This window comes from Stegostoma tigrinum, chromosome 17 (assembly GCF_030684315.1).
Source record: "Stegostoma tigrinum isolate sSteTig4 chromosome 17, sSteTig4.hap1, whole genome shotgun sequence".
NCBI classification, from domain to species: domain Eukaryota; kingdom Metazoa; phylum Chordata; class Chondrichthyes; order Orectolobiformes; family Stegostomatidae; genus Stegostoma; species Stegostoma tigrinum.
In genome coordinates, this window is record NC_081370.1 from 34,733,564 (window position 1) to 34,943,508 (window position 209,945).

Here is a 209,945-nt window from a genome sequence, read left to right on the forward strand (position 1 = left end):
GGTACAGTTACAACAGTTAAAAGGTATTCGATAAGTTTATGAAAGGTTTGGAGGGATATGGGACAAGCACAGGTGGGTTTGGGAACACGGTCGGCGTGGGCTGGTTGGACTGTTGGGTCTGTTTCTGTTTTAGCTGACTCTATAACTTACATTTGGTCTGTGCCAAAAGGCTGAGAAGCGATCAGTTTTATGAGCTGCGAAAGATCTTGACATTCTAGAGGAAAAGTATATAATGGCCAGAAGACTGCTACTTTTTCAAGATGATGTCCCTTTTCAGGATGATGTGACTAGTTTTTATGGATACCTGAGGCTTTACATGGACATCTCCCTGCATTAACCAGCAGTACCTCCTGAGGAGTTTGTAGGTGGCTGTGTGAAATCTAGATTTCAGACAGATGTTATGTTGCATATTTTGCCAATTGTATCATCTTCAACCAGTAGCTTGTATTATCCTGCGGTTGGTTAGGAGTTTGCAATGCAAGCTAATCCTATCATTAACTCTTCCACTGCAGTTGAGTCATTACATTTCACTTCTGTTGCACTATCAATAACGCTCAGTTGGAACGTTTTGCAGTCGTATTGTGCATATGGAACATACATTGTAACTGCTATGAGTTGGACTGTCAATTTCAGACACCTAAGAGTGTCTGAACATGAGCATGCTCTTTGCACTGTCTGCAAGTTCAAGATAAAAAAAATTTCAGTAATATATAACTTTCCAAACTTCAAATAGGAAGATGTATTTTTAAAGAAATAAACCTGTTCTCCACTTAATCGCCACTTTGTGTCTGTGTGATGTTATCATGACATAGCAAGTAAAATAAGTAAGACAATAAATACATATGCACCAGGCACACCCAGGTCAGTCTGTAAGCAAGATAATAAAATGTGAGGCTGGATGAACACAGCAGGCCAAGCAGCATCTCAGGAGCACAAAAGCTGACGTTTCGGGCCTAGACCCTTCATCAGAGAGGGGGATGGGGGGAGGGAACTGGAATAAATAGGGAGAGAGGGGGAGGCGGACCGAAGATGGAGAGTAAAGAAGATAGGTGGAGAGGGTGTAGGTGGGGAGGTAGGGAGGGGATAGGTCAGTCCAGGGAAGACGGACAGGTCAAGGAGGTGGGATGAGGTTAGTAGGTAGCTGGGGGTGCGGCTTGGGGTGGGAGGAAGGGATGGGTGAGAGGAAGAACCGGTTAGGGAGGCAGAGACAGGTTACACCCTGTCTCTGCCTCCCTAACCGGTTCTTCCTCTCACCCATCCCTTCCTCCCACCCCAAGCCGCACCCCCAGCTACCTACTAACCTCATCCCACCTCCTTGACCTGTCCGTCTTCCCTGGACTGACCTATCCCCTCCCTACCTCCCCACCTACACCCTCTCCACCTATCTTCTTTACTCTCCATCTTCGGTCCGCCTCCCCCTCTCTCCCTATTTATTCCAGTTCCCTCCCCCCATCCCCCTCTCTGATGAAGGGTCTAGGCCCGAAACGTCAGCTTTTGTGCTCCTGAGATGCTGCTTGGCCTGCTGTGTTCATCCAGCCTCACATTTTATTATCTTGGAATCTCCAGCATCTGCAGTTCCCATTACCCCAGTCTGTAAGCAGACAGGTCTTTGTCCCGTAAACTTGAATAGGTTTGGGAGAAGTTGGATTTGGTGATCACCCTGTAAACGCCTGCCACTCTGGGTTGCTGAGCAACACGTTCCTCATCTGTGCTCTTCATCACTGCTTGCAGCCTGCCTCAGCTCCCATTGTCAAGCCACTTGCTAAACCACATTGGGCACATGGTAACACACTTCTTCAAGCAGAGATACCTCCTGAATAGCAGAGCAGGTTTTAGGGCCCACTACTGCTCCTTGTTCATAGGTTCATCTGTAAAGTTGAATGTACTCACAAAATGACAAAATCAGATAAGCAACACATGTGCAAACACAGTCCAGTATGAAACAGCCTGAAAGAACTGGCTAGTCAAAGTAAGTCTGCCACTGTCAGGCAATATGCAGTAATGGGGAAAACAGTGACATGGTTTTATTTTCATTTCACATTTGCACTGAGACAATAGTGAAGCATGGTGAAGATTAGGTGTTGAAGTACACGATAAGGTTGAAATCAGGCACTGATTTCTTTCATTTGTTTTGTTACGGACACATTTGCAATAAGATAATAAACGGAAGCACAATGATTCAGAGGATGGATAGTAGAACCCCAGAAATTCAAATAATCTACTAAATTACCACGCACCAGTAAATTGCAAATGATGGCACGCAGTTTATTTGCTCAATACTTCTGCCCCAAGTTAGGTCTGGCATGAAGTACTGCTTTTCTAGTAGCTGCCAGTAAGGACTGATTAAAGACTGGTAAATGTCAGTAGACACTGTTACTGGTGCCAAATCATTTTCTTTACTGGGCCCAGGTTTCCATTGTTTTGTTTTACAATCTTATCACTACGATGCACTGTCTTTCATTTCTTGTGAACCCAAAGCCAAAAATTCAAATCCATTCAGTTGTCCACATCCTCCACCCCTCTCCCTTGGAATGGTTCCAATAATCCTGATTGTTGTCCTGTAACTTCTGCTGTAGAGTGCATGAAAGGAAATTGGGGGCCAGACAGAGCTGGAATGGACTGTCAGGTCACACAAGACTCTGCCAGTCTGCTTGGGTGAGGTGGGTGGAGGAGGGATGATGATGTTTATCTGTTTCCAAGGCAATCTAAATCTCTATAAAAGGAGATTAGAAAGCTCCAAGGGACCAAAACATAATGCTTCGAACAAATGGCCAGTATTTTGCACAAGTTTCAACTTGGAGGAGATCCAGAAGAGTCAGCTGGTTTCACTCGAGCTCAGTCAAAGTTTTCAACTGCACTCATTTCTGCTTTTTACTGTTGTGCTGAAACTTGCTATTGACTCCTAGTTTACAATAAACACATTGTTCACAGGCTTAGGTCACAGCTGTGGTAAGTTAATTAAGAGCTCCTTCCAGTTAGCAGTTGTTTAGCTTTGCTGCACAAAATCAGGAACAAAATAAGATTGCAGTTTAATAAGTAGAGCTTATGTCACTGAATTAAAAACCCAGAGAACACGAGTTAATATTTAAAGCAGGTCAGTTACAGGATTCAGTTTCTGAATTCAGTTTCTAAAAGAAAATCCTGTATGCCTAGCCATGAAGATGTTGGATTGTGATGAAAACCCACAGGGTTCACTTATGACCTCTGGGAGGGAAATCTGCCATTCTTACTGGACTGGCCTACATTTGATTCCAGCCCATAGCAATGTAGTTGAATCTCAAATGCCACTTAAATAGTCAAGTAGATGTTCAATTATATTCCAGAAGGCAGCTCTCTGCTGTCTTCTTGAGAGAAATTAGGAAGGACAATAAATGTGCCAATAATGCCACATTCCGAACAGTTTATTTTCAAAAATAGGGTGTGTGTTTCCAATAAGATTTGATTTGCATCACGATTAATAAATGTTAACAATTTTCAGTAAGTATAAAAGCAGAGTACTACAGAAACATGAAATCTGAAACAAAAGCAGAGAATGCAGGAGAAATTCGGCAGGTCTGGCGGCATCTGTGGAAAGAGAAACCGAGTTAATGTTTTGAGTCTGATGTGGCCCTTCTTCATAATGTAAGTATAAATTAAATGTAACACCTTTTTACAACACAGGGTAAGAGCAGATACCGTTGAGAAGCCTCCACACTCAGATCCCATTTTCATATGTTCTGATATCACTGATGACACTGACTAATTACTAGAGTATGCTGTTATTCCATCATGCCATAAACATAGGACATAAACATATAACACTAGAGCAGTGAATGGGTCCTTTGGCCAATGATGTTATGCCAAATTAAACTAATCCCTTCTGCCTGCCTATGGTCCATATCCCTCCACTCCTTGCTTATTCATGTGCTTATCTAAAAGCCCCTTAAACGTCCCTTTGTATCTGTCTCCATCATGATCCTGACAGTGCGTTTCAAATACTCACACTATCTGTGACAAACTTGCCCCGCACATCTCCTTTGAACTTTTCCTTTCTTACCTTAAATGCATGCCCGCTAGTATTAGACATTTCAACTCTGGGAAAAAGATTTTGACCATCAACCCTAACTATGCCTCTCATCATTTTATAAACTTCTATCAGATCTCTCCTCAGTCTCCACCAATCCAGAGAAAACAACACAAGTTTTTCTAGCCTCTCATTATAGTTCATACCCTCTAATCCAGGCAACATCCTGGTAAATCTCTACTGCACCCTTTCCAAAGTCTCCACATCCTTCCTATAATTGCTGATCTAATTGTTGTTAGGCAAGTCCACATTTGACACGTGGGAGTTGGTTAAAGACCTACTGATCAGACATGTGCTAGTAAGGAGAAAGGACAAGGATAGCAAGGTATGGGACCTTTGGATGATGAAGGAGGTTGTAAATTTAGGCAAAAAGCGAAAGGAAACATATGTAAGGTTTAGGAAGCTAAAATTGTTCAGGCTCATGAAGAATATAAAGGAAGTAGGAAAGAACTCAAACAGGAATTAGGAGAGTGCAGTGGGGCCGTGAAATGATGTTAGCAAGTAAGGTTAAAGAGAATCCCAAGGCATTTTGTATATATATTAAAAGCAAGAGGATAACTAGGGAGAGGATCAGACCATTCAAGGACAAAGGAGGGAACTTGTGCTTGAAGGCAAAGGACATGAGTGAGATCCTAAGTGAGTACTTTGCATTGGTATTCATCAAGGAGAATGACACAGAGGATAGTGAGATTAGTGTGGGCATAATATGCTAGAACAGTTTGAGGACAAGAAAGTGGTGATGTTGGGTCTGTTGAAGAGCATTGAGGTAGTTAAGTCCCCAGGACCCAATGGGATCTACCCCCGGTTATTGAAAGAGGCAAGAGAAGAGACTGCTGGGGACTTGACCAAGATCTTTATATCTTCTGTGGCCACTGGAGAGGTTCCTGACAATTGGTGACTAGCTAATGTTGCTCCTCCGTTCAAGAAATCAATTAAGGATAACCAGGAGCTTAGAAACTGATGAGTCTCACAATGGTACTTGGGAAGCTATCAGAGAGGATTCTTAGGGATACGATTTATATGCATTTGGAAAACCATGATCTAATTAGGGCAAATCAGTGTGGCTTTGTGCGCAGCAGGTCATGTCTTACTAACTTGATTGAATTTTTTGAAAAGGCGATGAAGGTGATGGATCAGGGTAGAGCAGTGGATGTTGTTTATAAGGATTTTGGTAAGGTCCCTCATAGAATGTTAGAGTCATTGAGTCGTACAGCATAGACACAGCCCCTTTGGTACAACTAGCTTATGCCGAACATAATTCCAAACTAAACTACTCCCACCTGCCTGCTCCTGGCCCAAATCCTTCCAAACCTTTCTTATTCATGTACTTATCCAAATATCTTTTAGAAGTTGTAACTGTACCCACATCCACCACTTAGAAAGTTTATTCCACACGCAAAATATCATCTGTGTAAAAAAACTACCCTCTTATGTCTTTTTAAAATCTCTCTCTTCTCACCTTAAAAATGTGTCCCCTAGTATTAAAATCCTAGGGCAAAGACAACTACCATTAACTCTATCTATATTTCTCATTATTTTATAAACTTATAAATATCTTTTAACCTCCCATTCCTCTCTCAATCAGGTCTCTGTAATGGCCACAACATCATAGTCCCAAATAACTGATCCATACTCTAAACTCATCTGCCCTACCCGCAACACTCTTTACATTGAAGTAAACATATTTTGGCCCATCAGCTCCATCGTGTTCACTAACTTGTAATTACTGGTTCTAACATCTACCTTTCCCTCAATCCCTCAACTTGCCTACCTGTTGCTCTGGTTCCCAGCCCCCTACTACTCGAGTTAAAACCATCCTGAGAAGCACTAGCAAATCTCCCTATGAGGATATCGGTTCCCCTCCAGTTTAGATGCAACCCAACCCTCCTGTGTTGGTCAGCCCTGTCCCAGAAGAGGTCCCAAAGATCCAAAAACCTGAAACTGTGGCCCTTGCACCGGCCATGCACTCAGCTATCTTATTTTCCAATTTCTATACTCGCTTGCACTTCACTCGGAATAATCCAGAGATTACAATGTTTGAGGTTTTGCTCTTTAATCTACTGCCTAGTTCCCTGAATTCTTGGTGCAAGACTTCATTCCTCACTTTACCTGCATCATTGGTACCAATGTGTACCCTGACTTTGAACTCATCACCCTCCCTTTTCAAGATGTCCTGTTACAAAGTTACAAGGGCTCTTGTGCAGAGGTCAGGTCCCTACCTCTAGGCCAGGGAGTCCAGGTTCAAATCACACCCGCCCCAGAATTACATCATAAAATGCCTGAACAAAATATCTCGTTTAAAATATCTCGTGTGACAGTCCAGAGACAGTGGAAGAAAACTTGAAGGACTAAAGTAATGAATGCACGTTCAATTGAGACTTTCAAGAAGATGATTATTTGGATAAAAATAATGTGCAGGTGTATGGGGGGACAGCAGGAGATTGGCACCTGGTAATAATGCTCATTTAACTAGCCATTTACAAGCACGACAAGCTTCTACGAATTCTGTGAAAATTCAATGCTAATGCTACCTCCTTTCTGATTGGTCTCTCACACACTGATGCATGGGATAAGTTATAAAATTAAAGCAATAGAAAGGGCCAACAGTATCATGGAGTGATCCAATCTCAGAGTTACATAAAGATAACTCCAATTTTCAGAACAAAGGAGACAGAAAATAGCACAGGGACTGAGCAAAACATTTCCCCCTTTGAAACCATTGTGAAGCTTTTCCAGCTTAACTTCCCCTTGCATGCAACTTCATGAATATGGTGCTGGCATCTCTCCTCCTGTTCAGCACACAGAAGCACTCCCAATCTCCGCCATCAATATTTGTAGTGACCATTCAATTAATAAAAGAAAATGCTGAAAACATTAGAAATCTAAAGTAAAAACAAGAAGTCCTGAAAATACTGCAGGGAAGGCAGCTGCATTGAGGAGTCAAGGGCAGCTGGATGTGCTGTGCTGTTACAACAAACTCAGGGAGAAGTTCTATGAATCAGCGGGCAGCTAGCAGCTGGGGTTAGGGCTCAAAATAAGTCCAAGGAGCTGAAAAGGTAAGCAGGTAACTGGCTGTATGTTGCGGGGGTTGGGCGGGGGGGTTACTCTCTGGGGCTCCAAAGGACCTAAAATCATTAATACTTCAGTGCAGATGTGAGAGTGCCACAAACAATCTTTACTTGATGTAACTGAGCAGAGTTGGAGCTCAGGCAAACCTAGGAATGAATCTACCTTAGTGAAGCTGGCTGTTGATGGAAAACTGGAGTTGTGCTGCTGAATAATTTCTGGCGTGCAGTTTTCAGAGACCTAAGGTGCACGAGTTCAGGAAAGGAAGGTGATCGAGAGGAACAGGATCAGTTGTTGAGGGGGCTGACGGAGGAGCAACTCTTGAGTGGAGACTTGCTCTTTATCAGCAAAGTGAAAAGAACTGTAATCCATTCTGAAGTTTAATGTGATTGATAATTACCCATCATATCATTACTGTCTTAGAGGAGTTACTGAGGAATTTAGGAGATCTGTCTCTATTTCTGACATGGTGTGGGAGGCAAGGTGTTCAATCACAGTTTACCATTTGTTAATTTTGGGTGTTAAAAATAAATTGTACTGTAAATTTTCACTTATACAGTACCGTTTGTTCCAAACTGGAATCTTGTGGCTTTATCCTGTTAGTAAGTGTCTTGGATCTCACCTCTTGTCTGTTTTCTGAAAAGATTATTGGTCCCTAGCCAGATCATAACAAAGTTGGCAGTCTGGTCTCAGGTTGTAATAGTGTACATGCACATCCTCTCAAGATTCTGTCGCCCGTCACATACTTTTCATCCAATATGAAAGTTCAACTTTCGCCTTTTGAGACCGTAACCTATGTGCTACTCTTCATATTTGCCTAATTGCGGGGAGGTGATGGCCTGTGGTATTATCAGTGGATTGTTAAATCAGAGACCCAGCTAACATTCTGGGGACCCAGGTTTGAATCTCATTACAGCAGATGCAGATTTTGAATTCAATAGAAATATGGAATTAAGAGTCTAATGATGGCCATGAGTCCATGGTTGACTCTCCTTACCTGGTCTGGCCTACATGTGACTCCAGACCCACAGCAATGTGGTTAACTCTTAACTGCCCTCAGGGATGGACGATAAATGCTGCCTTAGCCAGCAACGCCATCATCCTGTGAATGAAAAAAATGTTTTAAAAATTGTAATGTCAATTTCTGTCAGCCATTAACAAGTTCCTAAAAGAGCTTAATGAGCCATTGACTGGAGACAACTGAGTTTGTCACTTCCCTTGCAACACCCTCCATTCTGGTCATGTTTGAAAATTGTAGACTGTCCAAGAGGTATTGAGATCCAGCGACAACCTCTGAGACAGCAATTTTTAAATCATGTCAACATCTTGCCCCATTCCAGTGAGTGAGTAAAAATCCTATCTCCAAATTCTGCCCGGTGATAGTCAAGATCATTCCAGTGAGTGAGTAAAAATCCTATCTCCAAATTCTGCCCGGTGATAGTCAAGATAATAAATGTACCCTATCATTAGAGTTTTTGATGTTCAATGGAACTGGTCACTCTATTCAAGATGGAAGCCATCTTCACAATGTCCTACATCAGTCCACCTAGGTTTTCATTGGATTCCTCATGGTCAATCTGTGTGTGAAAGGCTGTACAACATCCTCTCCTGCTACTCATTGAAAAGGAAAAAAATCAATCATCGATGGCTATGTGCCCATGTCCACTGCACTCTCTGTTCCGCTTTCCAAATCCCCAAAGTTCAGGCCTGTGTTTAACTGATAGAATTTGGAGAAGGCTGTGCCATCTAATATGAACTTGCCACTGCAGTGCTAGTTTCCACTGACTTCTCTTGCTCACTGGTAACACATCAGTCACCAGGTAAAACTTCAACATGTTTCCTCACAGGTGCCACCATTGTGTAAACATTGGAATGAATCTTGTGATAGTACAACCTTAGGCAGGATCATCTCACCTGAGGAACTGCTATCAGTGATTTTCATTGATTGCTGCTGTACTTTAAAGAGAATGGGAGTAATACAAAACAGGCTAAGAATGTTGCATTTTGCTATAAAGATCATACCTGACTTTCAGTGTGACTCAGTACAGTATGCGATATGGTTTCAGCAGGTAGCTGCAAGCCCCTGTTTCCTAAACTGTGATGCTGAAACTTCGTCTAAATTAGTAACTCCTCCTCTGTTCATTGTGAAATATCTGGACAGCCTCCATTCCTCACCCTCTCTCTGACATTATGTTCTTTTTCTCCCACAGTGATTAGAAAAAGCAATCTAGGAGTGGGTCATAGAATCATTGGCTCATACAGATATACAGCACAGAAACAGACCCTTCAGTCCAGCCTGTCCATGCTGACCAGATATCCTAAATTAATCTAATCCCATTTGCCAGAATTTGGCCTGTATCCCTCTAAATCATTTATATTCATGTATCCATCCAGATGCCTCTTAAATGTTGTACTTCTACCAGCCTCCACCACTTCTTTCAGCAGCTCATTCCATGCATGCATTGCCCTCTGTATGAAAAAGTTGCCCCTTAGGTCCCTTTTGAAATCTTTTCCCCCTTTATCTTGAATGTTTGCCCTCTAGTTTTGGACTGCCTGACCCTGGGAAAAAGACCTTGGCTATTCACCCTATGTACGCCCCTCATGATTCCATAAACCTCTATAAGGTCACCCATCAGCCTCCGATGCTCCAGGGAAAATAGCCCCTCTCCCTATTGCTGAAACTCTCCATCCCTGGCAACATCCTTGTAAACCTTTTCTGAACCCTCTCAAATTTCATCCTTCCTAAAGCAGGGAGACCAGAATTGCATGCAGTATTCCAAAAGCAGCCTAACCAATGTCCTGTACAGCCACAACGTGTCCTCCAAACCCCTACACTTAATGTACTGACCAATAAAGTCAAGCATATCAAATGCCTTCTTCACAATCCTGTCTACCTGCGACTCCTGCCTTTCCAAATTGCAGCACCTCACGTTTATCTAAATTAACTCCATCTGCCAAACCTCGGCCCATTGGCCCATCTGTTCAAGATCCTGTTGTATTCCGAGGTAACCTTCTTCGCTGTCCACTACACCAACAATTTTGATGTCATTTGCAAACTTAATAACCATACCTTCGGTGTTCACATCCAAATCATTTCTATAAATTACAAAAAGCAGTGGACCAGCACCAATCCTTGTGGCACAACACTGGCTGCAGGCCTCCAGACCAAAAAGCAACATCGACCACCACCCTCTGTGTCCAATGTAAAGGGTTTTCTTCAGGTGAGTACATTTGAGGGAACAGGAACGGAACTTCATACGGCCAAGGGCGAGTCTGACTGATGGCTTAACAGATGAAGATGTGAGGAAGTCCGTATAAGAAAGGATGGGTGCATTTGCACATATAGTAGGAGTTGTTGTGGTGTAAGATAAACTAGGTAGAGTATAGACTTGGGATAATGATGGTGCACATATGACTGTATTCATCTTGCTTGATCTAGTTAGATTATTAAATCGTTTCCCGTGCAGAATCAAGCAGCATGGTAAAATAACCCTCCCACTGGCCTCCTAGGCACCTCTACTCTCATTCTCTTTGGTTCACTAGAGATAGTTCCCTCCCAGTACTGGGACAGAAGATCTGCCTCCAACTACCCACCAGCAGCACAACTAGGAAATCATCTGTGAAAAGGGCTAAGCCTAGGCCTCTCTCAAATCCATTCTTGAACCTTCTCTTCTTCTGTCACTAACACGAATTCCACCAATTCTTTGTTTTGTTCCTTTAGTACTGTGGTTCCGATCCAATCGTGCAGATTTTATACACATCTGTTGCAATGCAATCCAAGTCAAATCTAGAAATAATATTTCATTGAGCTGAATAACACTGGGTGAGCTGAACCCATCTTGTGTTTCTTAGATGATGAATAAGAGACTGAGTGTGAGTGCAACTGAGCCAAGGAGAATATGTGCAAGGGAATGTTGGGGAGAGGGTCTGAGTAAGTGAGTGAGAGGGAGAAGGTATAAGGGAGTGAGGGTAAGCTAATGAGTGAGAGTATGCAAATGCAAGCCATGCAAAGAGATTAGACTGACTGTGAGAATTAGAAAGTGAGCATGAAAATGATGAGATTTGACTGTGAAGGTATGAGTGTGAGCATGTGGCTAAAAGAAGGAGTGTGGTTGCAAGCATTAAAGTTCAATAAGACTGTGAGAGTGAGAACTTGAGAGTGTGAGGCCAAGTGTGGGGTGAGTGTGATTAAGAGTGTGTAAGGGTGCAAATGTGAATATGTAGGCCTTTAATAGTGTGACAGTGATTGATGGAGACCAAGTCAGGATGTAGGTAAGAGTGAGAGAGAGTGTGAGCAACACAGACTGAGTGGATCATGGAGTGAGTGTGATAATGAATGAGAGACTGAGAGAGAAATAGAGATCGAGTGTTAGAGTGTGAGTATTAGAATGAGTGTGATGTACAGCTTTGAAAAAGTCAGAATGAATGAATGAGCAAGATGAGAAAGTGAGTGAATGTAAAAGTGAGTGTAAGTATGAGAGATGGAATGTAAGTTGACCATGAGAGATGAAGGTGAGAAAAAGAGTGGGTCTGTAAGAAAGTATGAGTAAATGAGTTACAAAGTGTGAGTGTGATTATGAATGTGAGGATATGAGTCTGTGCAAGTGAGAGTTGAAGAGTGAGTGTGTATGAGATTGTGAGACACTGTGTCAGAGTGAGACTGATAGAGAGTGAGTGTGTGACACGGCAGCATGGTGGCTCAGTGGTTAGCACTGCCACTTCACAGCACCATGGACCCAGGTTTGATTCCAGCCTTATGTGACCGTGTGGAGTTTGCACATTCTTGTGACGTCTGCACGGGGTTCCTCCAGGTGCTCTGGTTCCCTCCCATGGTTCAAAGATATGCTGTTTAGGTGGATTAACTATGCTAAATTTCCCACAATGTTCAGGGATGTGTAGGTTAGGCAGATTAGCCATGGGAAATGCAGGGTTACAGAGAGAGGGTAGGATATGACGCTCCTTGCAGGGTCAATGTAAACTTGTTGGGCTGAATGGTCTGTTTCCACACTGTAGGAATTCTATGATATATGTGAGTGTGGTGTGTGTCTGAGGGATAGTGTTTGTATATGTGCGCATGGGAAGTGAGTGGGTGCGAGTAGATTTGACGGTGTGACTGCTGAGTGAATATAAGCAGAAGGAATTACTTTGTAAAGAAATGTAACAGACAGATGAGAGCAGATGTCCAGATAGCACATTAATGAACAACCTCACTCCATTGGGATCCATCACTAGGTGTGTCTCCCTGCCTCCTCTCCCTTCTCCTTTTCTGCTCCCATGGAAACTTCTGTGTCAGAGCTGATGTACCCTGAAGAGTGAAATTCGGGGCTGTAATACCTGTAAGCGCCAGTGTATGTTTAAACAGAGAAGTTAACTAGTTTCAACGTCCTTTTATGATGCAGTGGTAGTGTTCCTACCCCTAGACCAGGAGGCCCACGTTTAAGTCCCACCCGCTCCAGAGGTGTGTAATAATATCTCTGAACAGGTTGTTTAGAAAAATAGGTCAAATAAAAAACAAGTTTCAACGCTAACTTTTCATCAGAACTCCTTTAATGCTGTAATATTAAATTTCTGGTCCCCTTAAAGATGCTGTTGGACCTCTAACCTTTTGTTTTCTGTGTTATTACAAAAGCAGCTCTTGTGCAACAGTACACCAAAGTTTTCCCAGTATTTCCTGAGGTTAACTGGCCCAACATGACATCATTTCTTTGAGCAAATATTGGAATCTACATGACAAAGTTTTACAACAAGGCTTTTTGTTCATTCTTTGAGGGGATGTGGGCATCACTGAAAACACCTAATTGCCCTTTAATGGAATGGCTTGCTGAGCTATTTAACAGTCATTCACATTATTGGCTTCTGTAACGCTTTTCTGTATTATGTTAGTTTCCCTAACATGAACACTGAGGCAGACTTCTTACTGAAAACAAATACTGGAAGATTTGTTTACTAAATATTCCACTTCTTACTAAAGCAACTGACTACATTACAATTTTCATGCAGACACCTGTAGAACTTGGGCTGTATTGTTTAACAGAGTGGTAGACTGATTTTATTAATCCATTCCAAAGTAATCCATTCCAAAGGTGGCATGGTGGCTCAGTGGTTAGCAATGCTGCCTCACAACACCAGGGACCTGCATTTGATTCCGCTCTCAGGCGACTGTGTGTGGAGTTTGCACATTCTCCCTGTGTCTGTGTGGGTTAATAAAATGTGAGGCTGGATGAACACAGCAGGCCAAGCAGCATCTCAGGAGCACAAAAGCTGACGTTTCGGGCCTAGACCCTTCATCAGAGAGGGGGATGGGGTGAGGGTTCTGGAATAAATAGGGAGAGAGGGGGAGGCGGACCAAAGATGGAGAGAAAAGAAGATAGGTGGAGAGAGTGTAGGTGGGGAGGTAGGGAGGGGATAGGTCAGTCCAGGGAAGACGGTCAGGTCAAGGAGGTGGGATGAGGTTAGTAGGTAGATGGGGGTGCGGCTTGGGGTGGGAGGAAGGGATGGGTGAGAGGAAGAACAGGTTAGGGAGGCAGAGACAGGTTGGACTGGTTTTGGGATGCAGTGGGTGGAGGGGAAGAGCTGGGCTGGTTGTGTGGTGCTGTGGGGGGAGGGGAATGAACTGGGCTGGTTTAGGGATGCGGTGGGGGCAGTCCAACCTGTCTCTGCCTCCCTAACCTGTTCTTCCTCTCACCCATCCCTTCCTCCCACCCCAAGCCGCACCCCCATCTACCTACTAACCTCATCCCGCCTCCTTGACCTGTCCGTCTTCCCTGGACTGACCTATCCCCTCCCTACCTCCCCACCTATACTCTCTCCACCTATCTTCTTTTCTCTCCATCTTCGGTCCGCCTCCCCCTCTCTCCCTATTTATTCCAGAACCCTCACCCCAACACCCTCTCTGATGAAGGGTCTAGGCCCGAAACGTCAGCTTTTGTGCTCCTGAGATGCTGCTTGGCCTGCTGTGTTCATCCAGCCTCACATTTTATTATCTTGGATTCTCCAGCATCTGCAGTTCCCATTATCCCTGTGTGGGTTTGTGCTGGATTCCTCCCACAGTCCAAAGATGTGCAGGCTAAGTGAATTGGCTGTGCTAAATTGCCTGTAGTGTTCAGGAATGTGTAGATTGGGGGATGGGTCTGGGTGGGATGCTCTGAGTGTCAGTGTAGACTTGTTGGGCCGAAGACCTGTTTCCACACTGTACTGATTCTATTTGAGTTATTCAAGGTAAGGCTTTACTTTTTATCCAAAAATATCACATGGTGTGATATCACATGGATGCCGTCATTGAAAGGTACATGCTTGCCTGATCATTCATACAACAGTTAGGACTCACAAGCAGAATGTATAAAATAAAACACGAATGTATCTTTATAAGATTCAGATTGTTCTGAAGGTATTAATGTTCATGTTGCATTTTTAAAAGTTCTTTCATGGTATGTGGACAATGCTGTCGGGGCTAGCATTTTTTACCCATCCCTAACTGCCTTTGAACTGAGAAACTCACTTGGCCATTCCAGAGGGCAGTTAAGAATCAACCATTTTGCTATAGAACATAGAACATTACAGCACAGTACAGGCCCTTCGGCCCTGGATGTTGTGCCGACCTGTCATACCGATCTCAAGCCCATCTAACCTACACTATTCCATGTACGTCCATACGCTTATCCAATGGCGACTTAAATGTACCTAAAGTTGGCGAATCTACTACCGTTGCAGGCAAAGCGTTCCATTCCCTTACTACTCTGAGTAAAGAAACTACCTCTGACATCTGCTCTATATCTTTCACCCCTCAATTTAAAGCTATGCCCCCTCGTGCTTGCCGTCACCATCCTAGGAAAAAGGCTCTCCCTATCCACCCTATCTAACCCTCTGATTATTTTATATGTTTCAATTAAGTCACCTCTCAAACTTCTTCTCTCAGCTCTGGAGTCACATTTCGGCCAGACCAGATAAGATTTCCTTCCCTAAAGGACATTGGTGGCATCTGATGGATTTTTACAACAATCAACAGCGGTCACCATTAGGCTAGTCTTTAATCCCAAATTTTAATTGAATTCAAATGACACCACCAGCCATGGTGCGATTCAAACACAAGTTCCAAGAACATTAGTCTGGGATTCTGGAATACCAATCCAATACCACTAGGCTATGATCTCTCCCCACCCCAACCCCCAATTTGAAAGGAGTGTATCCTCTGTCATTGATCACTAGATAGGTCCAAGCCAAAAAACAAAATCAACAATTTAAATTACCTCAAACAAACCTTTGCCAGTACCACAACATTGCAGAGATGACACATACCACAAGGTACCAAGAGTGGTCATATAGAATAGGATCATACACGTCAGACCAGATAACAATGGCAGATATGTTCTTACTATAACCAGTGATCATTTCATTGCCACTCTTACCGAGACTGGGTTTCAATTCCAGATTAATTAACTGAATTTTAATTCTACTAGCTTTTACAGTGGGATGTGAACACATTCCCAAGGCTCGAGCTCAGGCCTCTGACTTACATATCCGGTGATATTCCCACAACATTACCAATGGCCTTTCAGCAGCATAATGCATTCAAAGATACATCACAGGAGAGTTATCAAAAAAGAATTGGGCACTAAGCCAAATTCGGAGCTATTTGCTTAAATAAAACTAAACTACTGTGAATGCTGGAAATCTGAAACACAGGCAATGGTAATATGTTTGGCCAGTATCCCATTCAATGCCATAAAATCACCAACTGAACGGCAGCATTGGGTGCAGTGTACAAGACACACTGCAACAACTCAAGGTACTTGTGATAGCATTTTCCAGTCACGTGACCCCTACCAACAAGTGGAATAAGGAAGGCAGGTACATCGGAACACCAGCAATTGCAAGTTCTCATCAAAGACACAACCCTTTCTGACTTGGAAGTATATCACCATTCCTTCACTGCTGCTACATTATGATCCTGGAACTCCCTCCCTAACAGCTGTGTAATTGTGCCTACACTCCAAAAATATTGCAAAAAGGCAACTCATCAACACCTTCTCAAGGACAATTTGGGATTGGCAATAAGTGCTGGCTTTGCTAATGATGCCCATCTCCAGTGATATAATAACTTCAACGCTGTACACCTTTAACACATAAATTGCAACAGCCCACTCAGTCCCTTAAGTCGATTAAACATTCAGTCCTTCTAAACTTCGCTAGGTTTCAAGTAGATCATGGCAGCACGGTGGCTCAGTGGTTAACACTGCAGCCTCACAGCGGCAGGAACCCAGGTTTGATTCTACCCTCAGGTAGATTCTCCCTGTGTTTGCATGGGTTACCTCTGGGTGCTCCAGTTTCCTCCCACAGTCCAAAGACGTGCAGTCTAGGTGGATTAGCCATGCTAAATTGCCTATAGTGATCAGGGATGTGTGGGTTTGGTGGGTTATAGGAGGATGGGTCTGGTTGGGATGCTCTGAGTGTCACTGTGGTCTTGTTAGGCTGAAAGGCCTGATTCCACACTGTAGGGATTCTATCATTTATTGGTCGCTGTGATGACACCAGATTTTTGAGGGTGGAAATTGTAAGCAATTATGATTTTTAAAAAACTCAATGGCATTTATGGCAGTTACAATAATGAAAAGATGTTCCAGATAACTCACATAAAAAGGGTTAGGGTTAGGGTTAGGGTTACATAATTCCATAAAAAAGTAAATAAAAATTAGGTGAAAGTACCACCGTGACCTACTAACGTATTTCAATACAAGTTAGTTTCATATTCCACATCTGTCCTCTTAACAATTTCTATTTCCTGAAATTCCAGGCCCAGCTAGTTTCTTGGAAATCACATGATCTGGCAAATCTACAAAGGCTATAACATCATTCTCAGCAATCTCATTTCTGGCAAATTTCCTGGAACACTTCCAAGCAGGGAGAAATGCTACAAAAAAAAACATACTATCCTGTTGGATGATGACAGTTAAGATAAGTGCAAGGCTTTATAAATTGAAAGATGCTACAGGGCTGTGATCAGAGCACAAAACATCAACATTTAAAATGGTCTTTGTGCTAGAACAGCGAGTCATGCTGGATCAATCTGCACAGACACAGTGAAACTGAATCGGTTAAGATAGGGAGGCACTCTGGGAGAGTTTGATTCAGTTACATTGGGACAATGAGGTTCATTCAGACTGGAACAAAGCGCTTCAGAAACATTGTTACTTACCCCAGAAGCGGGGGTGGGGGGGTGTCAATGTGCAGACTCACTCCTACTGGCATACTGAGGCACACATAGGGCTGAATGTTTTCCTGCTCCCAGGTGTGGGAAGCCCAGTGGAAAGGGCAGCTCAATAAAGTGGCAATTCTTGTGGAATGCCAGCCAGACAAATTCACTTTGACTTAATGGAAATTAGTGTTTGTCTGAATGCCTTTTAAATATGACATTCCGATTTCCAACCTTTTGAGGGAGTAACAGCAGGGTCATTGACTTTGTAAGATTCACCTTTTGTAAGATTCACTGTGCTCCTCACGCAAGCATTTGGTGGTCAGCTAATTAGATATGTAAGAAAAGCCATCCTGCTCATAAGCAAAAGTGACACTCACTTCTGGTCCCAGGTGTATTGATTGGAAACACAGGAACAGAGAGGACAGGAGCAGAAGAAGGCCATTCAGCCCTTCGAGCCTGCTCCACCATTCATCACGAATATGGCTAAGCGTCCAACTCAATAGCCCGATCCTTCTTTCTCCCCAAAACTTTTGATCCCATTTGCCCCAAGTGCTACGTCTAGCCACCTCTTGAGTACACTCAATGTTTTGGCATCAACAACTTCCTGTGGTAATGAATTCCACAGGCTCACCACCTTTAGGTGAAGAAATGCCTCCTCACCTCCATCCTAATGATGTCAGCCAGGTGGATCTCTTTGAAAACAAATTCGCTGATGGGGGCTGTTAACCTGGTCCAAAGAGGGAGTCCTTGCTGACAGATATAAACAGGAGAATTAGGAATCCTGGTCACTCTCGGAGCCAGAGATAGTAAGAGCTGCTGATGCTGGACTCTGAGATAGCACAGTGGAACTGGGTGAACACAGCAGGCCTGGCAGCATCAGAAGAGCAGGAAAGCTGACATTTCAGGTCGAGACCCTTCTTCAGAAATAGGGGAGGGGAAGGGGGCTCTGAAATAAATAGAGAGGAAAGGGTGCGGCTGGGGAAGGTAGGTGGGATGGTGATAGCAGGTAGGTAGTGGCAGGGATTGGTCAGTGAGGTGGGAGGAGTGGAGAGGTGGGAGAGAAGATGGACAGGTCAAGGAGGTGGGGATGAGAGGGAGAGTTGGTCTTGGGATGAGGTCGGGGGGGCGGGGAGATTTTGAAGCTAGTAAAGTCCACATTGAGACCATTGGGTTGTAGGCTTCCAAGGTGGAATTTGAGGTGTTGTTCCTCCATTTCCTAATGGTGTCATTGTGACACTGCTTCTTCTCATCTGCAGCCTCATGCAAAGACCAACCCACCCTCTTAACCCTGCCTCCTTAACCTGTCTTCCCTCCCAGCTATTCGTTCCTCCCACCTCACTGACCAATCCCCACCACTAACTACCTGCACTCACCTATTGCCATTCCACCTTTACTAGCTTCAAAATCTCCCCACCACCTTCCCGGCCTCATCCCAAGACCAGCCCTCCCTCTCATCCCCGTCTTCTTGACCTGCCCATCTTCTCTCCCACCTATCCGCTCCTCCCACCTCACTGACTAATCCCCACCACTACCTACCTGCTATCGCCATCCCACCTACCTTCCCCAGCCCAAGCCTCCCCGCCTCTATTTATTTCAGAGCCCCCTTCCCCTCCTCCATTTCTGAAGAAGGGTCCCATCCCAAAACATCAGCTTTCCTGCTCCTCTGATGCTGCCTGTCCTGCTCCACTCTAGGAGCCGGCTGTGCTCTAGCTGGGTTGTACTATGCACAGTCCAAGGTCCAGGACTACATGATGATGGAAGCACTAAAGCTTGGGGCACCTGCTGCCTAGGCACAGCGTGGAAAGCCCACTGTCTGAGGTCTTTCTGCTGAAGTTAAAAGAGGGTTTGCTCAGCTATTGGACCCTCCTTGTGACTCAAATATCTGTAAATGTAGTCGTGAATGTGTAAAAGAGGTCTTTGGTTTGTTTAGGTAGAGTCAAAATCCAATGTTTGCTTGTTTCCATGAAATGCTACTGTATAGAACCTGAACTGCATTTATGACTAGGTATACATACAAAAGATATTTTTCATGAATAAGATATATCTTTGAAATGTAAATAAAATGTACTATGCACATGTAAATAAAGAGTGACTTGGTGAAGGGATACTGGCGTTCATGGAGTTATTTCATCATGGATGAACTTCCATCCAGCATGTAAGATTTTGCCAGGTGTTTGCGGGTTACTCAACGTGGGATACTGAGACTCAAAAGGGGACACAGCTTCATATTGAGACAGTGTGAGCTGCTTTTTCTCGCTTGAGATTCAATTTTCTTAATGGGCAATTGATTTTAATTTTGATTTTATTGTCACTTGTATTTTACAGCGAGAACAAAATACAATGAAAAGCTTCTACTTTTCGCGATGAAATGGCGCATTTTGAATAATTTAAGAATAAGGAAAATAAGATATAGATGAAGAGTCACCTGCCACCTTATCACTGTCAGGGTATTAAATCGTATAAAATCAATAATAGTAATAATAAAATGTGACTCCCTGAAATATGAAATAAAACTAAGTAAAAGCTGAGCCGAAGAAACAGGAAATAACTGAATGTGAAGGACATACGTGTTAATCCTATTTACAGTGAGATGCCTATTTAGGTTGGTTCATGAGAGAAAACTGCCATCTGCTGGTAACTAGAAGTACTGCACATCTATCCGGCAGAAAATGTCAGATCAGTGGTTTGAAATTTTCCCTACCTCCAAAAGGTAGGTTTTGGTCACCCATCCCTTCCTCCCACCCCAAGCCGCACCCCCATCTACCTACTAACCTCATCCCACCTCCTTGACCTGTCCGTCTTCCCTGGACTGACCTATCCCCTCCCTACCTCCCCACCTATACTCTCTCCGCCTATCTTCTTTACTCTCCATCTTCGGTCCGCCTCCCCCTCTCTCCCTATTTATTCCAGAACCCTCACCCCATCCCCCTCTCTGATGAAGGGTCTAGGCCCGAAACGTCAGCTTTTGTGCTCCTGAGATGCTGCTTGGCCTGCTGTGTTCATCCAGCCTCACATTTTATTATTTTGGCCAGCTGGCAGGTTTAGAAAGATAACTTCTTTGACCCCAGAATTTCCATTACTCAGCCTTCATTCTGCTGAATGATGCTGAATGCAAGATGAAGACAGCATTCACTACCATTCAGGGATAGAGATGAGGAACGCATCTGTCTCCACATCAAGGTGATGGACTAGACAACTAGAGTCCATTAGTCATGACAAAGTCCTCCCTCTTCCCAGGACCACCCACTGAGTTACTCTCAAAATCTTTACAAGTGGCTACACCTATATCTTTCTGAACACCAGGCCGTGTGGCTGTCAATGGGTAGCTCAGTCTGTCACTGACCTTGCCCATTAAGCTGACGACAGATTTTCCGCATGGGGTTTCTCATGTTACAGCGGGATTCATTCATGCTGCCACAAATAAGGTGCATTGACTTCCTTCTTCTGCTCTAATGAAAAACCTTGGTGTAATAACAGGCCACCAGCCCTACACTGACCCTCCAAGACAGTGCTCATGGCACATGGAACTTACTTTGCCCGTAAGCAAGCCTGGGTTTTAGCCATTTAATTAGATAAGTTAACCATTTTTACAAACACACATATACTGTACTGGGCTACCCATAAAGCAAAGAAACCATCTTGCTCTGGATATCTTTTATTCAAACTGTTCAGCGACGTTATTGCTCACCTCTGGAGCAGGTAGTAATTTGACCTGGGACTGCTGAGGGACATAATTGCTGTGTCACAGGAGCCTGCCTTTGTGTTCTATCATGTTATAGTACGTTGGTTCAACTACATAACACAGACTACAGATATTATTAGCAGCAACCAGCCAGCAATAAATGATTGATTAGAAGAAGTCCCTCAATTATGATGTGAATGAAGAATCATCTATTAATAATCAGTAGTTAATAAGAGCTTTCCTTGTGAATTTCGATTAATCACATTTACTGTCTATGTTTTTAAAAGTGCTGTTAGAATAGTCTGTGGGAACGGAACAAGCAAGATAAGGTTTTTATCAGTAACACTGCCCTTAAATCTTGAACCGGATGCACATTGATGAATAAAAGCTTGTTTATTTTAAAAAGGCAAATATTCAACAACACTTCATTGTCTTTATGTTTAAGGCAGTCTGTGCATGTGGACAAATCCAAGCAAATTGAATATGAACACATTATCAACAATTTACTTTTCCACAAGAACTTTTAACTAGGTTGGGAAAGGGGTGATGTTGATAACAAACTGGCTATAAAAAGAAAGTTTCTATAAACTATTATAAACTATTATTAAATATCCTGCAGGCAGTCAACATATACTCCTTCCTCAGCCACGGATTTTGATTAATCTCAGTGAACCAGTTTTCAGGGAGCATCAACTCCTTGCTTGCTGTGAGTCAAATACATGTCAGTGCAAATTCTGGTGGTGTTTTATCTCAGGGAAGGAAATGGTTTCCACTTTGTGAGTTGAATTCTGGATTGGCCACCCAGTTTAAAGTCTGCCTACGTGACTGGTGAGTTTAATCTTCTTATATCTTTTGTTCATTGATTAAATAGTCCTTAGTTATGAAGGTATGTCATTTTATTGTTCCATTTGATTATACTTGAGAGGATTTGATTATATTTATTTACTGTGTCTAAGTCTTGCTTGATGGAAATATCTCTGCGAAATAGAAACTGTCCAAAAGGATTTGAAGGCTTAGGTGAGCTTAGCCAGCCTTACATTTGCCCAAAGGTAAAATGGACTCTGGAGAAAATGACTGCTAATGCACAGGCCTGCAGAAAAGACAGCAACAGCAACAAGCACCTTGAAAAAAAAAGCACTATTCTGCCAATAGTGTTTGAAAATCATGGATGGCATGCTACAAACGTAGTCTTCAGATAGGTCCATGGCAACACCACAGTCAGCACAGGTAACTCCAGTGGAACCATAAGAGCTAGAGGCTTCCCATGTATTGCTGGATTCTTCAAAGGGCAAGGGCTCATTGATTACCACATGGGTGCAAACTGATCACCATCAGCGCAGCCAAGGAGCATTATCAACATAAAGTCACAGAGAGGTACAGCACAAAAATAGACCCTTCGGTTCAAATCAGGCATGCTGACTAGATATCTTAAATTAATCTAGTCCCATTTGCCAGCATTTGTCCATTTAATCAATGTCCAGCTAAGTTTGTAACTTGAGGCAGAAGATTATGCAGATGTGTGTATGCCACCGTGGGATCGGTCTTAACTCCTACATACTTCGGCTCTGCCAGGTACTGGAGATGTTCTGCCCAATAATGGATTGCTGAGTTTCAGGAGATGAGAGATTCCTACTCAACAAATGGCTCATGACCCCACTCAGACATCTGAATACAAAGGCTGAGATGTCCAGGGTTTGAGTAAAGATTTGTAGCTCGGATGATGGTTGTAGATGTTGGTGTATTCGTCGAGCTGGGAGGTTTGATAGCAGACATTTTGGCCCCTTAATAGGTGACGTCCTCAGTGCTGTGGAGGGGCTGAAACATCTGCTATCAAACCTCCCAGATCGGTGAACACATCAACATCTACAGGCTGAGATGTTGCACGTGAGCTAAGCATTCATCAGGGCCCTGGGCCTCTGGTGGAGTGGTGGTAGCGTCCCTATCCCTGATCCAGGAGGTCCAGAACAAGTGAGCAGCCAGTGGAATGTATCTTCAACTTTACAGCAAGTAGTTGATTAATTGGCTGTCAATGGAGTTGCTGTGGCTCTTCAAGGTTTCAGTTCAGCCCAAGACTCGATAACTAAAGAAGGTGGATTCATTGTGCAGTAAAACAGATTGTGTGCATGTTCCCATAGCAACTTATACACCTTGGATGAACTGGAGCATACCACCACTACAATATATTAATAGAGAAATGGAAGGAGTTGGATTGAGTATAGAGTACCTAAGCTGGAGCCCCCAGATGACTAATGAGATGGAGAAATGAAATAGGATAAGCAGTTTTATGATAATACAAAAATTTAAATTGCTGGGAAAACTCAGCAGATGTGGCAGCATCTGTGGGGAGAAAACCAGTGCTGAGGTAGGGTCACTGAATTCAAAACGTTAACTCTGCTTTTTCTCAACTGATGCCTCAAGACTACTGAGTTTCCTCAGCAATTTCTGCTTTTGTTTCTGATTTCCAGTATCTGTAGTTCTTTAGTTTATTTTTGTTTAATAATGAATGTTACATATAATGTAGTGGAACAGCTGTTCTCAAACTTTTGCTTCTAAGGGCCCCTTCTGCATTATAAAAATTTCTCAGAACCCTGTAATGCAACAAGTGTTATTATTCTACATAAAAAATATACAATATATTCATTATTATTTGGTTTAGTTATTCCAGGGAAACATAGACATTAGGAGCAGCAGTAGGCCATTCAGCCCTTTGACACTGCTCCACCCTTCAATATGATCATAGCTGATCAGCCAACGGAGTACTCGTTTTCCATTTAATCCCTATACCCCTCATCCCCTTAGCCCTAAGAACTACATCCAACACCTTCTTGAAAACATTCAATATTTTGGCCTCAACTAATTTTTGTGGCAGGGAATTCTGCAGGGTCACCGTTTTCTGGGTGAAGAAATTTCTCCTCATCTCAGTTCTAAATAGCCTAACTTGCATTTAACCTGTTTATTCCTGTTAGAATTTTATAGGTTTCAATGAGATCCAGCCTCATTCTTCTAGAGCCCAGTGAGTATAGTCCAAAACTTTTTTTAGATACGACAACAATTCTGTTAAGCAAGGGGCCTATCTTTGACAGGTATACATGTGTATCATGGTCAACATCGTTCAGCTTCATATCAGCCAGGTGCAGTAGCTATGAGCAACTCTTAACAAAGCAACAGAAGGTAATGCTGTATTCCACGATAGTCGACTATCTTGGCTCTGATGAAAGGCCATCTATCTGAAACATTAATTCTCTTTCTCTCCTTAGACGTTGTCTGATCTACTGACTATTTGCATCATCTTTTACTTTCATTTCAGATTTCCAGCATTTGCAGTATTTTGCTATTGTTTGATTCTGAGTGATCTGTCTGATGTAAGGTCAATGAGCTCTCGCAGTAGCTTTGAAGGAGCAGACTTGAGACAGTGGAAGTTTAGCTTCAATAGGTTTATTGATGAGATTTGGAGTTCACAGATACATAGCAGATTCTTCATTTATGATTTCTGAAAAATACTAAATGTATTGTCTAGGCCAGAGGCATGTTACCAGCTGTGGTTTCACTACATCAAAGTCAATGTCTTTTTTTGAATGAAGAAACGTGAGTTCACACGTATCTGTAGTTGACAGAGGAGCTTTTAGGTTTGTTGTTTCCTTTGAAAGCATCAATTCTGTACAGTGAATAAAGTTCTTCCACCTTACATTGTTTGCTTCACCTTCCTAATTTCATTGAGTTTGTGAAGTTATCCAGCATCATCAGCCACATACAGGCTGTTCCACTATAACACGTATTCATTAATGCAAATTGGCTGTAACGCAATTGACGTATAGTGGACGCTGTTTGAATAATGTGAACTTTCTGCTGTACAAGTATAGCAATTACCCTATAACACAACCTTCTATGGTGATTTTCTATAGTGTGACATCACACAAGAAGACAACTATCGTGTTATAGGGAAATACCTGTAATGTCAATCAGCATCTCAGCACTTCAGATTCCTGATCAACTGAGAAAGTGTGTACCTCTTCACTGAGCTGATACAGATAGGTAAGCAATTTGACCTTAGACAGACTTCAGACTAGTGCATGTATGAACGTAGAATTATGCATGCTCTTCTTCACAAAGTGCAGCAAACACCTGGAGTGAAAAATACATTTGTGGAGCTCCACTTCTATTGACATTCCAAACATTTCCATGACCTTCTGAGTGAAGTTTACATTGCCACCCACAACCTGTATGGCTTGCACATTATCCTCCAGGCTTGGTTAGCCTACTTGGCTGAACAGCTAATTTGTGAATCCAACAGTGTAGCTTCAATTCCCATACTATCATCCCAAGAAGGCCCTGCGTTCTCAACCTTGACCTTACCTGAGGCATGATGTCCTTTAAGCCATTCCTTCTCAATCAGGGACCAGTCTACGGTGACTTTCATTTCGCTTTCCATGCTCCAAGGACAATGGGCACATGTAGCTGTGTTCCCTGTACGCATTGTTAAACAGTAACTTAGCACTATGCTGACATCACAAGTCCAACCAGCTGAATTGATGCCAGCCTGTCCACTCCTGAAGAAAAGCTATGCAGCAGCAAGATGGGTCCTGCAGAGATGTCATTTCAAGGGGAAGCAGCTGAATGTACACAGGTTAAATTTTTGAAACCTTTTCTTTTGCAGTCTCTGGTGTGTATTAGAAGTTATTTTAATGGATTTCCTGTGACATCCAGGGAATGATGCTACGTCTTTGCAGCGATCTCAGAAGACTAAGTGACTTGACGCACAAAGGCTGCAACAGGTTTGGGACAGTAATGTCAATACCTGAGGATGGCAGTGTAGCATGGAAATGGAACAGAGGCACTGCATAATTCTGTCCACCAACTGGGTTCCAATCATGCCATTGCTGGAGGAAGTCTAGGAGATCAACCAAGCAAGAGTCCATGGTCATACAATCTAGATATACAGAGCACAATTTCAAATTTGCACAAGGCACAACACTTGGAAAAATGGGACTCCAACCAAGTGGGCAGCTTTGTCCTGGATGGTGTGAAGTTTCTTGAATATTATTGGAGCTCTACACATCCTAGCAAATTGAGAAAATTCCACATTACTGACTTTCATTTTGTAGATGGTGGACAGATTTTGGAGTGTCAGGAGGTGAGTTAAACATCAAGAAACTCCAGTATCTCCGACCTGCTTTTATAGTCATAGTCATATATGTGTGGCTGGTCCAATTAGGTGTCTGGTCAATGATATTCTCCAGAATGCTAATGGTGGGCCAATTCCGTGATGGTAATGCCATTGAATATCAAGGAAAGATGATTAACTTCTCTTTAATTGCAAATTATCATTTGTGGTATCTTTATGGCATCAATGTTCCTTGCCATTAACCAGCCTAAGCTTGTGCATTGCCCAGATCTTGCTGCATATGGAAATGGATGCTTCAGTACTTGAGGAGTGGTGAATCTTGTTAAACCTTGTGCAATTGTCAGTGAACATCAACAACTCTATAACCTCTTAACGGAGAGAAGGCTATTGCAAGAACAGCTGAGAATGGATAGGCCTAGAACAATCATTATCCTGAAAAAAAACTCATTTAGTGATTTTTTTTTCCTTTATTCATTCACGGGATGAGGATGTTGCTGGCTAGGCAGCATTTATTGCCCATCCCTAATTGCCTAGAGGGTAGTTTAGAGTCAACCACATTGCTGAGTCACATGTAGGCCAGACCAGGTGAGGATGGCAGTTTCCTTCCCTAAAGGACAGTAGTGATCCAAATGGGTTTTTCCCCAACAGTTGACAATGGATTCATAGTCGTCATTAGATCCTCAATTCAAGATATTTTATTGAATTCAAATCATCTGCTGTGGCAGGATTTGAACCTGGGTCCCCAGAATGCTGTCTGGGTGTCTGGATTAACAGTCCAGACATATTACCATTAGATTATTGCCTCCCCCATGGTCTCCAATACCACATCTATCTGCCTTTGTGCCACGTATGATTGCAATTATTGGAGAGGTTTCCCCCATTTCCCATTGGTTCTGCTTGGCTAGGACTCCTCCTAATGCCACACTCGGTCAAACACTGCTTCAATGTGAAGACAGCCACTCTCAAATTCAACTCTTCTAATCTTGTATGAATTAAGGCTGGATTGAGGCTAGGAGCACGGTGGTCTTGGTAGAACCCAAACTGAACATGAGTGAGAAAGTAATGCTGTAAAAGTGTGAAAGTGACAGTCTTGCGGTAATATCCAGGTTAATGATGTAGGCTGCATCGATTGAAATCCCACCATAGCAGGTGGTGAAACTTAAATTTGATAAAAAGTTTGGAATTGAAAGCTAGCCTAATAGTGACCTAGTAACCACTGCCAACTGTAAAAACCCATTTGGTTCACTAATGTTCTTTGGGTAAGGAAATCCGTCAACCTGACCTGTCAGGCCTACAGGTGATTCCAAACCCACAGCAATATGGCTGACTGTCAATTGCTCTCTGAGATAGCTTAAAGAGGCAAACATCGCATAACACAAATCATTCTTAAAAAGTGCTGTTTGATAGTACAGTTAATGACACATTCTATCATTTTGTTAATTGAGAGTAGACAGGCATGCAAAAGACTATGGACAGGGTGAGATGTCATTTCTGGTGCCTAGGTTGATACTGGGATCTGTATTTGGTTATAACAAAGTGTGAAGCTGGATGAACACAGCAGGCCAAGCAGCTTCTTAGGGGCACAAAAGCTGACATTTCGGACCTAGACCCTTCCCTGAAACATCAACTTTTGTGGTCCTAAGATGCTGCTTGGCCTGATGTGTTCATCCAGCTCCACACTTTGTTATCTCGGATTCTCCAGCATCTGCAGTTCCCATTATCTCTGCATTTGGTTATGTTATTTTTCAAATTTTCTGTTCAGTTCGGTGTAACTGAGGGTCCCGTGGACATTGGTAATAACACTAACACAACTGGACCTTGAGTTTACAACTTTATTTAACACTTCCCAAATCTGCTCATATGTTACATACAAATGTACCACCTGTTACCATGGAGGCACAGCACTGGCCAGCCACTATCTGATCCGTTCTGCCCAGTTCCTTCATTTCGTGTAGTTCAAAGGGCAGACCTCTTGACATGTATTTGGTCTCCAGAGTTTACCCTGCCAAAGTTCTGAACTTCGCTGATATTTGTATGATCTTTAGCATGGCTGACCTTATGTGTCTGTTCATAATTGGCTGGTTTTTGCCACAGCAACCTGGCATTAACCCTCTGGGCTGACTTCCATTGTTATTGATTTTTACTTTGGATGTAGGAGTCAAGGCCAGCTGAACCCTCCTTTGTTTCCCTTATGTTTCAGTCCTTGTGGTCAATTATGTCAGCAGTTTTTGGGTGTCCTTCTTCCCCACTCTTGTTGACCCGTTGCTAGATCAAGTGACTAATCCAATGCAATAGATTTGGAGTCACATCTAGGCCACATCAAAAAAAGACAGCAGAATTGGACATAAGTGAACAAGATTGATTTTTGTGACAGTCCGTGAGTTTTGTAGTCACCATTGCGAAACATTGCTTTCAATTCCAGATTTATTAACTTTAATTCCACCAGTTGCCATAACAGGATTTTAACTTGTCCCTGAAGCAGTATGATTTGCCCAGCAATATTACCACTCAGCCTCCCTAAAGTCTTTACTGTACAGAAGATTTGGTCCATTGAGAATATATTGGTTCTCCCTAGAGCAAAGCACTCAGTCCCATTTTCCCTTTTAGCCAATCTTTTGAAGCTGCTTCTTTTAGCCAAAGCTACAAAAGGATGTGGGGCAATGGCAAGCTTATGGAGTTAGGTCACAGTATGGCAGAGCAGGCTGAAGGTGCTGTTTGTATATGGGATGAGTTGCGGCCTCTGTTCACAGGAAAGTAAATTAAGTTCCTGAGTAGCTGGATCCACGTTAGTGCAGGAGATTTCCGGCAGGGCATGAGCTTGTGTCACTAAACTGGGAACTGAAAGATTCACCCTGAAGATAGAAATTGCGTTTGGTGGGCACAAGCATATGAGATCAATTTAACCTGGGGAATACCACAGTTCAGGTAAGGGAACAGGTTGAGAAGCTGAACTCAGACAGGAATTGAATTCATGCTGTGGGCATCATCCTGCACTGCAAACCAGCCGTCCAGCCAACTGAGCCTGGAAATCTCAGACTTGGTCGTAATAGTTGCGATATATCAAGTCAGGGTTTAATATAGACAATTAATTCTAAGCCATTCCCATCAGACCGAAGAGATCTCGTTAAATGCGCTAGCTCAATCTTGTTTTAGTCCGCTAACTGGACTGCTTCCGCCCGCAAGTCTCGGGAATCAGTTCGCAGACATAAGGGCGGCATTTTGTGCAGTTAACGACCTTATCTGGAGACGCACCCTATTGGATCAATTATAGTTTATAACACCCAGCTGCAGGTTAGGGATAATAGACGAGTGCTTAGTCTATTGCTGTGCAATCAACAGAAGGGAGTAGTGTTTGGTGTTCTTCGTTTGGCCTTAATCACTCGGTTGTAATTCGCTATGGAAGGTAGAGTGAACCAACCCATCGTAGACCGAGAGCTTGACTCCTTCCGTGGGCCATTGACCACTGATGACGTACCATCGACCGTGCTAACTATTGGAACCGGTAGGCTACCGGTCAGCGACCACGTCCTCTGGTCTCTTTTCAACTTTCTTCACTGTAACTTCTGTTGCCTTGGGTTCCTGGCTTTAGTCTTTTCCGTTAAGGTGAGTTTGACTTTCTTTTTGTTAACATGATTCATTTGATAGAATCCTCCAGACCCCCTCTATCGCTGCCTGAGTGTAATATTTCGTCTGGTTTTCAACGAATTGTAGTTTAGGGAGTGGGAGTAGGAAACGAAACTTTGGCCCAGACCCAGTCTTCCATGCCCTCTCGCTTCAGGTTGGGTAACCTGAGCCTGGAAGGGAAACTGAGTTTGGGGTTTTGGTGTAGATGTTTGACAACTGATTTAATCCCTATCTACATGGTTCCCCCCCCCCCCCCCCCCCCCACGAACTCAAATTTAAAGTCATGTCTCAAGTGACAAAACAGCTTATTACCCTCTTCTTTCTGATATGTATTCTAGCTTGTAACTCTTCTGGAGTTTGTCAGACTTGTATTGGCTCTTGGTAACTTGCTCCAAGCCACCTCTCTCTTGAGTCAATATATCTCACTTTTTTGGTGCCTGGAATTGGAAGAGCCTAGGACCTAACAATTTAGGAACAAACCTATTCTAATAGGGAAATTGTGGTGCCACCTGAAGGTTGCAGGAACAGCAACTCACATTCCACCTGGGAACCCTGCAGCCATATGGTACCAATGTGGACTTCACCAGTTTCAAAATCTCCCCTTCCCCCTACTGCATCCCTAAACCTGCCCAGTTTGTCCCCTCTTCCCCCCCCCCCCCCACTGCAGCACACAACCAGCCCAGCTCTCCTCCCCACCCCCCACTGCATCCCAAAACCAGTCCAACCTGTCTCTGCCTCCCTAACCGGTTCTTCCTCTCACCCATCCCTTCCTCCCACCCCAAGCTGCACCCCCAGCTACCTACTAACCTCATCCCACCTCCTCGACCTGTCAGTCTTCCCTAGACTGACCTATCTTCTTTACACTCCATCTTTGGTCTGCCTCCCCCTCTCTCTCTCCTATTTATTCCAGTTCCCTCTCCCCATCTCCCTCTCTGAAGGGTCTAGGCCTGAAACGTCAGCTTTTGTGGTCCTGAGATGCTGCTTGGCCTGCTGTGTTCATCCAGCCTCACATTTTATTATCTTGGAATTCTCCAGCATCTGCAGTTCCCATTATCCCTAATGGGAAATGGCTTTTTTAATCCATTGTGAACTAAATGATGCCATCCCTGTACTCTAGGCTTAAAACATCTGAATTTGCCCTGGTCTGGATAAAGGTTCAGCTGAGATACTGCTGTTTAGCTCTTCCCCCCCCCCCCCCCCCCAAGTCACTTCAGATAATGTCTTGTAGACATTGTGTAGAGCAGCAAATTCCTGGATCAGAAGGACTGTAACTTGTACAGAAAATCAATTTTTAAGAGTACTTGATTACCTCACCTCCAGGTAGGGGTCTTATTGTCATCCTTCAGGGGCATGATGACTCAATAGCTGGCACTGATGCTTCACAGCAACCAGGATCTGAATTTGATTCTAGCTCATGGTGTCTTCAGTTAATACTTGGATTTCACTTCTCCCCCCCCCCCCCCTCAAGGTTAGGATGATGCCAGTTTGGTGGATTAGCAATTTGGTAAAATTGAGTAGCGGCTCTAGATGGGATGATCTTTTCAAAGCTTGGTGTGATTTGGGCTGAATGGCCTATTTCTGCACTAAAGGATTCTGATTCCATTTAAATTGTAAATAGTGCTTGTTCCCAGGTGTGGTCTGTTCATCCACCAGGTGGTCAGAGTTCTTGTTGAACTAATACAATACCTAGCTTTAAGGATTGGCATTTGGAATTGATGTGAATGAGTTCTCCAATCCCAAAAGGCAGTGGAGGCTAACCTTAAAATGTACTAAAGGCTGAAATCGGACTTTTGTTTTGAATTGGGAGGAAGGAAACCAGTATATCAGCCTTTGAAAGCTTTGCATGCATGTTATTTTTAATTACTATTAAGAAAATGGATACTCATAAGTGAGATAGCAGGTATGGTTCTCTAGTCTGCTCCAGCATAGATGTAAAGTGACCAACCCTACACTAGTTACGTGTCTGCTCTCCTTGTATTTGACACTTCCACCCTCAGACTGCAGTTTGAGGAAAAACTTCATCAAATAAATTGAAGCATGAGATTGCAGAATTGAGGTGTTGTGGATTGTGCTGTTCCCACTTCCTCCACTTGTCACTTAGATTTAGCCACTTCAGAATGCCTGTAGCCTCATCACCACCCTACAGCACACCATTAGAATGGTCAATAGTTAGTCATTGATGTTCCTGTAAACTGGCATAGGCCATTCAGTCCCTGGAGCCTGTTCTGTCAAGCAATAAAACATGGCCAATCTGTGCCTAACTCTACATGCTTGCCCATAAGTCTTGGTTTATATCATCCCAGAGTTAAAACTAACAGCTAACCTAGCATCTAACTCTTTGTACAAGAGTTACAAATATCTAGCACTGTGCACAAGTGCATCTAAATGGTCTGGCCCTGATTGGCTTGTACCCCCTTGTTCTGGAATCTCAAACCAATGGAAGTCTTTCTATCTGCCTTTTCCTGTTTAAACTTGGACCTTGGTGAATCCATACAGTGCCAAAAGATGCCTTTCAACCCACTTGAGTTTGCACAGACCTCTAGCATCTTATCCAAACCCTAGCCCATAATCCCATGGCTAACCTACCTAGGCTGCACATCTTTGGAGAAGGGAGGAAATTGGACCACCTGGCAGAAGCCCATGCAGATGTAGGGAGGAGGGCAAACTCCAGTCACCCAAGGCTGAAATTGAACCCAGGACACTGGCACTGAGGCAGCAATGCTAACTGGAGCCACTATGCCACTTGCCCCCTTAATCTAAATTAGAGAAATCAGATTATACAAATCAGCCTTGAATTGCATATCCCTCTGCACTTTTCATCCCCCTCATCAGTGATAGAGATACTGACCCGTTAAGGAACCAAGTTGTGCATACACACTGGTGGTTTTTTGGTATACATGAGGGTGATTAGATTTCCCAAGGAATCTAGCTGAAATTTGTAACGTTACAACTTTTTTCTCTCTTAGTCTAGAGACTGTAAAGCTGTGGGAAATGTGCATGGAGCTGAACACTACAGCTTGACATCCAGAAACCTGAACATAGTTGCAACATCTCTGTCCATCCTTACTTTTGTGGTTTTGTTTGGACTGTTAGTTGCTGGTGTGATCCAACTTCCCCATCACAGAGGATGAAACTCTAATCCAGGATGAACATTATAGATCAACTGATGGCTACCAATCGATCACCACTGACTCTGTCACTGAAATACTTCAAACACCACATACTTCTAAATTTGCTTATTCTGATGAATAAATGATTGATTTGCATAATATTTCAATAAACTGCAATGTTTTGGTGTGGCAAGCTAATCTTTGCTTTTTTTGAACTATTACTGAAACTGCCTGAACAGGCTGTCATTCAGCCCTTTGTCTGCTGTTAGTGGGTAAATACATGATGATCTTGCCCTTAGACTGGTCTAGCAGGGACTAATCTTGCTTTCAACTTGCCTTCTTTCCAGAAAAAGTTCATAATTCCCAGTACCCTTCATACAGTGTATAGTATCTACTAATATCACCACCTGGGCTAGACTAACCTTTAAGGCTGTGCCCCTGAACTTGCTGAACCAGGGAATGTACTTTTTAAGACTTTGATCTTCAAGAACTCTAATGCTGTCTGACAGAAAACACTTACAATGAGGAAATTTTGTGATAGTTGCCTTGTCTAGAAGGTCCAGGCTAGATGTGTGGGGGTCCCCAACTTGACTTTCTCCTTACTCTTGTCTACATTCCAGGTCATGTGCTTACTGGAGTCTTGTGGCTCTAACTGTGTAACTCCAGTTGCTGAAGAACAGGGATTAGGTCCTCCATTTGCTCAGCACCCAATAGGAGTCAAGGGAGGATTCAGTAGCTGTGGCTTATCTATAGGAGTTTCAGCCTGTAGTACAGGCTGGTATAGCCAATGCTTGCTAGACCAGTTGAGGGCAATGAGCTCAAGCATATTGCTATGGGTCTGGAGTCACATGAGATAGACAGACCAGATAAAGGTGGCAGATTACAGTCTCTTAAAGACAGTAAACCAGGGTTGTTTAATATAAAGTACCTATAGTAGCTGCTAACAGCATAGAGTAGAACTTCTTCTCAGTATGAAGAGCTAGGCCTTGGAGGCAGTCCAGAGAAGTCACTAGGTTGACACCAGGTATGAAGTGCTCATTGAATGAGATTTAAGTAGGTTGGTCGTACTTCATTCTAAGTTTTAGAATGGGAACTGACTCTTTTTGAAACACTTTCTTGCAAGGATAAATCTAGACAGATTGTTTGCATCACCTTTTTTGAGATGCTAGGACCTGAGGACCTTTAATCTCCAGTTTAATGGGTCACACTTAACACGTGCAGTTCCCTGCAAGGTAGCGAATTTATTAAAGGCTGATTTTTAAAACCACTTTTAATTAAGAGCATCAATTCTTGTGGGGGGGGAAGATAGGAAAGTAGAATTGAAAGTACAGTAATAATCAATGAGGATAAAATGCTAAAATTCTAGCTCTTGTCATGAACTTTACATCCTGGATTATATTTACAAAGGTCTCTACTCACTTGGCTGCTATTGCAATACTGTCTATCTTCTGCTTGGTCATGTCCTATTGTAGAATCTGTTTTCTCCTTGGGGCCAGATTTATTATACAGGCAAGGCCAAGTCTTTTTGAACTATATGCCTTGTGTAGATTTTGAAATCTAAGTCAACTTCAAAGTTGGTGAAAGGATCTGCTGTTGCTGCACAGCTTGCCTTTGGGGTCTTGTCTTTGGGATCTAAAATGTTGATAAGCCACAGCTGGAGTATTGTGTGCAATTCTGGAAACCATGTAGGAGGGATGTGATAACACTGGAGAGGGTGTAGAGGACATTTAACAGAATGTTGCCTGGACCGAAGAGTTTCTGTTATGAAGACAGATTGGACAGACTGGGTTTGTTTTCCTTATGTTACAATGGAAAGAAATTGGGTTGAACTTTGCTCTGCTAAAGTCACAGTATTAATTTGTTCAATTAAACTTGCTATCTGTTCAAAGTCTGGTTGGAAACAATGGGCAATTTTAAGGGTCAGTCATTCAAGCATACACAAGGAGAACCAGTCTTCAACAGGCTAATTCAGTGCTCTGGAAAGCAACAAGCATTCACTCATAAAAATTTTAGTCACATCCATACCATCACTCAATTCTGCAACTTAAAATCACACGCTAAATAGATGACCCGACTTCGGTTCCTTTTCCTGGATTAAATGTATCAGCCATTGTTCAAAGCACATCCCTTATCTCCTGACAGTGCAATCTAGACTGCATCCTGGTATGTATTGTCCACTTCCTTGCCTGGCCCTTTTCGACAGTCTTCCTTGCTCTTTGTTTCTGTCTAAAATAGAAAATAGGAGTAGGGGTTTGTCACTTGGCCCTTGAACCTGGAACCTGCTTTGTCCTGCAATATGATCACAATTAATCACCCTGTTCCTGCTTTCTACCCATCCCCTCTGATTCCATTACCACTAAGAATTACATCTAACTATTTCTTGACTATTTCTTGCAAACGTTCAATATTTTGATCATTTTGATCTCAACCACTTCTGTGGCAGAGAATTCCACAGGCTTGTCAGCTCTCTGAAGAAATTTCTCTTTACCTCTGATCTGAACAGCCTACCCCATATTCTTTGGTTGTGACTCCTGGTTTTGGGACTGGCCAGTAATTGGCATTTACCCTGCAATTTTAGAATTTTAGATCCCCTCTCATTCTTCTAAACTCTAGTGAATACAGTCCAATACAGTCCCCAACTGATCCAGCCTCTCTTCATATGTTAGTCTTCATATGTTAGGTTAGTCTTCATATGTTAGTCCTGCCATCCCAAAAATCAGTCTGATAAACCTTTGTTACATTCCTTCCACAGCCAGAATGTCCCTCCTCAGATCAGGAGCCTAAAACTGCTCATATTAGACTACATAAAGTCTCACCAAAGTCCTATACAGTTGCAGCAAGATGTCCCTTCTCCTGTACTCAGTTGCTTGCAGTATGAAGGCCATTATGCTATTTACCTTCTTCACAGTCAGCTGCACCTGCACACTTACTTTCACGAGTGATATCCAAGAGCACCCAAGTCTGATTGCACCACCTCCTTTCCAAATCAGACAATAATCCATCTAATCCATCCTATCTTCCCTTTCTGCTACTAAAGTGGATAACCCTGTATTTATCCACATTTACTTCACTTGACATGTATCTGCCCATTCGCTCAACTTGTCCAAATCACATGCAGCATCTCTGTATCCTTCTTACAACTTACCCTCCCATTCAGCTGTGTGTCATCTGCAAACTTGGAGATATCAAACCTAGTTCTCTCATTCAACTCACCAATATGTACGTTGTGAATAGCTGGGATCCACTCACTGATCTCTGCACTACCCCACTTGTCACTGCCTGCCTTTTTGGAAAAAGACCCAAATATTCTTACTCTTTGGTTCCTGATTACCAAAGAATACAATAACCACATCAGTATGCTACCCCACTACCAGGAGCTCTGACTTAACTGCTAATCTCTGACATGGGTCCCTATCAAAAGCTTTCTGGAAGTCTAATTAAACCACATCCACTGTTTTCCCCCTATCCCCCCTATCAACTCTAATAGTTACATTCTGAATATCCAGTATTTTATCAAAACATGATTGGACTTTCCCAGAATACACCTACTATTCTTATTTTCTTTCTACTTACATCTACATTTCTCTTACTCCCTTCCTCTTGAATGGCTCCCTGTACCATAGTGCTAAGATAACAAAATGAGAGGCTGGATGAACACAGCAGGCCAAGCAGCATCTCAGGAGCACAAAAGCTGACGTTTCGGGCCTAGACCCTTCATCGGAGAGGGAACTGGAATAAATAGGGAGAGAGGGGGAGGCGGATCGAAGATGGAGAGTAGATTCCCTGAGGTTGGTCCGGAGGGAGGAGGGTAACTTCTTCAGGTTAGGCATCCCTGGAAGAGGCTTCGCAGTGAGGTTAAAATAGTATCAGAGATAATGGGAACTGCAGATGCTGGAGAATTCCAAGATAACAAAATGTGAGGCTGGATGAACACAGCAGGCCAAGCAGCATCTCAGGAGCACAAATGCTGACGTTTCGGGCCTAGACCCTTCATCAGAGAGGGGCATGGGGAGAGGGAACTGGACCAACCTCAGGGAATCTACTCTCCATCTTCGGTCCGCCTCCCCCTCTCTCCCTATTTATTCCAGTTCCCTCTCCCCATCCCCCTCTCTGATGAAGGGTCTAGGCCCGAAACGTCAGCTTTTGTGGTCCTGAGATGCTGCTTGGCCTGCTGTGTTCATCCAGCCTCACATTTTGTTATCTTGGAATTCTCCAGCAATCTGCAGTTCCCATTATCTCTGATACTATTTTAACCTCACTGCGAAGCCTCTTCCAGGGATGCCTAACCTGAAGAAGTTACCCTCCTCCCTCCGGACCAACCTCAGGGAATCTACTCTCCATCTTCGGTCCGCCCCCCCCTCTCTCCCTATTTATTCCAGTTCCCTCTCCCCATCCCCCTCTCTGATGAAGGGTCTAGGCCCGAAACGTCAGCTTTTGTGCTCCTGAGATGCTGCTTGGCCTGCTGTGTTCATCCAGCCTCACATTTTGTTATCTTGGAATTCTCCAGCATCTGCAGTTCCCATTATCTCTGATACCATAGTGCTAAGGTCAGTTTGCTCATCCTCCATACAATGCCCACTCTCATCCATGCAGGAAGCAAGAATCTCAAACCTGTTAGACAAGCTCAAGAACTGAGATTCCTTCAGCACTACCTCCTGGATTCCTGGTCATCTAGTTTTGTTTTTAAATTCAGATTTTTTTATTCATTTAATTTAAACTCCTCATACAAACTGCCTTGGTGGTTTGTGGTAACTTGTGATGATCAATCACTGGAGTCTGAGTATGTTTACAATTGTTTATTTAAGCAAATATGGGGGAACACTATTCTAGTTAGAATCATTGCTAAGGAATGCAGAAAAATTCTTTAAAGGAGAGATGTTTTAAGTGCAAGCTAGGAACAGTCCAACAAGGTGAAAGACAAGGGAACCAGAGCCAGAGTTACTTGGATGAGGACAGAGGTAAAGAACATGATAACACACAAAAAAAGAGCTTTATGACAGATGTGAACTGTTCAAGTGAAAACAAAGAAAATAAATTAATTGAGAAGTGATGTGAAAAGGTAAATAAGACTGGCAAAAAGAATTTGAGTGGAATAAGATTTAGCATAAAATGTAATCAAAAAGCATCTCTAGTATGGAAACATGAATCTGCTGACTAGAAAGTGGAGTCCTATTTAGGCAAAAGAAGATGACAAATTAATCTGGATGGCTTCCATCTAGATTACTAAGAGAAATGAGAGTGGATATAACAAAGAAGACTTCCAAAAATCCTCTCTACCCAGTGGAAATGTTAGAGGACTCAAGCATATCACATACTCTTACTGAAGAAATGGCCGGTTTAACATTAATGGTAGGCAATATACAGTATTAGAAACTCAAGAAAAAAATTAACAGGGACTTAGACAATTAAGCAGGGAGTGCTAGCACAAATGTGACCATGCTTGAATAAACCAATAAAATGCTTTGATGAAGCAGCAAAGAAGATTGATGAAGGGAATGCATTGTATGTTATCTATTTGTTTCCTAAGAGAGAATTTAATGAAATATTACAGGGAAGCCATGTGAACAGAAACACGGCACACGGACTATGAGTGTCTGTGCAGTTACAACTTTTTAAATGACATTAGGATGTAAAAGAATGCATCACGATAAATGGTGATCTTTCTGACTGGAGGATGGTAAAATGGTCAATTTCTTTTTGACACACAGATATAAGCATCTTGGATATTGGTGTACAGCATAAAATTTCAACATTTGACAATTATACTAAACTTGCAGGAACGGTAAACAGTGAAGATGATACCAATTGACTCCAATGGGAACTGACAGGTTAGCAGAAAGGGCAGAAGGTGACAGAAGGACATTAAAACAGGAAATGTGAGGTAATGTAGGGATGAGAGAGGCAATGCAAACTTGATTACTCTGTTCCATAGCATGTTATCTCACCTCCCCCTGGAATGCAGCTCTTTTGTTCGTGTTTGGACCAAGGCTGTAATGAGGCCAGGTGCTGAGAAACCTTGGAAAAGCCCATGCTGAGCTTCTGTACGTAGGTTAAAGTCGAGCAAGTCCAACTGATGGCATTGTTAACTATGCCATTTGTCACCTTGACGATATCAAGAATAAACTGACAGGGCAGTAACTGGCCAGATTAGATTTGTCCTCCTTTAGGTGAACAGTACATACCTCAGCAATTTTCCACATTGGGATCCCTGTGTGGTAGCTGTACTGGAACAGCTTGGCTAGAGGCACACCTAATTCTGTAGCCTATGTCTTGAGTACTATTATCATGATTCATAGCCTTTGCAGTGTCCAATGCCTTTAACCATTTCTTGAAATAATATGGAATGTCTGAAGTCTGTCATCTGTGATGCCGGGGGCCCTCAGGCCAAAGCTGAGATGGATAATGCACCGTGCAAACCTGATGGTTACAAATACTTCCGTTTGTCTTTTGGCACTGATGTGCTGGACTTCCCTATCATTGAGAAAGGTGATGTTTGTGGAATCTCCTTTAGGACTTTTCATTGTTCACTAGTCACTTTCAAAACTTTCTTTTATCTAAGGAGATAACATAAATAATTCATGAGCTGAGTCTCACTTTTCGTGTGAGTTGCACTGAGATTTTTTGCAGGGTTTTTCACCGCAAGGCCGAATCAGTTTTCTTACTGTATCTTGCTAAACTCGCCTCATTAACTACCTGCACCATCGCTTTGGCATTCCTCTCATCCGATTCTAGTCCCATCTTGCCGCACACTGTTCCCAGAATAACTTGCCACTGCTAGATATCCTGGAATTAACTAGCATCTCTGGCACCAGTGTCATTTTTAAATGGCTCCTGTGCACCCGGACTAGCGTGTTCAATTCAGAGCTGCCCTGCACAGTGCCTGAATTTTCCCTAGATAAGGCAGGAAAGGAACATGTGTCACCTCATCTTGCAGGCAAGACCGAGAAAGCCTATTCCAGGTGGTTGATGTACAGTCTTCTTCCCTCAGAACCAGCCCAGGAGGCCCCAACACAAGACCATGCCAGCTTGATCTGAGGTTGCCACCTAGGTCGGTGCAGTCCCAGCCATCTGGAGGAATGTACAGCAATATAGGAAAAAGGTCAGTGTATTTCTCCATCCATCAGCGTTAAGTGCCACCACATTCTGTCCAATACCTGACCAATTCCAAAACCAGTTCTATCCAATCCTATCCGACATCTGAATCTTTTGTTTCTGTGGTAATGTTCTTTCTCCTGCAATGAGACAGTGTGTTATAACATCTCTGAACAGGTTGATGAGGAAACTAGGTAAAATTTAAAAGGTAGGGCTCCTTTATCGCTTCCATTTTGGGCAGCATGCTGGCACAGTTCTTAGAACTGCTGCCTCACAGCACCATGGATCCAGGTTCAATTCTGGCTTTGGTTAACTGTGTGGATTTTTACCAGGTGGCCCAGTTTCTTCCCACAGTTCAGAGATGTACAGGTTAGGTAGATTAGCCATAGTTCATGTGGCATTACAGGGATATGGTGGGATGCTGTCTGAAGGGTTGGTGGGGACTGTGGTCATGACTGTCTGTGCAGAGTTTGCACATTCCCCTGCGTCTGTGTGGATTTCTGCTGGGTGATCCAGTTTCTTTCTACAGTCTAAAGGTTAGGTGGATTGCCCATGTTTAATGTGGGATCACAGGGACGGCTGTGTCTGGTCTGCTCTTTGGAGGGTTGGTGCAGACCGATGAGCCAAATAGCCTCTATCTGAACTGTCAAGTTTCTATGATTCAACTGAGTTTAGGTTGGCACAGTGGTTAGCAGTGCTGCCTCACTGTGTCATTGACATGGGTTCAATTCCAGCCACGGGTGACTGTCTGTGTGGAGTTTGCACATGCTCCCCATGTCTGTGTGGGTAATCTTTGAGTGCTTTGGTTTCCCCCCATAGTCCAAAGATGTGCAGGTTAGGTGGATTGGCCATGGGAAATGCACAATTACAGGGATAGGGTGGGTCTGGTTGGGATGGTCTTTGGAGGGTTGGTGTAGACTTCATGGACTGAATGGTCTGCTTCCACACTGCAGGAATTTGATGATTTATGACTCATGTGATTCTCTGCTAATGTACCCACCATCCATCAGGCTTCATGCTCTACACTCTCACTATTGCCTGTAACATCTTCCCTCTTGCCGTCATTCAGCCCAACCACTAACTCTGCAAGCCCTCTGCGCTCCCTATTCACTCACTGTGGACACTTCCCCACCTGCACCAAAAGTAACAGCTCTGCCTCCCTTTTTCATCTCTCTAATATCTGCCTCGTGGTCTCATTTCAGGAGGAAAATGGCCCACAATCAGGCACAAAGACTCAAGGTGGGTGATGGGCTGCCTGACATTTGGCTTCTCAAACCTTAAGTGGAGAACATCCTGACTGATTGCTCATAGTAACTGACTGACTGACCGACTGACCATGTCCAAGCCCCTGGACTGGTGTCAGGGACTGCCTTTAACTACCATGCTGCTCCCTCCCATGCCCCCCATCCCCACAATCCCCCTTCCCCCCACCCCTACTGAAGGCTATCTCCCTTGATTTGGCTGAAGTCTGCTGACAACCATGATATGCTTCCTGGCTTTGTGTCTACCTAAACAGCCACACAGCAGGACAGTGAGCTTGGTTTCTGTGGCTGAGGGGGCAAAGTACAAAAAGGCAAGGCAAAGCAGGGTTGATATTTAGTGTGTACAGTGCATTTGGTAAGATGGGAAGTGAATATTAATAAGATTCGTTGCAGTGTTGATATGGTGTTTAATAAGCTATAATCCCATTTAATCAGCAACTTGCTACTGCCTAGCAAGAAATTCACATTGGCATTTGGCAAATGCATATAATATGGCAGGGGCAGGTCTAGTTTAGTTTGGGTTAGTTCAATTGGCTGGATGACTGGTTCGTGAAGCAGTGCAATGCCAACAGCATGTGTTCATTCCCATCACTGGCTGAGGTTAACTTGAAGAATTTTCTTTCACAACCTCTCTCCTTGCCTCAGGTGGGTGGCTTTCAGGTTAAATCACCACTAGTCATCTCATTCAAACAGATCATGTGTGAACTACCCCAGGCCTCTTCTCCTCTTTAATGGGCAGCATGGTAGCACCGTGGTCAGCACTGCAGCCTCACAGCACCAGGGACCTAGGTTCAATTCCACCCTCAGGCAACCGTCTGTGTGGAGTCTGCACATTCTTCCCACGTCTGTGTGGGTTTCCTCCGGGTGCTCCAGTTAGATGAATGGGCCATGCTAAATTGAGTAAAGTGTCCAGGAATGTGCATACTATGTGAGTTAGCCATGAGAAACACAGGATTATCGAGATAGCGTAGGGCATGAGTCAAGGTGGGATGCTCTGCAGACTTGATGGGCTGAAATGGCCTGCTTTCCACACTGTAGGGATTCTATGCAGTGGGTTGCCCTCAACAGCATGACAGACCTTGTCACACATCTAGTCTGTTTCTGACACACATCTTGCCATAGCCCACATTGTTCAGGTCTCTAAAAGATTCCACCCTATTTCTCTAATGGGGTCAACTGTAATCTTATTAAATTTGCTGGTTCAATTCCTAACCTATGAGAGGACCCCATGTTGTTTATTGCTCCATACATTTAACTCTTACACCTTTAGGCATCTAGGCTCTCCATCTTTTGAATGGTAATTACCTTGAGGATGCTTTCTCAAACCCACTTATCATTCTTTTAAAAATTCAATTCCCAAGGCAAATGAATCGTGAAACATTTTTACAATGCAAAGTACGTAGGCACTTGGATTCATGAATTAAGGTAGTGAGTAAAAACAGGGAGTGCATTTTAAATCTACACAAAGCCCTGGTTAGGTTTCAGCTACAGTACTGTGTCCATTTTTGGATTACCATAATTTAGGAGGGATGTAAGTGCCTTTAAGAAGAATGAGAGGTGATCAAATGATCCCAAGGAAGCAGAATTATCAGGTTAGTTTGGAGAACCTGGCACTGTTTCACTTGCAACAAAAGAATCATAGAATCCCTACAGTGTAGATACAGGCCATTTGCTCCATGGGGTCGCACTGACGCTCCAAAAAGCATCCAACAAGGACACCCACCCTATTTCACATAACCCTGAACTTCCCATGGTTAATCTACCTGGCCTGCACATCCCTGGACACTGCAGGGAAATTTACCATGACCAAACTATTGAACCTGCACATCTTTGGACTGAGGGAGGAAACCAGATCATCTAGTGGAAACCCACATAGACATGGGATGAACATGCAAACTCCACACAGACATTCACCGATGGCTGGAATCGAACCCAGGTCCCTGGCACTTTGAGGCAGCTAACTAACCACTGCAAAAAGCTTGAGTTTAAATTTCTGACAGGTTTAGGTAAAGTAGACAAAATAAAAGTCAGTTAGGAGTGGTTGTCAGTACAAGAATTAGGGGACATACATTGAAGGTTTTGGGAATAAATATTGGAAACTGGGAGGAAGAAAAGTTTTATACAATGAGTTGTAATGATCTGCAATTTTGTTTCATCAAGGATGGTGGAAGTGGAGACGTGAATGATTTCAGAAGGAAATTAGTCAGGCACTTGGGGGAGATAAACCTGCAGGGCAATTGGGAAAATGTGGAGGTATGAGATTGACTGGATTGGTCTATAGAAAGCCAGGTGAACTTGATGGACCAAATAGCCATCTTCTATACCATAATCATTCCATCTCTGTATCAGAGCACAGAATTTATTTCCAGAATCACAGCCAATATGTATCCCTCAATCAACGTTTTAGATAACAGATTATCAGTCATTATCCCATTGCAATTGTGGGATCTTGTTATTTACAAACTGAATGATTACTTAGTTCTCTATTGCTTTATGTAAATGATGATGGGATACAGTGAAATCATGATGGGTCAAAACCTGAAACTTTGATTTATTATCAGTAGTTACACTGCAGAATCTGAAATTCAACAAAAAACAGCCCATGATAAGCCAAAGGTCCAGACTGGTAACTAAAGATAACTAAACTCATGCAAGGTTGTCTCACGGCTGCACCAAACAATCACAGCAGGGTAGGGAAAGCTGCAGTGTAAAATCATAGTCAAACCATCATTCAACAACAAGAATTCAATGAAATGCCGCAAAGACAGCTAAACCTGTGAGAAAGTAAGAAGTGCTGTCGATTAGATACAAAGTGAAGTTGATACAGCAAATGAAAAAATGTGGTGCAAAGCAAAAGGCAAATATTGCTAAGGAAATTCCTTAGCAATAGACTTTGCAAACCATTCCGAAGCACAAGGCAAAATTTTTTGAACATTTTGACAAGTAGATGTACTCTCCATCATGGAAGAGAAGGAGAACAACTACCCCTCCTGATGTTGAAGAAACCCTGCTAGACAGCTCAGGTAGACAATATCCTCATCTCTGGCATAATCCTGCCAGATAGTGGACTTATCCTGGCAAAATGACTGGGTCACAAAGGGTTCATCCATTGGATGGACCCATTCAAGATAAGTCTATATGATAAGGAGCCGCAGCAACTGGGCACCTACCTGATCAGGTCTGAAATTCCAAAGCATGTTCTATACACAAAAAGCAGAACAAATCCAACCAGGCCAATTACCACCCTTTTACTCAAATGTCAGTAGAACATTGTGAAAGGTGTCATCAACAGTCAAGCAATAAACTACTCACTTATGGTCATTTTGAGTTCCACATAACTCCTGACCACATTTCAGCCTTAATTCAAACATGGATAAACAGCACAATTCCAGAGATGAGAGTGACAGCCTTTGACTTCAAGGCTGCATTTGCCTGAGTTTGGCATCAAAGTGCCATCGCGAAACTGGAGCCAATAGGAATCTGGGGGGTGGAGACTGCGGTGTAACATCTTCACTTGTTGGAGTCATACCTGGCACTAAGGAAGACCTTGTGGTTATTGGACAGCTCTGTAGGATTTCTTAAGGATAATGTCCTCGGCCCAACCATCTTCAGCCTCTTAATGACTGGCCTTCCCTCTATCATAAGGTCAAAAGAAGGAATGTTTGCCAATAACTCCATAATATGAGGCACCATTTGTGATTCCCCAGATACTGAAACAATCCATGTCAGCACATGGAGAATATGTCAGTTTGAGCTGACAAGTGATAAGTGGCATTCATGGCACAGAGGTTCCAAGCAATGACCATCTCCATTAAGAGAATTTAAGATCACCCTTTGATATTCAATGTTATTACCAGGACTGAATCCCCCAGTCACAACACCCTGGCCATTCCCATTAACCCAAAGCTGAATTGGAAAAATCAAGTAAATACTATGGCTACAAGAGCTGATCTGAAGCTCAGTATCCTGCAGCAAGAAGGAACGTTGGAACATAAGAAAACAGGAACAGTAGCGATCCTTTTATCCCTTCGTGTCAGCCCTGCCATTCAATATAATCATGGTTGATCAAATGCTTCAATACACATTTTATCAAGACCATGCCAATAACGCTGTATGCCATTGGTGATCAGAAATCTATCGATCTCAGTCTTAAACAAATTCAAACACTGAGCTTCCACAGCTCTCTGTGATGGATAATTCTAAAGGTGTACAACCTTCTGAGTAAAAAGAATTCACCTCATCTCATAATTAAGTAGCTTCCCTCTCATTTTTAAACTGTGTCCAACCAGGGGAAACATCTTGTTTGCAGTTACCCACAGTAACTCTCCAATTCATTCCCAAAGCCTGTCCACTAGCTACAAAGCACATGTTAGGAGTGTGATGGAATACAATCCTTGCTGGGGGTGGCACAGTGGCTCAGTGGTTAGTGCTGCTGCCTCACAGTGCCAGGGGCCTGGGTTTGATTCTAACTTTGGGTGACTGTGTGGAGTTTGCACATTCTCCTCTGTATGTGTTTCCTCCCACAGTCCAAAGATGTGCAGGTTAGCTGGATTGGTCATGGAAAATGAAGGGTTACGGTGTTAGGGTAGGGAGGCAGGTTTAGGTGGGATGCTTTTCAGAGGGTCAGTGTAGACTTGATGGGCTGAATGGCTTGCATCCATATTGTAGAGATTCTATCCCTGAATGAGTGTAGCTCCAACAACACTCAAGAAGCTTGATAGCATCTGGAACAAAGCAGCCCACCTGATTAGTACCATATACATAAACAATCATTTCCTCCACCATTAAGTCTCACTAGCAGCAATATTATCAGTTACAAGATGCACTGCAGAAATTTATCACAGCTCCTTAGCAACCAGGTTCCAAAGCAACAACCACTATCCTCTAGGAGACAAAAGCAACTGATACACGGGAACACCACCACCGCTTACAAGTTCCCCTCCATGCCACTCACTATCCTGACTTGGAAGTTTATCACAGTTCCTTCAGTGTCATTGAGTCAAAATTCTGCAATTCCTTTCCTAACAGCATTGTGGGTCTACCTATAGCAAATGAACTAAGGTATTTCAAGTAGACAGCTCACGACCACCTTCACGAGGGCACCTAGGGATGGGCGAGAAATGCTGGTCAGCCAGTGACATCCATGAATGAATGAAAAAAATGACAGCAGCAATGACAGGCGATTGGCTGCAAAATGGTTTCTGCTCAGATTCTGAAGAAGAAAGCACTTAGGAACATTTTAAAGTGATTATACCAGACTGTCTCTCAACTTTTTAGAAACATAGAGACAAAGAATTAAGGAGCAGGAATAGGCCATCTGGCCATTTGCTTTTGCACCACCATTCAGTATGATCATGAGGCTCAGAAAATCTCATGGATGTCTTCCAGCATTTCTCAAGATCGGGAAGTGGACAATTTGTGTCAATGGAAGAAGAGGAAGATTATTGACATTACGGAGGACGGCCTTATGTACCTTGACGTCGCTGGTCTCAATAGCATCAAGTTCTTGCTTCCCAACACCAAGGTAAAGCCTCAGCCACTGGATTAGGGAAGATTAGAGACCTAACAACCAACTACCCAATGTGTTGATATTACATGCTAGAGCAGAGCGCATTCAGCAAAGTCTTTAGCAGTTAAGTGCCCTCCACTGCTTAGAGAATGAAACAGCATAACAGAAATGGGATCAGATGGGGATAGAGCAACGACATGGAAATGAATGTAACAATAAATATCTTGTAATCAGTTTTGTTTCTCCTCACACTTGTGCATGCGTGTGTTAGTTTATTAGAAGAGTAGATATTTTTATATATTTGAACAGTCCAACGATTTATCATTAATCGTTGAGTAAACTTACTTCTGGCATTAAATCAACTATGTGTGGTTGGTTAAATAACCTGAGTTAGTCTTAATATTTAGAATCTGTTACAGTCTAAGATTTATAGACATTTTTAATCAACCTATTTAGATATGCTATGATACACCTTTGAAACAGGTGGAACTTGAAGCCAGATTTGCACAGTGGCACAGTCCTTAGCACTGCTGCCTCACAGCACCAGAGTTCAATTCCAGACTTCAGCAACTGTCTGTGTGGAGTTTGCATGTTCTCCCCACGTCTGTGTTGGTCCCCTCTTACACTCTAGTTTTCCTCCCACAGTCCTAAGATGTGCAGGTTAGGTGGATTGGCAATGCCATTAAATAAAAAAGAAATTGCCCCATACTATCCAGAGATGTGTAGGTTAAATGGCTAAAAACTCAATGGTTGGTTGGGGGTAGGGTGTAGTCTGATGGGATGCTCTTTGGATGGAGGGTGAAGATTTGATGAGCCAAATGGTCTCTTTATTCTCTGTGGGGATTCTATGATTCACAGATAAATATGCTATGACTTGACCACAAGAACCCTCAAAATATTTCTAATCAACCTGCCTATACATTTTATTACAAACATCCAAGGCAGGTAGGGCACTGCCATTAAGCTGTGCTGTTGGTCATGTACCTGCTTCTGTGTATTCTGGGCTCAGAGAGAAGTGGCATGTAACTAATAATTTAGCGTAACAGACAACAGGGCCTTAAAGCCTACGGACAGGATTTGCCTGGTGTAGCTAACTGAGTTCAGAGCGCAGGACACAAAAAAACCCCAAGTGCAGTACCAGCTTGGTGAAGCTAACTTTCTGAGAAGTGAAGCTGAGCCTGTGAGTAACTGCTGGTGTTCAATTGCCTGAATCCAGAAATCAGGGGAAGTTAGGTCTAGGAAAGGAACATGAGCAATCATTGTGGTTGTCCATGATAGAGTGACTTTTGAAGTAGTTTTAATGCCAGATCTACAAACATGAAGAATTGGAACTCTTTGTAAAAGTTTAGTTAAATTTGATAACTTGTTGTGTGATTAACATCGAAGGGGAAAGTGATAAATTCAATGAATTGTCTTGACTGGACTTGCTCATTAATGTGCCCTTTGGGGTGCTCAACCATAGTTATGCTCTACTTCTCATATTTACCTCTGTTTAATTTTGGCTTCGTTTCCTGTATACTGATAGTACATTCTCAGTCATATATATGAGCAGATGACTAGAATCACCTCAGGGCATGATCCATGGCCACCAGCTGCGTGCATCCTCATTTACAGACAGTGGCATCTGACATTTGCTAGCCCCTCATAATCTTTGTGGTACCTCTCCTATCCAGTTGCAGGCCACTTAGAAATACACACACATGCATTGCAGGGCACAGCTACAAGTACTGCTACAAGAATACATAGCATGAAGGAACACGTACCCAGTTTACAGAGTGGACTGACCTGTTCATCAACTTGCTGCCAAGTTATCTGCAATGAGTAACTCCCTTCCCATCTCCCCAGTGTCTGTCTATGATCTACAAGCAATAAGTCAGGGGTGTGATGGAATTCTCTCTGTTTATCTGAATGAGTAAATCTCTGACAACAATCAGCTAGCTCAGCACCGTACAGTACAAAGCAGTCCACTTGATAAGCAACCAATGATGAACAGTGGCAGCAATATGTACCACAAACAAAATGCACTTTAGCAATTCACCAATGCTCCTTTGACAATGCTTTCTTGAAGCCAGGACCCCTACCACAAGTGTGGCAGATGTTTGGGAAAACCACCATCTGCAAGCTCCCCTCTTCAGTCACACACCATCTGGACTTGGAACATATCACCCTTCCTTTACTGCTGCAGGGTTGAAATCCTTTACACCTTTGCCAACATCATTGAGGGTGTAACAACATCACATGGACTGTTTTGCATTTATAGCTCCTTTATGCAAACTCACCAACATCATACACAGGACTGGTAAACCTTAATGTAGGGTGAACTTATTTGAAGACTCCAACTAATACACAGGATAGTTCAACAGAAAGATCTTTTTAGGGATTCACTAACTTAACATTACTCACAGCTACAGCTGTACATCAGTCACTATGAAGTGCATGCTGGTCACATGCCACTTTACATTCTCATTCCTTTTCTTTGTTTATATTCTCTCAAAGTGATGTATCAACAAATTTCAGTGATTCAAGATGATAAGTCACCACCAACAGCTCAAAGACATTAACGATGGGAAGCAAATGCCAGCCCCAGGGAGTGTGCCCAGCCCGCTGAAAAAATGTAAAAGACACTGGTGAACACGAACTGAAGATTCACATTTACTCCTATACATGGAGAAAAAAAATTGAAACTTTGTGGGAGAGATTTGTATGTTTGTATATATGTGATGTGTTTCTCTGTAAGGAAAAGTTTAAAGTACGTAAAACATAGAAACATAGAATGAAAGTAAAGGACCAGGGCTGATCATCCAACTGAGTACCCTGTTCCCGCTTTCTCCCCATATCCTTTGATCTCTTTAGCCCTAACAACTACGACTCAATCTTCCTTATAAGTCCAGAATATTTTGCCCCAACCGTTTCCTGCGGCAGAGAATTCCACAGGTTCACCACTTTCTGGGTGGAGAAATTTCTCCTCATCTCTGTCCCAAAAAGGCCTACTCCTTATTGTTAGACTGTAACCCCTGGTTCTGAACTCCCTGGTCAAGAATAACCTTCCTGGATGTTCCCTCTCTACTCCTGATAGAATTCTATGAGAGCTCCCCCTCATTCTTCTAAACTCTAGTGAATATACTCATAACCAATCCAGTCTCTCCCCCTAAGTCAGTCCCACCATCCCAGGAATCTATGTGGTAAACCTGCTGTGTACTCCCTCAATAGCCAGAACATCATTCCTCCAATAAGGCGACCAAAACTGCTCGCAATGTGATCTTAGCAAGGCATTCCTGCTCCTGTACTTAAATCCTCTGGCTACAAAGGCTAATATACTACTTGTCTGCTTCACTACTTAGTGCATCTGTATGCTTACTTCCAGTCACTGGTGCGAGGACACTCAAGCCTTGCTGCATCATCCCGATCCCCAATCTATTGCCATTCAGATAATACTCAGCATAAGAGATAACCTCAAATTTTTCCACATTATACTGCTTCCGCCATGTATTTTCACACTTACCTTGTTCAAATCACAATGATTTACATCCTCCTCAACGGACACATGAACAGCACGCTGATTCAGTGGTTAGCACTGCTGCCATGCAAAGCCAGGGACTCAGATTGGACCAGAGCCTTGGGTGAATATGTGGAGTTTGAACATTCTCCTTATGTTTGCACATTTGTTGGGTACTCCCGTTTCCTCCCACACTCCAAAGATGTGCAGGTTAGAAGGATTGGCTATGCTAAAATTGTCCATAGTGTTTCAGGGATGTGTAGGCCATGTAGATTAGCCATGGAAAATGTGGGATTACAGGGATACAGAAGGGGTCTAGGTCAGGGTGGGATGCTCTTCGGAGGGTCACTGCTGACTCAGTGGGCTGAATGGCCTGCTTACTTACTGTAGAGATTCTATGATATCCTCCCATCCACCAGCTTTATGTCATCTGCAAATTGAAGACATGACATCGTTTCCTCATCAAAATCATGAATGTATATTTGTAAATAGCTGGGGTCCAAGCACTTATCACTGTATATCCCACTTGTCACTTGGGAAAAGACCCAATAATTCCTACTCTTTGCATCTTTCTAGCTGCCAGCCAGTTCTCAATTAATTTCTGCACATGAATTCCAATCCCACTGCCTAGATTCCAATTCAATTCTTCACCACCTGGCTTTCTGAAATAGGAACACCACCAATGTCAGCCATGCTTCTCTAGTTACAAGCTAAGATGTAACAGAAGCAGCAGACACACCTTCTATTCATCACACAGGACAAGATGTGTGTACCTTACAACAAGCCATGAGGATTATGCACAAATAGTGCACTACACAGGGAATGCACACCATCCACAAATAGGCTGGGCACTGCGCATTATACAAGGTGGGGGAGGCGATGGCCTGGTGATATTATCGCTGGACTGCTAATCCAGAGACCTAGACAACATCCCAGGGACCCGGTTTTGAATCTTGCCACGGCAGAGGGTGGAATTTGAATTCAATAAATATCTGGAATTAAGAATCTAAAGATGACCATGAATCCATTGCCAATTTTTGGAAAAACTCATCTGGTTCATTAATGTCCTTTAGGGAAGAAAACTGTCATCCTTACCTGGTCTGCCCTACAACGTGACTCCAGACCCACAGCAATGTGGTTGACTCTTAACTGCTATCTAGGTAATTAGGGTTGGGCAATAATGCTGCCTAGCCAGCGATGCTCTGCTCCCATGAATGAATAAAGGAAATAAAAGGTCCATTGCACATACAGGATAGAGACCATATATCATTTTGGGTCCATAAATTGTACAGATACAATGTACATGGGGTTCTGCTGTAACACAGTAGTTGCATTATTGTGCAACATCACATCATAGAAAATTGTACTGTAGAAATAACAGAGCCTAAGGGAAAAGCAGGGTTGGTGCAGACCACTCAAAAAAAAACACTCAAAATTGCTCTAAAATCACTCAAAATCCTAACACAAAGGAAAGCACAGTTTAAATAAATGTTTAGTTCATAGCTAATAATGAAACAAAAGCAAATTTAACACCTTATCTAGAAAAACTGTCAAGATGACTTGATTGGGGAGGAGGTTTTAAGGTTGCTGTGTTAATGCAGGGGCTGAAGATCGTCATCATCATCATCATGATCATAATCATCGCCTTCAGGCTGTAGGGTTAAGATGAAAAGTAGTTCATCCCAAAGTGGATGGCTGTGGTTCATTGTCTTCTCTCTGTTTCTTGGGGGTTGGCTTAAAAAAGACATCAGTTTTTGCTGCTTTGCCCTTTTTCTTCTTTCACGAAGAAGCTGCTCATAGGGTGCCAAATAAGATCTTATTCCACTAACATGCCACCATGCTGTGTTCTACATTGTAACTGTTGTTCTCTAAGAGCTGTAACTGCTTCTCAATTTCCTTCAGGATAGAAGGCAAAACAGAAATGAAATGTTCCCACGGTGCTGCATCCTGGCCCTCATCTTCTTCATCTCCAGCTTCCACAACCCCCTCAGTAACAAGTTGTTGTAGATCAGCTGTAGAGTGGTCTTCACAATGGGACTCAGGCAGCTCTTCAACATCCTCACTCTGCACTTCTACAAATCCAACCTGCTGTGCAAGATCAACACAATGTTCTTTGATTCTTGGAAGCTTCTCTGACGGCTCAAAGGTTTTAAAATCTTGAAAAAAATCTGGGAGAAGCTTCCGCCAAACTGCATGCAAGCAGTCCTTACTGATATCAGCCAAGGCCTCCACAACAATGTCAACTGCATTCTTGATGTTAAAGCTTTTCCAAAATTGAAGAACACTGGACAAAACCCACAAAACAATCACGCGATGTCATTTCTGAAGAAGGGACCCAACCCAAGACATCAACTTTTCTGCTCCTCTGATGCTGCCTGGCATGTTATGTTCCTCCAGCTCCACACTGTGTTATTATGTGATATCAATGTGTACTCCTCTGCGCACCGATAGAATCACATTACAGCCAACACAAGTTTGTGTTTTATAAATAGCGTTCCCCTATTCATTAGTCATGTTACAGCCAATTCGCATTGCCAGAACATGCTTATGGCAAAAGCCTCTGCATAGTACAGGACAAGGACAATACATCATCCAGGAGTATGCATCTTACAAGGACTACACATCAAACGAGAATCGCACATGATACAGGACAGGGATCATGCACCAGACACAGACCATATCAGATAATACATTTTACAGGGAGTGTGCAACATACAGGAGAGGGAACCTTCATCATATGATGACTGTACATCAATCATAATTTTTGTTTTAAGTAGTCATTCTTCTGCTTTATTTTAGGCATTATTCTATAATTATGTTCTTTCTCACTAACTACTCTCCAGTTCTTCGCTTCCTATCTCTTCTCCCATTTCTTCGATCTCTTGTTTCCCAATTTGTCATTTTCTCTCCTACTCTCTCTTCCAGCTCTCTTTCTCTCTCCAAGTTTCTTACCCAGTTCACCACTCTCCCAATTTCTCGTGCTCCCTTCTAGTCTGTTTTCTTCTCTCTTCCCTTGTGCTCCCATTCTCTTGTTGCTTCAATAACATTTTCAGTGGACCCTCCTGAATGCTGTTCTCCTTCTCCCACCAAGGACCAATGGTCTAGGGTGCTCTTCATATGAAAGGAGTAACTACAAACTTGACTGAAATGTTGTTAGATGCAAATTAAATTTTGACCTCCACCCATCCTGTTGTTAATTTTATTTTCCAACAGGTGGAAGCTGCAGGGTAAGTTTTCAAATCACTTCTTGTCATTGGTGTGTTGAATATCACATGAGTTTTGAACCTTAAGGAATAAATTGTCTCCTTAGCAACACATCACATGCTACCTGTAAGGAGACAAGTAGTGATTGGATAATTAGAGGCTTACACGGAGGCTGCAACTTCATTAATTGAACTCGTTCACAGTTATCACACGCCAAATTGCGAGATCATCATGAGGTATGTTTAAGCCTTTAAAACTAAGTTGTTGAATGGCTTGCAGGTGAAAATTGAGTTTTTGCACAAAGCATTTCCTCTGCCCAATATGGTGGAGACTAAAGAATCCTCTGTAATGAGACTGTTGATATGTTTTCAAGGTGCAGTGTTCAAGTAACAAAACTGAACTAAAGCACAGAACGTTTGGAATACTCAGCAGGTCGGATAGCGTCTGTGGAGAGGGACAGAGTTAACATTTCAGGTCAATATCCTTAGGACCAGAAATATTCCACTATTTTTCTCTCCCTTCCTGTGGATTAGCCTGACCTGCTGAATATTTCCAGCATTATCTGTTTATATTTTTATGAACCTGAACTGCTCCAAAAGAGCCACTACTCCGCGACTGTAAGCAGAGTTGCAGGGCTGTAGGCAAAAAGCAAGGGTTTGGAACTTGCATGGGAGAAGTGGGCCAATACCCACCTTATATGCTTTAAAATTCTACAATCATGGTATCATTTGCAAAAGTAACAGCAAAGAACTTAACATCACTTTAAATTTCTCATTTTCCAATTGTTTAAAAATCTTCATTTTGATTTGACTGAGCTCAAGTATAAAAGTACATAAGTACAATGAAAAGTGTATAATGTTGCCACATAAGGCACCATCTCAGGCATAAGTACCCAGGACAGAATCTTAAGAATAATATAGAAAGAAAGAACAAAATTCAATACTTCAGCAATTATAGTATGGCATAGCAATTGTAGGTTTGGTTGAATCTCAAGGGATTATATCAGCATGAAAAACAAGGGGTGGCATGGTAGTTCAGTGGTTAGCACCGCTGCCTCACAGCACCAGGGATCTGGGTTCAATCCCACCTTTGGGCAACTGTCTCTGTGGAGTTTACACATTCTCCCTTTGTCTGCATGGGTTTCCTGCCACAGGTTAGATGAATTGTCCATGTTAAATTGCTCATTGTGTCCAGGAATGTACTGGCCACAGGTGAGGGTGAGTTGCTCTTCAGAGGGTCAGTATGGATTTGATGGGCTAAATGGCTTACTCTCACACTGTAGGGATTCTTTGAGCTTGTTTCAGGGTGTGAATCCTGCCTTATGGCAAGACTGTGTGTAACATTATGTCAGAACTTGTTCCTAATGGTAATCTGTTTCCTGTTGTTGCCACTGAATACAACCCAGTCATCTAATTTTAATGTTTAAGACAATAATCCACAGGCGACCAAGAGAATTCACAGCCAGAGCTATTAAACTGCGTCACATTCAGTTGAGAACAGTGGTGCCCAGCCAGAAAACAGAGAGAAATGGGGGATCTATTTACAGTGATATTGATGCATCACAAGGATGGCAAAACTTTAATATTTACAAGTGTAGAATGATTTATCCCAATGGGTTTCCTCCAAGGTCCCAGAGTCACAGATTCGACTCAATTACATTCACTTTATCTGACATTGCTAAGTTGTTTATGCCATAGACATATCAAACCCTCTCAAAATAAATTAAGAAGACAGCCGAGATCCTAACTTTTTTTTATTTTAAAGTAAGTGTAGGGTGTTGCATTCGGTTGCAATTTGATTAAACTACTCAACTTTAAGCAAAATGCACTTTAATTTTTACATTACAGTTAAAATACAGAGAAGACAAAAATAAAAGAAAATAATTTGCATAACGGTACCTCTATCAAAATGCTTAACAAAAACATATATATATATATATATATATATATAAACTACTGCTAATTAACTGTACCAATATAGTAACAACCACTTGGCAAAGGCAAATTCAGTAAAAAAGATTGTCTCACATGCAATTCTCGCCGTAGGAGGAGAACCCCAGCTTTTAGCTGCACAGAAAAAGGAATAAGAGCTTTCACATCCAACTTCAAGACCCCAGCAACTGCAGAAAGCTAAACTTAAAATCCTCAATGGGAGCTTGATCGCATTCACTCAGTTGCTTCTGTTTTTCCAACTTAAAAAAACGCAAGCACTTAAAGTTGTTTACTTAATTGGCTCTGAGCAGACCACTCGTTACGTCTGTCTCAATGTTTCTTCATAAAAAAATCCACAACAAAATACACCTCTTAAAGCTATGGTATCGTCACAATAAGCGTCACACTAAAGGCTGTGCACCTTGAAAACATTTGGCTATAGTGTCCGTGACCTATGCTCTAGTGATAGCCATGCCTCTGGCCAAGCTGTCCCAGAAAAACTTTTGTCTGAAGGAAACATTTTTGAATGTTGCTAACTGAATGGAATGAGGAGTGTATTAGTCTAGTTTTGGTATGTGGGTATCACTGTTACGGCATCTTTTTGACACTGATCCAAGTGCAAACCTAAAGATGAGATGACAACCTTGTGAAACTACAACACAGGACTATGTGCATGTCAAACAGCATTAGCAACAACTTATAGAGATAATCTATTCTACAACTAATGGATTGGATCCATACTCCTGCCATATCCAGTTGTGATGGACAATTAGATAAAGGCAATGTCACCATAGTCCCAGAAAGGCATAGGACTGCTCTTTCATAAAGAGAGATGACTGGTGATAAGTTTAACCTGTGGGTCATCATGCCTCGGGTGAAGGGTGAGGTTGAGAAAGCAGGAACTACATAGTAACCTCAGCTGTTGCAGTGGTCAATTAAACAAATCCACAAATATCCACTAACGGGGAGCCCAGCACATCAGTGCAAAAGATGAAGCTGAAGCATTTGCATCAATCTTCAACCATAAGTGTCAGGTAGATAATCCAGTTCCATCAGCTCTAGATATCCCCAAAGCACAGATGCCAATCTTCAGTTATTTCAATTTATTTGATATGGTATCAAGAAACAAACTGAGGCACTGAATGTTGCTATGGACTCTTACATCATTCTAGCTATAGTACTAATTACGTGTGCTCTAAACCTTGCCGTACCCTGAGCTAAGTTGTTCCAGTGCAGCCACAAAATTGGCATCTACTCAAGAATATGTTAAATTGTTCAGATGCGCTCGGTTCATAAAGGCAGGACAAACCCAACCCAGCCAATTAACTGCCCCATCGTCCATAAAGTAATTCAGGGATTATGCTGCTACCTGCAAACCCACTCTCTATCCTGACTTGGAAAATATCACTGTTCCTTCAGCGTCGTGCAGTAAAAATTCAAGAATTCCCTCCTAGGAGCAGTGATAGTCTAACTACAGCACATGAGCTGCAGCAGTTCAAGAAGACAGCTCACCACCACCTTCTCAAGACCAACTAGAGACAGGCAATAATGTGGTGACTCAGACAGCGATGCCCATGGCCCACGAATGACTAAAAAAGGGTGACCAAAAGCATGTGAATGAAGAAGGATTTGTGGAGCAAGGAAAACATCCTCCTCAAAGAAAACTAACCACTGACAACTAACCAAGTGCTTTCATTGATATAGGACCTTTAAAAAAAACACTCATTTCCCTTGGTTCCTACTTAAACATACTCCACACCCTTGACATACTGCTCAGTGGTGCACAGGTGGTGAAGTCACAGATTTCAGCCTTCCACTGAAAATCTGGATAACCATCAGCCACTTCAGGAGTGACCAGGGTCAATGTGGATCATGAGTAACAGCTCAAATTGTGACTGTGGCCATCCGAGTCTGACAATTTTCCTTATACTGAACTCCTGTCCGGGGGGAAGTGAGAAGGTGATTAGTTAAGGCTGGCTGAAATATCAAAGTGTTTGGGGAATGAGTGTGAGAGTGAGATGTGACAGGGCTGAATATTAAGATGCAGAGTGAGAAGCACAAGATCTGTGGGTGTGATAGTAAATGTTATTAAAGTCAGTTTTGAATCAATCATTTGGGAAATAGTGCTGAAGGAAGTTTAACCGAAGCACATCATATAATTGGTAAGCAGCAACAAATGTATAGAATGAAATTAATCACAGAAAGCCTTTGTAATTAATTGCTTTTCTAACATACTAAAGTAAGGAGGCCTCACATATACATCCTCAAACCTGTTCCATTATTCTGTTAAACCACTCCCTGCTTTTGCTCCATATCAGAATGCTGTGCTTAACAAAGATCTACAAATCTTAATTTTGAAATTTTCAATTAATTTCCAACCTCAGCAAGTATTAGGAGAGAGTGTTCCAGCTGTCCACCGTCCATTGTGTGGACACAGTACTTCCCTGCATCAGATAGATAACATCCATTAGCTCTCCTTGGTCTTACCCAATTGATACCTCCTCAAAGAATTCTAACAGATTTGTCAGGCATGATCTCCCCTTGATGAAGCCATGCTGACTTTGCCCTCTTTTACCACACACTTCCAAGCATTCAGAAATCTCATCTTTCACAATGGACTCCAAAATCTTATCAACGACCGAGATCAGTCCATCTGCATATTGAGATCCCCCATGATCACTGTAACCTTGCCTTTCTTACACACCTTTTCTATCTCTTGGTGTATCTTGTGCTCCAAATCCCGACTACTATTTGGAGGCCTATACATAACTCCCATTATGGTCTTTTTTACCTTTGTGGTTCCTCGACTCTACCCACACAGATTCTACATCATCTGACCACACTTTGTTTCCTGTCATTAATTTACTTTCATTTCTTACTAATAAGGCAACTCCACTACCTCTGCCTACATGCCTGTCTTTTCAATAAGATGTATATCCTTGGATATTTAACTTCCAGTCCTGATCCCCTTGCAGCCACAACATCATATCTGCTAATTTCAATATGCACCAGAAGCTCATTTACCTTAATTCATATATTTTGTGCATTCAGATAAAACACAGTCTTATATTGACCATCCCTCTTCTCACTGTTATTCATTTATACAATGTGCTTGAAGTTCGATTCTTAACCCTTTCCAAACACTCTGTCTATCTATCTGTCCTTTCTCTAAGACATATTTCTTTGGATATTTTGATCCTAGTCCTGATCACCTTGCAGCCAGACTCTGTGATAGCTATAGCATCATATCCGCCAATTTCAACCTGAGCGTCAAGCTCATTTTCCTCGTTTCATATACTGTGTGCTTTGGAGTACAATACTCTCAGTCCTGTATTGACCGTTCTCCTTCTCATAGTTGTCCTCTTACCAGTTGTGTATGAAGTTAGATTCCCAACACTTTCCATACTCTATTCTATTACATGTTCTGGAAACTTTAATAACCTATCCTCCAATTTAATTTTTCATTTAATAATCTGTTGTGTGCCTGGCGTCTGGAAGTCCATATGGGCAACAGCAACCAACAGTCACCTATCGACCTTACGAACATGGCAAAATATCTAACTTGAATACTGTGCAATATTAAACACCTATTCATGCTCATCTTATATCTACATCTCAGTAATGGCCATTATATCATCATTTAATCATAGAATAATACTGTACAAAGGAGAACATCAGTTCATCATGCCCATGTCAGCTATCTGATAGAGCCATTTAATTACTCATCTTTCTGCAGGAAGTGTGTCTTCTTGCAAATCTTATCTGATGTCATGGACTGGTTGGAGCAGCAGTTAGAGGCAATGAGCAATTTACAGGAGCTAGTGGGTGTGATGGATGGCAGCTGTAGGAAAGGAGAAGAACTGCAGATACAGTCAGGTAGATGGGTTACCTCCAGGCAAGGTAAGAGAGAGTGGCAAGTGGTGCAGGGGTCTCCTGTGGCTATCCCCATCTCAAACAAGTATGCTGTTTTGGAAAATGTAGAGGATGATGGACTGTCAGGGGAATGTAGCACTGACAGCCAGCTTTCTGGTACCAAGACCGGCTCTACCGTAATGAAGGGCACGTCAGGATGCTTGGAAATGTGACAGGGGACTCTCCAGACATTTCTGTGGCTGGCAACATACCTGGATGGTGTGTTGTCTCCCTCGTGCCAGGATCAACAATATCTCAGAGAGCACAAAAGCTGACGTTTTGGGCCTAGACCCTTCATCTGATGAAGGGTCTAGGCCCGAAACGTCAGCTTTTGTGTTCCTGAGATGCTGCTTGATCTGCTGTGTTCATCCAGCTTCACACTTTGTTATCTTGGATTCTCCAGCATCTGCAGTTCCCATTATCTCTGATCACAATTTTAACCTCACTGTGAAGCCTCTTCCAGGGATGCCTAACCTGAAGAAGTTACCCTCCTCCCTCCGGACCAACCTCAGGGAATCTCTCTCCCACTGCAACTCTCTTGTAAGCTCTGATGAAGGGTCTAGGCCTGAAACATCAGCTTTTGTGCTCCTGAGATGCTGCTTGGCCTGCTGTGTTCGTCCAGCTTCACACTTTGTTATCTTGGATTCTCCAGCATCTGCAGTTCCCATTATCTCATATCTCAGACAGCATGCAGAATATTGTCAAAGCGGAGAGGGACCAGCAGAAAGTTGCTGTACCCATTGGAACTAATAAAATAAGAAGGGAAAAGGACGGGGTTCTGAGGAGAGAATGTAGGAAGTTAGGCATAAATTTAAAAAGTAGCTTCTCAAGGGCAGTGATATCTGGATTACTCCCAGTGCCACAAGCTAATGAGGGTAGCAATAGGAGGATAGAACAGATGATTGTGTGGCAGAGGAGCTCATGCAGGAGGGAAGGATTCACATTTTTGCATCATTAGAATCTCTTCTAGGATAGAAGTGATCTGTATAAGAAGGATGGATTGCACCAAAATAGGAGGGGGATTAACATACAGGCAGGAAGATTTGCTAGACCTGCTCAGGGGGGTTTATAAGAGTTGTTGGGGGGAGGACCAAAGGTTTTTTCCTTGGCTGAGGGATGACCTTACATAATTTTATAAAATCATGAGGGACATGGATAGGGTGAATAATCAAGGTCTTTTCCTCAAGGCGGGGGAGTCCAAAACTAGACAGCATAGGTTTAAAGTGTGAGGCAAAAGATTTAAAAGGGACCTAAGGGACAGCTTTTTCATGCAGAGTGTGCTGTATGTATGGAATGAGCTGCCAGACGAAGTGGAGGAGGTTCTAAGATTGCAACATTTAAAAGACATCTGGAGGGGTACTTAAATAGGAAGGGTCTAGAGGGATATGGGCCAAATGCTGGCAAATGGGACTAGATTAATTTAAGATTTTTGGTCAGCATGGATGAGTTGGACCAAAGAGTCTGTTTCCATGATGTACAGCTCTATGACTCAATGACTTTATTTATTACTTCAGTTTGTAATTCCACAAGACGATAAAATCATAAGAAACAGGAACAGAAGAAGACCAATCAGCCCCTCCAGCCTAAACCACCATGCAACAGGATCATGGCTGATCTGCCATTCCTCACATACATTTTCCTGCCTTTTCCCCTTAACCTTTGATTTCTCTGATCAAGAATCTATGTATCTCAGACTTAAACGTACACAAGGTCTCTGTCCTCAAAGATCTCTGTGGGAAGGAGTTCTAAAGAATCACAATCCTCTAGGAGAAGAAATTCCTCTTTTTTCAGTCTTAAATAGACACCTTTTGTTCTAATACCATGCCCTCTGGTTCCTGCTCTCCCTTGAGAAGAAATATCCTCTTAGCATTTATCCTACCTAAACCCCTTAAGAATTCTATAGGTCTCAACAAGATCACCCTTTATTCTTTGAAACTCCACCGAGTAGAATCCCAACCTGTTTAGCCTTTGATCATAAGACAATCCCTCCATATCGGGGATCATCCGAGTGAATCTTCTCTGAACTGCCTCCAATGAAATAATATTTTTTCTTAAATAAGGAGACCATAATTGCTCACAATATTTCAGATGTGGCCTCACCAGTACCTTGTACAGTTGTACAGTTCCCTATTTATATTTTTTGCTTTCAGATTTTGTCCGTCTTATTTTCCAATCTCGAGTTGATCAGTTCTGATATTGTGATTACATAAACCTTTCCCACTTATCATTGGTTTAAAGACCTTCTTACAGTTCTATTTATCCCTTCTGTGAGGACCCTGGTCTTAGTCCAGGTCAAGAATAGCACTTCCCTGTGATACAATTCATTCATACCATATCCTAGTGCTAATCTCACACGAAATGTAAGTCCTCTTCATAGGACACCTTAGTGCCCATAAATGCCAGGCAATGACCATATCCAAGGAGACAGAATCTAACCATTGCACCCTGACTGAGGTTAACCATTGACCAGAAATATAATTGGACTAATCATCTAAATACTGTGGCTACAACAGCAGGTCAGAGGCTAGGAATCATGCAGAAAGTAACTCCCCTCTTGACTCTCCAAAGTCTATTCATCTGCTACAAGACACAAGTCAGGAATGTGATGAAAACTCCCACATCCCGAGATGAATCCAGCTTTGACAATACACAAGAAGCCTAACATCATCTAGGACAAAGCAGTCATCTTGGTTCGTACCACAAACATTCACTCCCTCCACCACCAATGCTCAGAAGCAGTTGTGTGTCCCATCTCCAAGATGCACCGTAGAAATAGACACAATCTTTCGCACCTATGTCCACTACAATTTGGAAGGACAAGGGCAAGCAGCTACAGCTACCTGCAAATTCCTCTCTAAGCGACTCACTACCCTGACTTGGAAATATATCACCATTCCTTCAGTGTCACTGGTTCAAAATCTCGGAACCCCCGTAATTACATTGTAGGTCAACCGTCACCAAATGGTTCGAGAAGGCAGATTGCCACCACCTTCTCAAGGGCAACTAAAATAGCAACAAAAGCAGTATCTTTCATTTTTCTAAACTCGGACAAATATGGGCACAACCTACTCAATCATTCCTCATAAGACAACCCATTCATCCCAGAAATCAACCTCATGAACCTCCTTTGAATTGCATTCAATGTAACTATATCTTTCCTTAAACTAAGACGCCAAATCTGTATGAAATAATCTACATTTTGTAAAGACATATCAAAACATCTTTATTTTTATACTCTAATCTCCTCGTAATGAAGGCCAACAGCATCCATAATATTTTGTTTTTATTACCTAGTGCTCTGATCTTCTGTACATTAAAGTATCACAAAATGCCCTTTAGAAATCCAAACACACTACCCTCCTGGCTCCTGTTCAAAAAATCACAGCATTGTTACAGCACAGAAGGACGCCCATTTGGCCTAGTGTGACTGTATCAACCTGTTATATGAGTGTTATTATCTAGTGCCAATCTCCTGCATTTTCCCTTTTCCCTCTTTATCCACACACATCATTATCTGGAACTAGGGGTCATATTTTATAAATAAGTGGCTGCTCACTTAAGACAGAGATGAGGAGAACTTTTCCTCACAGAGTGGCATGAGTGTTTGGAACTCTCTTCCTCAAAGGGCAGTGAAAGCTGAGTCTCTTTTTTTTAAAAGTTAGAAGTGGATGATTTAGCAAGGCAGTCAAAAGTTATGGGAGTAGGCATAATGTGGAGTATTCGCATCATCTATGATCTACTGTAGATCTAATTCAAGGAGTTGAGTGAACTACTTGACTTCTTATTGGTATTTTGTATGTTTACCATTTTTGTTACATCCTTAAAGAACTCAATTAATCAAACATAATTTGCTTTGCATAAAACTGTTTGTATTATATCCTACATCTTCTTTAATATGGCTGTATTTTGTATAACTGCAAATTGTGGAACATATATGGTGCGTTATTTAAGTATTCACTGCATGTGATGTAGAAAATGTATGTAATCTATGTATACTTTATGTTGAATGTGTTAGAAATGTATGGTATATATTTTATATGTAGTGTATATTGTAGATGTCACATATATTGAGTATATTGTAAATGCAGCAATTTGTGAACGCACAGCCAACATTTCGGTTTGCCCCAACTAGAACATAGAACATGGAAAAGTATAGCACAGTACAGGCCCTTCGGCCCACCACGTTGTGCCGTGGAATAATCCCAATCCAAAAATAACCTAACCTAATTTACATTCCCCTCAATTCACTGCTGTCCATGTGCATGTCCAGCAGTCGCTTAAATGTCACTAATGGCTCTGCTTCCACCACTACCACTGGCAAAGTATTCCATGCACTCACAACTCTCTGGGTGAAGAACCTCCCTCTGACATCTCCTCTATACCTTCCTCCTAACACCTTAAAACTATGCGTCGTGGCAGTCAATCCTGCCCTGGGGAAAAGTCTCTAACTATCGACTCTATCCATTCCTCTCATTACCTTGTACACCTCGATCAGGTCACCGCTCTTCCTCCTTCTCTCCAGAGAGCAAAGTCCGAGCTCAGTCAACCTCCTCAACCTGGTAAACCTCCTCTGCACCCTCTCCAAAGCCTCCACATCTTTCCTATAATAGGGCAACCGGAACTGGACACAATATTCCAGTGTGGTCTCACCAGGGTTTTGTAGAGCTGCAGCATAACCTCGCGGCTCTTAAACTCGATCCCCCTGTTAATGAAAGCCAAAACACCATATGCTTTCTTAACAACCTTATCCACTTGTGTGGCAACTTTGAGGGAGCTATGCACTTGAACACCAAGATCCCGCTGTTCCTATACACTGCAGAGAATCTGCCTTTAATCCTATATTCAGCATCTAAATTCGACCTTCCAAAGTGCATCACTTCGCGTTTATCCAGGTTGAACTCCATCTGCCATTTCTCAGCCCACCTCTGCATACTGTCAATGTCTCGCTGAAGCCTGCAATAGCCCTCAATACTATCAACGGCACCTCCAACCTTTGTGTCAGCAGCAAACATACTAACCCACCCCTCAACCTCCACATCCAAGTCATTTATAAAAACTACAAACAGCAGAGGCCCAAGAACAGAGCCCAGCGGGTCACCACTCAGTACTGACCTCCAGGCAGAATATTTACCATCTACAACCACTCTCTGCCTCCTGTCAGCCAACCAATTCTCAATCCAGACAGCCAAGTCACCCTGATTTCCATACCTCCTGACTTTATGAAAGTGCCTGCCGTGGGGAACCTTATCAAATGCTTTGCTGAAGTCCATGTGCACCACATCCACTGCTCGTCCCTCGTCAACCTGTCTCATGACCTCCTCAAAGAACTCAATCACATTTGTAAGGCATGACCCGCCCCTCACAAAGCCATGCTGACTCCCTTCAATCACGCTTTGTGCATGTGCAACAGCACATCCACGTGAAATTTGACAGGGCAGGTCCTCGTCTTCCTGAAACAAATTTTCTGCTGTCTGGATAACTCTGGGGAGGCTTCCAGCGCTTGGCAGGGGCAGCAATTGACATAGTTGCATGATTGGGACTACAGTAGATGAAAATAAAGGCATCACCTACTCACTAACACTCAGTTGGGTTTCTACCAGGGCCACCCAGCTCCTGGCCTCATTGATGCCCTGCTTCAAACATGGACAAAAGAGGTGAGGGAGTGAGGGCGACAGTGATTGTTCTTGACATCAAGGCCACATTTGACCAAATGTGGCATCCAGGGAACCGAGCAAAACTGGTTTTAACGGGAATGGGGGGAAAGATCCCTGCTCGTAGGAGTCAGACTGAGCACAAAAAAGATGGATATGTTTGTCTGGAGTTAGAATCTTGGCGGCACACTGCATGGAAATAAGCCTTTCTGCCCAACACATTATGCATCCAGAGATTATGACATTGAAGGCTCTGCTTCATGGTGCCAAATTCCTCATTACAACTATTCACAAACTCCATTTTTGTCCTGCCTACAATGACTGGATTCTCCACCTCCCACCGCAAGGTCTTTTCCCGTCTGAGCAAATAAGACCCTAAGATATATGAGCAGAATTAGGCTATTCTGCACACTGAGTCTGCTCTGTCATTCAAGCACGGCTGACATACTTCTGAACCCCATTCTCCTGCCTTCTCCCCATAACCCTTGATGCACTTACTGGTCCACAAACCTATTTATCTCTGTCTTAAGTACACTCAATGACTTAGCCTTTGCAGTCTTCTGTGGCAATGGCTTCCACAGTTACAGACTCTCACTCTTTGCTGCACAGAATAGTGTCAATCCCACTGACTATACTACGTTGCGTTTATCAAGCCCCATTGAAAGTGTTTTTTTACCACAGTGCGATGGTCAATTTGCACATCCACCCTAAAGCTCATGCATTCTAGTTCCGCTATCAGCCTCATTCATTCACAGAAGAACATGGAAACTAGAAGCGGGAATAAGCCAATCAGCCCTTCAAGCCAAGTCCACCATTCAATAAGATCATGGCTGATCTTACATCTCGATATCATACTCCCACTTTCCTGTATACTTATTGAATCTTTTAACATCTAAAAATCCATCACAGAATCAAAGAATCCCTACAATGCAAAATGTTTTCAGCTGATTAAGTCTACACTGACCCTTCGAAGTGCATCGTGTCTAAGACTGGCCCCTCCATCCTTGCCCCATAACTATGCATTTACCATGCCTCATCCACTTTGCCTGCATATTTTTGGACTGTGGGAAGAAACCGGAGCACCTGGTGGAAACCCACACTGACACAGGGAGAATGTACAAACTCCACATGGACAGTTACCCAAGGGTGGAATCAAAACAGGTCACTGGCACTGTGAGGCAGCAGTGCTGAGCCACCGAGCCACCTTGTCTTGTTCTTGAATACATTCAGTGATGGCCCCCACGGTCTTCTGTGGTTGAAAATTTCACAGATTCACTCTGCTTGAATGACGAGATCTTGTCCTCATCCTAGTCCTAACTGATCTACCCCAAATCCTGAGACTGTGACCCCTGGTCCTAGCACCACAAACAGGGAAAATAGCTTCCCTGCATTGAGTTCATCTGGCTCAGTTCCAACTTTCTGTATTTCAATCAGATCCCCCCCTCATCTTTTTAAACTCTCATGAACACAGGCCCAGTTGAATCCATAACTCCCCACAGGACAGTTCTACTTTCCCCAGTATTAGCGTAATGAATCTCCCCCATCGAACTCTCCCGCGCCTGAAGACTGACCAAATCAGACAAACACAAACTTAAGGGCTGTGACTGCCTCTTGGTGCAAAGAATCCAGGTAACTTGCTCCCCTTGTGATGTGTCCCAGCATCCCTAATTCAGTGTCCAGCTCATAAACACAAGCTACTCAAACATTAAGTGCTTACAGCAAACATGCTTGCACCAGACCATACTGGAACACAGGAGCTCTTACATGTTGTACCCGAGTTCTAATTAATGACTTTGCTATTTTTATTTAATTATATATATTTACTTATGTTTTCATAAAGCTTATTAACTTTACCATCAGTTGCATCATGTTCAACCTTAGGAATAGAATAAGCCACAGTCACCACTTCTTCTCTAGCACTGGAAGAATAAATTACTGAAGGCTGAGAAGTTAGAAAAGGCAATGGTAATTTTTTTTCTTGATTCAATCTCGGGATGAGGGCGTCGCTGGCGAGGCAGCATTTATTGCCCAGCCCTGATTACCCAGAGGGCAGTTAAAAGTCAACCACATTGCTGTGGGTCTGGAGTCACATGCAGACCAGGCCAGGTAAGGATGACAGTTGCCTTCCCTAAAAGGCATTAGTGAACCTGATGAGCTTTTCCAACAAGCAACAACGGATTCATGGTCATCATCAGATTGTGAATTCCGGATATTTATTGAATTCAAATTCCACCAGCGGGATTTGAATCCAGGTCCCCAGAACATGATTTGTCTCTCTGGATTAACAGTCCAGTGACAATACCATGAGGCCATCGCCTCCCCTAAGATGGATAATTTATACATCCCTAACACAAAAGGCTGAGTTAACTCAGTTGAGATTTGGGTTAATCAAGCCCAAACGCTCTTCAATGGTGAATTTGTTACAACTCCACTTAAAATTGGCAACTTCTGAACTTAAACTGCACAATTCAGTTATTGCCAATAAATTACAAATAAAATTAGGTTTGTCCAAAGGGTTAAGACTTTCTTACCCACAAACCACCTGTATTCAGTTCAGTGGATCTACATTCTGGCCAACACATATCATTCAATCAATATCACAAAGTAAGTGGTCATTTTTACAGTTCTGTTTGTGAAAGCCTTCTGTGCATATATTTGTTGCTGTGTTTCCGACATTACAATCATACTTCGAAAAATTACTTCATTGGTTATACAGTGCTTTTAGTTGTTTAGTGGCTGTGGAAGCTGAAATATGAACCAAAGTTCTTTGTTCTTGTTTTTCATTTAACGTCACAAATGTTGTCTGTCACTCCTAATTATACATTATTTCAAGTATTTTTAGCCTACATGAATGCATCTAAATAGATCTAAACACATAGGTATATTTGCCTAGAATCCAGAATTTCCTTTGGTACCTTTTGGAGTCGCAATGATCTAACAGGGGCACAGATCCAGAGTCCTATTATCAATCTACTTACCTAATGAGTGAAAAAGTTCAGTCATTTTTGGATGGTCCCAACAAGTACCCTGAGACTGGTGGCTAGATAGAGGATGCACAGAACATAGAAGCTTCCACTATAACACTCTGAAAATATTTCTTATCAGAAGTATTATCTATTAATATATGAGATTCAATGGCAAGCCATTCAGAACTGAAATCAGGAATCACTTTTATCTTAATACAAACAACAGTCAAGATCTCAAATACTCTCTCGTAAAACAATGTGGGTGCTGGATCAATAAGAATGTGTGTGACTGAAATTATTTTTGATAGCTAAGGGTATGAAGGGATATAGGAGAAAGGGAGGTAAACAGACTGACGACAAAAAATGCCGGAGACCGCAGTAGGTCAGGCAGCAGCCATGGAGAGAAAGCAAGCTAATGTTTTCAGTCGACGTGATTTTTCAGCAGGTAAACAGAGTTGAAGCTCAGACTAGCCGTGGTTTAACTGAATGGTTTATGCACATAACAGCAAAACCGGTCTGCTTCTGCACCCATTTAGAATGGTTCCTTCCGTTTTATGCACTGTTTTTCCGACCAAACTTAACCACTTCACAATTTTCTGTATTACATTTAATCTACAACATCAACTGGTGCCTCTCCTCACCTTGACGTCCAACTTGCAGCCTCTGTCCGCTCCCAAACCTCTGGGTTGTGCCCTCTCCTGCTTCTCAATCTCCAAGTAACAGCCTCTTTTCCTTCCCTCCGTGACCTCAGGGTTGCAGTCTCTGCCTCCTCACTTCCTGCTGCTATTCAACAATAAATAAAACACAGAACACAGAACATTACAGCACAGTACAGGCCCTTCGGCCCTCGATGTTGTGTCGACCTGTCATACCGATCTCAAGCCCATCTAACCAACACTACTCCGTGTACGTCCATATGCTTATCCAATGACGACTTGAATGTACCTAAAGTTGGCGAATCTACTACCGTTGCAGGCAAAGCGTTCCATTCCCTTACTACTCTCCGAGTCGAGAAACTACCTCTGACATCTGTCCTGTATCTTTCACCCCTCAATTTAAAGCTATGCCCCGTTGCGCTCGCCGTCACCATCCCAGGAAAAAGGCTCTCCCTATCCACCCTATCTAACCCTCTGATTATTTTATATGTTTCAATTAAGTCACCTCTCAGCCTTCTTCTCTCTAATGAAAACAGCCTCAAGTCCCTCAGCCTTTCCTCCTAAGACCTTCCCTCCATACCAGGCAACATCCTAGTAAATCTCCTCTGCACCCTTGCCAAAGCTTCCACATCCTTCTTATAATGCGGTGACCAGAACTGTACACAATACTCCAAGTGCGGCCGCACCAGAGCTTTGTACAGCTTCATCATAGCCTCTTGGTTAGGGAACTCGATCCCTCTATTAATAAAAGCTAAAACACTGTATGCCTTCTTAACAGCCCTGTCAACCTGGGTGGCAACTTTTCAGGATCTGTGTACATGGTACAATTTTAGTTAATTTCATTTATCGAATATTTGATATTATAGCAGCACTAAGTAGAGCTTAAGACTAAAAATGGCAGGAGATCCCAGACCCAGGTTATGCTGCTCTTGCTCAATGTGAGAGCTCAGGGACGTGGCTGATGTCCGTGACTCCTTCACGTGCAGGGAGTGCGTCCAGCTGCAGCTCTCATTAGACCACATGACGGCTCTGGATGGACTCACTTTGGAGCATCCGCGATAGCACATTCAGCAAATTGGTCACATCGCTAATTAGGATAGCTGAGGGAGAAAGGGAATGGGTGACCAAAAGGCAGAAGAAAAAAAGCAGGAAGGCAGTGGTGTCCCCTGTGGTCATCTCCCTCCAAAACACGAAGGGCAGGAAAAAGAGTGGCTATAGCCACAGGGGATTCTACTGTAAGGGGAGGAGATAGGCGGTTCTATGGTCAAAAACATGGTATGTTGCCTCCCAGGTCCACCGGTCAGAGATGTGTCAGATTGACTGCAGGACATCCCGAAGGGGGAGGGTGAACAACCAGTTGTCATGGTGCATATAGGCGTCAATGATATGGATTAAAAAAAAAACACAATGAGGTTCTACAAGCAGAATTTAGGGAGTTAGGAGCCAAGTTAAAAACTAAGACCTCAGAGGTAGTAATCTCAGGATTGCTACCAGTGCCACATGCTTGTCAGAGTCGAAATGAAGAAATAGGCAGGATAAATGAGTGGTTTGAGAGATGGTGCAGGAGGGAGGGGTTCAGATTTTTGGGACATTGGGACCGGTTCTGGGGGAGGTGGGACTATTACAAATCGGACCGTCTACACCTGGAGCCAATGTCCTCGGGGCTGCTTTTGCTAACGCTGTTGGGGAGGATTTAAACTAATGTGGCAGGGGGATGGGAGCCAAATGCAGAGGTTAATGGGCAGTAACCAGATAATAACTACAGCCTGTAAGGAACTAGATAATGAAGTCAGTGTGACTAAGAGGAAGAGTAGACACAGAGCAGATGATGGACGCAGACGGACAGGTGGTCTGAGGTGCATTTGTTTCAATGCAAGAAGTGTGTAGTGAGCTATCAACGCAAGGTAGCTCAACTGTGGGGTCCTTACAAAAGTTCTCAAAACTGAACAAGTTGAACTGCTGGGACAGGACAGATTTAGCAAATATCATGTGTGGCACAGCACAATTTTTGACAAAACAAATCTGAATTCTCAGACAAAGATGCATGAAAATTGATGCTATCATAAATCATGAACTATATTCAGAATTCTCATAAAGCTAAATGATAAACTATCAAGAACTACTGTAATATTTATATTTTATTATCTACAATCTGATTTAAGTATTTCACAAACAATGAAAACGCATATTTTTTCACATTTTTCATTTGAGTGGTTCAGCCAGTTATTTTCTAACCACCATCTTTAACAGGCCGGAAAGCCATAACTAGTGTAGTGCCACAGGGATCAGTCCAAGGACGACAATTATTTACTCTCTATATTCATAACTTAGAGGAGGGGACAAGGCATAAAGCCATCCAAATTTGCTGATGCTACAAAAATAGAGTAAGGGAATGTTGTCATGAGGACATAAAGAATCTACAAGGGGATAGACAGGTCGAGCAAGTCTGAAAAAAGTTGGCAGAGAGAGTTTAATATAGGAAAGTACACTTTGGTAGGAAGAATCAAAAGATAGACTCTTACCTAAATAGAGGGAGACTCTAAAAAAAATGCAGGTTAGGGGACTTGGATGCTCTCGTCCATGAAACACATACCAGCATGCAGGTGAATGATTGCTTTATTGCTGCCACATGTACTGAGATACTGTGAAAAGTGTTGATTTGCATGCTGTGTAGGCAAATCACACCGTACAAAGTGCAGAATAGTGTTACAGCCACAGAGGAGATGCTGAGAGAGAGAGATCAGAATTAACATTTGAGAGGTCCGTTCAAAAGTCACAACAGGAAAGAGGCTGTTCTTAAATCTATTTGTACGCTTATTCAAACTGATATCCTCTGCCCGACAGAAGGGGACGGAAGAGAGTATAATCAGAGTGAGGGGGTATTTTGATTATGTTGGTTGCTTTCTCAAGGCAGTGGGAAGTGTAGATGGAGTCAAGGGATGGAAGGCTAGTTTGCGTGATGGATTGGGCTGTGCTCATGATTCTCTTTAGCTTCTTGCAGTCTTGGGAACAGCAACTGCCATACCACACAGTGATGCATCCAGATAGGATGCATCTACAAAAATAGGTAGGGTCCTCATGGACATGCTGAATTTCCTTAGCCTCCTTGACCATCATGTCGACATGGGTAGACCAGGACAGATTATTGGTGAGCAACATTCCCAGGAACTTCACACTATCAACCATCTCCACCTCAGCACCATTGCTGCAGACAGAAGCTTCCTGAAATCAATGACCAGCTCCGTCATTTTGCTTATGCTGATGGACAGATTGTTATCTTTCCATCATGCCAGCAAGCACTCAATTGCTTTTCCTGTAATCTGACTTATTGTTGTTTGAGGTCCACCTACAATGGAAGCGTCATCAGCAAACTTGTAAATGGAGTTGGAGCCACACAGTCATGATTGCATAAGGAGTATAGAGTAGGGGCAGCTTTGCTGGGCACCGGTGTTGAGGCTTATGGTGGAGGAAGTGTTGTCACCTACCCTTACTGATTGTGGTCTCTGGGTCAGGAAGTCGAGAATCCTGTTACAGAGAGGGATGCTGAGGTCTCAGAGTTTAGAGAGGAGTTTGTTTGGAATTACAGTGTGGAAGGTGGTGCTCTGATCAATAAGTAACAGCCTGATGTAGGTATCCTTGTTATCCAGACATTCCAGGGATGACTGTCAGGCCAGGGAGACGGTATCAGCTGGAGACCTGTTGCAGTGGTAGGTGAATTGCAAAGGATCAAAACACTTTGGTAGGTTGGAGTTGATGTGAGCCATGACGATGGTGATGCAAGTAATTTGGAAGGCAAATGGATTTTGGCCTTTATTGTAAGGAGGTTTCAGTTTAAAAATGGGGAAGCTTTTTTGCAACTGATCAGGCTATTGAGGAGGTCACACTTGGAGAAATACAAGAAAGGATACACAGCCATAGGAAGCAGTTCAAAAGAGATTCACTGGGCTGATTCATCGGATCATGATTTATCAAGAATGGTTACACAGAAGGTCTTTATTCATTCAAGTTTAGAAGAATGAGGGGTGATCTTACTGAAACACAAAATTTTGAGAGGGCTTGACAGGCTAGATGTGAAGACAATGTTTCCATTAGTGTGGAAATCTCAAACTCAGCGACATAGTTACAGAAGAAGGGAACATTTATTGAAACCTGAGATGCAAAGGAATTTCTTCTTTCAGGAGGTAGCGATTGTTTAGAATACAAGAGAATTGTGAAAGGTAGATCACTGGAAGTATTTAAAGAAGGTGGTAGATAAGATTTTTGAAATAGAGAAGTTGAGCGCTCTGAGAAGCTGGTATGGAAGAGGAATTGAGTCCTGGGCAGGTCAGCCATGTTCTTATCGGATGGTGAGGTAGGGTCAAGAGGTAGAACATCCAGATCCTGGTGCTATTTATGTTTTTGTCTGCTTACTAGAACCGATAAGGAGTTTTATTGTGCTACATGGCCAAGCGAGCTGCTGACACAGAACAAGACTGAAATAATTTGCTCAATAAAACATTTCATGAGGCTTTATGGGATAAAGAAAACTTTCATCTACTACTTTGCTGACATCAATCAAAATCTGCTCAATTGAAAGAAATACATGCAGTTCATACAACTTTATGTCATTCTTCCCTTCAATGCATCAAGTATATCTTTCTTGCAATTCATTAAAGTTTGTCTTTCTCAGGGACTTAAAATATGAGACAATACATAATACTGAAGTGTACAGCAGTGAGCACAATGGTCCAATTCCAAATTCTTTTAGATGGATCGGGAAAAATATCTGCTACCTGCAGCTTCATCCTGAATATATTCAAATTGTTCCAGTCCTGAACCATTTCAGACTGTAGTTCGGATGCTCACATCTCTCACTATTTGGATTTTGTTTTGCGATTACATTCTAAAGTGCAGACTACAGACAAGAACATTGTATTTTTGAAAAAGTAATATTATAAAATTGGATAACTTCATAAACCATGATAATAAAATACTAATTGCTTGCTTCAATTGAAAGGGTTCTTTATCTTGCTCATATATTTGAAGCCAAATTATTTGTACATGCTTTCTTCAACAGATTGGCGAGTTTAGAAAATGTTTTCACTGTTACCTGTATAAATTTCAACCTCATATTTAGGTCATCAAGCTGGTGAGAAATCTTTGGAGAGAAAGAGACATCAAGTGGAGATAACTGGCCAGATCATTTAATATTTTGACTTCTTGTTTCACTGGGGCAATTTCTTCTTTAAAAACTGTGGTTTGGAGCAGTGGATTGTCAATGGAGACATATATACTGCACGCATTTCTATATAGTGCATGCAGTATACACTTTGTATACAAAGTATATCATCGCGTACATTATAACTCTTATAGCCAGTATCTATCGGGCACATCTAATGTGCATAGTGTATATGTATATTCTGTGTAATGTATGTATTCTGTTATAACCTGATTGGTGGAGGCGGCGCTCACGCGCTGTGAACACTTGGCCGCGGAGCCTCAAGGCCCGAGACCGCGACACCTTGAACCCCGCTCACCCTGAAGGCGGGACGCGGAACCGGGGTGGTGGGGGTGACCGGGCGGGACATGGCCAGGTAGAGAGAGGGGGAGACACCCTCACCCAACAAATCCTCGTGATCTCTACCAACCAGTACCTGTACCTCGTCAGACCGTCTCCCTCAGCCCCTATCCCTTTCTGCCTTTCTTCTTGAGAGATTTTATTTTAGTTTTATTTACATTACTTGAAAAAAACGATAATTATTAGTTTTGTTTGAACTTTGCATATAATAATTAAGGATGATTAATCTTATTTGTTGGCCCGAACCAGTTTCTCTCATTATAAATGCAAGCCTATGCGTTGAGACCCTCAGTCTGCTTCCCTTTCTCCCGCAGGCCCGGGCCCAAAGTCTCCATCCCTCAGAATCTGTTAGTCCCTGTCCCTCCGTCTTTCCCTCTCACCATTTCCATCAGGTCCACAGACTCATCTCTACAGCGCCTGTCCCTCAGTCTCAGTCCCTCACCTCTCTGTTTCACATTCTCAGTCCCTCAATCTCGGTTTCTCCGTCTCTGTTCCTTAGTCTCAGTCCCTCAATCTCAATCTGTCCCTCAGTCTCTGTACCTCAGTCTCAGTCCCTCACTCTGTTTCTCATTCTCAGTCCCTCAATCTCTGTTCCTCAATCTTAGTCCTTCACTCTCTGTTTCTCCTCTCAATCTTTGTTTCTCAGTTTGAGTCCCTCAGTATCAGTCCCTCAATCTCTGTTCGTTAGTCTCGGTACATCAGTCTCGGTCGCTCAGTCCCAGTCCCTCAGCCTCCGTCCCTCAATCTCTGTCCCTCAGTCTGCGTCTCTCAGTCCGCGTCCCTGAGTCTAGGTTGCTCTGTCTCGGTCCCTTAGTACCAGTTGCTCAGTCTCAGTCTCAGTTCCTCAGTCTCTGTACCCTCAGTCTCTGTTTCTCAGTCTCAGTCCCTCCCTTAGTCTCTCAGCCTCAGTCCCTCAATCTCAGCCCCTCAATCTCAGTCCCTCCGTCTCAGTCCCTCCGTCTCAGTCCCTCAGTCTCTGTTCCTCAGTCTCTGTTCCTCAGTCTCAGTCCCTCACTCTCTGTTCCTCAGTCTCAATCTCAGTCCCTCAACATCAGCCCCGCAGTCTCTGTTCCTCAGTCTCTGTTCCTCAGTTTCAGTTCCTCAGTCCCTGTACCTCAACCTTAGTCCATCAGTCTCAGTCCCTCAAGCTCTGATCCTCAGTTTCAGTCCCTCACTCTCTGTTCCTCAGTCTCAGTCGCTCAGTGTCAGTCCCTCAGTCTCCCTCCTGCAGTCTCAGTCGCTCAGTGTCAGTCCCTCAGCCTCAGTCCCTCAGCCGCAGTCCCTCAGCCTCAGTTCCTCCGTCTCAGTCCCTCAATCTCTATTCCTCAGTCTCAGTCCCACAGTCTCTGTTCCTCAGTCTCTGTTCCTCACTCTCAGTCCCTCAGTCTCTGTCCCTCAGTCTCTGTCCCTCAGTCTCTGTCCCTCAGTCTCGGCCCCTCAGTCTCTGTCCCTCAGTCTCTGTCCCTCAGTATCAGTCCCTCAGTATCAATCCCTCAATCTGTGTTCCTCAGTCTCAGTGTCAATCCCTCAGTGTCAGTTCCTCAGTCTCAGTGCCAGTCCCTCAGTGCCAGTCCCTCAGTGCCAGTCCCTCCGTCTCAGTCCCTCCGTCTCAGTTCCTCAGTCTCTGTTCCTCAGTCTCAGTCCCTCAGTATCAGCCCCTCAATCTGTGCTCCTCAGTCTCAGTCTCGGTCCCTCTGTCTCAGACACACAGTTTCAGTCCGTCAGTCTCAGTCCCTCAGTCTCTGTTCATCAGTCTCTGTTCCTCAGCCTCAGTCCCTCAGCCGCAGTCCCTCAGCCTCAGTCCCTCCCTCTCAGTCCCTCAAGCTCTGTTCTTCAGTCTCAGTCCCTCAATCTCTGTTCCTCAGTCTCTGTTCCTCAGTCTCTGTTCCTCAGTCTCAGTCCCTCAGCATCAGTCCCGCAGTCTCTGTTCCTCAGTCTCTGTTCCTCAGTTTCAGTTCCTCAGTCCCTGTACCTCAACCTTAGTCCATCAGTCTCAGTCCCTCAAGCTCTGTTCTTCAGTCTCAGTCCCTCAATCTCTGTTCCTCAATCTCTGTTCCTCAGTCTCAGTTCCTCAGTCTCAGTCCCTCACTCTCTGTTCCTCAGTCTCAGTCGCTCAGTGTCAGTCCCTCAGTCTCCCTCCTGCAGTCTCAGTCGCTCAGTGTCAGTCCCTCAGCCTCGGTCCATCAGCCGCAGTCCCTCAGCCTCAGTCCCTCCCTCTCAGTCCCTCAATCTCTGTTCCTCAGTCTCAGTCGCTCAATCTCTGTTCCTCAGTCTCTGTCCCTCACTCTCAGTCCCTGAGTCTCTGTCCCTGAGTCTCTGTCCCTCAGTCTCTGTCCCTCAGTCTCTGTCCCTCAGTCTCGGCCCCTCAGTCTCGGCCCCTCAGTCTCGGCCCCTCAGTCTCTGTCCCTCAGTCTCAGTCTCTCAGTATCAGTTCCTCAATCTCTGTTCCTCAGTCTCAGTGTCAATCCCTCAGTGTCAGTTCCTCCGTCTCAGTGCCAGTTTCTCAGTGCCAGTCCCTCAGCCTCAGTTCCTCAATCTCTGTACCTCAGCCTCAGTCCATCAGTCTCAGTCCCTCAAGCTCTGTTCTTCAGTCTCAGTCCCTCAATCTCTGTTCCTCAGTCTCTGTTCCTCACTCTCAGTCTAATTCCCTCAGAATCAGTCCCTGAATCTCTGTTCCTCAGTCTCAGTCTCGGTCCTACAGTCTCAGTCCCTCAGTATCGGTCGCACAGCCTCAGTCCCTCAGTCTCAGTCCCTCAATCTCTGTTCCTCAGTCTCAGTCCCTCAATCGCTGTTCCTCAGCCTCAGTCCCTCAATCGCTGTTCCTCAGCCTCAGTCCCTAAATCTCTGTTCCTCAGTCTCAATGCCTCCACTCTCTGTTTCTCAGGCTCAGCCTCTCAATCTTTGTTTCTCAGTCTGAGTCCCACAGTCTCTGTTCCTCAGTCTCTGTTCGTCAGTCTCAGTCCCTCAGTATCAGACCCTCAATCTCTGTTCCTCAGTCTGGGTCACTCAGTCTGGGTCCCTTGGTCTCGGTCCCACAGCCTCGGTCCCTCAATCTTTGTTACTCAGTCTGAGTCCCACAGTCTCTGTTCCTCAGTCTCAGTCCCTCAGTCTCAGTCCCTCAGTATCAGTCCCACAGTCTCTGTTCCTCAGTCTCAGTCCCTCAGTATCAGTCCCTCAATCTCTGTTCCTCAGTCTCAGTCTCAGTCCCTCAGTCTCAGTCGCTCAGTGTCAGTCCCTCAGCCTCAGTCCCTCAGCCTCAGTCGCTCAGTGACAGTCCCTCAGTCTGGGTCCCTCAGTCTCGGGCCCACAGTCTTGGTCCCTCAGTCTCGGTCCCTCAATCTTTGTTACTCAGTCTGAGTCCCACAGTCTCTGTTCCTCAGTCTCTGTTCCACAGTCTCAGTCCCTCAGTATCAGTCCCACAGTCTCTGTTCCTCAGTCTCCGTCTCAGTCCCTCAGTGTCAGTCCCTCAGCCTCAGTCCATCAGCCACAGTCCCTCAATCTCTGTTCGTCAGTGTCAGTCCCTCAGTGTGGGTATCTCAGTCTCAGTCCCTCAGAGTCAGACCCTCTGTCTCAGTCCCACAGTCTCAGTCCCTCAGTCTCAGTCCCTCAGTCTCAGTCCCCCAATCTCAGTTCCTCAGTCTCAGTCCCTCAGTCTCAGTCCCTCAATCTCTGTCCCTCAGTCTGGGTCCCTCAGTCTGCGTCTCTCAGTCCGTGTCCCTGAGTTTAGGTTGCTCTGTCTTGGTCCCTCTGTCACGGTCCCTCAGTATCAGTTCCTCAGTCGCAGTGTCAGTCCCTCAGTCTCAGTCCCTCAGTCTCAGTCCCCCAATCTCAGTCCCCCAATCTCAGTCCCCCAATCTCAGTTCCTCAGTCTCAGTCCCTCAGTCTCAGTCCCTCAGTCTCAGCCCCTCAATCTCTGTTCCTCAGTCTCAGTCCCTCCGTCTCAGTCCCTCCGTCTCAGTCCCTCAGTCTCAGTCCCTCAGTCTCAGTCCCTCAGTCTCAGTCCCCCAATCTCAGTTCCTCAGTCTCAGTCCCTCAGTCTCAGTCCCTCAATCTCTGTCCCTCAGTCTGGGTCCCTCAGTCTGCGTCTCTCAGTCCGTGTCCCTGAGTTTAGGTTGCTCTGTCTTGGTCCCTCTGTCACGGTCCCTCAGTATCAGTTCCTCAGTCGCAGTGTCAGTCCCTCAGTCTCAGTCCCTCAGTCTCAGTCCCCCAATCTCAGTCCCCCAATCTCAGTCCCCCAATCTCAGTTCCTCAGTCTCAGTCCCTCAGTCTCAGTCCCTCAGTCTCAGCCCCTCAATCTCTGTTCCTCAGTCTCAGTCCCTCCGTCTCAGTCCCTCCGTCTCAGTCCCTCAGTCTCAGTCCCTCAGTCTCAGTCCCTCAGTCTCAGTCCCACAGTCTCAGTCCCCCAATCTCAGTTCCTCAGTCTCAGTCCCTCATTCTCTGTTCCTCAGTATCAGTCCCTCAATCTCTGTTCCTCAGTCTCAGTCTCAGTCCCTCAGTCTCAGTCCCTCAGTCTCAGTCGTTCAGTGTCAGTCCCTCAGCCTCAGTCCCTCAGCCTCAGTCGCTCAGTGACAGTCCCTCAGTCTGGGTCCCTCAATGTCAGTCCCTCAGTCTAAGTCCCTCCCTCTCAGTCCCTCAATCTCTGTTCCTCAGTCTTAGTCCCTCACTCTTTTTCTTTGTCTCAGTCTCTCAATCTTTATTTCTCAGTCTGAGTCCCACAGTCTCTGTTCCTCAGTCTCAGTGTCAGTCCCTCAGTGTCAGTCCCTCAGTCTCAGTTCCTGTGTCAGTCCCTCAGTGTCAGTCTCTCAGTGTCAGTCGCTCAGTGTCAGTCCCTCAGTCTCAGTTCCACAGTCTCAGTCCCTCAGTCTCACTTCCTCAGTCTCAGTCCCTCCCTCAGTCCCTCAGCCTCAGTCCTTCCGTCTCAGTACCTCAGCCTCTGTCCCTCAGTCTCAGTCCTTCAACCTCTGTTCCTCTGTCTCTGTTCCTCAGTCTCAGTCACTCACTGTATGTTCCTCAGTCTCAGTCCCTCACTCTCTGTTTCTCAGTCTGAGTCCCTCAACCTTTGCTTCTCAGTCTGAGTCCCACAGTCTCTGTTCCTCAGTCTCAATCTCAGTCCCTCAATATCAGTCCCTCAATCTCTTCTTCAGTCTCAGTCTCGGTCCCTCAGTCTCAGTCGCTCAGTGTCAGTCACTCAGTGCCAGTCCCTCCGTCTCAGTCCCTCCGTCTCAGTTCCTCAGTCTCTGTTCCTCAGTCTCAGTCCCTCAGTATGAGCCCCTCAATCTGTGCTCCTCAGTCTCAGTCTCGGTCCCTCTGTCTCAGACACACAGTTTCAGTCCGTCAGTCTCAGTCCCTCAGTCTCTGTTCATCAGTCTCTGTTCCTCAGCCTCAGTCCCTCAGCCTCAGTCCCTCCCTCTCAGTCCCTCAAGCTCTGTTCTTCAGTCTCAGTCCCTCAATCTCTGTTCCTCAGTCTCTGTTCCTCAGTCTCTGTTCCTCAGTCTCAGTCCCTCAGCATCAGTCCCGCAGTCTCTGTTCCTCAGTCTCTGTTCCTCAGTTTCAGTTCCTCAGTCCCTGTACCTCAACCTTAGTCCATCAGTCTCAGTCCCTCAAGCTCTGTTCTTCAGTCTCAGTCCCTCAATCTCTGTTCCTCAATCTCTGTTCCTCAGTCTCAGTTCCTCAGTCTCAGTCCCTCACTCTCTGTTCCTCAGTCTCAGTCGCTCAGTGTCAGTCCCTCAGTCTCCCTCCTGCAGTCTCAGTCGCTCAGTGTCAGTCCCTCAGCCTCGGTCCATCAGCCGCAGTCCCTCAGCCTCAGTCCCTCCCTCTCAGTCCCTCAATCTCTGTTCCTCAGTCTCAGTCGCTCAATCTCTGTTCCTCAGTCTCTGTCCCTCACTCTCAGTCCCTGAGTCTCTGTCCCTCAGTCTCGGCCCCTCAGTCTCGGCCCCTCAGTCTCTGTCCCTCAGTCTCAGTCTCTCAGTATCAGTTCCTCAATCTCTGTTCCTCAGTCTCAGTGTCAATCCCTCAGTGTCAGTTCCTCCGTCTCAGTGCCAGTTTCTCAGTGCCAGTCCCTCAGCCTCAGTTCCTCAATCTCTGTACCTCAGCCTCAGTCCATCAGTCTCAGTCCCTCAAGCTCTGTTCTTCAGTCTCAGTCCCTCAATCTCTGTTCCTCAGTCTCTGTTCCTCACTCTCAGTCTAATTCCCTCAGAATCAGTCCCTGAATCTCTGTTCCTCATTCTCAGTCTCGGTCCTACAGTCTCAGTCCCTCAGTATCGGTCGCACAGTCTCAGTCCCTCAGTCTCAGTCCCTCAATCTCTGTTCCTCAGTCTCAGTCCCTCAATCGCTGTTCCTCAGCCTCAGTCCCTAAATCTCTGTTCCTCAGTCTCAATGCCTCCACTCTCTGTTTCTCAGGCTCAGCCTCTCAATCTTTGTTTCTCAGTCTGAGTCCCACAGTCTCTGTTCCTCAGTCTCTGTTCGTCAGTCTCTGTCCCTCAGTATCAGACCCTCAATCTCTGTTCCTCAGTCTGGGTCACTCAGTCTGGGTCCCTTGGTCTCGGTCCCACAGTCTCGGTCCCTCAATCTTTGTTACTCAGTCTGAGTCCCACAGTCTCTGTTCCTCAGTCTCAGTCCCTCAGTCTCAGTCCCTCAGTATCAGTCCCACAGTCTCTGTTCCTCAGTCTCAGTCCCTCAGTATCAGTCCCTCAATCTCTGTTCCTCAGTCTCAGTCTCAGTCCCTCAGTCTCAGTCGCTCAGTGTCAGTCCCTCAGCCTCAGTCCCTCAGCCTCAGTCGCTCAGTGACAGTCCCTCAGTCTGGGTCCCTCAGTCTCGGGCCCACAGTCTTGGTCCCTCAGTCTCGGTCCCTCAATCTTTGTTACTCAGTCTGAGTCCCACAGTCTCTGTTCCTCAGTCTCTGTTCCACAGTCTCAGTCCCTCAGTATCAGTCCCACAGTCTCTGTTCCTCAGTCTCCGTCTCAGTCCCTCAGTGTCAGTCCCTCAGCCTCAGTCCATCAGCCACAGTCCCTCAATCTCTGTTCGTCAGTGTCAGTCCCTCAGTGTGGGTATCTCAGTCTCAGTCCCTCAGAGTCAGACCCTCTGTCTCAGTCCCACAGTCTCAGTCCCTCAGTCTCAGTCCCTCAGTCTCAGTCCCCCAATCTCAGTTCCTCAGTCTCAGTCCCTCAGTCTCAGTCCCTCAGTCTCAGTCCCTCAATCTCTGTCCCTCAGTCTGGGTCCCTCAGTCTGCGTCTCTCAGTCCGTGTCCCTGAGTTTAGGTTGCTCTGTCTTGGTCCCTCTGTCACGGTCCCTCAGTATCAGTTCCTCAGTCGCAGTGTCAGTCCCTCAGTCTCAGTCCCTCAGTCTCAGTCCCCCAATCTCAGTCCCCCAATCTCAGTCCCCCAATCTCAGTTCCTCAGTCTCAGTCCCTCAGTCTCAGTCCCTCAGTATCAGCCCCTCAATCTCTGTTCCTCAGTCTCAGTCCCTCCGTCTCAGTCCCTCCGTCTCAGTCCCTCAGTCTCAGTCCCTCAGTCTCAGTCCCACAGTCTCAGTCCCCCAATCTCAGTTCCTCAGTCTCAGTCCCTCATTCTCTGTTCCTCAGTATCAGTCCCTCAATCTCTGTTCCTCAGTCTCAGTCTCAGTCCCTCAGTCTCAGTCCCTCAGTCTCAGTCGTTCAGTGTCAGTCCCTCAGCCTCAGTCCCTCAGCCTCAGTCGCTCAGTGACAGTCCCTCAGTCTGGGTCCCTCAATGTCAGTCCCTCAGTCTAAGTCCCTCCCTCTCAGTCCCTCAATCTCTGTTCCTCAGTCTTAGTCCCTCACTCTTTTTCTTTGTCTCAGTCTCTCAATCTTTATTTCTCAGTCTGAGTCCCACAGTCTCTGTTCCTCAGTCTCAGTGTCAGTCCCTCAGTGTCAGTCCCTCAGCCTCAGTTCCTGTGTCAGTCCCTCAGTGTCAGTCTCTCAGTGTCAGTCGCTCAGTGTCAGTCCCTCAGTCTCAGTTCCACAGTCTCAGTCCCTCAGTCTCACTTCCTCAGTCTCAGTCCCTCCCTCAGTCCCTCAGCCTCAGTCCTTCCGTCTCAGTACCTCAGCCTCTGTCCCTCAGTCTCAGTCCTTCAACCTCTGTTCCTCAGTCTCAGTCACTCACTGTATGTTCCTCAGTCTCAGTCCCTCACTCTCTGTTTCTCAGTCTGAGTCCCTCAACCTTTGCTTCTCAGTCTGAGTCCCACAGTCTCTGTTCCTCAGTCTCAATCTCAGTCCCTCAATATCAGTCCCTCAATCTCTTCTTCAGTCTCAGTCTCGGTCCCTCAGTCTCAGTCGCTCAGTGTCAGTCACTCAGTCTAAGTCCCTCCGTCTCAGTCCCTCAATCTCTGTTCCTCAGACTTAGTCCTCACTCTCTGTTTCTCAGTTTCACTCTCTCAATCTTTGTTTCTGAGTCTGAGTCCCACAGTCTCTGTTCCTCAGTCTCTGTCCCTCAGCCTCAGTCCCCGAGTCTCGGTCCCTGTGTCTCAGTCCCTCTGTCTCAGTCCCTCTGTCTCAGTCCCTCTGTCTCAGTCCCTCTGTCTCAGTCCCTCAATCTCTGTTCCTTAATCTCTGTTCGTCAGTCTCTGTTCCTCCGTCTCAGTCCGTCCATTCTCTGTTTCTCAGGCTCAGTCCATCGATCTCTGTTTCGCAGTCTGAGTCGCACAGTCTCTGTTTCTCAGTCTCAGTCCCTCAGTCTCAATCCCTCAATCTCTGTTGTTCAGTCTCAGTCTCAGTCCCTCAGTCTCAGTTCCTCAGTCTCAGTCCCTCAGCCTCAGCCCCTCAGTCTAAGTCCCTCAATCGCTGTTCCTCAGACTTAGTCCCTCACTCTCTGTTTCTCCTCTCAATCTTTATTTCTCAGTCTGAGTCCCACAGTCTCTATTCCTCAGTCTCTGTTCCTCAGTCTCTGTTCCTCAGTCTCAGTCCCTCACTCTCTGTTCCTCAGTCTCAATCTCAGCCCCTCAGCCTCAGTCCCGCAGTCTCTGTTCCTCAGTCTCTGTTCCTCAGTTTCAGTTCCTCAGTCCCTGTACCTCAACCTTAGTCCATCAGTCTCAGTCCCTCAAGCTCTGTTCCTCAGTCTCAGTCCCTCAATCTCTGTTCCTCAGTCTCAGTTCCTCAGTCTCAGTCCCTCACTCTCTGTTCCTCAGTCTCAATCTCAGTCCCTCAGCATCAGTCCCGCAGTCTCTGTTCCTCAGTTTCAGTTCCTCAGTCCCTGTACCTCAACCTTAGTCCATCAGTCTCAGTCCCTCAAGCTCTGTTCCTCAGTCTCAGTCCCTCAATCTCTGTTCCTCAGTCTCAGTTCCTCAGTCTCAGTCCCTCACTCTCTGTTCCTCAGTCTCAGTCGCTCAGTGTCAGTCCCTCAGTCTCCCTCCTGCAGTCTCAGTCGCTCAGTGTCAGTCCCTCAGCCTCAGTCCCTCAGCCGCAGTCCCTCAGCCTCACTCCCTCCCTCTCAGTCCCTCAATCTCTATTCCTCAGTCTCAGTCCCTCAATCTCTGTTCCTCACTCTCAGTCCCTCAGTCTGGGCCCCTCAGTCTCGGCCCCTCAGTTTCGGCCCCTCAGTTTCGGCCCCTCAGTTTCGGCCCCTCAGTCTCGGCCCCTCAGTCTCTGTCCCTCAGTCTCGGCCCCTCAGTCTCGGTTCCTCAGTCTCTGTCCCTCAGTATCAGTCCCTCAATCTCTGTTCCTCAGTCTCAGTGTCAATCCCTCAGTGTCAGTTCCTCAGTCTCAGTGCCAGTCCCTCAGTGCCAGTCCCTCAGTGCCAGTCGCTCCGTCTCAGTCCCTCCGTCTCAGTCCCTCCGTCTCTGTTCCTCAGTCTCTGTTCCTCAGTCTCAGTGTCAGTCCCTCAGTCTCCCTCCTGCAGTCTCAGTCGCTCAGTGTCAGTCCCTCAGCCTCAGTCCCTCAGCTGCAGTTCCTCAGCCTCAGTCCCTCCCTCTCAGTCCCTCAATCTCTGTTCCTCAGTCTCAGTCCCTCAATCTCTGTTCCTCAATCTCTGTTCCTCAGTCTCTGTCCCTCACTCTCAGTCCCTCAGTCTCTGTCCCTCAGTCTCGGCCCCTCAGTCTCGGCCCCTCAGTCTCGGTCCCTCAGTCTCGGTCCCTCAGTTTCTGTTCCTCAGTCTCTGTCCCTCAGTCTCTGTCCCACAGTTTCTGTCCCTCAGTATCAGTTCCTCAATCTCTGTTCCTCAGTCTCAGTGTCAATCCCTCAGTGCCAGTCCCTCAGCTTCAGTTCCTCAGTCTCAGTCCCTCAATCTCTGTTCCTCAGTCTCTGTTCCTCACTCTCAGTCTAATTCCCTCAGTATCAGTCCCTGAATCTCTGTTCCTCAGTCTCAGTCTCGGTCCTACAGTCTCAGTCCCTCAGTATCGGTCGCACGGTCTCAGTCCCTCAGTCTCAGTCCCTCAATCTCTGTTCCTCAGTCTCAGTCCCTCAATCGCTGTTCCTCAGTCTCAGTCCCTAAATCTCTGTTCCTCAGTCTCAGTGCCTCCACTCTCTGTTTCTCAGGCTCAGCCTCTCAATCTTTGTTTCTCAGTCTGAGTCCCACAGTCTCTGTTCCTCAGTCTCTGTTCGTCAGTCTCAGTCCCTCAGTATCAGTCCCTCAATCTCTGTTCCTCAGTCTGGGTCACTCAGTCTGGGTCACTCAGTCTGGGTCCCTCAGTCTCGGTCCCACAGTCTCGGTCCCTCAGTCTCGGTCCCTCAATCTTTGTTACTCAGTCTGAGTCCCACAGTCTCTGTTCCTCAGTCTCAGTCCCTCAGTATCAGTCCCACAGTCTCTGTTCCTCAGTCTCCGTCTCAGTCCCTCTGTGTCGGTCCCTCAGCCTCAGTCCATCAGCCACAGTCCCTCAATCTCTGTTCGTCAGTGTCAGTCCCTCAGTGTGGGTATCTCAGTGTCAGTCCCTCAGTGTGGGTATCTCAGTCTCAGTCCCTCAGAGTCAGACCCTCTGTCTCAGTCCCACAGTCTCAGTCCCTCAGTCTCAGTCCCTCAGTCTCAGTCCCCCAATCTCAGTTCCTCAGTCTCAGTCCCTCAGTCTCAGTCCCTCAGTCTCAGTCCCTCAATCTCTGTCCCTCAGTCTGGGTCCCTCAGTCTGCGTCTCTCAGTCCGTGTCCCTGAGTTTAGGTTGCTCTGTCTTGGTCCCTCTGTCACGGTCCCTCAGTATCAGTTCCTCAGTCGCAGTGTCAGTCCCTCAGTCTCAGTCCCTCAGTCTCAGTCCCCCAATCTCAGTCCCCCAATCTCAGTCCCCCAATCTCAGTTCCTCAGTCTCAGTCCCTCAGTCTCAGTCCCTCAGTATCAGCCCCTCAATCTCTGTTCCTCAGTCTCAGTCCCTCCGTCTCAGTCCCTCCGTCTCAGTCCCTCAGTCTCAGTCCCTCAGTCTCAGTCCCACAGTCTCAGTCCCCCAATCTCAGTTCCTCAGTCTCAGTCCCTCATTCTCTGTTCCTCAGTATCAGTCCCTCAATCTCTGTTCCTCAGTCTCAGTCTCAGTCCCTCAGTCTCAGTCCCTCAGTCTCAGTCGTTCAGTGTCAGTCCCTCAGCCTCAGTCCCTCAGCCTCAGTCGCTCAGTGACAGTCCCTCAGTCTGGGTCCCTCAATGTCAGTCCCTCAGTCTAAGTCCCTCCCTCTCAGTCCCTCAATCTCTGTTCCTCAGTCTTAGTCCCTCACTCTTTTTCTTTGTCTCAGTCTCTCAATCTTTATTTCTCAGTCTGAGTCCCACAGTCTCTGTTCCTCAGTCTCAGTGTCAGTCCCTCAGTGTCAGTCCCTCAGTCTCAGTTCCTGTGTCAGTCCCTCAGTGTCAGTCTCTCAGTGTCAGTCGCTCAGTGTCAGTCCCTCAGTCTCAGTTCCACAGTCTCAGTCCCTCAGTCTCACTTCCTCAGTCTCAGTCCCTCCCTCAGTCCCTCAGCCTCAGTCCTTCCGTCTCAGTACCTCAGCCTCTGTCCCTCAGTCTCAGTCCTTCAACCTCTGTTCCTCAGTCTCAGTCACTCACTGTATGTTCCTCAGTCTCAGTCCCTCACTCTCTGTTTCTCAGTCTGAGTCCCTCAACCTTTGCTTCTCAGTCTGAGTCCCACAGTCTCTGTTCCTCAGTCTCAATCTCAGTCCCTCAATATCAGTCCCTCAATCTCTTCTTCAGTCTCAGTCTCGGTCCCTCAGTCTCAGTCGCTCAGTGTCAGTCACTCAGTCTAAGTCCCTCCGTCTCAGTCCCTCAATCTCTGTTCCTCAGACTTAGTCCTCACTCTCTGTTTCTCAGTTTCACTCTCTCAATCTTTGTTTCTGAGTCTGAGTCCCACAGTCTCTGTTCCTCAGTCTCTGTCCCTCAGCCTCAGTCCCCGAGTCTCGGTCCCTGTGTCTCAGTCCCTCTGTCTCAGTCCCTCTGTCTCAGTCCCTCAATCTCTGTTCCTTAATCTCTGTTCGTCAGTCTCTGTTCCTCCGTCTCAGTCCGTCCATTCTCTGTTTCTCAGGCTCAGTCCATCGATCTCTGTTTCGCAGTCTGAGTCGCACAGTCTCTGTTTCTCAGTCTCAGTCCCTCAGTCTCAATCCCTCAATCTCTGTTGTTCAGTCTCAGTCTCAGTCCCTCAGTCTCAGTTCCTCAGTCTCAGTCCCTCAGCCTCAGCCCCTCAGTCTAAGTCCCTCAATCGCTGTTCCTCAGACTTAGTCCCTCACTCTCTGTTTCTCCTCTCAATCTTTATTTCTCAGTCTGAGTCCCACAGTCTCTATTCCTCAGTCTCTGTTCCTCAGTCTCTGTTCCTCAGTCTCAGTCCCTCACTCTCTGTTCCTCAGTCTCAATCTCAGCCCCTCAGCCTCAGTCCCGCAGTCTCTGTTCCTCAGTCTCTGTTCCTCAGTTTCAGTTCCTCAGTCCCTGTACCTCAACCTTAGTCCATCAGTCTCAGTCCCTCAAGCTCTGTTCCTCAGTCTCAGTCCCTCAATCTCTGTTCCTCAGTCTCAGTTCCTCAGTCTCAGTCCCTCACTCTCTGTTCCTCAGTCTCAATCTCAGTCCCTCAGCATCAGTCCCGCAGTCTCTGTTCCTCAGTTTCAGTTCCTCAGTCCCTGTACCTCAACCTTAGTCCATCAGTCTCAGTCCCTCAAGCTCTGTTCCTCAGTCTCAGTCCCTCAATCTCTGTTCCTCAGTCTCAGTTCCTCAGTCTCAGTCCCTCACTCTCTGTTCCTCAGTCTCAGTCGCTCAGTGTCAGTCCCTCAGTCTCCCTCCTGCAGTCTCAGTCGCTCAGTGTCAGTCCCTCAGCCTCAGTCCCTCAGCCGCAGTCCCTCAGCCTCACTCCCTCCCTCTCAGTCCCTCAATCTCTATTCCTCAGTCTCAGTCCCTCAATCTCTGTTCCTCACTCTCAGTCCCTCAGTCTGGGCCCCTCAGTCTCGGCCCCTCAGTTTCGGCCCCTCAGTTTCGGCCCCTCAGTTTCGGCCCCTCAGTCTCGGCCCCTCAGTCTCTGTCCCTCAGTCTCGGCCCCTCAGTCTCGGTTCCTCAGTCTCTGTCCCTCAGTATCAGTCCCTCAATCTCTGTTCCTCAGTCTCAGTGTCAATCCCTCAGTGTCAGTTCCTCAGTCTCAGTGCCAGTCCCTCAGTGCCAGTCGCTCCGTCTCAGTCCCTCCGTCTCAGTCCCTCCGTCTCTGTTCCTCAGTCTCTGTTCCTCAGTCTCAGTGTCAGTCCCTCAGTCTCCCTCCTGCAGTCTCAGTCGCTCAGTGTCAGTCCCTCAGCCTCAGTCCCTCAGCTGCAGTTCCTCAGCCTCAGTCCCTCCCTCTCAGTCCCTCAATCTCTGTTCCTCAGTCTCAGTCCCTCAATCTCTGTTCCTCAATCTCTGTTCCTCAGTCTCTGTCCCTCACTCTCAGTCCCTCAGTCTCTGTCCCTCAGTCTCGGCCCCTCAGTCTCGGCCCCTCAGTCTCGGTCCCTCAGTCTCGGTCCCTCAGTTTCTGTTCCTCAGTCTCTGTCCCTCAGTCTCTGTCCCACAGTTTCTGTCCCTCAGTATCAGTTCCTCAATCTCTGTTCCTCAGTCTCAGTGTCAATCCCTCAGTGCCAGTCCCTCAGCTTCAGTTCCTCAGTCTCAGTCCCTCAATCTCTGTTCCTCAGTCTCTGTTCCTCACTCTCAGTCTAATTCCCTCAGTATCAGTCCCTGAATCTCTGTTCCTCAGTCTCAGTCTCGGTCCTACAGTCTCAGTCCCTCAGTATCGGTCGCACGGTCTCAGTCCCTCAGTCTCAGTCCCTCAATCTCTGTTCCTCAGTCTCAGTCCCTCAATCGCTGTTCCTCAGTCTCAGTCCCTAAATCTCTGTTCCTCAGTCTCAGTGCCTCCACTCTCTGTTTCTCAGGCTCAGCCTCTCAATCTTTGTTTCTCAGTCTGAGTCCCACAGTCTCTGTTCCTCAGTCTCTGTTCGTCAGTCTCAGTCCCTCAGTATCAGTCCCTCAATCTCTGTTCCTCAGTCTGGGTCACTCAGTCTGGGTCACTCAGTCTGGGTCCCTCAGTCTCGGTCCCACAGTCTCGGTCCCTCAGTCTCGGTCCCTCAATCTTTGTTACTCAGTCTGAGTCCCACAGTCTCTGTTCCTCAGTCTCAGTCCCTCAGTATCAGTCCCACAGTCTCTGTTCCTCAGTCTCCGTCTCAGTCCCTCTGTGTCGGTCCCTCAGCCTCAGTCCATCAGCCACAGTCCCTCAATCTCTGTTCGTCAGTGTCAGTCCCTCAGTGTGGGTATCTCAGTGTCAGTCCCTCAGTGTGGGTATCTCAGTCTCAGTCCCTCAGAGTCAGACCCTCTGTCTCAGTCCCACAGTCTCTGTTCCTCAGTCTCAGTCCCTCAGTCTGGGTCCCTCAGTCTCAGTCCCTCAGTCTCAATCCCTCAGTGTCAGTCCCTCAGTCTCAGTCCCTCAGTCTCAGTCCCACAGTCTCAGTCCCCCAATCTCAGTCCCCCAATCTCAGTTCCCCAATCTCAGTTCATCAGTCTCAGTCCCTCAGTCTCAGTCCCTCCGTCTCAGTCGCTCAGTCTCAGTCCCTCAGTCTCAGTCCCACAGTTTCAGTCCCCCAATTTCAGTTCCTCAGTCTCAGTCCCTCATTCTCTGTTCCTCAGTCTCAGTCCCTCAGTATCAGTCCCTCAATCTCTGTTCCTCAGTCTCAGTCTCAGTCCCTCAGTCTCAGTCCCTCAGCCTCAGTCGCTCAGTGTCAGTCCCTCAGCCTCAGTCCCTCAGCCTCAGTCCCTCAGCCTCAGTCGCTCAGTGACAGTCCCTCAGTCTGGGTCCCTCAGTCTGGGTCCCTCAGTCTCGGTCCCACAGTCTCGGTCCCTCAATCTCGGGCCCACAGTCTCGGTCCCTCAGTCTCGGTCCCTCAATCTTTGTTACTCAGCCTGAGTCCCACAGTCTCTGTTCCTCAGTCTCTGTTCCTCAGTCTCAGCCCCTCAGTCTAAGTCCCTCAATCGCTGTTCCTCAGACTTAGTCCCTCACTCTCTGTTTCTCCTCTCAATCTTTATTTCTCAGTCTGAGTCCCACAGTCTCTATTCCTCAGTCTCTGTTCCTCAGTCTCTGTTCCTCAGTCTCTGTTCCTCAGTCTCAGTCCCTCACTCACTGTTCCTCAGTCTCAATCTCAGTCCCTCAGCATCAGTCCCGCAGTCTCTGTTCCTCAGTCTCTGTTCCTCAGTTTCAGTTCCTCAGTCCCTGTACCTCAACCTTAGTCCATCAGTCTCAGTCCCTCAAGCTCTGTTCCTCAGTCTCAGTCCCTCAATCTCTGTTCCTCAGTCTCAGTTCCTCAGTCTCAGTCCCTCACTCTCTGTTCCTCAGTCTCAATCTCAGTCCCTCAGCATCAGTCCCGCAGTCTCTGTTCCTCAGTCTCTGTTCCTCAGTTTCAGTTCCTCAGTCCCTGTACCTCAACCGGAGTCCATCAGTCTCAGTCCATCAATCTCTGTTCCTCAGTCTCAGTCCCTCAATCTCTGTTCCTCAGTCTCAGTTCCTCGGTCTCAGTCCCTCACTCTCTGTTCCTCAGTCTCAGTCGCTCAGTGTCAGTCCCTCAGTCTCCCTCCTGCAGTCTCAGTCGCTCAGTGTCAGTCCCTCAGCCTCAGTCCCTCAGCCGCAGTCCCTCAGCCTCACTCCCTCCCTCTCAGTCCCTCAATCTCTATTCCTCAGTCTCAGTCCCTCAATCTCTGTTCCTCACTCTCAGTCCCTCAGTCTGGGCCCCTCAGTCTCGGCCCCTCAGTTTCGGCCCCTCAGTCTCGGCCCCTCAGTCTCTGTCCCTCAGTCTCGGCCCCTCAGTCTCGGTTCCTCAGTCTCTGTCCCTCAGTATCAGTCCCTCAGTATCAGTCCCTCAATCTCTGTTCCTCAGTCTCAGTGTCAATCCCTCAGTGTCAGTTCCTCAGTCTCAGTGCCAGTCCCTCAGTGCCAGTCCCTCCGTCTCAGTCCCTCCGTCTCAGTCCCTCCGTCTCAGTCCCTCCGTCTCTGTTCCTCAGTCTCAGTGTCAATCCCTCAGTGTCAGTTCCTCAGTCTCAGTGCCAGTCCCTCCGTCTCAGTCCCTCCGTCTCAGTCCCTCCGTCTCAGTCCCTCCGTCTCATTTCCTCAGTCTCTGTTCCTCAGTCTCAGTCCCTCAGTATCAGTCCCTCAATCTGTGCTCCTCAGTCTCAGTCTCGGTCCCTCTGTCTCAGACACACAGTTTCAGTCCGTCAGTCTCAGTCCCTCAGTCTCTGTTCATCAGTCTCTGTTCCTCAGTCTCAGTTCCTCAGTCTCTGTACCTCAGCCTCAGTCCATCAGTCTCAGTCCCTCAAGCTCTGTTCTTCAGTCTCAGTCCCTCAGTCTCTGTTCATCAGTCTCTGTTCCTCAGTCTCAGTCTCAGTCCCTCAGCATCAGTCCCGCAGTCTCTGTTCCTCAGTCTCTGTTCCTCAGTTTCAGTTCCTCAGTCCCTGTACCTCAAGCTCTGTTCCTCAATCTCTGTTCCTCAGTCTCAGTTCCTCAGTCTCAGTCCCTCACTCTCTGTTCCTCAGTCTCAGTCGCTCAGTGTCAGTCCCTCAGTCTCCCTCCTGCAGTCTCAGTCGCTCAGTGTCAGTCCCTCAGCCTCAGTCCCTCAGCTGCAGTCCCTCAGCCTCAGTCCCTCCCTCTCAGTCCCTCAATCTCTGTTCCTCAGTCTCAGTCCCTCAATCTCTGTTCCTCAATCTCTGTTCCTCAGTCTCTGTCCCTCACTCTCAGTCCCTCAGTCTCTGTCCCTCAGTCTCGGCCCCTCAGTCTCGGCCCCTCAGTCTCGGCCCCTCAGTCTCGGTCCCTCAGTCTCTGTCCCTCAGTCTCTGTCCCTCAGTTTCTGTCCCTCAGTATCTGTTCCTCAGTCTCAGTGTCAATCCCTCAGTGCCAGTCCCTCAGCTTCAGTTCCTCAGTCTCAGTCCCTCAATCTCTGTTCCTCAGTCTCTGTTCCTCACTCTCAGTCTAATTCCCTCAGTATCAGTCCCTGAATCTCTGTTCCTCAGTCTCAGTCTCGGTCCTACAGTCTCAGTCCCTCAGTATCGGTCGCACGGTCTCAGTCCCTCAGTCTCAGTCCCTCAATCTCTGTTCCTCAGTCTCAGTCCCTCAATCGCTGTTCCTCAGTCTCAGTCCCTCAATCGCTGTTCCTCAGTCTCAGTCCCTAAATCTCTGTTCCTCAGTCTCAGTGCCTCCACTCTCTGTTTCTCAGGCTCAGCCTCTCAATCTTTGTTTCTCAGTCTGAGTCCCACAGTCTCTGTTCCTCAGTCTCTGTTCGTCAGTCTCAGTCCCTCAGTATCAGTCCCTCAATCTCTGTTCCTCAGTCTGGGTCACTCAGTCTGGGTCACTCAGTCTGGGTCCCTCAGTCTCGGTCCCACAGTCTCGGTCCCACAGTCTCGGTCCCTCAGTCTCGGTCCCTCAATCTTTGTTACTCAGTCTGAGTCCCACAGTCTCTGTTCCTCAGTCTCAGTCCCTCAGTATCAGTCCCACAGTCTCTGTTCCTCAGTCTCCGTCTCAGACCCTCAGTGTCGGTCCCTCAGCCTCAGTCCATCAGCCACAGTCCCTCAATCTCTGTTCGTCAGTGTCAGTCCCTCAGTGTGGGTATCTCAGTGTCAGTCCCTCAGTGTGGGTATCTCAGTCTCAGTCCCTCAGAGTCAGACCCTCTGTCTCAGTCCCACAGTCTCTGTTCCTCAGTCTCAGTCCCTCAGTCTGGGTCCCTCAGTCTCAGTCCCTCAGTCTCAATCCCTCAGTGTCAGTCCCTCAGTCTCAGTCCCTCAGTCTCAGTCCCACAGTCTCAGTCCCCCAATCTCAGTTCATCAGTCTCAGTCTCAGTCCCTCAGTCTCAGTCCCTCCGTCTCAGTCGCTCAGTCTCAGTCCCTCAGTCTCAGTCCCACAGTTTCAGTCCCCCAATCTCAGTTCCTCAGTCTCAGTCCCTCATTCTCTGTTCCTCAGTCTCAGTCCCTCAGTATCAGTCCCTCAATCTCTGTTCCTCAGTCTCAGTCTCAGTCCCTCAGCCTCAGTCGCTCAGTGTCAGTCCTTCAGCCTCAGTCCCTCAGCCTCAGTCGCTCAGTGACAGTCCCTCAGTCTGGGTCCCTCAGTCTGGGTCCCTCAGTCTGGGTCCCTCAATCTCGGGCCCACAGTCTCGGTCCCTCAGTCTCGGTCCCTCAATCTTTGTTACTCAGTCTGAGTCCCACAGTCTCTGTTCCTCAGTCTTTGTTCCTCAGTCTCAGTCCCTCAGTATCAGTCCCTCAGTCTCTGTTCCTCAGTCTCCGTCTCAGTCCCTCAGTGTCAGCCCCTCAGCCTCAGTCCATCCGCCAGTCTCTCAATCTCTGTTCGTCAGTGTCAGTCCCTCAGTGTGGGTATCTCAGTCTCAGTCCCTCAGAGTCAGACCCTCTGTCTCAGTCCCACAGTCTCTGTTCCTCAGTCTCAGTCCCTCAGTCTGGGTCCCTCAGTCTCAGTCCCTCAGTCTCAAACCGTCAGTCTCAATCCCTCAGTGTCAGTCCCTCAGTCTCAGTCCCTCAGTCTCAGTCCCTCAGTCTCAGTCCCCCAATCTCAGTCCCCCAATCTCAGTTCCTCAGTCTCAGTCCCTCAATCTCAGTCCCTCAGTCTCAGTCCCTCAATCTCTGTTCCTCAGTCTCAGTCCCTCCGTCTCAGTCGCTCAGTCTCAGTCCCTCAGTCTCAGTCCCACAGTCTCAGTCCCCCAATCTCAGTTCCTCAGTCTCAGTCCCTCATTCTCTGTTCCTCAGTATCAGCCCATCAATCTCTGTTCCTCAGTCTCAGTCTCAGTCCCTCAGGCTCAGTCTCAGTCGTTCAGTGTCAGTCCCTCAGCCTCAGTCCCTCAGCCTCAGTCGCTCAGTGACAGTCCCTCAGTCTGGGTCCCTCAATGTCAGTCCCTCAGTCTAAGTCCCTCCGTCTCAGTCCCTCAATCTCTGTTCCTCAGTCTTAGTCCCTCACTCTTTTTCTTTGTCTCAGTCTCTCAATCTTTATTTCTCAGTCTGAGTCCCACAGTCTCTGTTGCTCAGTCTCAGTGTCAGTCCCTCAGTCTCAGTTCCTGTGTCAGTCCCTCAGTGTCAGTCCCTCAGTGTCAGTCCCTCAGTCTCAGTTCCACAGTCTCAGTCCCTCAGTCTCACTTCCTCAGTCTCAGTCCCTCCCTCAGTCCCTCAGCCTCAGTCCTTCCGTCTCAGTACCTCAGCCTCTGTCCCTCAGTCTCAGTCCTTCAACCTCTGTTCCTCTGTCTCTGTTCCTCAGTCTCAGTCCCTCACTGTCTGTTCCTCAGTCTCAGTCCCTCACTCTCTGTTTCTCAGTCTGAGTCCCTCAACCTTTGCTTCTCAGTCTGAGTCCCACAGTCTCTGTTCCTCAGTCTCAATCTCAGTCCCTCAGTATCAGTCCCTCAATCTCTTCTTCAGTCTCAGTCTCGGTCCCTCAGTCTCAGTCGCTCAGTGTCAGTCCCTCAGTCTAAGTCCCTCCGTCTCAGTCCCTCAATCTCTGTTCCTCAGACTTAGTCCCTCACTCTCTGTTTCTCAGTTTCACTCTCTCAATCTTTGTTTCTGAGTCTGAGTCCCACAGTCTCTGTTCCTCAGTCTCTGTCCCTCAGCCTCAGTCCCCGAGTCTCGGTCCCTGTGTCTCAGTCCCTCTGTCTCAGTCCCTCTGTCTCAGTCCCTCTGTCTCAGTCCCTCAATCTCTGTTCCTCAATCTCTGTTCGTCAGTTTCTGTTCCTCCGTCTCAGTCCGTCCATTCTCTGTTTCTCAGGCTCAGTCCATCGATCTCTGTTTCGCAGTCTGAGTCGCACAGTCTCTGTTCCTCAGTCTCAGTCTCAGTCCCTCAGTCTCAGTCCCTCAATCTCTGTTGTTCACTCTCAGTCTCAGTCCCTCAGTCTCAGTCCCTCAGTCTCAGCCTCACAGTCTACGTCCCTCCGTCTCAGTCCCTCAATCTCTGTTTCTCAGACTTAGTCCCTGACTCTCTGTTTCTCCTCTCAATCTTCATTTCTCAGTCTGAGTCCCACAGTCTCTATTCCTCAGTCTCTGTTCCTCAGTCTCTGTTCCTCAGTCTCTGTTTCTGAGTCTGAATCCCTCAATCTTTGTTTCGCAGTCTGAGTCCCTCAGTCTCTGTTCCTCAGTCTCTGTCTCAGTCCCTCAGTACCAGTCTCGGTCCCTCAGTCTCAGTCCCTCAATCTCTGTCCCTGTGTCTCAGTCCCTCAGTCTCGGTCCCTCAGTCTCGGTCCCTCAGTCTCAGTTCCTCACTCTCTGTTCCTCAGTCTCAGTCCCTCAGTATCAGTCCCTCAATCTCTGTTCCTCAGTCTCAGTGTCAGTCCCTCAGTAGCAGTCCCTCACTGCCAGTTCCTCAGTCTCACCGTCAGGCCCTCAGTGTCAGTCCCTCAGTGTCACTTCCTCAGTCTCAGTCCCTCAGTCTAAGTCCCTCAGTCTCAGTCCCTCAATCTCTGTTCCTCAGTCATAGTCCCTCACTCTGTTTCTCCTCTCAATCTTTGTTTCTCAGTCTGAGTCCCACAGTCTCTGTTCCTCAGTCTCTGTTCCTCAGTCTCAGTCCCTCAGTATCAGCCCCTCAATCTCTGTTCCTCTGTCTCAGTCTCGGTCATTCAGTCTCAGTCCCTCAGTCTCGGTCGCTCAGTGTCAGTCCCTCAGTCTCAGTTCCTCAGCCCCCGTCCCTCAGCCTCAGTCCCTCAATCTCTGTCCCTCAGTCTCTGTCCCTCAGTCTGGGTCCCTAGGTCTCAGTCCCTCAGTCTCGCTCCCTCAGTCTCGGCCCCTCAGTCTCGGCCCCTCAGTCTCGGTCCCTCAGTCTCTGTCCCTCAGTCTCTGTCCCTCCGTCTCTGTCCCTCAATCTCTGTCCCTCAATCTCTGTCCCTCAATCTCTGTTCCTCAGTCTCAGTGTCAATCCCTCAGTTTCAGTTCCTCAGTCTCAGTGTCAGTCCCTTAGTGTCCGTCCCTCAGTCCCTCCGTCTCAGTCCCTCAGTCTCGGTTCCTCAGTATCAGTCCCTCTGTCTCAGTCACTCAGTCTCGGTTCCTCAGTATCAGTCCCTCAGTCTCTGTCCCTCAGTGTCTGTCCCTCAGTCTCAGTCCCTCAGCCTCAGTCCCTCAATCTCTCTTCCTCAGTCTCAGTGTCAGTCCCTCACTGCCAGTTTCTCAGTCTCACTGTTAGTCTCTCAGTGTCAGTCCCTCAGTCTCAGTTCCACAGTGTCAGTCCCTCAGTCTCAGTACCTCAGTCGCAGTCCCTCAGTCTCAGTCCCTCAATCTCTGTTCCTCAGTGTCAGTCCCTCAATCTCTGTTCCTCAGTCTCAGTCCCTCCACTCTCTGTTTCTCAGGCTCAGGCCAACAATCTTTGTTTCTCAGTCTGAATCTCACAGTCCCTGTTCCTCAGTCTCTTTTCCTCAGTCTCAGTCTCGCTCCCTCAGTGTCAGTCCCTCTGTCTCAGTCCCTCAGCCTCAGTCCCTCAGTCTAAGTCCCTCAGTCTCAGTCCCTCAATCTCTGTTCCTCAGTCTCAGTGTCAATCCCTCAGTGTCAGTTCCTCAGTCTCAGTGTCAGTCCTTCAGTCTCTGTCCCTCTGTCTCTGTCCCTCAGTCTCAATCCCTCAATCTCTGTTCCTCAGTCTCAGTGTCAGTTCCTCAGTCTCAGTGTCAGTCCCTCAGTGTCTGTCCCTCAGTCTCAGTCCCTCAGTATCAGTACCTCAGTCTCAGTGTCAGTCCCTCAGTATCAGTCCCTCAGTATCAGTCCCTCAGTATCAGCCCCTCAGTATCAGTCCCTCAGTCTCAGTTCCTCAGTGTCATTCCCTCAGTGTCAGTTCCTCAGTGTCAGTTCCTCAGTCTCTGTTCCTCAGTCTCTGTTCCTCAGTCTCTGTCCCTCCCTCAGTCTCTCAGTCTCAGTCGCACAGTTTCAGTCCCTCCCTCTCAGTCCCTCAATCTCTGTTCCTCAGTCTCAGTCGCTCAGTCTCAGTCCCTCAGTCTCTGTTCCCCACTCTCTGTCCCTCAGTCTGGGTCCCTCAGTCTCAAACCCTCAGTCTCGGTCCGTCAGTCTCGGCCCCTCAGTCTCAGTCCTTCAGTCTCGGTTCCTCAGTTTTGGTTCCTCAGTCTCTGTCCCTCCGTCTCTGTCCCTCCGTCTCTGTCCCTCACTCTCTGTCCCTCAATCTCTGTCCCTCAGTATCAGTCCGTCAATCTCTGTTCCTTAGACTCAGTGTCAATCCCTCAGTGTCAGTTCCTCAGTCTCAGTGTCAGTCCCTCAGTATCAGTCCCTCAGCCTCAGTCCCTCAGCCTCAGTCCCTCAGCCTCAGTCTCTCAATCTCTGTCCCTCCGTCTCTGTCCCTCACTCTCTGTCCCTCAATCTCTGTCCCTCAGTATCAGTCCCTCAATCTCTGTTCCTCAGACTCAGTGTCAATCCCTCAGTGTCAGTTCCTCAGTCTCAGTGTCAGTCCCTCAGTATCAGTCCCTCAGTCTCAGTCCCTCAGTCGCAGTCCCTCAGTCGCAGTCCCTCAGTCGCAGTCCCCCAGTCTCAATCCCTCAATCTCTGCTCCTCAGTCTCAGTCCCTCAATCTCTGTTCCTCACTCTCTGTTCCTCAGTCTCAGTCCCTACACTCTCTGTTTCTCAGGCTCAGTCCAACGATCTTTGTTTCTCAGTCTGAGTCTCACAGTCTCTGTTCCTCAGTCTCTTTTCTTCAGTCTCAGTCTCAGTCCCTCAGTATCAGTCCCTCAATCTCTGTTCTTCAGTCTCAGTCTCAGTCGCTCAGTATCAGTCCCTCAATCTCTGTTCTTCAGTCTCAGTCTCAGTCGCTCAGTGTCAGTCCCTCAGTCTCTGTCCCTCAGCCTGAGTCCCTCAGTCTAAGTCCCTCCGTCTCAGTCCTTCAATCTCTGTTCCTCAGTCTTCGTCCCTCTCTCTCTGTTTCTCCTCTCAATCTTTGTTTCTCAGTCTGAGTCCCACAGTCTCTGTTCCTCAGTCTCTGTTCCGCTGTCTCAGTCCCTCAGTCTCAGTCCCTCAGTCTCAGTCCCTCAGTCTCGGTTCCTCAGTCTCGGTTCCTCAGTATCAGTCCCTCAGTCTCTGTCCCTCAGTCTCTGTCCCTCAGTCTCAGTCCCTCAGTCTCAGTTCCTCACTCTCTGTTCCTCAGCCTCAGTTCCTCAATCTCTGTTCCTCAGTATCAGTCCCTCAGTATCAGTCCCTCAGTCTCAGTTCCTCAGTGTCATTTCCTCAGTGTCAGTTCCTCAGTCTCAGTGTCAGTCCCTCAGTATCAGTCCCTCAGCCTCAGTCCCTCAGCCTCAGTCTCTCAATCTCTGTTCCTCAGTCTCTGTTCCTCACTCTCAGTCTAAGTCCCTCAGTATCAGTCCCTGAATCTCCGCTCCTCATTCTCAGTCTCGGTCCTAAATGTCAGTCCCTCAGTCTAGGTCGCTCAGTCTCAGTCCCTCAGTCTCAGTCCCTCAGTCTCTGTTCCTCAACCTCTGTCCCTCAGCCTCAGTTCCTCAGTCTCAGTCCCTCAGTCTCAGTCCCTCAGTCTCAGTCCCTCAGTCGCAGTCCCTCAGTCTCAGTTCCTCACTCTCTGTTCCTCAGTCTCAGTGTCAGTAGGTCAGTGTCAGTCCCTCAGTCTCAGTCCCTCCGTCTCAGTTCCTCAGTCTCAGTGTCAGTCCCTCAGTGTCAGTCCCTCAGTGTCAGTACCTCAGTCGCAGTCCCTCAGTCTCAATCCCTCAATCTCTGCTCCTCAGTCTCAGTCCCTCAATCTCTGTTCCTCACTCTCTGTTCCTCAGTCTCAGTCCCTACACTCTCTGTTTCTCAGGCTCAGTCCAACGATCTTTGTTTCTCAGTCTGAGTCTCACAGTCTCTGTTCCTCAGTCTCTTTTCTTCAGTCTCAGTCTCAGTCCCTCAGTATCAGTCCCTCAATCTCTGTTCTTCAGTCTCAGTCTCAGTCGCTCAGTATCAGCCCCTCAATCTCTGTTCTTCAGTCTCAGTCTCAGTCGCTCAGTGTCAGTCCCTCAGTCTCTGTCCCTCAGCCTGAGTCCGTCAGTCTAAGTCCCTCCATCTCAGTCCTTCAATCTCTGTTCCTCAGTCTTAGTCCCTCACTCTGTTTCTCCTCTCAATCTTTATTTCTCAGTCTGAGTCCCACAGTCTCTGTTCCTCAGTCTCTGTTCCTCAGTCTCTGTTCCGCTGTCTCAGTCCCTCAGTATCAGTCCCTCAGTCTCAGTCCCTCAGTCTCAGTCCCTCAGTCTCAGTCCCTCAGTTTAAGTCCCTCAGTCTAAGTCGCTCCATCTCAGTCCCTCAATCTCTGTTCCTCAGTCTTCGTCCCTCTCTCTCTGTTTCTCCTCTCAATCTTTGTTTCTCAGTCTGAGTCCCACAGCCTTTGTTCTTCAGTCTCAGTCCCTCAGTATCTGTTCCTGAGTCTTGGTCCCTCAGTCTCGGTTCCTCAGTATCAGTCTCTCAGTCTCTCTCCCTCAGTCTCAGTCCCTCAGTCTCAGTTCCTCAATCTCTGTTCCTCAGTCTCAGTCCCTCAGTCTCAATCCCTCAGTCTCAAACCCTCAGTGTCAGTCCCTCAGTCTCTGTTCCTCAGTCTCTGTTTCTGAGTCTGAATCCCTCAATCTTTGTTTCGCAGTCTGAGTCCCTCAGTCTCTGTTTCTGAGTCTGAATCCCTCAATCTTTGTTTCTCAGTCTGAGTCCCATAGTCTCTGTTCTTCAGTCTCAGTCCCTCAGTATCAGTCCCTCAATCTCTGTTCCTCAGTCTCAGTGTCAGTCCCTCAGTATCAGTCCCTCACTGCCAGTTCCTCAGTCTCACTGTCAGTCCCTCAGTGTCAGTCCCTCAGTGTCACTTCCTCAGTCTCAGTTCCACAGTGTCAGTCCCTCAGTCTCAGTCCCTCAGTCTCAGTCCCTCAGTCTCAATTCCTCAGTCTCAAACCCTCAGTGTCAGTCCCTCAGTCTCTGTTCCTCAGTCTCTGTTCCTCAGTCTCTGTTTCTGAGTCTGAATCCCTCAATCTTTGTTTCGCAGTCTGAGTCCCTCAGTCTCTGTTCCTCAGTCTCTGTCTCAGTCCCTCAGTACCAGTCTCGGTCCCTCAGTCTCAGTCCCTCAATCTCTGTCCCTGTGTCTCAGTCCCTCAGTCTCGGTCCCTCAGTCTCGGTCCCTCAGTCTCAGTTCCTCACTCTCTGTTCCTCAGTCTCAGTCCCTCAGTATCAGTCCCTCAATCTCTGTTCCTCAGTCTCAGTGTCAGTCCCTCAGTAGCAGTCCCTCACTGCCAGTTCCTCAGTCTCACCGTCAGGCCCTCAGTGTCAGTCCCTCAGTGTCACTTCCTCAGTCTCAGTCCCTCAGTCTAAGTCCCTCAGTCTCAGTCCCTCAATCTCTGTTCCTCAGTCATAGTCCCTCACTCTGTTTCTCCTCTCAATCTTTGTTTCTCAGTCTGAGTCCCACAGTCTCTGTTCCTCAGTCTCTGTTCCTCAGTCTCAGTCCCTCAGTATCAGCCCCTCAATCTCTGTTCCTCTGTCTCAGTCTCGGTCATTCAGTCTCAGTCCCTCAGTCTCGGTCGCTCAGTGTCAGTCCCTCAGTCTCAGTTCCTCAGCCCCCGTCCCTCAGCCTCAGTCCCTCAATCTCTGTCCCTCAGTCTCTGTCCCTCAGTCTGGGTCCCTAGGTCTCAGTCCCTCAGTCTCGCTCCCTCAGTCTCGGCCCCTCAGTCTCGGCCCCTCAGTCTCGGTCCCTCAGTCTCTGTCCCTCAGTCTCTGTCCCTCCGTCTCTGTCCCTCAATCTCTGTCCCTCAATCTCTGTCCCTCAATCTCTGTCCCTCAATCTCTGTTCCTCAGTCTCAGTGTCAATCCCTCAGTTTCAGTTCCTCAGTCTCAGTGTCAGTCCCTTAGTGTCCGTCCCTCAGTCCCTCCGTCTCAGTCCCTCAGTCTCGGTTCCTCAGTATCAGTCCCTCTGTCTCAGTCACTCAGTCTCGGTTCCTCAGTATCAGTCCCTCAGTCTCTGTCCCTCAGTGTCTGTCCCTCAGTCTCAGTCCCTCAGCCTCAGTCCCTCAATCTCTCTTCCTCAGTCTCAGTGTCAGTCCCTCACTGCCAGTTTCTCAGTCTCACTGTTAGTCTCTCAGTGTCAGTCCCTCAGTCTCAGTTCCACAGTGTCAGTCCCTCAGTCTCAGTACCTCAGTCGCAGTCCCTCAGTCTCAGTCCCTCAATCTCTGTTCCTCAGTGTCAGTCCCTCAATCTCTGTTCCTCAGTCTCAGTCCCTCCACTCTCTGTTTCTCAGGCTCAGGCCAACAATCTTTGTTTCTCAGTCTGAATCTCACAGTCCCTGTTCCTCAGTCTCTTTTCCTCAGTCTCAGTCTCGCTCCCTCAGTGTCAGTCCCTCTGTCTCAGTCCCTCAGCCTCAGTCCCTCAGTCTAAGTCCCTCAGTCTCAGTCCCTCAATCTCTGTTCCTCAGTCTCAGTGTCAATCCTTCAGTCTCTGTCCCTCTGTCTCTGTCCCTCAGTCTCAATCCCTCAATCTCTGTTCCTCAGTCTCAGTGTCAGTTCCTCAGTCTCAGTGTCAGTCCCTCAGTGTCTGTCCCTCAGTCTCAGTCCCTCAGTATCAGTACCTCAGTCTCAGTGTCAGTCCCTCAGTATCAGTCCCTCAGTATCAGTCCCTCAGTATCAGCCCCTCAGTATCAGTCCCTCAGTCTCAGTTCCTCAGTGTCATTCCCTCAGTGTCAGTTCCTCAGTGTCAGTTCCTCAGTCTCTGTTCCTCAGTCTCTGTTCCTCAGTCTCTGTCCCTCCCTCAGTCTCTCAGTCTCAGTCGCACAGTTTCAGTCCCTCCCTCTCAGTCCCTCAATCTCTGTTCCTCAGTCTCAGTCGCTCAGTCTCAGTCCCTCAGTCTCTGTTCCCCACTCTCTGTCCCTCAGTCTGGGTCCCTCAGTCTCAAACCCTCAGTCTCGGTCCGTCAGTCTCGGCCCCTCAGTCTCAGTCCTTCAGTCTCGGTTCCTCAGTTTTGGTTCCTCAGTCTCTGTCCCTCCGTCTCTGTCCCTCACTCTCTGTCCCACAATCTCTGTCCCTCAGTATCAGTCCGTCAATCTCTGTTCCTTAGACTCAGTGTCAATCCCTCAGTGTCAGTTCCTCAGTCTCAGTGTCAGTCCCTCAGTATCAGTCCCTCAGCCTCAGTCCCTCAGCCTCAGTCCCTCAGCCTCAGTCTCTCAATCTCTGTCCCTCCGTCTCTGTCCCTCACTCTCTGTCCCTCAATCTCTGTCCCTCAGTATCAGTCCCTCAATCTCTGTTCCTCAGACTCAGTGTCAATCCCTCAGTGTCAGTTCCTCAGTCTCAGTGTCAGTCCCTCAGTATCAGTCCCTCAGTGTCAGTCCCTCAGTCGCAGTCCCTCAGTCGCAGTCCCTCAGTCGCAGTCCCCCAGTCTCAATCCCTCAATCTCTGCTCCTCAGTCTCAGTCCCTCAATCTCTGTTCCTCACTCTCTGTTCCTCAGTCTCAGTCCCTACACTCTCTGTTTCTCAGGCTCAGTCCAACGATCTTTGTTTCTCAGTCTGAGTCTCACAGTCTCTGTTCCTCAGTCTCTTTTCTTCAGTCTCAGTCTCAGTCCCTCAGTATCAGTCCCTCAATCTCTGTTCTTCAGTCTCAGTCTCAGTCGCTCAGTATCAGTCCCTCAATCTCTGTTCTTCAGTCTCAGTCTCAGTCGCTCAGTGTCAGTCCCTCAGTCTCTGTCCCTCAGCCTGAGTCCCTCAGTCTAAGTCCCTCCGTCTCAGTCCTTCAATCTCTGTTCCTCAGTCTTCGTCCCTCTCTCTCTGTTTCTCCTCTCAATCTTTGTTTCTCAGTCTGAGTCCCACAGTCTCTGTTCCTCAGTCTCTGTTCCGCTGTCTCAGTCCCTCAGTCTCAGTCCCTCAGTCTCAGTCCCTCAGTCTCGGTTCCTCAGTCTCGGTTCCTCAGTATCAGTCCCTCAGTCTCTGTCCCTCAGTCTCTGTCCCTCAGTCTCTGTCCCTCAGTCTCAGTCCCTCAGTCTCAGTTCCTCAGCCTCAGTTCCTCAATCTCTGTTCCTCAGTATCAGTCCCTCAGTATCAGTCCCTCAGTCTCAGTTCCTCAGTGTCATTTCCTCAGTGTCAGTTCCTCAGTCTCAGTGTCAGTCCCTCAGTATCAGTCCCTCAGCCTCAGTCCCTCAGCCTCAGTCTCTCAATCTCTGTTCCTCAGTCTCTGTTCCTCACTCTCAGTCTAAGTCCCTCAGTATCAGTCCCTGAATCTCCGCTCCTCATTCTCAGTCTCGGTCCTAAATGTCAGTCCCTCAGTCTCGGTCGCTCAGTCTCAGTCCCTCAGTCTCAGTCCCTCAGTCTCTGTTCCTCAACCTCTGTCCCTCAGCCTCAGTTCCTCAGTCTCAGTCCCTCAGTCTCAGTCCCTCAGTCTCAGTCCCTCAGTCGCAGTCCCTCAGTCTCAGTTCCTCACTCTCTGTTCCTCAGTCTCAGTGTCAGTAGGTCAGTGTCAGTCCCTCAGTCTCAGTCCCTCCGTCTCAGTTCCTCAGTCTCAGTGTCAGTCCCTCAGTGTCAGTCCCTCAGTGTCAGTACCTCAGTCGCAGTCCCTCAGTCTCAATCCCTCAATCTCTGCTCCTCAGTCTCAGTCCCTCAATCTCTGTTCCTCACTCTCTGTTCCTCAGTCTCAGTCCCTACACTCTCTGTTTCTCAGGCTCAGTCCAACGATCTTTGTTTCTCAGTCTGAGTCTCACAGTCTCTGTTCCTCAGTCTCTTTTCTTCAGTCTCAGTCTCAGTCCCTCAGTATCAGTCCCTCAATCTCTGTTCTTCAGTCTCAGTCTCAGTCGCTCAGTATCAGCCCATCAATCTCTGTTCTTCAGTCTCAGTCTCAGTCGCTCAGTGTCAGTCCCTCAGTCTCTGTCCCTCAGCCTGAGTCCCTCAGTCTAAGTCCCTCCATCTCAGTCCTTCAATCTCTGTTCCTCAGTCTTAGTCCCTCACTCTGTTTCTCCTCTCAATCTTTATTTCTCAGTCTGAGTCCCACAGTCTCTGTTCCTCAGTCTCTGTTCCTCAGTCTCTGTTCCGCTGTCTCAGTCCCTCAGTATCAGTCCCTCAGTCTCAGTCCCTCAGTCTCAGTCCCTCAGTTTAAGTCCCTCAGTCTAAGTCGCTCCATCTCAGTCCCTCAATCTCTGTTCCTCAGTCTTCGTCCCTCTCTCTCTGTTTCTCCTCTCAATCTTTGTTTCTCAGTCTGAGTCCCACAGCCTTTGTTCTTCAGTCTCAGTCCCTCAGTATCTGTTCCTGAGTCTTGGTCCCTCAGTCTCGGTTCTTCAGTATCAGTCTCTCAGTCTCTCTCGCTCAGTCTCAGTCCCTCAGTCTCAGTTCCTCAATCTCTGTTCCTCAGTCTCAGTCCCTCAGTCTCAATCCCTCAGTCTCAAACCCTCAGTGTCAGTCCCTCAGTCTCTGTTCCTCAGTCTCTGTTTCTGAGTCTGAATCCCTCAATCTTTGTTTCGCAGTCTGAGTCCCTCAGTCTCTGTTTCTGAGTCTGAATCCCTCAATCTTTGTTTCTCAGTCTGAGTCCCATAGTCTCTGTTCTTCAGTCTCAGTCCCTCAGTATCAGTCCCTCAATCTCTGTTCCTCAGTCTCAGTGTCAGTCCCTCAGTATCAGTCCCTCACTGCCAGTTCCTCAGTCTCACTGTCAGTCCCTCAGTGTCAGTCCCTCAGTCTCAGTTCCTCAGCCCCCGTCCCTCAGCCTCAGTCCCTCAATCTCTGTCCCTCAGTCTCTGTCCCTCAGTCTGGGTCCCTAGGTCTCAGTCCCTCAGTCTCGCTCCCTCAGTCTCGGCCCCTCAGTCTCGGCCCCTCAGTCTCGGCCCCTCAGTCTCGGTCCCTCAGTCTCTGTCCCTCAGTCTCTGTCCCTCCGTCTCTGTCCCTCAATCTCTGTCCCTCAATCTCTGTCCCTCAATCTCTGTCCCTCAATCTCTGTTCCTCAGTCTCAGTGTCAATCCCTCAGTTTCAGTTCCTCAGTCTCAGTGTCAGTCCCTTAGTGTCCGTCCCTCAGTCCCTCCGTCTCAGTCCCTCAGTCTCGGTTCCTCAGTATCAGTCCCTCTGTCTCAGTCACTCAGTCTCGGTTCCTCAGTATCAGTCCCTCAGTCTCTGTCCCTCAGTGTCTGTCCCTCAGTCTCAGTCCCTCAGCCTCAGTCCCTCAATCTCTCTTCCTCAGTCTCAGTGTCAGTCCCTCACTGCCAGTTTCTCAGTCTCACTGTTAGTCTCTCAGTGTCAGTCCCTCAGTCTCAGTTCCACAGTGTCAGTCCCTCAGTCTCAGTACCTCAGTCGCAGTCCCTCAGTCTCAGTCCCTCAATCTCTGTTCCTCAGTGTCAGTCCCTCAATCTCTGTTCCTCAGTCTCAGTCCCTCCACTCTCTGTTTCTCAGGCTCAGGCCAACAATCTTTGTTTCTCAGTCTGAATCTCACAGTCCCTGTTCCTCAGTCTCTTTTCCTCAGTCTCAGTCTCGCTCCCTCAGTGTCAGTCCCTCTGTCTCAGTCCCTCAGCCTCAGTCCCTCAGTCTAAGTCCCTCAGTCTCAGTCCCTCAATCTCTGTTCCTCAGTCTCAGTGTCAATCCTTCAGTCTCTGTCCCTCTGTCTCTGTCCCTCAGTCTCAATCCCTCAATCTCTGTTCCTCAGTCTCAGTGTCAGTTCCTCAGTCTCAGTGTCAGTCCCTCAGTGTCTGTCCCTCAGTCTCAGTCCCTCAGTATCAGTACCTCAGTCTCAGTGTCAGTCCCTCAGTATCAGTCCCTCAGTATCAGTCCCTCAGTATCAGCCCCTCAGTATCAGTCCCTCAGTCTCAGTTCCTCAGTGTCATTCCCTCAGTGTCAGTTCCTCAGTGTCAGTTCCTCAGTCTCTGTTCCTCAGTCTCTGTTCCTCAGTCTCTGTCCCTCCCTCAGTCTCTCAGTCTCAGTCGCACAGTTTCAGTCCCTCCCTCTCAGTCCCTCAATCTCTGTTCCTCAGTCTCAGTCGCTCAGTCTCAGTCCCTCAGTCTCTGTTCCCCACTCTCTGTCCCTCAGTCTGGGTCCCTCAGTCTCAAACCCTCAGTCTCGGTCCGTCAGTCTCGGCCCCTCAGTCTCAGTCCTTCAGTCTCGGTTCCTCAGTTTTGGTTCCTCAGTCTCTGTCCCTCCGTCTCTGTCCCTCACTCTCTGTCCCACAATCTCTGTCCCTCAGTATCAGTCCGTCAATCTCTGTTCCTTAGACTCAGTGTCAATCCCTCAGTGTCAGTTCCTCAGTCTCAGTGTCAGTCCCTCAGTATCAGTCCCTCAGCCTCAGTCCCTCAGCCTCAGTCCCTCAGCCTCAGTCTCTCAATCTCTGTCCCTCCGTCTCTGTCCCTCACTCTCTGTCCCTCAATCTCTGTCCCTCAGTATCAGTCCCTCAATCTCTGTTCCTCAGACTCAGTGTCAATCCCTCAGTGTCAGTTCCTCAGTCTCAGTGTCAGTCCCTCAGTATCAGTCCCTCAGTGTCAGTCCCTCAGTCGCAGTCCCTCAGTCGCAGTCCCTCAGTCGCAGTCCCCCAGTCTCAATCCCTCAATCTCTGCTCCTCAGTCTCAGTCCCTCAATCTCTGTTCCTCACTCTCTGTTCCTCAGTCTCAGTCCCTACACTCTCTGTTTCTCAGGCTCAGTCCAACGATCTTTGTTTCTCAGTCTGAGTCTCACAGTCTCTGTTCCTCAGTCTCTTTTCTTCAGTCTCAGTCTCAGTCCCTCAGTATCAGTCCCTCAATCTCTGTTCTTCAGTCTCAGTCTCAGTCGCTCAGTATCAGTCCCTCAATCTCTGTTCTTCAGTCTCAGTCTCAGTCGCTCAGTGTCAGTCCCTCAGTCTCTGTCCCTCAGCCTGAGTCCCTCAGTCTAAGTCCCTCCGTCTCAGTCCTTCAATCTCTGTTCCTCAGTCTTCGTCCCTCTCTCTCTGTTTCTCCTCTCAATCTTTGTTTCTCAGTCTGAGTCCCACAGTCTCTGTTCCTCAGTCTCTGTTCCGCTGTCTCAGTCCCTCAGTCTCAGTCCCTCAGTCTCAGTCCCTCAGTCTCGGTTCCTCAGTCTCGGTTCCTCAGTATCAGTCCCTCAGTCTCTGTCCCTCAGTCTCTGTCCCTCAGTCTCTGTCCCTCAGTCTCAGTCCCTCAGTCTCAGTTCCTCAGCCTCAGTTCCTCAATCTCTGTTCCTCAGTATCAGTCCCTCAGTATCAGTCCCTCAGTCTCAGTTCCTCAGTGTCATTTCCTCAGTGTCAGTTCCTCAGTCTCAGTGTCAGTCCCTCAGTATCAGTCCCTCAGCCTCAGTCCCTCAGCCTCAGTCTCTCAATCTCTGTTCCTCAGTCTCTGTTCCTCACTCTCAGTCTAAGTCCCTCAGTATCAGTCCCTGAATCTCCGCTCCTCATTCTCAGTCTCGGTCCTAAATGTCAGTCCCTCAGTCTCGGTCGCTCAGTCTCAGTCCCTCAGTCTCAGTCCCTCAGTCTCTGTTCCTCAACCTCTGTCCCTCAGCCTCAGTTCCTCAGTCTCAGTCCCTCAGTCTCAGTCCCTCAGTCTCAGTCCCTCAGTCGCAGTCCCTCAGTCTCAGTTCCTCACTCTCTGTTCCTCAGTCTCAGTGTCAGTAGGTCAGTGTCAGTCCCTCAGTCTCAGTCCCTCCGTCTCAGTTCCTCAGTCTCAGTGTCAGTCCCTCAGTGTCAGTCCCTCAGTGTCAGTACCTCAGTCGCAGTCCCTCAGTCTCAATCCCTCAATCTCTGCTCCTCAGTCTCAGTCCCTCAATCTCTGTTCCTCACTCTCTGTTCCTCAGTCTCAGTCCCTACACTCTCTGTTTCTCAGGCTCAGTCCAACGATCTTTGTTTCTCAGTCTGAGTCTCACAGTCTCTGTTCCTCAGTCTCTTTTCTTCAGTCTCAGTCTCAGTCCCTCAGTATCAGTCCCTCAATCTCTGTTCTTCAGTCTCAGTCTCAGTCGCTCAGTATCAGCCCATCAATCTCTGTTCTTCAGTCTCAGTCTCAGTCGCTCAGTGTCAGTCCCTCAGTCTCTGTCCCTCAGCCTGAGTCCCTCAGTCTAAGTCCCTCCATCTCAGTCCTTCAATCTCTGTTCCTCAGTCTTAGTCCCTCACTCTGTTTCTCCTCTCAATCTTTATTTCTCAGTCTGAGTCCCACAGTCTCTGTTCCTCAGTCTCTGTTCCTCAGTCTCTGTTCCGCTGTCTCAGTCCCTCAGTATCAGTCCCTCAGTCTCAGTCCCTCAGTCTCAGTCCCTCAGTTTAAGTCCCTCAGTCTAAGTCGCTCCATCTCAGTCCCTCAATCTCTGTTCCTCAGTCTTCGTCCCTCTCTCTCTGTTTCTCCTCTCAATCTTTGTTTCTCAGTCTGAGTCCCACAGCCTTTGTTCTTCAGTCTCAGTCCCTCAGTATCTGTTCCTGAGTCTTGGTCCCTCAGTCTCGGTTCTTCAGTATCAGTCTCTCAGTCTCTCTCGCTCAGTCTCAGTCCCTCAGTCTCAGTTCCTCAATCTCTGTTCCTCAGTCTCAGTCCCTCAGTCTCAATCCCTCAGTCTCAAACCCTCAGTGTCAGTCCCTCAGTCTCTGTTCCTCAGTCTCTGTTTCTGAGTCTGAATCCCTCAATCTTTGTTTCGCAGTCTGAGTCCCTCAGTCTCTGTTTCTGAGTCTGAATCCCTCAATCTTTGTTTCTCAGTCTGAGTCCCATAGTCTCTGTTCTTCAGTCTCAGTCCCTCAGTATCAGTCCCTCAATCTCTGTTCCTCAGTCTCAGTGTCAGTCCCTCAGTATCAGTCCCTCACTGCCAGTTCCTCAGTCTCACTGTCAGTCCCTCAGTGTCAGTCCCTCAGTGTCACTTCCTCAGTCTCAGTTCCACAGTGTCAGTCCCTCAGTCTCAGTCCCTCAGTCTCAGTCCCTCAGTCTCAATTCCTCAGTCTCAAACCCTCAGTGTCAGTCCCTCAGTCTCTGTTCCTCAGTCTCTGTTCCTCAGTCTCTGTTTCTGAGTCTGAATCCCTCAATCTTTGTTTCGCAGTCTGAGTCCCTCAGTCTCTGTTCCTCAGTCTCTGTCTCAGTCCCTCAGTACCAGTCTCGGTCCCTCAGTCTCAGTCCCTCAATCTCTGTCCCTGTGTCTCAGTCCCTCAGTCTCGGTCCCTCAGTCTCGGTCCCTCAGTCTCAGTTCCTCACTCTCTGTTCCTCAGTCTCAGTCCCTCAGTATCAGTCCCTCAATCTCTGTTCCTCAGTCTCAGTGTCAGTCCCTCAGTAGCAGTCCCTCACTGCCAGTTCCTCAGTCTCACCGTCAGGCCCTCAGTGTCAGTCCCTCAGTGTCACTTCCTCAGTCTCAGTCCCTCAGTCTAAGTCCCTCAGTCTCAGTCCCTCAATCTCTGTTCCTCAGTCATAGTCCCTCACTCTGTTTCTCCTCTCAATCTTTGTTTCTCAGTCTGAGTCCCACAGTCTCTGTTCCTCAGTCTCTGTTCCTCAGTCTCAGTCCCTCAGTATCAGCCCCTCAATCTCTGTTCCTCTGTCTCAGTCTCGGTCATTCAGTCTCAGTCCCTCAGTCTCGGTCGCTCAGTGTCAGTCCCTCAGTCTCAGTTCCTCAGCCCCCGTCCCTCAGCCTCAGTCCCTCAATCTCTGTCCCTCAGTCTCTGTCCCTCAGTCTGGGTCCCTAGGTCTCAGTCCCTCAGTCTCGCTCCCTCAGTCTCGGCCCCTCAGTCTCGGCCCCTCAGTCTCGGCCCCTCAGTCTCGGTCCCTCAGTCTCTGTCCCTCAGTCTCTGTCCCTCCGTCTCTGTCCCTCAATCTCTGTCCCTCAATCTCTGTCCCTCAATCTCTGTCCCTCAATCTCTGTTCCTCAGTCTCAGTGTCAATCCCTCAGTTTCAGTTCCTCAGTCTCAGTGTCAGTCCCTTAGTGTCCGTCCCTCAGTCCCTCCGTCTCAGTCCCTCAGTCTCGGTTCCTCAGTATCAGTCCCTCTGTCTCAGTCACTCAGTCTCGGTTCCTCAGTATCAGTCCCTCAGTCTCTGTCCCTCAGTGTCTGTCCCTCAGTCTCAGTCCCTCAGCCTCAGTCCCTCAATCTCTCTTCCTCAGTCTCAGTGTCAGTCCCTCACTGCCAGTTTCTCAGTCTCACTGTTAGTCTCTCAGTGTCAGTCCCTCAGTCTCAGTTCCACAGTGTCAGTCCCTCAGTCTCAGTACCTCAGTCGCAGTCCCTCAGTCTCAGTCCCTCAATCTCTGTTCCTCAGTGTCAGTCCCTCAATCTCTGTTCCTCAGTCTCAGTCCCTCCACTCTCTGTTTCTCAGGCTCAGGCCAACAATCTTTGTTTCTCAGTCTGAATCTCACAGTCCCTGTTCCTCAGTCTCTTTTCCTCAGTCTCAGTCTCGCTCCCTCAGTGTCAGTCCCTCTGTCTCAGTCCCTCAGCCTCAGTCCCTCAGTCTAAGTCCCTCAGTCTCAGTCCCTCAATCTCTGTTCCTCAGTCTCAGTGTCAATCCCTCAGTGTCAGTTCCTCAGTCTCAGTGTCAGTCCTTCAGTCTCTGTCCCTCTGTCTCTGTCCCTCAGTCTCAATCCCTCAATCTCTGTTCCTCAGTCTCAGTGTCAGTTCCTCAGTCTCAGTGTCAGTCCCTCAGTGTCTGTCCCTCAGTCTCAGTCCCTCAGTATCAGTACCTCAGTCTCAGTGTCAGTCCCTCAGTATCAGTCCCTCAGTATCAGTCCCTCAGTATCAGTCCCTCAGTATCAGCCCCTCAGTATCAGTCCCTCAGTCTCAGTTCCTCAGTGTCATTCCCTCAGTGTCAGTTCCTCAGTGTCAGTTCCTCAGTCTCTGTTCCTCAGTCTCTGTTCCTCAGTCTCTGTCCCTCCCTCAGTCTCTCAGTCTCAGTCGCACAGTTTCAGTCCCTCCCTCTAAGTCCCTCAATCTCTGTTCCTCAGTCTCAGTCGCTCAGTCTCAGTCCCTCAGTCTCTGTTCCCCACTCTCTGTCCCTCAGTCTGGGTCCCTCAGTCTCAAACCCTCAGTCTCGGTCCGTCAGTCTCGGCCCCTCAGTCTCAGTCCTTCAGTCTCGGTTCCTCAGTTTTGGTTCCTCAGTCTCTGTCCCTCCGTCTCTGTCCCTCACTCTCTGTCCCTCAATCTCTGTCCCTCAGTATCAGTCCCTCAATCTCTGTTCCTTAGACTCAGTGTCAATCCCTCAGTGTCAGTTCCTCAGTCTCAGTGTCAGTCCCTCAGTATCAGTCCCTCAGCCTCAGTCCCTCAGCCTCAGTCCCTCAGCCTCAGTCTCTCAATCTCTGTCCCTCCGTCTCTGTCCCTCACTCTCTGTCCCTCAATCTCTGTCCCTCAGTATCAGTCCCTCAATCTCTGTTCCTCAGACTCAGTGTCAATCCCTCAGTGTCAGTTCCTCAGTCTCAGTGTCAGTCCCTCAGTATCAGTCCCTCAGTCTCAGTCCCTCAGTCGCAGTCCCTCAGTCGCAGTCCCTCAGTCGCAGTCCCTCAGTCGCAGTCCCCCAGTCTCAATCCCTCAATCTCTGCTCCTCAGTCTCAGTCCCTCAATCTCTGTTCCTCACTCTCTGTTCCTCAGTCTCAGTCCCTACACTCTCTGTTTCTCAGGCTCAGTCCAACGATCTTTGTTTCTCAGTCTGAGTCTCACAGTCTCTGTTCCTCAGTCTCTTTTCTTCAGTCTCAGTCTCAGTCCCTCAGTATCAGTCCCTCAATCTCTGTTCTTCAGTCTCAGTCTCAGTCGCTCAGTATCAGTCCCTCAATCTCTGTTCTTCAGTCTCAGTCTCAGTCGCTCAGTCTCAGTCCCTCAGTCTCTGTCCCTCAGCCTGAGTCCCTCAGTCTAAGTCCCTCCGTCTCAGTCCTTCAATCTCTGTTCCTCAGTCTTAGTCCCTCACTCTGTTTCTCCTCTCAATCTTTATTTCTCAGTCTGAGTCCCACAGTCTCTGTTCCTCAGTCTCTGTTCCGCTGTCTCAGTCCCTCAGTATCAGTCCCTCATTCACTGTTCCTCTGTCTCAGTCTCGGTCACTCAGTCTCAGTCCCTCAGTCTCGGTCGCTCAGTGTCAGTCCCTCAGTCTCAGTCCCTCAGTCGCAGTCCCTCAGCCTCTGTTCCTCAGCCCTCGTCCCTCAGCCTCAGTCCCTCAATCTCTGTCCCTCAGCCTCAGTCCCTCAGTCTGCGTTCCTCAGTTGCGTCCCTGAGTCTGGGTCCCTCTGTCTCGGTCCCTCAGTCTCGTTTCCTCAGTCTCACTCCCTCTTTGTCATTCCCTCAGTCTCAGTCCCTCAGTCTCAGTTCCACAGTCTCTGTTTCTCAGTCTCAGTCCCTCCGTCTCTGTTCCTCACTCTCAGTTCCTCCCTCAGTCCCTCAGCCTCAGTCCCTCAGTCTCAATCCCTCAGTCTCAATCCCTCAGTCTCAGTCCCTCAGTCTCAATCCCTCAGTCTCAATCCCTCAGTCTCAATCCCGCAGTCTCAGTCCCTCAGTGTCAGTCCCTAAGTCTCAATCCCTCAGTCACACTCCCTCAGTCTCTGTTCCTCAGTCTCAGTCCCTCAGTATCAGTCCCTCAATCTGTGTTCCTCAGTCTCAGTCTCGGTCCCTCAGTCCCAGTCACGCAGTCTCGGTTCCTCAGTATCAGTCCCTCAGTATCTGTCCCTCAGTATCTGTCCCTCAGTCTCTGTCCCTCAGTCTCTGTCCCTCAGTCTCAGTCCCTCAGTCTCAGTCCCTCAATCTCTGTTCCTTAGTCTCAGTGTCAGTCCCTCACTGCCAGTTTCTCAGTCTCACTGTCAGTCCCTCAGTGTCAGTCCCTCAGTGTCAGTCCCTCAGTCTCATTTCCACATTGTCAGTCCCTCAGTCTCAGTACCTCAGTCGCAGTCCCTCAGTCTCAGTCCCTCAATCTCTGTTCCTCAGTCTCAGTCCCTCAATCTCTGTTCCTCAGTCTCAGTCCCTCCACTCACTGTTTCTCAGGCTCAGGCCAACAATCTTTGTTTCTCAGTCTGAATCTCACAGTCTCTGTTCCTCAGTCTCTTTTCCTCAGTCTCAGTCTCGCTCCCTCAGTGTCAATCCCTCTGTCTCAGTCCCTCAGCCTCAGTCCCTCAGTCTCAGTCCCTCAGTCTCAGTCCCTCAGTCTCAGTCCCTCAGCCTCAGTCTCTCAATCTCTGTCCCTCCGTCTCTGTCCCTCACTCTCTGTCCCTCAATCTCTGTCCCTCAGTATCAGTCCCTCAATCTCTGTTCCTCAGACTCAGTGTCAATCCCTCAGTGTCAGTTCCTCAGTCTCAGTGTCAGTCCCTCAGTATCAGTCCCTCAGCCTCAGTCCCTCAGCCTCAGTCCCTCAGCCTCAGTCTCTCAATCTCTGTCCCTCCGTCTCTGTCCCTCACTCTCTGTCCCTCAATCTCTGTCCCTCAGTATCAGTCCCTCAATCTCTGTTCCTCAGACTCAGTGTCAATCCCTCAGTGTCAGTTCCTCAGTCTCAGTGTCAGTCCCTCAGTATCAGTCCCTCAGTCTCAGTCCCTCAGTCGCAGTCCCTCAGTCGCAGTCCCTCAGTCGCAGTCCCTCAGTCGCAGTCCCCCAGTCTCAATCCCTCAATCTCTGCTCCTCAGTCTCAGTCCCTCAATCTCTGTTCCTCACTCTCTGTTCCTCAGTCTCAGTCCCTACACTCTCTGTTTCTCAGGCTCAGTCCAACGATCTTTGTTTCTCAGTCTGAGTCTCACAGTCTCTGTTCCTCAGTCTCTTTTCTTCAGTCTCAGTCTCAGTCCCTCAGTATCAGTCCCTCAATCTCTGTTCTTCAGTCTCAGTCTCAGTCGCTCAGTATCAGTCCCTCAATCTCTGTTCTTCAGTCTCAGTCTCAGTCGCTCAGTCTCAGTCCCTCAGTCTCTGTCCCTCAGCCTGAGTCCCTCAGTCTAAGTCCCTCCGTCTCAGTCCTTCAATCTCTGTTCCTCAGTCTTAGTCCCTCACTCTGTTTCTCCTCTCAATCTTTATTTCTCAGTCTGAGTCCCACAGTCTCTGTTCCTCAGTCTCTGTTCCGCTGTCTCAGTCCCTCAGTATCAGTCCCTCATTCACTGTTCCTCTGTCTCAGTCTCGGTCACTCAGTCTCAGTCCCTCAGTCTCGGTCGCTCAGTGTCAGTCCCTCAGTCTCAGTCCCTCAGTCGCAGTCCCTCAGCCTCTGTTCCTCAGCCCTCGTCCCTCAGCCTCAGTCCCTCAATCTCTGTCCCTCAGCCTCAGTCCCTCAGTCTGCGTTCCTCAGTTGCGTCCCTGAGTCTGGGTCCCTCTGTCTCGGTCCCTCAGTCTCGTTTCCTCAGTCTCACTCCCTCTTTGTCATTCCCTCAGTCTCAGTCCCTCAGTCTCAGTTCCACAGTCTCTGTTTCTCAGTCTCAGTCCCTCCGTCTCTGTTCCTCACTCTCAGTTCCTCCCTCAGTCCCTCAGCCTCAGTCCCTCAGTCTCAATCCCTCAGTCTCAATCCCTCAGTCTCAGTCCCTCAGTCTCAATCCCTCAGTCTCAATCCCTCAGTCTCAATCCCGCAGTCTCAGTCCCTCAGTGTCAGTCCCTAAGTCTCAATCCCTCAGTCACACTCCCTCAGTCTCTGTTCCTCAGTCTCAGTCCCTCAGTATCAGTCCCTCAATCTGTGTTCCTCAGTCTCAGTCTCGGTCCCTCAGTCCCAGTCACGCAGTCTCGGTTCCTCAGTATCAGTCCCTCAGTATCTGTCCCTCAGTATCTGTCCCTCAGTCTCTGTCCCTCAGTCTCAGTCCCTCAGTCTCAGTCCCTCAATCTCTGTTCCTTAGTCTCAGTGTCAGTCCCTCACTGCCAGTTTCTCAGTCTCACTGTCAGTCCCTCAGTGTCAGTCCCTCAGTGTCAGTCCCTCAGTCTCATTTCCACATTGTCAGTCCCTCAGTCTCAGTACCTCAGTCGCAGTCCCTCAGTCTCAGTCCCTCAATCTCTGTTCCTCAGTCTCAGTCCCTCAATCTCTGTTCCTCAGTCTCAGTCCCTCCACTCACTGTTTCTCAGGCTCAGGCCAACAATCATTGTTTCTCAGTCTGAATCTCACAGTCTCTGTTCCTCAGTCTCTTTTCCTCAGTCTCAGTCTCGCTCCCTCAGTGTCAATCCCTCTGTCTCAGTCCCTCAGCCTCAGTCCCTCAGTCTCAGTCCCTCAGTCTCAGTCCCTCAGTCTCAGTCCCTCAGCCTCAGTCTCTCAATCTCTGTCCCTCCGTCTCTGTCCCTCACTCTCTGTCCCTCAATCTCTGTCCCTCAGTATCAGTCCCTCAATCTCTGTTCCTCAGACTCAGTGTCAATCCCTCAGTGTCAGTTCCTCAGTCTCAGTGTCAGTCCCTCAGTATCAGTCCCTCAGTCTCAGTCCCTCAGTCGCAGTCCCTCAGTCGCAGTCCCTCAGTCGCAGTCCCTCAGTCGCAGTCCCCCAGTCTCAATCCCTCAATCTCTGCTCCTCAGTCTCAGTCCCTCAATCTCTGTTCCTCACTCTCTGTTCCTCAGTCTCAGTCCCTACACTCTCTGTTTCTCAGGCTCAGTCCAACGATCTTTGTTTCTCAGTCTGAGTCTCACAGTCTCTGTTCCTCAGTCTCTTTTCTTCAGTCTCAGTCTCAGTCCCTCAGTATCAGTCCCTCAATCTCTGTTCCTCAGTCTCAGTCTCAGTCGTTCAGTATCAGTCCCTCAATCTCTGTTCTTCAGTCTCAGTCTCAGTCGCTCAGTGTCAGTCCCTCAGTCTCTGTCCCTCAGCCTGAGTCCCTCAGTCTAAGTCCCTCTGTCTCAGTCCTTCAATCTCTGTTCCTCAGTCTTAGTCCCTCACTCTGTTTCTCCTCTCAATCTTTATTTCTCAGTCTGAGTCCCACAGTCTCTGTTCCTCAGTCTCTGTTCCTCTGTCTCAGTCCCTCAGTATCAGTCCCTCATTCTCTGTTCCTCTGTCTCAGTCTCGTCCACTCAGTCTCAGTCCCTCAGTTTCGGTCGCTCAGTGTCAGTCCCTCAGTCTCAGTCCCTCAGTCGCAGTCCCTCAGTCTACGTTCCTCAGTCTGCGTTCCTCAGTTGCGTCCCTGAGTCTAGGTCCCTCTGTCTTGGTCCCTCAGTCTCGTTTCCTCAGTCTCACTCCCTCTTTGTCATTCCCTCAGTCTCAGTCCGTCAGTCTCAGTTTCACAGTCTCTGTTCCTCAGTCTCAGTCCCTCCGTCTCTGTTCCTCACTCTCAGTTCCTCCCTCAGTCCCTCAGCCTCAGTCCCTCAGTCTCAATCCCTCAGTCTCAGTCCCTCAGTCTCAATCCCTCAGTCTCAATCCCTCAGTCTCAATCCCACAGTCTCAGTCCCTCAGTGTCAGTCCCTCAGTGTCAGTCCCTCAGTCTCAATCCCTCAGTCACACTCCCTCAGTCTCTGTTCCTCAGTCTCAGTCCCTCAGTATCAGTCCCTCAATCTGTGTTCCTCAGTCTCAGTCTCGGCCCCTCAGTCCCAGTCCCTCAGTCTCAGTCACACAGTTTCAGTCCCTCAGTTTCAGTCCCTCAGTCTCTGTCCCTCAGTCTCAGTCCCTCAATCTCTGTACCTCAATCTCTGTACCTCAGTCTCAGTCCCTCAGTCTCTGTCCCTCAGTCTCTGTCCCTCAGTCTCTGTTCCTCAATCTCTGTTCCTCAGTCTCAGTCCCTCAGTCTCAATCCCTCAGTCTCAGTTCCTCAGTCTCAAGCCGTCAGTCTCAATCCCTCAGTCTCAGTCCCTCAGTATCAGTCCCTCAATCTGTGTTCATCAGTCTCAGTCTCGGTCCCTCCATAACAGTCCGTCAGTCTCAGTCGCACAGTTTCAGTCCCTCAGTCTCAATCCCTCAGTCTCAATCCCTCAGTTTCAGTCCCTCAGTCTCTGTCCCTCAGTCTCAGTCCCTCAATCTCTGTACCTCAGTCTCAGTCCCTCAGTCTCAGTCCCTCAGTCTCAGTCCCTCAGTGTCAGTCCCTCAGTCTCTGTCCCTCAGTCTCTGTCCCTCAATCTCTGTTCCTCAGTCTCAGTCCCTCAGTCTCAATCCGTCAGTCTCAATCCCTCAGTCTCAGTCCATCAGTATCAGTCCCTCAATCTGTGTTCATCAGTCTCAGTCTCGGTCCCTCCATAACAGTCCGTCAGTCTCAGTCGCACAGTTTCAGTCCCTCAGTCTCAATCCCTCAGTCTCAATCCCTCAGTCTCAATCCCTCAGTCTCAGTCCCTCAGTCTCAGTTCCACAGTCTCTGTTCCTCAGTCTCTGTTCCTCAGTCTCAGTTCCACAGTCTCTGTTCCTCAGTCTCTGTTCCTCAGTCTCAGTCTCTCAGCCTCAATCCCTCAGTCTCAGTCCCTCCGTCTCAGTCGCTCAATCTCAGTTCCTCAGTCTCAGTCCTTCATTCTCAGTCCCTCAGTCACTGTCCCTCAATCTCAGTCCCTCAGCCTCAGTCCCTCACTCTCTGTTTCTCAGTCTCTGTCCCTCAGTTTCAGTCCTCCAATCTCTGTGTCTCAGTCTCTGTCCGTCAATCTCTGAGCCTGAGTTTCTCCGTCTCTGCCCTTCAATATCTTCTCCCCAGTCTCTGTCCCTGTTTCTCAGTTTTCACTTAGACCCCATTTTCTCAGTCCCTCAGTCTCTGCCCGCAGTCCCCAGGTATCTGCGCTGAATCTGTTCATTGTTGTGAATAGAATGGAATAATCTGCTAATGTTTTAACCCGTATCAATGTTGAATTTTGCGATATGTGTTTCAGATACTTGGTGAGCCGTTCGGACGTGCATCAGTTTATTGAACGTTGCATGAAAGCAGTGGGCGCCCAGAGCAGCCATGGCTCAGCATTGGCTAAAGTCTTGGTGGAGGGAGATTATCGAGGACATTACAGCCATGGACTCAACAGGCTTGGTGTGTGGATCTGCAGTCATGGAACAATTGGACTGAATCCAGCTCTCGACAACTCCCTGTTATTACATCAATAGTTTAATAGCTGTTTGCAAAGAAACATCAAAGTTTAAAAAAAGTACTTTGGCTGTGAAGCAGCTTCATTGAATAGAGGAACAGGAGGTGGCTATTCAGCCCTAGTGAGGTCAGCTAGGTATGGAGGATCTTGGGTGGATCAGGATCTATAGGATGATGATGGGGGGAGTCTGCGAGATCAGATTCAGCAGATTGAGTATTAGAATGGAGTGTCAGGGAAGTGAGGAACCTAGGAAATCAGAGTGGGGACCTGAGGGATGAGGGAGCTAGCTTATCAGAATACAGGAGGAATAATGTGTGAGAATGGAGTTCTGGGTAATGAGTGATCTGGGCGATATTGGGGACTGTTACATTGACTCACTTGTTTCTCTCTCTTGGCCGTGTATTTTTGAAAGAGCAAATAGATGGTCGGGAATTGCTCTCCTGATCTTCACCTCCCACTCTCGATTTATGCAGAATGCAGAACCTCTCCTAGCTTGTGGCAGCAACTCAGGTGTTAGCAGTGACCCCATACCTCAAGACAGCAATTTATCACACTATCCAATAAAGAAATTATAATTTATCAAATTTGTTCACACAAGCACATTACTGGAAGCTTCTCAGGGTCAGCATTGAACAACTTTAGGGTTGGTGTTAGGGTTACCATTGAGATCACGGTTAGGGTCAGTGAAATGAATCTCGCTGTCAGCTTGTGTGTTGTGTTGAGGTTACAGATGGGTTGGGTTATGGTTGGAAACATATTTTGGGTCATATCAAAGAGAGGCATTTTTGTGAACAATAAGATTATTTCAGTCAGCCTTCCCATGACATATTAAGGTTAGTCTTAGGTCAGGATTTGGATCGGTATAGTGGCTAGGGTAAAGGTCAGGGATTCGATCCTCACACTTGGTCTGTCTGTATTGCAGATATTTATTTGAAAGACCTGGAGACCGGAATTTGTGCCAAGGATGGAGAGCCTTTAATTGAAAAGTCAACAGTGGCTACAGCATTGGTAAATGGCAATAACCTGATAGGACCTGTGGTTGGCAACTTTTGCATGGATCTGGCTATTCAAAAAGCCAAAGATGTGGGAGTCGGATGGGTGTCAGCTTATGGTAAGTTCAAATACCGGGACCAGTAGGAACTAGGGCTGTTATCTGTTATTCCATCTTTACTCTTTGAACTGAAGGAACTGGGTACTAAAACCAGATAGTCCAAAGCCCCCAAAATCATTTCTGTACTGGTTAAGCTGAGTTTATAGTGAAGTGGGTTAAAAAAAGGAAAAGGAATGTGTGGAGTTTATGCAAGAGCAAGAACATTCAAAGTTGTGGGCAGTGAAAGACCTACCTGATGCATCAGATGTTTCTTCTTTGCTCCTGGAGTGACTGGGAGCTCATTTTCCAGACACGCCCCACCCACAGCTCTGGAGTAACAGAGAGGCACGCTCCCATTCCCAAAATGATTCCTACCCACCGCCCAAGAATAATTGGAAAACCCCTCTTAAAAAGAATCAACATATGAGGGATAGCACTCTCTGAACCCCAACAGTAGGAGGTAACAGTGACAGTGAGATAGTCACTGTAAACCTCTATCCTTTTCAATCCAGTATGATTAGTCTGCTCCAAAAATACACCCATGTTCCTAACATGGGTAATAGTTTTTCTTAAAATCTTACATTTGAAAACATTAGGCATCAGAAACAATTATGATCATTTTCAGAGGAATTGGCAAATCAGAAATTATCACAAAGTCAAAATATAACAATTAATTTTAACATTTTTAACTTCTTCCTTATCTATCTACTCTTCAATCATGCGTGCACATGGCTGGGAAAATTTGTATCATCATTGTTGGGGAGAAAAGTGAAGGAGCTATTATAAAATGACACAGTTTACATCTTCATTAATTCGCTTCAACATGCTGCTAAACATTTAGCTTTGAGTGCTATAAATGTCATCTTTTGATCTGGTTAAGGTGGAATGAACTGGATTAAGTGGCTACATGTAATTCGATCTCTACTTTAAAATCATAAAAGAATTTTAACTGCAAGGAATAGGTGCATTGGGAGTGGATGGAGCCATGAAAAGTGCATGTTTGAAGGCTGTTGTGGTGCAGTGGTTAGTGTCCCTTTCCTTAGACTAAGAGGCTTGGGTTCAAGTCCTACCTGCTCCAGAAATGTGTAATTACATTCTTGAATAAGTTTATTAGAAAAATAGTTTTTTTTAAAAGAAGTGCCCACTGTTCCAGCAGGAGACCTGGGTTGAACATGCCCACTTCAAGGGTTAATCAAAGTGTGATTGGATTCCAGTTAAAAACCTACTCACCAACTTTAGGGATTTAATTATTGCACACAGGAGGATATTTACTTGTATAATGATCTCAATGAAATTATTGAGATGCGGGTTACATTTAACTTGACTTCATCATATTTAACTTAAGTAGCTTAGAGTTTCATACACTCAGCAAACTGGCCAGGGAAATGGAGAGAAGAGTGAACAGCAGTTAAAGTGGTTTTTAAATTCACTCATAGGGTGTGAGCATCACTGGCTGGGCCAGCATTTATTTTTCCTCCCTAATTGCCCTTGAGAAGATGGGGGTGAGCTTCTTTGATCTGCTGTGCAGTCCGTATGCTGTAGATTGAACCACAATGCTAAAAGGGAGGAAATTCCAGAATTTTGGCACAGCAACACTGAAGCTACAGTGATATAGAACATAGAACATAGAACAGTACAGCACAGAACAGGCCCTTCAGCCCACGATGTTGTGCCGACCATTGATCCTCATGTATGCACCCTCAAATTTCTGTGACCATGAGTGGCTAAGAAGGGAACTCGTAGGGAGTTGGTTTCCATGCACCTGCCGTCCTTGACCTTCTAAATGGTAATGATCGTGGATTTGCAAGGTGCTCTCTAACTATCTTGGGTGATTTTCTGCAATGCATCTTGTGGATGCTGCACATTGCTGCTACTGAGATTTGGTGGTGGATGTGGTGCCAATCAAGTGGGCTGCTTTATCCTGGAGGGTGTTAAGCTTGAATGTAGTTGGACTTGCACTCATCCAGCCAACTGGAAAGTATTCTATCACACTCCTCGCTTGTGCGTTGTAGATGGTGGACAAGCTCCGGGGAGTCAGGAGTGAGTTACTTGCTGCAGGAGTCCTAGCTTCTGACCTGCTCTTGTAGCCACTATATTTATGTGGCTATTGCAGTTCATTTTCTTGTCAATGGTAACCCCCCAGGATGTTGATAGTGGAGAATTTAGTGATAGTAATGCCATTGACTATCAAGGGGCAGCGCTTAAATTGTTTCTTATTGGAGATGATTATTGACATACCATTTGTGTGGCATAAATATTACTTGTCACTTGTCAGCCTGGATATGGTCCAGATTGTGCTGCATTGGGACATGGACTGTTTCAGTGACTGAAGACTGCTGAATATTGTGTAATCATCAATGGACCTCCCCACGTCTGACCTTATAATGGAGCTGAGGGTGGTTGGGCTCAGGACACTACCCTGAGGAACTCCTGAAGAGATACAAAAGCAAAGTTGCTGGAAAAGCCCAGCAGGTCTGGCAAAAAACAAAGTTAACATTTTGGGTCCGGTGACGCCTCTGAGGAAGGGTCACCAGACCCAAAATGCTAACTCTGTTTTTTCCTTCACAAATGCTGCCAGACCTGCTGGGCTTTTCCAGCAACTTTGTTTTGTTGCTGATTTACAGCATCCGCAGTTCTTTTGGTTTTTACTTCTGAAGAGATGTCCTGGAGCTGAAATGACTAACTTTCAACAACCACAACCACCTTTTTATGTGCCAGGTTTGATTCCAAACAGCTATTCCCCAATTCACATGCACTCCAATTTTGCAAGAACTCCTTGATGTCACACACTCTCAAATGTGGCCTTGACATCTCACCTCTGGAATTCAGCTCTTTTGTCCATGTCTGAACTAAAACTAAGTGGCTCTGGTAGAACCCAAACTGGACATCATTGTGCAGAATATTTAAAGATCTATTGTCCAATCTGAATAAAAGTTCACTTTTGGCAGCTTTTATCTCAGTAAATATTTACTGGGAGTGCTTGTGGCAATACAACTAATTCCTACTTTAGTGATTTTCAAAACGATCAGGATGGATATGATTAATAGAACATTAGAAGAGGTGAGCATCACTGTTCATGACAGTGATGATATGTTGCAATACACTCTGCACAGGACAGATGTGCTGGGGAAAGTACCTGAGCCTGCAGGAGGAACTATACATGTCACAGGGTTTGTGGACAGATGGTCAGCTTCTTTGATCTTTTGGAAGAATGGTGCCGCCACATGCCACCATTGCTTGTCATATCTGGTGATGGAATATATCTCAGTTTCAGTGAGGAAGGCCTACTCCCAGCTGGACCAGGAGTCAAGGCCTTGCCAGTGGATGGCAAAGTGACTGCTTCCCTCAACTCTTTCAACTCCCAAACCCTTTCTTGCTACTGACTTTATATCCAGGATTTCCTAGTGGACAGCCCACAAATGAGGTTGACTGAGGGGTTGTTTGCCAGGACTAATAATGTTGTAAACTTCTTTCATGGTGACACTGACCAGAATGTGCAGACACTTAGATTCACCCCGATGGTTGGATTACCCTATTACAACATCAGCTATATTCACATGGCTATTGTAACACTGCTACAACATCCGGGGGTGTTTATGAGAATATTTATCTCTCACTGCACAGTATCTGTACAAATACAAGAGGGAATCAATGCAGTTCTAATCCAGAAGCCTTGAGAACTGACCTGATACTTTCATTCTTCAGCAGTCCAACATCTCAGAGGCTATTGTACCACATAGCAGAGTCAAAGTTTGACTGTAGAAGAGAAGAGAGACTCCTTGCAAACTTGCCTCATGAAACCTGTGAGGAACCCCATCAACATCAGGCATATAAACGTCAGGTGTGTCATTTAGCAAGTTAGATGTTTTCTAATCATCCTGTTCAGAAATGTTATTACACACCTGTAGACCAGATGGGATTGAAACCCAGGTCTCCTCACTCTGAAATAGGAACACTCCCACTGTACCGCAAGAGCCCGAGCATTGGACGAGTTATTATAATGTGCTTCAATTGACCAGATAGTTCTTGAAGCATTGATCAACCCTTATCAGATCCAGAATGAAAGTGGCAGACAGCATGCTTCACAACATTGAGTGGCAGAGAAATGCAGGTGGAGAAGGATATAAGGGCTCACCGTTCCCTTTTCCAGTGAGTACTTTGAGAAGAGGTAGGATTGAAAATGGCCACCCACCAGCAGACCATCCACTGACATTGCTCCTCAGGATTCCTAATATTGTCACAGATCACCTAATGTGGCACATAATTAGTGAAACTTTATTGTCGCTCCCACCATCAGTACCCAACCCTTCACTTCTCATTCCTTTGTATTAAACAGTGCTTCAACTATACATCCACTGCCCAGCACAAGCCATTAATGCCATTGATTATGGAATATGAAAAAGTAAGTGAGAATTTGGGATTGAATGCTGATCAAGACATGAATATTGTGTTTATCAATACATTTTATGTGGCCTTATAAATAAAGGAAATGGAAGAACAAACATTGTCAGTCATTTGTAAACCCTTAGTGAATTACAGTGTCTTCAGCTTGTATTTCCTACTGCTTCTGTCTGGTGTGTTCCATGTGGCTTCGGCAGAGATAGACAGAAGCTGCTCATATGTCTGATGAAGGGTCTAGGCCCGAAACGTCAGCTTTTGTGCTCCTGAGATGCTGCTTGGCCTGCTGTGTTCATCCAGCTTCACACTTTATTATCATATGTCTACTCTGGCTGCTTAGATGTTTTAGTGGACTGACGACCCTTTTTTGGCAATTGTGATGGCGCTGCTAAAGGCTTCTCCACCTGAACTGGGGCATTCACAGTTATCAAGAAATGTAGCAACCCAGCCCGGTGCTTAAGGGATTGATAAGAGAAATGGATGTACTTTGACTGGATTTTCCACGTCCAAGTCTTCTTTCCCTTATCATCTCTCTCCTGGATCTGCACCACATTCTCTCTGCTTTGCCACATACTAGATTACTGCAGTACAGTGACTTGTTGCAGAGTTATAGATACCTGCCAGCCTGTTTTAAGATCAATTGGCTTCCAAAGTCTGCAAGACTGTAGCCATGGCAGGCATGAGCTATTTTAGAGTCATGCTTGGAGCTTCATGGAGCAGGACAAGATGGACAGTTTCACAATAATCTACACTACGAATCCCTTAGTAATCTAGATGAACTTGTCCAACCTCTCCCTTATTGTCGGATGCCGTCAGTACCTGGATAATTTGCAAATGGACTATTGGCATTTTCTTCTCAATGATACTCCTCAGGTTTCAGCATCTCTGTCCAGCTGAATAGAGCTTGGAAAGGTTTGGAGAACCCAACACAAAGTCTCCCTGCCACCACTGTCTATTCGTGTTCACTTGTGTAGTGTAAAGCACCATGCAAAAATCAGACTTCTCCACTTAGAACCACCAAAGTGGGAGAATTTACACTGATTTATAGTTGCATGACCTATGACAGTGCACTCTCAGGTCCTTGGTCCTGTGATGAATTATTTTCATAAATCCTATGACATTGATACACATATGTAGACCCGAGAAGGCAAAAGAAAGGGATATGATATAGTCATGGAAAAGTCACAGTCTTGACAATCATCAGATTCATTGTGCTCTTAGTTTATTGATTGCTGAAATAAAGTCAAGATATATGTGTTAAAGATGTTTGCCATTCTGTCACAGAAACAGAAATTGCTGTAAAATCTCACAGGTTCTGAAGAAGGGCCACTGGATCTAAAACATTGACTCTGCTTTCTCTCCACAGGTGCTGCTAGACCTGCTGATTTTTTCCAGAATTTGATTTTTTTTTGGATTTTCAGCATCTGCAGTTCTTGATTTTATTTGTAGTTCTGTCTCTAGCTACCCCTGAGTTCCCTATCTTGCCATCTTTGTCAGGTAGGAATATGGGTATACCATTTATCTCCTGACCCTCATGCTCTGCATCACTAATTCAATTTTTATTTGTCAGTCCAAGCCAGTCCTGTTTCCCTCCCTTTTATTTTGCACAATTTTTACCTACAGGGGTTGAATAAACGAACTCGGTTTGAGTTACTATTAAGCATTTACCCAGTGGATGCAGGATCATCTATGTGGTGATCTCCAAGACAGATAAACATAGAGCATAAGAATTGCAATGAATGACTCTAGTAGATGGATAAATGGAGTAGTTGTTGAAAAAATAGAATGTGAAGACTGGGTCTTACTGACATTTGAACAGGTTTGAGGCATAATGTGATGGGAAACACTTACCAAGAGCCTGGGAAGGGGCAGGGATTGCAGTACAAGGTGACGATGAATCAGTAGATGTCGATACTTTTCCTGATCTCATTAAGTTATTAAACCACTGCAGCTATGATCTGATCACAATGTTCCTGTTGCTCATCTTCTCTGTTGCCTCCAACCACACCTTCTTGACAATAGCAGTAGACCGCTTCCTCCAATTGTTGGGGAAATATCTGTCCCTCAATCCTGCTCCTAACTGTATAGTAGTAATTTCAATTCAGCATTATTAAAACAAAAACAGAAATTGCTGGCAAAACTCAGCAGGTAAAGTAGCATCTGTGGGGAAAAAGCAAAGTTAATGCTTTGACTCCATTGACTCTTCATTGGAACTATTCAATAAATGCTTCCAGACTTGCTGAGTTTCACCAGCAATTTCTGTTTTTGTTTCAGATCTCCATCATCTGCAGTTCTTTGTTTTTTTGAAACTTCTTTGAGGTTCAGTACTGCCCTGCTCCATTGGATTGCCCATCCTGAAATCCTGCAGGTTCCATCTGTGGACTAACCCTTTAATTTGAATTTGCTTTACAGGGATGTACATCTCACCCACAGATCTCAAAGATCCAATTTGTGCCACCTTACAGCAAGTTCCAAAAAACATTCAGGCTTGGGTTGATATGTAGCAAGTAACATTTCCATATAAGTGCCAGATAAACAGCACTGCCACCAACAATTATTACAACAAAGAAGCAACAACATGATTGACTCTTAAGTGCCCTTTGTGGAATTAAAGGTGGGCAATAAATGTTAACCCACCCAGCAGAGCCCACATCCCATGCAAGAATATAAAGGGAGAATTTGGCCATCTTTCCCCTGGTGTTCAAGAGATGCTACCATAGGTGAATCCCACCCAACAGTTAACCTGGAAGCTATCACCACTAATTGGAGCTGGACCAACCATCTAAGTTCTTTGGATGTAAGAGGAAGTCTGAGGCAAGGAATTCTTCAGTAACTCACCTCTTGATTCTCCAAAGCTTGTCCACAAGACAAGTCAGGATTGTGATTCAATCTTCTGAACTTGCGTGGATGATGGCAGCTCCAACAATACTCAAGAAGCACAACACTATCCAGGATCAAACAGCTACATGGTCAAGAATCCATTGACTATCTTAAACATTAACTTGCTCCATTAACAGAGGAGTTTACCATCTACAAAATGCTCGGCACTAATGCCAATGTTTCTTCAGCAACACCTCCAAACCTATGACCACAAGGCAGTAGCCAATGGGACCACCACATCTAGAAGTTTCCCTCCAAACCACACAACGTCCTGCCTTAAAATTCTGTCACTGTACCTTCACTGTCACTGGTTCAAGGTCCTGGAATTCATACCTATCAAAATGGACCTTAGTGGTTCAAAAAATAACTCACTATGACCTTATCAAAGGCAATTGGGAATGGACAACAAATACTGACCTATAAATATAACGTAATGAATTAATCAAAACCAAATTCTAATGTGCTCTTAGGGTTAATGGATTTTGACTATACTATTCCATTAATGTCGTCATGCAGACCCTTCACCTTCATGCTGAACCAAACTTCTGGCTTAGAAACTGCCTTCTGATCAATATAGGGTCTTTAAATTCCATGCTTCTTTTATGGTTCAATGATGAACTCTTATTTACACCCATATTTATCATGGTAACTGCCTGTATGAGTTTGTAACTAAATCAGCTCTCTCAGACTATAGAGATACTAATGCCAAATGAAAACATTGGAAAAAATTACTGAAAGAACTGCAGATGCTGTAAATAAGGAACAAAAACAAGAGTTGCTGGAAAAGCTCAGCAGGTCTGCAAGTAGTTGTGAAGACAAAAATCAGAGTTAACATTGAGTCCAAAACAGTGTCCAGGTCTGAGGAAGGGTCAGCAAACCCAAAATGTTAACTCTGATTTTTTTTTCCCCCACAGATGCTACCAGACTTGCTGAGCTTTTCCAGCAACTTATGCTTTTGTTCAGGAAAAAAAATCACAGCAGATTAGACAGTGTCTGTCTACATAGAGAAACTGAGTTCAAATGTCAAGTCTGCAGCCTTTCAGCAGAACTTAAAACAGTTAATCAGTTTTAAGCAAGAGATGGGCAGGACAATGACAAAGGAAAGTGTATGATAAGATCAAAAACAGGAGAGATTTAATGACAAAAAGTATAGTCCTCCAAGGCCAAAGGGTATAGAGAAAAGGGAACAAAGGAACAAAACATATGCCTAGAACAGATGTGCTGCTAACTGAAAGACAAAGGAACTGAAACCAGAAAAGTAAAAGTAACAAGATAATGAAATGTGAGGCTGGATGAACACAGCAGGCCAAGCAGCATCTCAGGAGCACAAAAGCTGACGTTTCGGGCCTAGACCTTTCATCAGAGAGGGGGATGGGGTGAGGGTTCTGGAATAAATAGGGAGAGAGGGGGAGGCGGACCGAAGATGGAGAGAAAGGAAGCTAGGTGGAGAGGAGAGTGTAGGTGGGGAGGAAGGGAGGGGATAGGTCAGTCCAGGGAAGACAGACAGGTCAAGGAGGTGGGATGAGGTTGGTAGGTAGGAGATGGAGGTGCGGCTTGGGGTGGGAGGAAGGGATGGGTGAGAGGAAGAACAGGTTAGGGAGGCAGAGACAGGTTGGACTGGTTTTGGGATGCAGTGGGTGGAGGGGAAGAGCTGGGCTGGTTGTGTGGTGCAGTGGGGGGAGGGGACAAACTGGGCTGATTTTGGGATGCGGTGGGGGAAGGGGAGATTTTGAAGCTGGTGAAGTCCACATTGATACCATTGGGCTGCAGGGTTCCCAAGCGGAATATGAGTTGCTGTTCCTGCAACCTTCGGGTGTCATCATTGTGGCACTGCAGGAGGCCCATGATGGACATGTCACCTAAAGAATGGGAGGTGGAGAGGAAATGGTTTGCGACTGGGAGGTGCAGTTGTTTATTGCGAACCGAGCGGAGGTGTTCTGCAAAGCGGTCCCCAAGCCTCTGCTTGATTTCCCCAATGTAGAGGAAGCCACACCGGGTACAGTGGATGCAGTATACCACATTGGCAGATGTGCAGGTGAACCTCTGCTTAATGTGGAAAGTCATCTTGGGTCCTTGGATAGGGATGAGGGAGGAGGTGTGGGGGCAAGTGTAGCATTTCCTGCGGTTGCAGGGGAAGGTGCCGGGTGTGGTGGGGTTGGAGGGCAATGTGGAGCGAACAAGGGAGTCATGGAGAGAGTGGTCTCTCCAGAAAGCAGACAGAGGTGGGGATGGAAAAATGTCTTGGGTGGTGGGGTGGGATTGTAGATGACGGAAGTGTCGGAGGATGATGCGTTGTATCCGGAGGTTGGTGGGGTGGTGTGTGAGAATGAGGGGGATCCTCTTTGGGCGGTTGTGGCGGGGGCGGGGTGTGAGGGATGTGTTGCGGGAAATGCGGGAGACGTGGTCAAGGGCGTTCTCGACCACTGTGGGGGGAAAGTTGCGGTCCTTGAAGAACTTGGACATCTGGGATGTGCGGGAGTGGAATGCCTCATCGTGGGAGCAGATGCGGCGGAGGCAGAGGAATTGGGAATAGGGGATGGAATTTTTGCAGGAGGGTGGGAGGGAGGAGGTGTATCCTAGGTAGCTGTGGGAGTCGGTGGGCTTGAAATGGACATCAGTTACAAGCTGGTTGCCTGAGATGGAGACTGAGAGGTCCAGGAACGTGAGGGATGTGCTGGAGATGGCCCAGGTGAACTGAAGGTTGGGGTGGAAGGTGTTGGTGAAGTGGATGAACTGTTCGAGCTCCTCTGAGGAGCAAGAGGTGGCGCCGATACAGTCATCAATGTAACGGAGGAAGAGGTGGGGTTTGGGGCCTGTGTAGGTGCGGAAGAGGGACTGTTCCACGTAACCTACAAAGAGGCAGGCATAGCTGGGGCCCATGCGGGTGCCCATGGCCACCCCCTTAGTCTGCAGGAAGTGGGAGGAATCGAAAGAGAAGTTGTTGAGGGTGAGGACGAGTTCGGCTAGGTGGATGAGGGTGTCGGTGGAGGGGGACTGGTCGGGCTTGCGGGACAGGAAGAAGCGGAGAGCCTTGAGGCCATCTGCGTGCGGAATACAGGTGTATAGGGACTGGACGTCCATGGTGAAAATGATTTGTTGGGGGCCAGGTAATTGGAAGTCCTGGAGGAGGTGGAGGGCGTGGGTGGTGTCACAGACGTAGGTGGGGAGTTCCTGGACCAAAGGGGAGAAAATGGAGTCCAGATAGGTGGAGATGAGTTCGGTGGGGCAGGAGCAGGCTGAGATGATGGGTCGACCAGGGCAGGCAGGTTTGTGGATTTTGGGAAGGAGATAGAAACGGGCCGTGGGGGGTTGGGGAACAATGAGGTTGGAGGCTGTGGGTGGGAGGTCCCCTGAGGTGATGAGGTCATGAATGGTGTTGGAGATGATGGTTTGGTGCTCGGGTGTGGGGCCATGATCGAGGGGGCGGTAGGAGGTGGTGTCGGAGAGTTGGCGTTTGGCCTCGGCGATGTAGACGTCAGTGCGCCATACTACCACTGCGCCACCCTTGTCTGTTGCCAAGCTCCAGAAAGCCGCCTGATTGAGGTGCAGTTCTTGCACTGGTAAGGTTGAGAAGCACTGTGGGCACAAGAAACTTAACATAACAGGATTCTAAGATACTCCTAGATATAATTAGAATTGTGGATTTGTTAAAGATGTTTTTGTTTTGAAAATGGATTTGCAGTTTCTTACCCATTTCTTTCAATCAGAGCCCTTGATGATTTATTTTAGTTATAGAAATTTTTGAATTGAACTTTCCAAAAATAATCAGTTTTAAACATTCAGTGTTTGCATTGAATTCAAACATTGAATGTCAATGATGTTACTGTCAATGATGCTACTGTCAATGTCTTGGGGGTTACCACTGATCGGAAACAGAATTGGACTAGCCATATAATTACAGTGGCTACAAGAGCAGGGTAGAGGCTCAGAATTCTGCAGCAAATAATTTGCCTCCTGACTACCCAAGCCTACCACCATCTACAGGGAACAAGTAAAAAGTATAATGGAATACTCCATGCTTAGCTGCATGACAGCAGCTCCAACAAAACTCAAAAAGCTTGACACCATCCAGAGCAAAGGACCCTCCTTGATTGGCACCATATCCACTAGCATCCACCCCCACCACCACTAACACTCAGTAGTAGCAGTGTGTACTATCTACCAAGATGCACAGCAGAAATTCACCAAAGAACCTTAGACAGCACTTTCCATACCCATGACTATTACTGAAATAACTACAGCAGCTGGTGTCCTGTCACCAAGTCACCCTTTGTTTACATGTGGGGAGTCCATCAACACCAATCCAGCTCTTAGAATGAATAGGATGTCTGTAACACTCCTGTTTATATCTGTCACCGAGAGCTCCCTGATTGGACCTAATTATCAGCCCCAGTCAGTGAACTCATATTCTATGAGGCCCACCTGCCTGACTTTGTTACAATGACCACAATTAGCATCTACCGTCAGGACAAGGGCAGCAGACATAAGGGAACGCCACCACCTGCAAGTTCCCCTTCAATGCACTCACCATCGTAATTTGGAAATGTGTTACTATTCCTCCAGTGTTGTTGGGTCATAATCATGGAATTCTCTGTCTCAGAGCATTGTAAGTTTACCTGAACCTTATGGACTGCAGCAGTTCAAGAAGGCAGCTCACCGCCACCCTCTCAAGGGCAAATCGAGAGGAGCAATAAATGCTGGCCTGGCCAGTGATGTCCATGACCGATTCATGAACAACAAGAAACGTTTAAACAGCATGTTTTTCATTTATATTATCCAACAGCAGAAAACAAGAAAGTTGTAGTATACCTTTTTAAGACATTAATTAGATCCTGACTGAAGTTTAGTGTTCAGTTCTGGCAACAATGCTTCAGGAAGGATGCTGAAGCTATGAAAAAGGTAGAAAGGAGATTTACTAGAATGGTATCATGGATTACATGCTTCAGTTCTATGCAGATGCCAGAAAAGCTGGGATTATTCTTTCTAGGGCAGAAAATGCTTTGGAAGATTCAATAGAAATGTTCAAAATCATGATGGGTTTTGCTAGAGTAAATAAGTAATAACTGATTCCTATGGCAGAGTCAGTAACGACAGGTGACACAAGTGAGACAATTGGCAAAAGAACCAAAGATGACATGAGGAGAGATTATCTAGGTATTTAAATGTTAACTGTGAAAGCATTGGTACCAAGCAGGACTTAGGGATTCAAGGACTCACTTTGAGTCTCCCTCCACAGATAACTGTATACAATCCAAACTGAAGCTCCTGGTGTGGCACTGGGAGAGTGCAGTACTGCCAATAAGCTAGTACTGGAAGTATTGTACTGTTGACAACGAATTAATGTTGGAATGCTGTATTGGCAGACGGTTAGTACTGAATGTGGGCTGCTTTGTCAGGAGGTCAGTATTGAGGCAATGCTGCATTCTCAGAGGAGTAGAACTAAAGCAGCTCTGTGCTACTGGCGATCAGTACTGAGAGATGCTGAGCTGTTAGAGGGGCAATATTAAAGGAGGGCTATCCTGTTAGAGGGACAGTTTTAAAGGAGCATAGAAGTGTTGGAAAGGCAGCAATAAAAGAATGCGGCACTGTTGGAGAGACATTACTGAGGGAGCACTGTACCATCGATGTTCTGTGCTAAGGGTGTGATGCCCATTGAGTATGGCTTTCCAAAGTGGAGGGTTGAAGCTGAAATTTTGACACTGCACTATCTGAGTCAGCAATGGCTGACCCCCTCCTGCTCCCAAGCTGGAATAGGCCTTCTCCTCCACTGCTACACTTTATGACGGGTCATAATAGTTTCAAGTCTCAAGATGGGATCATAGTGGAAAACATTTGGGAAATATTGTGCTACAGGTACAGTACTGAGGAGCATTTCATTGTTGCATGTTCAGTACTAAGGATTGTTGTACTGTTGGATACTGAGTGCTGAGGGAGTGCTGAACTTCCATAGGGTCAGAACTGAGGAAGCTCTTCACTTCATTGAGTCAGTACGAAAGGAGGCAGCATTGTCAGAAATACCGTATTTTGGATGAGACTAACCTGAAGCCCCCAGTGCCCATTTATGTGGCCAAACAAGAACACCAGTCAGCAAAGGATTTATTCACAGTGTGATAAATATTTATTCCTCAATCAGCATCAGTCACTGTGACTCTGTAATTAGTCCTGCTGCCTCACAGCGCCAGAGACCTGGGTTTGATTCCACCCGCTGGTGTCTTTGTGGCGTTTGCACATTCTCCCCATGTCTGTGTGAGCTTCCTCCTGGTGCTCCAGTTGTCTCATGCAGTCCAAAGGCGTGCATGCAAAGTGGGTTAGCTGTGTACATTTCCCAGAGTGCCCAGGAATGTGCAGGTTCGGTGGGTTAGCCATGATGGCAGATGGGGATGGTGGTTGCTATTTGAAGAGTTGGTGTGGACTTATTGGGCCATATGGCCTGATTCTAAATCAAAGAAATTCTGTCACACAAACAGATGTCTAGTTGTTATCTCATGAGTGGCACGTTTTCTTTACTTCAAATAGCAATGTAATGATCTACGCGCAGTGTCGTACTGCTCTCTGAATTTATTCCAAAGCATTAAACACCAGCTTCTTGACAACTACCCTTATTAGGTTGGCTTAGATTTGAGAACATCTCTTATTAAAGTAACAAAGTGTGGAGCTGGATGAACACAGCAGGCCAAGCAGCATCTTAGGAGCACAAAAGCTGACGTTTCGGGCCCAGACCCTTCGTCAGAAAGGGGGATGGGGAGGATGGTTCTGAAATAAATAGGGAGAGAGGGGGATGCAGATCAAAGACAGATAGAGGAGAAGATAGGTGGAGAGGAGAGTATAGGTGGGGAGGGGATAGGTCTGTCCGGGGAGAATGGATAGGTCAAGGGGGCAGGATGATGTTAGTAGGTAGGGAATGGAGGTGCGGCTTGAGGTGGGAGGAGGGGATAGGTGAGAGGAAGAACAGGCTAGGGAGGTGGGGACGAGCTGGGCTGGTTTTGATATGAAGTTGGGGAGGGGAGATTTTGAAGCTTGTGAAATCCACATTGATACCATTCGGCTGCAGGTTTCCCAAGCGGAATATGAGTTGCTGTTCAGGTGGCATCATTATGGCACTGCAGGAGGCCCAGGATGGACATGTCTAAGAAATGGGAGGGGGAGTTGGGCCTCCTGTGGTGCCATAATGATGCCACGCGAAGGTTGCAGGAACAGCAACTCATATTCCGCTTGGGAACCCTGCAGCCCAATGATACCAATGTGGATTTCACAAGCTTCAAAATCTCCCCTCCCCCTACTGCATCCCAAAACCAGCCCAGCTCGTCCCCGCCTCCCTAACCTGTTCTTCCTTTCACCTATCCCCTCCTCCCACCTCAAGCTGCACCTCCATTTCCTACCTACTAACCTGATCCTGCCCCCTTGACCTGTCCGTCCTCCCCAGATGGACCTATCCTTTCCCCACCTCCCCACCTATACTCTCCTCTCCACCTATCTTCTCCTCTATCCATCTTTGATCCGCCTCCCCCTCTCTCCCTATTTCAGAACCATCTCCCCATCCCCCTTTCTGATGAAGGGTCTAGGCCCGAAGCGTCAGCTTTTGTGCTCCTAAGATGCTGCTTGGCCTGCTGTATTCATCCAGCTCCACACTTTGTTATCTCGGATTCTCCAGCATCTGCAGTTCCCATGATCTCTTATTAACATACTTGACTTTACTGTATCTCGTTGTCATTGCAGGATCTAATCACTATGGCATTGCAGGATTTTATTCCATGCAAGCACTAAAGCACAGTTTAATTGTAAGTAAAGTAACCTGTACACCACCGAATGATTTGGAAATATCCCTAGTTGGACCAACAGCTCTCTATAATCTTTGCATTTATTTTCAACAGGGAATTACTTGCACTAACACCTCCCCACTGGTTGTGCCAACCAGAGGAAAGAAGGTAAAGCTCATGGACTTGAGTCACAGAGAGTTGTTTTATGGGTGACTTTTGTGTTCTAACCAACCTGCTACATCTACATGTGAAAGAATTTGCCAATCTTTTTATTGTGTTGGGGGTGGGACACTGGATAAATAGTTTTTATTGGCTATGAGAGGCCAGCTCAGACATTCTAGAGGACATTAATGATCAGCTATGTAACATCAGCCTGGTGGATGTGGTAGATTCTTTCCTTGAAAGACAGCAGGGGATCATTTGGGGTCTTCACAGCAGTCTGCAGCTTCTATGGTTACTACATTTGGTGCCAGCCCATGAGATTTAGCAAATTTGGTAACACATTTTGGTAGGTTGTAATTTGCAAGTTCTGGGGCAGCTGGTTCAGATCCCAATAACAATAAACTACATGAGCACTGATTATAGAGACCAGGAATGACCCAGCTATTAATCTCACTGTGCGAATTTAATCAGTCTCAGTGGTAGGACCAAGAATTAGATACCCATAGGCTAATAAACCCATAAACCAGCCAAGGTCTCAAGCACCAAGGAATATCCATTGGTCTCAGCAGCACAGCTCCTTGTGTAAAGATTTTAAGATGACCCCAGGTCTGCCCATGTTGGCATTCATTTACTATCGACAAAGGCCTTTGGGAGGAGTTGGAATGCAGCCGGTTTTGAGAGGTTTCATTCAGTTTAGGAGGGTCAGTGCCTGCAGGAGAGAATGACACTCGCCTGAAACTTTTGTTGATACTGTGCATCATAATCACTTCTGCGCTGGTCATATACTGATCATTTCCTGGCAATTCACAGCTCAGGTTTGGCCATTTGAGTTATTTTCTAATCAGTATCACCCCCTGCTGTTTTCTCACATTCTGCATATGTTTCCTTTCCCAAATCCTGTACTTATCCAATTCTGATGAAAATTATTATTTGACCCACTTCTATTGTTTCTCACAGAAATTTAAAAGCAAGCCATGAAGTACTTGAGAAAACATTCTTCTCACCTCCTCCGTTTGCCAGTTACCTTAAATCTGTGCCCTTTGGTTTCTCATTACTAATAATCTCAAAACTCTTTACTGTTTTGGATACCTTGATCAAATCTGTCCTGAATCTCACTCACTGCGCTAAGGCAAATTTTCCCAGTTTCTCTTCCCTCCATTTATCTGAAGTTCTTCACCCCTGGTACTATTCTAACAAAACTCCTGTGCATCTTCTTTGACATGCTTCCTGAAGGCAATTGCTCAGGACTGTACACAATATTCCAGCAGAGCCCAACAAGTGATTTATAAAAGTTTACCCCAAATTCTTGCTGTTGTTTGCTGTGGTTATATAAATAAAGGTCAGGATCCCTTTCACCTTTTGTTAAAAACAGCTTCCTCAACCTGCTCCTCCACCTCCAAAGGTTTATGTACAATTACCTGATAATTTTTTATTCCTACAGCCACTTTAAAATTGTACCTCATAACTAGTATTTACTTGTTTTCCAGTGTACTCTGGGGACCAATCCTATTAGTGTTGCTGCTCCAGCCCTGAATGGTGATAGCTTTGTTCTGGACATGGCCACGTCAGCGGTGGCTTTGGGAAAGGTACAAAGTTTCAATTTAGTCATATAGGTTAAACCACACATTGCTAAAACCTTATTCCATGCCTTAGTTTCCTCCAGCCTTGACCAATTAACTGTACTTCTGGCTATACTTCCACAATTCACAGAAATAACATGATTAGAAATTCTGCTGTCCATATCCTAACTCAAACTGAGCCCTTCCCAACCATTTACCCGTGTGCTTGCTGATTTACATTAACTCCTGCTCTGACTAAGCCTGGCAAAAAGAAATTCTCATCCCTTGCTGTTAAATACCTGTATCATCTCACCCTCCCTGTGTCTGTATTCTTTTACAGCCTCACAACACGCTGGGACCGATCCAAATCTTGTATCTTGGACACCTCTGATTTTATTTACAGTACTCATGGTTCGCTGGCCAGTTTGTGATGAAGAGTGACTCCACCAGTCTGTGTTCAATTCCCACACCAGCCAAGCTTGCCACGAAGGATTCTCCTCCTCAGCATCTCTCCATGTCTGAGGCGCACTGACCCTCAAGTTAAACCGCTACTAGTCATTTTTCTCTCTCTCTTTTTAATGAGCGGGCAGCCCTATGGTCTGTTAACACTCTGCTGCCTTTTCCTTTAGGGCTGTTCTGGTGTAGTGGTAGTGTCTGTACCTCTGAGCCAGGAAACCCAGGTTTAAATCCCTTGTTGCTCCCATCCCTGAACAGAGTGATTTGGGCGAAAAGATGTGGCCATGCCCTTATCTGTGTAAACCTGTCTGTCTCCATCACCTCCTGCAAAGTGTTTTTTTAAATCTTGATCATTAGCTTTGTTTTGTATTATCTGCCTGTATGTCCTCTTCTGTGCTTTGATGTAAAATGTTGTCTGATCACACTCCCCACAAAGTGCCATATGTTGTACAAACATGAATTGCTGTTGTTCCGTGACAGCAGTCTGCAAGCATATGTTTATGAACTGTTCAATCTCCATCGTTTTAGATAGAAGTACATCAAAGACATGGAAAGAAGATTCCAGTAGGATGGGGCTGTGATTCCAAAGGCAATGGTACCACTGATCCAGTGGAGGTTCTGAAGGGTGGAGGGCTACTGCCTCTGGGAGGAAATGAGGCTGCAGGTAAGAGATATCTACATTTACTTTTCTTTACATCAGTTTATTTATGATGAAGGATGTTGTTCAACCTCTTTAAATCCAAGTAGCCAGAGAGATTCTAACCACATGCGACTCTCCAGCACACACACCTCCAGTGTTTGAATGTTTTTTCTCAGTGACCATCATTGGACACAGTATTCAAGGTGTCTCCAACCAGTACTGGACACAGATTGTACTTTGCACCTCACTCCTGGACAACCCACTCAGTTACAGTGCCTAGCCCAGAGGTACACCACTTGTTTACAACACTTGAGATGTAAATTGACCAGATTTGAATTCCCCTGTTGTATTTTGATAGGTGATACCGGAGTTGGTATTAGAGCTGGACTGGTAAAGTTGGTATCAGGGAGTGACTTGCTCTGAAGTAGAGATATTCAGCAATACAGCCGGGGTGTTAGCAGGGGCCAGAACTTTAACTATGTCTGGTACACAGAGTAATTCTTAATATCATTTGGAGTGGACTGAATTAACTGAAGACTGACATCAATAATGATGAGATCTTGGAAGGATGTTAAGAAGAATCATCCAATCAACTCCTTTGCCTGAAGACATTTTTACATTTTATGATCGAATGTTCTCTATTCACTTCACTTGCTGTGTTACAGTGCAGTTGAGAATGGAGATGTTTTTCCTCCCATTAGGTACATGGTTGTCCACTACCGTGCTCAACTGGATGCAGTAAAGCTGCAGAGCTGAGCTCTGAGCGGTCTGTTGTGGAACTGTTAAGTGATGTTTCTAACAAAGTAGCCCTTTATTGACTCCTGTCAGCATCTCATTCTGTTAACAGGATGTTAAATGCCTAGGAGTTGAAGGCAACAGGTATTGAAAGGTATGCAAAAAGCATATTCATATTTTAAGGAAATGACAGAATATTCAAATATGTATAGAGTCAGCGAGGTAAGTTTTATGGTGTATGGTTGGTTAAAATAAAGCAATAATTTAGAAATGTATACTTGAACTTTGTCTAAGGTATTTAACTTCCAATGAGTAACAGCACCACTAGGTTCATACATCATTCTAGGATATGCCTGGCTCTGCATCTTCAATGGTCACTGTTGAACTAGAAGTGCTGATGATGGTGAGGAGAGAAAGATGCTGGAAGATGATGTTGCAAATTATAGTGCAATACAATTCTGCTGATAGTGATACCCCACAGCCCCTTTTTAAATAAAAGAATTACCTACTTGCGGGGCATGGGCATCACTGGCTGAGTAGCATTTACTGCCTGTCCCTAATGAATTGGTGGTAGTGATCAACTTTCTTGAACCACTGCAGTCTATGTGCTGTAGGCAGACCCACAATGTCATTAGAATTTTGACACAGTAACAGTCAAGAAATGCCAACATGTTTCCAAATCAGGATGGTGTGTGTTTTGGAGAGGAACTTGCAGGTGTTGCCATGTATCTGCTAATTTCATACAAGCTGAGGACATTATTTTCCGCATATTGAATCTTCATCTTCCCATGCATTTTACGTTTGATTTGGATTCAGATAATGTTTCTACATTGCATTTTAAGATAATGTAGTCTCTACATTGCAGCTGCTGTGATCGCCTGACCACAGATTAAAGTCAATCCAGAGGATTCATACGTAAGACACTCCATCAGTTGGTTGAAATAGTAATTTTGGTGCAAGAGCAGTGAAACCTAACAACGGAGTCAGTTATGAAATCTGCATTTCTGGTTTAATTCATACTTGTAGAACGAGTTCACACATTGGGAGTTGAAAGGTTACCTGCAGACTATTCAGCTTAGGAAAGGAGCTGAACTTAAGAATATACAAATGAGCACTATTTTAGTAGCTTGCTTAGCAGAGCAGAGAGACAAAGTAGAATGGATTTATAAAAACTCAATCTAGAAGACTTGCTTTGTATCTCTCCTTGTGTTTTATCATTTCTCGAAAGAAGTGCTCAGCAAACAAGCAACTTGGGAAAACAGCCACTCACCAAAACCTCCAGCATAAATTTCACTACTGTCAAAGCAGAAAGGAAACTGGCTCAGAGTCAGGTTTCAATCTCACAGCTGAAAGAGTGTATGAATTTGAAACAGCATCTGCTTTATCTTCATGTTTATAGTATACCTCCTCCCCCGTTTTTGAACTTATTACCAGTGTTTGTGTGTGTGCTTGATGTTGAATTTTATTATTGTTCTTGGGGTCAAGAAATTTACTTGGAAATTTATTGCCTACATCTTGACTCAACGTCACCTTGGAATTGCCTCCTTCATTTTGTTTTAACAAACCTTTCATTGAAATGTCATAGTTGTGTGCTATTTATCACAACAACAACGGAGTTAAAAACAGGAGAGGGAATATAACAGGTGGAGAGGGTCAAAAGTTTTAAAACTAAAAAGTACTGAGATAGAAATGAACCTGAAGCAAATTTTTATTAATTGCTGGTATTTTGCCAAATGACATGGTCATCAAAACAAAGTGAGAGTAAGCAAATATAAGCCAGACAGATAGCAAGAGCTGTAGATGCTGGAGTCAGAGTCAACGCAGTGTGCAGCTGGAGGAACACAACAGATCAGGCAGCATTAGAGGGGTAGGAAAGTCGACATTTCGTGTCGGGACCCTTTTTCAATCCCGACCCAAAGTGTTGACTTTCTTGCTCCTCTGATGCTGCCTGACCTGCTGTGTACCTCTACCTCTGCACTATGTTGACAGTTAATATAAGCCAGGGTTCTGTGGCCATTTGAAATTCATGACAACACTAATACAGGATGATGTAGGATAGCAGCATACATCCAAAATTTGCACACTCAGGTGGAATTTATTACTTACATTTAAGGGGTTCTTTATTTTTAAAAGCAGGAACATTTTTGTTATTTTTAAATGCTGTAGAAGAGCAGCATTCTTTAATTTTTCTTTATGCAATTGTCTTCTAAACCATTGCTTTTCCTGGAAATATGAAATTTCTCACTGGTCTACAGTTTCACAGATGGCTACCTCCCTAGCTGCCTCACCCAATAAATATTTTGTGCTCCAGATCACACCCTAATCCTGTACATGTCATGAAGTACCTTGACATGTTCAACTAAATTCAAGACAATGTATAAATGTAAGGGAGAGAGTGTCCCACAGTTTCGACCCAGTGATAATGAAGAAACGGTGAAACATTTCCAAGTCTCGATGGTGAGTAGCTTGGAGAAGAAACTGCAGTTGGTGGTGTGCCAATGTATCTGCTACCCTTGTCCTTCTAGATGGAAGAGGTCATGGGTTTGGAAGGTGCTGTCTAAGGAGGCTTGCTGAAATTCTGTAGTACAGCTTGTAGATAGTATACACTGCAGCTCTTGAGCATCAGGTTTGCGGGGAATGAATGTTTGTGGATATGTTGCCAATCAAGCAGGCTGCTGGGTGGTTCAAGCTTTGAGTACTTATGGAGCTGCAATCATCCAGGCAAGTGAGATTTTCATCACTCAGCGGCTTGCGCATTGTACGCGATGGACATATCTTGGGGAATCAGGAGGTGGGTTACTCACTGCAGTGTTCATAGCCTCTGACCTGCTCTTGTAGCCACACAGCAAGTCCAGTTCAGTTTCTGATCAGTGGTAACTCCCAAGATATTGATAGTGATGACGGTGCTGTACATGTCAATGGGTGATGCTTAGATGCACTCTTGACATTCAGTTTTGATTTGCTAGATCAATCCTGTGTCCTCTAAATGGAGGTAAGTTCTTGTCAGCACGAGCACTATGCTGTGGTTACTCTGTGGATAAAAGAGTTTCCGAAAAGGTTGCTTGCTTGTGTTCATTCACTGATCACCTGCAACAGTCTCCACATGAAACATTCAGGATTTGTAACAATGGTACCACTACTGAATAATTCTTGATGATGGGCATTGAGGTCCCACCCAGGGTGGATCTGTGCCTCAGGGCTTCCTCCAAGTCTTGTTCATTGTGGAAGAAAACCAATCCGTCAGTTCAGAGGGTTGAACCTGCCTGTGGATTAGGAGGCATTCAGAGATGGTGGCTAACCATGAGTTCTGGGCTTTGCCATTCACTAGAACACTGTACCTTTGGTAGTAAATGCAGGAAGCCGTTCAATGCAGACAAACTAATACTTATTAAAAACCCAGAGAACTGTGGATGCTATAAATCAGGAACAAAAACAGAAGCAGAAGTTGCTGGAAAAGCTCAGCAGGTCTGGCAGCATCTGTGAGGAAAAATCAGTTAATGTTTCGGGTCCGGTGACCCTTTATCAGAACTTCCATGGTTCTGAAGAAGGGCCACTAGACCTGAAACATTAACTCTGATTTTTGTTCGCAGATGCTGCCAGACCTGCTGAGTTTTCCCAGCAACATCTGTTGTTGTTCTTGAAACTAATATTTATCACTGACTTAAAAACAGATACTTGGCAACATGGCAAAGTGGGAGTGACTAGCTGATCTGTCCTTCAATATTCCTTGGTTCTAAGATCCATTTAGGGTCACCGATTGCAGATTGAGCCCGGGCATATTCCCTTCCAAGGACAGTTAGCCCACTCACACTCATGGGGGCTAGTGTGCAAACAGTGACAAGTTGATGAACTCCTGCAGGTATCCACTATTCAGTGAGAGAACTCCCTACTTCGAGAAGGAGGGGGTGGAATGGGTGGAAGGAATGGGGCAGCTGGAGGTGAAAGAAAAGAGGATAAGAACAGAGGAACAATGGGATTGGAGAGAAGGAGTGGAAAGAAGGAGAGGGGCAGGAAGGACGAGAGGTGAAGGTAGAAATGAAAGGTGGAGGAGCAAGAGAAGGATAGGGAAGCAAAGAGAGAGCGAGAGAGGGTTGATCCAGCTGACTGGTTGAGTGCTATTACTGGCTAATCCTTATTTGCACTGGAAGCTGTGTTCTCTTTTCAGGTGGTTACAAAGGATATGGACTGAGTCTGATGGTAGAAGTATTCGGTGGCATACTGTCAGGATCTCTATACAGTGAAAACATTCGTCCCTGGAAGGAGACAAACAGGGTGGCCAATCTGGTGAGGACTCACTTTTTCTGCATTTAATAATTGTACTCATCATATTGAATATAAACTCACACTGCTCCAGACTGAATGCATTGCTGCATCTTCCACTCATCCTTGAATATTCATACCAAATTCATCCACTCTGTTACACTAACTCTCTCCCTCATTCCGAACCCCTCTATTCTTGACAAATACAAAACTCTTGGCATCACTGAACCTAAAGGAAGCAACATGTAATTTAATTTTTCACTTTAATGCTGAGTATTATTAATTTTTAATTGCTTATCCCTCATCCTTCCTTCACTTAATCTCCATTCCTCACTGTCCCTCACCCTTCCTTCCTTTATCTCCATCCCTCACCCTTTCTTCCTTCACTTTATCTCTATCTTGCACTCTCCTGTCCCTCACTATTTCCCCAATCTCTTCATTATCCCTCTCCCTGCTGTCTCCTTCTCTCCCAGTCTCCATTGTTTTCTACTTGTCTTAAGTCTGAATCATTGATATATGCCATGAGAAAATGGGGACCCGGCACTGACCCCTGCAAAACCCCAAATGGAAACACCCTTCCAATCAGAAAAACACCATTGACCATAGCCCTTTGCTTCTTGCCATTGAGTCAATTTTGAATCCAAGTTCCTTTTATCCTTGGATCTTGTGAGCTATTAACTTATTAAACAATTTACCTTGTCAAAAACCTCACTAAAATCCAAGTATGGACTGTCAAATGTGTGCCCTCATCAGCCTTTCTTGTTGTCACAAAACTTATAATCAGGTTAAACAAATATGGAGGAGGTGAGAATGAAGGATAGGGAGAGAGCAAGGTAGAGGGCTTGTATGAGAATGTTACTGGCTCTGGACTGAGAAATTAGGAGTGAGAGATGAGCTGAATTTAACCAAAAATTGGTTAAGTATTAGTTTTGGTGATTTTTATGGAGGGTTTCTCTCTGTAAACCTTAGTGTGAGAAAACTTGCTATCTGCCCAAACTCAACTTGTTACCTGTGCACTGTGCCCCAATGGCACAATGTTCATTTGTATCTTGCCAGTCATCATAGGTGGAGATACTGGCCACTATCATTGTCCCCTGGGATTCCTGGTGTCAGCAGATTTTTAACGTCCAACCATCCACCTGGTCAAGCACAGAGAGTCAGCCGCTACCCAGAACAGTTCTTGTCAATTATCCCTGACATAGGCATCCCGCTTTTTTGACAGGTCCTGGTGGGTGGACGGTGCGTGCGACCTCATGCTCCCACGAGGAGCTCAAACAGTTCATCAAATTTACCAACACCTTCCACCTCAACCTCAAGTTCACCTGGACCATCTCGAACACATCCCTCACGTTCCTGGACCTCTCTGTCTCCATTGCAGGCAACCACCTAGAAACTGATATCCATTTCAAGCCCACTGACTCCCACAGCTACCTAGAATACACCTCCTCCCACCCACCTTCCTGCAAACATTCCATCCCCTCCGCCACATCTGCTCCCAGGATGAGGCATTCCACTCCCATACATCCCAGATGTCCTTGTTCTTCAAGGACCGCAACTTCCTCCCTGCAGTGGTCGAGAACACCCTCGACCGTGTCTCCCGCATTTCCCACAACTCATCCCTCACAATAACTGCAATATTTGCAGTCCCTGCAATAACTGCCAAAAGAGAATCCCCCTTATCCTCACATACCATCCCACCAACCTCCAGATCCAGCGTATCATCCTCTGACACTTCCACCATCTGCAATCCGACCCCACCACTAAAGACATTTTTCTATCCCCACCCTTATCTGCTTTCCAGGGGGACCACTCTCTCCGTGACTCCCTTGTCTGCTCCACACTCCCCCCCCCAACCCCACCACACCTGGCACCTTCTCCTGCAAGCGCAGGAAGTGCTACACTTGCCCCCACACCTCCTCCCTCACCCCCGTCCCATGAAGACTTTCCATATTAAGCAGATGTTCACCTGCACATCTGCCAATATTGTATACTGCATCCGCTGTACCCATTCTGGCCTCCTCTACATTGGGAAAACCAAGCGGAGTCTTGGGGACCGCTTTGCAGAACACCTACACTCGGTTCGCAATAAACAACTGCACCTCCCAGTCGCAAACCATTTCAACTCCCCCTCCCATACTTTAGATGACATGTCCATCATGGGCCTCCTGCAGTGCCACAATGATGCCACCCGAAGGTTGCAGGAACAGCAACTCATATTCCACTTGGGAACCCTGCAGCCCAATGGTATCAATGCGGATTTCACCAGCTTCAAAATCTCCCCTTCCCCCCACTGTATCCCAAAATCAGCCCAGCTCATCCCTGCCTCCCTAACTTGTTCTTCCTCTCACCTATCCCCTCCTCCCACTTCAAGCCGCACCACCATCCCCTCCCTACTAACCTGATCCCGCCCCCTTGACCTGTCCGTCCTCCCCGGACTGACCTATCCCCTCCCTACCTCCCCACCTACACTCACCTCTACTGGCTCCATTCCCGCCCCTTTAATTTGTCTGTCTCCTCTCCACCTATCTTCTCCTCTGTCTGTCTTCAATCTGCCTCCCCCTCTCTCCCTATTTATTTCAGAACCCTCTCCCCATCCCCCTCTCTGATGAAGGGTCTAGGCCCGAAACGTCAGCTTTTGTGCTCCTGAGATGCTGCTTGGCCTGCTGTGTTCATCCAGCCCCACACTTTGTTATCTCCCATGCTCTGTGTGCCTGCCCCTTTTCAATGATTTTATATTGATGTATATTCCAAAGTTCAGCAGTGAATGTTATGACTAACCTTTGAGCCCTTATGCTCACTTTCTCTTTCAGGGACAATGTTTCATTGCCATAAATCCAAATTGCTTTGCTTCAGGCTTTGAGGAAAGAATGTCAGACTTACTTAAGATACACAGATCACTGGAACAAGTGAGTATGACTACTGTCAACAACAACAACTTCAACAAAGTTGCTGGAAAAGCTCAGCAGGTCTGGCAGCACCTGTGATGGAAAAAAAACAGGGTTCACATTTCGGGTCCAGTGGCCCTTCCTCAGAACCTTGCCCCGTTCTGAGGAAGGGTCACCGGTCCCAGAATGTTAGCTCTGTTTTATTGTTCACAGATGCTGCCAGACCTGCTGAGCTTTTCCAGCAACTTTGTTTGCGTTCCTGATTTACAGCATCCGCAGTTCTTTAGGTTTTTATTTCGTATAACTACTGCCTTGTATAACTGATTAACTTCTATTGGCCGTCATCAATTAACTTTCTGTACGGGCATGAGTTACAAAATATTATTGTACAATTACAACACATAATCAGGAACACTAATGGGATGCCAGCCTTTATTATGAGAGGAATTTAACATAAAAGTAAGGACATTACACGTCAGGTACACAAGGCATAAAACCATAAAGACATAGGAGCAGAAATTAGGCCATTCAGCCTATTGAGTCTGCTCTGCCATTCAATCATGGCTGATGAGTTTCTCAACCCTATTCTCCCGCCTTCTCCCCTATAACCTTTGATCCCCTGGACAATCAAGAACAAATATCTCAAATATTGTGTGCACTTTTGGTCTTCTTATTTAAGGGAGGATCCAAATGTGTAAGAGGCAGTTCAGATGCGGATTTGTCACAAATATAAACAGAAATTGCTGGACAAGTTCAGCGGGCCTGGCACCTTCTGTGGAGAGAGATCAGAGTTAATGTTTTGGATCCAGTGAACCTTCCTCAGAACCTTCTTTCAGTTTTTACTAGATTGCTACCCAGAATGAGCAAGTCATCTTTTGAGGAAAGTTTGACAAACTGGACATGAATCACAAAAGGGACAACACAGTCGCTGAGTGGGTGGCACTGCTGCCTCACAGCGCCAGGGACCCAGTTCAATTCCAACCTCAGCAACTGGCTGTGCGGAGTTTGAACGTTCTCCCCATGTCTATGTGGGTTTCTGCCGGCTGCTCTGGTTTCATCCCACCGTCCAGCGGTATACAGGCCAAGTGGTTTGGCCGTGCTAAGTTGCCCATAATGTCCAGGAATGTTCAGTCTCGGTGGATTAGCCTTGCGAGGATAGTGTGAGGGAGTGGGACTGGATGGGATGCTCTTCAGAGGGTCTGAATGGGCTCTTTCTGCGCTATTAGGAGTTTACATCCAATTTTACATTAAACTCTGGTACAAATTTGCTTAAACTTTCACAGAGTGAACCTGGCCTTCCTGTCCTGGTCCCTGGAGACCCAGAAGTCCTGCATATCACAGAGTGTGAACATCACGGTGGCATTCCATACCACGTCAATGTTATCAATTTCATGGTGAGAGTCCAGCCACAACTCAGCTGCTCTGTCATTCAGTCAGTAAACAGCTGAGTGCCAAACTTTAGAAAGATGCAGAGATGTTAGCTGGGAGTGCAGGGTGGTGAATATTGTATTTGTGGTTCACTAGAATCATAAATAGAACATAAGGTCGATGGGGACAAACTTGCATTGACAATAATAATTGCGCATCTTCTCAGCTCCACAGTCAGTCCTAGACTCCACTCTAGCTCCCACCTCTGGGTCACGTGAGCCATTCTTTTAAAGGGGAAACACACACCCAATGAGATACATAACAGTGGGAGAGAGACTTTTACACTCAGAACTGCTGAGTTTGACTAGACAGGACTGCTAAAGGATAACTCAGTGATAAACCAGGGAGAGGCACTAAAAATTGAGATCCTTAGGGCACACAGCAGACATACTCCCTCCAAAGATAAGAATGGTACTCCTAAACCTAGACCTGCATGGCTGAATGGAAAAATACAGGGGAAGATTAAATAGAAAAAGAAAGCTTATGATTGGCACAAAAAAACTCAACGCTGCAGATAGCTTAGAGGAGTAGACAAAGTGCAGGGATCAAGTAAAGAAAGAATTAAGGAAATCAGAGAGGGCAAGAAAATATTAGCAAGCAAGATAGAGTAGTACTCAAAGAATTTTTACCAATATGTAAACTGTTAAAGGGAAGTTTAGGAACAGATAGGACCTATCAGAGATGAAGAAGGCAACTTGTTTGAAGATGCAGAGGAAAATGTAAGAATTTTAAATGAATTTTTGGTCTCCATATTCACAAAGAAAAGGGATAATGTGAAAATAGTGATGCAAATGGAGCAGTGTGAAATATTATAATGAGAGAGGAAGTGTTCGAGGAATTGGAATTCTTGAAAGCGGATAAGTCACCAAGGCTGGATGGATTGTTCACTAAGACATTGAAGGAGGACCGGGAGGGAATAGCAGATGCTCTGAAGATTATTTTCTAATCTTCACTCGACACAGGTGAGATGCCAGATGATAGGATGAATGCAAATGTGGCTCCGTTGTTTATAAAGGGTACAAAGGAAATGCCAAGCGTTTGTAAGCCAGTTAGCCTACTTAAGTGGTAGGCAACTTTATTAGAACCAGTCCTGAGAAATTGGATAAATTGTCAGTTAGAAAGGAAAGAATTAGTCAGGATAGTCAGCATGGCTTTGTTGAGGGAACATCATGCATCTCCACGGAATTCCTAATTAAATATGAACATAAATGACGTTACTGAATAGACATTAGTAGAATTTACACATCAATGTCCAAGGAAGTTAACGCCTGAAGACTGTGAAGTTTCCTGACTGCTTTTTTCACACTGAACCAAAGGTAAGATAAAGCTTCAATGGTTACTGTCAACTTCCCTTTGTATCACAATGGTGACCAAATCCAAATTAGATCTCAGAAATGTTAACCTACGACACAGAATGTGGAATCAATATGAACAAATCTTATTTGAAACGTTATGAGCAGCCAGATGGTAGGACATGTACATTCTATTTAAAAGATCAGCTAAGAGCTATTGCAGGCAGATTCATCAGTTGTCACTCATACTGAGAATCTAATTCTGAAATGAGCTGCAGGTTATCAGCAGTCGAAGTATTTAAATATTCAAAGTGTCCAAAGATCACCTTAGAGCCTATTTCCCGGATATTTCAGCACAAGAAATCTCATGACCTGCTGTAAATCCTTTTCCTTTATAAAACCCTTACTTCTGAAACATGTGATAGGATGTGTTAAGATGATGCCTGAAAGGGGTGACGCTATACTACACTTCTCACTGTATTTCTCACACGCATGATACTAAATAAATCAAACATGTGTGAAAGGAACAGTGTGTGATAGAACCTGAGTCTGAAAGGACCTGTATGAGACAGGGTCTGTGTGTGATGCATCTGTGTATGTGACTGGGTCTGTGTACATGACTGGGTCTGTGTATAACTTGGTCTGTGTGTGACTGGGTCTGTATGTGTAACAGGATCTGTGTATGTGATGGTCTGTGTATGTATCTGGGTTTGTGTGTATGACAGGGTCTGTGTGTGTTACAGGATCTATGTATGTGACTGGGTCTGTGTATAACTTGGTCTGTAATGTGACTGGGTCTGTGTATAACTTGGTCTGTGTGTGCCTGGTTCTGTGTGTGAAAAGCCTGTGTGTAACTCAGTCTGTATCACTGGGTTTGTATGCGTGACTGGATCTGTGTATAACTTGGTCTGTGTGTGCCTGGTTCTGTGTGTGAAAAGCCTGTGTGTAACTCAGTCTGTATCACTGGGTTTGTATGCGTGACTGGATCTGTGTATAACTTGGTCTGTGTGTGACTGGGCCTGTATATAACTTTGTGTGTGAGTGGGTTTGTGTATAACTTGGTCTGTGTGTGATTGGATCTGTGTGTGACTGGATCTGTGTATGACTGGGTCTGTGTGTGACTGGGCCTGTATGTGTGACTGGGTCTGTCTATAACTTTGTGTGTGATTGGGTTTGTGTATAAGTGGGTCTGTGTGTGAGTGGATTTGTGTCTAACTTGGTCTGCGTGTGATTGGATCTGTGTGTGACTGGATCTGTGTATGACAAGGTCTATGTGTGACTGGGCCTGCATGTGTGACTGGGTCTGTGTATAACTTGGTCTGTATGTGACTGGGTCTGTGTATAACTTTGTGTGTGATTGGGCTTGTGTGTGAGTGGGTTTGTGTATAACTTGGTCTGTGTGTGATTGGATCTGTGTGTGACTGGATCTGTGTATGGCAGGGTCTGTGTGTGACTGGGACTGCATGTGTGACTGGGTCTGTGTGTCACTGGGTCTGTATGTGTGACTGGGCCTGTGTATAACTTGATCTGGGTGTAACTGGGTCTGTATGTGTGACTGGATCTATATGTGTGAGTGGGTCTGTGTATAACTTGATCTGTGTGTACCTGGGTCTGTGTGTCACTGGGTCTGTATGTGTGACTGGGTCTGTGTATAACTTGATCTGGGTGTAACTGGGTCTGTATACGTCACTGGGTCTGTGTGTGATGGAGTCTATGTGTGAAAGGCCCTGCAATGTGTCTTCGTCATCTTGAGACACGACGCAAATGTGAGGGACACAGTCTGTGACGGGGCCACATATGATGAAGCTGCATGTGACAAGCCAGACATGTGACAGGGTCTTCATGTGATGCAGTCTGTGTGTGACAGGGCCAGCCTGTGAAAGGATCCTGATGTGACATGGTCTGAATGTGACAGGCTGCGTTTGATAGGGATTCATATGTGACCAAGCGCTATGTGAGACAAAGACCACTGGTAATAGAATAGAATCATCCTTTATTGTCACGTTTGCTCAAATAATTGAAGTGAAAAGTTTGTAATGTCACCTCTCGGAACCATTTTAGGTACAGGGTGTTGGTATAGAATTGAAATAGTTAAAAAGGAGACTTGCATGGGATTACAGCATTTAAATAGTCCAGAATGAGAATAAAAAGTGCCTTTCGAGGACTCAAGCTATAATCCTTTTGTCACTGAGTACATGCCTGCTGGGCTTCAGAACACGAGAGCACGCTGCCTCCACATGCTGACCTTTGTCCAGGACTCACCTCCAGGATTGGTTCCTCTCACCTCCAACCCTGGCCAGCGGCCGGCCTGGGCTTGCTCAGCTGCCCGCTCCAGGCTCCAGCTGTGACTCAGCTCCCCTCTTGACCTGCACTCACTCTGCGCCCTGCTCTGGGCTCTGGCAGTGGACTCACTTACAGGACTCAGCCTACGTGGCAACAGACATTAACTGTGACCAATCAGTAATAATCCTGTTGAGTTTGAATTGATGTTTAATAACACTTTATCCTTCAGATAAAGTGGAGAATTATTGTTCTGTGTTTTAATCAATCCTTTTTCCTAACACTGTTTAGAATTCAGTTGCAAAGGATCTTGGTGTCAACTTGATCCCCACCAATCGCACAATTGATCCCTGAGCGCCTGGTTCTAGATGTTGCATGGATGAATCAGCAAGGAGTGGCTTCAGGACTTACAGACAACGTACAATGCCTCAGGATTATACAGTTTGCATTTTAGCTCATTGTTTAATGTTGCAATTTCAATTAGGTGGAGATATAGTTTCAACACATTTAAGCCAAGGATTAAGGTGTTTCTTACGCTAAAACATTCTTCCTTAGCACAACATTAGGAAGTGACAAGGTTCCTACTTTCCCTTGAGGGAATGTGTGGATGAGTTGAGTGATATTCAGCAATAAGGTGCCCAACCTGAGCCCACACTTGATTGGTTTAAGTTTGGGACATGAATTGATGGGTCAGCAAACCTTTGGGGCTTAATAGGTATTTTAAAGCTGTTGCAATATTTGAATATAAATCATTTTAAAGGAGATATTTTATTCTGGGATTTGGGTTTGAAATTAAAGTTTCTACATTTTCTATAAAAGATTTTGCTTCCAGTTTCATCTGTCCTCACTTCACAAAAGGTTGATTGTCAGCTTTACCTGAGTGGGTAGCATTCTCACCACAGGGTCAAAGATATCATTGGTTTCAAGCCTCAACCCACAGTATTCAGCATGTCCTCTAGACTGATAGTAGAATTTGTTAGAGGGAAGGTTATGCTCTTGGAGAGTCAGTACTGTGTCAGTGCTGCATGTTCAGAAGAGCAACACTAAGGAATTGCTTTATTATTAGAGAGGCATGATGAGGAGAAAGCTATTGGAGGGGATGCTGCATTATCAGAGGGACAGAACTGAGAAGAGTATTGCTCGATTATAGGGTACATACTAAGAGGGCACTGCATTGTAAGACAGGCAGTACTGAGAGAGCACTACGTTCTGGGAGAGACATAACTGAGAGAGTTTCTGTGTTGGAGGGGGTATTGGAGCAGCACTGCACAATCAGGGAATTACTGAGAGAGTGCTGCACCATCCCAGTGATAGTGCAGGGTGTGTTGCAGGTCAGTGGCGGAATACCGAGGGCCAGTACTGAGGGAATGCTACATTATCAGGATAAGTACTGAAGGAGTGCTGCAGTGTGGGAGGCGTATTACTGAAGGAATGCAGCACAGTTGGAGGGACAGTAACAAAGAAGTGCTGCATTGTGAAATTGGCAGTTACAGAGGCTGTGCTCCACTGCCGGATGGAAGTACTGAAGGGATACGGCATTGTTGAAGGAGTCGCACTGAAGAAACAGTACAGAGAGTGTCATTATTGAGAAAGCTGTGAACTGTTGGAATGATGTCAGGTGAAGTGTATAAATAAATCCTTGTTTATCCTCTTAGAAAGAAGTAAATATGGAGTATTGAAAATGGGCAGAGGGGTTTTCCATACTTCCCTGGTAAACTTCCACGAACGTATGTAAAATATGTTTTTCATATTGTTCTTCTGGGATCTTGCTGTGCACAAATACTGTCAAATCCCTCACAATGCAATAATTATTCCTGTAAAATTACATCCTTAGCTGGCAAACACTGTTGAAATATGGGAATGGCTAATTATTGGGATTTTAAATCCCAATAATGAGGATTAATTCTTAGCATGGGTTTATGTTCATTGGTGTTTAATCCCAGCGAGGGATTTTAATCCCAGTAAAGGGGATATTCCCAATGAGCTGGATTTTCAGTGAGTGGGAAGTAATTCCCAGTCAGGAAGTTAATAAGTAGATGTGTGATTCACAAAGACCATGGTCATTTAGAGTAAGAGTGGATTGTTCCCAGTGAGAGTCATTTATTCCCAGTGAGGATGGTCATTTCCACCCAATGTAATTTATTCCCAATGAGGCTGGTTTATTCTCACTGACTGTGGTCTATTCCCATTGAGAGTGATAATTCCCAGTGAGAATAGTTTATTTCCAGTGATGGAGACTTATTCCTCGTGAGGCGGTAATCCCTAGTGAGGGAGATGCCTGTGAAGGGTCGGATTATTTTCAGTGAGATAGAGTCATACAGTCATGGAGCTGTACAGCACGGAAACAGACCCTTCGATTCAACTTGTCCACGCCAACCAGATATTCTAAATTAATGTAGTCCCATTTGCCAGCATTTGGCCCATATCCCTTTAAACCATTTCTATTCATACAACCATCCTGATACCTTTTAAATGCTATAATTGTACCAGCCTCCGCCACATCCTGTCTGGCAGCTCATTCCGTACACACACCACCCTCTATGTGAAAATGTTGCCCCTTAGGTTCCTTTTAAATCTTTCCCCTCTCACCTTAAACCCAGGCCCTCTAGTTTTGGACATCCCCACCCCAGGGAAAAAACCTTGGCTCGTCACCCTATCTCTGCCCCTCATGGTTTTATAAATCTCTATAAGCTCAGCCCTCAGCCTCCAACACTCCAGGGATAATAGCACTAGTCTATTCAGCCTCTCCCTATAGCTCAAACCCTCCAGCCCTGGCGACATCCTCGTAAACCTTTTGTGAACCTTTTCAAGTTTCACAACATGCTTCCTATAGCAGGGAGACCAAAATTGCATGCAATATTCTAATAGTGGCTTCATCAATGTCCAGTACAGCCACAACATGACCTTCCAACTCCTACACTTGATGCACTGGCCAATAAAGGCAAGCATACCAAACACTTTCTTTATTATCTTGTCTACCTGCAACTCCATTTTCAAGGAACTGTGAACCTGCACTCCAAGGTCTCTTTGTTCAGCAACACTCCCCAGTACCTTACCATGAAGTGTATAACTCCTGCCCTGATCTACCTTTCCAGAATGCAGCACCTCATATTTATCTAAATTAAACTCCATCTGCCACTCCTCGGCCCATTAGCCCATCTGCTCAAGATCCCGTTGTACTGTGATGTAACTTTCATCTTTGTCCACTACACCTCACTTTTGGTGTCATTTGCAAACTTACTAACTATATCTCCTTTGTTCACATCCAAATCATTTATACGAATGACAAAAAGCAGTGGACCCGGCACTGATCCCTGTGGCACACCGCTGGTCACAGGCTCCAGTCTGAAAAGCAACCCTCCACCAGCACCCTCTATCTTCCACCTTCGAGCCAGCTCAGTGTCCAAGAGGCAGGTTCTTGCTGTATTCCATGTGACTTAACCAATTGCTAGCCAGTGTACCATATTGAATGCCTTACTGAGGATCACATCACTGCACTGCCCTCATCAATCCTCTTCATCAGTTCTTCAAAAAACTCAATCAAGTTAGACATGATTTCCCAAGCACAAAAGCCATGTTGACTATCCCTATTCAGTCCTTGTCTTTCCAAATATACATAAATCCTGTCCGTCAGGATTCCCTCCAACAGCTTGCCCACCACCAATGTCAGGCTCACCGGTCTATAGTTCCCTGGCCTTTCTTTACCACCTTTTAGAAAATAAGGGCACCACATTAGCCAACTTCCAGTCTTCCAGCACCTCACCTGTGGCTATCAGCTGATAGAAATATCTCAGCAAGGGGCCCAGAAATCACTTCCGTAGCTTCCCACAGAGTTCTACCGTACACCTGATCAGGTCCCAGGGATTTATCCACCTTAATGTAGGTTAAGATGTCCAGCACCCCTTCCTCTGCAAATGGACATTTTTCAAGATGTTGCTATTTATTTCCCCAAGTTATTTAGCTTCCATATTCTTCCCTACTGATGCAAAATACTCGTTTAGTATCTCCCCGAGCTCCTGCAGTTCCACACACAGGTGGCCTTGCTAATCTTTAAGAGGGCCCTATCCTTTCCCTGGTTACCCTTTTGTCCTTAATGTATTTGTAGAATCTCTGGATTCTCCTTAACCCTTGTGTATTCTCAGTTTGGGAGTCCTCCTGCATGCTTTTATTTCTCCAGTTAATGTGGTATTCCCAGTTACCAAGTTATAGGTGGACTTTGGTCCCAATTAGGAGGCTTATGTTTTCTCCAGCAGGAAAAGATTTATTCCCATTGAGGGGTTTTATCCCCACAGACCGGCTTTATTCCCAGTAGTTGCGTTTGATTACTCTCAAATCAGGGTTATTCCGAGTAAAGCGGCTACATTGATCAGTGGTGTTGCCTGTCAGCGGGTTGGTCAGTCCTCTGCTGTTCTGGCTGTCTCCACTTGTGTCGTGTCGGTGCACGTTGGATTCGCTTCTAAAGGACGTCCGGACCAGCAGACAGATCCGACAGCCTCGCCCCAAGACCTGCGCCGTTCGTGAGAGAGACATGCAGGGACTGAGACAGCCCCTGACCCGGGGGCTCCGCTTTCTGATCACCGGCAACCGGCTGCAGTTCGTACCCAGGGCGAGAATCGTGAGCAAACCCGCGAAGGAGGAGCTGACAGTGGCGGTTAGTCACTGCAAACTTTCCTGGGATCCGGAGAGTTAGGGAGGAAGGTGACAGTTGGGAGTTGTGAAGGGTTCAGTGAGTGAAGGGGTCGCTGATTGAGGGGATCAGAGTGAGGGTCAGAGAATGAGGGGGGTCAGTGAGTGAGGGGGTCAGGGAGTGAAGGACAGTTAGTAAGAGTTAGTAACTGAGAGGCGTCAGTGAGTGAAAGTTCAGCGAATGTGGATTTCGATTTTGGACTCTATGGACACAATGCCAGGGCACTTTGGGGCCAGACCGCTGTTGACCTGCTTTATAATGTGTTGGTCCAAAGTACATTGAACACCTCAGGAGAAGGCTTGGAGCAAAAACCAAACAGGCTGGGAGTGGCAAACATCAGAGTAATAACTGAGCTCAGACCCTGACTGTGACTAAAATAAAACAAAGAACTGAAGCTTCTGGAGATCTGAAAAAAAAAGAAATTGCTGCAGAAATTCATCTGTGGGGAGAAAGCAGATTTAATGATTTAGGTCCAGTGAGCTTTTTCAGTTTACCACAGGTGCTGCCAGACTTCCTGAGTTTCTCCAGCAATATTTGCTTCAGTTTAGGGCTGTAACTCCTGGGATCTGCTAAATTTGGGAGAGTTTCACAAAAAGAAACCTTTCTGGGATTTTACTGAGAACTGTTTGTTGGATAAATTGACACCAAGTGGTGTCTGATCACGGGAATTCCTGAGTCAGCACTCTTAACATTGGGTACTAACCGTTAATGAATAACACACAAGTTCATATTATGTACTACCTCTCCCAGGTTAATGTATAAGCCATTATTGTTTTGTTATTGGCCTTGGTTCAATGATTATCACATTCTCTCCTCTGAATCAAAAGGTCACGAGTTCTTGTTCCAGAAACCCAGCTCAACTGCTCAGTGTAGGAGAAAGGAGTGCTTCAATGGGAGGGGCAGTGCTAAGGAGTGCTACATTGTCCAAGAAGCAGAACAAAGTAACAGCACAAGTGAGAGTGCAGCAGTGTCAAATCTCAAGGTGCATTCATGCTGGGCAGAATAGACAGTGTTAACAGAGTACACTGCCCTGTCCGAGGGTCAGAACTGAGGGTGCGCTACACTGTCATAGTGTCAGTACTGAGGGAGCGCTGCACTGTTAGAGAATCAGGACTGAGGGAGCACTACGCTGACAGAGGGTCATTATTGAGGGAGTGCTGCAGTGGTGAAGGAGCAGTATGAAGGAGTGTTACATTGTCCGAGGTTCAATGAGAGGGTGAGAAATGATTGAGGAGGATTCTGGGAGAAATCAGCTCATTTGCAAAGACCGAAAAGTGGATGACGAGGACGCGGTGTCAAAGAATGGACAGAACTCCAGGATGGTGTGTTGCCTCTCTGGTGCAAGAGTCAAGGATATCATTGAGTGGGCACAGAATATTCTGAAAGGGAAAGGTGAGCAGCTCGAGGTTGTGGTCTATATTGGTACTGACAACATAAACAGAGACAGAGATAAGGTCCTGCAAAAGGAATTGAGAGAGTTAGATAGGATGTTGAAAAGCAGGCTTGTAATCTCGGGATTACTACCAGTGACATGCACTGGTGAGGTCAGAAATAAGATAGTACAACTGAATGTGTGGCTAAAGAGCTAGTGTATGAGGAAGTGGTTCAGAAATCTGTACCATTAGGATCTCTTCCAGTGCAGGTTGCACCTAATTGGAGGGGCACCAGTATCCTGGCAGGGAGATTTGCTAGTGCCACTTGAAAGAGTTTAAGCCAGCGTGGCAAAGGAGTGTGATTGAAGAAAAGATTGATGATAAGTCAAGCAAGTCCCCTAGGAAGAACAAGCAGGACCAGTTAATGAGCAGAACAGGACAGGTGGTATATTTCTGAAGTATATTTATTTTAGTGCAATGAGTATAACAGGCAAGGCAGATGATCTTAGAGCCTGGACTACAGTGTGGTAACCATTACAGAAACTTGGTTGAGGATAGAGGGGGATGTGAAAGGGGTGGGGGAGTTGCATCACTGATTAAGGAGAACGATACAGTTGGACTAAGAAAGGACATCTTGGAAGGCTCAGGCAGTGAGACCACCTGGTTAGAATTTAGTAATAGTAAAGGTATAATCATTATGTTATTAGTATACTACAGGTCTTCCAATAGCCAATGGGAGATATGTAAGCAGATACACTAGCTCTTTAGCCACACATTCAGTTGTACTATCTTATTTCTGACCTCACCAGTGCATGTCACTGGTAGTAATCCTGAGATTACAAGCCTGTCTTCCAATAGCCAATGGGAGATATGTAAGCAGATCATGGAATGCTGTAAAAGCAACTGAGTTGTTGTAGTGTTGACTGGGACTCCCGTAGTGTAGGGACTTTGATGAAACAGAATTTGTTAGGTGCATCCAGGTGGGTTTCATGAAAAAGAATGTAGATAGTACAACAAGGGAATGGGCCATACTAGACCTTGTATTGGGGAAAGTACCTTGCCAGGTGATTGAAGTTTGAGTTTGGAAGCATTTTGGGAGCAGTGATCATAATTCCATAAGATTTAAGACAGTTGTGGATTAGGATAAGACTGGTCCTTGAGTCAAGGTGCGAAATTGGAGCAAGGCTAACTCAACAGTATTAGGCAGAAACTAGAAAGATTATATTAGGGACAGCTGTTTTGAACATAGATCCATATCTGATGTGTGGGAATCTTTTAAAGGGCAGTTGATCAGAGTTCAAGACCAGTATGTTCCTGCAAGAATGAAAGATAAGGATAGCAAGATTCGGGAACCTTGGAATGACAAGAAATATTGAAAGTTCAGTCCAAAAAGAAAAAAAAAAGCATATGTAAGTTTAGGAAACTGTAACCAGACAGGGCACTTTATGAAATAAAGGAAGCAAGAAAGAACTTAAACAAGGAATTAGGAGGGCTAAAAGACAACATGAAATACCCTTAGCAAGTAAGATTAAGGAAAATCCCAGTATAAGTAGGATCAAGAGGGTAATTAGGGAAAGGATAGGTCCACTCATAGGCAAAGGAGGGTATTCATGTGTAGAGCCAGAGGAAGTGGGTGAGGTCCTTTACAGGTATTTTGCATCTATATTCACAAAGAAGGTTATGGATGATAGTGAGATTAGAGACGAGTTTGTTGATATTCTGGGCCATGCTGATATTAAGAAGGGAAGGTGATTAGTATGTCTGCAGATAACACAAGGAGGACAGCACTCAGGAAGAAGTCCCCATACTATTTGAGGAGCAGTAGTGAATGGGTGAATACAGTCAGAATGTCAATACCGAAGCAATGCAGCATGTCACAGGGTCTCGGAGGAGGCTGCAACTGTGTGAGTATCAGCTCTTGATCTTGTCCAACAGGTATGAGGTACCCTGTATGGATGGAGAAAGAGTCTGCAGGGAGAATGGTCAAACTGACAGTGGTCCAGTAAGCCATTAATGTGGTTGTGGGGTGGGGTAGGCAGAACACAAAGAAAACTGGTAGTGCTAGGGAAATCTGTAATTAGAAGTACAGATAGCATCATTGTGAAGAGGATCGAGAATCCTACATGGTGTGTTGCCTATCTGGTGCCAAGGCAAAGGACATCTCATGTTAGCTTGAAAGGATACGGAAGGAGGATAGGGAGGATCCAGCTGTTGTGGTCCATGTTGGTACCAACAACATAGGCAAAAAGGTCCTGTTTGGGCAATATCAGAAATTAGGAATAAAATTAGAGGACAGGACATCAAAATTTGTATTCTCTTGATTATTGGTAAATTACAAAAAGGAGGTAAACATGTGACTGAAGGAGTGACATGGGAAACAAGGAGTTCCATTTTGTGGGTTCTGTTATCAGTATTGGAACAGAAGTGAACTATACCGAGGGGACAGGCTCCACCTGAACCGATCTAGGATCAAGATCCTAGCAGAAAGACTAAACAGAGTGGTCACAAAAACTTTAAACTGTTTAGAGGTGGACAGGGCTCAGGAGAGGTTATTAAAGTTTCCAGAACACAGAAGAGGAGAGTGTGTATGGAAAGAGTCAGGAATCTAACTTCAGGCACAGCAGATACAAGGGACAATCATGAGAAAGGGGTGGTCAACGCTGGACTGAAAGTATTGTACATAAAAGTGTATGCAGTATACGAAGCAAGGTAAATGAGCACAGATTGAAATTGGCACGTACGCTGTTGCAGGTATCGCAGACATGGCTGCAAGGGAAAACAGGGCTGGGTATTGAAGGATAGATGTCCCATCAAAAGGATAAGTTGATGGATTTGGTGGGGGGGGGGGGGGGTGGCGTGGTGAAGTTGCCTCGTTATAAAAATGAAATTTAATCAAAAGCAAGAAGCAATAAAGAATTGGAACACATTGAAACTGAGGAACCAGGACCTGGTGGGAGTTATTTAACAGATCCCTAGCAGCAATCAGGAAATGAAGCAGAAAATAAATCATGAGATAGAAAAGACACATTAAGAAAGGCATGGCAGAGTTCAATATGTAGGTGAACTGGAGAATCAGGTTGGTAGCAGACTATCAACTACAGCAGACGAAAGTTAACATGTAATTTTTTTAAAAAAACTTTGAAATAATTTCAGAAATTCACTCAAGCACATTTATTTTTAGCAAGGGAGGATGGCAGCTGGTAACCAGTGGAGTTCCACATAGGTCAGTGTTGGGACCACAACTATTCACCATCATACATTATTGATCTGGACAAAGGAACTGGGGGAATATTTGCTGTGTTTGCAGATGACACAAAGATAGGCAGAGGGTCAGGTAGTGTTGAGGAATTGGGAAGGCATTAGAAAGTGGGCAAAGAAGTGGCCAATGGATGATAATGGGAAAGTGTGAGGTTATGTACTTTATTTTTCCTACCAAAGACAAACTATTTTCTAAATAGGGAAAGGCTTCAGAAATCTGAAACACAAAAGGACTGAGGAGGCCTTCTTCAGGATTCCTTGAACATTAACATGCAGGAAGGCAAATGCAATGTTAGCATTCATTTCAACTGACCTAGAACACAAGAGTAGGGATGTATTGCTGAGGCTGTGGAAGGCTCTGGTCAGACTGCGTTTGGAATATCGTGAGCGGTTTTGAGCCCCGTATCTAAGGGAGAACATGCTGGACTTGAAGGGGTTCAAATGAGGTTTACAAGAATGATCCCAGAAATGAACAAGGGTGGCAAATGTGGCTGTTAGAAGTAAATAGAGAAGTGAGAAAGGCCAAAGGTAAACAGGGTAGTCCAAATCTGGCTTTGATTCTTTCTGGGAGCAACTTTAAAAGCTGGTGTCCACTGTGACATAGTGCTGACACTGGTTCAAAGAGGCATCATTTCACTAGTTTCCAATGGCAAATGGTCTGTATCACCTTCCTCCTCACAACCCAACATCCAGAGTGCTGTTCAGTTCTGTTGTTGCTTTAATCTCTCTAGTTGGGGTTGCCCTCATTCCGGCTGTTCTTTTCTATTACAGGAACAGACCATAGGTCTCACCATCCTGACTGCCACAATAATGATACCTTCAAGTTGGGTATTGGCTCATTTGGAAGATTACAAGCACAGGCCAGAGTCTGCAAACAACTGAGAGAGATTTCTGTGATTCCTCAACATGGCCAAACAGTGGCAATAATAATATTGCTATGCTGATATCTGAATTTACTGATTAAAATGTTTGAAACTAGTCCATTGATTCCACACTTGTTTTTTTAAAAAAAGAACTTGTCCTTGGATGAATTTCTGAAACTATTTTATGAAGTATTTCTTGGTATTAAGTTCCATCTGCCATACTTGTAGCTAAGTCTAGTTGCACACTGGGCAATGAGGGATGGGCATTAAATGCCATCTTAGCTCATCCTCATCCTGTGAATGAATTTTAAAACATCTTCACTATTCGAACTCCAAGTTTGGAATCATCAGCAAATGTTGAAAGTTTGTTCTGCTCTCTAAGTACCTTTATTTTCTATATAATAAAGCAAGAAAAGCAGTGATCCGATATCAACCGTCGTCCATTATCCTTCAGTCTAAATAACAAATCATTTGCCATGACTGTTTTTCCCTCTAGTTTTTGTTTTAAAATCAAAGGTGGCACTGACTCTCCTATGGATTTCAATTTTGTGAACCAACCTTTTATGCAGTACTTTGTCCATTACTTTCTTAAAATTGACATAGACACCATCCTGTAATCTTCCTTTAACAACCTGCTCTGTTACATTATGAAAAACATCAAGTATGATCTGCCTTGATTAATTCAAAGTTCCACAAGTGCCTGTTGATATTTTTTCCTGACTACTTCTGAAACCTTAGCCACCACTGATGTTACCCGTAGATGCAGGTCTTGTGCAGTTCTGAAACAAGAGTATGAAATTTGTTCTATTTAAGTTTCCTAGTATCTTCTTGGTGTCGAAGTTGGAAAATTATGGCAAATCCTTCCACCGTCTTCATGTCCTTTAACATGGTGAGATATGAACCATCTAGGTCAAGCACTGCCAGCCTTCCAATTTTTCACATTTTCTTCCACAAATATTTATTTTCTTCCAATATCCCAAATCCTGAATGAAAACAATCCCTTCTCTCCCTCAGTATTTTGCTAATAATTTTTAGCTCCTGACCAAATAAGTAGCTTTTTCCTTCCCAGTTTATTGTTTTTATTTCAGAAATGTCTCTCCAACAGGTATTCAGTCCTCTAATAAAAGTTTTCATAATCATCTCAGCCCTGGGATTCTCTCAGCGGCCTCTCCAAAGCTTTGACGTCCTTGCTCAGATAATACCCTGGAAACAGAACACCACATTCCATTGGCAGTTTGACCAATGGTTTTTAACAGTTTTAAAATTCCAACTTTACATCATTGCTATTTATAAGACACAGAAAGCATCTGTTCTTTTTCTTTCCTGACAGCTTTATCAACTTGTCCTCCCATTTCAAAGATTTGCTCATTTAAAACCCTCAGTGCACCTCCAATCCTTTCAAAAGGTTCACTGTTTGATCTATGTGCTCTCATTCCCAAAATGGTTTATTTACAATTTCATCAGAATGTTCTTTGCCTTATCCAAAAATCTGTAATCCACAAGTTTAGTCATTTAAGAAGCTAATCATAGCATTCCCACCTCAAATTTTGATACTGTAACCCCTTTAACCACATCATTTATATATTAACAATAGTTCTAACACTGAACACTAGGGAACATCACTGCCTACATCTCTCCAGTTCAACTAATGTCCACTGTTTCTCTATCGCACCCCACCATTTTCTGCCACGTAACCAAATCCCATACTCATTCTCCCATCTCAATTACGAGTCAAAGCTTTCTTAACAAGCTTCCATCCTTAAAATGCTTTCCAAAAATAAAAAACAACTTCAAAAACATAAAAAGGATGGTCAGTTCTTGGTCAACAGGATAAGACATGGTGCTTTGTGATATTAAACTAGCTAGAACAGAGAACAAGGTCAGAGTAGATAAAGCGCAGTAACACCGAGCAATAAATAGCATTTGTGTCACGGCTGTAGCAGCTCTTGAAATTCAAGCACTTGTTCCATTTGGCAGTTCTGGTGATAAACAGCAGCAGGTGCTGGAGGTTGTAAACATGTGGATTCTATTCAGATTCCAGGGTTCTATGGAACAGTGGATATGCCCCTATTTCTGAACCAGGGCAGCTAGGTTCTAGTCCACCTGCAAACAGTTATGCTTTGTTACACATTTGTACAGATTGATTAAAACAACACTGATTAAAACAAGGAGTTCCATTCAGCTTCCAGACATTCAGAGTCATAAAAACACATTAGGCACTGTGTTCGATATTTATTTAGTAAGTAGCCGAACAAAGTACAAGCAGCTAGGCTAAGTATTTGGCATCAGCAATCAAAGCAATAAAATCATTTGGGAGATTGAGAAATATTCAGTGATCACTGCTGAAAGTGAGTATGAGGTCCAAGAGTGAAACATACAAGTGGGCGGGACAAGATAGGGAGGGAAAGAGGTCAGGCGGAGGAGTAGGAGAAATGCAAACGGAAGAGAGGAGCCACAGCAGGGTACGCAATTAAAAGGTGTTTGAAAGAGATCCAATCTAAAAGGCAGAGATGGCATGAAATAGGGGAATACCAAATGGAGAAGGGAATGGAGTTAGAATAAGACAGGGACGAAGACAGAGTGGGAAAATGAGGGGCTGAGGGAGAAAATAAAAAAGGGGAGGGGAAGAGCTGAGTAAGCATAAAAGTAGTCAAAGCATTGGTAGCGATTATACAGATGAAGACTGAGATAATACAAAATACAAAGGGAAGTGAGAAGGTCATATTCTGGAGAAACAGGGACAGCATCACATTAGGAACGAGTAAAAACCATCGACAAATAGAAAACACTAACTGGGCAGCCACCAGATGATAGGAAGACCGAGTTGATTTCAATGACTAAATAGCTACCTTACAACCTGTGTTCTCTTCTGAGCTAAATTCTTATAGATGACGTCAGAAACAGACAGAATTATCAACTATTTTTAACAAGGAGATGTTGCGAAATGTTAAGTGAAGTTCCAAGATACGTATGCAAATATAACTGAAAACCATATCAGGAGATGCATTTCATCGCCAACCGGGAAAATCCTGTTAGACATTAGCACAAGGCAATTATTATGAATGGCTGTGTCAGTTTGTTCTTCACAACCACATCAATTTGGTAAATGTAATCTTGGCCTTGACAGGCCGAATGAGTCCGGTCCCTGTCATTGGTTAATCAATGATCTTCATAATTTTTACTGTGTTCAACTGGAACCAGTGGAAAGGTTTGACTATGACTTACAGCAAAAACAAAACATAATACTGAACCCTCAAGTAAACATCAATTAGGAGAAATTACCACCAAATTTCAGAGGACTGGGAACAAACAGAGTCACAAAGCAGGAACAGTGCAAACAAATCCAGTTACTCCTCTATCTAAAACGAGATGGCTTAAATCAAGAATTTGCCACAGCGCTGAATAGTTTCTTCCAATAATCAACACAAGTGAACATTTTAAAATACTTTTATTCCATCTTAAATATTCATGTAAAATGGATCATGTCATCTCATGATTTTAGCAATAACTTCATTAATCCTGTCTTAAAAAAAGCTTTAAAATTGGGACAGGCAGGAGTACAGCACGGAGACTGCAGGAATATTTACCAATCTGTGGCCTCTTTACTTGATTGGGCAGCAGACCAGTCCTACATCATAGAACAATACGGATGGTTATAAAAGCAAAATACTGCAGATGCTGGGAAACAGAATGCTGGTAAACTCAGCAGGTCTGGTAGCATCTAAGTATACAGAAACACAGCTAACCGAGTCATATACCCCTTTCTCTCAAAGAGGAGTCATTTTGAATTCGACACAGTAACATTTTCTCCAGATGCTGCTGCCAGACATGCTGGGTCCCTCCAACATTTTCTGTTTATTTTAGTTACGACAATTATTCTCATTGTCAAAATGCATAGGCCAGTATTTACTGCCTATTTCAAACTGCTTTGAAGTTATGATGGGGCTTATTGAATCACCAATTAGTTTGTCATAGTTAAATTTCTAGCTGAAAACTCAAGCTTGAACTGCCTGTAGACTGAGGTTTAAAAGGGCTACATTAAAAAAAGTTGACATGGAATTGGAGTCACATTTTGGGCTCAGATAGCTGGCTTCCTTTTCTAAAGGACATGAAGCAAATAGAATTTTAGGACAATTTGAGAGCTTCATGATCACTTTTATTAAGATCAAGTTTTTCAAACTGAATTCAAATTCCCTGTTGGGGATTTTTAGATCTGATTTCTGGGTTCCTGGCTCGTAACAACTGTTACACTATATTACTTGTAGTTGCCTGTGTGACAATTAATTAAAAACTCCTGATGCAAGGGGTCACAGAAATAACTAAATGAGCAAGAAAGTTCATTTCAGGCCCAAGTCACTTTAAAACATGAAATCTTTGTTCCTTTGGTAAAGATACCACTCCTGAGAAAATAAAGCTAGTTCTGTGAGGTTTGAAAGAAGTGAAATTGGTGTAGCTGTTCACCGTGTCCCAAGTTATTAAAATAGAGTTCATTTCTGAAAATGACCTACTGAAAACTCTATGACTAATTTTAAAATGGGCAGTCAAGTGATCCCAGACAGAGCAATGGTTAGGTTAGGATATCCTGTGCCTGATGTTCCACAAGTAACGCCACATTTTTCACATCCTCACACCAGTAATCCAATCTGTCTTTCATTCCTTTAATCTGCAACACAGAAAGGCAGCAGTTATTGCCTTCAGCTTGAATCAACGGCCAATCATGGCACTCGGCACAAATAAACAATTCAGGGTACATTTGGCAAGTAATACAGATCAGAAGATCAGTAATATTACACTTTACACCTGATAAAAGTAAATTCAAACCAGTTACTTGTTTCAAGAAATCAAGTGACTGGAAAATGATGTTACTCTGATCACACAAGCTACTCGCCAAACGTCAGAGATACTTCATCTTGAAGCTCAATGTTTCTTTTACCTGTTGTAGGTCCAAAACTCGAGGCTGAACCCAAGTCATGTGAACACGTTCATCCACTTCATCAATGCTGCCCTTCACCAAACCGACAGACAGTGCCTTCATCACTAAAAGCTCCACCTGTTGGGTCAACAACAACAACTATAATAGTTCCTACAATCCATCCAAGTTCAGCGTTCTTGTCACACAACCACGTCCAATCACACGAAGACGGGTCGTGTGCGGGCATGTACAGGGAATAAGATGGGAGAGAATCTCATGAGTCTTAACAAGCTTGGGATCAAGAAAGGAAATATCATTTAATCCACAGGTCAAACATCTGCAAACAGAGTGCCCTCTTATATTGGTGGTTACTGTTGAAGCGTTTTGTTTCTTATTATATTTTATATTCTAAATGTTGTAACTGTTAGGGGCAAAACATCACAGAAAAGGCACTCACCTCACTAATAGGAACCTTTGCAATTTGAGAAATTTCCTTAAACGTTAATTGCCGATGGTTGGCTGGACGGGTGAAAGTCATCTAAAAGAAAGAGGAAAAACCCTGTGAAATTTTAAAAGATCTGACCCTATTTATACACAGCCAACATACATCCCAAAATGGGACCAAATGGTATCACAAGTAAGATGTCACCACTCCGAGGCCATGCTTGACACAGCTCATGCGGTGTGGATGGATTTTAGGATTGATCATTGAAAAGGAACCATAGGGGATTATTACAGTGGTGGGGGTGAGAGCAAGGGGTTGGGGGCAGGAGGGGGAGAGAGGGTAGGTGGTGAAGGAAAACCACACAGGTCAGGAGACAAGAAATTCAACAAACCTCCATCAGGCAAAGGAGTTGGATTTTTTGCATCAGTCGCAGCTCATTGGCTCTTAGGTCAGGCTGCAATTACAAGACAAAAAAATTCAGTATTTCCAATGCTGCTGTACCCTATCTATATCCCCCGTAACCACTATGCGCTCTCTGTATCCCTGCCCCACGCCTCCCCACCATTGCACACTCCAACTTGCACTCTATCCAACTCAACCTCTCCTCCCAACTTGTCCCACTCACTGATCCGCTGATTCCACCCTAAATCTCATTCCACTCTCTTCTCTCCCGGCCCCTCCCCCTCTCCACCTTGTCACCTGCCTTTGCTCTGTTCTTTCCCAAATTAACTCATTCACCCACCCATTGTCTCCTTCTGTCACCAGCCTCCTTTCACCCCACAACCCATGGGCAGCATGGTGGCTCAAGTGATTAGCACTGCAGCCTCACACCACCAGGGACTCGGGTTCGATTCCAACCTCGGGCGACTGTCTGTGTGGAGTTTGCACATTCTCCCTGTGTCTGCGTGGGTTTCCTCTGGGTGCTCCGGTTTCCTTCCACAGTCCAAAGATGTGCAGGCTAGGTGGATTGGCCATGCTAAATTGCCCATAGTGTTCAGGGATGTGGGGGTTATAGGGGGATGGGTCTGGGTGGAATGCTCGAGGGGCGGTGTGGACTTGTTGGGCCAAAGGGCCTGTTTCTACACTGCAGGGAATCTAATCTAAAACCAGTCACATGTCTTTCCTACGATATCTCCACCTCCATGTCTCTGTCAGATTCTCCATTCCTCCTAGCAGGCTATTCACCTGCTGTCCCCAAGATGCTTTGAGCGCTTGAAATTTCTCCACATTGCCACTGTTGAATGCGTGCAAAGTGTCGATCAGCCACTGCTTATCTGTGGTTCGAAGTGACTCCAGCACGGGATGCATTAACTGAAAAGGAACAGAGCATAATGTAGAACCTCAGCATGAGATAAAATTTCTCAAAACATACAAGAAAATAAACTCTCATTAGTATGCTGACACTCACGAGTTCTCCAAAGTTGTAAACATCTTCACCTAAAAGTCCAGCCAATCCAAGAGTGAATGCTCTCTCTTGATGCTCTGCAACTGAATCAAAATGACAAAAACCAAACCTTAGCTGATGAACGTAGAAAAATCAATAAGATTGAAGTGCAGTCATTGAAACATTCAATGCTCCAATGAAAAATCTACACCAAAAAAGAACAATTTAAAGTAAAATCAAAGGAAGGCTTAAACTAAATTTCAAATTATTTCTCGAACTGAGGGAGGGATTCTTCCAATTAAAGTATGAAAAATGGAAGTGTAATTTATTTGGCTGAAGTTTCCCTTGAGATAAGGAGGGGAGCATGGAATTACATTTCAAGAATAAAATTCTGATAACCAGTCAGGGGAATTAAAAACAAAATTTGAGAGAAACCCTTCTTGAGGTACCTCACACTGATATCTCCAGACAGACATTCTGCTTTAAAATCTGACACGGAAACCAATTTTCTTGCACTTTAAACAGTGAGAAGCTCAGTTTGTTTTATTTAAAACAGAGAAAGTTTAAGAGATTGAATAATGGTATTTCAAAGGGTTTTGAGAGCAGATCTTGACTCTGTATTCCATGGACTTATGGCTTGGAGACAGGATTGCTACATCTAAGCCCCGGCTAATTTCCTTGGGATAGTTACTATACTTGGTGGGCTATTACGTGGGAAAAAGGAGGAAGTCATTGACTCCAAGTTACTAAATTGGACAAATGCAACCATCAGGGCAAGCAGCACATGAAGGGGTGTGGCTGAACCTGTTGTTGCACAAACAACTGCGCAAGAACATAGAACAGTACAGAACAGGAATAGGCCCTTTGGTTCACTATGTCTATGTCAACCATCAGGCTGTTCTAAACTAATCCCAAATACCTGTACAGAATCCACATCCCTCTATTTCCTGCTTGTTCATTTGGCTGGCTAAATACCTCAAAATTGGCTAAGGCACCTAACACCCTGTAAAGAAACTCGCTTCACACATCTCTATTAAAACTTTCCTCCTTACACGTTAAAACAATGCCTCCACTCTGGGAAAAATACTCGACTATCCACCCTAAGAAGGCATTTCAAATTTGTACATTTCTAGAAAGCAATCTCTCAGCTTTTGACGCTCTAGCAAAATAATCAAAGTTTTCCCAACATTTCTTTGTAGGGAATACACATGAAGGTAACATCCTCTTTTGCACCCTCTCCAAAGGCTCCACATCCTTCCATAACATGGTGACCAAAGCCACACTCAATACTCCAAAAGTTTTATACAGCTGCAACATGACTTGTCAGCACCCCATCTACTAATAATCAAAATGGTAGTGGGCTAAAATTCCTCAGCCAGAGCTTGTACACGTTTTTTAAAAAACTTTTTTTTGTATTTCTTTCCCCCCATTCTTTCTTCTTACATTCCATCCTTGAGCCTTGAGTGAAGTCATCTCAGACTTGCAGTCTCAAGAGCCAGCTCCACGTGGATTGGATGGACTGTTATTCCAAACTTTTATTTTATTTTGCTAATTTATCCTTATGATGTTACACTTTTGCAACTAAGATCATGTGAAGGTCTACAATGCTGGATATTTTATTTCTTTTTACAACATTTTCCTAAGAATTTGTGCTTAAGAATCTGCACCTAGGTACATATGACCTTAAGACAGGCCATAAGTGGTGGTTTATAAAACTTTTCATTGTACTTACGTGAGTACATGACAATAAGCTAACTGATGAAGGCAAGCATGCCATACCTTTACCAGATTATTCACTTGCATTGTCACCCCAAGATCCCTCTGAATATCAATGCTTTTAAGCGTCCCACCATTTACAATATATTTTCCACCCAAGATGCATCACCTCACACTCGTTGACATCAAATTCTGCCATTTCTCTGCCCAACTTTCCAATTGATCTACATCTTAAGGTTTCCTTTCACAACTATCACTACCCACAATTCCAATTTTCATGTCTGCAAATTTACTGATCACACCATCTACACTTTCATCTAAATCATGCATACGAACAGAGGTCCCAGGACTGATCCCAGCAGGACACCACTGCTCACAGACCTCCACTCAGAAAAACACGCCTCCACAATTACCCTTTGTCTTCATGGCCAACCAATTTTGTATCCAACATACAAACGCACTGTGGATCCCATGTGATATAAATCTGGACCAGCCCAGACAGACTTTGTTAAATTTTTTTTTCCATTTATGGTATGTGGGCGTCACTGGCTGAACAGCATTTCTTGCCCTCGAGAAGGTGGTGGTGAGCTGCATTATTGAACCGCTGCAATCCACCTGCTGTGGGTGGAGCCACAATGCCAGTACGAAAGGAATTCCAGAATTTTGACCCAAAGATAGTGAAGGAATGACGATATATTTCCAAGTCAGGATGTTGATTGGTTTGGAGGGGAACTTGAAGGTGGTGGTGTAGTAGGGTCCATGTAGACAAACATCCAATGACCTATTCAATCATCTTTGTCACTCCCTCAAAAAACTCAAATTAGTGAAACAAGACATCCCCTGCACAAAGCCATGCTAACTATTCCTGATAAGTCCACTCCTTTCCAAATGTGAGTAAATCCTGTCCCTCAGAATCTTCTCTAATACTTTCCCCACTAATACAAGCCTATAATTATTCTTCTTAAACAAAGAAACAACACTTATTATTCTCCACAATTCTGGGACCTCGCCTAAGGATACAAAGATTTCTGTCAAGATTCCAGCAATCTCCTCTCATCTCCCACATTATCCTGGGATTGTTCCCATCAGGCTTTGGGGACTATCTAACAGCTCTTCCTTCTTAACAGCAAGATGTCTTAGAATATCAACATATTCCCTCCCTAATATTATCATCCAAATCCTTCTCCTCTGAATTCTGATGTGAAGTACACATTAAAACACCTCACCCATGTCCTCTGGTTCCACACACAAATTCGCTTCTTTGTCCCTGAGCAGACCCATCCTTCCCCTAACTACCCTCTTATTCCTAATATGTTTAAAATGCCTTGGGATTCTCCTTAGTTCTACATGCCAAGGACATTTCATAGCGTCTTTTAGTCCTCTTAACTCCTTACTCAAGTTCTTTCCTGCCTCCTTTATATTCCTCAAAGGCCCTGTTTGATGTTTCCTAAACCTTACATATGCTGCACTCTTCATTTTGGAAAAACATTTTCAATATGTCTCATCATCCAGGGTTCTTGAATCTTGCTATTCTTATATTTCAACCTCTCAAGAACATGCTGATCCCGAACAAAATCAAAGTTGCTGGAGGATTGCAGCAGCTCTGGCAGCATCTGTGAAGACAAAAAAAATTAACGTTTCAGGTCTAGTGGTCCTTCCTCAGCAGTTCTCAGGAAGGGTCACCGAACCAGAAACGTTAATTCTGTTTTTTCCTTCACAGATGCTGCCAGACCTGCTGAACCTCTCCAGCAACTTTGATTTTGCTCCTGATCCTGATCATTTGATCAACTAGCCTTTAAAAGACTTCAACATAGCAGATGAGGATTTAGCCTCAAAACAGCCACCCCCAATTTAGTTTCTACAGTTCCTGCCTCAAAACTGTTGAAATTACCCTTCCCCCAGTTTAGCATTTTCACCCATGGACCAGTCATATCCTTATCCATAACTATCTTAATATTTACAGAATTAGGATCACTATTCCCAAAATGCTCTCCTACTGAGACTTGGATCATCTGGTCAGGCACTTTCCCCAAAACATGGTTGAGTATAATGACTTCCTTACTTAGGTTAGTTGCATATTGTTTCATGAAACTCGCCTAGATGGACCTAAAAAAGTTCTGCCCCAGCTAAGGCCATGGCACCAAATCCTAGCCATTACTGAGGAAGTTAAAATCACTCATTACAACAACGTAGTCTTTATATCTTTCCATGATCTGCTTTCGTATCTGTTCCTCTGTCTCCCACTGGGAGGCTTACAGTATAACTCCATAATAGTTTTTGCACTCTTTACTCCTGAATTCTACCCATACTGCATTGCTAGATGAACTCCAAGATGTCCTCTTAGTGCAGCTGTGACACAGTCCTTAATCAGTAATGCAATGACCCCACCACTACTACATTCCTCTCTTATGTCTGAAACATCTAAACCTTGGAAAGTCGAGTAGCTAGTCCTGCCCTTCTCTCAACCAAGTTTCTACAATGGCTACAATAGTTTCACTATTTATCCAGGTTCCAAATTCATCTGCCTTAATTGTTATACACCTCAAGCTCTTCGTCAATCAATCACTCTACATGCTGACCGACTGCTCTTTTAATGCTGTCAGTTACCTGGCAAATCTTTGATATCAATGCAACCCAGGAACCGCAGGGCATCCTTGTAGTAGGAAGCATGATTTCCAACTATCTGGTAATACTTGCTTGACAGATCATAAAAGCGTCCATGAACTGATGTAACCCCAGGAAGGTTAGTCAGCATCTCATCCACCTCCTCAATTGTTTTCTGAAAGAATATTAATTGAGTTCAAGTTATTCTTTTTAGCATAGTTACTTCTTCCTGGATATACGACAATACAGGAACAGGAATAAGAATGAAGAAATAAATGATTTCTGACGCTAAATTTATCTTTAAACACATGGGGGATTTAGATTTTGTGCAACCAATAACTAATTATACCAGAGATGTCCCCATTCTGATATTTCTCAATTAACTGAAGTGCATGTCTTGTCAACATTGGCAATAAAGCTGATAAAGGAACATGTAAACAGGGGAGGCGTCATTAAACCCTCCGGTCTGTTTTCTTGTTTCATGGCAGATCTGTAAACCAACTCCATATACTTGCATTTACCTCAATCCTATAAAACCGTTGCAATTTCATACATACAACACTGCCTAGTTTTCTGTCATAATCAAATTTGGATGCATAACTCTACCTCAAAGTAGTCGATAAATATAAGTTAAGGCCAAAACACAAATCCTCACAGGATCTGGGTAATATGTTGTACAGGGCACCTGGCTTTCATCTGTATTGCTTTCTATTGCTCAGTTTCTTATCCAGCACAATATTTTTGCCTTCAACCTCAAGCACCTTATTGGAATTCCATGCAATTACCAATTAGGGAGATCCCCATCCACTATTTTTGTTGTCAAATATTCAATCAAATGAGTTAGTCATCCAAGAGAAGGCTGTTTTTATATCAGATTTGCAGCAAAATCCAAAGTGCTGGAGCAACTGTGCAGGTTTGGCAACATCAGTGCAGAGGCAGAGTTAATATGTCCAGTCTGATATGACTTCAGAAAAGTTCTGAAGAGTTATACTGGATTTGAAATATTAAGGGGCTCTCCACTGGTGGCGTCAATCCCAGCAGAATTACTTATGACTTGTTATCTCAGCAAGGGAGTTTGCTGCAGAAGTTTAAGGCTCAGTGGTAGAGGTTTCAGCTGATCCAATCTACAGAGATGGGGATGTTTGCTGATAATTGCACAAACTTCTTTACCAAATGGATACTACTTTAGCAGCTGAAGAATTGTCCCTAGGCAAATCTTTTGTAGCCGTTATTACTGTCATCTTCTCACTCGCTCATGTTCTTCACGTTTTTCTATTTTATATGCTTTTTCTTTTTGTTTTATGTTCACTCTTTTTAGTTATCGATGGCTACCTTTTTTGGCAAATGCAATTTCTACTCGATTGGAATAAGCTTGACTTGTAGCACAAGATTTTCAGAATGTTGCATCCCAGTTCAGTTGGATAGAGTCTCTCATTGCAGCAAGTCTAACATCTTGAATGTTTCTCATGACCTCAGTTTAGGGTGATGAGTGCACAATTGTCCTCACTAAAATTGAACCATGCCACAGCTCCAGCTGTGTATATACTAAATTGAAGTTCTAACTTGAAAAATAGTGATGTAACCTTGCTACATTCTGAAGTGTTTCTCTGTACATTGGCACTGTCCTTGATTTCGTATCAATTATACTTTACCTTTGTCACTGGCAGATCTCCAACATTTAATTTCAAAGCACCAATAGCTGTTTTGCAGAGAATCACTGCCTCATCACTGGATTTGACCTAAAACAAAGTAAGCAAAAAATAAATAGAATAAACAAAGTAAATTGAACAAAACCAATGCAATACTACACAAAGCTCTCACCTTTTCTTTTGTCTTTTCCAAAAATGTTAGGGCCACATTAGGATCTGTAATTAAACACAATTCGTATCAATTACCATGGACAAAGGCCAAAGATCCAGTTATAGATTATAGGGACCAATATATTATTTCCCATTGGCTGATCTCAAGATTCAACTGTCTTGAATAGGTGAAGGCAAAGACATTCTCCTCCACTAGTGTGATGGAGACAAATAATTTATAATAATTAGGTTAGTTTCTTGTCTGAAACAGCAAACTCTTACTCCTCACATCCCATAATATTTGGGCTAGTGCTTCTAGGTAGTAATTGCTGTTGACCCCAATCACAAAGAGTTTTGTCTCAGTCCAAGTCCTGGTTGCTGAGAGCCACGGATGAAACCCTCGGCCCTATTCTTGTTAATTAGCAGAAACCGATTTAGCATTTGTGCAACAGTTCCAGCTCCAGAAAATTCAAACAGGATGAAACCAAAGAACAGATGCAGAAATAAAGGTCAAGGAGTGATTGGCTAGGACCTCAAACTTCACTTGGTTTGACAGTTTTAATCCATCAGTCAATCTAATGGCATTGATTTGGAGCCTGGTATTGAGTTTAAACATTGATAACAAATCTTATGATAACCGTACAGATCCACAGCTAGTCAATTCCACCACATAAAATACAAAATCCTTAAGTATGCATGTAGCAGTTGAGCAGATATTTACTCCAAATAAACACTGGAAAGACTTAATCATCTTTGGTCGCCACTACATTTTCTGCTTCCTAACCATGAACATACTCTCTCTCCCTGGCGACTGTCTGAGATTAAACCAGTGTGTTTGGGATCTTAAATGAGTTCTGATCACACATTCACGTCATCATTAAGACCATTTATTATTCTGCAATATTGCCCTACGATGATCCCGCTGCAGCTCAACTGTGGGTGAATCCCTCATGCGTGCCTTTGTCACCTCTAGACTTGATGCACATCTGTCTGGGCTCCCACATTCTACCCTCTTAACGTGGTCACCCAAAACTGTTTGCCCATGCTCTGACTTGTACCAAGTCCCATTTCAGTCTGCTCACTGAGGAATGTTCTCATTTTCGTCCTTTTCTTCAAATTCCTCCAAATTCTAACTTCTGGCGTATCCCTCACTTTAATTGCTCTGCCGCTCACAGTACTGCCTTCAGTTCACAGTTTCCAAGCTCGCCCTCATTCTCCTTGTTTTGGGTGCTTCTCAAAATACACCACTTTAAGCAAAACTTTTGATCATTTCCCCTAACATCTTATTTTGTTCTGTCAAATTTTGCTTGATAATGCTCCTATGAAGTTTTTTGGTACATTCTATTACAGTAAAGGTAAATACAAGTTATCATTGTAAAACCTAGACATAGAAGTTGCTAGTCAGATAACCACCCCAGGACACTCCATCTCTGGGAGAAAATATTGGTATTGAAGAGAACGCAGCACAGATTTGCCACAATGATACCAGGGCTAAACTGATTAAGTTACAAAGTACAGATTGAACTGATTGATTCTTATTCACATTAGAAGATTAAGGGGTGTGCTAATGGAGTTGATGATTAGAGGAAATGATAGGGCATCAACTATTTCTTCTAAAGTGGTCCAGAATAAGGGGCATAGTCTTCAAGTTAGAGTCAGGCATCACAGATATCATGAAAATAATTGCAGAAATCTGGAACTCTCACCAAAAAGCTATTGAAGCTGAGGATCAACTGGGGCTTTCAAAAATCAGATTTATGGTTGTTTCGGGCAAGAACACAAAGAAATATGGAGCCATGAAAATGATGGAATTGGTGTTCAGCTAAGCCATGATTAACTGATTGATAGAATAGGCTCAGGAGGTGGAATGGCCTTCCTTTGATCCTAAGCTGGGGAGAACAGACTCACCTGTCATTTGCCGCACAACATGTAGAACAATCTCCACAAGAGACAGAGGGTTAATCCTGTAACAATATGTTGTAAAAGGGTTTAATCTAAAGAGCTTTGCTTTAAAGTAGTAACAGAATTTAAGCAAAATGTGCTTTTTTTCCAGTATAACTTCACTTCCCTGACACTGCCAACCCCCAAAATCAAGAAATTACTCTCAAAACAATTATCGTTCTAGCTGGGAGTCAGAGGATATTTGGCAAGTTATTATTTGCAATTTCCCGCAAAAATGCTTCTGAGAGTTCTGAGCACATTAACAAGCTCCTTATTAAGCTATTTACAGCCAATTACATGGTTTCTAATTCTGATTACCTGGAAGGGCACAGCCAACAGTTGGCACTGTTTTCCCACAGAGCCACAATGCAGTAAATCAGAGAGATTGTTTGGATGCTGCAGTCAAATTAAAAGGTTGTGGCGTATGAATTTCAGGACCAGTGTGCTGCCAGGTATTTAGGCTGCACACCCCAAAGACTTGTCATTTGTGTCAAACAGACTATCCCTTCAGCTGTTTTCAACAAGGTGCTGACACTGCCTGACTCTTGCAAATCTCACAACATTGACATTAAATGGGATTCTGCAACTGGACATTTGCTGGATAATTTGGAGCACGCCAGGAAATATGCTGACAGCCAATTTATAATTCAGTCAGGTTTTCAATGTGGCGTATTTACATTTTTTGAAAGCTACTTACGTTAACACACAGGACAGAAAACAGAAACAGCACAGAAATGCATTGCATTGATTCAACTAAAACAGGTGACAGACATTCGCTGGTTGATTTCTCAGGGCAACGTCCTGGCCAGAGTTAACACGACTAGTTTAAAATTTAAATAAAGACGATAGCTAATGGTTATTCATCATCAATTGGTGCTTTCTCCATGGCAATCTCTACATCACAGTCCACAGATGCTGCCAGACCTGCTGAGCTTTTCCAGCACTGTTTTGATTTCTGAACTTCAGCATCTGAAGTACCTTGCTTTTATTTGAACATATTAACAAGTGTTCAGAAAAGACAGGGAAAGTGAGGATGGGAGTGATGTGTCACCACTGATTTCTCAAGTTAATGTAGAGCTGGAAAGCACCAAATCCATTTACTACAGAGTTGAAAACAAGAAAAGAATAATCACACCACTGGAAATATTCTATGGCCCTTCAAACATTGGCACTAATGGACAGTTCTCATGTAGCTTCAATCCCTGCAACTGTCCAACAGTAATGAGATTTTATAAGCTGTATGGAGGCATATGGGGATTCTAAGAGAGGCTGAGGGACCTTGTGAAAACACTGTGGGAACCATTCAAATGGGGGAAGGATAGAGCAATATAGTAGTAGTAGCCAACAGTACAATTCACAAGATGGATACTGTTCTCTGCAGCCATAAAATGAGACCTAAAGGCTGTTTTGAATGTCTAGTACCAGGATTAAGGCCATTTCATCAGGGAGGAACATCAAGTGGATTTGGAGGGCTGCAGCTGTTGTCATTTAGATCAACACGAATGACATTGACTGAGAAGGAAGTTCTGCTGAAAGTTTTTGCACAGTGAGGAGCTATACTAAAATACAGATCCTCCAAGATGACGCTATCAGGGGCATCAAATTGGCATAGTGTAAACAAAGTAACGGAGTCAAATGCATGACTGAAAACTGGCATGGGAAGAACAGGTTTCAATTCATGGGGCACTGGCACTAGTCTTGGGGAAAGGGGAACTGTTCCGGCTCAACAGACTTTACTTGAGTCATGCTGAGACCAGTTTCATGGCAAATTAAATAACTAGGGCTGTAAAGAGGACCTTAAACCTAATTACAGGAGGTATGTGTGGTGTGTGGGCGGAGGGGGACACGTGTGCTAGCAAAGCAAACGACATGGGAAGCATCGCAAAGCAACTGTGACCACGATACCCCGAGTGAGAGAGGAAGGGACAGAGTGTACAAATATAGATAAACAGCAAATAGGGACTCAGGAGCAACAAAAGGTAAAAAAGCAAAATTAATGGCTCTTTTCTTGAATGCACATAATATTCAGACAACAGAAACGAATTAATGGTATAGAGGTTAATGGGTTAAAAGCTATAACTGTTACTGGAGGGAAGAAAAACACTAATGAGTCTAAAGGCTGATAAATCTCCTAAAACTAATGAGCTGCATTCTAGAATTTTAAAAGCTCTGTGAAAAGTAGTTATGATGACAGATTTTCAACCAGTCTTAAATTTTACAGCTTTCTCTGTCAATCTTTGGTTCCCTTTTATAAACTAGACCCACAGTTATTTAACTGAAGCTGTTTTATTTATTCACATCTGAGGGCGGCACAGTGGCTCAGTGGTTAGCACTGCTGCCTCACAGCACCAGGGACCCAGGTTCAATTCTACACTTGGGCAACTGTGTGTGGAGTTTGCACATTCTCCCCGTGTCTGCATGGGTTTCCTCCGGGGGGATGGGTCTGGGTGGGACAGTCCAAGGGTCAGTATGGACTTGTTGGGCTAAAGGGCCTGTTTCCACACTGTAGGGATTCTATTCTATGATCATGTGCTCTGCCCATACTTGGCTCATTGTCTGCTGATGCTTCACCCTGAAATGGTTGTTTTTTTAGCATTTTATCAGTGGTGTTTTATGACTGCCTTCCACTTCCACTGAAGTTAGCTCTCTTCCAATTTAGAAATTCTGCTTTAAATAGTTTTGTTCTTTTCCATTTTGTCAGTAAACGATCATCTATCCCGTCTCTAATTCCCTTTCTCCTTAAAGACCTTGAATGCATTGCTGCTTCCCAAATCAATTTGTCATTCTTGCAATCCCATATTTAAATCTGAACCACACAGCCAAGACACCAACGCAATTCAGTCACAAACGGCATTCTATTTGATCCTGGCAAAGGTAAAAAATTTTCCTTCCTCATAGTCTGAAGCCTTTGCTACAGTTGACCACACCATCCTCAAAACATTCTTACTGCGTCCAGCTGGGTAGGAACACTCAAACTTCAATCCATTCTTATCTGCCTAATCACAATCACAGCATTACTTGCAATAACTTCTCTTCCTCCTCCTGTACTGTTATCTGTTAAGAATACATTTTGCCTCTTTCCTGTTTCTCACCTGCATGTTGGCCCCTCAGTAACATCATCTAAAGACACAGCGAAAATTTTCACCAGTACAACGTTGACACCCAGCTCTACTTTTTCCACCACCTCTCTCAACTGCTGCACTATTACCAACTTAATCAATTTCCTGGCTGGCATTCAGTACTGGATGAACATAAACTTCCTCCGATAAATGTTGAGACATCCGAAACCATCATTTTTGGTCCCAAATCTAACCTCCGTTGCATAGTTACCAACTCTGTTACCAGGGTCAGGAACAGTCTGATTAAATCAATGTTCACAACATTTGAGATCAAATATGACACTAGAGGAGTTCCAAATTACACGTTCATAGTATCACTAAGACAACCTGTGTAACATCACCTAACCTTGCCTGTCACAGTTCATCTTCTGCTGAAATCCCTCAGCCTTTGCTGCCTCAAGATTTAGGTTCCACACCATCCGAGCTGGTCTCCCAGGTTATACTTTGTAAACCAGAAGTTATGAAATGCTTGGTTGCCCATGTCTTAACTCATACAAAGTTCCATTTCCCACTGAACAGCTTGGTCTCGCTGACCTACAACAGCAACTAATCAAGCAATGTTTTTTTCCAACTCTTGCTATTCTTCCCAACTCTAATCTTCTCCAGACCCACTACCCTCAGATATCTGCTCCAATTCTGGCCTCTTGGGAATCTCCAATCTTGATTTTGCCACCATTTGTGGCAGTACCCAGGAACCAAGATCTGGGATGCCACCCTACACCTTTCTACCTTTCAACCTGACTGACCCAAGATTTTGGTCAACTGAGCAAATAGCTTCCTGTATGGCTCTTTTCCAATATCTGGTTTTATTATGCTCCTGTAAACTGCTCTGGCATGTTTTGTTACATTAGAAATGCAACATATTTGCAATTTGTTGCAAAGGCAGGACGTACTTGAAAGTTGACTAAACCTAACAGAGTAAGTTGCCTAGTCCAAATGCCTTGCATCTTGGGTTACTAAAAGAATGGATGTGGAGGCAGAGGAAGGGCTTCCCATGATCTTCAAATATTTCCTAGACTGGAATGGGAGATGCCAAAGGCTTGGAGTGTGACAATACACAATATTTAAAAATTGCTATCAATGTGCACCTGGTAACTAAAGGTTGGTCTCTTTAATATCAGTGGTACATAAAAATTCAGAATCAATAATCAGGGTTTAAAAAAGTAGAAGTTTGAGTTAATTAAGCAGAACCAGTGTGCATTTGTGAAAAGATAAATCTTGCTTCACTGATCGAACTTTATGAGGCAACACGTAGTTGAATGGAATGAAATGAATGCTGTTTACATGGATTTTGAAAAAGGAATGCCAAAAATACCATATAAAATCTGTTTAATAATCCTGAGGGTCATGGAATGGGAGGGTTTAGGGTCAGTTCATTAGATACATAATCCTGAGGGCCTGACTAATAGGAAGGATGGGAACATGCTCCTGTAAAATGCCCACCAAGACAGCCAATGGAATTTAAATTCAATTAATTAGAGGAAAGACTCATCTTCAAAAATATTCATGGTCACTTTTCTATCTGGTTCAATGTCCTTTTGGGAAGGAAACCTGTCACCCTTATCCAATCAGACCCACATGCGACTCCTAAATCACTGATGCATTGGTCTCAAGTGAAGCAAGCCACTCTATAGAATCAAATTGCTAGAGAAAAATGGAAAGGAAAACAACCAGATAGAAAACCTGTTAATGGTAATGGCAACGCTTCCTCAGCCCAGTCAACCCTGCAATATTCTCATTAAAGCCAGAAAATTTGTACCTAAATTGAGAGAGACCTGTCCCACAGACTAATCAAGACCAACTTGGTACAATCATACCCACCTATCATAACTTAGACGATAACCCAGGCTCCTCCACACCATCCCGGGGTATGCCAGCAGGACAGACTCATTAGATGTAGTAGGATAACGGAACATAGCTAGATGGAATTAGCTTGGGCTGCTGTAATATTGACCAAGGACCCCAGAAGCTGTCACTGCAGTAAACAAAATAGGCAAAAAAACCTCCTGCTTTCTGTCGACTGCCCTTCCCCAACTGATGAATCAATAATCCTCCACATCGAGTATCACTTAGAATTAGTACCAATGGTAGGGAGAGCACAGAAAGTAATCTGGGATGAAACTACACTACCCATCAACAGCTGCTCAATGGGGCCACTAGTCATTGAACTGATCAAGTCCTGAAGGGTGTAGCTGCTGGACTGCTTCTACAGTAGATGGTGAGGAATCCAACATAAGGAAAATCTGGTTTGACTAAGTATACATCCATAACAGCAGTAGCACAAAGAGCCATTACATATCTATTGTTAAAACTAAGTTTATTTTTGTGCTGTGTATGCCCTCCATCATGCCCTGAACACCACCACTATCCTAAAAGGGGACAGATTCAAAATTCATTATCTAGGAGCTACCATGGACCATCAATGGCAGAATTATGAACTCATGACCCAGCATGTATTTTACTCCTTTTAGTTGGGATCATGTTCAGCATGGACTAGTTGGACTGAAGAGTCTGTTTCTGTGTTGCACAACTATGACACTATATGCTGGGGGTTCAATTCCAGTACAATGAGAAGTTCAGGGGTAGCTCCAGGCATACCCAACAGTACCAATCTGTAGTTACGTTTTGTTAAATAGCAGTAACAGCCAGCAATTGAGCTAAGCAATCCCACAAGAGAACAGATTAAGGGTCTGCATTCCCACTATATCACAGCATAAATGTGAACAATTAAGAAACTAACAGGAGAAAGCGGCTCCGTAAATATTGCCAGCGTTTGAGAAGCCCAGCACATTATAGTCATACAGCACAGAAAAAGAACCTTAATCCAACTCATCCATGCTGACCACATATTCTAAATTAATCTAGTCCCATTTGCCAGCATTTGGCCCATATTCCTCTAAACGCTTCCTATTCATATACCCAGCTCTGAACAGGTTAATTAGAAAATATCTAAACAGCAATAACCCATTCACTGACATTTAGTTTAGAATTCAGCAATTTGGGCCAGTCAGCTCACATCATTATAATCTTGCCCCAAAATGAACAAATGAGCTGCATGTCAGAAGCGAGGTGGGTAACTGCCCTAGACATCAAGGTGACATTTGACCTGGTGTGACATCAAGAAGCACCAGCAAAATTTGACAACGGGAATCCAAGGAAACTTCTCCCTCAGTTGCAATTTTATCTAGTACAAAGGAAGATGATTGTGACTGTTGGAAGTCAATTATTTCCACGGCAGGACATCACCGTAGGAGTTTCTCAGGGTAATGTCCTTGGTCTAATCACCTTCAGTTACTTCAATGACCTTCACTCCATCATAACATTTGATGTAAGGATTTTTGGCTGATCACTGCAAATTGATTGGGGCCTCAATTGGATATTTAAATAGTCCTTGACCATATGCTAGAAAACACGGATTACATTCAGACTTGGACTGAAAAGTACCAAGTACCAGATAATTACCAAAGCCAACAAGAGAGAATCTAATTATTTCCTCATGACACTCAATTGTAATTATCACTGAATCACATTATGTCAACATCAACACGCTAGGTGTTTTTACTGGTCAGAAATTGAATGAAACCAACAATACAAATACCGTGTCTATAACAGCATATCAGAGACTGGGAATTCTGCAGCAAATAACAACTCCTGACTTGCCAAAAGCTGTTCCCTATAATAGAAGGCACAAATCAAGAATGCAATTCATCTCCCCACTTACCAGATAATAATTCAACACCTCAAATATTCACTCCCTCCAAAACTGGCACAGTAACAGCAGTGCATACCAGATATAAAATGCACTGCAGAAACCCATGAAGTCCTCTTTCGAAGATGTCAACTCTTTCTATAAGGATCAGTGACAAAAAATTGGGCTCCAGGACAGAAAACAGCAAGTCATTCGTTTTTCAGACTGGCAGAGGAAAGTGGTTTTCCCCTGGAGTCATGCATGGGACTACTTTTTTTTGATACATATGTATGACTTTAATTGTGGAACATGGACTAAAATTTGAAAATTTTCCAATTGATGCCAAACTGAGTTGTGGCAAAGTGAGGATGAACATATCACCTGTGACAGCACTTTGCCAAACTATCAGAACCAGCAGACAAGTGGCATGTGAAAATTAATGCAGAAAAAACAAGGAATAATTTTGGAATAACAGATAGGTAGTGGCAATGTAGGCTTTTTAGCACATTGTTTAAATGTTTAAATAGAGGAGGAGCTAGGAATTCGTGCATATTGATCTTTTAAGGTAGCAGGGCTTTTGGGAAAATTAATTTGGAAGGCATAAGCAATCCTAATTCCCATAATCAGAGGTATTAAGTTCAAAAGCAAGAAGTTATGCTGAATCTTTATAGAACTTTTTCGGTCACAGCTGTAGTATTGCATCTAATTCTGGTCACCAGGCTTTAGGAACTAAGGAGCTACTGAAAGGCTGCAGAAGCTATTTACCAAAATTTGCCGAGAAATAAGAAATTGTTCTGTGTTTTTTACTCCTTAGAGCAAAGTAAATTTAGTGGAGATTTAGTAGAGGTCTATTACATTGTCTATTTTACCTAAGATTGCACAATGGAAATCTCTTCCCGTTATGTTATATCAACAATGCAGCACAGATTTATGACTCTCGGAGACAGGTGAAACAGGGGTATGATTTTGCCATGAAAGAACACACAAAGTGGTTAAAAAAAGGGTCTGGAATTCACTGTCTCTTAAAGTAGCAGAAATGGGGACAATTAACAATTGCAAGAAAACAAATTCAGATGAGCATTTAAGAGAAATAAACTTTCAGGGCTTCAGGGAGAAAGATGAAGAATTAAGCAGCTTGCTCTACAGAGATCTGTGATCTATTCCAGAGCAGACATGCAGTCTATGAACAAGTGGTTTCATTCTGTAAGTCACATCCAAGTCTCTTATGTCACTGGGAAAAGAAGGTGATAAGTTCTTGAACCAGGGGAATTATGGAAGAGGTACCAGCAGACAGAGATTAATATGGAATTGCACTAGCTCAAATTTAATAGAAAAGATGGCCTGAATAGCATCTTCCATGCTGTTAATTTTCAGTATAATATACTTTTAGGTGTAATTTTTAAAGAAGTATTTCTTACCTGTGTTCAAATTCACTAATAAAATTCTCATACAGCTGCAAAATAAAAGTTTTATTATATGATGAAAGAAGCCAACTAAAATTAGTATGTTGAAGGGAATGTTGAGGTTAAATCACCCACCTTGATCAGACCATCACCTGTGGCGAAGCAGGGATTTTGAACAAAGTTCTGGAGTCGGACAGTCAACTGGTGCCACAGTCTGCATTTAAAACAAGTCAGGGTTACAGCGTGGAGGCATCAGGAGCCATTAGCACCATCCAGAGGAAATCAACAACAGATACAGATGGCTCATTGTTGAAAACTGCTAGTTCCAGTATCCTCATCCTAACACAGAGATCCTCACTTCCCGCTTGTCCCAGATAACAAAGCGTGGAGCTGGATGAACACAGCAGGCCCAGCAGCATCTCAGGGGCACAAAAGCTGACGTTTCGGGCCTAGACCCTTCATCAGAGACGAGGATGGGGAGAGGGTTCTGGAATAAATAGGGAGAGAGGGGGAGGCGGACCGAAGATGGAGAGGAAAGAAGATAGGTGGAAGGAGGTGCAGTGGGAGAGAGATCCCCGAGGTTTGTCCGGAGGGTAACTTCTTCAGGTTAGGCATCCTTGGAAGAGGCTTCGCAATGAGGTTAAAAGGGTCCAGGCCCGAAACCTCAGCTTTTGTCCTCCTGAGATGCTGCTTGGCCTGCTGTGTTCATCCAGCTCCACACTTTGTTATCTCGGATTCTCCAGCATCTGCAGTTCCCATTATCTCCCGCTTGTCCCAGCCCACTTTATCCCGCCTCCTTTACCCGAAACCCCCAAAAAGAGTACAATGTCGGGACCGGCAAGGCCTGAGACAGACAGACACAGAGGGTTCAGAGAGAAGGGCCTGGGCAGTGACTCAGCGGGGGCCAGCCCAGGAATCGGGGTTTCGCTGTAACGGGGCAGAGAGGCTCTCACTCACTTTTTGTTGTAAAGCTCCTCCATTTGCTGCCAGTCAGGGCCGAGCTCTCCGGCCCCGATCTGCTGCTGTTGGAGGAACCCGCTCACATCCCTCATGGTGCCGGCTGCCTCTGTAAACCGCAGGCTCGGCTTCTGGCTGCGTCAAGGCCGCACGGCTCCAACCGGAACCGATCACTACAACTTCCGGTACTGTAAATACCGCAATATGGGGCACCGCAGAACTCAACCACCTTCATCACCCGCCACCGGGTACAATGTCCCCCATCCCCCCACCCCCGTTACCGGGTACACTATCCCCCATCTCTCCCCATTCCCCCCCATTACCAGGTACACTGTCCCCCATTTCCCCCCGCCCCCGTTACCAGGTACACTGACCCCCATCTCTCCCCCCCCCATTACCGGGTACAGTGACCCCCATCTCTCCCCCCCCCATTACCGGGTACACTGACCCCCATTACCGGGTACACTGTCCCCCATCCCCCACCCCATTATTGGGTACACTGTCCCCCATCTCCCCCCAGTACTGAGCACATTGTCCTGTCCCTTCTCTCCCAGTAGTTTGACATTTTTTTAACGGAATCAGTTCTTGAACAAACAACTCCGTGTAAGAGACAGAGGTAACACGGTTACTGTCTCTGTGTAAGAGATAGCATGAACTGGAGATGCTGGAGGAACACAGTTCCTGATTTTGTGTTCTTCCAACTCTGTAATCTCGGTCTACCTCCCCTTGACCAGGCTCCATTCCTTCCAATCCATCACCCAGGATTTGGGGATAGTAGGAACTGCAGATACTGGAGAATCTGAGATAACAAGGTGTCGAGCTGGATGAACACAGTCAACATGGCAGCATCAGAAGAACAGGAAGGCTGACGTTTCGAGCCGAGACTCTTCTTCATTTCTGAAGGAGGGTCTAGGCCTGAAACATCAGCCTTCCCGCTCCTCTGACGCTGCTTGGCCTACTGTGTTCATCCAGCTCGACACCTTGTCAACCCAGGATTTGGGAACTGGTCTCTGGGTCAGATTGAATTCATTCCCCTGTTGTGTCTCAGACCGTCCGACACTCAATACGTTTTATACTCAATCCTAGATTTTCATTACAGACTTCAGCCTATCTGCCTCCTGGCTGATCTGTACAAATGGCCCAACAGTCTTTCTCCATATTCCTGTGAAAGTAAATTAATCATCAACCCCTTTGGAAAGTGATACTTTATTGTACCCGAAGTGAAAACTTACCAGAAGCCTAAAGACAGTCCTGAAGAAGAGTAATACTCGAAATGTTGACTGTTCCTTTTCTCCAGATCCTGCATGGCTTGCTGAGTTTTTCTAGGCACCCGTCTGTGTATCATAAAGACAGACTTGCCTTTTTACTGTATTTACAAACTGTCAAAATAGCGACAATTTCAAAAATATCTTGAATATAATTTGCTTTATTTGGCACCCATCAGATAGACACAAATCAAAAGACAATACCCCGAGGTTTCATACTTGCCACTTCAAGCTGCCCCATTCAGTCACTTGGGGCGCATATTCCCTTCTCTGATGTTTTGTAACCAAATGCAAAGATGCTCAAAGAAAATGGAAATAAAGTTTTATTCTTGTTTTTTTTCTCTCTCCCTGTTTTGCAGTAGTGTCAGGAAGATTAACCTTTAACTGCTGGATCCTCCTTTGCTAATTCTACTACTCGCGGTGTCATATGGACTGGCCCAGTTTGTTTCTGAAGGGGCTGCTTGTTGGAAAGTTACGGTATTTGAAGACATTTCATCAGAGAGGCATCAGGTGAGAGCAGCTCTTGTTCAGACAGGGAATATTCTTCACATCAGAGTCCAGCTACCACCCAGAGGCAGCACATAGCAAGAGGTAACAATCAGCAATACCCTCTACACTGAGAATTGGAGCAGAGAGTGCTCTCATTTGCCCTCAAGAACCTGATTTACCATTCAGTAGGTGACTGATTCCTATCTCAATTTCACTTTTCTACCCTTCTCCTATATCCCTTAAGTCATAACGTTGTACAGCAAGGACACAAACCCTTTGTCCAAGTTGTTCATACCGACAAGATATCCTAAACTGATTTAGGCCCATTTGCCAGCAGGTGGTCCATATCCCTCTGACCTCTTCCTATTCACATAGCCATCCAAATGCCTCTTAAATGTTATAATTGTACCACCTCCACCGCCTCCTCTGGCAGCCGTTCCATGCACACGTCGCCACCTACATTAAATATTGCCCCTCAGGCCCTTTTAAATCTTTCCCGTCTCACCTTAAACCCTACCCTGGGAAAAAGACCTTGGATATTCATCCTGTACATGTCCCTCATGATTTTATACACCTCAATAAGGTCACCCCTCAGCCTCCAACGCTCCAGGGAAAATAACATCAGCCTGTTCAGCCTCCAATCCCAGCAACATCCTGTAAATCCCTTCCCTTGGTATTCAAAATCTATCAATTTCTGTCTTGAAATGTATACGCGATGATGAAGCATCGAAAGATTTCTGGGAGAAATAATTCCAAATGAGTCACAACCATATGTGAGAAACCATCTCTCCTGGGCCCATAATAATTAGGCTCCTATTCATAGACTGTGACCACAAGTCCCTTTAAGAATTTTATTGATTTTGAATTAGATCACCAGGCGTCTTTTCAAACTTCAGGAAATATAGGCCTGGTATACTCAAATGTCTCCTCAGAGGACATCTTGTCATCCCAAAAATTAACCAAGTGAACCCTACATTGCACTCCCAATGGGATAAGTATTTCCTTCCCTGGGTAAAAGACACACATTACTATTTCATAAAGACCATAAATTGTTATATTACAATATCTTTATTTCTTTAATCTAATTCTTTATAACAAAAGGTGACATTCCATTTTTAGGAGGCACTTGCATAGCAGTAATGTCATTGTGTTAGTAATCCAGAACCACAGGCTAATTAACGCTCTCGAGACATGGATTCAAATCTCACCATGACAAAATGGCTAACCCTCAGCTGCCCTCTGTGCAATTGGGGATGGGCAATAAATTCTGGCTTAGCCTTGGAAGCCCACATAACACGAACAAATACAGTAAAAGATGAGTGACTGGTTAGATTATCAGTCAGAAAATCTAATGAGGATATGTTGGACAGACTGGCCATGTTTGCACTTGAGTTTAGAAAAGTGAGGGGTGCCTTGATGGAAGTGTGGAAGATCATGAATGGTCTAACCAAGATGGACACACAATGCGTGCTCCTGGGATGCTGCTGGGCCTGCTGTGTTCATCCAGCCTCACATTTTATTAACTTGGACACAGAATGGATGCTTCTTCTTGAGGGTTAGTTTGAGAAACAGGGAATGTTGTTTTCAAATTAGTCAGTGCCCTTTTAAGGTAGAAATAGGATATGTTTTCTCTCAGAGGATTGAATGATTTTAGAACTGTGTGTCTGAGAAGGCAGTGGAAGCAGGGTTATTGATCTATTTTTAAGGTGGAGGTAGATAGACTCTTTAAGGCAATCACAGGTTTTCAGAGGTAGTTGTTATTGTGGAATTCAAAACACAAAAAAACCAGCCATAAGCATGTTGATTGGTAAAGCAGGTGAAAGTGTAAATGGCCCACTTGTGCCATTTTATATGTTTGTATACATACCCACATCTTTCTGTTCACCTGGGATCTATTCACACCAAGCTCTGTATACTCAGTATATACCCACATCGTATTGTATGGGTTCAGGAAATGTTGTGCATTGGACACAGGCCTATGCTTGATATATACCCATAATGAATGTACCCACACCAAGCACCCCACATCGATATATAAGTATACTGAGCATTGCCCATTCAGCGTAGATTCACACACAACACTGTACATCTGCTATACATTTATACTGATTGCTATATACCTGCACTGCGCTCTGCATGTCGAGAATATATGTTTGATTACTGGACGCCCAGCATATATCCCACAGAAGCTTCTGTGCACCTATATGTATTGATCCTGATCCCTCGGTTTGGCTCCCTCAAAAGTACAATGCTCCGCTGCTTCTTCTACAGTACTGCTCCATTTGCAGTGCAGCGCTTCCTCAGAACTGTGTCCCCCTGTAGCGCAGCGCTCCAACCTCCGGATACAACGCGTCATCCTCCGACACTTCCGCCATCTACAATCCGACCCCACCACTAAAGACATTTTTCCAACGCCACCCTTGTCTGCCTTCCTGAGAGACCACTCTCTCCGCAACTCCCTTGTTCACTCCACACTCCCCTCCAAACCCACCACACCCGGCACTTTCCCCTGCAACTGCAGGAAATGCTACACTTGCCCCCACACCTCCTCCCTCACCCCCATCCCAGGCCTCAAGAAGACTTTCCATATTAAGCAGAGGTTCACCTGCACATCTGCCAGTGTGGTATACTGTATCCACTGTACCCGTTGTGGCATCCTCTACATTGGGGAAACCAAGCGGAGGCTTGGGGTCCGCTTTGCAGAACACCTCCGCTCGGTTCACAATAAACAACTGCACCTCCCCGTCGCAAACCATTTTAACTCGCCCTCCCATTCCTTAGATGACATGTCCATCATGGGCCTCCTGCAGTGCCACAATGATGTCACCCGAAGATTGCAGGAACAGCAACTCATATTCCGCTTGGGAACCCTGCAGCCCAACAGTATCAATGTGGATTTCACCAGCTTCAAAATCTCCCCTCCCCCCACTGCATCCCAAAACCAGCCCAGCTCGTCCCCGCCTCCCTAACCTGTTCTTCCTCTTACCTATCCCACCTCTCCTACCTCAAGCCGCACCTCCATTTCCTATCTACCAACCTCATCCTGCCCCCTTGATCTGTCTGTCCTCCCCAGACTGACCTATCCCCTCCCCACCCATACTCTTCTCTCCACCTATTTTCTCCTCTATCCATCTTTGGTCCGCCTCCCCCTCTATCCCTATTTATTTCAGAATCCTCTGCCCATCCCCCTTTTCTGATGAAGGGTCTAGGCCTGAAACGTCAGCTTTTGTGCTCCTAAGATGCTGCTTGGCCTGCTGCGTTCATCCAGCTCCATACTTTGTTATCTCGGATTCTCCAGCATCTGCAGTTGCCATTATCTCTGCTCCCTCAGTACTGCCTGTCTTACAATACAACAGGCTGGCAGTAATACTTCTCACACAATACAGCGTTCCCTTGATCCTGCTCCTCCCATAGCACAGTGCTCCCTCAGTACTGCTCTCCCCACAGTGTAGTGCTCCGTCAGTCGTGCTCCCCGAGTACTGCTCCCCCTACAGTGTCACGCTCCTTCAGTACTGCTTCTCCTATAATACAGTGCTCCTTCAGTACCACTACTTTCACAGTACAGGGTTCTTTCATAGTGTTCCCTCAGACCTGCCTCTCCTATAATACAGCATGCCTCAATTCTTCTCTTCTCACAGTACAGAGCACTCTCACTTCTGCTCCACCCACAGTACACTGCTCCCTCAATCCTGATCCTCCTTTAGTGCAGTGGTCCCTCAGCACTGCTTCTCCCATAATACAGTGCTCCTCCTTTGGTGCTTCTACAGTGCAGTGTTCCCTCTACTGCACCTCTGCAGTCCAGCACTCCCTCACGACTGCAGTGTAGTGCTGCCTCAATGCTGCATAGTGAGTATCACCATGTACTTTAGGCTTTGGAGTGGTGCTTGACTCCATGACCTCTAAATCAGAGGCAAAAACAAAAAGAATCATTGAGCCACATGTGATACATGATAATTGAATTGTTTTCTGTCCTTATTTCAGTTGGAAACATGAGTTTTGCATTGTATCAGAGTCTCACCTGGACCCAGCCTGGTTTCTTTGCTACTCGATGGTTACAGTTTAATCATAGCTGCATCAGAAATTTCCAAACTGGAATCCTGACTGGACTCAATATTTGCAGACAGGCACACAGCAAGGGCTCAAGGTACAAAGCATACATAAATGAGTTGTATTTACACTCCCTGAAATTGATAGATCAAATATTGTGTTTAAAGTAATGATGATGTTAACAAGTTAACAGTGATCTCACAAGCATTAAGTACGGAAATCAGGAAGCTGGTATTTAAACTGTTCTGCTCCTTCAGAAGTTTCATTTCACCTGTATGTCACTGTGAGGCTCAGCATTCAAACAATATGGAAATGTTGAAGCAGGGTGAAGTTGATTTGACATTGAATTGACTATTCTAATCTGTTTCAGACTTCTAGAGTTTGATCAGTTTTGGAACGTGGTCCTGTGCTGTCTGGGATTGCATTAGATACTCGCGGAGAGCAAGGATGCATGTAGAACTCAAACCTAAAATTATTCAGGATGGATTCTAGTCCATTCTGTGGGTGTTTTATATATTGTTACAGAATCCGCTGTGTGAATCGTTCATCAACCTCATCTTTTGTCCGGTACATCTTCAGTGGGAAAGGAAGTGGTGAGAGAGTGCAGTCACTTAAGGACATCGCAAGGCTCATTCGGAACAGGGAGTGTCATAGGATTGTGGTGATGTCTGGTGCAGGAATCAGTACACCCAGCGGAATCCCTGATTTCAGGTATCCCAACCCTGGCATTAGGAATCTCATAACTGACCACCAACAGCAATGACAATCAACCAGTAATGTTACTGTGCAACAGACTATCGATGTGATTAATCTGAGGACTATAACAATGAGTAATGGACTGCACTGTGCTGTTATCCAGAGAAGCACGTTTGTTTCCCCTCTCATGTAGAAGGAATGATACTTTACATAGAATCTTAACTCCCAACAGTTTTTAAGGCTGGGGATCAATTGAAAATTTCAAGGCTGCAACTGATAGATTTTTGTTAGGTATTGAGGATTATAGAACCAGTGCAAGTAGATGGAGTTAAGATACTGATCAGGCATGAATTGAATGTCAGAGTTGACTCAAGGGCTCATTGGTCCTTTCTATTCCTGTGTTCCAAAAGCAGGAATATAAATCCATGGTTTCCAGTCTGATAGTTGAGTTTTCAGTGTTAATTGGAAGCTCAGTGTTACCCAGTTGGTTAATAGTAGGGCTACATGTATGATAAACAGTCTATAGAATCTGTTTAAAAGAGTCTTTACATGTTGCAGGAAACAAGGCTCAGGACTGAGGCTGCAGCAGTATCTCCTAATGAAAACAAGATTTCGGTTAAATATTTTTTATTTGTATTTGAAGTATGTCAAAGTGATATTCAGTTGTGTTATGATCAATATTTCCCACTTGGCCTTTTACAATAACATTTGCAGTTAACCTTGCTTCATTGCACAATGCTAAATTTAATTTAGATTTATCCCTTGTTGGTTCCACAACATATTGCTGCGGAAACGGCCATGAAAACATCTTGCAGACAATCTTTTCCAATTTAATTAGTCCAATCAATATGAAGATAAACATACTCCACAACTATTACAAATGCCAATAATTTCTTGTTTAATTCTTCATTCAGTGTATATCTACAGTTAAAGGGCCTATAAACTGTCAGCACTTTTTAACTCTTACCAGTCCTAATCCACCCAATCTGATTCTGTTTCCCGACTTTCTGAACCAAGTTAATTTTTCACAGATGTCCTTATGTTATTGTTAATTATTAGTGCTAGTTAATCCAGTAATATCTATTTATCAAATTAAATGGCTTATTAATTGCTCAGTATTTTTGATGTGATGGGAGCATAATATGGAACAAAATTAGACAGTTTCAGAGGTATTTCTAAATCAAATACTTGAATTGTACGAAGCTTCGAAAGAGCCATTATAGTCAGAATCAAGTAATTTGTAAAGTAAAACCAAAGAGCTGCCAATGGTAAAGATCCGAAACAAAATCAGAAATTCTTTGAGAAGCTCGGCGGATCTGGCAGCATCAGTGGAGACAAAGCAAGAGTTAACATTTTGAGCCCAGTGACTCTTCTTCAGGAGTGATAGTAGCTCGGAAAAGGTGGTATTTATGCTGATAATGGGGTGATTAGGGTGGGTGAGGAGCACAGAGAGTCCAGAGAGACACAAATAAAGTTAGGCAGACAAGCACATAGTTCGTAGTAAGCCAGGAAAGGAGAAAAAGCTGATAACAGTGTCCATGAGTAGGCGAAAGCAGCATTAACGAGTATATGGTGTGGGTTTGGCTAAAGGACATGGAAGGTAGAGTTCAGGCTGTAAATTTGTTGAATATGATATCGAAGGCTACATAGTCCCTGAATGTAAGACGAGGCGCTGTTCTTCCTGCTTGCGCTGATCCTTGCTGGAACACTGCAGAAGTCAGAAATATTGCCCGGTGAGCACATGAAGTGGCAGGCAACTGGAAGCTTGGGGCCATTTTTATGGACATAAAGTGGGTGATCTGCGAAGAGGTCACCCAGCCTGCGTTTTGTCTCCCCCGTGTAGACGGGATCACATTGTGCACAGTGAATACAGCAAAATAGATTGAGTGAAGTGCAGGTAAATCATGGCGTCACCTGGAAGGTATGACTAGGGCCTTGGATAGTGAGGAGGGAAGAGGTAAATGGATGACTGTTACACCTTCTGCGATTGTATGGGAAATTGCAGTGGGAGTGTGGGGTGCACTTGGGAGTGGGGAAGGAGTTGACCATGGTGTCCTGGAGGGAATAGTTCCTGTGAAATACTGACAAGGGGAGGAAGGAGAATAGATGTCTGGTGGTAGCATGTGGCTGGAGGTAGTGGAAATGGCACCTTATGATACTTGGTATACACGTGTAGGTGGGTGGTAACTGAGGACCAGGGTGATCTTATCACTATTGTGGAAGGGAAGGGAAGGGAAGGGCTGAGGGCCGAAGTGCAGGAACTGGATCAGACACAACTAAGGGCCCTGTTAATCACAGTGTTGGCGAATCCTATGTAGAGGAAAAGGTGGGAATTTCTGCAGAAGGTGGCATCATCAGAACAGATGCAATGGGGATGGAGAAACTGGGAGAATGTGATGGAGTCCTTACAGGAGATAGGGAGTGAGGATGTAACCTCCAGGTAATGGTGGGAGCTGCTTGACTTTTAGTGGATATTGGTGCCAGCCTACCCCCAGAAATGTAAACAGACAGTCGAGGCAGGGAAGGGGGCAGTCAGAGATGGATCAGATGAAGGTGAGAGCATTGTGGAAATTGGAAGTAAAATTGATAAATTTTCCCAATTCTAAATGCGAGAAGGAAGCAGCACCAATGATGTCATCAATTTACCAGAGAAAGAGTTCTGGGGAATGACCCAAGCAGGACTAGAACAAAGAATGTTCCACGGACACACAGAGACAGGCATAACTAGGGCCCACCTACCCACTCACTCCTCCTCCTCCCCTCCCCACTGTGGTCAGAATAAATACCACCTTTTCCTAGCTGCTGTCAGTTCTGAACAAAGATCACCGGACTTGAAATGTTAACTCTGCTTTCTGTTCATAGGTGTTGCCCGATCTGCTGAGTTTCTCCAGCAATTTTGTTTTTGCTTCAGATAATCTGTGCTTGCTAGAATGAGGTTATTCCTCGCACTGTTTCTGGAGAAATCCTCTTGTTCAATGACATATTCCTACCCAAGCTCAGTAGGTGAGGGAATTGATCAATGTTTCCTCGAAGCTGCACGCGTATAGCGGCTCCAGCCTTCTGTATGTGGCAATCAGCACCAGCATATCTTGTCACATCCTTATCTTGCCAACTCCACTCTCTCTGGTAACTCTTTCTGGGTAACTGCCTGTCCTGCAATCTCTGTAGTTTAAATGGACTTTGGCCCAGTGTTGATCGAGTGTTTTTTTCTGTGTTGGTGTCTACAGGTTCTCCTGATAAGTTCACCCTTGTGAGAAAGCACCGAGCTTCTAACCCAGGGAGACTGAAACACATATTTCCGAAATGAACTCAGGGCCATCAACACATGACTGACTTGTTCGGGTACCTCTGCAGGGATTTGGTTTATGTAAAAATTCAGCGCTCAATGTGAATCAATTGTTGTCATCTTGCTTTCTCCCCTTTCATCTCCAGGTCAGAAAGAACAGCAACAAATGATTGGCTTTCTCCTGAGTTGTGGAAATGTTTGTTCAAGATCATTGTGTTCTGATCTGTTGCTGTGATGTTCTCACAAAATGGATGAAGTGGCAAGTTGGAATCATCCTAGAAATTGATACTAACTGTTTTAGTTTTCATTTCCATTGTTACATATTCAGGTCACCAGGCAGTGGACTCTATGACAACCTACAAGAATATGACATCCCATACCCAGAAGCCATCTTTGAAATCAACTACTTTTCCCACAATCCAAAGCCTTTCTTTGCTCTGGCCAAGCAGCTGTACCCTGGAAACTGCAAACCTAACTACACACACTACTTTGTCAGACTTTTACACCATAAAAAGTTACTGCTACGAATGTACACTCAGAACATTGACGGCCTGGAACGCAGTAAGTAGGTTTAAGTGTTGGAAAAATAATAAAATAGAGCTCATGGAGTTAGAAATGAAATCAGCAAGGATGGTTTTCAAAGGGTGTTGAAATGTGGAACTGCCATTCAAATGCCAGTGGATACTTGATTCAGTTAGAACTTTCAAGACTAATTTTGAGCAATGGGCTGGCAAGGAATGATGCGGGGGTAAGTACAGAAGAAGAATAAATCAGCCTTCGTCTGATAGAATTCCAGAGCAACCTGGAGGGCTGCGTGGCCTTCTCTGATTCAATGTAACTGTTTAAGGGAATGAATGGCTTCCTTGTGTTACTACGAAACAAACTGAAGGAACAGAACGGCCTTCCCTGTTAATGTTTAGCAGACTCGAGGAGCTAAATGATCTGCTCCCGCTGTTTTCTTGTATCAGAGGTTCAGAGGCTGAATTCCTTTGTTTACAGACTGAATGGCATCTTCCGCTTGCTCTGTTCTAATTTTCAGATATGGGTACCCGCGTTACAATGATGCCCACATGTGGCCAAATGTTGCCCACATTTCTGCAATAGATGTCTGGAACACAAGTGAACACAGACTTGTGACTTCGCTGGAGCTATTGTATACAAAGCAACTTTAAAAATAAATTATTTCAGAAAGGAATTGAACAGGCAGTTGAGGGAAGGAAATGTCCAGTGCTATGGGAGAATTAGATTGACTGCATTGTTTTGGAGGGAGCTGGCATTTATTGAATGGGCTGAATGACCACTTTCTTTGCCATGTGAATTGTGACTATTATTAGTGTGCTGGGCTTCTGGTGAGTTGTAAAAGTGTAGTGAATTAAAGACAATGAATTATAGTCACTGAATTACAGAAGTCACCATATTGAATTATAGTAAGTGAATTATAAAATTCACCATACTGAATTGTAGTAAGTTAATTATGATATTCACCATATTAAATTATAAACGGTGTATTATAGAATTCATCATATTGAATTATAGCCATTAAGTTACAGAATTTATCGAATTAACTTACAGTCAGTGAATTATAATATTCCCCATAATAAATTATAATCAGTAAATTATAGAATGCTACAGCACAGAATGAGGGCTGTTGAAACATTGAGCTCGTGATGACTGAAAGAGCAATTCAGTCTATCCCGCACTTTTCCCAATGTCTTGATAGTTTTAAAATCCTTTGAATATATCCAGATCCCTTTTCAGTCTTCCTTTTGAATCAAGTGACCACTGTCTAAAATCCTATGCTGAGCACTGCCCACAGAATCTCTCTGTATAGACATTGAGAACAGGAAGTTGATTGAGATGCCCCCCACAGTTTAGTAGTCACCTATTCTAACAGTGCAGGTGGTTTGTTGATGGATCCTGAGAAGAGTCTGAAACTTTGGAACCCAGGAAGGGTGAGGACATCAGCGGTGCATCTTTTCATCCCTCAGTGACTGCCTTCTCTCTCCCGCTGCATTTCAGTGGCTGGAATCCCAATGGAGAAATTGGTGGAAGCTCATGGAACATTTGCTACAGCGACGTGTACTGTGTGCATGGAGAACTTCTCCTGGGAACAGCTGAGGGTAAGTGACTTCAGACAATGAAACATTACTGAAGCAAAACTATTAGATAACCCAGAACACTGACTTCAGTCTCCTCTGAACACTGACCACAATCCCCCCGGATGCTGATCCAGATCCTCATCATGTACACTGACCCCAATTCACCTTTGCTCCATCCACCCCAGAGACTGATCCTGACCTCCTCGAGGAATAAAAACAAAGTTGCTGGAAAAGCTCAGTAGGTCTGGCAGCATCTGTGGAGGAGAAGATAGTTAACGTTTCGTGTCTGGTGACCCTTCCTCAGAATGCCTGAGGAAGGGTCACCAAGCCTGAAATGTTAACTCTGTTTTCTCCTCCACAGATGCTGCCAGACCTGCTGAGCTTTTCCAGCAACTTTGTTTTTGTTCCTGATTTACAGCACCTGCAGTTCTTTTGGTTCTCCTTTAGGAATAATTCAGTGCTTGGCTGTCAGTCTGTGTACAGTGTCTTCTACAGTCAAAGAATCACTTGCTTTCCGATTAGCTCTGAACACCTCCCAAATACATTCCAAGTGTGATCTACATCAGCTGGATTCAAATTTTCTCACCTCTTTATCCCTGCTGGTCTTTGTGAAGGTGGTGCTGATCTGCTTTGTTGAACAGCTGCAGTCTTTGGAGAATGGGATCCATATAGATACTGTTAGGGTGGGAGTGCCACAACTTTGACCCAGGACAGTGAAGGAAAATGAAATCCTTCTAATTCAGGATGCTGTGTGACTTTGTGGGGAGCTTGTAGCCGATGGTGTTCCTATATTCCTGCTGACCTGTCCTTCTGGGTGGTAGTGTCATAGGTTTGATAAGTGCTAGTAAAGGAATGATGGTGAGTTTCTGCAGTGCATCTTGTGGCTGATACAAACAGTTGCCACTGTTCATAGTGGCGATAGGAGTGAATGAATGAACAGCATAGATGGATCCAGTTCAAGTTGGCTGCTTTATACAACATGGTGTTAACCATCATGATTGCTGTTGGATCATTATGTATCCAGATGATAGGAGAGCATTCGTTCACACTCATATTCTGTGCCTTGTTGAGGGTGACCGGGCTGTGGGGGACTGAAGGTGTATTCGTCACCGTTGAATTCCTAGCCTTGTAACCACAATACTTACATGGCTGGTACAATTCAGTTTTTTCTTTCCTTTATACATTCGTTGGCTGTGGGAATCATTGATAGGCTAACATTTGTTACACATCCCTAATTGCTCTTGAATTGTATGGCTTGCTTGGCCAATTCAGAGGACAATGTTTAGTTATATTACTGTGGATGTGGAGTCACGTGTTCCAGACCAGGTAAGGATGGAAGATTTCCTTTCGAAACAACTTTAGTGAACAGTTAGTGTTTTACAACTGTCAATGATAGTTGAATATTCATCATTACAGAGACTAATTTTCAATTCCAGCTTTATTAGTTGAATTCAAGTTCCACAAGCTGTTGTGGTTAGGTTTGAATCCATCATCCCAGCACATTAGTATTCACTCAGAGCCAAAACTCCTGGAGTCCTTGAGCTTTTAGTGGATGATTGAGTTTGGCTTTGAGACAATATTTTGTGTTATCATGTCTTTGATCTTATTCCTTCAACAAAGTCTCCTCAAGCCTCACTCTATAAAAATTGTCCTCTTGTTTTCATTACCTTCACCTCCAGCAACAAGTCCAAGGAGGTTGTGGTATTTTTTCTGTCACTAAGATTGAGACTATCTGATCGGCAATGTCTGTTGGATTCCTCCCTACCTGTACCATCCTAGGTCAAACCTCCTTGAAAGCTTATTCCTGCCCTAGTTTTACTCCTTGGGTTCTGTCCCTACCCCCTTTCACATTTTCCCTCACTACCCCTCTTCAAACTGACAGTCGACCACTTTGACCTTGTAAATGCTCCCCCATCCAACATTGTCTAATGAAGCAATTGAGCAATCTGGGACCTTTTCTCATTGGAGGTTAGAAATATTGATAGGGTAAATACTAAATACATTCTCATTGCATTGGGGATTGTAGAGATAAGGGACACAGGTTCAGAATGAAGCATCTCCAATCTAGGATGAGGGTGAATTCTTCCCTAATTTTGTGAATTTCCATAAAGGGCTGTAGAAACTTTAATCATTGAACGTATTTGGTACTGAGTTGTAGATATCCTAAACCATAAGGGTATCGAGCTTTATAGGGACTAGGTGATCAGTGGAATTGAGACCCGATCAGCTATGGTTTTATTAAGCAAGCTTGAGGGACTGTGTTGATTACTTTCCTGATTCTTATTCTGGTGTTCTTTCTAGAATCGTTGAATGAGGTTACCATTTTCCAAATTCATATCCAAGTTTCCTAGAACACTACATCTCTCCACCTAGATCTCTGCCCACTAATGGTGTTGAGATAGCTGCTGTCTTTACACAGAGTTGTGAGAGCATGGAGTGCGTTGCCAGCAGCAGTTGTGGAAGCAAGGTCATTGGGGTCATTTAAGAGACTGCTGGACATGCATATGGTCACAGAAATTTGAGGGTGCGTACATGAGGATCAATGGTCGGTACAACATTGTGGGCTGAAGGGCCTGTTCTATGTTCTATGTTCTATTACCCTGATCGTCTGAATTACCAGTACAGTGATATTACCCCAGGATGTTGAGGTTTCAGCAATGGTAATTCTATGAACTTCAAGGGAATTTGGTTAGGTTTTCTGTTGTTGGAAATGGGCGTTGCCTGGCATTTCTGTGGTGGAGGTGAGAATGGTTGAGTAACTTCTGCAGTTATAGTTTGGGGCTTAGGTGATTGATCTCTAACAATCAGAACCACCTTTCTTTGTGTTCAGTATGACTCCAACCAGTGGTGAATTTTCTCCTGATTCTTATTATCTCCAGTTTTCCAGAAAATGCTGAATGTCTTGGGGCCCAGGGAACAGGAGTAAAGAATTGCTGTGTCAGTGAGAGTAGAATGGAATGAGGCTGGGGGAAATAGGAAGGGAGATAATGAGAAAAATGGAGGAAGATGAGGAGTGAAGGAGGATGGGTATTAGCAGGATGGGCATATGGAGTGAGAGGGGTGTATTCTGTGAGGTGGTGAGGAAGGGGTGAAGAGGTGAGGCAATAATGCAAGGCCAAATGCGAGTGAGATGAATGAGATGGAAGATGCAAGTTGGAAGATAATGATGACAGTTTTTTGGTGGGTTGTAAATAGTTACCTGGTAACGGATGATGTAGTGTAAGAGGAATTGCGAGGGGATTGAAAGGACAGGGTAAGGGTTATATCGAGAGGATGTTAGGAACCAGGGCCAGGAGGGGAAGAGATAATGATGTAAAGGGAATGAGAAAAGGTGTGAAGGATGCTTGGAGCATAAGGGGTAATGGGGAAAGGGATAAGGGATATTAACAGTAGAGATGATTGGGTGAGGGAGACTAAGATGGGAACATAGTGAAGGGAGAGGTTTCACCTGGCTGATGAAGTGACTGTGCTGTATAATGTTTGGAATGTTCATATGTTCCTAACTCTTTCGCTGCCTGGGTTTGGTTTGCAGGGAGATGTCATGGAAAGGAAGGTGCCTCACTGCCCTTCCTGCTTTGGGGTCATTAAACCCGACATTATTTTTTTCGGGGAACAGCTGCCTGTAAAGTTCCACCAGTACATCATTGATTTGCCTTTGGCAGACCTGCTCATCATCCTGGGGACATCACTTGAGGTGAGATACTGACTAGATACTGATCTGACACTGGCATGACACTGACTGGTATAGGCTCTGAATTGGGAGATGGTTGTTAGATAGCTTCCCTACATTTTCTGGGAAGGAACGTCACCTTATTGCTTGTAGAATCTCTATCTTGGTCTCAGTGATTGGCCACATTACAGTTTATTGTAGTCTGCTTTAGCTGAGAAGCAATGGGTTCGTGTCCCATTCCAGAACCTTGAGAACAAAATTCAGATCAAAATTCCAGGTGGATTCTTGGAGATCTTCTTAATGAGGACAGGGATTTGAACTGAAAAGCATAAGTGATTGGAGTCATGGAGGGCGAGGGTGATGGGGAATACCTTTTGACTTCTGCGTACATTAGTGATTGTGGAAGGATGGAGTATGTTTTGAATGAGCTGAATTCAGCCAATATCCTGATGGGGATGGGAGCAAAGAACACCATTCAGTATTCCTTTCAAATAAGCCTTCTGGAAATTGAGCATATGAAGACGTGACTCAAGCCTCTTTTGGTTAAATAGTTCTTGAACGCAGTCGAGACTTTCTTCTCTTGTGTGACCATGACTCAGAGCAGGCAGACGGTTTCACACCATATTGTAGTTTTTTGAACATGGCGTCTGAGCCTGTGCCCCATATCTTATTCCTGATTCCTCTGATCCTAAATTTTGCTCCCTAACCCTATATCTAACTATATATTCTGATCCTACTACCTGCTCCTTTAACCTAGACCTCAGATTCTATTCAATAAGTTTTGTCGTTGACTCACTTCACCTTACCTTTATAGCATATGTTACTGCTATATTACAAGAAACATCAAGTATGAAAAGCAGCCATTCAGCCCACCCACTCCATATTGGCATTTATTGACCTCTCAAATTCTAATAATATTTGTCTGCTTTAGGTTCTGAGCTTAGGGACCTCTGAATCTTCACAATCAGTGTGAGTGAACATTATGTCTCTGCCCAACTGCATGATGGTCTGTTTTATTAAAACAATAGCCCTAATTTTCAGTACTGATTCAGGCCCTGAATTTTAAATGCCCTGAAGCCACTGGGAGTTTTAACCTCAGGCTTCATGTGACATTACTGATCAGTTTCGGCCTGGAACCCAGCCTCATTGACAATCTTGGTCTTTTGGGTGGAGAACCAGTTCATGGCGGGGTTGAAGGACAAGATACAAGCTAGGAGAGGGGGCAAGGGTTAGTAGTTGTCAATTGAGAGGGTTTGATTGTTATGGGGGATACAGCGATGTAATGTGGAAGTTGAGTGATATCAGGAAGGGAATGGAAATTGATCTTGTGGATGCTGTCAGTCCCAGGGTCTCGAGGTGATGGGGATGAGAAGGGTGGCCTCAGTTCTGGGTGATCAAAGCCTTGTGACAAAGATTGTGGCTGGAATAGAGGTTGTGGCAAATTCTGAGTTCCCAGCCACCAGACACAGAGGTAAACACCACTTGTCCTGAATGAGGCTGTCAGGTTTCAACAGATGACAACAGTTTGAGGTAAAATGTTGGAGAACAATGAGACTCAGCCTGATTATAATATTTAAAGTGCAAAATATTCTTCCTAGAGTGGGTTGGTAATCTGACAATAACCTCACATATGCTTTCGCTAATAAAACTGCAACTGCAGGCCATGGATTTTTAAGGTGAGGGGAAATGGCGGGGTGAGATATGGGGTTTGAGGAGTAGAAGGAATGAGGCTGGCTGAGGATCGAGTCTGGGAACAAAGGCTGAAAGGGCGTTGGGTGAGTGTGATGTGTGAAGGTTGAGGTGAAAGAGGTGAGGATTGAGGTTTGATGGGTGTGGAATGAGAGCTGAGTGGTTAGTATTCAGCTGGGAGTGTTAGTGACAGTGAGCAATTGAAGCAGATTGTACTTGGTGACCATCTAAACCAATGAGAATTTTTCAGGTGGAGCCATTTGCAAGTTTATCGGAGATGGTGAGGGAATCTGTTCCTCGTGTCCTCTTCAATCAGGATTTGGTGGGATCAGTCACTCGGAATCCACTGAGAGCCAATGATGTTGTGGAACTGGGAGATATTGTAACAGGAGTGAAGAAATTTTCCGAGATGTTGGGATGGCATGAGGAAGTGAATAACCTGCTCGCTACAGAGCATGAAAAGGTACTCACTCATTGTCCAGGAACAAACTACAGTACATCTACACTTATCTAATCACTAACAACGGTAGACAATCATTGTCCATTTTCCAACAGTGGTACTGATCTCATATCTACTGGTGAGAAGATGAGCAGGAAGCCTAACAGGCAGGACATGAAAAGGGGTCTGACCTGTTTTCTCCATTCACTACCCAGTAGATTCACTCATACAGATATTGGGTGTTGGTTGAAATGGGACACATGACATGGGAACCAAGCAGACATGGAACACGAGCAGATATGGGGGAAAAGAGACAGACATATGATGCAGACAAACATGGGACATGGGAAAGGATGGAAATAGAAATGGGACACAAACAAAAATGGGAGCAAACACTTGAGTGCAGACAATCATGGTGACATCGACAAATACAGGGTGAATTAGACATGGGACACAGACAGATAGTGTGCAGACAGCACTTGGCATAAGCACTGATTGATTGGTTAATTCTTGCTTTCTCTTTGCAGCTGGACAGGGATATCATTCAGCATTCAGAGTGAATTGATGCCTTGTGAAGAGGATTCCCTTACAAGTTCTTTGAAATAAAATAATCCTGGAATTTTGAAGTTTTTATTATGAATGAGTAGTCATAATTTGAAAATTCCAAAAACATGTTTAGATTTCACGCCACTTTTTGGAAAATATTTAGAGTTTAGATTTTGTAGGTGTTATTGGGTTTCTCTCCTGGGGATATGGGGGACAGTATGGGAATGAGGTTTGTGGTAAGGAATATATCAGGGTCCAGTAAATGGTGCCTGGGGACCTAGAGGGTCCTTTGTGTTCAAACAAGTGGAGGGATTGCTGTGTATGGTTCAGGGGTGGGCGACCCTGGCCAGGAGCAGCACTGGAATCTGTGATTTGGGGCAGCTCGGTGGCTTAGTGGTTAGCACTGCAGCCTCACAGCGCCAGGGTCCCGGGTTCGATTCCAGCCTTGGGTAACTGTCTGTGTGGAGTTTGCACATTCTTCCTGTGTCTGCATGGGTTTCCTCTGAGTGCTCCGGTTTCCTCCCACAGTCCAAAGATGCGTAGGCTAGGTGGATTGGCCATGCTAAATTGCCCGTAGTGTTCAGGGGTGTGTGGGTTATAGGGAGATGGGTCTGGGTGGGATGCTCCAAGGGGTGGTGTGGACTTTTTGGGCCAAAGGGCCTGTTCCCACACTGTAGGGAATCTAATCTTGGTAAGCAGTAATGAATGCTTTTGCCTCTCTCTGACTGGTGCAAGAATACATTGAGGTAAGGGGTTGTAAATGGAGTTGTAGAGCAGATCTTTTTGAATGGCTCAGGAGATCCAAGGGGCTGAATGGCCTCCTGTTCCTAGGCCTAAGAACTCGTGGTTATTATTTGACTTTCTGCTGAATTATTGGTTAAATTAATGCGGAGAGTACCAATAATAGAGCAAGTACATTTAACGGGTCAAGGAGAAATACTCATGCTAGGAAAAGAAATTTATTGAGAGAAATACATATATTGGGATATGTACAGACAAAGCCGCAAGAACTTTAAATGGAGCAAGTATTGATAATAAGACAAATAACACTGGGCACTGTACTCCAGATGAGGCCAAGCGGTGTTTTTAAATTTTTAACTAACTTTCCGTGCTTTTATACTCTAGGTATGAAGCTAATTATGAAGTCCATATGTCTAGTTATCTATTCTCCCAATCTGCTCTGCCACCTTCACCAGGCCTCTCTTCATTCTTCCTCCCAAAATGTATTACTTGATACTTCTATGCATTAAATTCACCATTCAATCTGCCTCCAGTTTTATCTCGAAGTCTATCGTTATGCTCCTCATGGTTCACAACACTTCCGAGTTTTGTACCATCTGCATAAAGACCTCTTGCTCAATTAGTGTGTGTCAGTATTAAGGGAAGGAAGCCAAGGGGAAGTCAGACCAGGTTGGTTGTGAGAATCTTGTCTTGTAACATGAAAAGATTCTGTACATTATCGGATCCCGATCTTTGTAGCTGCTGTCACATTGCCAAGATCTTTTGGGAAAATTGCGGTGAAAAGCAAGTTTCAGTCTCTGGGTTAATGGTGGGCTTTTTTAAAAAAAAGATCATAATGTGTCTGGAGTAGAGGAAATCTGAAGGGTGTAGGCATGTGGCGTACCAGACTTTTCCATATTTAATGGCAAATTTTAATCATTTTCCTCCTTTTCCCCCCTAGATTCAGCTTCTCTGCAGAGTAAGATCCAGAAATTGCCTACTTCTGAGTATTTTCTATAGACTAGGCTTGGAATTGATTGAATCCCTTCAGTCTTAACTGAACGTTTGGAAAATCCCAGGCCAAGATCAGTAAGGCAGGAAGTAGCAGAATGGAATTGAGATCTTTCTCTTAGATTTTGACCTCAAAGTAAATTTTTTAAAAAGTCTGTAAATAAACCATTGGATTCCAGCTAATCAGACACAATGACTGTGAATGAATGTTGTGATTCTTATCCAATTTCCAGATGTACAGTTAATATTGTTTTCAGAATAATGGATAGCTTGTACCTCAGCCACCCACCCAAAGCAGCATGAAATCTCTTTAATCAATAGGTTTTAACCTTATGTGCCTCACTTGCAGGATGCAGGCTGAGGAAGGGAAAGGGTTTGGTGGTGATAGTGCCTAGTTTCTATCCAGCCCTCCTCAAACATTACATTTCCACAAGTTGTTTCCGTATTCTGATAATTAACATTTTCTAGACCCTCTGTGCTGTCTTTGTTAATTAGTATCACATATGTGTACAAGAGATCCCTGATAGTGTGTCAGTATTAACAAGGAGTGTCTAGGGAGTGTGCCAAGATTAACACATGGTTTCTGAGTGTGTCCAGCATTTATGGTGGCCTCATGAGGTAATCAATGACCAGGATTTCTGGGGTATGTGTCAGTATTAATGGTGGCCTCTCCATGTGTACAGCATTTCCAGGGGTTCCAGGGGAGTGTGTCAGCAATTACCAAGCGTTCCAGGGAATGTGTTGATACTAACAGGCAGTCTTTGGTATGCACAGTATTTACAGGGACTCCTCAGAACTTACTGAGTCTATAAGGAGTTCTTATGAACATGCACAGGATAAACGTATGAAAGTGGGAAAAGTAAGAATCAGCCACTGCAGCCTGTTCAGCCATTCCATTGGATCATGGTTAAGCTGAACTTTAATGTTCCAAAACCCCTTGATGTTAACAGATAGTCTCAAAAAGATCAACTGGTCTCAATCTTGTAATTTGTTATTGACCACATAGGTCAATGAAAAATAGAGGTGATAGATTGGTGGCAGTTAATAGACAAAAAATATTTTATGTATGGGTGATTTGGTGATGCTAAAGTGTTCACTTATGTGTAAGAACACTTCTGGATATATTAAAAAAGGAGAAAAATTGCCTCCTGAAGGAGGGCTGTTGTGGCACAGTGATAGTTCAAATCACAGCTGCTCCACAGGCATGTAAGACCACATCTGAGGTGGTTGATTTGAAATTATCTTGACCCCTGAAGGGCCGTTGTGGTGCAATGCTAGTGTCTCTGCTTCTGGACTAGAAGGCCTGGATTCAATTCTTACCTGCTCAAGAGGCATTTAATAACTTTCTTCCAGATGTTGTTATTCTAGACGAAGTTTGATCTTAGCTTTCTGATTGCTTGTTGCATCATTGTGCTGGTTTTTATTGATTCTCATGCATGGATCTCTTAATCACTCTGCGCACCCCCCCCCCCCAACCCCACCTCCATGTTTCCCGTCTTCTCCTCAGGTAAGATATACTGTAATTTAGTCTTTCTTAAATCCGACCGAATGACCTCACACTTCCAGAGTGAACTCTGCACAGCATAACAACAGGCCATTTGGTCCAACTCATCTGCAACAGTGATCTGTCATCCACTCAGCACAGCTTTCTATTGGTTTATTTCCCCTGTGTTATGTGCCTTCATCTTTAATGCATCTGTGATTGCTGGGATCAGAAATGGCTACTGTTTTGTCAGCATTCTGACTTTTGGATCACAGAATTTTACCCTTTAAAATCTTTGTTCAGCTGTTGCCTGACTCAGGGAGCTGTCACTGAGTCCCCTATCCTTAATCTGCCACCAGTTGTGACCTCTTTGACTTGAAAAGAGCAGGAGTAGAGGACTGAGTGGGGATTGGAAGTTTCAAAAGAGAGAACATTGAGTTCATGGCTGAATGTAGGGAGAGTCATGTTAAGAAGAGATGTTTGTGGGGATGCTATGGAGGTGGGAGATGAGTTGTTGACAATGTAGCATAGCTGCTTACATTTTATTTGATCTTTAATGAGTCTTTGAATAATCTTTTAATCTTAAAGAAAATGTCATACCAAATATTACAAAGCTTATTGTTTTTGCTGAGGTCACAATTTTCAAGAATACTTTATGTGAATACATTTATCCATAGAATGTGCATCAATGTCAAAGTCAGCCTTTGTGGCCCATCAAATAATTGCTCTCAAGAGCGTGATGAATTAAAATTGGAAAATGTTTACCATTATCCTTTCCTTTATTTCACTTGTATATAATCTAGCAAGGTGATGTTCTGTTTAGTCTGGACTTCATCCTGTATTACATTCATTAACTGCATTGAATGTGAAATGTTTAGGTGAATTTATTGATTTTAGTCAACATCCTGACAGTAATATAAACAAAGAAAAAATAATAGTTTTTTTTAATGCCCACTTGAAGTCCAATAATTACAGCCATTTGAATTGGCCTAGAAGTATTTGTATTTCAATTCAGATCATAGAAAATATTATAATTACGATTCCTTATAATAAAATCTTTTCAGACCTTTTGCCGTTGGTCACTCTCACCTTTGATGATCGAAACGCTGGACAAGATTAGTGCAATAAGAACAGTACATAAGCATTTTGAAAATGCATTTCACAAAGTACCAAAATAAATGTAAAAGGCATGTAAGCAAAGTTAAAACCTGTGAGATTAAAGGGCAGTGCCAATGTGGAATGCAAAATTGGTTGAAACACAAAAAGGAGAGAATAGTGGTGAACGGTTTTTTTTCCCAGACCTGAAGAAAATGTCCCACAGGGTGTACTCCAGGAGCAGGAATTGGGACCACTGGCCTTTTTGATACATATGTTCATCACCAAGATTTGCAACATAGACAAATTTCTAAGTTTACAGATGATTAAAAAAAATTCATTTGTAGTCTGTCACCATTTTGTTCACCGACTTTTTTTCAGTGTTTGTTAGTAAATTATATAGATGGGAGCAGGAAGTAACAAAGATAGCTCTCCATTCCTTCATCAGACTCAGGTCAAAAACGCCCCAGGTCAGATATGGGAAGGGACGGGATCTTCCAAACCCATCCCCTCAACCCCTCACAAACACAAACACACGCACACACAAACAAAACCAAACAATGGAAAGGCTGAGAGGCTTTTCCTCCCACTCCAGGAAGGTGATGTGACTGCTCTGCTGCGAAGTGAAGGGTTTCTCTGCCACCATCCATCATTCAATTTATGTTTGTCCATTCTCATAGAATACTTGTAAATGACATCTATCACTATGTTTGAGATTCAGATTTTTTAAAGAAATATCTGTTGTACATATAAGATGAAAGCAGATCTCAGAGTCAGTTTTCATTTCAATTTTTTTATTTAGTATATTAAAAATTGAAATAAACCTTTTTATTTTCTGTGTTAAGTGGGGACAAAACCAATGAACAATTCACCACATAACAGATAAAATTTTCTTGTTCTGTATGTATCTGTAGTTCATCCAAAGTGTTCCTGGAAACAAAGTACAACAGCAAATCAAACTGGACAAGACTCTATCAGGGTCAGAACCAGCTGGGGTCAGCATTTGACAGTATCAAATAGGTCAGAGGTGGAAAGGGTCAGGTCACATGAGTCTCTATCAGTCGGTCAGTTGGGGTCTGTCTTCGGGTCAGATTCATTTCACTGTCATCTAGGTCAGGGAAGGCTGTTTTGGGTTTACTTATCCAGTGCTGCAATAATTTTTGCCTAAAAAAAGAACCTTTATAAACTTGTGGACAGTTGCTTTAAAGCAAGACATAAAATATTAAGAAAATAGCCATGATCCACAGATGTAGCAAATATTCAATTACAATTATGTAGAAACTAGGAGATATAAACTTTTGTTTGTCAAAGATGTAAACCCATTTTCTGTTAATAACAATCAGCAGGAGGAATGATGTTGAAGCTGTAGATTTCTTACATTCATGATAACTGATAGATTACTCAGGAGAATGGCCAATCACCAAAACAATATATAGGAACAGAAAATGAAGTGATGCTTCACCTACAGAGTATTTCCAGAATTTTCTGTTTTATTTCAGATTTCTAGCTTCTGCAGTATTGTGTTTCTATCAGGTCTCTGATAGGTTCATAATTAGAGTCAGACTTTGAGAGTCACTGCCATAACACCGCCCCCCCCCCCCATGTCTTTTCTTGGCTTTATGTATCTGTGCTATGCTGCTAATGACCTCTATTATCTTACTAAGGTCATTGTTCTGTTTAAAATCTCATTTTTATTGAATTTTGTTCCCATATTCTTCTTTTCAAACTTTAATTCATATGTTTCTACTTCGAACTGCATTTGCTTGCCTCGCCTGAGAGCCTTCATTCACCATCACCAGCCTACATGTTTTGTTTTATTTACTCACGGGCCAGGCCAGAATTTATTGCTCATGCCCAATTGCCCTGAAGGCAGTTAAGAGTCAACCATGTTGCTGTGGGTCTACAGTTGCATGTAGGCCAAACCACATAAAGACAACAGATTTCCTTATGAGCCAGGTGGGTGTTTCTGACAATTGACAATGTTTCATCCTCATCATTAAACCCTTAATTCTGGATTCTTTTTCTATGTCCTTGCCTACAGTCTTGTACAATCTACACCACTAATTTTTTGAGTATTATTTGCTCGAATCCCAAGTCTAGATCATCACTGTAAGAGGAAACCAACCACAATCTTCATGGGGGACTATCTCTCACTATCTTCCCAGCCAAGAATCTCCCCTTTATTCTGACCCAATTATCTGACAATGTGCTACATTTCTATTCATTCCAGGTGCTGATATCTTTACTATCTTTCTCTTACAGGAACCTGAAAAAATAATTTCTAAAAGTCAAAATCAATAATGTTCATTACAGTTCCCTTATTCCTGTTTGTCTTGTTGTCAAGTATCATTGCCCGAGTCAGAATGCAATTCTGTGGATGCAGAAAGAGAGAGGGAGACTCAAAACTCTTGTAATTGAAATTCAGTGATGTACCTTAAAACAATTATCATGTCTGAAGGTGTGTGGACTGAAGAGCATCTTGACGGGCTGAGGGTGTAAAGTGAGCAGGTGCTTGTGGAGATGCATGGAGTGACAGCATCAGGGCGATAGAGTTGAGAGGATTCTACTGTCATGATGCTGGAACAGAGATGACTCATATAGTCAAAGAGTCCTGTAAATGAAGAGGTACTCCATGTCTATCAGCAATGTTCTTCCTTTACTATTTCTCACCTTATAATCCCTCAATTACCCAACTGCCACCTATGTTCTGGGATACTGGAGAACCTCTATGTATCATTTATCTGGATAGGACAGACCTTGCTTCAAAACACAAGGACATCACTTATTCCCATTGATCTATACTGTGCTAACCTAGAGAATATGCAGTTAACAGTTTCAAAGCCATGAGTTTAGATCACATCGCACTAATGGCTATGATTTTCCAAAATTCCCTACATTTTAGAAGTCAGCAAGCCTAACACCACTGCTCAGGAAAAGTTAGAGAGAGAAAGCAAGGAAGTACAGGCCAGTCAGCTTGACATCCATCATCAGAAAAGTGATAGAATCTATTATTAAGGAAGTCTTACTGCACTAAGAAAAGCATTGTATGATTAGAACAAGTCAACATGGTTCTGTAAAAGGGAAATCCTGTTTGACAAATTCATTAGAAATTTCTAAAGGGCAGAATTAGTATGGCAGATCAACAGAAATCAACGAATATAGTATACTTGGATTTCCAAAAGGCATTCAATAAAGTGCCACACAATGGTTAACATACGAAGGTTAATTGACTCAAAATTGGATGTAGTATATCACCCCAAATGTAGGACTGGTTAAAGGCAGCATAAAAGAGTAAGTATAAATGGAGAATTTTCAAGTTGGCAGGCTGTAATTTATGGTGTGCTGCAAGGGTCAGTGCTGCGGCCTCGGCAATTCACAATCTGTATCAATGACAAATGAAGAGACAGAGAGAAATGTATCAGAAGATTTTGCTGATGCTACAAAGTTAGGTGGTAATCAAAGCTGTGAGGAAGATATAAACAGGTTGCAAAGAAATACAGGCGAGTTAAGTGAGTGGACAACAAAATGGCAAATGAAATATAATGTGTTGTGAGACGATTCACTTTGGCCATAAGAATAGAAGAAATATTTTTTCAAAAGGTGAGAAACTTCTAAATGTTGATGTTCAGAGAAATGGGAGTGTACTTATCCAAGGAACACAATACACTGGCATGCAGCAAGCAATTAGAAACGCAAACAGCACAATGCCTTTTCTTGCAATGCATAGAAAAGTCTTGTTACAAATGAATGGGATTTGCTGAGTCCGCACCTGAAATGTTCTGCAGTTTTGGTCTCCATATCTAGACAAAGGAATACTTGCATTGGAGGCAGGAGAGTAAAGGTTCACTAAAGGTTCCAGGATGAAAAGGTTGTCTGACCTTGAGAATATGAGTGAATTAGACCTATATGTCCTAAAGTTTAGAAGAATGAGAAATGACCTCATTGAAACATAAAATTTTATAGGGGCTGACAGAGGAGACATGGAGAGGTTGTTTCCCCTAGCTAGGTTATCCAGAACAAGCTGGCACAGTTTCAGGATAAGGGACTGATTTAGGACTGAGATACGGAGAAATTTCTTCAATCGAAGGGAATTCAATACTTCAGTGGATTGCGGATGCAACTGAAAAGACAGGCTCAAGGTTCTCGTATATTTTTCCTCCAAGTGTACATAGATTTTATAGAGGTTAATCAAATAACCATTGGGCTTGATACAGTCCTTATTAATGGAT

The 209,945-nt window shown here is 44.8% G+C and overlaps 4 protein-coding genes and 1 long non-coding RNA gene across 18 annotated transcripts; 3 read left to right on the forward strand and 2 right to left on the reverse strand.

Annotated features, from left to right (window-relative positions):
* Positions 1–3,424: 3,424 nt before the first annotated feature.
* LOC132210679 (uncharacterized) lies at positions 3,425–68,620 on the reverse strand. 2 transcript variants are annotated; one of them, XR_009446818.1, is made up of 3 exons: positions 68,524–68,620; positions 8,127–8,231; positions 3,425–3,564 (listed from the first exon to the last, which is right to left on the reverse strand). It is a non-coding gene; the product is annotated as an uncharacterized LOC132210679 (long non-coding RNA). The 2 variants fall into 2 exon arrangements; XR_009446819.1 differs by lacking the exon at positions 68,524–68,620 and adding an exon at positions 17,322–17,429.
* LOC125459308 (uncharacterized oxidoreductase YjmC-like) lies at positions 21,468–149,810 on the forward strand. Of its 4 annotated transcripts, none has more exons than XM_048545609.1 (11): positions 21,468–21,831; positions 117,007–117,155; positions 118,133–118,321; positions 133,295–133,356; positions 133,450–133,503; positions 134,985–135,083; positions 136,041–136,176; positions 141,053–141,171; positions 143,958–144,053; positions 145,316–145,426; positions 149,324–149,810. In XM_048545609.1, the coding sequence occupies exons 2-11, from the start codon at positions 117,053–117,055 to the stop codon at positions 149,384–149,386; spliced, it is 1,032 nt and encodes a 343-aa protein (XP_048401566.1). In that variant the 5' UTR covers positions 21,468–21,831; positions 117,007–117,052; the 3' UTR covers positions 149,387–149,810. The 4 variants fall into 4 exon arrangements, with proteins under 4 accessions (XP_048401566.1, XP_059507858.1, XP_059507857.1 ...); XM_059651875.1 differs by lacking the exon at positions 21,468–21,831 and adding an exon at positions 53,547–53,658; XM_059651874.1 differs by lacking the exon at positions 21,468–21,831 and adding an exon at positions 73,995–74,111.
* Positions 29,345–33,020, forward strand: LOC125459168 (dispanin subfamily A member 2b-like). Its single transcript, XM_048545197.2, has 2 exons — positions 29,345–29,728; positions 32,716–33,020. Exons 1-2 carry the CDS (start codon positions 29,522–29,524, stop codon positions 32,878–32,880), a joined length of 372 nt encoding a protein of 123 aa, XP_048401154.1. The 5' UTR covers positions 29,345–29,521; the 3' UTR covers positions 32,881–33,020.
* A 12,834-nt stretch (positions 149,811–162,644) lies between the features above and the next one.
* psmd13 (proteasome 26S subunit, non-ATPase 13) lies at positions 162,645–183,355 on the reverse strand. The gene is made up of 13 exons (XM_048546153.1): positions 183,182–183,355; positions 182,360–182,438; positions 182,240–182,274; positions 173,982–174,037; positions 172,096–172,139; positions 171,927–172,013; positions 170,278–170,449; positions 165,979–166,058; positions 165,756–165,881; positions 164,962–165,024; positions 164,583–164,663; positions 164,147–164,263; positions 162,645–163,876 (listed from the first exon to the last, which is right to left on the reverse strand). The coding sequence occupies exons 1-13, from the start codon at positions 183,274–183,276 to the stop codon at positions 163,781–163,783; spliced, it is 1,131 nt and encodes a 376-aa protein (XP_048402110.1). The 5' UTR covers positions 183,277–183,355; the 3' UTR covers positions 162,645–163,780.
* A 22-nt stretch (positions 183,356–183,377) lies between these two features.
* Positions 183,378–201,492, forward strand: LOC125459564 (NAD-dependent protein deacetylase sirtuin-3, mitochondrial-like). Of its 10 annotated transcripts, none has more exons than XM_048546155.1 (9): positions 183,378–183,429; positions 184,806–185,037; positions 188,917–189,079; positions 189,508–189,693; positions 193,293–193,525; positions 194,984–195,084; positions 198,596–198,757; positions 200,673–200,885; positions 201,389–201,492. In XM_048546155.1, the coding sequence occupies exons 3-9, from the start codon at positions 188,925–188,927 to the stop codon at positions 201,419–201,421; spliced, it is 1,083 nt and encodes a 360-aa protein (XP_048402112.1). In that variant the 5' UTR covers positions 183,378–183,429; positions 184,806–185,037; positions 188,917–188,924; the 3' UTR covers positions 201,422–201,492. The 10 variants fall into 10 exon arrangements, with proteins under 10 accessions (XP_048402112.1, XP_048402113.1, XP_048402114.1 ...); XM_048546156.1 differs by having other exon boundaries at positions 184,806–184,956; XM_048546157.1 differs by lacking the exon at positions 183,378–183,429 and having other exon boundaries at positions 185,023–185,120.
* Positions 201,493–209,945: the final 8,453 nt, after the last annotated feature.

Excerpts from the sequence above, each read along its gene's own strand:
- LOC125459168 (XM_048545197.2), top strand. The coding sequence starts at position 29,522 with ATGGAAGGTAGAGTGAACCAACCCATCGTAGACCGAGAGCTTGACTCC. Across the intron at positions 29,729-32,715 it reads CTTTAGTCTTTTCCGTTAAG|TCTAGAGACTGTAAAGCTGT; the intron begins GTGAGTTTGACT and ends TTTCTCTCTTAG.
- LOC125459308 (XM_059651874.1), top strand. Across the intron at positions 118,322-133,294 it reads CGGATGGGTGTCAGCTTATG|GATCTAATCACTATGGCATT; the intron begins GTAAGTTCAAAT and ends TTGTCATTGCAG. Across the intron at positions 135,084-136,040 it reads CAGCGGTGGCTTTGGGAAAG|ATAGAAGTACATCAAAGACA; the intron begins GTACAAAGTTTC and ends CCATCGTTTTAG.
- psmd13 (XM_048546153.1), bottom strand. The coding sequence starts at position 183,276 with ATGAGGGATGTGAGCGGGTTCCTCCAACAGCAGCAGATCGGGGCCGGA. Across the intron at positions 172,014-172,095 it reads TGGAAAAGACAAAAGAAAAG|GTCAAATCCAGTGATGAGGC; the intron begins GTGAGAGCTTTG and ends ACTTTGTTTTAG. Across the intron at positions 164,264-164,582 it reads CAAAGGTTCCTATTAGTGAG|GTGGAGCTTTTAGTGATGAA; the intron begins GTGAGTGCCTTT and ends TTGACCCAACAG.
- LOC125459564 (XM_048546154.2), top strand. Across the intron at positions 189,080-189,507 it reads GCACACAGCAAGGGCTCAAG|AATCCGCTGTGTGAATCGTT; the intron begins GTACAAAGCATA and ends ATATTGTTACAG. Across the intron at positions 189,694-193,292 it reads AGCGGAATCCCTGATTTCAG|GTCACCAGGCAGTGGACTCT; the intron begins GTATCCCAACCC and ends TTACATATTCAG.